At 45.2% G+C, this 280,971-nt stretch overlaps 40 protein-coding genes across 40 annotated transcripts; 21 read left to right on the forward strand and 19 right to left on the reverse strand.

Moving 5' to 3' along the window:
- Positions 1 to 3,147: 3,147 nt before the first annotated feature.
- MYCFIDRAFT_177297 (uncharacterized protein) lies at positions 3,148 to 11,785 on the forward strand (the record flags this gene model as incomplete). Its single annotated transcript, XM_007931121.1, has 9 exons — positions 3,148 to 3,173; positions 3,213 to 3,285; positions 3,316 to 3,958; positions 3,990 to 4,121; positions 4,148 to 4,193; positions 4,230 to 4,335; positions 4,361 to 5,261; positions 5,292 to 5,322; positions 11,776 to 11,785. The coding sequence occupies 9 exons, from the start codon at positions 3,148 to 3,150 to the stop codon at positions 11,783 to 11,785; spliced, it is 1,968 nt and encodes a 655-aa protein (XP_007929312.1).
- A 36,160-nt stretch (positions 11,786 to 47,945) lies between these two features.
- Positions 47,946 to 60,207, forward strand: MYCFIDRAFT_177299 (uncharacterized protein; the record flags this gene model as incomplete). Its single annotated transcript, XM_007931122.1, has 11 exons — positions 47,946 to 47,964; positions 56,352 to 59,079; positions 59,111 to 59,136; positions 59,171 to 59,225; positions 59,260 to 59,277; positions 59,303 to 59,327; positions 59,362 to 59,461; positions 59,494 to 59,609; positions 59,660 to 59,737; positions 59,802 to 60,007; positions 60,069 to 60,207. 11 exons carry the CDS (start codon positions 47,946 to 47,948, stop codon positions 60,205 to 60,207), a joined length of 3,510 nt encoding a protein of 1,169 aa, XP_007929313.1.
- On the reverse strand, positions 60,164 to 61,745 carry MYCFIDRAFT_212040 (uncharacterized protein). The gene is made up of 6 exons (XM_007931123.1): positions 61,421 to 61,745; positions 61,227 to 61,352; positions 61,055 to 61,166; positions 60,983 to 60,992; positions 60,834 to 60,918; positions 60,164 to 60,761 (listed from the first exon to the last, which is right to left on the reverse strand). Exons 1-6 carry the CDS (start codon positions 61,680 to 61,682, stop codon positions 60,436 to 60,438), a joined length of 921 nt encoding a protein of 306 aa, XP_007929314.1. The 5' UTR covers positions 61,683 to 61,745; the 3' UTR covers positions 60,164 to 60,435.
- A 2,414-nt stretch (positions 61,746 to 64,159) lies between these two features.
- On the reverse strand, positions 64,160 to 64,735 carry MYCFIDRAFT_183536 (uncharacterized protein; the record flags this gene model as incomplete). The annotated part of the gene is made up of 1 exon (XM_007931124.1): positions 64,160 to 64,735. A coding segment is annotated over one exon (576 nt), but the record flags the coding sequence as incomplete, so codon positions are not given.
- Positions 64,736 to 65,414: 679 nt separating this feature from the next.
- MYCFIDRAFT_141984 (uncharacterized protein) lies at positions 65,415 to 68,978 on the reverse strand (the record flags this gene model as incomplete). The annotated part of the gene is made up of 1 exon (XM_007931125.1): positions 65,415 to 68,978. One exon carries the CDS (start codon positions 68,976 to 68,978, stop codon positions 65,415 to 65,417), a length of 3,564 nt encoding a protein of 1,187 aa, XP_007929316.1.
- Positions 68,979 to 69,225: 247 nt separating this feature from the next.
- Positions 69,226 to 70,993, forward strand: MYCFIDRAFT_183537 (uncharacterized protein). The gene has a single exon (XM_007931126.1). It carries the CDS (start codon positions 69,510 to 69,512, stop codon positions 70,830 to 70,832), a length of 1,323 nt encoding a protein of 440 aa, XP_007929317.1. The 5' UTR covers positions 69,226 to 69,509; the 3' UTR covers positions 70,833 to 70,993.
- Positions 70,994 to 71,377: 384 nt separating this feature from the next.
- Positions 71,378 to 72,576, forward strand: MYCFIDRAFT_78096 (uncharacterized protein; the record flags this gene model as incomplete). Its single annotated transcript, XM_007930745.1, has 2 exons — positions 71,378 to 72,270; positions 72,489 to 72,576. The coding sequence occupies 2 exons, from the start codon at positions 71,378 to 71,380 to the stop codon at positions 72,574 to 72,576; spliced, it is 981 nt and encodes a 326-aa protein (XP_007928936.1).
- Positions 72,577 to 72,857: 281 nt separating this feature from the next.
- MYCFIDRAFT_208562 (uncharacterized protein) lies at positions 72,858 to 83,105 on the reverse strand (the record flags this gene model as incomplete). Its single annotated transcript, XM_007931127.1, has 10 exons — positions 72,858 to 73,059; positions 73,091 to 73,233; positions 73,263 to 73,303; positions 73,331 to 75,114; positions 75,142 to 75,221; positions 75,248 to 75,278; positions 75,313 to 75,446; positions 75,482 to 75,686; positions 75,720 to 75,868; positions 83,091 to 83,105. 10 exons carry the CDS (start codon positions 83,103 to 83,105, stop codon positions 73,047 to 73,049), a joined length of 2,595 nt encoding a protein of 864 aa, XP_007929318.1. The 3' UTR covers positions 72,858 to 73,046.
- Positions 83,106 to 84,773: 1,668 nt separating this feature from the next.
- On the forward strand, positions 84,774 to 85,702 carry MYCFIDRAFT_198606 (uncharacterized protein; the record flags this gene model as incomplete). The annotated part of the gene is made up of 6 exons (XM_007931128.1): positions 84,774 to 84,808; positions 85,092 to 85,127; positions 85,183 to 85,227; positions 85,307 to 85,394; positions 85,519 to 85,530; positions 85,610 to 85,702. 6 exons carry the CDS (start codon positions 84,774 to 84,776, stop codon positions 85,700 to 85,702), a joined length of 309 nt encoding a protein of 102 aa, XP_007929319.1.
- A 6,314-nt stretch (positions 85,703 to 92,016) lies between these two features.
- On the reverse strand, positions 92,017 to 101,847 carry MYCFIDRAFT_177305 (uncharacterized protein; the record flags this gene model as incomplete). The annotated part of the gene is made up of 4 exons (XM_007931129.1): positions 92,017 to 92,045; positions 101,532 to 101,584; positions 101,612 to 101,784; positions 101,827 to 101,847. 4 exons carry the CDS (start codon positions 101,845 to 101,847, stop codon positions 92,017 to 92,019), a joined length of 276 nt encoding a protein of 91 aa, XP_007929320.1.
- A 1,338-nt stretch (positions 101,848 to 103,185) lies between these two features.
- Positions 103,186 to 105,135, reverse strand: MYCFIDRAFT_116804 (uncharacterized protein; the record flags this gene model as incomplete). The annotated part of the gene is made up of 2 exons (XM_007931130.2): positions 103,186 to 103,860; positions 104,203 to 105,135. 2 exons carry the CDS (start codon positions 105,133 to 105,135, stop codon positions 103,186 to 103,188), a joined length of 1,608 nt encoding a protein of 535 aa, XP_007929321.1.
- Positions 105,136 to 106,544: 1,409 nt separating this feature from the next.
- Positions 106,545 to 107,462, forward strand: MYCFIDRAFT_177307 (uncharacterized protein; the record flags this gene model as incomplete). The annotated part of the gene is made up of 8 exons (XM_007931131.1): positions 106,545 to 106,570; positions 106,616 to 106,670; positions 106,708 to 106,860; positions 106,906 to 107,082; positions 107,113 to 107,241; positions 107,264 to 107,269; positions 107,327 to 107,386; positions 107,418 to 107,462. The coding sequence occupies 8 exons, from the start codon at positions 106,545 to 106,547 to the stop codon at positions 107,460 to 107,462; spliced, it is 651 nt and encodes a 216-aa protein (XP_007929322.1).
- A 69-nt stretch (positions 107,463 to 107,531) lies between these two features.
- Positions 107,532 to 107,998, reverse strand: MYCFIDRAFT_177308 (uncharacterized protein; the record flags this gene model as incomplete). Its single annotated transcript, XM_007931132.1, has 4 exons — positions 107,532 to 107,540; positions 107,578 to 107,809; positions 107,836 to 107,953; positions 107,989 to 107,998. 4 exons carry the CDS (start codon positions 107,996 to 107,998, stop codon positions 107,532 to 107,534), a joined length of 369 nt encoding a protein of 122 aa, XP_007929323.1.
- MYCFIDRAFT_156116 (Serine/threonine-protein kinase) lies at positions 107,545 to 111,106 on the forward strand (the record flags this gene model as incomplete). The annotated part of the gene is made up of 3 exons (XM_007931133.1): positions 107,545 to 109,137; positions 109,201 to 110,885; positions 110,937 to 111,106. The coding sequence occupies exons 1-3, from the start codon at positions 108,056 to 108,058 to the stop codon at positions 111,104 to 111,106; spliced, it is 2,937 nt and encodes a 978-aa protein (XP_007929324.1). The 5' UTR covers positions 107,545 to 108,055.
- An 860-nt stretch (positions 111,107 to 111,966) lies between these two features.
- On the forward strand, positions 111,967 to 113,557 carry MYCFIDRAFT_212044 (uncharacterized protein). Its single transcript, XM_007931134.1, has one exon. The coding sequence runs from the start codon at positions 112,043 to 112,045 to the stop codon at positions 113,324 to 113,326; it is 1,284 nt and encodes a 427-aa protein (XP_007929325.1). The 5' UTR covers positions 111,967 to 112,042; the 3' UTR covers positions 113,327 to 113,557.
- Positions 113,558 to 114,138: 581 nt separating this feature from the next.
- MYCFIDRAFT_212045 (uncharacterized protein) lies at positions 114,139 to 116,288 on the reverse strand. Its single transcript, XM_007931135.1, has 2 exons — positions 115,932 to 116,288; positions 114,139 to 115,882 (listed from the first exon to the last, which is right to left on the reverse strand). Exons 1-2 carry the CDS (start codon positions 116,242 to 116,244, stop codon positions 114,330 to 114,332), a joined length of 1,866 nt encoding a protein of 621 aa, XP_007929326.1. The 5' UTR covers positions 116,245 to 116,288; the 3' UTR covers positions 114,139 to 114,329.
- Positions 116,289 to 118,826: 2,538 nt separating this feature from the next.
- Positions 118,827 to 120,281, forward strand: MYCFIDRAFT_78104 (uncharacterized protein; the record flags this gene model as incomplete). The annotated part of the gene is made up of 1 exon (XM_007930746.1): positions 118,827 to 120,281. One exon carries the CDS (start codon positions 118,827 to 118,829, stop codon positions 120,279 to 120,281), a length of 1,455 nt encoding a protein of 484 aa, XP_007928937.1.
- Positions 120,282 to 143,456: 23,175 nt separating this feature from the next.
- MYCFIDRAFT_49936 (glycoside hydrolase family 3 protein) lies at positions 143,457 to 146,381 on the reverse strand. Its single transcript, XM_007930648.1, has 5 exons — positions 146,081 to 146,381; positions 145,536 to 146,022; positions 145,331 to 145,485; positions 144,812 to 145,278; positions 143,457 to 144,742 (listed from the first exon to the last, which is right to left on the reverse strand). Exons 1-5 carry the CDS (start codon positions 146,286 to 146,288, stop codon positions 143,618 to 143,620), a joined length of 2,442 nt encoding a protein of 813 aa, XP_007928839.1. The 5' UTR covers positions 146,289 to 146,381; the 3' UTR covers positions 143,457 to 143,617.
- Positions 146,382 to 147,137: 756 nt separating this feature from the next.
- On the reverse strand, positions 147,138 to 149,708 carry MYCFIDRAFT_30871 (uncharacterized protein; the record flags this gene model as incomplete). Its single annotated transcript, XM_007930567.1, has 1 exon — positions 147,138 to 149,708. The coding sequence occupies one exon, from the start codon at positions 149,706 to 149,708 to the stop codon at positions 147,138 to 147,140; it is 2,571 nt and encodes an 856-aa protein (XP_007928758.1).
- A 466-nt stretch (positions 149,709 to 150,174) lies between these two features.
- MYCFIDRAFT_78107 (uncharacterized protein) lies at positions 150,175 to 151,661 on the reverse strand (the record flags this gene model as incomplete). The annotated part of the gene is made up of 4 exons (XM_007930747.1): positions 150,175 to 150,508; positions 150,638 to 151,056; positions 151,219 to 151,583; positions 151,640 to 151,661. The coding sequence occupies 4 exons, from the start codon at positions 151,659 to 151,661 to the stop codon at positions 150,175 to 150,177; spliced, it is 1,140 nt and encodes a 379-aa protein (XP_007928938.1).
- A 4,276-nt stretch (positions 151,662 to 155,937) lies between these two features.
- Positions 155,938 to 158,145, reverse strand: MYCFIDRAFT_204562 (uncharacterized protein). The gene is made up of 2 exons (XM_007931136.1): positions 157,963 to 158,145; positions 155,938 to 157,890 (listed from the first exon to the last, which is right to left on the reverse strand). The coding sequence occupies exon 2, from the start codon at positions 157,810 to 157,812 to the stop codon at positions 155,992 to 155,994; it is 1,821 nt and encodes a 606-aa protein (XP_007929327.1). The 5' UTR covers positions 157,813 to 157,890; positions 157,963 to 158,145; the 3' UTR covers positions 155,938 to 155,991.
- Positions 158,146 to 160,235: 2,090 nt separating this feature from the next.
- On the forward strand, positions 160,236 to 160,595 carry MYCFIDRAFT_198616 (uncharacterized protein; the record flags this gene model as incomplete). The annotated part of the gene is made up of 1 exon (XM_007931137.1): positions 160,236 to 160,595. The coding sequence occupies one exon, from the start codon at positions 160,236 to 160,238 to the stop codon at positions 160,593 to 160,595; it is 360 nt and encodes a 119-aa protein (XP_007929328.1).
- Positions 160,596 to 164,354: 3,759 nt separating this feature from the next.
- On the forward strand, positions 164,355 to 168,796 carry MYCFIDRAFT_189931 (uncharacterized protein; the record flags this gene model as incomplete). Its single annotated transcript, XM_007931138.1, has 5 exons — positions 164,355 to 164,446; positions 164,573 to 165,421; positions 165,596 to 168,330; positions 168,382 to 168,598; positions 168,736 to 168,796. 5 exons carry the CDS (start codon positions 164,355 to 164,357, stop codon positions 168,794 to 168,796), a joined length of 3,954 nt encoding a protein of 1,317 aa, XP_007929329.1.
- A 924-nt stretch (positions 168,797 to 169,720) lies between these two features.
- Positions 169,721 to 172,189, reverse strand: MYCFIDRAFT_86868 (uncharacterized protein). Its single transcript, XM_007931139.1, has 3 exons — positions 172,135 to 172,189; positions 171,881 to 172,058; positions 169,721 to 171,710 (listed from the first exon to the last, which is right to left on the reverse strand). Exon 3 carries the CDS (start codon positions 171,304 to 171,306, stop codon positions 169,903 to 169,905), a length of 1,404 nt encoding a protein of 467 aa, XP_007929330.1. The 5' UTR covers positions 171,307 to 171,710; positions 171,881 to 172,058; positions 172,135 to 172,189; the 3' UTR covers positions 169,721 to 169,902.
- Positions 172,190 to 172,937: 748 nt separating this feature from the next.
- On the reverse strand, positions 172,938 to 174,817 carry MYCFIDRAFT_216204 (glycoside hydrolase family 17 protein). The gene has a single exon (XM_007931140.1). The coding sequence runs from the start codon at positions 174,773 to 174,775 to the stop codon at positions 173,069 to 173,071; it is 1,707 nt and encodes a 568-aa protein (XP_007929331.1). The 5' UTR covers positions 174,776 to 174,817; the 3' UTR covers positions 172,938 to 173,068.
- Positions 174,818 to 175,577: 760 nt separating this feature from the next.
- MYCFIDRAFT_31649 (uncharacterized protein) lies at positions 175,578 to 176,069 on the forward strand (the record flags this gene model as incomplete). Its single annotated transcript, XM_007930598.1, has 1 exon — positions 175,578 to 176,069. One exon carries the CDS (start codon positions 175,578 to 175,580, stop codon positions 176,067 to 176,069), a length of 492 nt encoding a protein of 163 aa, XP_007928789.1.
- A 2,267-nt stretch (positions 176,070 to 178,336) lies between these two features.
- Positions 178,337 to 178,774, reverse strand: MYCFIDRAFT_31121 (uncharacterized protein; the record flags this gene model as incomplete). The annotated part of the gene is made up of 1 exon (XM_007930576.1): positions 178,337 to 178,774. One exon carries the CDS (start codon positions 178,772 to 178,774, stop codon positions 178,337 to 178,339), a length of 438 nt encoding a protein of 145 aa, XP_007928767.1.
- Positions 178,775 to 179,522: 748 nt separating this feature from the next.
- Positions 179,523 to 182,877, forward strand: MYCFIDRAFT_177318 (uncharacterized protein; the record flags this gene model as incomplete). Its single annotated transcript, XM_007931141.1, has 20 exons — positions 179,523 to 179,552; positions 179,585 to 179,682; positions 179,708 to 179,722; positions 179,784 to 179,866; positions 179,896 to 180,338; positions 180,373 to 180,615; positions 180,649 to 180,747; positions 180,802 to 180,900; positions 180,928 to 181,067; positions 181,090 to 181,265; positions 181,304 to 181,411; positions 181,441 to 181,505; positions 181,534 to 181,887; positions 181,937 to 182,284; positions 182,328 to 182,352; positions 182,391 to 182,396; positions 182,426 to 182,513; positions 182,555 to 182,651; positions 182,727 to 182,794; positions 182,823 to 182,877. The coding sequence occupies 20 exons, from the start codon at positions 179,523 to 179,525 to the stop codon at positions 182,875 to 182,877; spliced, it is 2,640 nt and encodes an 879-aa protein (XP_007929332.1).
- An 815-nt stretch (positions 182,878 to 183,692) lies between these two features.
- Positions 183,693 to 184,196, forward strand: MYCFIDRAFT_31334 (uncharacterized protein; the record flags this gene model as incomplete). Its single annotated transcript, XM_007930587.1, has 1 exon — positions 183,693 to 184,196. A coding segment is annotated over one exon (504 nt), but the record flags the coding sequence as incomplete, so codon positions are not given.
- A 137-nt stretch (positions 184,197 to 184,333) lies between these two features.
- MYCFIDRAFT_31866 (uncharacterized protein) lies at positions 184,334 to 185,059 on the reverse strand (the record flags this gene model as incomplete). Its single annotated transcript, XM_007930607.1, has 3 exons — positions 184,334 to 184,470; positions 184,531 to 184,717; positions 184,781 to 185,059. 3 exons carry the CDS (start codon positions 185,057 to 185,059, stop codon positions 184,334 to 184,336), a joined length of 603 nt encoding a protein of 200 aa, XP_007928798.1.
- Positions 185,060 to 185,261: 202 nt separating this feature from the next.
- Positions 185,262 to 186,524, forward strand: MYCFIDRAFT_49947 (uncharacterized protein). The gene has a single exon (XM_007930649.1). It carries the CDS (start codon positions 185,307 to 185,309, stop codon positions 186,411 to 186,413), a length of 1,107 nt encoding a protein of 368 aa, XP_007928840.1. The 5' UTR covers positions 185,262 to 185,306; the 3' UTR covers positions 186,414 to 186,524.
- A 1,924-nt stretch (positions 186,525 to 188,448) lies between these two features.
- On the reverse strand, positions 188,449 to 189,146 carry MYCFIDRAFT_63476 (uncharacterized protein; the record flags this gene model as incomplete). The annotated part of the gene is made up of 2 exons (XM_007930687.1): positions 188,449 to 188,901; positions 188,958 to 189,146. The coding sequence occupies 2 exons, from the start codon at positions 189,144 to 189,146 to the stop codon at positions 188,449 to 188,451; spliced, it is 642 nt and encodes a 213-aa protein (XP_007928878.1).
- A 148-nt stretch (positions 189,147 to 189,294) lies between these two features.
- On the forward strand, positions 189,295 to 190,466 carry MYCFIDRAFT_86873 (uncharacterized protein). Its single transcript, XM_007931142.1, has 2 exons — positions 189,295 to 190,074; positions 190,134 to 190,466. The coding sequence occupies exons 1-2, from the start codon at positions 189,327 to 189,329 to the stop codon at positions 190,271 to 190,273; spliced, it is 888 nt and encodes a 295-aa protein (XP_007929333.1). The 5' UTR covers positions 189,295 to 189,326; the 3' UTR covers positions 190,274 to 190,466.
- Positions 190,467 to 191,387: 921 nt separating this feature from the next.
- On the reverse strand, positions 191,388 to 192,547 carry MYCFIDRAFT_78121 (uncharacterized protein; the record flags this gene model as incomplete). The annotated part of the gene is made up of 2 exons (XM_007930748.1): positions 191,388 to 192,277; positions 192,328 to 192,547. 2 exons carry the CDS (start codon positions 192,545 to 192,547, stop codon positions 191,388 to 191,390), a joined length of 1,110 nt encoding a protein of 369 aa, XP_007928939.1.
- A 259-nt stretch (positions 192,548 to 192,806) lies between these two features.
- On the forward strand, positions 192,807 to 194,022 carry MYCFIDRAFT_49951 (uncharacterized protein). The gene is made up of 3 exons (XM_007930650.1): positions 192,807 to 192,945; positions 193,102 to 193,406; positions 193,545 to 194,022. The coding sequence occupies exons 1-3, from the start codon at positions 192,928 to 192,930 to the stop codon at positions 193,705 to 193,707; spliced, it is 486 nt and encodes a 161-aa protein (XP_007928841.1). The 5' UTR covers positions 192,807 to 192,927; the 3' UTR covers positions 193,708 to 194,022.
- Positions 194,023 to 195,098: 1,076 nt separating this feature from the next.
- MYCFIDRAFT_204567 (uncharacterized protein) lies at positions 195,099 to 199,247 on the forward strand (the record flags this gene model as incomplete). Its single annotated transcript, XM_007931143.1, has 4 exons — positions 195,099 to 195,186; positions 195,283 to 195,678; positions 195,776 to 198,790; positions 198,849 to 199,247. The coding sequence occupies 4 exons, from the start codon at positions 195,099 to 195,101 to the stop codon at positions 198,950 to 198,952; spliced, it is 3,603 nt and encodes a 1,200-aa protein (XP_007929334.1). The 3' UTR covers positions 198,953 to 199,247.
- Positions 198,910 to 200,434, forward strand: MYCFIDRAFT_177325 (uncharacterized protein; the record flags this gene model as incomplete). The annotated part of the gene is made up of 8 exons (XM_007931144.1): positions 198,910 to 199,217; positions 199,243 to 199,306; positions 199,349 to 199,424; positions 199,451 to 199,620; positions 199,649 to 199,722; positions 199,770 to 200,156; positions 200,198 to 200,217; positions 200,247 to 200,434. The coding sequence occupies 8 exons, from the start codon at positions 198,910 to 198,912 to the stop codon at positions 200,432 to 200,434; spliced, it is 1,287 nt and encodes a 428-aa protein (XP_007929335.1).
- A 38,894-nt stretch (positions 200,435 to 239,328) lies between these two features.
- On the forward strand, positions 239,329 to 241,117 carry MYCFIDRAFT_156146 (uncharacterized protein). The gene is made up of 3 exons (XM_007931145.1): positions 239,329 to 239,616; positions 239,669 to 240,305; positions 240,387 to 241,117. Exons 1-3 carry the CDS (start codon positions 239,531 to 239,533, stop codon positions 241,071 to 241,073), a joined length of 1,410 nt encoding a protein of 469 aa, XP_007929336.1. The 5' UTR covers positions 239,329 to 239,530; the 3' UTR covers positions 241,074 to 241,117.
- A 65-nt stretch (positions 241,118 to 241,182) lies between these two features.
- On the forward strand, positions 241,183 to 241,980 carry MYCFIDRAFT_78127 (uncharacterized protein; the record flags this gene model as incomplete). The annotated part of the gene is made up of 1 exon (XM_007930749.1): positions 241,183 to 241,980. One exon carries the CDS (start codon positions 241,183 to 241,185, stop codon positions 241,978 to 241,980), a length of 798 nt encoding a protein of 265 aa, XP_007928940.1.
- A 36-nt stretch (positions 241,981 to 242,016) lies between these two features.
- MYCFIDRAFT_177329 (uncharacterized protein) lies at positions 242,017 to 245,472 on the reverse strand (the record flags this gene model as incomplete). The annotated part of the gene is made up of 20 exons (XM_007931146.1): positions 242,017 to 242,033; positions 242,060 to 242,103; positions 242,147 to 242,238; positions 242,272 to 242,292; positions 242,322 to 242,632; positions 242,708 to 242,889; positions 242,918 to 242,967; positions 242,994 to 243,026; positions 243,048 to 243,319; positions 243,366 to 243,467; positions 243,542 to 243,610; positions 243,643 to 243,796; positions 243,826 to 243,848; positions 243,877 to 244,419; positions 244,458 to 244,750; positions 244,782 to 244,857; positions 244,884 to 244,986; positions 245,027 to 245,225; positions 245,257 to 245,300; positions 245,350 to 245,472. The coding sequence occupies 20 exons, from the start codon at positions 245,470 to 245,472 to the stop codon at positions 242,017 to 242,019; spliced, it is 2,751 nt and encodes a 916-aa protein (XP_007929337.1).
- Positions 245,473 to 280,971: the final 35,499 nt, after the last annotated feature.

The raw sequence follows: 280,971 nt of genomic DNA on the forward strand, positions 1-280,971 counted from the left end.
AAGCCGGTATACTATCCTTTATCGACGAAGTAGTATAGAAGGACTTCGAGTAGTATATCGGAGAGGCGGAAAAGGAGGGCTTATAGTTACTATATCGGAGGGTTACTAGAAAGACGACAAAGAGCCTTCGCTATACTAAGGAGATCGTCGAAAGGGCCGGAATCTATTAGGAGCGTATATCTAATAGTATTAATCGAGTCTAGAAGGGTATAGAACGGAAAGGAAGGCGAATAGCGCTAGGTTCTCGTCGCTACTTTAAGTTTAGTAGAAAACCGTGCGTCTACTTAGAAGAGTGCTTTCTCGGACTAAAATTATAGTGCCCGATATAGTAGATGTATTTTAAGGATCGGATCGATAGGGTGCTATACCGTCTAATCGATAGCGAGGGTATTAAGGCCGATAATAAGGTTATTGTTGTTAATTAGGTATAGAATTAGTCGAAGAATAGTATTCGGGCTTGCTATCGCGCCTATAAAGATTGCGTTATATTAGCCTAAAGGGTCTAGCTAAGCCTAATAGATAAGCTTCGCTTAATACGGACGGCAAGGTCCGCACGGCTTAGCCGTACGCTAGCAAAGTCAAAGTTTGATATTTATTGTTTAATTCAAGATAATAACACCTTCGATATACGAGACAACCTCCGCAAGAAGTACAAACCGACTTAAAAAGTGCTAGAAAATTATATAAATACCTAAGCATCGATACGGGAAAACAACCTACTAGATCGGATACTATTTTATAAAAATTCGAGCGATCTAAGCGACCTTCTAACCTCCGAAGCTAATAAACTACTGTCTCTAACACTAGACGAGGATACCTTATTCCTCTAATCTTCGAATACTATACGACTATCTACCTCGCAGCCCTCGAATATAGCGAATATAGCGAATATAGTATAGCCGATACCTACGTTTACCGATTTAAAGAGGCGTAGAAGAGGCAGAAATTAGCTAGATCTAGAGTTATAGGCGCATACGAGAGCACTAAAAGATAGGGAGCCTTTAAAGGTAGATAGAGGCAGGCATAAGGCCTTCTACTATATCTACTATAACGATAACGACCCTAATCGGTATACTTCTAATTCTAGCAACGCGCCTTAGTACCTAGCAAAGAAGCACTTTATCTTTATCGGCAGCGAGAAGCGGAAACTTGATAGCACCTATTAGACTAAAATTGACCTCTCGGCGCTATAGAAGAAGCAAGGCAGTATTGACTCGGACAAGACTATTAATATCCTTAAAGGAGCCGCCGACAAGGACAAGTTTAGGTACGCTCTCGCTCGCTTTGCAACAGCTAGCAGTATCGCTTATAACGCACTAGTTACAAAGGAATTCAAAGAGCTTATTCTATCGGTTAACCCGTACGTAGAAGACGTCCTTCTTAAGAGCTATACTTTACTATATCCTCGGATTCTATATAACTTCGAGGCCTAGCGAGAACGAGTTAAACTCGCACTATTAGAAGCGCTTAGCTGTCTTCACTTCTATACTAATACCTAGAAGTTATAGTACGGCTATAAGTTCTTCTAGGCCATTAATTGCTAGTATATCAATCTACGCGGTAAGCTAGTCCAAATACTGCTAGATTTGGCACATTTGCTACCTAGTTCTTATACTAGTAACTTCCTTGCAAAGGCCGTTCTTCTATGCTTCTCGACCTTCTAAATATCTAGCAAACTCGGCTAGATAACGACTAACAGTAGTTCCAATAATAATACGCTCAGTCTAGCTATTAAGCGCTTTATAGACTTATAAAGGTACTCGCACTAGAAGGACCGTCGGTTGCGCTGTGTTAGCTATATCCTTAACCGTATAATAATAGCCTTTATATTTGCGAAGGACGCGGAGGCCGCAGAAAGCGAAGAGTTTAGTTAAACGATGCTAGCTAACGATAGTAATAGCGTGTCTATATCTAGGTAGCTCGATATAGACGTAGACTCGTTTGTTAAGCAAGGTCTACTATAGCGGCTATTCGCACTCGCTAAACTTCTCCGTAAGAACGATAACTATAACATCTTCTAAGAAGTCTGCAAAGCCTAGCCTTAACTACTATATACGACTCTAAAGATCCCTAGCGAGATACGATAGAATAGTTAGCTTCTAATAATAGAAGAGGCTATTCAAATAAGGCCTATTCTAAACACCTTCTTCGATAGAATGCTATACCTCCGCGAGTTTAGCTTGTCCGAGGATAACTAGAAGGTCCTTGCGTATACTCGGAGGTTCCTTAATCTATTTAAAGAGGTTACACTTCGGCTCGAAGGCAATACTATTACATTCGATATATATTAAGAGTCTATAGAGTATCTAAGAAGCTACTTTAGTCGCTCCGCTATTAAGAATAAGCACCGGACAGTCCTTATTCGATCTATTAACGTTGCAAGCGTACTATTTAAGAAGTACTATAGCCTTAACTAGAAGAGCTCTCTCTACGTTACTATAGTATTGTTATATCTAACTCGACGACTTGCTTAGCTCTAAGGCCGCTCTATAGTAGACGTAGATACCTTACTATCGCGTACGAGAGCGCTTTAGAGCGATTACAAGGTACGCTTTAGAAGCTATTAACTATAGTCTATACTACAACGCTCCTTCGAAGGGCTCTCGGACCTTAAGCGCTAGCAAATTGAGTCTCAAACTGACCTTATTGCTGCTAACGAGGATCCCTTCGAAGCCTTTATCTACGCTAGTCTAATAGTACTACTACTAGTTAGCATCGAGAAGCTAGTATTAATAAGTCCTATTAGCTAGTAGATCTAATAGCGGAAGACGTACGATCTAGCGTTATAGCAATTAGCTATCGATATATTATCCGCCTTCGCTATATCCGCTAAGTCCGAGAGGACCTTTAGTAAGAGCCGCCGTACTGCTAGATAGGACTGCGTACAAATAAGTAGTAACTATATTTGTATAAATGAGTGCTCGAAGAATTGGATAAGAACAGGTGTTGCTAAGGTGCTATTAGAATTGGCCGCCTTAGAAGAGGCGGAAGAAGGACTACTACTATTGCTAGTCTTATACTCGGTCTCTAGTACTAGGAACGACGACAGCTTGTAAATCTACCTCCTTCTTAACCTTAAGCATCACTATAGGTACTGATTATATGATTACGTGATTATGATTACTGATTACTCACTTATTATTGACTATGATTATGATTATAGGCGCTGACTAGTGAGTACTCAGTAATCAACAACGATGAGTGCAGCACAGCGAGTGCGAGATGATCGGCTTCATTGTGGGCCACACCGATGATGTTGAGGACGCCGACAACGTGGATGAGCGAGTTCGTGACTGGCAGTACCATTTCGACTAGCACATGTTCTCTGAACTCCATGAGCTGGACCCATCTAAACTTGGGCATGATTTCTTAGGATGGACCTCGATGTACGATGGCAAGCCGATCGACCGCGCGGAAATGTGCGAATGGCTTGATGATACCATTGCGACGATCGTCGACGACCGGCCCCTGGGTCATGTCCTGGAGATTGGTACTGGAACTGGCATGGTGCTGTTCAATCTTCCAGACCAGCTCGAGAGTTATGTCGGCATCGAGCCTTCACAATCCGCAGCCACATTCGTCACACGCATGGCCAATGCCATACCACATCTCGCTGGCAGAACCACTGTACATGTGGGCAGCGCTTCGGATGTTGGTAAGCTCGACGGACTGAGGCCTGATGTGGTGGTCATCAACTCTGTGGCCCAGTATTTCCCGTCTCGTGATTATCTGGAAAACGTCGTGCACACGCTGACGCAGCTTCCGGGCGTCTCTCGACTTGTCTTTGGAGATTTACGATCTGGAGCAACTGGGAACAGCTGCGGGCTTCCGGACGGAGGTCAGTTGGGCTCGACAGCACTCACAACAGGGCGCCTTCGACGTGGTCTTCCATCGACATCGATCCTCTTACGGGGACAAATCTCGAGTACTCTTCCACTTTCCTACAGAGCCCCCGGCGGTCTCGAGCTCGTCGTACACGAACCAACTAGACCATCTCAAACATGGCAAGATCAAGGACTCGGTGCGTGAGCACTTACAATCCAAGCTGCCATCCTATATGGTGCCCACTGCCTTCGTTGTGATGGATGCACTTCCTCTCAATGCAAATGGAAAAGTCGATCGTGGAAAGCTCACAAAGCGGGCAGAGACGCTACTGCCCGGACATACTGCGACTACAAATACCATCTTCCGGCGTGCTGAGAGCGACATTGAGATCGCGTTGTGCGAAGCATTCGCCGCTGTTTTGGGAATGCACCCTCATTCTACTCCGGCGCCTGCCAGGGGCAGAATCCATCATCGCTGATCGATCCCCTTCCCATCCAATACTGCGATTTTGTCACTTGGCACGCCACACAACAAGCTGGACGGCACAAGGAACGGGAATACTGGACTCGTCTCATTGCAGACAGTCGTCCGGCGGAATTGCCGACAGACTACAACCGACCGCGAGTTCCAACTGGCGACGCGGATACGTACGAATTTGCAAGGCGTGGAAGCAGAGACAATCAAGCCTGTGAACCCGACGACACGCTTTGATCTTGAACTCCATATCAATCATGCTGGGCAGAGGCTTGAGGGGACTGTGCTTTACGCCCGAGCATTGTATCACGCTCGCACAATCAGCTCACTGTGCTCCATCTTCCAGGAGCTCCTCCGCCGCGGGTTGAGGGAACCGCACGTCCACGTGCACGCCCTTGAGCTATCCGATGGTGTTGCATATAACCACAAGCAAGAGTTCTTCAACATCGAGTATACCGACTTTCCCTGTGATGCCAGTGTTGTTGAGCTGTTCCGCGAACAAGCGATCAGACAGCCAGATGCAATGGCAGTCCGGCACGACTCGGGCTGGCTCAGCTATGCGCAGCTTGACCGTTTGTCCGAAAAGCTCTCCAGATGGCTGCTTTCTCGTCATCCCACCCCAAGCGGGCTCGTTGCTGTTCATATGCCTCGATCTTGCGAAGCGATCGTCGCATTCATGGGCATCATGAAGGCGGGATTGGCGTATCTGCCTCTGGACGTCAACGCTCCGGTCGGTCGAACTCGGAAGATTCTCTCGCTGGCGCCAGTGTGTAAACTGGTGCTCATCTCGAACGAGCTCTTGCCAGAATCAGCGTTATGCCGCGCAGAACCACCTGCCAATGTCCACTTCGCCGATATTGCAGACGCTCTGGCCACACACGAGCGCATCGATGTGACTACGGCACCAGTAGAGATCAGAGCGACTGATCTGGCGTATTGCATCTTTACGTCTGGCAGCCATAGTTGTTGAATACTGAGTACTCACTAGTCAGCGCCTATAATCACAATCATAGTCAATAATAAGTGAATAATCAGTATTCATAGTTACGTAATCATATAATCAGTACCTAGTGATGCTTAGGGTTAAGAAGGAGATAGATTTACAAGCCGTCGTCGTTGTTACTAGTACCTAAGACTAAATATAAGGCTAGTAATAGCCCTTCTTCTACCTCTTCTAGTGCAGCTAGTTCTAATAGCACCTTAGCAACCCCTGTTCTTGTCTAGTTCTTCGAGCACTTATTTATACGAATATAGTCGCTACTTATGCGTACACGGTCCTATCTAGTAGTGCAGCGGCTTATACTAAAGGTCCTCTCTAACTTAGCGGACATAGCGAAGGCTAACAATGTATTAATAGCTAGTTGCTATAGTGCTGGATCGTAGGTCTTCCGCTATTAAACCTACTAGTTAATAGGGCTTATAAGAACAGGCTTCTCGCTAACTAGTAGTAGTGCTATTAGACTAGCATAAATGAAGGCTTCGAAGGGGTTATTATTAGTAGCAACTAGGTTAGTTTAAGACTCAATTTGCTAGCGCTCGAGGTCCAATAGTCCTTTAAATAAGCGCTATAGCGTAGCTAGTAGTTAACGGCTATTTCCGAAGCGTATCTTATAGTCCTTCTAAAGCGCTATAGACTATAACAAGGTAGTGTCTATGTCTACTACGGAGCGGCCTCTAAGCTAGGCAAGTCGTCGGCTTAGATATAGTAATACTATAGTAACGTAGAGAGGGCTCTTTTAGTTAAGGATGTAGTACTTGTCGAATAGCGTCCTTACTACATTAATAGACCTAATAAGGACCGTCCGGTAAGCGTTCTCGCTAGCTAAGCGTATAAAGTAGCTTCTTAGGTATTCTATAGACTCTTAATTATAGTTATTGATTGTTGATTTATTACAATTACGAGCCGGTTATTACAATTACAACTAATTGTAAGTAATTAACTATATAATCAAATTATAATTAGTAACCTAGTAGTCGTTATAGCTAAGAAGGAGGTGTATTTATATACTGTTAGCGTAGTTAACGATTAAGACACTATATCTAGCCGCTACGTCGTTGTCTTCCGCCTCTTCTAATAATGCTAGCTCTTCTAATAATATGTCTACAACTAGGCCTATTCTTAGCTAATTCTTTAAACACTCACTTATCCGGATATAGTCGCTACTGAGTTGTAACCGCTCCTATAATATAGTGCGGCGGCTCTTACTAAAGGTCCGTTCTAACTCGGCTAATATACTAAAGGCTAATAATATATTAATAGCTAGTTGTGCGAGCGCTCGGTTTGAAGGCTGTTACTGCAGCTACCACTTAATAGCAGTTATATGAATTGGCCTGTTCTTGTTGTCTTTGCCTACAATAGGCAATATAGTAGGTGCCGCTTAAATAAAGGTCTCGAAGGGGTCTTTATTACTAGCAACGAGGTCGGTTTGAGACTTAATTTGCTATCGCTCGAGGGCTGTAAGGCCTTCTAAATTGCCTTTAGAAGTAGACGGTTAAGGGCTTCTATAACGGCTATTGTAGTCCTTTTAAAGCAACCTTCCAAGTACTAGTAAGGTCTTAATATCTACCTCCGAGCGCTTCTTTAGCTAGGCAAGTCGACGAGTTAGATATAGAAGGACTACTATTATATAGACGGAAGTCTGCTAGTTAAGAATGTAGTACTTATTAAATAGCTGTCTTACAAGGCGGATTGAGCGGATAAGAGGCTTACGCCGTACGTTGTCTTTAGCTAATTAAGTAAGGTAGCTTCTTATATATTCTATAGCTTCTTAATATAAATCTAGTGTTATAGTGTAGCCTTATAGCTTGAGAGTAACCTCCTTAAAGGGCACAAGGAAGTTACGAGTATGCTATAGAACTGAGTACTTATCGCTAGTAAGCTAAGCCTCTCGTAGGTACGGCATTCTATCGAAGAAGCTGTTTAGAATTAGCCTTGTTTAAAGGGCTTCTTCTATTATTAGAAGCTATCCATTCTAGCGTATCTTACCTAGAATCTTAGTTGTTGTATAAGGCAGTTAAGGCTACGATTTACATACCTCCTTAAAGACGTTAAAGTTGTCGTTCATTTGTAATAGCTTAGCGAGTGCGAATAGCCGTTATAATAGACCTTGTTTAGTAAAGGAGTCTACGTCTATGTCTAACTACTTAGAAATAGATATAGTATCGCTATCTTCTATTACTGTTTAATTAAACTCCTCGCTCTTAGTAGACTCCTTATCCTTAGCAAATATAAAGGCTTATATTATCCGATTGATAATGTAGCTAATATAGCGGAGTTAGCGGTCCTTCTAGTAGGTAAAGCTAGCTTGTCGTATATAGTAAAGGACGGGAACCAACACTACTACCACTACTTGTAGCAATAGTATAGGCTACCGAGGGTAACATAACCTATAGCAATATAGGCAGCTATATTTAGCAAGATAGGATAACGAGACTGTCGCTTAGGCTAATAACTAGAGCCCTGCAATATAGGCATTGTAGAAGTGTAATATAAACAATATGCTATACGAGGTTAATAATCTGTCTACTCTGTAGAAGGAGGCCTCTTATATAGGCTTAAAACTAGCCTATAGGTGTAGGGCCGGTTACTAGCTAATATCCCTCCCTTTCTTCGTATCTAACTAGACACGCTTTACATTGCGCGCTTAAAACAAACATGTATACATCCTTAGCGGTCTTAGCTAAGGCCATTTTCACAACTCCGCAATAATACCCCCGGGATAGCATTAATCCTAGATACTATAATTATGCAAAAACGACTTCCTAAGCAACACTATATAGACCTACTATTGCTTTAACGCGCCGTAATCCTTACTAGCAATAACCTTATCTGCTAGTCGGCTCTCGAAATCTCCTCCGTATACGTTAAAGCTATTAGTACCGAAGTACTATCCCTCGTAGAAAGCTTAATTAACGAGGAGGTTAGTAGCCTTTTCCGTCGTAGCTTTCTCCTAATTATATAGATACTCCTTAAGTCCTTCGTTATTAAGCTAGAGGATCTATTCAACTTCGTTCTAAACAACGTAACTTAACTAAGGAATCCTACTAACTAGGGCGTCGGAGATATAGCCGAGGCCTTCGACTAAGATAGCCGTAGGGAAAGCGAATAGTACGAAGGAGTTAGAGGCTAGGAGGGCGGTTAGATTGCGGTGCGCTTTAGCAACCTAAGAGACTATTAAGTTCTCGTAGCCCTTAACCTTAGTGCCGTTAATAACGCGAGAGTAGCCTAGGTTAATTAATATACGGTTGCTCTTAGTCTTTAGATTACTATACGGAAGGTATAGCATCTAAACAGAGACCTCGTATTCCTTTAGAGGGTTAAGGATCTACTCCGCTTTGCGCCTCTTACTATTAGGCTAATTATCGAATATATAGTCGAGGTCGTCGCCGGTAAGGTACTTATTAGTAAGCTTGCCGATCTTGCTTAGTAGGACTAGGCTACGAGCCTTAAGCTTCTTAACCTAGTTCGCAAAGACCTCGGGCTAATATATACCTTCGACAATAGTAGAGTAGCTAGTCTTATCCTTAGATATAAGGCAGACCTTAATACGTAGGTAACTAGTACCCTCGCCTACTACGAGCTTAACTATATCTTGTCCGAGACGAGCAGACTCCTTAGATAGACAGTTTTTATAAGTACCGCTAACCTTAAAGAACTTAGCAGGCTTAGGAATAGAGATAAGCTCGTATACGTAATTAGGTCGAAGGGCGATAGCTAAGAGCTATAGGGCAGGGTGCTAGCGGACGATTTAGTTGCTTACACTATAAGTTTAAAGGGTATTACGGCCTTCCTACTTAGACTTAGGCATCGTACGCATATACTAAAGGTACATTTTAAACTCCTCCTATATTAGGTCGATAAGGAAAGGAAGATATACTCTACGAAGCTCTTATAACTAACTAAAGACTTAAGGGAAGATAGTATTACTAGTCTAGCGAAAGCGGTCGAAGGAAGTGCCTTAGCTAAGGATGCCGGTAATGAACTTGCTCTAGCGATCCGTCGGCGTAAGGGCGCGAGTAATAGTACTAGTAGGGTTAAACGCGTAGAGTTCTAGAGATGTCGGGGCGGCAACAGGGCGTCTAGGAAACCAGTTAGTATAGGCCTAATTAGCCTTAAGGGCAGCGAAGGCATCTTAATTAGCGACATTACGTCTAATCTTTAATAGGCGGCTAATAAGGACACTCGTCTTAGTACTAGTATAGAGACTACAGACCTTAGTAGCCTTCTTAATATAGTTAGTATATATAGTAAACCGCTCTTTACCTAGCTTGCTAAGGTCGTCGAGCTGTTAATAGATAGATAGGGCGGTAGGAGCTTTGCCTATATCGGCTTTAGGAACTATATCGATATTAGTAATAAGGTACGTAATAGAGTCGCCCTTATAAGAACTATAGATGTTCTTAGTTAATAGGATCGGCGAGAGGCCTCTATCTCTACGCTCGCTAAAGGAGCCTTCGGAGGAGACATCTTCTAGTAGTGCATCTAGTATATTAATATCCGAATTACTATAGTTAGTACTATAGTCGGTACTAGAAGGAGTGCTATACTTCCTACTAGCCTTGCGGAGGGCCTAGCGAGTATATAATGCCTTCTTACGCGCTGCTTCGGCCTTAGCGCGCTCGTCTTAAACTTCTTAAGGGACCTTATAGTTACGAGTCGAGCGACGATCTTTAGCCTGCATTTCTATAGCGAGCGCAAGACTAGTAGCCGTATCGGCCTTAGTTTCTAGGCGAAGAGCCTTACGTTTAAGGACATTAACGATAGGAGCCTCTTAACCTTTAATAATAAAGCCTATACTATTAATGCGATAGCCCTTCTCTTTTAGTAGATCCTTAGTTGTCTATACATTAAGATCGACCTAGACAATCGCATCGTAGTACTTCTTCTAGTAGGCTATCGTAAAGTCGTTAAGCGTAAAGGACAAGTTAAGTAACTACTTGCCTACCTTCTTACTAGCTATAGATATACGATAGATTATAGTACGGGAAAGATGCTCGGCGCCTTAACGACGGACCTTATACTTATTAACGAACGAAGAGACCTACTTAGTACGCTCTTATCTACCGTAGGCGAAGTTAATAAGGCTCTTAGGAAGACTGCTTAGTCCTCTCTAATGTTCGAAGGCCTAGTCGAGGGTCTTAAAGCGCAAACGAATCTAGGTACTAGCCGTCTCGAGGCTATAGACGATAGGAAAGGCTTATTCGATATCTATATCGTTAAGAACCTCGCGCTTAAAGATACGCTTACCGATAGACTAACGCAAGTTGTTTATACCGTACGTAACTAAGATAGCAGCCTTCTTAATATTCCTATTAATAACGCGTAGTAGGGTGCGAGCGTTCTAGATCTTCTCTTAAGAGTCTTTAAGGGCGGTAACGATCTAGAAGTAGTGCTCGAGGCTAGTTGCAGCAGCTAAGGCGCTATCGGATAGGGCTTCGATCGGGACTAGTACGCCTAGGTTTAGGGCTAGTAGGTTGCTACTGCTACTAGCACCTAGCGGATTTAGGGCGCCGGAAGATATCTTAGTTAACCGGAGCGGAAAGGAGTTAGTAACGAGCTTGCAAAAAAACGTTCGTAGCTTGTTAATAATAATTAAAGGGTTTAGATAGAAGAGGGGAGGGGGTAGGCGGTAGTAAGTTAGTTAGTATTCGAGTAGAAGAAAGAGCTTAGAAGGCTCGCCTTAAATAGGGTACGAAGGTAACGTAGTCCGTGTATTCCGGTAAAGCAAACGGATAACGATTATATATAGACCCTAAAAAGTAAAGCTATATACGAGACTCCTTTATTAGTAGGGTAGGCTAAAGTTTAACAATCGATCTAGCTAATTGCTAGTAACGACTACGCGCCTTTGTTAACCTCTAGCTTTCGTAGATTCTCGCGCACTCGAAATGTAACTAGTTAGTTCGAGTACCTAGTAGTAATCTATAGTAGTAAGGCTAGCGGGACTAATAATACCCCCGGGGTAGTATTAGCTTATCTCTAGAGATGCTCGGCAACTAGGAGCAAATCGCCTAGGCCTAGCGCAGCTTGTATTAGCCTATAGCACTGTCGTTATAGATATAGTATTACCTTTTATAGCAGTAGGCATATAAACGTAGCCCGTGCGTTCTTCTTTCTTCTAGACACTAAGCTTAGCGGCCTAAGGTCCCTATTCTTAGAGGGTTGCTACGTCTATTTAAGAGCTAGGAAGAAAGAAGGATCCTCCCTTTCTTAGTATCCTACGTAACTAATACTAATTAGGGTAGGAACAATCTTCTCTAGCGGAGTATCTTGTTATCGTTGCTACCTAAGGGCGGTTGCTAGAGACTAGGAAACTAGAGGGAAGTAGTCCTAGAAGGGCGGGAGGTTAGGTTCGGCTAGCTTCCGAATGCTACCCCCGGGGTATTATTCGGAAGTTACGCCTCGTACAGTTCTTTCTAAGGAAATACAAAAAGAGTAAAGCTATAGCAATATTAATTGAAGGCAAAAGACAAAAGAGCAAAATAATAGACAAAGTAAAAGCAAAGGAGGGCAATAACTAAGAGTATTAATATCCGTAGGAACTAGGAATAGGTAGTAAGGACTAAAGCTAAAGGGCAGCGCTACATTAACAGCGCGGAGAATAGTTAATAGAGGCAAGGAAAGCAACGTAGTAGAGGCAGGTAGAGGCAAGGAAGAGCAAGCAATTATTTAGTCTCGGGGTCGGGGTCGTTTAATACCTATAATTCTAGGCGGTCTTCGTCGCTAGACTAGTCGAGTTCCTCCTCGGAGTTAGAGTTAGATAGCTAGAAGTCTAGTTTACTATTAGAATCGGAATTAACATCGGAAACGCTCTATATATAGTTAATCCGTATATAACCCTCCCTTTGTTCTTAAGTTATTCCTAATAGCTTACTAAGACGAATCTAGGGATAGGCATAGTTCTTAGGTAGAACAGGATCTATAATAGCGGTAGGATCCTCCTCCCGATAGGCATCTAAGGACGGTAGAGGGTCTATAGAAGCACTAACTTCCTCCTCGGTCGGCGGAGAGCGGGCAGGTTCGCGTAACTTAACGATCTTCTTTAGATTAGCCCGAGGGTAAGAGTGCTTTAAGGCGGCACTATCTAGCTCCTAAAGAAGGTATACGGAACCCGAGTAAAGGACCTCCTTTACTCTATAAGGACCCTTCTACTTAAAGGCTAGCTTATAGAAGTAACTATACTCTAGTTCGGACCGGTATAGAAGGACTATATCGCCAACCTTTAGAGGTTCCCAATTAATAGTATTATAGTTATTAAAATACTGCTTAGCTTCCTCCCGAAGGCGACGTTATCGAGTAAGACCCTCCTAAGAAGTCGTAGTTATATCCTTAAGAGCCTTAGCCCGTAGGGCAAGAAGATCTGCCCTAGTATAAACAGACCCCTAATCGTAAACGCCGTACGTACGATAGGACAATTTAATAGGAAGAACGGCGTCCCTCCTAATTATAAGTTCCGCTAGTATAAGTCTAGTCGTGTCGACAATAGTAGTTCGGTCCGCCTAGAGAAGGGCTAGGACGCGGGTAGAAATAGGAACTAATCTATCGCTACTATTGGTTATCTTAGATAGGGCATTAATTAACGACCGATAGCCGCGCTTAATAATAGCATTCGACTAGGGATAGTACGGGGAGATGCGAACGTTCTTCGCCTCGTACGAAACAAGTAGCGCTTAAACCTCCTTAGCTATATTATTCGTAGCGTTATCTAAGATAACCTCGTAAGGTATTCCCTAGCGGTAAAACAGATCCTTAAATAGGAAGGTAGCTATATTACGGGCATTAATAGCACCGCAACCTTTATAGAAATAATAGGCCTCCGGCTATCGAGAAAGACTCTCTCGAATAATATATAGGCTATTATTGCGGCTAAGATAGACCCTATCGCTATACTACCGCTCCCTAACTAACTAGGTAGTAGGGATACGTAGCTCCCCTAGACGTCGGTAGCTGTTCCTAAAGTTGCACTTAGGATAGCTCTTATAGTAGTAGGAGACGTTAGCCTATACGCCGTCCTACTAGTAGCGTCGACGAAGGATATCGAAGGTACCCTCTACCGCCTAGTAGCCGAGCTTATCGTAAACAGAACGAAGGATTTCTTATCGGGCTGCTAGATCGTTAATAATACGCTAGAGCGGTATATTAACTATAGCCTATCGCTAAAGGATGCGATCCTTAATAAGGAACCTCCGAGAATAGCGAATAATACGACGGTATTAACTCTTTAATAGACTAGGAGCTCTCTTCGTATAGGTAAGGAAGTAGGCGATATTATAGGAGTCGTCGGAGTAGACCCTATTAAGGATATTATCCCTACCTAGTTCGCCCGCCTTAGTATCGTCCTAGTTCTCGCCGTTAGTAGTAGGGTCTTCGTTAGGCTAGTTACTAGGTTAGTTGTTAGTAGTAGACCTAGTAATTACCGGCATAGCGTTAATATAGAAGGTAGTAAAGAAGGTACGGTTAATAACCGCGTCGATATCCTCTTCTTCTATTATCTCGGCGATGTCCTCTTCTATAGTAGGCCTCCTAGAAAGGCTATCTAGTCTAGTATACTTCTTGCTAGGAACATAGAAGACGTCGAAATTAAACAAATAGATCTAGGCAACCTACCGAGCTATCGTAGAGTTAGGCAGGTCGGAGGCTGTATAGTTAAGTTAATAGACTAGCGTCTAAGCGTCGACTTCTAGGCGAAAGAACACTCTAAAGAGCTAAGGTCGGAACTTCTTAAGAGCCTTATAGATACTAAGGCACTCTCGCTTACTAGTATCGTATCGGGCCTCGATTAGTTTCTATAGACCGGACTCGTACCGGACAGGGTAACGTAAGGAGGGCTCCTTACGATTATACTATATTAGTATCTCGCTATAGCCTTCCCCGCTCGAGTCGATAGTAACAATTAGTAGACCTGCGCCTTCCGAGTAGTTAATAGAGGTAAGCGTAGGCGCGCTAACAAGCGCCTTAGTAACCTTGTCCTTAGCGGCTTAGTAAACGGAGGTCTATTTAAACTCTATATCCTTCTTAAGCAAGGCGTATAGAGGCTTGTATACTAACGTAAAGTTTTCGACCTAGATACGGAAGTAGGAGACTACTCTAAGCTAGATCTAGATATCCTTCTAATAGGTAGGGTCTAGCTAGGATACAATCTTTAGGACCCGTACATTATTAGGATAACGGCCGTTCTTATTAGTAACAAACCCGACAATGTTTATACGCTTGTATAGGAGCTAAAGCTTCTCCCTATATACCGTTAGGTTAGCTCGCTCTAGGTCGTAGAGGATACTATCGAGGTTCTAAATGTGTTCGAGAAAGAACCTATAGATGCTAGGCTCTACTTCTTTATTGTCGTACCTAGTTTTAGGGCCCTTAATGCCGATGTCGTCGAGGAAAGGCATCGCTATATAGGAGATATAGGCCGCGAGGACTTGGTTTATAATGCGAACGAACTAGGCTACGGAGTTAGTTGCCCCTTAGGGAAGGGTAGTTTGTCGGTATAGTCTAAGAGGCGTTTCGAAACTAGTAAGGTCCCGGCTATTAGGATAGAGAGGTATCTAGTCGTAGCCTAAGAATATATTAACTAGCGAGGCTACTATATAGTTAGCAAAGGCTTCTAAGAACCTATTAGTCTCCGAAGGAAGATTAGTATCTCTAATTGTAACTGCGTTAAACTTCTAGGTAGCGTTAATTAGCCGATACTTCTTTAGTTCCCTAGGAGCTATCTTCTTCTAAACTAGGAAGTATAGATTGCGATACGAGGTATAGGAAGGCTCTAAGGTGCTAGCCTTTATATACTGCCGTATTATATCCTTAACTATACCTCTTAGGCTTAGGTTTAGCTTAAACCCTAGGTAAGCCTAAGGCTTATACTCGATCGTTCGGATCCTCTATAGAGGGGCAACCTCCGGGTTAATCCTACCTAGATACGTAAAGTTATATACTAATACGGCTTCGCGGTTATATAGAAGCTCGTATAGCAAATCTAGTTTAAGATCCGAAAGTTCGATACTAGGTTTAATGTTCGCTAGTCTCTCCGGCGTTAGCCTCGATCCCCTAGGAATAGCGGAGAACTTTTTAGTAATATACCTCTAGTCGTATAGACTATCCCTAGGTATTAACATCGCTTCGCGGTTAAGGCACTTTTGTCGCTAGTTAGGATTCCCGCTAGGATTGGACCTATCGGTTATATATACGCTACCCTTTACGGGCTTAATCTTGTTAGCTACCTTCTTATATAGGGTATATATACTAACCGCTCGTAATACCCGAGCCCTCTCTCTTTAACGTTAGGCCCGGAGATTAGCGTAATAGAACAGCGCGTAAACTTTATTAGAAGTCTCCTTAAGTCGGTAGGTATATAGCTAGTAATCCTGATTTATAATTCCGGCGAAAACGTTAGATTCCTAATAATACCCCTAGGGTATTATTCGATCGGCGCTCTAATTAGTTAGTTCGGATTCGGGCTCGGGTAGATCCGCTTCCGGCGGCGATGCCTACGACAGTATTATTACCGAGATTCGTATACTAGGTAGTCGTTATACTATTATACTCGCTATCGCTTCGAGCATTCGTCTCCTTAGTATAGAGCCTAGGAACTAGCCTTGTCGTATAGAGCGGCGCACCTCTAGATATAACCTATTTAAGCTATATTAACTTATAGCGCAGATTGCCGGTCTTATAACCGCGCTATAGCGTTTCCCGAAGAGCGTTTAGAAGCAGCAAGGATATCCTCGTAGGATTTGCAGCTAGTGTTTCCGATATAACTAGTAAATACGACTCGGTTGCCCTTCTAGTTAGCGATAGTTCCTTCCTAGGAGCTATCGTCGTAGTTGCGCTAGATACCCCGGGTTATGCGAGACTATAGACGACCTAGAATAATTAGCGTATTCGGGTTAGCGGCAATCTAGAAGGTGAAGGAAAAGCATATACCGAAAGCGTCTACTATAATATTATAGTAGGTACTTACTAGCGCAACCTCCCTATTTACTCTCTATATACTAAGGGAAATATCTCTATTTATTAGCAGTCGGAGCTGTTTAGCCTAGCGCTCACTTATAATAAGTAACTCTAAACTATTATTAAGCATTGCTAGCAACTGCTAACTATAGCTTCCGATAGTAACTTAAATATAGATAGCGGGAACGACGGCAAAGGAACGGGTAACTGCGGAAAGGTCTATATTATTAGGGATAGAGTAAAGTTCCTTAGGTCGAGGAGGTCCTACTCGACCGATTTATTAGCTAGTAAATCGGATAGCCTTAATAGAAACTAAAACCGAAGCAGGGTCGGCATTATTATCCCCTCGGCCTATCTCCTTAATCCCCTCTTCGTTAGTATTATCGATAGTCTCCTAGCTCTCGTAGGTTACTAATTCGCCTTCTACTAACTCCTAGGCCCCTAAAAATTTAGGAAGGAACTATAGGGAAAAGACGTCGATATAGTCCTCTCGCCCCTATTTACGTCGGAGGGCTATAAGGTCTTTTATAAAGGTTGCATCGTTAGGAATCCGGCTCTAGAATAGGTTAGTAGGCAAACCGTATACTAGAAGCTCCCTTATAGATACGTTGGACTTAAGGTCTAGGAACTATAAAGCCTAGAAGAGAGCATTTGCCTTTATATTATAAGAGTTAGTAGGCCCGGTACTATACTTCTTTATATACCTATTAAAGCGAAAGCTCTTTAGGTCGGCTAACTTTCGCTTATAGGCCGGCGGGTTAGCTAGGCCTAGGGTACTACTAAGGTCGGTAGTAGTATCCTCTATATCGATATCTAGAGTTTCTAGTACCTCCGGAGTAGCTATACTAGCTCGGGTTATACGGTCTTTAGCTGTCTAGAGTGTTTTAGTCTTAGCGACTAATTCTCGCTATTTCTTAGCCTTGTTAGCTGCCTGCTTCTTAAGTATCCTAGTAGGGGCTGCCGCACTAGGGCGGGTAGGGTTCTACGGGCTCTTACCCTTGCCCTAGGACTAGGTTTAGGACGACTAAGTTTAGGACCTTGTAGTAGCGTAGATATCTATACTGTTCTTAGTAACCGCGTAAACATTAGTAACTACGTCCGGGTCCTAAGACACAAAGTTGACTTTAATAGGCTTAGTAGTACTATTACTACTCCGCTCCTTAACCTGTTTTGCCCTAACCTTCTAAGTTTCTCGTTTAGTAATAGCGGCGAGGGTACTATTCCTAGTATCCTTAAACTCGATCTTGCTACTATACTTCTTCTCTAGAAGACTCCTAAGTTAAGGCAGCTTCGGGGCTCTACGATCCTACTCGAAGTCAATCTTATCGCCGGTATCGGTATAGTAGAACCGACTATTTACTTATATAACGAGCTTCCTCTTAAGAAGCTCCTTCTAGATAGGGCAGTCTAATTAAATATGTTTGAAACCGCCGTATATCTAGCACTTGCTATCCAAGTTAGAATAGATCTTTCGTATAGCGTAGACGTTAACTAAAGGGGCCTTAGGGTAGTTAGGATCGGAAATCTAGTAGACCGGTAGTACATCCTTTAGTGTGCTAGCATTAATAACCTCCCTAACTCGCTATAGTGCTTTCGTATTAAGGTTAAGCTAGGCTAGGGACTTAGCTAAGTCCGCAACGTCCTAAGAGTACTTAGTAATAGTAGGAGTTACGGTCTTAGGACCGCTCTACGACTTAGGAAGGAACTTAGGTCCTCTACGTCCCGAGGCGTCGCTCTTTACCTAAGCTAGGTTATTCCTGTCCTCGCCGTAAATAAACTTCTTCGTATCGGCGGAGCTGTTAATATCGTCCTTAATAGCCTCTAGAACCTCTTTATACTTCCTAAAGGTCTCGGGATTAGCTTCGCTAAGTTTATAGCGACGGAAGATACGCTTAGCCGTAGACTATAGCAACCCTTTAAGGAGTAGCCTCGTTCTCTAAGAATTCTCGAGGTCCTACTAGTTAATGCCGTCCGCTAACTTAATAAACTCGCGGACGTACTCCTTTAGGTCGTTATCTTCGGTACGCCTCTCTATATAGAGGTTCTTAAGCTACGTACGACTGCCTTTAATACGACGGCTATCGCGATCCCGATACTCCCTTATAAAGGCCTACTTAAAGACCTTCTAGTCGGTATTAGACCTATCGTCCTTTTCTAGGTAGTTAACTAGGGTTCTAAGGGTTCGATAAAGCTTAGTAATAGTAGTCCTCGTAAGGGACCGGACCTTATACTAGTCCGACTCCTCTTCGAGTCCGTACTCGGTTAAGTTGTCCTTAAAGCGTTCTACGTACGCCGTAGCGTTCCACCCTTCGAATAAAGGGTTCCTACTGCTTCCCGGCTCTAGCGGGCGACGCCTGTTCTAACGGAGAAGGTTAGTTTGCCCTTAAATTATCTTTATAACGATATTATAGAGAGCCTCGGGCGTAGAAGGCTCGATAGCCCCTAGTTCGATAGCGCTTATAATAACTAGTCGTCGCCTAATTTCTTCGTTAATAGGGTCCGGTAGGTTATTAGATTCCGAAGATTCCGCTAATTCGTAATACTCGCTTTCGCTAGAGCTTATTCGATTATTATAAAGCAGTTGAAATAAAATGCTATAGGAAAGTGTTTTTAGTATATATTATAGGTTTGGTTTGTTTCGATATTGCTATACGAGAAAATAGTGTACTAGGCTATTTTCTTCTAATATTACCCCCGGGGTAGTATTAGAGTTTAGCCTCCTAGGGGTCGCCTAGACACCCCTAGGAGCTTCAATTTAGTAAATTTAGACAAAAGCCGCTTAGAGGAAGGAACTGCAATCTCTATTTATACCTAGATCCTAGAAACTAGCTACTTTACTAACTATCGTTATCTCCTTTAGCTAGGCGGGGGGGGCAGGGACCTTCTTTTTCTAGTAGAAGGCTAAGCACTATCCGAACGAGGTAGCGAATCCCGAAACAATCTACCCGGTTAATAGGGGAACTGTCTAGGCATCCGACCTATAATCTAGAAATTGCTATTATATAGATAGTCTTAGCAAACTAAGCAAGGCCGATAGGTAATTAGTCTATCTCCTCCTTAGGCGGGGCTTATCTCGAGCAAGCGGTACTAAATAGGTCTTCGACCCGGAGCCGAGTCCTTAGAAGCTAGCTATAGTTATAGACTAGGCCCTAAGCTGTAACAGTCCTAAGGGTTTGTAGCTTTTCGGGGTTAAAGCGATACCCTCGTTAAGAGGTTTCTCTACTTGTCGTAACGGCCCCTTAAGATACTTCGGTATCGTCCGTATCGTAGGCTCTTATCGTACCCTCGCTTCGGTTATAGCTATTCGTACCTAGAGACTACCTTTAATATACCCGAACCTGTTAGATATAAAGAGATAGCCCTACCTTCGGCTCTAATAAAGAACGGAAACTAATACTACTACTACTACTTGTAGCAATAGTATAGGCTACCGAGGGTAATATAACCTATAGTAATATAGGCAGCTATGTTTAGTAAGATAGGATAACGAGACTGTCGCTTAGGCTAATAACTAGAGCCCTACAATATAGGCATTATAGAAGTATAATATAAACAATGTGCTATACGAGGTTGATAATCTATCTACTCTATAGAAGGAGGCCTCTTATATAGGCTTAAAACTGGCCTATAGGTGTAGGGCCGGTTACTAGCTAATAATAGCCCTCGATAGATTTATAGAGCGTGCTATTAGCAGAGGCATTGTTAGCAGTTAACTAGCCAATCTTGCTAGTTATATTAAAGACCTAGAAGTAAGGTATAATAAACTTAGCGAGGAAGTTACTAGTATATAAGCCGACTACTAGTTGTAGCAAATCTAGTAGTACTTGAACTAGCCTGCCCTTCTTATCTACGTACTAGCAATTAATAGCTTAGAAGTACTTCTTGCTATACTAAGCCTTCTACGTATTAGTGCTAAGGTAGAGACAGCTTATAGCAGTAAGAAGGCGCTATTTAACTCGTTCTCGCTAGCTCTCGAAGTTATAAAGAATATAGGCATAGAGCGAGGTATATAAGCGTAGAAGGGCGTAGTTAGCCTATAGATTAGCCGTAAGAATAAGGTCTCTAAACTCCTTAGAAACAAGGGCGTTATAAGAGATACTAAGTGCTATAGCAAAGCGTGCGAGGGTATAGCGGAAGGCCTTCTTATCGATCGAGTTCTTAAGGATATTGATAGTCTTCTAAGCCTCTATATCCTCGTTCTTCCGCTATATAGCTAAGAAGTTAAGCTAAGACTGTTTCTTGCTATAGTCTTCCTTCTCTTTTATACGACTAACGATAATCTAATGCTTATAGAACAGGTGTTTAGCGGCATTGCTAGACTGTAACTAGAAGCGCTCTATATCGTTGTCCGAGCAGTGCCGGCAATAGAACACCTTATAGCGGCTGTTCGCTAACCTCTTAGGCTCTATATCCTTTAGAGGCCGCGAATGAGACTATGACTCCGGATTACGCCTATTGCTAGCTCTTTTCCTCTTTTTAGATAGTATCGGAGTTAGTATTAGCTATATAGGTGTCGCTAAAGATAATAATAACTATATAGGAAGGAATAATAGATTAGGGGTTAGTCGAGGTAGTAGTTAACTTAGTAGTATAGGATTTGGCACATCTCCGGCTTCGATATCTTCGAGGTCGCTTAGATCGCTAGAATCTTAGGTAAATAGTATCCGTTGCCTATCCTACGTTTCCCGTTATGTTCCTTAGCTCTTACGGAAATTTTCTAGTAGTCGTTATAAAGGTTTAGGGTTCTTGCGTGTCTCTACTATAGTAAGAAAGTAGTATAGATTAGAAAAGGAATAGAGGGCGGAAAAATTTGAGTTTAGTAGGGCTTACTAAGGTTTAAGGCACGAGCCGAAGCCGCTCGGTTAATAGATACCGGACCTTCTTATTAGGCTTTAAGGACCCCTAAATAATGTAATTAATAGGAACAGGTAGGCGCAAGCAAGTAGAATTAGACCCCGTAGTGGTTCGGTTTCCGAACCACCAAACGTATATAGTTTGGTTTCTTAGCGGCGAACTAGCTCCCTAGTTCCGGTTTGGTTTTTTCGAACCATATAGATTCCTAGTTTGAACTAGAGACTGTATTGGTTTTACTACAAGGACACTCTTATTCGACTGCCGGCCACGATTGCCGGCTATAATAGTAACTCTGTTACATTTACTACGCTCTTTTGCCGTTGCTAGGGCGTGGTTGCCGTTGCTAGGGCGTGGTTTTGCTATAAGGACACTCTTATTCGACTGCCGGCTACGATTGCCGGCTATAATAGTTACTAGGTTGTATTTACTACGCTTTATTACCGTTGCTAGGGCGTGGTTGCCGTTGCTAGGGCGTAGTTGCCGTTGCTAGGGCGTAGTTGCTATTGCCGGGGCGTAGTTGCCGTAGTTGCGAAAGCTCACCTATATAACGTTACGTAGGCGGCAACAATTAGGGCTTCGCGACATTCTTACACTTTCAACTTCTTCCTCTACACCTATACCGATAACAACTACTATACGCTACGCCCCCGCCCCTTTCCCTTATAATAGCAAGAGAGAAGCGCGCCGCGCGCTAAATAGAAGATAGAACTAAAGACCGCGAGTTTGTTTTGCCTAAGCGTCTAACTAAAAAGCGCAAGACTAAAGAGGAGTACTCTACGAAGAAGAATTCCGTACGAGACCGCGAGAGAAAGGACAAGATAGATAAGGATAAAAGAGCTAAGGATAAGAGAAGAAAGGCGCGGAATAAGGCATTCTATCGATAGCTAGCGCCTATAGAAAAAAGTGAAGGTTAGAATAAGAAGACAACCTAAGAGAAGGCTAAGAGGAGGAAAGAATTGCGGCCAGTTTTCGAGCGTAAAGTTCTAGCAGCGTAAGTCAATCTAGCTAGCGGCCGTAGCTAGTAGCTGTAGCCGGCAGCCGTAGCCGGCAGCTATAGCCGGCATATTTTTCTTTGATACGTTAACTAATAGCATTTAGACCTATAGTCGCTACCTCTATCGATACGACCGATAGTAACGGAGATATTCAGATAGCCGAGAACAACAATACTAGAGTTTAGGATGCCGCGACAGAGCTTAATACTACGAATGAAGGAACTGAAAAAAGCGAGGAGATACTATACGTCGATCTAGTAATAGGTGTAGTCTTAGGGCCTAACGCTATAGACGATAAGCGCTAGGAGTGGATCGAGTATAGTTAAAGAGACGAGATACTAGTAAAGGGCTAAGGTATAAGTCCTATCAATCTAGAAAATTATAGTTAAAGCTACTACGAAAAGCTAGTAAGGATTGGAATCGAGACTAGTCGTCTTTATATCCTCGATATAGAGTAGAAGTTTCTTTATTAGTATTAGAGCGAAGCCTTTGCGTCTATAAAGGCAAAGTAGCTTGCGATTAATGCGATCGGGGCTAGGTATCTAGGGACGGTAGAAGTGTTACTATAGGAGGAAGGGGTATAGGTAATTATTCTATACTCGGCATATATAGCCGGCGTTCGTAGCCGGCAGATACTAACAGTTAAACAGAAAGCGTTTCTCGAAGGCAGAGTGCTACTACTATATAAAATCTTTACTAAGGCAGAGAGGGCTTGTATCCGGAATCTAAGCTGCTAGTAGGATAGGTTGGCGTTGGAATTCTCTAAATCTCTATATAAGCCTCCGAAGGATTACCTATTTCAGCGATACGGCTTTATCTCGACTACTCCGTAGGCACCCGAAGAAGCTCGAGCGCTCTTTAAGGTCTTTACTAAGAAGCGGAAGGAGTTCGAGGATTAGGATTGGTTAATAGAGCTATTAGTTAGTCTTGGGTTTCGTAGTTAGACTCGGCCTAAGCATTTGCTTATCGAGTGTCTTATACCGAAAGAGGATAGATTAAGACTAAAAACGAGCTTAGATTCGTTAGGTATAGTAGCTCGGTTCCGTTAGTAGGAGAGAGCCGCCGTATAGAAGGCAAAATTTAGGTAGTTAGGGTAGCTAGGAAAGAAATTCTAGTAGTTAGGCTAGCTAGGGTAGCTAGGAAAAAAAATCTAGTAGTTAGGTAGCTAGGAAACAAAAAAAAAAGGTAGCTAGCTATTTACTACCTAGCTGTTCCTAACGATACGATGCTATAAAAGAAAGGGTGTTTCTCTATAGCTACTAGTACACATCTACTACTCCTAAGTCCTTACCTTACCGTACGAAACCTCAAAACATACCGACCGACATTGTCTATACACTAGGCGCTATACTAGGAAGGGTAATAACGAGACGACAGTCGAAACAGTCTAGTATACGAGCGAGATTGCGACAACGTCGAGAGGAGGTCGTATACTTACCTTCGAGCCTATCGAGTCCTAGACGACGATTAGGGCTAGATTCATCCTCTCCGAATCCTAGTAGTAGGAATTCATTATAGGGTACTACTACCTAGTCCTTACCTTTACGGAGTCTAAGTAGAAGGTTGTTCGGAGATATAAGAACATCGAGTATTAACCCGGAAATCTTCGAAAAGGCTAGCTAGGCGTATCTTTGGAAACCCGAGTATATAGAGCAGTTTAATCAATAGGTCTATAAGATATAGTTCCCTTTATACTTACGTTCGAAGGAGTATAAACTCCGGAAGTACTCGATACGATAGGGGAGTAAGGAGCGAACGGATACATTCTAGAAGTTCTTTATAGAGAGGGCATTACACCGTTATACGACTTCTCGACTTAAAGGTTAACTAGTAATTATCTACAACTTCTACGGTTCAATCTTAAAACACCCGAAACTAGGGGATAGGAACTTATCGCCTACGAACTATCTCTATTCTAAACGGTGTCGGGAATCTTAAGGAGAGAGGAGAGTTAATATAGATACAGCGTTCTAGAAAGAGGTATGTCTTCTAAAATGCCGGCTACAGCTGCCGGCTATAGCTGCCGGCTATAGATTCCGGCTACCTAAATCAACCGTAGAGATCTAGCTAATTATTATAGGCTACGCTTAAGGAAGCTCTAGGATTGAAGGCTACCGATTTCTCCCCCGAAGACTTCAAGCAACTAGCAAACGAAATGCTAGCTACAAACGGTCTTCCGGAAGACTTCTACGAAAGGGAGTCTATATAGAAGATATACCTATATCTTACAAACTACCCTCCCCTATTTCTCGGCGCGACAACCTAGCGTATTATATTCGAAAAGAACAAAGAGGCTGCGTTAGACGACATTCGGGAGATCCTCCGTAATACTCGCCGAGTAGCTATTGCTATCGATAGCTAGTCAAGCCGGACTATAAGAGCCTCCTTCCTCTCGATTATGCTATACTTTATCAATTCGGATTAGAAACTCTAGGAACTTATAATCGGATTCCCTGAAATTCTAGGTTCCTATACTAGTAAAGATATAGCGAAGCTTGTCTATACGGCAATAGATAGGGTTAGCGTAACAACGAAACTAATCTCGATTACTACGGATAACGCTAGTAATAATCGAACATTGTATAAGGCGTTGTATGTATAATTTACTCGTATATGTCTTTAAAATCACTAATTGTATCGATAGGGTCGAGTACGTAGAGGAGATTACAAGGTCTATAATCTAGCTTAATCTTCCGAATGTTAAGCTCGCTACGATTCCGGATACGTACGACAATACGCACGATAATAACGATAAAGAGGAGCCTATTAATAGCCCTAGCCCTATTGAATCGGAGCCGACGTCGTTGCTAGTTACATCCCTATAGAAGTTTCCCTACCTCGCTTATATAGTTCAAATCGCGATCCGAGCCCTCTTTAAGACGCTTAAAATTGCACTATTAAACGACGACTAATAGAAGATCCTAGATAAGGATAAAGCAAAGTCGAAAGTCGAGAAACTTATTGCAGCAATAAGACGGGATAAGGCAGAGAGCCTCGCTCTCGTTTTGTATAAGGTATAACTTTTGTCCGTAGCCGGCACCTGTAGCCGGCAACCTAGTATAGTTCTAACTCTTTTTCTCTAGCTTCGTCGTCTAGCAATATATACGAACTCGAGCTTATAGAGATATAACCGATTCGAGGCTATTTAAAAGAACCTAATCGAGCGCCCTAAAACCGATACCTAGAATATCGCATAGAATAAGCGATAGCAAAAGCGGCCTCCTTAGCGCCTACTCCGTTTTACCTAAGACGTTAAGACCCGGTTCGATTCGACTTTCTATATAGTTACGAGGGGATATACTTTACGTACCGCTCTCGAGATCTATTAGAGTTCCGAGGGTATTAAGTAGCTCGGCCTTACCGCCGCCGAATAGCGCTAAGTAGAGTATCTCGTCGATATTAGTAAGCATTACGCGAAGGTTACTGCTACGATTAGAAGAACCCGAGGACCGACGATCTACCTTGTCTTTACGTACTACAACTAGCTCTTTAACGAGCTCGAGGAAACCGCAGCTAAGCTAGCTAAGAAGAGCGTTCCCTAGAAAGTAGCTATAACGAAAGCTATAGACACCTCCTATACTAAGTTGTATAAATATTATAGTGCTACCTTTAACTCGTTCGGGGATATCTATAGCGTTACGTACTTGCTTAACCCGGTAGAAAAGGATATATACTAGTAGAGGCCGGAATAGAAGGCGGACGAGGTATAGCCGAAGCATTACTAGACTATTCTAGAAAAGATGTTCTACGAGCGTCGGAAAGAAACTGGTCTAAATGTAGCTCCTATAAAGAAAAAGAAGGTTTAGAAGGCTCCGATATTATACCTGTTTCGTAGGTAGGAAGCAGAGGCAGAAGAGGAAGCAACTACTAAAGTGAATAAGGAAGAGTTCGATCTCTATCGGCGCGCGAGTAAGTACAAACCCGTAGGCTCGGAAAGAGGGCTAATAATCTCTAGATCTTACCGGTCTTCTAGACGAATTCGGAGACGATATTCTCGCTATATAGCAGCGGTTAGAGCCTAAGTTTCTAACGATAGCGTCGGTCGCTCGGGACGTCCTCGCTATCCCGAGCGTAGGTATAGGCTATAAGAGGTCTTTTAGTATCGCTCGTTACTAGGGCCGCTTTAATCGAATATACTCGCCTACTACCTTCGAATCTATTATAGTATTCCGATACTATCTCCTCTACTAGAATCGCTAAGGTAGGTTACTAAAGATTATACTAAAGGAGTTAATCGAGGAATTAGAAAACCTTAAGATCGAAGAAACCTAGGAGCGCGAAGAGAATGCGAAATTTAGTCTAAGCGAAACCCTAATTAGCGATAACGAAGAGGAGGAGGGCGGAGGTAGAAGGCGATACCGGGTCGAGAAGCGGAAACGTGCATAGGCTTAGAGCAGCTTTAAGGAGACGAAGCGTTTACGTATAAGGTAATATAGCCGGCGTATATAGCCGGCATATGTCCGAAATGTGTTTCGAATTCCTAGGACCCAAACAGACTAGTTGCTATAGCAACCGACCCCGCTTACCTACGGACTATTTCTAATTCTCTGTTCGCTCTTCCTCTCCTTCTTCCCTTTCCCTATATTCTTAAAGACAAACATGCCTTAAGGATTCGGCTCTTCGGGCCTTCCTAAGCCGGCTACCTCCCCTTCCTTAAGCTACTATCCTTTATTCGAATCTAACGATAACCTAATAAGGCGGTTTGATAGAAGACTATTTATTCTAGAAGGCAAGAAGCATTAATGTCTCCCTACGATTATATACTTATTAATTTTCTAGGTCCTACCGATATACCCTCGTCGCCTAAACGCGTAGATAAATATCTTTAGAGGCTAAAGGGCAAGGGTAAAGCAAGCTAAGTATAGGGAGACCGTAGCGAGAACGAGATATCGGAAGAGCAAGGCTCTCCGTAGTATATACGAAGGAAGGGGGTTCCTCGGAAAACAGTACCGAAAAATAAGAAGGCTGTAGGTAGACAGGAGAAGGCTAAAAAGAGTAGGCGGACGAAGACTATCGCGAAGAAAAGTTATCTTTCTATTAAAAGAAAGGGAACAAGGCAGGACTCGACGATAAAGAAGCGGCGCTTCAAACTAGGTACTATTACCCTTCGCTAGATCCGGCTTTTCTAAAACAAAAGAGGGACCGAGCTTTTAATCCCTAAGACTCCCTTCTAGCGACTCGTCCGAGAAATTACATTAGATTTTCGGTCTAGTATACGATTTACGGCTAAGGCGATTAGTGCTCTTTAGGAAGCTACGGAGGCATTTCTCGTAACCGAGCTTGAGCTTTTAAACCTCCTTACTATCTATGCGAAGCGGGTTACTCTTCAAAATAAAGATATACAGCTTCTAGCTAAAATTCGGCGTCGGTTTATAGCGGATTAGTTGGAAATTGTATTTAGTCGTTAGATTAACCTAGGAGGAGGCCCATTTTCGCATCCTTTTACCGGCTATAGGTACCGGCTACATTTCTGATTTTATCTCCGCGCCGTCCCTAAATCTAAGGTACGAAGTAGAAACCTAGCGCTCTATATTTACCCGGCTCTTACAGAGACGAGCTATATTCAGATTAGTTTCTTCGCATATCGCGACCTAGCGGGTAGTAAGCGAAAGGGCGATAGAACGTTTATAATACGTCTCTATTTAGACCTAAAATATAAAGGTCCTAAGGAGCCCTAGCATCCTAACTATAAGGAGATTCTTTAGCATTAGCACTTTGATCCTCTATACTACGAGGTAGATAGTAAGCCTACGAGAGAGAAACTTTAACGAGAAATTCTCTATAATGCGTAGCGCTATTGCATAGCTATAGATGCGTACTAAGTCCGGCAACTCGAAGAAGAATTGAGACAGCGTATTAGCGACCGAGGAGGAGATCGATAGTATACTAGTAGAGTCGAGGTCTTATAAGCGAAGCATAAGATAATATAGGCTCTTAGTCGTATAGAGTAACGTACTATATAAATAACTAGGCGTGCTACTCTTATTTACTTACGACCTATATCCTAGGATACTCTTGTCGTACTTTTTATACTCTTTTCTAATACCTTACCTATAATCGCTCCGCGATAACCGAGTGAATATAAGCTATAGGATTTCCGCTCGGTACCTTAGCCTTCGAGATACGGCGGAGTTGATTCTCTATAATACGTAGCGCTATTGCATAGCTACAGATACGCACTAAGTCCGGCAACTCGAAGAAGATTTGAGACAGCGACCGAGCAGGAGAATAATAGTATATTAGTAGAGTCGAGGTCTTATAAGCGAAGCACGAGATAATATAGGCTCTTAGTCGTATAGAGTAACGTACTATATAAATAACTAGGCGTGCTACTCTTATTTACTTACGACCTATATCCTAGGATACTCTTCTCGTACTTTTTATACTCTTTTCTAATACCTTACCTATAAGCGCTCCGCGACAACCGAGTGAATATAAGCTGTAGGGTTTCCGCTCGGTACCTTAGCCTCCGAGATAGGGCGGAGTTGAATTTAGAGCGATAGCCGGCACTCGTAGCCGGCACTCGTAGCCGGTATATAGAGACGGTAGTAGGCCTTTTCCTGCTAAATGACTAGCTTGTTTAGTATAGCCTACCTGATATTTCTTATATTTACTAGCAATAGGCCTAGGTTACTTATAAGATTACTATAGCTAGTAAAGGCATTACTAAAGAATATCTATACTATAGTAGGATACTATTATCACGCCGGCTATTTATTAAAAGGAGGCTTTCGCCTATTACTATACCGGCTATATATACCGGCTATATTTCAAAGTCTGCCGTACCTGCCTTTTTTAGCCGTGCCTGCCTTTTTTAGCCGTGCCTGCCTTCTTTCCTTGCTCTAACGTTACTATAATGTAGGCTTGCGCGAAGCTTACTCTGTTGCCTAGCGATACCGCGACACTACCGCTATATTCAACCTTCGTATCGATACCTATACCTCTACGCTCTATATCTACTACCTCCGCAATACCCTCGCTCCGCGCGCGCCTTCGTACACCTTCGTAACGCACTTTTTTCCTCAATTCGACGACTTTTACAATAGCGAGTCTACTTAACTAAGTTACGACGCCTCGCAAGAAGGGACCTACTGCTTCTACGGGTCGTAACAAGATCGAAAATAGTAGAACGAGTATAGTATATCAACGTAAGATAGCTGCTACTACTACCGCTAGCTCCGGTGCTAAAAAGGGCGTCGCGAGTAAGGCTCCGCGTAAGATAACGGCGGGTAAGGCTCCGCGTAAGATAACGGCGGGCAAGGCTCTACGTAAGACGACAACTAGCGCTTCTACTACTAGTAGCAATCGTACGAAGCGTCGATAGCGCCTAGGAAGTAAGTCCTATTTATAGCCGGCAGCGTAGCCGGCAGCGTAGCCGGCAGCGTAGCCGGCATTCTTACTATCTTTTTACTAATCCTTCTTTAGCCGTAGCCCTGCCGTAGCCCTCCGTAAGATTCGGCAGTATTAGAAGAGTTCTTAGCTCCTAATCCGTAAAACTCCTTTCTAACGACTTGTTCGCGAAATTGCCTAGGATTATAGAACGGACCTTCGCTTCTAAGCCTCCGCGATAGGCGCCCTTTAAGAGGCTATAGAAGCCTACCTAGTTCGTATCTTCGAATATATGTTTCTCTTCTACCTCTTTTCGGACTATGCTAATACTATTTTAGCGGTCAACCTTATAGCTATCTACGCGAAGCGTATAACGATTATAGACAAGGATTTCAAAGCACTCGATCAGATTCTAAAAGGCTAGAATGTCTACATTCGAGACGGTGCTAGGTAGGATGGATGTTCTAGTAGAAAGGATGTTCGTAGTGTTATCTGCAAGCTTTTCTATATACGAAATGAGCCGCTATTATACGGCGCTGCATACCGCGCTCTGAATACTCTCTAAGTATATATACATAGTATAGTATCCTTTATTGGCCGTACGGAATGGAAGTCTCCTAAAATCCCGTTAGTACTAAGGAGTAAAAAGGCCGGCTACGCTGCCGGCTACGCTACCGGCTACGCTACTAGCTACGCTGCTAGGTTTTTTAAAGAACTAAAAGAAGATAGACATTCCGGTTGATTTGTATTAGTTTAGATTTTTATAAAAAGAAAACAGGGAAAAATAAGGAAGGTTGAAGAGCCTAATAGTTATAGTTATAGGCACTATCCCTGTTTTCTAGAGCATATTATACACCTGCCTTCGCAACTCTACCTAATACTCCCTCTAAATATCCTTATACTCTACCCACTGAAAATTTAACTAGGTACCTAGACCTGCAGCTGCCTCTATATCTTTCACTATCTTCTATAGGTTAAAGGCCTCTTCTATAGCAGCCTCTACCTCCTTATACAATACGAAGTCACTACCTGCCCTACCCTTTATATCTCCTAAATAACTAAGAGTTCTAAGGAACGAACTAGCATTCGGCCTTAGTATAGCGAGTGACTAGTAGAACGTTCTGCAGAGCTGCCTTATAGCTCTTTTATATACTGTACCGATACCGAGGGAGGAGCTATCCTAGTACTTAATATTGTCGAATAGTTCGGTAGGAAAGTGTATAAACTTCTTAAGGAGGAGGACTTCTAGGGAAATCGATAAGTTCTACCTAGATCTGGATAAAGACATTCTACTAAGCAGTTAGGGAATTGAACCGTAAACGAAAGGATGAAATTCATACCTAAGGAGTGCAGTTTCCGAACTGAACTATAATGCCTTGTATATATGTATATATGCTTTTGATTGGTTAGTGCCCTTAGCTAATTGTCTATAGATTTGAGGTTATATAAGTACCTTTATACAACTACGTAGCCTGAGTAGGATTCGAAAATTCTATAAGTACTAAGGACTAAAAATGCCGGCTACGCTGCCGGCCACACTGCTGAGTCTTACAAAGGGCTTGCTTGAAGCTACGTATACATTCGTACACTTCTTAAAAACCGATAAATTATATGGTTCGAACCAGCTACTTATATAGTTGCTTGGCAAACCAACCCAAACCAAACTAGAGTTTCGGCTTAGCAAACCAAACCAAACCAACCCGAACCACTGCGGGGTCTAAGTAGAATACTAACAACTCCTACTATTCTACTATTCTAATCCTTTATAATACTACTATTACTACTACTAATACACTCCTTTCCGACAGCTTTAATAGCTAGGGCATTACGAGCACGCTATATAGCGAGCTCGACCTTAAATTTACACTCCTCGCCCGTATATAGTATATAATAGTCGTAGGCGCATAGGTTACTAAATCTAAAGTGCTTCGCCCTCTCTTCTACTCTCTATATACGCTTACGATATACCTCGCAGCGATAGTCCCTTAGATATACGGCTATATAGTTGCTATCCTTGCGGATATAATCCTCGAAAGCCTCGACCTTCTTCGTATAAATATCGAGCTCGGCATTCTTCGTAATTAATCGGTGTTCGACGCCCTCGTATTCCTTTAGTATTCGACGAGACTCCTATAACAACCCTTCTATAATAGCTTACTAAGCCGCTATATCCTTCTGCTATTAATTAAGCTAGTCCTAACCCTTTAGCGTCTTCTTCGGATTCTTACGGAGCCTCTTAGCGATAGGTTAGTCCGAGTCGCTGCTAGAAGAGGCAGCGGTAGTAGAAGAGGTAGATTAGCGTTTAATAATACCCTTCTTATCAATCGTTTAAGTCTATAGCGGCGGTAGCGGCAGTAGCGACAATAAGGTATCTACAACCTCCGATTTAGACTCGCTATCCGATAGCTATACGATTAGCTATAGTAGTCGATAGTATTCGCTATTTACCTACCTCGATTACTTCTACCCGCTTCTAACCTATTGTTAGTATAGGATTGTATAAGGAAAGAGGTAGAAATACGATAATTTGTAGGATCTATATACGCCGTAGTATTGCTATTCTATCCCTAAGAAACACCGACTAATTGACTAATTATAATTACAATTACATGCTTAGCAATTATATTCACAATTAATGTGATTGTAAGTAATTATGTAATTAATCTAATTAACAATTAACAACTATGCTCTTAATATATATCGAATGTAATAGTGTAGCCTTGTAGCCGAAGAGTAACCTCTTTAAAGGGACTAAGAAACCTCCGTATATAAGCTAGCATCTTCTAATCGTCCTCGGATAGGCTAAACTCGCGCAGGTGCGGCATTCTATCGAAGAAGGTATTCAAAATCGGCCTTATTTGAATAGCCTCTTCTATTATTAGAAGCTAACTATTCTAGCGTGTTTCACCGGGGATCTTTAGTACTATATATAGCAGTTATAGCTAGGCTTTATAGACCTCTTAAAAGATGTTATTGTAGTCGTTCTTCTATAGAAGCTTAGCGAGTATAAATAGCCGTTATAATAGTCCTTGTTTAACGAAGCACTCTACGTCTATATCGAGCTACCTCGATATAGAGATATTGTCGCTATCGTTGCTAAGCACTGTTTAATCAAATTCCTTACTTTTAGCGGCCTCTGCGTCCTTAGTAAATATAAAGGCTATAGTTACACGATTGAGAATGTAACTAATATAGCGGAGGCGGCGGTTCTTCTACGAGTAGCCTTGCGAGTCTATAAAGCGCTTAATAGCAAGATAAAGGGTATTATTGTTAGAGCCGCTATTAGTCGTTATCTAGCTAAGCCTGCTATTAGTAATCTCGAAGGTTAAGAAGTAAGGTAAGACGCTCTCGGCAAGGAAGTTACTAGTATAAGAACTAGGCGGAAGTTGTAGCAAATCTAGTAGTATTTAGACTAGTTAACCGCGTAGATTAATATACTAGCAATTAATCGCCTAGAAGAACTTGTAGCCGTACTATAACTTCTATATATTAGTACAGAAGTAAAGACAGCTAAGTGCTTCTAATAGTGCTATCTTAACTCGTTCTCGCTAGCTCTCGAAGTTGTATAGAATACGAGGATATAGTAAGGTATAGCTCTTTAGAAGTACGCTTTCTGCGTAAGGATTAACCGCTAATATTAGGTCTCTAAATTCCTTCGTAACTAGTACGTTATAAGGAATGCTGCTAGCCGTAGTATAGCGAGCGAGAGCGTACCTAAACTTATCCTTATTAGCGGCTCCTTGTAGGATATTAATAGTCTTATCCGAGTTAATAACGCCTTGCCTCTTCTATAGCGCCGAGAGGTCAATCTGTATCTGTTTCTTCTATTAATAATTGCCTTCGAGCTTCCGTTTCTTAATACCGACAAAGATAAAGTGCTTCTTAGCTAGGTGCTAAGGCGCGTTACTAGAATTAGAGGCGTACCGGTATTAGCTAGTAACCGGCCCTACACCTATAGGCTAGTTTTAAGCCTATATAAGAGGCCTCCTTCTATAGAGTAGATAGATTATCAACCTCGTATAGTACATTGTTTATGTTACACTTCTATAATGCCTATATTATAGGGCTCTAGTTATTAGCCTAAGCGATAGTCTCGTTATCCTATCTTGCTAAACATAGCTGCCTATATTGCTATAGGTTATGTTACCCTCGGTAGCCTATACTATTGCTATAAGTAGTAGTAGTAGTATTAGTTTCCGTCCTTTATTAGAGCCGAAGGTAGGGCTATCTCTTTATATCTAACAAGTTCGGGTGTGTTAAAGGTAGTCTCTAGGTACGAATAGCTATAACCGAAGCGAGGGCACGATAAGAGCCTACGATACGGACGATACCGAAGTATCTTAAGGGGCCGTTACGACAAGCAGAGAAACCTCTTAACGAGGGCATCGCTTTAACCCCGAAAAGCTGCAAACCCTTAGGACTGTTACAGCTTAGGGCCTAGTCTATAACTATAGCTAGCTTCTAAGGACTTAGCTCCGGGTCGAAGACCTATTTAGTACCGCTTACTCGAGATAAGCTACCGCCCGCCTAAGGAGGAGATAGACTAATTACCTATCGGCCTTGCTTAGTTTGCTAAGACTATCTATACGATAGCAATTTCTAGATTACAGGTCGGATACCTAGATAGTTCTCCTATCGACCGGGTAGATTGCTTCGGGATTCGCTACCTCGTTCGGATAGTGCTTAGCCTTCTACTAGAAAAAGAAGGTCCCCGCCCCCTACCTAGCTAAAGGAGATAATAATAGTTAGTAAAGCGGCTGGTTTCTAGGATCTAGGTATAAATAGAGATTGCAGTTCCTTCCTCCGAGCGGCTTTTGTCTAAATTTACTAAATTAAAGCTCCTAGGGGTATCTAGGCGACCCCTAGGAGGCTAAACTCTAATACTACCCTAGGGGTAATATTAGAAGAAAACAGCCTAGTACACTATTTTCTCGTACAGCAACATCGAAACAAACCAAACCTACAATATATACTAAAAACACTTTCCTATAGTATTATATTTCAAATTATTTCGTTTTAACTACTTTATAACAATCGAATAAGCTCTAGCGAAAGCGAGCATTACGAATTAGCGGAATCTTCGGAATCTAATAACCTACTAGACCCTATTAACGAAGAAATTAGGCGACGACTAGTTGTTATAAGCGCTATCGACCTAGGGGCTATCGAGCCTTCTACGCCCGAGGCTCTCTATAATATCGTTATAAAGATAATTCAAGGGCAAACTAACCTTCTCCGTTAGAATAGGCGTCGCCTACTAGAGCTAGGAAGTAGTAGGAACCCTTTGTTCGAAGGGTAGAACGCTATAGCGTACGTAGAACGCTTTAAGGATAACTTAGCCGAGTATAGACTCGAAGAGGAGTCGGACTAGTACAAGGTCCGGTCCCTTACGAGGACTACTATTACTAAGCTTTACCGAACCCTTAGAACCCTAGTTAGCTACCTAGAAAAGGACGATAAGTCTAATACCGACTAGGAGGTCTTTAAGTAGGCCTTTATAAAGGAGTATCGGGACCGCGATAGCCGTCGTATTAAAGGCAGTCGTACGTAGCTTAAGAACCTCTATATAGAAAGGCGCACCGAAGATAACGACCTAAAGGAGTACGTCCGCGAGTTTGTTAAGTTAGCGGACGGTATCGACTAGTAGGACCTCGAGAATTCTTAGAGAACGAGGCTGCTCCTTAAAGGGTTACCGTAGTCTATAGCTAAGCGTATCTTCCGTCGCTACAAGCTTAGCGAAGCTAATCCCGAGACCTTTAGGAAGTACAAAGAGGTCCTAGAGACTATTAAGGACGACATTAATAGCTCCGCCGATGTAAAGAAGTTCATTTACGGCGAGGACCGGAATAACCTAGCCTAGGTAAGGAACGATACCTCGGGAACTAGAGGGCCTAAGTTTCTTCCTAAATCGTAAAGTAGTCCTAGTACCGTAACTCCTACTGTTACTAAGCATTCTTAGGACGTTGCGGACTTAGCTGAATCCCTAGCCTAGCTTAACCTTAATACGAAAGCACTATAGCGAGTTAGGGAGGTCCTTAATACTAGTATACTAAAGGATGTACTACTAGTCTACTAGGTCTCCGATCCCAACTACCCTAAGGCCCCTTTAGTTAACGTCTATACTATACGGAAGATCTATTCTAACTTAGATAGCAAGTGCTAAATGTGCGGCGGTTTTAAATATGTTTAATTAGACTACCCTATCTAGAAGGAGCTTCTTAAGAGGAAGCTCGTTATACAAGTAAATAGTCGGTTCTACTATACCGATACCGGCGATAAGATTAACTTCGAGTAGGATCGTAGAGCCCCGAAGCTACCTTAACTTAGGAGTCTTCTAGAGAAGAAGTATAGTAGCAAGATCGAGTTTAAGGAGACTAGGAACAGTACCCTCGCCGCTATTACTAAACGAGAAACTTAGAAGATTAGGGCAAAACAGGTTAAGGAGCGGAGTAGTAACGGTACTACTAAGCCTATTAAAGTTAACTTTATGTCTTAGGACCCGGACGTAGTTACTAATGTTTACGCGGTTACTAAGAACAGTGTAGATGTCTACGCTACTACAAGGTCCTAAACTCAGTCGTCCTAAACCTAGTCCTAGGGCAAGGGCAAGAGCCCGTAGAACCCTACCCGCCCTAGTGCGGCAGCCCCTACTAGGATACTTAAGAAGCAGGCAGCTAATAAGGCTAAGAAATAGCGAGAATCAGTCGCTAAGACTAAGACACTCTAGACAGCCGAAGACCGTGCAACCCGAGCTAGTATAGCCTCTCCGGAGGTCCTAGAGACTCCGGATATCGATATAGAGGATAATACTACCGACCTTAGTAGTACCCTAGGCCTAGCTAACCCGCCGGCCTATAAACGAAAGTTAGCCGACCTAAAGAGCTTTCGCTTTAATAGGTATATAAAGAAGTATAGTACCGGGCCTACTAACTCCTACGATATAAAGGCAAATACTCTCTTCTAGGCTTTATAGTTCCTAGACCTTAAGTCTAACGTGTCTATAGGAGAGCTTCTAGTATACGGCTTGCCTACTAACCTGTTCTAGAGCCGGATTCCTAACGATGCTACCTTTATAAAAGACCTTGCAGCCCTCCGACGTAAATAGGGGCGAGAGGACTATATCGACGTCTCTTCCCTATAGTTCCTTCCTAAATTTTTAGGGGCCTAGGAGTTAGCAGAAGGCGAATTAGTAACCTACGAGAGCTAGGAGACTATCGATAATACTAACGAAGAGGGGATTAAGGAGATAGGCCGAGGGGATAATAATAATGCCGACCCTGCTTCGGTTTTACTTTCTATTAAGGCTATCCGATTTACTAGCTAATAAATCGGTCGAGTAGGACCTCCTCGACCTAAGGAACTTTACTCTATCCCTAATAATATAGACCTTTCCGCAGTTACCCGTTCCTTTGCCGTCGTTCCCGCTATCTATATTTAAGTTACTATCGGAAGCTATAGTTAGTAGTTGCTAGCAATGCTTAATAATGGTTTAGAGTTACTTATTATAAGTAAGCGCTAGGCTAAACAGCTCCGACTGCTAATAAACAGAGATATTTCCCTTAGTATATAGGGAGTAAATAGGGAGGTTGCGCTAGTAGGTGCCTACTACAATATTATAGTAGACGCTTTCGGTATATGCTTTTCCTTTACCTTCTAGATTGCCGCTAACCCGAATACGCTAATTATTCTAGGTCGACTATAGTCTCGCATAACCCGGGGTATCTAGCGCAACTGCGACGATAGCTCCTAGGAAGGAACTATCGCTAACTAGAAGGGCAACCGAGTCGTATTTACTAGTTATATCGGAAACACTAGCTACAAGTCCTACGAGGATATCCTTACTGCTTCTAAGCGCTCTTCGGGAAACGCTATAGCGCGGTTATAAGACCGGCAATCTACGCTATAAGTTAATATAGCTTAAATAGGTTATATCTAGAGGTGCGCCGCTCCGTACGATAAGGCTAGTTTCTAGGCTCTATACTAAGGAGGCGAATACTCGAAGCGATAGCGAGTATAATAGTGTAACGACTACCTAGTATACGAATCTCGGTAATAATACTGTCGTAGGCATCGCCGCCGGAAGCGGATCTACCCGAGCCCGAATCCGAACTAACTAATTAGAACGCCGAGCTAATGCTACCCTAGGGGTATTATTAGGAATCTAACGTTTTCGCCGGAATTATAAATTAGGATTACTAGCTGTATACCTACCGACTTAAGGAGACTTCTAATAAAGTTTACGCGCTGTTCTATTGCGCTAATCTCCGGGCCTAACGTTAAAGAGAGAGGGCTCGGGTATTACGAGCGGTTAGCGTATATACCCTATATAAGAGGGTAGCTAACAAGATTAAGCCCGTAAAGGGCAGCGTATATATAACCGATAGGTCTAATCCTAGCGGAAATCCTAACTAGCGACAAAAGTGCCTTAACCGCGAAGCGATGTTAACACCTAGGGATAGTCTATACGACTAGAGGTACATTACTAAAAAGTTCTCCGCTATTCCTAGGGGATCGAGGCTAACGCCGGAGAGACTAGCGAATATTAAACCTAGCATCGAGCTTTCGGATCTCGAACTAGATTTGCTATACGAGCTTCTATACAACCGCGAAGCCGTATTAGTATATAACTTTACGTATCTAGGCAGGATCAACCCGGAGGTTGCCCCTCTATAGAGGATCCGAACGATCGAGTATAAGCCTTAGGCTTACCTAGGGTTTAAGTTAAACCTAAGCTTAAGAGGTATAGTTAAGGATATAATACGGCAGCGTGTAAAGGCTAGTACCTTAGAGCCTTCCTATGCCTCGTATCGCAATCTATACTTCCTAGTTTAGAAGAAGACAGCTCCTAGGGAGCTAAAGAAGTATCGGCTAATTAACGCTATATAAAAGTTCAATATAGTTACGATTAGAGATGCTAATCTTCCTCCGGAGACTAATAGGTTCTTAGAAGCCTTTGCTAACTATATAGTAGCCTCGCTAGTTAATGTGTTCTTAGGCTACGACTAGATACCTCTCTACCCTAACAGCCGGGACCTTACTAGTTTCGAGACACCTCTTAGGCTATATAGACAAACTACCCTTCCCTAAGGGGTAACTAACTCCGTAGCCTAGTTCGTTCGCATTATAAACCAAGTCCTCGCGGCCTATATCTCCTATATAGCGATGCCTTTCCTTAACGATATCGGTATTAAGGGCCCTAAAACTAGGTACGACAATAAAGAAGTAGAGCCTAGTATCCGTAGGTTCTTTCTCGAATATATTTAGAACCTCGATAGTGTCCTCTACGACCTAGAGCGAGCTAACCTAACGGTGTATAGGGAGAAGCTTTAGCTCCTATGTAAACGAATAAACATTGTCGGGTTTGTAACTAATAAGAACGGCCGCTATCCTAACAATGTACGGGTCCTAAAGATTGTATCCTAGCCCGACCCTACCTGCTAGAAAGATGTCCGGATCTAGCTTAGAGTAGTCTCCTACTTCCGTATCTAGGTCGAAAACTTTACGTTAGTATATAAGCCTCTATACGCCTTGCTTAAGAAGGATGTAGAGTTTAAATAGACCTCCGTTTACTAAGCCGCTAAGGACAAGGTTACTAAGGTACTTGTTAGCGCGCCTACGCTTACCTCTATTAACTACTCGGAAGGCGCAGGTCTACTAATTGTTGCTATCGACTCGAGCGGGGAAGGCTATAGCGAGATACTAATATAGTATAATCGTAAGGAGCCCTCCTTACGTTACCCTATCCGGTACGAGTCCGGTCTATAGAAACCTATCGAGGCCCGATACGATACTAGCAAGCGAGAGTGCCTTAGTGTCTATAAGGCTCTTAAGAAGTTCCGACCTTAGCTCTTTAGAGTATTCTTTCGCCTAGAAGTCGACGCTTAGACGCTAGTCTATTAGCTTAACCGTACAGCCTCCGACCTGCCTAACTCTACGATAGCTCGGTAGGTTACCTAGATCTATTTGTTTGATTTCGACGTCTTCTATATTCCTAGTAAGAAGCATACTAGACCGGATAGCCTTTCTAGAAGGCCTACTATAGAGGAAGATATCGCCGAGATAATAGAAGAAGAGGATATCGACGCGGTTATTAACCGTACCTTCTTTACTACCTTCTATATTAACGCTATGCCGGTAATTACTAGGCCTACTGCCGACGACTAACCTAGTAACTAGCCTAACGAAGACCCTGCTACTAACGGCGAGGACTAGGACGATACTAAGGCGGGCGAACTAGGTAGGGATAATATCCTTAATAGGGTCTACTCCGACGACTCCTATAATATCGCCTACTTCCTTACTTATACGAAGAGAGCTCCCGGTCTATCGAAGAGTTAATACCGTCGTATTATTCGCTATTCTCGGAGGTTCCTTGTTAAGGACTGCATCCTTTAGCGACAAGCTATAGTTAATACACTACTCTAGCGTATTATTAACGATCTAGCAGCCCGATAAGAAATCCTTCGCTCCGTTTACGATAAGCTCGGCTACCGGGCGGCGGAGGGCACCTTCGATATCCTTCGTCGACGCTACTAGTAGGACGGCGTATAGGCTAATGTCTCCCGCTACTATAAGAGCTATCCTAAATATAACTTTAGGAATAGCTACCGGCGTCTAGGAGAGCTTCGTATCCCTACTACCTAGTTAGTTAGGGAGCGGTAGTATAGCGATAGGGTCTATCTTAGCCGCAATAATAGCCTATATATTATTCGAGAGGGTCTTTCTCGATAGCCGGAGGCCTATTATTTCTATAAAGGTTGCGGTGCTATTAATGCCCGTAATATAGCTACCTTCCTATTTAAGGATCTGTTTTGCCGCTAGGGAACACCTTACGAGGTTATCTTAGACAACGCTACGAATAATATAGCTAAGGAGGTTTAAGCGCTACTTGTTTCGTACGGGGCTAAGAACGTTCGCATCTCCCCGTACTATCCCTAGTCGAATACTATTGTTAAGCGCGGCTATCGGTCGTTAATTAATGCCCTATCTAAGATAACTAATAGTAGCGATAGATTAGTTCCTATTTCTACCCGCGTCCTAGCCCTTCTCTAGGCGGACCGAACTACTATTATCGACACGACTAGACTTACACTAGCGGAACTTATAATTAGGAGGGACGCCGTTCTTTCTATTAAATTGTCCTACCGTACGCACGGCGTTTACGATTAGGGGTCTGTTCGTACTAGGGCAGACCTTCTTACCCTACGGGCTAAGGCTCTTAAGGATATAACTACGACTTCTTAAGAGGGTCTTGCTCGACAACGTCGGCTTCGGGAAGAGGCGAAGCAGTATTTTAATAACTATAATGCTGTTGATTAGGAACCTCTAAAGGTTGGCGATATAGTCCTTCTATACCGGTCCGAACTAGAGTATAGTTACTCCTATAAGCTAGCCTTTAAGTAGAAGGGTCCTTATAGAGTAAAGGAGGTCCTTTACTCGGGTTCCGTATACCTTCTTTAGGAGCTAGATAGTGCTACCTTAAAGCACTCTTACCCTCGGGCTAATCTAAAGAAGATCGTTAAGTTACGCGAACCTGCCCGCCCTCCGCCGACCGAGGAGGAAGTTAGTGCCTCTATAGACCCTCTACCGTCCTTAGATGCCTATCGGGAGGAGGATCCTACCGCTATTATAGATCCTGTTCTGCCTAAGAACTATACCTATCCCTAGGTTCGTCTTAGTAAGCTATTAGGAATAACTTAAGAACAGAGGGAGGGTTATATACGGATTAACTATATATAGAGCGTTTCCGATATTGATTCCGATTCTAATAGTAAACTGGACTTCTAGCTATCTAACTCTAACTCCGAGGAACCTAACTAGTCTAGCGATAAAGACCGCCTAGAATTATAGCTAGATCCCGAGACTAAATAATTGCTTGCTCTTCCTTACCTCTACCTACCTCTACTACGTTGCTTCCTTACTCTTATCGATCGTTCTCCGCGCTATTAATATAGTACCGCCCTATACCTTTAGTCCTTACCTATTATCTATTCCTACTAATGTTTATACTCTCGTTTATTGCTTTTAGTTTATCCTATTGTTGTCTTTTGCTTTTGCCTTTACCTTCGATTAATGTTGCTATAACTTTATTCCTTCGCTCTTGTTTCCTTAGATAGAACTATACGAGGCGTGTTTTCCTAATAATACCCCGGGGGTAGTATTAGAAAGATAGCCGAACCTAACCCCTCTACCCTTCTAAGACTACTTCCCTCTAGATTCCTAGACTCTAGCAACCTTCCTTAAGTAACAACGACAATAAGATACTCTACTAGAGGATGTTCCTACCCTAATTAGCACTAGCTATATAGGACACTAAGAAAGGGAGGATCCCTCTCCCTTCCTAGCTCTTAGATAGATATAGTAACCTAGGCCTATAGCCTCTAAGAATAGGGACCTTAGGCCGCTAAGCTTAGTATCTAGAAGAAAGAAGAACGTACGGGCTACGTTTATATGCCTACTACTATAAAAGGTGATGCTGCATCTACAACGATAGTACTATAAGCTAATATAAGCTACGCTAGGCCTAGGCGATTTGCTCCTAGTTGCTAAGCATCTCTAGAGAAAAGCTAATACTACCCCGGGGGTATTATTAGTCCCGCTAGCCTTACTACTATAGATTACTACTAGGTACTCGAACTAACTAGTTACATTTCGAGTGCGCGGGAATCTACGAAAGCTAGAGGTTAATAAAGGCGCGTAGTCGCTACTAGCAATTAGCTAGATCGATTATTAAACTTTAGCCGCTCTACTAATAAAGGAGTCTCGTATGTAGCTTTACTTTTTAGGGTCTATATATAATCGTTATCCGTTTGCTTTACCGGAATATACGGACTACGCTACCTTCGCACCCTATTTAAGGCGAGCCTTCTAAGCTCTTTCTTCTACTCGAGCACTAACTAACTTACTACCGCCTACCCCCCCCCCCCTCTTCTATCTAAACCCTTTAATTATTATTAACAAGCTACGAACGTTTTTGTAAGCTCGTTACTAACTCCTTTCCGCTCCGGTCGACTAAGATGTCTTCCGGCGCCCTAAATCCGCTAGGCGCTAGCAGTAGTAGCAACCTACTAGCCCTAAACCTAGGCGTACTAGTCCCGATCGAAGCCCCCTCCGATAGCGCCTTAGCTGCTATAACTAGCCTCGAGCACTGCTTCTAGATCGTTACCGCCCTTAAAGACCCTTAAGAGAAGATCTAGAACGCTCGCACCCTACTACGCGTTATTAATAGGAACATTAAGAAGGCTACTATCTTAGTTGCGTACGGTATAAATAACTTACGTTAGTCTATCGGTAAGCGTGTCTTTAAGCGCGAGGTCCTTAACGATATAGATATCGAACAAGCCTTTCCTATCGTCTATAGCCTCGAGACAGCCGGTACCTAGATTCGCTTACGCTTTAAGACCCTCGACTAGGCTTTCGAACATTAGGGAGGACTAAGTAGTCTTCCTAAGAGCCTTATTAACTTCGCCTACGGTAGATAAGAGCGTGCTAAGCAGGTCTCTTCGTTCGTTAACAAGTATAAGGTCCGTCGTTAAGGCGCCGAGTACCTTTTCCGTACTATAATCTATCGTATATCTACCGCTAGTAAGAAGGTAGGCAAGCAGTTACTTAACTTGTCCTTTACGCTTAACGACTTTACGATATCCTACTAGAAGCGGCACTACGATGCAATTGTCTAGATCGATCTTAATATATAGATAACTAAGGATCTACTAAAAGAGAAGGGCTATCGCATTAATAGTACAGGTTTTATTGTTAAAGGTTAAGAGGCTCCTATCGTTAATGTCCTTAAACGTAAGGCTCTTCGCCTAGAAATAGAGGCCGATACGGCTGCTAGTCTCGCGCTCGCTACGGAGATATAGGCTTAAAACCGTCGCCCGACCCGTAACCGTAAGGTCCCTTAGGAAGTTAAGGACGAGCGCGCTAAGGCCGAAGCAGCGCGCAAGAAGGTATTATATACTCGCTAGGCCCTCCGCAAGGCTACTAAGAAGTACAGCGCCCCTTCTAGGGCTAACTATAGTACTAACTATAGTAACTCGGATATTAATATACTAGATATACTACTAGAAGATGTCTCCTTTAAAGGCTCCTTTAGCGAGCGTAGAGATAGAGGGCTCTCGCCGATCCTATTAACTAAGAACATCTATAGTTCTTACAAGGGCGACTCTATTACGTACCTTATTACTAAGATCGATATAGTTCCTAAAGCCGATATAGGCAAAGCTCCTACCGCCCTATCTATCTATTAACAGCTCGACGACCTTAGCAAGCTAGGAGAAGAGCCGTTCTCTATATATACTAACTATATTAAGAAGGCCGCTAAGGTCTATAGTCTCTATACTAGTACTAAGGCGATTGTCCTCGTCGGCCGCCTATTAAAGATTAGTCGCGAGGTTCCTAATTAAGACGCCTTCGCTACCCTTAAGGCTAATTAGGCCTATGCTAACTAGTTTCCTAGACGCCCTATTGCCGCCCCGACATCTCTAGGACTCTACGCGTTCAACCCTACTAGTACTATTACTCGCGCCCTTACGCTAACGGATCGCTAGAGCAAGTTCGTTACCGGCATCCTTAGCTAAGGCACTTCCTTCGACCGCTTTCGCTAGACTAGTAATACTATCTTCCCTTAAGTCTTTAGCTAGTTATAAGAGCCTCGTAGAGTATATCTTCCTTTCCTTATCGACCTAATATAGGAGGAGTTTAAAATATACCTTTAGTATATACGTACGATGCCTAAGTCTAAGCAGGAAGGCCGCAATGCCCTTTAAACTTATAGTATAAGCAACCAAATCGTCCGCTAGCACCCTGCCCTATAGCTCTTAGCTATCGCCCTTCGACCTAATTACGTATACGAGCTTATCTCTATCCCTAAGCCTACTAAGTTCTTTAAGGTTAGCGGTACTTATAAAAACTGTCCTTCTAAGGAGTCTGCTCGTCTTAGACAAGATATAGTTAAGCTCGTAGCTAGCGAGGGTACTAGTTACCTACGTATTAAGGTCTGTCTTATATCTAAGGATAAGACTAGCTGCTCTACTATTGTCGAAGGCATATATTAGCCCGAGGTCTTTGTAAACTAGGTTAAGAAGCTTAAGGCTCGTAGCCTAGTCCCGCTAAGCAAGATCGGCAAGCTTACTAACAAGCACCTTACCGACGACGACCTCGACTATATGTTCGATAGTTAGCCTAATAGTAAGGGGCGTAAGGCGGAGTAGATCCTTAACCCTTTAAAGGAGTACAAAGTCTCTATTTAGATACTATACCTGCTATATAGTAATCTAAAGACTAAAAGCAACTATATATTAATTAACCTAGGCTACTCTCGCGTTAACGACGGCACTAAGATTGAGGGTTACGACAACTTAACCGTCGCCGAGGTTGCTAAGGCGCACCGTAATCTAACCGCCCTTCTAGGTTCGAATACCTTCGTACTGTTCCCCTTCCCTACTACTATCTTAGTCGAAGGCCTTAGTTGCATCTCCGACGCCCTAGTTAGTAGGATTCCTTAGTTAAGTTACGTTATTTAGAACGAAGTTAAATAGATCCTCTAGCTTAATAACGAGGGACTTAAGGAATATCTACACGATTAGGAGAATGCTACGAAGGAAAAGGCTACTAACCTCCTCGTTAATCAAGCTTTCTACGAGGGATAGTACTTCGGTACTAACAGCTTTAACGTATACGGCGGAGATTTTAAGAACCGACTAGCAGATAAGGTTATTGCTAGTAAGGATTACGGCGCGTTAAAGCAACAGTAGGTCTGTATAGTGTTGCTTAGGAAGTTATTTTTATATAATTATAGTATCTAGGATTAATGCTACCCCGGGGGTATTATTGCGGAGTTCTAAAAATAGCCTTAGCTAAGAACGCTAAGGATGCATATATGTTTGTTTTAAGCGCGCAATGTAAAGCGTGTCTAGTTAGATACGAAGAAAGGGAGGGATATTAGCTAGTAACCGGCCCTACACCTATAGGCTAGTTTTAAGCCTATATAAGAGGCCTCCTTCTATATTGTAGATAGAGCATTAACCTCGTACAGCACATTGTTTATGTTACACTTCTATAATGCCTATATTGTAGGGCTCTAGTTATTAGCCTAAGCGACAGTCTCGCTATCCTATCTTGCTAAATATAGCTGCCTATATTGCTATAGGTTATATTACCCTCGGTAGCCTATACTATTGCTACAAGTAGTAGTAGTAGTGTTAGTTTCCGTCCTTTACTATTCTAGAGCCGGATTCCTAACGATACTACCTTTATAAAAGACCTTGTAGCCCTCTAATATAAATAGGGGCGAGAGGACTATATCGACGTCTCTTCCCTATAGTTCCTTTCTAAATTTTTAGGGGCCTAGGAGTTAGTAGAAGGCGAATTAGTAACCTACGAGAGCTAGGAGACTATCGATAATACTAACGAAGAGGGGATTAAGGAGATAGGCCGAGGGGATAATAATGCCGACCCTGCTTCGGTTTTAGTTTCTATTAAGGCTATCCGATTTACTAGCTAACAAATCGGTCGAGTAGGACCTCCTCGACCTAAGGAACTTTACTCTATCCCTAATAATATAGACCTTTCCGCAGTTACCCGTTCCTTTGCCGTCGTTCCCGCTATCTATATTTAAGTTACTATCGGAAGCTATAGTTAGTAGTTGCTAGCAATACTTAATAATAGTTTAGAGTTACTTATTATAAGTAAGCGCTAGGCTAAACAGCTCCGACTGCTAATAAATAGAGATATTTCCCTTAGTATATAGGGAGTAAATAGGGAGGTTACGCTAGTAGGTGCCTACTATAATATTATAGTAGACGCTTTCGGTATATGCTTTTCCTTTACCTTCTAGATTGCCGCTAACCCGGATACGCTAATTATTCTAGGTCGTCTATAGTCTCGTATAACCTAGAGTGTCTAGCGCAACTGCGACGATAGCTCCTAAGAAGGAACTATCGCTAACTAGAAGGGCAACCGAGTCGTATTTACTAGTTATATCGGAAACACTAGCTATAAATCCTACGAGGATATCCTTACTGCTTCTAAACGCTCTTCGGGAAACGTTATAGCGCGGTTATAAGACCGGCAATCTGCGCTATAAGTTAATATAGCTTAAATAGGTTATATCTAGAAGTACGCCGCTCCGTACGACAAGGCTAGTTCCTAGGCTCTATACTAAGGAGACGAATGCTCGAAGCGATAGCGAGTATAATAGTATAACGACTACCTAGTATACGAATCTCGGTAATAATGCTATCGTAGGCATCGCCGCCGGAAGCGGATCTACCCGAGCCCGAATCCGAACTAACTAATTAGAGCGCCGAGCTAATGCTACCCCGGGGATGTTATTAGGAATCTAACGTTTTCGCCGGAATTATAAATTAGGATTACTAGCTATATACCTACCGACTTAAAGAGACTTCTAATAAAGTTTACGCGCTGTTCTATTACGCTAATCTCCGGGCCTAACGTTAAAGAGAGAGGGCTCGGGTATTACGAGCGGTTAGTATATATACCCTATATAAGAGGGTAGCTAACAAGATTAAGCCCGTAAAGGGCAGCGTATATATAACCGATAGGTCTACTCCTAGCGGAAATCCTAACTAGCGACAAAAGTGCCTTAACCGCGAAGCGATATTAATACCTAGGGATAGTCTATACGACTAGAGGTATATTACTAAAAAGTTCTCCGCTATTCCTAGGGGATCGAGGCTAACGCCGGAGAGACTAGCGAATATTAAACCTAGCATCGAACTTTCGGATCTTAAACTAGATTTGCTATACGAGCTTCTATATAACCGCGAAGCCGTATTAGTATATAACTTTACGTATCTAGGTAGGATTAACCCGGAGGTTGCCCCTCTATAGAGGATCCGAACAATCAAGTATAAGCCTTAGGCTTACCTAGGGTTTAAGCTAAACCTAAGCCTAAGAGGTATAGTTAAGGATATAATACGGCAGTATATAAAGGCTAGTACCTTAGAGCCTTCCTATGCCTCGTATCGCAACCTAATCCTATACTTCCTAGTTTAGAAGAAGACAGCTCCTAGGGAACTAAAGAAGTACCGTCTAATTAACGCTATATAAAAGTTTAACGCAGTTACGATTAGAGATGCTAACCTCCCTCCGGAGACTAATAGGTTCTCGGAGGCTTTTACTAACTATATTATAGCCTTACTAGTTAATGTTTTCTCGGGCTACGACTAGATCCCTCTCTATCCTAATAGCCGGGACCTTACTAGTTTCGAAACGCCTCTTAGACTATACCGACAAACTACCCTTCCCTAAGGGGCAACTAACTCCGTAGCCTAGTTCGTTCGTATTATAAACTAAGTCCTCGCGGCCTATATCTCCTATATAGCGATGCCTTTCCTCGACGACATCGGCATTAAGGGCCCTAAAACTAGGTACGACAATAAAGAAGTAGAGCCTAGTATCCGTAGGTTCTTTCTCGAATATATTTAGAACCTCGATAGTATCCTCTACGACCTAGAGCGAGCTAACCTAACGGTATATAGGGAGAAGCTTTAGCTCCTATGCAAACGAATAAATATTGTCGGGTTTATAACTAATAAGAACGGCCGCTATCCTAACAATACACGGGTCCTAAAGATTGTATCCTAGCCCGACCCTACCTATTAGAAAGATGTCCGGATCTAGCTTAGAGTAGTCTCCTACTTCCGTATCTAGATCGAAAACTTTACGTTAGTATACAAGCCTCTATACGCCTTGCTTAAGAAGGATATAGAGTTTAAATAGACCTCCGTTTACTAAGCCGCTAAGGATAAGGTTACTAAGGTACTTATTAGCGCGCCTACGCTTACCTCTATTAACTACTCGGAAGGCGTAGGTCTGCTAATTGTTGCTATCGACTCGAGCGGGGAAGGCTACGGCGAGATACTAATATAGTATAATCGTAAGGAGCCCTCCTTACGTTACCCTATCTAGTACGAGTCCGGTCTATAGAAACTAATCGAGGCCCGATACGATACTAGCAAGCGAGAGTGCCTTAGTATCTACAAGGCTCTTAAGAAGTTCCGACCTTAGCTCTTTAGAGTGTTCTTTCGCCTAGAAGTCGACGCTTAGACGCTAGTCTATTAACTTAACCGTATAGCCTCCGACCTGCCTAACTCTACGATAGCTCGGTAGGTTGCCTAGATCTATTTGTTTAATTTCGACGTCTTCTATGTTCCTAGCAAGAAGCACACTAGACCGGATAGCCTTTCTAGAAGGCCTGCTATAGAAGAAGACATCGCCGAGATAATAGAAGAAGAGGATGTCGACGCGGTTATTAACCGCACCTTCTTTACTACCTTCTATATTAACGCTATACTAGTAATTACTAGGCCTACTGCCGACGACTAACCTAGTAACTAGCCTAACGAAGACCCTACTACTAACGGCGAGGACTAGGACGATACTAAGGCGGGCGAACTAGGTAGGGATAATATCCTTAATAGGGTCTACTCTAACGACTCCTATAATATCGCCTACTTCCTTACCTATACGAAGAGAGCTCCTAGTCTATTAAAGAGTTAATACCGTCGTATTATTCGCTATTCTCGGAGGTTCCTTATTAAGGATCGCATCCTTTAGCGATAGGCTATAGTTAATACACCGCTCTAGCGTATTATTAACGATCTAGTAGCCCGATAAGAAATCCTTCGTTCCGTTTACGATAAGCTCGGCTACCGGGCGGCGGAGGGCACCTTCGATGTCCTTCGTCGACGCTACTAGTAGGATAGCGTATAGGCTAACGTCTCCCGCTACTATAAGAGCTGTCCTAAGTACAACTTTAGGAACAGCTACCGACGTCTAGGAGAGCTGCGTATCCCTACTACCTAGTTAGTCGGGGAGCGGTAGTATAGCGATAGGGTCTATCTTAGCCGCAATAATAGCCTATATATTATTCGAGAGGGTCTTTCTCGATAGCCGGAGGCCTATTATTTCTACAAGGGTTGCGGTGCTATTAATGCCCGTAATATAGCTACCTTCCTATTTAAGGATCTATTTTACCGCTAGGGAACACCTTACGAGGTTATCTTAGACAACGCTACGAACAATATAGCTAAGAAGGTTTAAGCGCTACTTGTTTCGTATAGGGCGAAGAACGTTCGTATCTCCCTATACTATCCCTAGTCGAATGCTATTATTAAGCGCGGCTATCGGTCGTTAATTAACGCCCTATCTAAGATAACTAATAGTAGCGATAGATTAGTTCCTATTTCTACCCGCGTCCTAGCCCTTCTCTAGGCAGACCGAACTACTATTATCGACACGACCGGACTTACGCTAGCGGAACTTATAATTAGGAGGGACGCCGTTCTTCCTATTGAATTGTCCTATCGCACGCACGGCGTTTACGATTAGGGGTCTGTTCGTACTAGGGCAGATCTTCTTACCCTATAGGCTAAGGCTCTTAAGGATATAACTACGACTTCTTAAGAGGGTCTTACTCGACAACGTCGGCTTCGGGAAGAGGCTAAGCAGTATTTTAATAACTATAATACTATTAATTAGGAACCTCTAAAGGTTAGCGATATAGTCCTTCTATACCGGTCCGAGCTAGAGTATAGTTACTCCTATAAGCTAGCCTTTAAGTAGAAGGGTCCTTATAGAGTAAAGGAGGTCCTTTACTCGGGTTCCGTATACCTTCTTTAGGAGCTAGATAGTGCTACCTTAAAGTACACTCACCCTCGGGCTAATCTAAAGAAGATCGTTAAGTTACGCGAACCTGCCCGCTCTCCGCCGACCGAGGAGGAAGTTAGTGCCTCTATAGACCCTCTACCGTCCTTAGATACCTATCGGAAGGAGGATCCTACCGCTATTATAGATCCTGTTCTACCTAAGAACTATACCTATCCCTAGATTCGTCTTAGTAAGCTATTAGGAATAACTTAAGAACAAAGGGAGGGTTATATACGGATTAACTATATATAGAGCGTTTCCGATATTAATTCCGATTCTAATAGTGAACTAGACTTCTAGCTATCTAACTCTAACTCCGAGGAACCTAACTAGTCTAGCGATAAAGACCGCCTAGAATTATAGCTAGACGACCCCGAGACTAAATAATCGCATGTCCTTTCCTGCCTCTGCTACGTTGCTTTCCTTGCCTCTATTAACTATTCTCCGCGCTATTAATATAGAGCGCTACCTTTTAGCTTTAGTCCTTACTGCCTATTCCTAGTTCCTACGGATGTTAATGCTCTTAGTTGTTGCCCTCCTTTGCTTTTACCTTGTCTATTGTTTTGCTCTTTTGTCTTTTGCCTTCGATTAATATTACTATAGCTTTACTCTTTTTGTGTTTCCTTAGAAAGAACTGTACGAGGTATAACTTCCGAATAATACCCCGGGGGTAGCATTCGGAAGCTAGCCGAACCTAACCTCCCGCCCTTCTAGGACTACTTCCCTCTAGTTTCCTAGTCTCTAGCAACCGCCCTTAGGTAGCAACGATAATAAGATACTCCGCTAGAGAAGATTGTTCCTACTCTAATTAGTATTAGTTACGTAGGACACTAAGAAAGGGAGGATCCCTCTCCCTTCCTAGCTCTTAGATAGACGTAGCAACCCTCTAAGAATAGGGACCTTAGGCCGCTAAGCTTAGTATCTAGAAGAAAGAAGAACGCACGGGCTACGTTTATATACCTACTACTGTAAAAGGTAATGCTATATCTATAACGATAGTGCTATAGGCTAATATAAGCTGCGCTAGGCCTAGGCGATTTGCTCCTAGTTGCCGAGCATCTCTAGAGAAAAGCTAATGCTATCCCGAGGGTGTTATTAGTCCCGCTAGCCTTACTACTATAAATTACTACTAGGTACTCGAACTAACTAGTTACATTTCGAGTGCGCGAGAATCTACGAAAGCTAGAGGTTAATAAAGGCGCGTAGTCGTTACTAGCAATTAGCTAGATCGATTGTTAAACTTTAGCCTGCCCTACTAATAAAGGAGTCTCGTATATAGCTTTACTTTTTAGGGTCTATATGTAATCGTTATCCGTTTGCTTTACCGGAACATACGGACTACGCTACCTTCGTACCCTATTTAAGGCGAGCCTTCTAAGCTCTTTCTTCTACTCGAACACTAACTAACTTACTACTGCCTACCCCCCCCCCCCCCCCCCTCTTCTATCTAAACCCTTTAATTATTATTAATAAGCTACGAACGTTTTTACAAGCTCGTTACTAACTCCTTTCCGCTCCGGTTAACTAAGATGTCTTCCGGCGCCCTAAATCCGCTAGGTGCTAGTAGTAGTAGCAACCTACTAGCCTTAAACCTAGGCGTACTAGTCCCGATCGAAGCCCTATCCGATAGCGCCTTAGCTACTACAACTAGCCTCGAGCACTGCTTCTAGATCGTTACCGCCCTTAAAGACCCTTAAGAGAAGATCTAGAACGCTCGTACCCTGCTACGCGTTATTAATAGGAATATTAAGAAGGCTGCTATCTTAGTTGCGTACAGTATAAACAACTTGCGTTAGTCTATTAGTAAGCGTATCTTTAAGCGCGAGGTTTTTAACGATATAGATATCGAACAAGCCTTTCCTATCGTCTATAGCCTCGAGACGGCCGGTACCTAGATTCGTTTGCGCTTTAAGACCCTCGACTAGGCCTTCGAATATTAGGGAGGACTAAGCAGTCTTTCTAAGAGCCTTGTTAACTTCGCCTACGGTAGACAAGAGCGTACTAAGCAGGTCTCTTCGTTCGTTAATATAAGTACAAGGTCCGTCGTTAAGGCGCCGAGCATCTTTCCCGTACTATAATCTATCGTATGTCTATAGCTAGTAAGAAGGTAGGCAAGTAGTTACTTAACTTGTCCTTTGCGCTTAACGACTTTACGATAGCCTACTAGAAGAAGTACTACGATACGATTATCTAGGTCGATCTCAACGTATAGATAACTAAGGATCTACTAAAAGAGAAGGGCTATCGCATTAATAGTATAGGCTTTATTGTTAAAGGTTAAGAGGCTCCTATCGTTAATGTTCTTAAACGTAAGGCTCTTCGCCTAGAAACCGAGGCCGATACGGCTACTAGTCTTGCGCTCGCTATAGAAATGTAGGCTAAAGATCGTCGCTCGACCCGCAACCGTAAGGTCCCTTAAGAAGTTTAAGACGAGCGCGCTAAGGCCGAAGCAGCGCGCAAGAAGGCATTATATACTCGCTAGGCCCTCCGCAAGGCTACTAAGAAGTATAGCACTCCTTCTAGTACCGACTATAGTACTAACTATAGTACTAACTATAGTAACTCGGATATTAATATACTAGATATACTACTAGAAGATGTCTCCTCCGAAGGCTCCTTTAGCGAGCGTAGAGATAGAGGCCTCTCGCCGATCCTATTAACTAAGAACATCTATAGTTCTTATAAGGGCGACTCTATCGTATATCTTATTACCGAGATCGATATAGTTCCTAAAGCCGATATAGGTAAAGCTCCTACCGCCCTATCTATCTATTAACAGCTCGACGACCTTAGTAAGCTAGGTAAAGAGCGGTTTACTATATATGCTAACTATATTAAGAAGGCTGCTAAGGTCTATAGTCTCTATGCTAGTACTAAGACGAGTGTCCTTATTAGCCGCCTATTAAAGATTAGACGTAATGTCGCTAATTAAGATGCCTTCGCTACCCTTAAGGCTAATTAGGCCTATACTAACTGGTTTCCTAGACGCCCTATTGCCGCCCCGACATCTCTAGGACTCTACGTATTTAACCCTACTAGTACTATTACTCGCGCCCTTACGCCGACGGATCGCTAGAGCAAGTTCGTTACTAGTATCCTTAGCTAAGGCACTTCCTTCGACCGCTTTCGCTAGACTAGCAATACTATCTTCCCTTAAGTCTTTAGCTAGTTATAAGAGCCTCGTAGAGTATATCTTCCTTTCCTTATCGACCTAATATAGGAGGAGTTTAAAATATACCTTTAGTATATACGTACGATGCCTAAGTCTAAGTAGGAAGGCCGTAATGCCCTTTAAACTTATAGTATAAGCAACTAAATCGTCCGCTAGTACCCTGCCCTATAGCTCTTAGCTATCGCCCTTCGACCTAATTATATATACGAGCTTATCTCCGTCCCTAAGCCTACTAAGTTCTTTAAGGTTAGCGGTACTTATAAAAACTGTCCTTCTAAGGAGTCTGCTTATCTCGGACAAGATGTAGTTAAGCTCGCAGCTAGCGAGGGTGCTAGTTACCTACGTATTAAGGTCTGCCTTATATCTAAGGATAAGACTAGCTACTCTACTATTATCGAAGGTATATATTAGCCCGAGGTCTTTACGAACTAGGTTAAGAAGCTTAAGGCTCGTAGCCTAGTCCTACTAAGCAAGATCGGCAAGCTTACTAATAAGCACCTTACTAGCGACGACCTTAACTATATGTTCGATAGTTAGCCTAATAGTAAGGGGCGCAAAGCGGAGTAGATCCTTAACCCTCTAAAGGAATACGAGGTCTCTATTTAGATACTATACCTTCCGTATAGTAATCTAAAGACTAAGAGCAACCGTATATTAATTAACCTAGGCTACTCTCGCGTTATTAACGGCACTAAGGTTAAGGGCTACGAGAACTTAACAGTCTCTTAGGTTGCTAAAGCGCACCGCAACCTAACCGCCCTCCCGGCCTCTAACTCCTTCGTACTATTCGCTTTCCCTACGGCGATCTTAGTCGAAGGCCTCGGCTGCATCTCCGACGCCCTAGTTAGTAGGATTCCTTAGTTAAGTTACGTTATTTAGAACGAAGTTAAATAGATCCTCTAGCTTAATAACGAGGGACTTAAGGAGTATCTATATAATTAGGAGAAAGCTGCGACGGAAAAGGCTACTAACCTCCTCGTTAATTAAGCTTTCTACGAGGGATAGTACTTCGGTGCTAACAGCTTTAACATATACGGAGGAGATTTCGAGAGCCGACTAGCAGATAAGGTTATTACTAGTAAGGATTACGGCGCGTTAAAGCAACGGTAGGTCTATATAGTATTGCTTAGGAAGTCGTTTTTGTATAATTATAGTATCTAGGATTAATGCTACCCCGGGGGTATTATTGCGGAGTTGTAAAAATAGCCTTAGCTAAGACCGCTAAGGATACATATATATTTGTTTTAAGCGCGCAATATAAAGCGTATCTAGTTAGATACGAAGAAAGGGAGGGATATTAGCTAGTAACCGGCCCTATGCCTATAGGCTAGTTTTGAGCCTATATAAGAGGCCTCCTTCTATAGAGTAGACAGATTATCAACCTCGTATAGTACATTGTTTATATTACACTTCTATAATGCCTATGTTATAGGGCTCTAGTTATTAGCCTAAGCGACAGTCTCGTTATCCTATCTTGCTAAACATAGCTACCTATATTGCTATAGGTTATGTTACCCTCGGTAGCCTATACTATTGCTATAAGTAGTAGTAGTAGTGTTAGTTTCCGTCCTTTACCGGTTAGGGTCGTTATCGTTGCAGTATCTATAGTAGAATGCCTTATGCCTGCCTCTATCTACTTTTAAAGGCTTACTATCCTTTAGTACTCTCGTATGCTTCTATAACGCCGGATCTAGGCGGTTCCTACCTTTCCTTCTCTTTCTTAACTCGGCGAGTATCGGTATCGGTATTAGTGTCGCTATCGCTATCGATTGTACTATATTCGAGGACTACGAGGTAGACTAAAGGAATAAGCTATCGTCTAGTATTAGAGACGGCGGCTTATTAGCTTCGGAGGTTAGAATGTCGCTTAGATCGCTCAAATCTTTACAGAATAGTATCCGATCTAGTAGGTCGCTTTCCCGTCTCGATACCTAGGTATTTATATAATTTTCTAGCACTTTCTAAGTTGGTTTATATATCTTACGGAGGTTATCTCGCATCTCGAAGGTATAGCTGTCTTAAATTAAACAATAAAAGTCGAGATTTGAGTTTGCTAGCGTGCGGCTAAGCCGGACGGACCTTGCCGTCCGTACTAAGCGACGCTTTCCGATTAGGCTTAGCTAGACCCTAAGGGCTAATATAACGCAATCTTTATAGGCGCGATAGCAAGCTCGAATACTATTCTTCGACTAATTCTATACCTAATTAACAATAACAACCTTATTGTTACCCTTAGTACCCTCGCTATCGATTATACGGTATAGCACCTTATCGATACGAGCCTTAAAATACACCTATCGTAGCGGACACTACGATTTTAGCCTAAGAAAGCACTCTTCAGAGCAGATACACCTCCTTCTGAATTTAAAGTAACGACGAGAGCCTAGTACTATCTGCCTACCCTTCCGTTCTATACCTTTATATACCTTCTAAAGGCTATTAGTAATATGCTCTTAGTAGTTACTAGCCCTCTTAACGATCTCCTAAGTATACCGAAGGCTCTTTATCGTCTTCCTCGTAACCCTCTAATATAGCAACTATAAGCCTTCCTTTTCCGCCTCTCCGATATACTACTCGAAGTTATTCTATACTACTTCGTCGATAAAGGATAGTATACCGGCTTATTAGAAGTAGAGCTAAGTAGGAGTAATATAATAGTCGGTTTAGCTAAGAGTTAGATAGGTAGCTAGTATATCCTTTAGCAATAACTATAGGTAATAGCTCTGCGTTACTAAGAAGGCTATAGTTAATAGGTTAGAGGTCTATAATAGCGATAGCGACAACAATAGCTCTTCCTCTTAAGAAGGTACTAGTAACTCGGCAATCTGTCTAAATTAGCGACTTCCTATACCTATATTCGATTTACTTACCTCTCGATAAAAGTCGCCTATTATAGATATATTGTTGTCTATAGAAACAGGTGGAAACAGTGCAAATTTGATACCTTCTATAGGTGTAATACACACCCTAGTATAGCCTAGAAACAGCCGACTAATTACTAATTATAGTTACTAATTACTAACTCTATAATCATAATCATAGTTACAGCGATTACAGTAACTATTGATTATAGAGTAATCAGTAATCAACAACTATGCTGGCAGCACCGGCATACCCAAGGGGGTATTGATCGAACATAGGGGAATCGTCCGGCTCGTCAAGAATAATACTTCCGTAAATCGTCTACCGCCCCATCCACGCGTGGCGCACATGTCCAACCTTGCATTCGATGCAGCCACATGGGAGATCTATGGACCTCTTCTCAACGGCGGGTCAGTCGTCTGTGTGGACCATATGGCTGTGCTTGATGCCGAAAGGATCCGCGAGGTGTTCCATCAGCAACCCATAGTAGAGGCCACGTTCATCACACCGGCCCTGCTGAGAAGCTGGCTTGCACATACACCGAGCATTTTTGCAGGACTACAATTTCTGCTTGTTGGCGGCGAGCCAGTTGACACAAAGGATCTGGTAATGGCCAAGAAGCTCGCTCAAAGCCATGCCGTTGTTGGCAATGTATACGGACCGACAGAGAACACCACCTTCTCTACCATACACTTCATTAGCGACGATGAAGAGTTTCCGAATGGCGTTCCAATAGGGAGGGGCATCAGCAATACCGGAGCTTTCGTTATCGACGGACGGCAGCGGTTGCTGACAGCTGGTGCCATAGGCGAGCTCTTCCTCACCGGCGACGGTCTCGCGCGCGGATACATGGACTCTGCATTGAACCAAGATCACTTCGTAGAGCTCTCCTTCCTAGGTGCGCAGCCTGTACGTGGCTACAGAACAGGCGACGAAGTGAGACTACGGCCCAAGGACGGTCGTGTGGAATTCATAAGGCGACTGGACCAGCAACTGAAAATCAGGGGACAGCGTGTCGAGATTGCAGAGATCGAGCACATCATGATTCAGCAACAAGAAGTGCGAAATGCTGCGGTGGTTATCTCGACGGCGTCAAATGACGGCAGGCCTGAGATCATCTGCTTCATCACCACCACGATGCACGAAGAAAACACAGATGAGCTTGGCAAGAGGCGTCTTGTGCAGGAGCTTCGGGATCGCCTTCGATCTCAGCTGCCGTCATACATGATTCCCTCAAAGATTGCCGTGCTCGAGCGAATGCCTGTGAATTCTAACGGTAAGACTGACCGCAAAGCGCTGCTCGAGCAGGCACAACATCTTTCAGTGGTCTCAGAAGGGAGTACCTCGATACATACTGCTGCTCCGCGCAATGACACCGAGAGAAAGCTGTGCGAAATTTATGCACGAGTACTTTCAGAAGAGAGGGACGCAACAACAATCGGGATCGACCAGAATTTCTTCGACTTGGGGGGTCATTCATTACTAGCCACCAGCCTTGCTGCGCATATTCGTCGAGACATGGACATTGCCATCTCAGTGAAAGAGATCTTCCAATACCCTACAGTGGCAGACCTTGCTGAATGGATTCACAGTACAAGATCCAAAACCCCCCTGCTCACGAACGGCTCTTCTTCAGGCAATCATCATGCCGCCGCCCTTCAATTGCTCGATGTCGATGATCCTGAGCGCTTCATATCCGAAGAAGTTCTTCCTCGCTTGAAGGATTATCAGAGAGAGGCCATCGTCGACGTCTACCCAGCAACCCAGCTGCAAAAGACATATCTGTATGATCCACGGACAGGCCTCCCTCGGCCATGGGTGAACTTCTACTGGGATCTAAATGCTGCAGAGTCTGATATCAATCGCGTCGTACACACTTGTCGAGCTCTCACGACACACTTCGACATCTTCCGAACGACGTTTGTCTGCGTTGGCGGTGTCTATCGCCAGGTCGTGCTGAAACGACTCGATGTGCCGATTGAGGTCCACGACACGGAGACCGTCAACGGCAGTTGTGTGACCATTTCGCCTCAGCACGCAAGACTTGAACTATCACAAGAAGGACAAGCGTACCTGAGATTCGCCATCTGCCGCGTGCCTGGATCATCTCACACAAGAGTCCATCTACGGATATCACATGCTCTGTACGACGGCTTGAGCTTTACGCACATTTTGCATGCATTCCACGCCCTCTACAACGATTCCATGAATCACGTCATACCACAGTCTGGTCGATACATCAGATATATGCTAGAAAGTCGAACGAAGGGCCTTGGATACTGGCGATCACTCCTGGACGGCTCAACCCTGACCGCGTGGTCGTCCAAACCACCCCGAGACGAGCAAATGCCAGCCACAAGACAACTCGGCTGCTATATCGCAACAAAAACCATCCCCGTCCCTACAATCCAGCGAAAAGACGGCATCACCGCCGCAACAATCTTCACCGCCGCCTGCGCCCGGACAATTTTCACGCAGCTCAATTCCACCACCGCCAGAGACATCGTTTTCGGCAGAGTCGTATCCGGCCGCCAACATCTCCCACTCAAAGACCAAGACATCGTCGGACCTTGCACCAACACGGTCCCGGTGCGAGTGATTCTTGATCAAGACGGAGACGGAGAACCCTCATCACTGTTGTTACGAAAAATCCAGCAGCAATATCTCAACGGAATTCCCTTTGAGACGATTGGGTTCGAGGAGATTAGAGATCATTGCACGTCGTGGCCGGCTTTGTGTGGCAGTTTTTGGTGTGCGACTGCGTATAATGATTTCTCGCTTGGAGAGGCGGTGGTCGACGCTGTACAAGGCGGAGCTCGGGAACTCTCGGTGTATGAGGTGGAGATGGGAGGGGTGGTGCAGGAGGGGGAATTGATTGTGTCTGTGTCGGGACAGCAGGAGTTTTTTGATCGGAAAAGTGTGGACGGAATGTTGGAGTTGGTTTGTAGGTTTACGCGGGATTTGTCGTCGGGTCTGTAGAATGCGGACTGGAGTCGTAATCTGCGGTGTTGTTTTTTTTCTTCTTTGCTTGCTGTAAAGTAGAACTAGATGATCCGACCTTCTTTCTGCGCGGGCCAACTGACCTGAGTAGACAGTGCAACTCGAGTCTCCAGGATTCAGTCTCATAGATTCATTCCTATTTTCTCGTGCACTGAACTTCTGCTTTCTTAGTATGGAATCCACGAATCAGGGACTGGTATGAAATACAAAGTCCGTCGAAATTGCAACAGGAGCGCAGACAATGTCCTTTGCATGAAAGCCAACGTAGAAACAAATGGTACTTTTCCCACGACCGCAGAGCCGTCAGACACCAAGATCAGAGGGCAGCCCGTTTGGACAGAACAGAGAACGAAACGTCTGAGCTGGTCCAGGCGAGATCAAACTACCATTCTTGGAAGACTTCCATCCGCTACCCGCCCAGAACGGCGATCACTACCTAGCGATCTCCTCGCCGTGTGAGACAGTGCTCTTCAGAGATGTACGCTTGCCTTGCTAAAGCTATAGCCCAATCATATCTAAAGAAAACAGAATGACGGTTTGATTCAATGTTTAGTGAACAGTCACGAAACCCTAACTAGAAACAAAATCTTCCAAGAAAAGAATCTCGTCAACGATGAATACGATAGTCTTATAAAGTCGCAAATAGTACCTCTCAAATCCACAATGCAAGACCAAGGGGCAATCGAAACGCTACTCACCTCACCCTCAGCGAGCGAGGACTTTATCTTCAATTGCAACAAGAGAACTCTCCCTAAGCTTTCTATACAAGCCTCGCTCTGCTACGCACGTGTTGCTCGATTTTTTCGACACGTCCGGACTGTCCAATAAGCGAGAGTGTAAGGAAGCTTCTGAATACCATGCACAAGTTACCACGCTGTTAAACAATGCTCGGAAAGATTGCGAGCGAGGCTTCTACGATTTGAATCAGTTGTTCCAGGCCGTTCGAAGGATCATTGAAGCTCCTGGACAAGGAATGGTACGAGGAAGTCAAGGCGGAAGAACTCGACGCGATTAAGAGAAAGGACCATGGTTGGCGGATCAAGAGGAATTGCGACCCATTCGGGCCACTGGTATAGTTGCGCTAACAATCTCCCGGTACGTCTTCCTTCTCGTACACCTGTAATCCTAAGTAATCTTGCTAAGCCTGTGAATAACGGCTCGCCATGGGAGAGGGCGTTCAATGGACGTGCTGGGGATAAGCGCAGTCTCTCTCTTCCAAAATCGCAATTCAATCCCTCCATCCACCCCTATCCAAAACCCACACACACAACCCTCCCCTCAATCCCTTCCTTCCCATCTACCCCTCACTCCCCAACCCTCCACACCCCCTCCCCATCAACCTTCAAAACCTTCCCCATATGCCCATACCCAATACGATCATCCCCCACAATCCCATTCCTCTCCTCATTAATCACAGGTCCAAAAATCGGATGCACGAAAATCTCCGGTCTGGCAAAAGGATCGACTCGCTTGGCCCGGATGCCTTCAATCATGAGATCGAAATCCACGCATTCGTGTTCCACGTGCCGGTTGCCGCTGGGGAGGGGCGTGTTGTCGAGCCAGACGGTGGTGATGGGGACGATGTCGGCTTGGCACATGATTGCTTGGACGACCATTTGGAGGCAGTGGACTGGGGGGAAACAAAAACTATGTGTGAGTGAAGGGGGAGGATAGTGGTGGTGGGGGGGATCGGGGGACTTACGGTTGTGTTCGAGTTGGAGTTCGGTTTCTGATTGGGTCATGTTGGGGAAGTAGCGGTCGGGGAAGTAGGATTCGTGGAGACGTTTCTGTGTGAAGAGAGGAAGAGAGGTTAGATTTAGTTTTGGAACTCTTGATGGGAGTTGTTCATACCACGCAATGCCTAGGCGACAAGGTCAGCGGAATCTGCAGACAAACGTTATGGATGCTATTTGCAATTCTCACAGAAGATGGATCACAGAATACGTCGCCAGGAAATTCCCGTTCTCAAGCTGGATCCCTTCGTCCAATCTTCCCATCTTCTCCATATAGCTGTACGGTACTTCGGTATAAAAGTCTGAAGGGCAAGGAAATCAGCAATTTCCCATTTCGACGAGCAGACTTCCTTCACACTGACTGCTCATAATATGTCTCCATCTCGCATCACGCTCATCGGACGGCTGTCCCACGAGCGGGTATTCATTCGACCAGTGTCTTTGAGGAAAGATCTCTGGTTTATATTTGATCCAAGGTCTTAGAGGTGCTATTCGACGAATCAGTGAGCAAGCACACTACATCGATTAATATGTCTCCACATCGAGGTCAACGCACTTTCAACGACACCCGCTCCATGTATCCTCTCTCTTCTCCACCAGTTAGAGGTCACATATGCTACCAGCAGCGTGTAGAGTGAAAGCAGGCAGACGACTGCTAGCCAGACAGCCACGAGATTGCGGCACTTGCGAGACCGTTGCGGCTTTTTATACTGAACCTCATCGAGGTCACTGTCTAAGTCACTCAATGATGCGTCTCTGTAGGCTGGAATTGACGCGTAAAGGTGATCGTCGTCCTTCGGCCGCTCAGACGAAGCCATTTGGTAGACAGCCCATAGGGACCGTTGTTGGAAGGAGAGAATGATACAGAAATTTGCAAATCGGTGATGGAAGACGTACCTGAGGGCGGGATCTCCTTCGGCTCCCAAAATGCCGACTTCCAATGAATGATGTATATGGCCGATTTGCTGCCGGTGGTGTCATGCTCGATATCGCAGGGGTCGGGGAGAAGGGCATTTCTGACAATTCACATGAATCGAACTGCCCTCTCCTTTCATCCGTCCCAGTTCTACAATCATGCTGGTCTAGAGAAGCGATCGATCAGTGTCAGCCCACATCTGATGAGCTCTGCCTCGTGCCACCACCTCTCTGTAGGTTTTACTCGGGCCTGCTACGACCTTGTATATTATGCAGTGTCCTCTTCGTGGACCTGGCTCGAAAGAAGCTGTTATCGAGAGCTGGACTCAACGCAGCAAGCAGGGGACGTGAGATGTCCAGAACCATGACAAGATAACGATCCATACTACACCCGTTATCTCCGAACAAGGACGACTCCTCGCGATATGGAAGTTCTTGCATTCGCTCGAGTCGATCGCGATACGAACGAACAGCATCTTGCCGATGTCCAGGCACGAGCGCGAAGCATCGTAAATGCAGCAAAGATCCCAAGCAAGCTTTTCTGAAAGCTGACTACACATGCTTGCTGCCAACCCTATCATTAATCCTGGCTTGCGTGACGTTTGAGCTGCTCGGGCCGAGAGAGAAGGTGGACAAGGGACGGAGGGTTCTGCGTGATGAGCTGATTGGATTCTACTGTATTCTATGACCTACCTACTGTTGAGAATGAGAGCGCGGAGCAAGTCATCCAGGTCTGATCTGAAAGCTCATCGGGACCACGATCTAGATTGATGAGAGCAAAAGCTATCGAGGCAGGCCGCCGTCTTGTGTGAGAAGATGTTCGTGGCATGTTGCAAAGGTCGCATGTCGTTTACAATGCAGGGGTCTATGCACGGCCCGTCACCGGCATTAGCATGTCGCCCGGGTTCTCAATCCCCTCTTCCTTTTTATTCACCTACTCGGAGCCAGAACCGCTGCATCCTCCCGCCTGCCCCATAGCTTCTGTATGGAGTTTGTATAGCGCAGTTATGCCGCGACTGGGCCCTTACTTGTGAAACACTGTCTACATGAACGCAGCCTGGAATCCCTGGTAGTCGTTCACTCACTCACTCACTCACTCACTCACTCATCAACGGTCTCATGTGCAAGCGAATGTGGACTGCATAGACAAGACTCAAAGAAGCCTTATCAGTAGACAGTATGTCCTTGAAATAGGCCAGTAGATAGTCTTTGACGCCTGTCTTGTACCCCCGTGTTTTTACTGTGGTACCACCATCAGCTATCTTGCACATGGGACTGCGCTGTTATTAGCTGATCTTTGCCAAGACGGTACACAATGGGTATATCACCCCTGCAGACTTTGACAAGGAACACATAATGTCAGAATGCCAATGGTTGGTTGTCGTTTCATGCTTCACAACATGCGCGTGGTTGGAACTTGGAAGCTGAACGCGCAGCGTCGGGAAAGTCGATCCATTTCTTGCTCATGGGTTACTTATGGCGTGCTTTCAACACGATGCCTTGCCGCGATCCAACATTTCTCAAGCAGCTCTGGGATTTATGTCCAACTAAAGTTATGTTCGGTGGCATCAGAAATATCGGCAGATGGGCTACACCTCCGCTGTACAGCTCTCAGTGTGTTCTCTTTCGCCGCTCTGTGCTAGATGTATGCTTGTCCGCCCCTGTCTGCGAGGTATGGAGCTTAGCTATAGACCAGCAGATAGAGCTATTTGGCTATAGCGCAGGCAAGGTCTCGCGTTCCAGGAGTACCATCATAGAACTGCTGAAAGCATCGATACATCAGGCGGGCGCTGTAATTGGTGCTACTAATTGACGATGACTTCGGTCAGAGATTGCCCGAGTAGAACTACCCTACTGAGGCTCACAGCACCAGATAACTGTAGTCGTGTGCTCCTGGTCTCTTCCTGGCGTGATGTTCAAATAAGCTTTGAGCGAGCCTTGAGCACTCCTTCAAGCTCAAGCGTTGATGCAGAAGATGCATCGAAATGGGGATCCGCACTCCTGAACTGCAGGTACGTAGAATGGCTGGGAGAACTTCGCGATGTGGAAGTGCTGCATACGAAGGGCGGTACTTCACGAATCGTCTGGGCATTGACGATCATCGAGTCAGGGTTGCCTGTTGACGGTCCTTGCTGGCATCGAGACCACTTTCTGTCGGTGAGGAGCTCATGTAGGGAGAGTAGAGTAGCATAAGAAGCTGGAGCATCCTGTGTAGGTTGGAAGAAGTGATTGATCGACAAGAACGTCCCTTTCGATATCGATCTCTTCAAGATGCGAATCACATCTGTTCTCCTCTCGGCCTTCGTGCTTGGTCAGACTTATGCAGCTCCATCACAGCTAGCAGAGCGTGAGCGTTGTCCGCGCCCTCTGATGAGCCTTGCTAACCATTGTTCCAGGAGCCAATGTGGGCGTGCAGCGCCGTGAAGCCATCCCAGAGAAAGTTGACGTTCACGACGATAGCGAGGTGTGGCTCGGCAAACGCGAGAAAGTTGACGTTCACGATGACAGTGAGGTATGGCTCGGCAAACGCGAGAAGGTCGACGTTCACGACGATAGCGAGATATGGCTCGGCAAGCGGGAGAAGGTCGACGTTCACGACGATAGCGAGGTATGGCTCGGCAAGCGGGAGAAAGTTGACGTCCACGACGATAGCGAGGTATGGCTCGGCAAGCGGGAGAAGGTCGACGTTCACGACGATAGCGAGGTGTGGCTCGGCAAGCGGGAGAAAGTTGACGTCCACGACGATAGCGAGGTATGGCTCGGCAAACGCGAGAAGGTTGACGTCCACGACGACAGTGAGGTGTGGCTCGGCAAGCGGTAGAAAGCCGACGATCACGACGATGGGATTGTCTGGATTGGCTGAGTTGCAGAGAATATCGACGTCGGGATGAAGGGGTTTATGATCGTGGTCTGGGCTGTGTATGGCAGATTTATCTCCTTGGATGCAGTCGCTCGTTCTTTGCGTCGTAGAAGGAATCAAAACTGATCGGAAGTCGTGTGCCACTGGGTTTGGTGCCCGTTCAACCTCAAATGGCGTCCAGATTCCAGTTCTGCTCTTCAAGGTGTCATGGCCATTCCAACTCAGCTAGGTCGACGCATTTCCAGGCACAAGATCTCTGAAGGAATAGTCGCAGCCCGCAGCCCCAGCCCCAGAAGCATCAGAAAGTCAGGAAAACTTCGGGATGGAGAACGCATAACAAGTCGTTCTGCGCATCTTCGCAGTCCTTAAATTGATCCTCAGTCACCGAATGTACAGTACAGGCCTTGAAGCGCGTGGCAGTCGCGAAGATCTTCGAGGCATTGCCATTGTTTTCGAACTCGTGAGACGTGGACGTGCAAACGCGTGAGATTTCGTTGGAGATCGAGGCTGAACTTGTATTGGGCACAGCTTTGGAGGCACGAAAAGAGCAAAGGAGGAAGAAAGACGGAAGTGAAGAAATGAGACGTATAAGGGGGGGTGGGAGTGGGAATACGGCTTGTAAGGTAGCTGGAGCGCGGTCCGAGACTTACGCTATATAGGGTCAATCGGGGCGGCACATTTGACGACGGTCGCCTTGATGCAGCAAAAAAGTGGGATTGGACGGCAGAGAGCGTTGTTCCAGAAATGATGTTCTTGATCTTGATCATGCTAAGCCTCAATCGTGGGCCCTAATGGACTCAGTCCGTTCGACTTCATCTGCCCAAACCTGCTTCTCAATTGATGCATCCTCCTGCGAGGTGGACACCGGCAGAGCTTGCTGGGCATTCGTCAATTCTTCGTCGTCAGTGGCGACGTCGGAAGCATGCGCTTCATTCTCGCTGGCGTGAGCACTCTTTTCCTTCTCCTCTTCAGCCAGCTCTGCAGCTTCCCAGTCATCGGCAATTTCTTCAGGCTTCGGCTTGCTGTTTGCCTTGACTGGTGCTTTCTTGGCGAACGTGACTTTACCACCAGACAGAGCGGTAAAAGCATTACCGCCGCCACTGAATCCGGCACTCTGAAGCGAAGTCTTGGGAGCAGCTTTCTTCGCGGCAACTCGTGACCACCCATCACCACTGGCACCATCGGACTCGTACCTTGTGATGTTCAGAGAGCTGTCCGTGGTGCAAAGTTGCACATTACCATATCCCCGAGAAGCGATAGCTGTGGCGAGAGGCATACGAAGATTCTGCAGCATCTGCTCTAACTCGGGTGCAGGTAAAGTTCTGCTGACCGCCTTGAGGACAACTTCTTCGCTGGGCAGGAATTCGATGTCAAATGTGAATGGTGTTCCTGGGTGTATGACATTGTTGACCTCGGCACGTACTTCGTCGATGGTGAGACCAAACCGTGGCTTGGTCACGCGAAAGCTGTTGAAAGGCTCGAACAAATTCAAATTCGGCTTGGGCCTGGGCTTAGACGAAGCACCTTCGGTATCGGATGCGTTGGCACTCACATTTGTGGATCGCATCGTCTGCTGCCGGAGTCGAAGCGCGTCGGCCAGTGTCTTGTTGGGCGCGGAGACAAACCGCGGTGTTTTCCAGACGATGACATGACGATGCGGTTCTGGGTCGATGCTGTCGGAGTCCAGACCAAAGTCTTCTGCCAGAGAGTGGATGAAGGACCGCTGTAGTGGCTGCATTGGTTTGAATCGCAGGCGCTTCTCATCTTCGCTCGCTGCAAAGACACGAAATTCGCGTTCCTGGGTCTGTGCCCACTTCACCTGCTTGGCGAAAATGTTCAGTGTCTCACTGGAGTATGGAATGTGATCCAGGCCGTCAACGTGCGCTGACTGGTCAATGTTGAGTGCCACTGCCAACTTGCGGTTACGTTCCAGCCTTGCACACTCATCGTTGCATGGGAGAGACTTGTTGAGGTTGCCCTCCGTGTGTTTGGAGGCGCCACACTTCATCTCTTGCTTTTGAGCTTGGCAGTCGCAGGTAATGAATATCTTGTTCTGGCAAGGCTTCTCCTCTTTGCATGGATATGGCGCGTGGCACGGAGCTTCGTCTGGATGACCGCAGATCTTCTTGAGCTTTCCGCAAGGCTGCAGGCACTGCTGTCCACCAGCGCCTTCGCAGTCCCCTGTTCGGTGGCATGGCTTGCGACAAGCGTGAACGCCGCACTTGAGCTTCTTCCCGCAGACGACACCGCAGCTGACATCACGCAGCCAACACTGCTGGTTCTTGAGAGATTTCTTGCCACACATGCAGCGTTTCTCAACCAGAAAGGGACACTTCGGACAAGGGCCGTCATCTTGGTGACAGTTATGAGGAACTTGAGGATGCCCGCACGCTTTGGGTCTTTCGCAAGAATAGCGACAGGGTGGGGGCTGTGTGCCACAGGGCAGAGGAGGCTCAAGAACCGTCCTTCCACAATTGCAGGCAATCTCTTCGAATATCGCTTCTCTGCATGAACCACAAGGCCCTTTATGACAAAGTTCTTCGCAGACATGATTCCCGCACTTCAAGAGACGACCGCAAGAACGCGTGCAAATGTGTTCGGCCTCGAAAGCGTCGTCTGCTAATCGCCGCGGTGCAGAGCTGAGTGGCCGTTGCTTGCGCTTGCTGGCTTGGCGTTCGTGGGCTTTACGTTCGCCAGCACAACAGTGCTCCTCGCACATATGTCTTCCACAATTCAGCGTAATCCGGCAGACACGCATACACTGTGGCGGCTCATCGATCCCCTGGTGGCACATACTTCGAGATGTAGTCCTGCCACATCGGCAGTTGATGTCGACGGTCTTCAGGCAGGAAGGACAGTCGCCCGTGTGGCACACCTCCGGGCACTGGTGACCGCAGGCCAAGACTTTGTCGCAAGCTTTGGTGCAAGCTGGTATTGGGTCATTGCAAGACGTCCGCTTCTCGTCTGTCAGCTCGGCCAATGGTGTCTTTCCGCAAGAGCAGTGAGTGACGACATCCGGCGAGCTTGGACAGTGACCACAGTCAGCATCCTGAGGATGGCAGCCCTTAGCACAGCGGTGTATACCGCAGTCGAACTCTCTTTGGCAAGTGTTACCGCAGTCGAAAACACCGATCCAGGATTCTGAAACCATCTCGTGGGAGTCGGTTTTATGATTGCGGACGCTCTGTGCTGGGTCGCCTCGGTCGCTGCAAAGCACGTCCTTTTCCATCTGACCGCAGTAGCAGCGAGCGGGTAAGCGCACTTCACAAGGTCCACAGCTGCCTTCGTGGCATGGTCGGCTGCATCGATGCTCTCCACATGCCATGGCAGCTCCGCAGATCTCACCGCAAGTCCAGCCAGAGTCATAATTGGTCTCCGAGCATCGCTTTGTGGTTTCGTGCTTTCCACAGAAACAAGACTGTGAAGGAGCCATGTGACTGCACGGCGGGCAAGGGCCAGCGTGGCAGGTTAACTGGCACGGATGAGGACATTTTCGAACACGATCTTTACCGCACGACTGGCCGCATGAATGTGGAGGGAGTCCGGCGAGTGGTCGAGGTTCGAGCTCCTTTTCGCACCAGCACGTGTAAGAGGAAGGCAGGGTGTCCTTGGGTAGATTGCAACCGGGACATCGCCAAAGTCTAGGCGGAAGCTCTCCATTCTGATCACGCTGCTGCTCGGCGGCAGAGCCCAAATTAGTCGACCATTTCTTGATGCAAGACAGATGAAAGACTGTCCAGCAAGTGTGACATGACCAAACTTTCGACTTTCTCTGGACATCGCTTGTGCAGATGGGACATTCGTAGTGGCCGTTGTCGATGTCTTCGTGCGTGCGTGTGGCAATGTCTGGGGCCTGTGATTTCGGGGCTTGTGGCTTTGGCTGGCGCGGCGGTTTCGAAGACTTTGTTCCAGGTCTAGCGTGTGCTACACTTTGAACATGCTGTTGGCCGGGCACGAAAACAGGCGCACTTCCTTGGAGTTCTCCGGCAGTCAAGGTGGCGTCGGAATCATGAGTCTCTGATGTTGTAAGTTGACCCCCAAACGTCCGACCATTTGCAGTGCGGGCTTCTGGCGCTACTCGGCCACCTCTCCCTCTTCCACGCCCCCTACTGCGCCCTCCTCGAGTACCTCTTTGGGAGGCTTCTTCGGCGCTGTTGGGCTGAGCGGTTGATGTTTGAGAATCCGGCGCAACACTTGCAGGCCGCAGACTCAAGACAGAACTCTCGGCGCCACCTCGCTGTCCACCTCTGCCGCGTCTAGGTCGCTTCCTTCCTCTAGACGAATGTGTGTTGGTGTTGGACGATGATGACGGCACTGGGGCGGAAGTCGGGGGCTCCATGGTGGCAGCGATATTAGTGTGATGGACGACGTTCGAGCCGTCGATGTTGTTTGCCGTGTGCAGATGGTGTAGTCTGTCGATCAATGCTACACCTGCACCCGATATGATGAGAAGGTGGAAGGAAATGTCAGGCTCTGCAAATGTCGGCCTGACTGAACACTGAACAGCCTACGAGCAACGCAAACGCCGTGCAATGCGAAAATGACAGTGAGTCGATGTATGAAAGGGTGGAGGTGGAGGTGGAGGTGGAGGTGGGTGCACATATCGATACAGCATGAGCGTTCGCTGCAGTGGCGAAGTCCAGTCACTCTATTGATAGTGAGCGAAGATGAGCCATCGATGATGACAAAGCGGGCACATCCTCAGGCAGAAACTTTCCGCCAAGAGTTCGTGTGTGTGGGGCACTTCCGCGATTTCTCTCTGAGCAGCAGCAGCAGCGACGCGGGCAGCCCGTCGACGTCGAGATCCGCCTCTGCTGTTCGACCGCCGCATTCCGTCCACCATCGCCTACGACCCAAAGAACCTGCCACGATGCCCGGCTTTCCCAGACTGTCGCTCGTCGAGGGTTCCTTCGAAGAGCTCGCGCTAGAACTCGCCCAATACCTCGACAACGCCAAAGAAGGCTCGAATGTCGCCGCCGAAATCACACCTCTCCTTGCCGACGCCGAGAAGAGCGAGCGTCCAGCAGACTCCGATCGCGAGAATGCGCTGAAAAAGCTCGTGACAGGCAGCGCCGTCCTCAACAGCGCTCCAGAGCGGGAGTTGCAGGCTGCATACAACCTTCTCATCCACCTCATCTCCCAAACCGAAGAGCCCGAGATCTTTCTGCCACCACTCTGCAAATACCTCAGCCAGCCCATTATATCCTCCCCGCACAATGGCGCGGGGATTGCCCTTGGTATTCTGGCCACATTGTTCAACTCCATCCAACCAGATGACGAGACTCGCTACCACGTGCTCCTTGCCATTATCAGCGTCATCAAGAGCTCAGGCAACTACGACACTTTGCGACCACAATTGAAGAATGTCGACAACTGGGTGGAGGAATGGGAACTGGAACCAGCCGAGGCTCGAAAGCTGTTCCTAGCCATTTCCGACGCGGCAGCCGCAGCAAAGGAGTCGGAGGATAGCTACCATTACCTGCTCAAGGCTCTCCGCACAAGCCAAGATGCTGAGTCGGCCGCAGCGGCCAAGGACCTCTCCGTTCGCGCCCTCAAAGCTGCCCTTCACAACGACAAGCACTTCGACTTCCAGGACTTGACCGCGCTCGACAGTATCCAAGCTCTGAAGAAGTCCGACGAGACTTGGTTCGAACTGCTCGAGATTTTTTCTGCTCAAAACTTTGACGACTTCCAGGACTTCAAGGAGGCAAACCCTTCCTTCCTCTCCGAACAAAGTCTGGATGAGGCAATCCTCGACAAGAAGTTGCGCCTGCTCACCTTAGCCTCCCTCGCAGCCGCAGCGCACAAGGAGCGAACGCTGCCATACAAGCAAATCGCACACGGCCTCCAGATCCCGCTCGAGGAGGTGGAGATGTGGGTGATCGATAGCATTCGCAGTGGGCTGGTCGAGGGCAAGCTTTCGCAGCAGAAGCAAGAATTCCTCATCCACCGTAGCACGCATCGCGTGTTTACCGAGAAGCACTGGAGGGAGGTTGCAGCCAGATTAGACGTTTGGAGAAACAGCTTGCAGAATGTGCTTGCTGTGATCCGACAGCAGAAGGAGGAATTTCTGCGCGAGAAAGAGGCTGAGCTGCAGAACCAGGGGGCGAATGGAGAATCGAAGGCCTACAGGCCCAACCGCGGACCGCGAAATCAGGCTGAGCGGAGAGAGCAGGCGATAGAGGTGGATTAGAGCGATGGTTTCTCATGGTGGGAGTCGGTAGCATGGCGTTCCGGGCGTTGGGCGGAGACTGAGTGCTTCCCAGCACTGGTGGCATGAAGATAGATAGCACGGTCGGCGTCTTGATAGCTGGCCCGGCCCGTGGACGATGCAAATGAAGTGTTTCCAAGCTCAGTCGCCTTTGGCGCGATCACGTACAACGAACGATGCGTGTTGGGAATACTTCGTATTCGTTCCGTATCGTGAATCCGTCTTCGCCATGATTGGCTGAGACGGGGCCAGGATGGACGATGCTACTGAAAGTCAATTCTGACAAGGCTACGCGTGACGCGTGACGCGTGACGCGATGGTATGTGCTCTCGGAGTCTCGGCGGCCGAGGTCGACATCAACAACTCGCCAGGTGAGTCAGACTTCTTGGAAGCATCGCACCAAAGAAATTCGCGCGCTGTCACGGCCGCTGGGGAGGACAGGTAGATGTTACCAGCTGCGCGATGGACTTTGCCGTGCGGCTCCCGTGGCTCACCCCCAGACTGCTTGCGCACCATTGGACTGCGCCATGTCGACCCTACGCCTACGGGTTTTGGTATTGGCCCACCACCACCACCACCACCACCACCACGGCACCTGGCGGATAGTGCGTGTCGATACGCTGCAACTCAGCAATGCTGCCAGCGCCATTCAATCCAGTCCGCCAGCCGGCACTCGCTGCATCACAACACCACCGCACTCCGGCAGCACGCTGGCTTCACCGCGAACGCCGGCCGAGATGGGCTTCATATCATTGTTTACGAAGGGTCCGAAGAAAGGGACGGAGCTCAATGCCACATGTCCGCGATGCGAAACGGCCGTCGAGCTGGCGCCTCCATTCCCTGAGCAATCTTTGCCTGGCTCGAGGGCTCCGACAGCACCTCGGATCGTGAGTCCGTCATACCCATCGAAGCGTGCCTCCCAGCTCGCGAGTGGGCTTGCGGACGACAGCTCGGATCGTGACGACAAGTCAGAACAACAAGACTCCTTCAGAAGGCCCAAAGGCGTCAGACTCACCAAAGTCCTTTCTATGAACCCTAAACTGTCTCTGGAAGAACGTCGTGACCGTCACCATACCATCCCAAAACCAGTCTCTGGTCTGGCTCCTCTCGGAACTCCTGACGGAAGGACAGGAGAGCCACCTCCTGGCCCCAGACTCAGAGATCTTTCAAACTTCCCATACCTTCGGAAACAGGCACAAGCGACGACAGCGCGACGAGAGCGAACATGGGCCGACATTGAGAAGCAAGCTTCCGAACTCGGCAAGAAAGCCGAAAACCATGCGTTTTCCCTGGATGGAGGCCAAGATCAGATTGAAGGGATCCAAAGCCTGTGTGACGACTTCAATGATGTCTACGACTACTTTGGGTCTTTGATCGCAGAGCTGGACGATATGATCGATCAGCATGGAGTGTCGACCCGGTGCGATTCTGCTTGTCACGCGGCTACGGCGGCGCTCGTTGAGAACATGGCGCAACACGAACATGATGTTTTCGAGACACTCCGCAATACCGGTGACGCTAAATCATCAGACGACGAGGAAACTTCCGGTCTCGGTGTGGAAGCCGTCACACATCATCATCATCAATCAAGTCCGTCATTCCGCTTCGACACTCATGATGACTGGAGCAAGGAAACAGGCAATCCAGCAATGGCAAATCCTTTCAAAAGCCCCATCCCAGCCCGGAATTCCCCGACCTCAACGAACCATCTCCATTGGAATCTTGAAGATTATATCCATTCTTTCCCTTCCCCGCCTCCCTCGCCACCGCCAAGACATAAGGACCACGTACGACCCACCCGACCACGGAAGGACTCCAAACATGATTTACACCCAATCGAAGCCAACAGTAGCAAAATCCGTGTCAGATATCCGGAGAGATGTGCCTTTTGAGTACAAAATTTTTCCCCTTTTTGTTTTTTTTTCGGACGAGGAACAGATCGGGCGCGGCGCAGGGATAGTAGAAGAGAACAGAGCAGAACAGGACCTGATTGCTTGCTTGCTTTTGCTCGAAGATAGAACAGAGTTTTGTATACAGAGCTAGCTAGTCCTCTCATCTCCTCTGTTATCTTGTAGAAACAACTACGAATCTTGACTTGAGAAGGTAGATTCTTTGGCTGGAATTCGGGGAGATGATATGGAGCCGGGAGGAAGTTGAGCCCCCCATTTAGACTTTTTTTTTCCTTTTTGTGATTTCTTATGTTAAGGAGCTGAGGGAGAAGACCCGTGGTTATATATCACAGGCTACCAAGGCTCCTACCTCTCTTGTGGGGAGAGAGGTCATCGTTCTCGTTCGGCATTTTTGGCTGGGATGCGGAGACTTCGGAGGAAAAGATGTACAATCGACTGTATTTGCTCTTGTATATTAAAGTGGCCAGATCAGGCTTGAGATGAGTAGAGACAGCATTAGTACTCCTGTGCCTGTGTCGGAAAATCTGGTTGCAGTACGGGATGCTGAACTAGAGGAGCTATTGCCTCCACTTGTTGAATGTGAGCCATTTGAGCCAGCTCTCGCATCAAGCGCATCGATCAGTCGATTGAAGATGGGAGATCCCAGTCCGGTGACGGGATCCCAACCGACCGACACATTGTAGCCTGGAGTCTGGCTCAGAGTGCAATTCGAGTTTGGTGCACATTGACCGGAGTTGTTGCCTCCCTGAGTAATGTCGTGAAGTGTGCCATTTGGGAGACTGTACAGCCACGGATTGATGAAGCCAAGTGTTGGTCGTCCACGAGACATCTCATAATCATTGAGTAATGTGATGATCGCACCCCAAAGATGAGCAGCAGCAGAAGTACCTCCTACGGCCAAAAGCAAGTTTTTCGTCACAACGGGAAAAGATGTCGAGAAAGCACTGAGATCGGGAATGCCGCGACCTGAAGCGTTGAATCCGGACACGTCACGGTATGAGGACGGAACATGATCGGCGATGTATAGGGGCACCACTGCGCTCTGATAATCGGGTCGTTCGAAGTAGTTCGAGAACCCACCGCCAGATGCTATCAGAGATGCTTTGTTGACCACGCCCTGGACTGTTTGCTGAGTAGCTGCCATCTCGTCGGCAAGATTGGTCGTTCCCCCAACGCTTGTCACATACGGACACGAAGCGGGAAACTTGGGTTCGAAAATGTCCAAATGCACCCGGTCCGGCTGGTTACCCTGTGCTCCGTTGTTGCCAGAGCTGAAAATCAGCGTCACTCCGCGAGTGCCAATAGCTTGCAACATCCTGCAAACACTTCTGGCGTACCCTTCATCGACTTGGTTTTCGGACCAGCTCTCGGAGATCGAGACCACCGACGGTACGGTTTCGTTGTGAATCATCTCCTGCAGGAACTGAACGAATGGATCGTATGTGTCAAAATTCGTATACCTTTGGCCCGCGGCATCGACGCTGGAAGCGTTGCTTGGGCCAAAGACGCCTCCCAGGTTGTAGAGTGTCCCAGTCGCAGGCCAAGCAAGACCCAGGACCGTCTCAGTCGCTAAAGCAGTCTCAAAGGCTTCTTCCACGCCGGGGATCCCATTGGCAGCATCACCGTTTCCGACGATTTGATAACTTGCCCTTGCCTCTGCAGCTGGCTCGTTGTAAGTTTCGAGAAAGGTCTGCAAGTCAGTCGCATTGAAGACCGCTGCCTCGGTGGCATAGACGGCGAATGTCGTTCGATTTGGCTCGGCAGTGTGCGTGATGTTGTAGACTTGGCGAATGCATGCAGGTGAGCTGACGTCGTCGGCACCACAGCTCTGCGACTGTCTCCTCCAATGCTCGGCCCCTCGTTTACGAGGTCTCTCCTCTGGATCGTGCCTTGAAGGCGCCGGAAATAGATTCGTGGGTGCAACAAATTCGATGCTTTCCTGCAATGCTTGCGGTATGCTAAAGTTCTCCGCTCGGAGAATGTCCCTCCAGCCATCAGTGTAGACATAGTACGTGGTATTAAGAAGCTCCTCGGCTTGCCCTATCTTCATCGCTGCATCGAGAACGTTTCCACGCTGATTCACGCCGGCCAGGTGGATGCCAGCGTCGTGAAGCCATTGTGACACCCCAGCAGAGGCCGACGGGGGCGCTGTGAGTAACAGTTGTAACTGGGGAACGGTCAAGTGCTGTCGAAATCTCTCGTGACCAGGGTCGGCGATTTGTGCGGCCGCCTTCTCCAAGCCCAGATAATCACTGGCGGCGAGGCCAATGTGCAAAACGACTGATGCGTTCGATGGAGCACGCTGCTGGATGTGCCATCCCGCTGGGCTCGCGGCAGCTGGTGCCAGAAGCGTGCTCAACAGCAGTCGCAACTCATGCCACCGCATGATCGTGGGTTCGCAGATGCAAAGACGAATGCAGAACACAGGAAATACGATGCAATGTCGGTTGTATGTAGTGGGCTTTATCCGGGGTTGCGTCAGCCCACTTCACCCCTCGCCCCAGCTCGGGGATTCAAGCTATACGTAAAATCGCTTTTTCTTAGTAGGCCACACGTAAAATTCGATGACAATAATGTTGTAGAGCACATATAATGGGAAATTGAATATGAGTGCGATAAGGGTTAAGAAGCAGTAGATTTCCGGCATATTGGCGACCAAATTGCGACCGCAGGTGGTTAGAATAGGCTAACAATCGGCCTCCGCGTATACATCGCGTCAACTATATGGTCAATCACTTCACAGGTCGGCCTATATGTCCATTGTGTAACTGCCACCTCTTCTTGCTGAGTGAATAGCTGACCGCTACTGTATCCACTGTCTACCTCTTCTAGCTTGATAGGGTTGTTCTTGCTGCCAGCAACCGCGCCTTTGTAACGACTGGATTTCTTCGGAGGCGCGTTCCACCACCCTCTCTGCCCTCTCCGTCTCGGTCAACCGCTCGGCCCGCACCCTCTTCACCTTTTTGCCCCTTTTACGCCCCATACCGAGTTTTGTATACGATCCGTACAGTGGAACATAAGAAACAGGAGGAACACGAGGAATACACGCTTTGGAATGAGGTGGACGCGCCTGCCAAGGATTACATAAGAAATGGCGACAGCGAGGTCCTACGACCACCACACGCTCGGATAAACTAGCCAATATCATATTTGGACTCGCGGTTTAATATTGCACCTACCTGGATATCTATATAGGACTGGAATATACTACTTATCGAGTTTTACGTGTAGCCTACTAAGAAAAAGCGATTTTACGTATAGCTAGAAACCCCGCGACGGAGCTCTAGAGTAGCAAAGCTCCGGAAATGGAATCTTTAGCGCCTTAATCAAATTTCATAAAATTTTAGTTACTCTTAGCAACTTTCGTAAACTCTTAGCAACTTTTAGCTAATTATAGGCATAGATGTCGCTATTACCCGATACTACTCTTTCGACGTAGGAAGCCGTAAGAGCTACTAGAAGTTAATAAAGTTAGTAGTATTAATAAATGCTAAAAGCGTATTCTGTTGCTTTAGCATTTCTTTGCGTTCTATGTCTAATATATACGCCCCTTATAGTAGTTTATATAAGGGGCGTATATGTTAGCCTACCGGATATCCCCGTTACTTAGCCGACTCGGATACAAACCTTCTACTATGTTCCTACGTAGGTTGATAATATATACTAAAGAATGTACGCGAGCGAGCTAAGTCTTAGGTATAATAACTATATCCCGCCGAAAGCATATTATTGTCGCTATCCGCCGTACGCCTTAATCGACATCGACGCTATCGACGACGAACACTAGGACCGAGCTATATCGAAATACAAGAAGAGCTATATTAAAACATAAGAAGGGCATCGCAGTATAATTATTTAGAGTAGGAGCGCTAGCTTCGCCGACTCGCAATCTAAAGCTAGTCTGTTTATCGATCGTCGAAGGCCTTTAGCGCGTTAGCGAGAAGGCTAAGCGCCGTCTTAGTCTTAAGATGTCCCGAAATGTCCTTATATAGCTAGTTAATATAGCTAGCAGCACTAAGACGCCTACTATATCGAGCGCTTCGGGCGGTTGTATTCGAGTAGTATAAGGTTTTACGGGTCTATCCGATACTAAGACGACTAAGTCCCTCTACGACTTCTTCGCTAGAAAGTATAGCATCTGCTTACAGTTTTATAGCCTGCCTATCGTTTAGGTAAAGGACAACTATTGCTTGTCCTTTAATATGTCTAAAAGGTTAGCTCCTAGTATGCTAACTATTATCAACTTTTATTAACTTTTAGCAAGACCTAGCGACAGGACATCTGCTACACGAAGCTACTATCCGAACTTTTATTAACTTTTATTAACTTCCGGTAACACCTAGCGACCGTAGAGATTGTTCGAACTTTTATTAACTTTCGGCAAGACCCGGCGATCGTAGATCTTATACAACTTTTATCAACTTTTAGTAGGACCTAGCGCTAGTAGATCTTACGCCTCCGATATTCGAACCTTTATTAATCTTCTATAAGACGTAGCGACTGTAGATGTTATACAACTTTTATTAACTTTTGTCGACTTTTAGTAAGACCCGGCGACCGTAGATCTAGCTTAACTTTTATCGACATTTAGTAAGCCTAGCGACAGTAGATCTTGTACCTTACAAACCCTATATTCGAACTTTTATCAACTTTTAGTAAGACCTAGCAACCGTAGATCTTGTACGTTAAGAAGCCCTAATCCGAAGTTTTATTAACTTTTAGCAAACTTCTACAAGTTTTAATAACCGGCGATAGTAGGTGTTATGCGTCGAGAAGCCCCTATCCGGCAATTCTTATTAACTTTCGGTATTTATAACGCCGCTAGTTTAGAAGCATACTTCGTCTAACCGCAACCTTCTTAGCCGTAAGATATACTATATTCTCGATAGCATATACCGCTAATCCGACAATATTAGCGGAAGCAGTAAACGCAGCTAAATACTCTATAGGCATAAATATCTAGCAATTCGACGACTTTATCCGCTAAATAGGACTAACGATCGCTAACGACTATCGCCTACGATATAGCAGCTCGCATCGCTCTAATTAAGGCAAAACATAAGGACACTAGAGACTAAGCCGGTCTAATTGTTAAGAAGCTTATAGATTATATTAGCGTCGCCGCGACAACAGTTATACTAGTATCTCGGAGCCTGCAGGTTTAAGAAGCGCGGATATTACTTCCTATATTTAAAGAGCTAAAAAGGATATTAGGTACAAAGACAAGACCTTAGCACAATAACAAGACTTTAGCAAAAGAAGATAACGAGAGTAGGACTCGAACCTTAAGACCTTAGCAAAAGAATATAGCCCCTCCGAGATTCGAACCCGGGTTACTCTAGTATAAAAGAGATATTCTCGATCGAGTATTATGCAAGTATATAGATTGTAACCGCTCTCGCGCCTATTAGCTCGGCTATTTCTGCCTCCGACTATCGGCAGTCTATATAATTAGAGGTATTATAGCTGCTAGATAGGCGGTCCTTAAGCAGCTACGCTCCGTTGCTATACCGCAGAGCGTACTTAACTACTATACTAAAGGGCCTAATTAGATAACAGCAAGGCTGTATAGTTCCTATATTAATATACTTAATCCGCGGCAATATCGACAAGTTAAACAAGTCCTATAGCCCTAAGGAGATTAAGGGATTAGGCTAAGGAACTTAGCCTAGGCAGCTTTAGCAATCACCTTAATCGCCTTATAGAACAGGCCGATATTAATTAGCAGTTATCTACGAGAAGTTAAACAATAAGCTCAAGTCTAAAACAACTAGCAAATCTTAGCGTAACAGACAGACGAGAAGTATAACGATAAGAAGATTAATAATAACCTTAAGCCCGAGACAAGTAGCAAACCTTAGCGAAATAAGAAGGTTAACAATAACCTTAAGCCTAAGACAACTACTAAGTCTTAGCGTAATAGAGGTTACTCTTAGCGCGAAGTTAAACAACGAGGACTAAGACAACTAGCAAATCTTAGCGTAACAGACAGACGTTACTCTTAGAAGATATTAGAAAGTAGTAGATACGGATATTGTATTTCTTAGCGAAGTAGTCGTAGAGGGATATAGGCCTTATACTGCTTAGCGTCCTAGTAGATAAAGCGCTCGATGCAATACTTATCCTCGTTCTACTAGCTATAGTGCTTAGCAATAATGCGGACCTTGCGGAACTTCTTAAGACTAAGACTGTATTCGCCCTTCTCGCCTATCTTCTAGAGACCGGTCTAAGCCTAAGCAAAAACAAAAGCTTTTAAAACTACGAAGACTACTACCTAAAGCAGATAGAACTAGCAGAAGTCGATGCGTACGACGAGACGCGTAGGTACTAGAGGAGGTAGAGTAGGCACGAATAGTAGTAGTAGTAGCGGTAGTAGTACTATAGGACCGGCCGGAGGTGCGATAGGAGGCGGCAAGGCAAGCGGCGCTAGACTAAACACATCCGGCGCGAATAGTCTAAGACCTTATAGATTTAGCAATAGTGCTATTTAAGGTAGCTACTGCGATGCTGCCGTACCCTATCTAGATCTATATTAGTAGCAGGAACAACGATTCAACTAGGCTAGAGAACAACTTACCTAGCCCCGAAGCGAGTAGCCCGCCGTAGGAGCTGTACTGCTGCTACTAGCATATCGGCCTCGTTAAGCTTTATAACGGCTATATTTCCTAGTTAGCGCGTGCTTAAGATAGAGACGAGCCTACTAGGGCAACTTACAGAGTGCTAGTGCTATCTTTGTTACTTTCTATACCGTTGGCGTAGTTCTTGTATTTAAGGTAATACTATTACAGAAGAGAGCGAGAAAGCGTACGTAGTATCGATAAACTAAATAGAAGAGAAGCGTCTTAGGAAGCAGGCAATATATAAGCGTAAGAGTAAGGTAAGTTTAGTAGGTTCAGTTATTTAGGTAAGCTCGTATTGTTCTAAATGTCAATAGGAAACTTATAACCTAGCGTTCCTTCCTAGCAACGTCGTAGTACGCTCTAAGGCGTCAACGAATACGGGAATACTATACTCTACCGAGACAAAGAGAATCGAGTCTATCGAGAAGGCATTTAAATCTTCAAACTAGGAGCTATTGAATTTATCAAACTAGGAGCTATTTAAGCTATTCAAACAACCAATGTTAAAGCTAGAAACCATTTAAATCAAACAGTAGGACTAATGCTAGAAATAATAGAATCTATATCAATACTCGATGCTTAGCCCTTCTTGTAATCCTTCTTACCTCCCGCAGATCCCGGCGACATTAGAGGAGGTGTCTGCCCTAGATAATGTCCCTAAGCTGCCTTGAAATTCTCTCGCGCTATACCTATAGCCTCTCGCTCGATCGCTGCCTAAGCTAGCCCTTAAGATCTAGCACTCGTCGGCTAGACCTACTGCTAGTTAACTTAACGCTGCATTTCCTAGTCTATACGCTATACCCGCTCGGTAAATAAAGGCTATTACTGCAAATTAAGCGGCGCTGGCTTCTTCGAAGCCTTCTTACTATCGTTCTAGGAGCTTATCGTAGCGACTAGGTTCAGTACTACGTAATTAAGCTCGGAAAGACGTTTAATCTAGATGCTCGATGCTTAATGCTTAATACTTAATACTTGATGTTCGACGCTTAGTGTTTAGTGCTTAGTATAGAGCCTAGGTTATTAGTATGTACTTTCGTTGTCTCGTAGGGTGTCCTACTTAAGAGAGGATCGAGCCGTAATAAGTACTACTCTTCGACTGAAAGTTTGCTACCGTTGCCTACGAGAACGTAGCTGTCTAGTAGCAAGCATAACCGACAAGCATAACTAAATAACTGCTATAGCAAGCAGTATATGCCGTATAATAGACGGCATAGCTATAGCTAATATACGGAAGATTACTACTCGGAACAAGGCAATTTCTAACGTAAGAGACATACTAATACTGATCTAAGTCGCAACACTAGAGCCTATAGCTCAATTTAGGTCCTATACTAGTCGTTAGAAGTAGGGGATCATCCTTCGCGGCTTTACAACCCCCCATTCTAACGTATTAGGTTCTTACTCTAAGGCAGATATATAAAGGCCTAGCTATCGGCTACAACGCGGAACGCTTAGAGATGCTAGCTTATCCAACCCTCTACCTTAATACTATTGCCTATTAGTTACGTCTGTTTCGTACCTACTATCTATCTAGGTCGAGTAGGTCGTTAGCTAGATCTCCTTACTATCGGCTTGCTTTAAGTTAACGAGTAGTCGATAGTGCTAGCTGCATTAGAGGGCCGTTTACTCGCGCGTACTATATTAGGAACGCAGGCTCGTATTGCGGCTACGGACTTACTCGATTAGCGCTATTTAGACTATTGTTATCGTGCTAATATCCGAACCCCGCTAGGTTTCGAGTTAGACTATTCGGAAACAGGGTGTCCGTATCGTACATTATTAATACCCGCTAGCCATTTAAGCTAAAACCGCGATAACGCCTAAACATCGTAAAGGCAACTCGCGTTGTCTAATTCGGAAGGCCTTAGATGCCTACCTCTCTAAGGTCGAAGCGATAGGCAGTATATCTATTTCTATTCGGCCCTATTCGTACCTATACGACTAACTATGCTATAGTCGCAGGGCCGCTATTGTTTAGTAGTTCGTACTACTTCGTAGCAAAATAGACCGCACCTAAGGAAGCTCTACCTACGCCGTTCCGGACTAGGCCGATACTAATACCCTTCGAATATCAGTTTCCGTACGGAGACATCGACGACTGTAGGCACTTACTATCCCCGAACTGCTACGAAGTAGACTATAATCCGCTTCGAAATAATTAAGTTAGGACTGTAGGTCCCGGTTCTGCTGTATATTATTAGACATTTCGTCGGCGTTGCTCGAGTATTGTATGCGGTTTAGTAATTAATAATTGTTGTTAGAGAAGGGAAGAAGGATTGCTATCGACTAATTAAGGTTAGTTATTAAAGGAGTAAGGAAGGATTGCCGTTAACTAAAGTTAATATAAGTAGTAACTAGCTACTTACCGGAGCTCCTGCCTTGTCGCCTAGAAAGCGTACGCAGTTAATAGACGAAGTTACGCGGCATATAACGGTTTAAGTTATGCTAGTAGTAACATTTCCGCTATTATATACTGTCTCTAGAAGCAGGCGCTAGTTGCTACCTACTATCCGTATAGAAAAGCAGGTATCTAACGCTAGTACTAAGCCCTCGGTTGAACTTATCGACAATAATAACAACCTCCGGAATACAGCTATCTTCTCGACAACTTAAACACATATCTAAGCCGATCCGAACACTCTATTATAGCTTCTACCTACTTCGACGTCGACGGAGGTATAGTGCGATATTAAGACTAGCAGGTATAGATCTAAGAAAGCTAAGAATCGATAGATACTAACTATACGCTTTAGGTCTCGTATATTAAAGTTAGTAAGGTCGTTTATACCGATAGATCGATAGCTCTACTCGCGATCGGTCGCAAGGAATAGCGTACGGATAAAACGAATAAGCAGCATACCGCTAAACTATAGACCTTTATCGTTATCGAATTCGATCGATACGATATTAAGTAGAGCGAGCTATAGTAGGACCTTCGCGGCCTCTAAGACTCGAACGTGTTCATTATATACGAATAGAAGGACCTAAGCGGTATTATAAACCTGCCTCGTAGCCTAATCGAAAGCAAGAAGATTAGAATAGCTATATAGCGTAAGGAGGGTGTAGGATCGCTAATGTATCCTAAATTCTATAGGATTCGCTAGTTTAAGAGATATAACGATCTTATATCTATATAACGGATCCGCAAATTAGAGGAAGACTATACTGTTATCGGCTTTAGTAGCAGCGCGAAGCTAGTAATATATAGCTAGTGCCGCAATGCCTACGATAGTAAGCTGCAGCCGACGTTAGTCCGCGAGCGTAGATTCGAGCCTATAATAGCGTAGCCGTAGTTCTAGCGAATATTCGGCTAGTAGAAGGAGAATGCGAGCGAGGATCGACGTTAATTAAGTATATAGCCTTATTAATGTTATAAGGTGATTTCCTTCGAACAGTAGCGTATAAGGAGACTAATATAATACTAAGTCTACTGCTCTATATTTGCCGTTCTATACGAGATCGCAATGCTATAGCTGCTATAGTAGTAATAATATGCCGCTAATATGCTTTCTAACATTATCTATAAGCTCGTAGCTTAATCTTTATCGGATGCCGCTATTGCGCTACCTAATCTCTGCTAAGAGGTCTACGATTGAATGCGGTTAACTACCGAGCAACGTAGAAGTCTAGCTACCGAGCAAAGTAGGAGTTTAGCTATTAAGCACCGTAGAAGTCTAGCTATCGAGCAGAGCAGAAGTTAGGCATTAAACGTAGAAGTCGAGCATCACTGCTTCTAGGGTTAATAAAAGTTGCTAAAAGTTCTCGATATCGTCGAGTAAACTCTATAATACACTGCCGCCGGGCTTGCTAAAAGTTGCTAAGTCTTAATAAAAGTTGCTAAATATTCTCGAGTCGCTATTTAGAACTAACAAGTTTAAAGCTCTAGTATATTGCCGGGTAGGGAAGATAGTCTACGAAGACAGTTATTGTCGAACGAGGCCTTGCCGTAAAGGTAGGCCATCAATTGCTAGAAGCCTAGGGGCCTAGCGGATCATAATTCGATGTTTATCTAGTTGCTAGAAGCTTACTATATTAGTCTGCCGGATTATAGTACGGTGTAGGTTGCTAGGAGGCGACCTTTGCGGTCGGTAGATTGAAATATAGTCTATCTAATTATAATACGGTGCTTATTAAGACCCTTCTCGCCTAGCTTACGGCCCTTCTCTTTATTAAGGCTAACGGTAAGACGCAGCTCGCGCGCTCGGTCTTAGTATATATATATATATCCGCTTAGGCGTATTATACTAATCCTATTACAATAGCTTGTCTATGCTAGACGTAATCTTTCCGCTAGCCCTTAGCAACTTTCGGCAACTTTTAGCAACTTTTATATACTCTAGGCACTTAGTAGAGTCGTTCTGTTTAGCGCGCGTATATCGAGCGGCGTATATACTAAGTAGGTAAGAGGGTAAGCCCGGCTTCGCGGCGATACAGCATACACTATATTCTTATAGCCTTTTGTCTCTTAGCAGCTTTAGGGGCATATATATAGGAGCCTAGGGAGGTATAGTAACTAGCGGGTACGGCCGGAGAATAGCTTAGCGTAGAGTACTTTCGTATATTGCCGTGTCCTGCCTATAAAGGATTAGCGTATGCTTTATTTCGAGCGGCGGAAGATTGAAGTACGTTCTAGGCTTCTATAATACTATTCCGGGTATTTTAGGCAACTGCTAGGCACTTCGTATAGTAAATGCTAGGAAAAGTAGGGCCTTGCTATTGTTAATTAGCTGTCTATATAAAGTTTCTATATCTCTTAGGAACTTTTACTAACTTTCGGCTAATAAGAACGCGCGGATTGAAGCAGCCGGAGTAGACTAAGCATCAACCCTCCTAGTCCGCTCCTATAATAATAGGGCGAGCGAACGAGCTATTACTTTACTTGCCCTACATTTCCCTAGTAGTAAGCTTTAGATACTATTATTAGTTAGTTTTACGTTGCTCTTTAGTAGGACAATAGAACTCACTCCGCTCTTAGTCTTATAGGTATATATCTTAGATGTCTCTCTCTCGTTTCCTTCCTTTCTTCTTCTTCTACTAGATATCGTATACACCCTCTTACTATCGCCTATAACGTTACCTTAAATATAAGAACTACGTTAACAGTATAGAAAGTAACAAAATGCCGGGTCCTTTCTTTGCTCTAGCCGCTCGCGGCTACCCTCTCTTCGGCGTAGATATATATATTGCTTACTAGCTTCGAAGGTGTTAAGAGGCCGAGATAGTGCTAATAGGTATATAGGAGGATCGAGCTATAGTATACGCTACTCGGCGCGTTCGTCGCGCTATCCGCCGCCGCCGCCTCGTCGCTACTCGTCTACGTATATAGCAGCAGCAGCATTAACAGAAGTATACTAATCTTAGTCTTTAGCGTATTAGTAAGAGCGTATACTAATATGTCTAAGCGGCCCTTTCTTTGCGACCTTTTAGGGTATAGTAACGTACGTATCTTTGTCTATCGATCTCCGAGAATAATACTAATATATATAATAGCTATTAGCCTCCGCTAGCGCTAGTACTAGCTCTAGTACCTACTCCTACTCTAGCACCTACTCCTACTCCTACTCTAGCTCTAGCTCTAGTTCTAGTTCTAGCTCTAGCTCTAGCTCTAGTACCCGCTTCTACTCCTACTCTACTAGTTGCGCCGTAAGACGGCAAGTAAGTGTCTTAAAGCTCTAGTCGTCGGTAGTGTTAGTATACTAACTATATTATAGCGACGACGATATCAACTTCGGCCCTATTAGCGACGAGTAAGTTATTGCTTCGCACTGCTTACTATTATAGCAGATACTAACTATGCTATAGTAACGACTACAATCCTGCTACCGCTAGTAGCGACGATAACGAAGAGTAAGTAACTAATTCCTATTATACTATCGTAGAAGTGTAATTGCTAACTATGCTATAGCGAGAATAAACCCTTTACTAGCCCTACTACCGCTACGTTTGCGCCGCCTCCTACTACCGCCGTTCCTTTCTTCGCTCCGCCGGCCGCCGCACTAATAATAGGCGGGCAGGTTAGCAATATACCGCCTATCCCGGCTGGAGGTGCTATCGTGCCTCGCCCTTAGCCTGCTAGACCGCCGATTCTAGGCACGACGCCTAAGCCTACTTAGGCAATAGGACATTAGTAGTCTCTAGGCACTATCGACTGTAAGTTATATTAATCGAGCAAGCGATAGAACTAAGAGTTAACATATTTGTAGCCGCCTATACTAATCGCTTCCCGTAGCTATACTACGTTGTCCGTATTATAGAGACGACGTTAGGCCGTCGCTTTGCTCGCCCGTACGATACCTGCCGTCGCGACGGCTTCGAATGCTAGGGTTATTTAGAGGGCATTAAGGCCTTTATTAAGAAGCCTAGCCGTAGTTGTGCTCGCTATCGTCTCCGCAAGGTATAGCATTCTAGTCTTGTCTTCTTATACTAATATTAAGATATAAAGCTAACATTGTTTTAGATCCCTTACTCTTACCGCGACGAGGAGCCTAGGCTCGAGCTTAAGAGCCTAGCTCTAAAGCTAGATAGTTTCGGCGATGGCTTCGGTAGCGGCTATAGTAGTAGCAAGGATAGTAGGATAGGTAGTAGTACTTACGGTAGCCTCGCTGCCTGCTAATTCTTTTGCTTGTTCGCGTAGTAAGACCTAAAATATAGCAGTAAGTCGCACGATGCTTACTAAAGGTGTTCGGTGTTTAGCGTTTAGGCATAGCAGCTAGTCTGCTTCTTTGTTTGTTTCTTTGCTTTGCTGTTGCTGTTTGCTAGCCTTCGGGCATAATAGGCTATGTTCTTTACTTTGTTTTTATACTCTTAGCGGGTCTTCTATTTAGCGTTTAGGTATAGCAGTTCTGCTACTATAAATAAAGTCTCTTCTCGCTCTGCTAATCCTACTACTGTATTAATATTCTAGTGTCCTTGTTCCTCAACTTGCTAGCGTACTAATAGGCACTCTATAGGTCTATAGTAGAAGTCCTTCTCGGATTGCTATAGTATACCGGTAGCGTCTTTATTTATAGATTAATAGAGGGAAACGAATAATAGAGGCACTATTAAATAGAGTCGATTAAGCTACTTTCCGCTAACACAAGCTAGCAAAAGTGCTTAACACGATAGCGACGGCTCCTAGTAATAGGGGGGGGGGGTCTTAACGGCTTCGTTGTAACTATTCTTAAGGGTTGGCACTAATAATGTAGCCTAGCTCGGCGTTATTATCGACGTTTGACTTAGCGACCTCTATTATATTTAAGAGTGCGCCGGGCTAAGTATAGCTCTTCCTATCGCCGTCGATGCTGCTATAGGACAGACTAGCTTATTAATAGGCGACACTAGACGGTTGCTGCGTTAATTGATCGGTTAATCTACTAAAGCTTTAACGAGCTATTAGGCAAAAGCACTATTAGATTTTAACTAGAAAGCGATAGCATATACGAGATTTCTAGTAGAAGGTAGCAATAGTATTTAGATTCGATTAAAACCCGACAGCGAGCACTAGATTTCCGCTACAAACAGGCGGTAATAGTTAAATTTTAGTTTCTAATCTAGCGGTAGTGTTAAGTTTCGACTATAAACTATCGGTAATGTCTGCGATTCTGCTTTCGAAATGGCTGTAATAATGCGATTCGGCATCCGAGCTAGCGGTATGTATAAGATTCTACTTCTAGGCTAGCGGTATATATAAGATTCTGCTTCTAGGCTAGCGGTATATGTAAGATTCTACTTCCAGGCTAGCGGTATATATAAGATTCTGCTTCTAGGCTGGCGGTATATGTAAGATTCTGCTTCTAGGCTAGCGGTAATGTCTGAGATTCGGCATTAGACCTAGCCGTAATCCTAATGTTCTGACTCCGGACTAGCGGCAATGTCTAAGATTCTGCTTCTAGGCTAGCGGTATTGCTAGTATTCTGCTGCAGTTTAGCTTTCGTCTCTACTAAAAAGTTGCAAATATTAACATTAGAACAATCGCTAGATGTAGTCTTCTTAAGAGACACATACGCCCCTCGCATCCTCGTTAATGTTCTTACAGAGGCAAGGATCGCCTTAAATAGCGCTAAAGGTAGGTATAGCAACCTCGCTAAATTCTTCCTTCTCGGCAACTAGTATAGCTAGTATCTCTCGAATTTAGTGTCTATAGAATTAGGCTCTTCGATGTATCTCGTTCGGCCGATACTAACTATATCGAGCATACCTACTTCCGCCGACAACCGAAGGAACAATACGCTGCTACTTGCTATAGCGAGATGTTATATAACGACCGGCAGTTTAAATAAACAATATCTACATTCTCGATAGCTGTTTTAACATAAATATGCTATAACGACCGTATTCCGTGCTACTACTTTTCTTCTATCGTACCGACAATTTCTAGAAATGTAGTTAGCTATTAGTCGTGCTACCGGCGGAGGCATCGCCGCGACCTATAATAACGATTTGCTATACTAAAGATCAAACCGGACTGCCTAATGTCGATAAATCGTTAATCTCGGAATTATTAGCTAGGTATAGCCTAGTCGCCGTAGCTAGTATGCTTTCCTATCTCGAGTATATCCGCTTCTTCGTAGCCCTTCTCGTAGTCCTTCTCGTAGTCCTTATACTCGAAGATATACGCTATAAAGCGCTTAACGATATTATATTCTTCGTCGTCTTCTAGTAAAGATATATACTATAAAGCGCTTAATAGGCTTAGAATCGACGAAGTTAGTAAGTTATTGAGATGCAGCCTATCTTTTAGCGGTATTACTATATAGTGTCTATATAAGGACACTTTGCGACTACGGCGTCTAGATACACGATCTCGCCCTATACTAATTTCTAGCATCTTTTAGCATCTTTTAGCATCTTCTACTTAGTATCTCTCGGCGTCCCTTAGTCCGAGTAGTACTATCTATTCGCGGCTTTTTAATACTTCCGTATCGAGCTCGATTCGCGCGTTCGTATAAAAGTAACCTATAGTACCTCGTTGTTCGTCTTAAATATCGTAGTAGTATTGCAATATCGCGTCTCCTCGCGTTTAGCGTATAACGTCGGCAGGCCGGAAGATAGTCGACCTCGGATGTTCTAACGATTAGCTAAAAGTTGCTAAAAGTTGCTAAAAGTTCTAATCGGACATAAACTTCCGTTAGTATATACGTACAAGGCTGTAGAGGTTATTAGTATTAGCCGTAATATTCCTACCTATAATCGTAGTAGATCTAGTACTCGAGTATATACTCGGCAATCTCGAGAACATTTAGCAATCTTTAGCAACTCGGCGATAGTAGATCTTGTATTCGAACAGCTCCTCGAGTATATACTCGGCAAGGGTAAGAATATTTAGAAACTTTTATTAACTTTTAGCAACCCCGGCGGCAGTAGATCTTACATTCGAACAGCTCCTCGAGTATATACTCGGTAAGGGTGAGAACATTTAGAAACTTTTATTAACTTTTAGTAACCCCGGCGGCAGTAGATCTTATATTTAAACAGCTCCTTAAGCATATGCTCGGCAAGTCTAAGAATTTTTAGTAACTTTTATTAACTTTTAGCAACCCTAGCGGCAGTAGATCTTACAAGGTTTGATATAGTCTCTAGTTTATAATCTCGCCTATTAATCGCTTCCTCTAAGATAGTACGCTCGGCTCCTAAGAATACCTCGTCGTTGCTATCGGTAAGTACGTTAAGAGGCTCGCTCTGCTGTAGCTACTCCTACTAGCCGTAGTAATCTCGCTATCGGTATACTGAGAAAGCTATACTTTAAGTAGAAGGAGCTTGCTCTTGCCTTCGGAAGTATAGTATAGTGTAGTGCGATAATGCATAGCCGTTGTCGGTACCTAGATATTCGTTATACGATATAGCGTAAAACCTTACCTACGCCGTTATATATAGCAATTCGCTTTCTAACTACTACTTCTTCTTCTTCTTTATATTAATACTAACTGTATACCGGTATCCGCATTGCGTAACTAGCGATAGTATATACTAACAACACTACTACCTATATACCGGTATCCGCCTCGCGCGTAACTAGCGATAGTGTCTATTCCTCCTTTATCGTATATAGGTAGCTCTACAGCGATTAACACCGGATTCCTTGCTAGTTCTACGACTTGCTATCGCTAGAGCCGCTTAGTAAGATAGTTAGAGATAAGTAGTCGGATCTAAGCGAGCTATTATAGCGGTATACATATACTACTAGCGAGGAGCGAGGATTAGGGAGTAATACCGATATAGTAGCGCACATACTGCTAGCGAGGATCTCCTAACTGCGGCGATAACTAGTAGACTCCGATAGGCGCCGACTGCGCACTCGACGTAGCAAACACTACTAATAAGGCCTAACGAGGGTTGTTTAGTTTAAGCGCAGTGCAAACTACAGAGGTCTCTAATAGGCTTAGCTAAGGTAAAAACTCTTTAGTAAGTTATACCGATAAAGCATCGGCTAAGGTAAAAACTCTTTAATAAGGTATACCGACGCCCTCTCTCCTAATAAGTAGATAGGTTCGTAGCATTACTATTAGGTAATTCCTTAGTAGATAGTCTTCTTGTCTATTGCTATAAGGGCTTCCTACGTTAGGCTCTTCTCTAGATACTAAACGCATATCTAGTTGAGCTTGCGTAATTGTATAGGTTGTTCTCGAATCCCGATTTAGTTCGAATTCAGACTCCTAACAGCTATAATCGTCTTAATCTTCTACTCGGTAATAGGAGCGTACGATATCGGATATAGCGCTCTAGGAAGCGAGTGCGCGGTAGCTAATTTCGGCTGCGACCGTATAAGGGTTTAGCTATACTGTAGTTCCGCGGTACGAATAGGCGTCCTTAGGCAAGACGTCTCTATAGGGGCATTAAGACCGAGCGCATTAAGACTGCTTCATACCTACAGTACGCACCCTCCCCGAACCGAGCGTATTAAGACTGCTTTACACCTATAGTACGCACCCTCCCCGAACCGAGCGCATTAAGACTGCTTTATACCTATAGTGCGTACCCTCGACAAAAATATACCTTATATCTTTTAATATCTTCAGGCGCGGTTCAACCTTTGTTCTCTATATAGCATCGGTTAGTACCTAGCATCTAACTCTTTAAGTTCGCTAGTATATACGTACGTGTTTTATACGCTTGTAATAAGTACCCGTTCTATATACCTTGTCCTAGTCCTTCGGGTCCTTTAGTTATGCGTACTATAGTTAGTAATAGAATGCGTTAAGGACTTTTTATAATAACGGCTTGCTTCGGCTCGCTTAAGTATAAGTCTATAGGCAATGTGTGCTTCTAGTGTATACTTCGTAGTGTATGCTTCTATAGCCGCTTAGTAGCCGCTAAGCATCGGTTAGTACCTAGCATCTAACTCTTTAAGTTCGCTAGTATATACGTACGTGTTTTATACGCTTGTAATAAGTACCCGTTCTATATACCTTGTCCTAGTCCTTCGGGTCCTTTAGTTATGCGTACTATAGTTGGTAATAGAATGCGTTAAGGACTTTTTATAATAACGGCTTGCTTCGGCTCGCTTAAGTATAAGTCTATAGGCAATGTGTGCTTCTAGTGTATACTTCGTAGTGTATGCTTCTATAGCCGCTTAGTAGCCGCTAGGAAATCAGATCCCCGGACGCCACTATTCGTTTTCTCTGCCTTCTATAGCAACCAAGTCCTTCTAGTAGATCGTAACTTAGGGAGAGTCTAAGCAATAGGAGGGTATTAACGTAAGAGGCCGCTAGGTTCTCGAATGTATATTATTACTCTACGTATCTATCCTTGCCGTACATATTGTAGTGCTAATAGCTGCGGTGCAATAAGTATAGTTCTAGTTTTAGTGTTATTATTAGACTTCGAGGAGATGCTTAGGCTCGGAGGCGGTTCTTCGGTATGCCTAAGGACGCTATCGTTATCGTATTAGACACTTTTGTTAGCGCCTTTTGCTAGAAATGCGCCTAATCGACGTATCTCGCTAGATTAGATGTTGTGCTATTATAAAAGTCGAATACCGCGAGAGTCGTAAAGCTAGTATTATAATACGCGGAGGGAAGGATTCGCGATATTTAATCCCGCCAATTAAGGGCTCTATTATAGTAAATCCGGGGTCTTAGCGGGATCGGCATCCTTGTCCTTTCCTCTTTCGTATTACTAACATTCAAAACGACTAAGTCTAATCTACTGTTTCTACGCCTCTAGGTATTATCCGCGCGCCTTAATTCTACCGAATTTACGATAAGGATAGCTCTTGAAATGATTAGGGAATCATTTAGAGAGTATAAGCGACGACATTCTAACCTATGTTACCTAGCGACACTATTAGAGAACATTATAAGCAGGAGAATGGAGAGTCTATATAACAAGAGATAGAAGATAAAAGCATATTATAGGGAGGTAGAGATAGCAGTATCATTTCAAATCAAGAATCTATATACTTATAGTTGCCGACTCTACGGTATCGATAGCGGCCGCACTTCTTATTGCTAGCACTACTATTATATGCCGTCTTACCCTCCTTAGTATATATACGACAAGTATAGCCTAGACGGGCACAGCGCTTGCAAGTAGGCATACGTAGCTCTCTACTATCTGTCTCTTCGATGCGGCCGATATACGTTAATCTAATCTGCGTCTCGTTTAAGCTCTATACCTACAGCTTTATAGATTTAGAATAGTAGGCATTTTCAGCCTCTAGGCAGCGTAGCGCAATGCGTAGGCCACTTAGACCCTTCTTCTTCTTCTTCGGAGCCTAAGTTAGTAGTACTAGAGCTAGAGTAGGTACTAGCGGTAGTAGTACCCTAGTTATAGTTGCTAAAGACGAAGCTAGAGGCGGAGGCGGAGGCGGAGGCAGAGAGACAAGAGGCAGACCTTAGCGAGAGCGATCTTACTAGCGACGTACCTACGTACTTAGACTAGAGCGGCGAGATAGTGCTACTAGAGCTAGTAGCGCTACACTAACGACGCTGAGATACATTAGCTGCTGCTTAAATAAAGCGAAGCTCGAAGGCTCGAAAACATATAAGTCTAGTGCGTTAATATCCTAAACCGAGAAGTCCTGCTGCTACTACTACTACTACTACTATTGTAGTAGAAGCGCCTACGCCTTAGAAGATAGGAAGTCGATCGCAAAGTCCGTAATATTATTAAATTCTTAGTTAGATATAGTAGCGGCAGCGACGGCGAGGTATTAAAGGCAAGGATAATGTCTATATCGCTAAAGAAGAAAGGAAGAGAAGAAGCAGAATACGCGAAAGTATTATTTCTGCTACTATTATTATGCCCGACAATGCGAAGTCTATCGGATCTTACCTCGTACTATTATTATTAACAACCCGGCTTTACTTTAGCTATTATCTAATAGCTTAGCATTCTCAGTAACGGGCATAAGCGCTAGCTAGCAACGCAACTACGCCTAAAAGTTCGCAACTACGCCTAAAACTCCGCGACTAGTACCTCCCTCTTATAGCAAGCACGGCCCGCCTAGATCTTATTAGAGGCATAAAGTAGCAGAGCTATCCGAGCAATAGCTATATACCTAGCTTAAAGCCGGACCGGTTAAATTCGTACACATACTACGTAAGATTCTTAGTAGCAGTTAGCAAAAGCACGCTCGATCGAAATGTTCTACGAGGCCTGTCTCTAGCGACTATATACTAGCTATATATATATCGAACTATATGTCTTGCTTCCTAAGGCAAGACTATAGGGTTAGTTGCTGTTCCTACTAAAGAGCCGCTATTATATTGTACGATCTCGCATCTACTCCTCTTATAGTAAGGCGTTTTAGGGAATAGCGTAAAGTCGGCTACTAGGTACTGTTCGTCTAGTCGCTATATAGAAGCTCCTATTCGAGATGAGATACTAGCATTGCTATATAGTATATAGAACCCCGTACTAGAAGGGATTGCCGCATCTGTCGTACGGAAGATAGCCGCTCGCGGAGTAGAAGGTAGCTTTTATACTAGCATTAGTATAGAGCATCTAGTATCGCGTACGACTTGTAAATTTCGACGTTTAAGCTCTTTAACGGTAAGACAGAGGTCGGCATCTTACTAGTAACTATTATTCTCGTAGGCTTCCGCCTCTAGTTGCGCGTCCTTAGCATATAAGGCTAGTCCGAGATCTGATTTCCGATAAAATTAATAGTAGCGCTATCCTATACTATAATAGATTGCTCTTAAACCTATATTTAATCGACCTCTTTAAGGGCAGCACCTTATTCTATTAATAGAGCAACGTTCTAAAAGTTGCTAAAAGTTGCTAAAAGTTACTAAAAGTTACAGTTAGAGAACGTTAAACAGAGTATAGATTAGCGCGATACCTCATTCCGTCGATAGAGCAACGTTCTAGAAGTTACTAAAAGTTGCTAAAAGTTGCTAAAAGTTGAATAGATTAGGGCGATAACTTACTCGCTATAGATTAGTAAAAGCGCCTCGGTAGTTCGGCGAAGAAACTATTTAGCAGGCGTTAAACAGGTACGTGTTCGATACGTTACTATAGGCTAATTATAAAGGGAAAGCTGTTTAGGCTAAGTTTCGAATATTAGGCTAGAAGAAGGTTTGTAATATACGACAAGTTTAAGCGCCTATATCTCTTATTTATCGATACCGGTCTCGACCCCGTTATTAGCACCCTTTATCGCAGTATACTTTCCTGTCTCTTTCTGCCTACGTCGCCGGGTAGTCCTGTCCGTAGGAGGAATCTTTGCTTTTGCTCTACGCCGTAGCGCCTTCTTTACGCTAGGCTGTTTCCTAGAGTCCTTAAGCAAGTCGACCTTCTGCTTCTTAGAGGCCGTTTGCTCTAGGTTCTCTTACGAAGGCCTTTTGTACTGTTGCTAATTCAACTAGTTGTCTAGAGCGGCCTAGACATTAAGCTTTAGTAGCGTAGAATATAGAGCTAGAGGAGGATTTATCTAGCCTTTCGGGGTACTCGGCAGGTTAGAGGGAGGCTTTCTTATTAGCGGCGAAGGCAATGTCTCGGGTACGTCGATCCTATTACTGCCTTCTATACGCGAATCTATATTGTTCCTAGTAGCTCTATCTAGGCGTAATGTCTGCTAAGCAGCCTCTGTATCGCCTTAAGACCTCGGTATAGGGCTATTATCAATTAAGATAGCGTCCTTTAGGTCCGCCTTTACGGCAATTCTAAATGTCTATAAGCTAGTCTCCTTTGGCCGTTCTTTGTAAGGCATTGCCTATACTCTTAATTTATACTGCTCGAGAGGTTCTGTCTTGATCGGCGTAGTAAAGTCCGGTTAGTCCTTAATAGTATTAATAGCGTTAGCGGCGGCATCGTCCTAGGCCTAGCTAGAGTTATTAAGGTCTAGCGTTTCTTACCGCCTCGATATTTCTTACTATATAGCACGTTTAAGACGGCACTCCTTCTTCTTTGCCTTAGCGGCCTCGTACAATCGCCTAGACCTCGCGTCTAAGCTAAGTATATAGATATAGAGCATCTAGTAGCTATCTAACTTCTTAAAGGTAACGATCTATAACTCTAGGGGAAGTATACTATCGACTACGAGCTCGCGCGGTTTATTATTAGATTTGCCGATAGAACTAATAAAGAAGTGCCGATAGTAATCGTTAACCTCGGTTTCTGGATTGCATTCGTGCTTGTTAAGAATATAATGCATAAGATCGCCGCTAGAAAATGTATATACGTTATCGAGAAGTAGCCCGACTTGCTTATTATATAGCTGCTAAGGTTAGCTATCTACGTAATCGAGTACGCCCTCCTCGTCTACTACTATAGAGCTATAAGTTACTTTAAAGATAGCACGGTATACCTTAGGCGCTGCTAGCTGACTTGCTTCCCTACTTGCGGCCGACGCCTGCCTAGCCTAATACGCTCGGAAAGTAGGAGTTCGCGAGAGCCCCTAGTTCGGAGTGTATACTTGCAGTGCTAGTAGTCTTATAGTAGAACCCCGCCCGAGGGTACTCTCTCTAGTAGGTATACCTACCTAGTCGTAATTCCGTATAGTATAGGCATTCTTCTTATTTAAATGCCTTTTCTGCCGTTAGGGTTCTGCCTTGTTAACGATAGAATAGGTAAAGCGCGGGACGGGCTATAGTCGAGACGGTACGCGAGACGAAGATAAAGCTACTAATATAGAGACGACTAACGCTGCCCGACTCTGCTACTACTACGATCGAGGGGCTAGAGATAACGATCGGACGATATAGGTATTATTACTAGACATAGAAGATTGCCGGTTTAGTGTTAGAATACCTGCTATAGATAGACTAGTTTGCCGTAATAGCGATCGCCGTAATAGCGTTTGCCGTAATATTAACTGCCGTAATGTCGACTGCCGCATTATAGCTCTAAAAGTCTCGTATAGAGTCTTCGGGTTCTAGAAACCGCAAAAGTGGCATCTAGGCTTAAGGCGGTTAGCCTACTCTTCTTCGTGTATAAAGCCCGCTACGCTATAGACTTCATTCTCGAGCTAGTACTCTTGTTTATCGAAACGCGTTAGCTCCGATAATTGTTACGGCCTTCGTTAAGACATCGTAGTTAACTACTCTATCGCCTTAACCGATATATAATAAGCAGTAGAGTAAGAGGGAAACGGAGATCTGTTAGGTTCATCTAACTATCTACGTATAGGGAGAGAAAGGGGGTTTATCGCGGCTCGCTTACGCGATTAGGAGGTCCTTGCTACTAGCGGTGCTGCGTCTTCGCTAACTTAGGTAATAGGGTGTATATAGGGAGCCTCGAGTACGGTAAGAAGGTTAGTAGGAAAGAGCGTTAACGAAGGATCGAGAGGAAATTGTGTTCGACATACTAGCGGTACTACTAGTAATAAACGATAGCAGCTACTAAGTCAAGCTCGAGAACTTTGCCGGAATAAGCGCTAGCTGCTAATTCTTAGGTTAGGTTAATTAGGCTCGTCTACGAATCAAAAGCGTAGCTAGAATGCGGCCTATCTTAACTGTCGCTATTATCTCCCTAATTCTTATCGTCGGCACTTCTATAACCTAGGTTACTACTAGAGTTATTGTAGTACAGACCGTCTAAGAGGTCCGCTAAGGGCTAGTCTTCGGGTTGAACGCGCCTAGTATACCTTGTCTTATTAGCCGCAGTAAAGACTATATCGTTATCGCGGTTTAGACGCTAGTGCCTAGCGTGCCTTAGTAGCTCCGACTTAGGTAGATCTTAGCCGCTCTAGAACAAGGAATGTAGTGCTTTACGCAAACGCATGTAAGCCTGTACGTAAAGCTGCTAGTGTTCGAAATCCACCTCGCCGCCCTATAATAGTATTATAAAACCTTGCTCCGCGAGCATCGTTGTATATATATACAATATAGCTTCGGGTAGGTACTTATCTAGGTTAAAGCCTTCGAGATCCGCTTTTATATTAACTAGAAGCTTAGGTAGTACTTGAACGCCGAACTGCTCTACGCCGAACCTATATAGATGCCTATCGAGGAGGACCGGAATACTAGAGAGCACGTTCTCGCCTTAAGCTCTAATCTTGTAATAGTTCTATAAATAACAGAATTCGTCTATTACGCTCCTTATAATCGGCATATATACGAAGAGCATAGCGATCCGGTCGTGCTTGTTATTAGATAGAAATGCCCCTTATAGATAGAGCGTAAGGAAGAGTTTGCGGAGACTAAAGAGAGCCTTAGCCGACTAGCCCTAGATAGTCTTAATCCTCTGATTTATACGGCTTGTACTATAGCGCACTATTTCGCTAAAAGTTAGTTCTATTAGCGCGATATCCTCCGCGGCCTCTTTATTATACTCGCTATTAAGAGTGCGGCGGATCGTAATATAGGCGTTAGCAGCTATAGTAGTCTCTAGTCTACGGTCGGATTGTAGGATTAGCGGAGCATATCCGAGCGTTTTAATAATCGAAATATATTAGGCTATAACTAAGACTATAGTGCGAGCAGTAATGCTAACGTACATCTATTTAATTATTCGTAAGAACGTATTAACTACGCCGTAGATTTAGAAACCCTAGAGTTCGAAGGAGCAGTATATATCTATAGACTAGGAATAGTTCGGTCCTAGAGACGGCTAGCTAGCCCTAGATTTAAGGCATTAGCTACGTAGACTAGTGGATTTGTACTATATATACTATTGGCGTCTTATACTCCGACGCCGCCTCTCGATACCTGCTAGGTTAATGTCTCTAAGCACTCTATAGATGCGATTACGGCCGACAATATTGTAACTCTAGCGCAGGTACTAGTAGAGATTTCGTCGTCCGTAGTTGTTAATTCTCTTACGTTGTAGCTCGGCCTATAGAATATCGTAGATGCCGAGCAGGTATTCCTATTCTGTACTCTTAGGGATTTGTTTATAAAGCTAAAGAGACCTCCTAATGTCGCGAAGCCGTCGGAGCCTAATATTAATACCGTCGTCTTAAAGATATCCTTAAGCTTCAGTATCGGATATCTACGTATAGTAGAAATAGAACTTAATACGTTCCTCGAGGATTGCGATATCGTATATATAGTAATTCGATGCTCGGTTCGGAGAGGTTACGCCCTATGTTTTTAGACGTAATCTGAATTAAGAAAGCCTAATACGTGTTTCGAAATTGTCGTAAAGTGTATTAATAATATCCTAATACGTCGCGCTACGGTCTATCCGAGTTTCTATCTAGGCTCTAGCGAAGTCAATATTAATAGGGTAGCGACTAACTATTATAAACGAGTATTCGCGTAAGCTTCGAAGAGAGTGTCGAAGAGAGCTTAGTAATAACTAAATGCAACTTGTCTACACTAATGCTGCCTGCTCTATACCGCGCTTAGGATCTAGATTAGCGAGTTAGCGGACTACTAAGAAAGTAATTCTATTTAGTATAGCGTATAGCGCCTAGTAATCTCAAAGTATACTCTAACGTGCGTAATCTTGTTATATAGTTAGGGCGAAGGCGCGAAAGGCTTGTGTCCCTAGCCGAAGGCTGTCTGCTATAGGATTAATCTACTAGCGATAGGCGGCGGTACTGCGCCGTTAGCGGGTTATAGCTAGATTAGCAAGGGGTAATAGAATCCAGGTATTAAGAAGCGTAATAGTTACTATGCTCGTATTGCCTCGCAAGCGTTCTTTATTATATTTCTAAAGCCCGGCTAGGCTTTACTATACTAATGCTTATTACTAAGTCACTTACTTAGCATGCTACCCGATCTTGATTCTCTATATTATAACTACCGCGATAAACCCGAAATTGAGTATTGCGGTACTCCTCCTATATCCCCGGATAGTACTTAGTATTGCGTAATCGACCTTTGTAGTCTATTCCGCTCGAAATCGTACGTCTTATCGGACAGCTCGTATCTATAGTATTAACAAGCTGCTAGGCACATCGAAGGCTTATAGCTACTAGAGAGTAGACAGAATAAGCATATTAATGTCCTACTACGCTAACTTAGCTAGGGGTTAAACGTCGTATACCGACCTTGCCGTACCCTATCTTACGATCCCTCTAAGTCTAACTCGTACGGTATATTAGCGTTCTTCTCTCGATAGCGGCTAACACACCGGTAGTAACGTCGAGTATCTCGGTTTCCGCTCGGTTAAGATTATACGCGATATAGTTGCGGATAGTAAATATATTACAGTCGTCCTATACCGGCGCGGCTTTCGAATCTATCGTTTTGCGACAATACTAGGATTAGTATCTCGCGGCTCCGACCCTCTAAGCACCGTTATAGCGATACGTAGGAGGAGGATATTAAGTGTTACTAATACAGATCTAAGCGTCGCCGAGAGGGTGAAACTCCGTAGACATCCTAGCAAAAGCATTCGAGGACTACGCTTAAGAAAACAGTAGGGCTGATTTCCTCTACGCTCCGAGCAACGAGACTAAAAACTCCGACGTACGCTAGCAGTATATTATATCTTCTTATCGTAATCTATAGCTAAAACCAGTTTCTCCTTTAGCAGTATAAGCAATAGGCCCTCGGGCTATTACTAATGCGATAGCGCTAAATATATCCGTAATCGCTTATCGATACGGCTTAAAGACTAGCCGAGCGGGCGTAGAACTGCCGTTATTGCGAGGTATCGATTCGAGTTGTAGTAATAGACTTACTTAGTATTAGACTTTATAAGAAGTGTTGCGCTAAGGCGAGATAGGGGTTCGAGAACTTTTATTAACTTTTAGCTAATTAGAGCGCTTCGCTTCTGCTTTGAAAACACGGCAAGGACTTGCATATATAGAACAAGTCGTAAAGCTAATTAGATACTGCTATACTTAGTTACAGGCACGACGTTCCGCTAAAGACTATACATTCGGCGCTTCCCTTCGACGCGACTATAACTACGAACAAGCCTTAACAAAGCCCGCTATTAGATTTAAGAAGCATAGATTTTAGCTAGGTATAAAGTAGATACTATATCTAGTAGCAGTACTTACCGCGGTGAACGGTTCTAAAAGTTGTTAAAAGTTAAAGAGAAGGCACTATTTTAAGAGGCAAGGTAGTGCCCTATCGCTACGATACGATATATCTAGAAGGCTAATCGTATCTAGATTTAAGGCGGTACTCGAATCTATAGGAACAGATACTAGGATCGCGGGCAGCAATAGCAGCATATATTAAGCGTAAGGGTCCCGATATAGCACGTCTCGCTACTACCGATATAGAGCTAGATTAGCTTTATTTAATTAAACCCTCTCCGATAGCTTCTAGTAGCTAGAGCTTAGCTTTTGTCTTAGTGCTAGGCATTGCAGCCTTTTAGACTAACGACATTAGCGTGCCTATTACTCCTTATTAATACTACGATCGCTGCTTTTAATACTGTCTTAGACTTCGAGCGAGTATCAACTTCGACAACTTTTAGCAACTTTTAGTAACTTTTAGTATCCCGTATATCTCGTATTCTACTTGTCGGGGCCGTACTATTTTACTTCACGCTTTCTGTAGCTTTAGCTATAACGTACTTCCGTTCTTCTATCTCGCTTTAAACGCGGAAGGTCCGCATTCTAACTCTATATTAAGCTTTAGCAACTTTTATCCTCCTTGTCCTCGAGTATAGGAAGATTCTGCTGTCTCTAGGTTCTTATACTATCTTTTAGCATCTTTCGGCATCTTTCGGCATCTTTTAGAATCTCTATATCCCTAATGATTAGAGGGCTCTATAAACTCGCATTGCGCTTAAGGTTAATAGATCCGCCTTCTACCTATCTCTTTGTCTTCTTAAGCCGACTTTTAGCAACTTTTAGCAACTTTTAGAACCTCTATATCCCTAATAATTAGAGTATTCTATAAACTCGCATTTCGTTTAAGGTTAATAGGTTCGCCTTTAGCCTACCTCTCTGTCTTCTTATACTAACCTTTAGCAACTTTTAGCAACTCTTAATATCTCTATACGCTCGAGGATCGGAAGGTCCTACGATCTATAGGCTATAATATCAACTTTCGGCAACTTTTAGCAACTTTTAGTAACTCTCCGTAGGTCTAACTAATATCTAGCGTTCTATAATATCGCTAATGCCGATATATCTTCTGTTGCTGTCGCTACTGTTGTTATTCCTATTATTTCTATCTGCTCGGCCGCGAAGACGAGAACAGATAAGAAATCTATATAGCTTAACTTCACTTTGTAATTTAAAGTTAAACACTAATATTTACGACACTCGATATCTTCCGCTATAACTATCAATTTGCGTTCTAATTACGGTTAAAATTTCCCTATCGACGTAATAAAGCCTAGCGCTTATATATAGAATAATCCTACTAAGTCGACCTCGCCGTCGCTATTACTACGAGCATACCTATAAAGTCTTAGCATTACGTCCTACCCTCTACCTATCGAAAATTGCCGCTACTACTACTAAGACGTCTTAAACCTACTACTAGTAGGATCTCCTCGTCGCTACGATCCTTAACGTATCTATTTTGCCGCCTAAATATCTACCGCTAATACTACTATAACCTAGACCGAGATTTCCGTCCTAACCGTTACTTTCGCTATCTACTACCCCCGTTAGCGTATATATATATATATACTACCCCTCTATTAGCATCCCTATCGCTACTTCCGTCCCTATACTCTCTAAATCCTACTACTTTCCTCTTTCTCGGCGCTGCCCGAGTAGTTATATTTATTCTTAAATTTAGTGTACTTAGAACCGCCTAGCGGTTCTAAGTATAGGTTAGTATCTAATCCCCCCCTTTAGCTTAGTAGAAATAATAATTACTAATACTACTTGTCTTATTACACAATAAGGATATATATAACACCGCGGTTGCTAAACTGATTCATCAAATTCCCAATCAAATCCATCAAATTCAAACTAAATTCAGCTAACCAATCAATTCACAGTAATTCAAGATTCATTTTTTTGAATTTCCGGAGCTTTGCCAGTCTGGAGCCCGCTGCCCCGCGATCAGCGGGCGTGAAGTGTGTGACGGAACCCTGGATATTACGGGCTGTAAGTTGCGTAGGCAGTCCAAGTGCCGGGCAAGGCAGATCATAGCCTGAGAGGGTCTCGTACTCGTTCAGGTACCTATTTTTAGAAGATTAGGTAATGCTGACTCTAGGTCTCGTCTCGTCCATCTGCCGTGTTTTCAACTACTATTGAGTCCGATAGGTTGTCAAAGAATTTGGATTATCTCCAGTAAGCTCGATGCTTCGCAATCGGACTGAAGAATGCCGTCTATCGAACGGTAGCAGTCTCGGACTTGATTGAGGGCGATACAGCCTCCGAAGAAAGCAGTGAGATATAGAATATTGAGGGACTGATCACGATGCATCATGTACGAGGCGACATCTTGGGAATACCAGCGACGCATCTAGCCGACAGTCGACTCTCAGTCTTGCCTGAGTCGACGGGGAGGTATTGTGGTCTACTAGAAGCTGTACTTCATCGGCATCATCAAAGACAACCAGCGGAACGATTGAGCACGCTTCTGAGATCCATCCGATTCGAATCTCCCTGAAGGAATTGATCCGGCGGCCGTCGAGAATCGCGTTTCTTCTGAAGGTCTGAAGAAACCCGCTAGAAGATCTTCGAACAGCAATGGAGGCAGCTCAGTCCCGGAAGGAGCTCTGCGGCCCATAGCAAGATATGTCGTGTAAGCATCTGCAGACTTCATGGCCTGTACAAAGTCGTCCCGATCGACTGCAACATCATGCCATCTTACTTCTAAGCTCCTGGCCGCCAAAAATTCCTGCTTTACCCAGATCCGTTGAAGCCACGAAGCTTTGTGAAGAGATTGCAGACGTGCTCAGGCTTCGTGCAAACGACGGTCGCGAAGTCCTGCGAAGAAGTCCTGTCGAGCGATGAGCATTTCCAGATCATCTGCCAATGGTGTGGGCAGATCGTCGAGCATGTCATCTCCTAGCCATATGATTACTGCAGTACGAGAGAGCACGGTACTGCACTCGCCTCTGTAATTTGGGAACGAAGATGCCATTTCCATGCTCGATCTCGGCCACATGAAGCTGGGCAATAGGCGATTGGGACGCAGTCCCTGGATACAGGGCCAGAACACGTGGTTGAGTGCTTCCGATGCGAGAGTACTGCGATGGAGCAGCTGTATACTTATACGTATGCGTGTCAAGTGCGATGGTTCTTTGCCGATATTTCTCCGGAACGGTCTTGGCATTGATGACATGACTGGTACCTAGGCTGGCTAGCAGAGATTGAACGTACTCGTCGTACTGTGGAGCTAGAAAACGTCGCAGAGTTCTGTCAAAATCGCCTCCGATGAGGGTTCCCTTGACGGGGCGTGATTATTGATAGATGGACGAGAATCAATCAGCTCAAGTACAATCCACACGGCTCTGCCAACATATAAATCTTGTATGTGCGATGTACATTTCCCTCCCGTGAACCCTTCTCCCCGAACGCCACGCTGAATCGACACGGCAAACGGCAAACATCAATAATGATCATCGCATGTAGCGAGCGCTCAACCCAGAAAATGCGTCTGGACTATGCCTTCCGTTTCCCGCAAAGCCTTGAAAATCCACGCTTTCCTTGCTCACATGGCTCGGTTGTCCGAAAGGGTTCGTGTTGCCCGACATCATCGATACAGGCATGGTCGCGCTCCGTTGGGGCATCTGCTCTAGCTGTGGCGGCTGCTGCTGCTGTAGTGTGCCGTCCTCCGGCAGTGTTTGGAGAGGTCTTTGCGGCGCCATTTGTGGATAATTATACAAAGATAATATTGAAGATTTGTCGTGCTTAATGCCTGAGCCTTGTTGGCCGTAGCTTTGCCCAAAGTTAACGTATCCTGGTTGTTGCTGATGGGGCAAGAGCTGCGGGTGCTGCTGCACTTGCTGATCCCATGGATTCGGTGCGCCACTCTGGGATTGCTGAGGCTGGAATTGCTGGGTCGCTTGCTGCTGCCAGGGATTCGGTGCTGCAGTCTGTTGAGGTTGCTGCACCGCTTGAGCCCACGGATTCTGTTGCACAGTCTGCTGCTGTTGCTGAGGCTGCTGCCAAGGGTTCTGAGCATCGCCCTGCTGAGGTTGCTGAGGGCCCCATGGGTTCGAGGGCTGGCCGGAAAGGAATTGCTCCTGAGCAGGTTGCTGAGCTTGCTGCGGCTGCGAGAAGAAGTCGGTCTGCTGTCCGTAGATTGGTTGAGGAGAGGCAACAGGCTGCTGCTGGATGACGTTCTGCTGCTGCCAAGGGTCGCCAGCGTACGAGGCTGCCTGCTGTTGCTGAGGGAGTTGTTGTGCCCAAGGATTGCTTGGCGTCAGGCTTTGCTGCGTGCTTTGCTGCGCCCAGGGATTTGATGGCTGTGCAGCGTGTGGAGAGACCGCTGGCTGCCACGCTTGTCCAGCGGGTGGATATGTAGTGCCCTGCTGATGCTGCTGTTGGAAGAATGGGTTGTTTGCTTGCAGAACATTGCCGTTCTGGTAATATGCCTGCTGATTCGATTGTCCACCTTGTTGGGGTTGTGAGACTTGCAAATTTTGGAAGCTATTCTCAAGCGTCGTCTGCGCCTGAGTCTGCTGTGGCTGCGCTGGAGACTGCAAGAATGGGTTCCAGGACGCAGAAGCAGTAGACTGCGGTGGAACAGATGCCGCGCGAGCAGGGATTGGCGGAGGTGCAGAATCTCGGATCTCCCACGGATTGCTGTCCTTTTTCTTCTCTATCGATATTCCGTTGGTACCAAAGCTTCCCATGGACACGGGGGTCAGTGCTCTCGGAGCCGGTGTGGCGGATCGCGAAATGGGCCTGGTTCCTTCTCCTAATCTCACCAGAGTCTCGACTGCCTTCTCAACATTCCCACCTGTGCCCTTGAGCACTTCAGTGTTTTTAGAATTGTCGTTGAACCCCATGTCTCGCAAGTAGGCCAATTTTTGGTTGAAATTATTATCTACTGTGGTGATCTTCATGCCAAATAAGCGGCTGGGTTTGTTGATGCCCTTGGGACTCGGCAGCTCGTGAGATCGCTCGCTACCGCTGTAGGCGGGAGACAGCGGAGGTGTGATCCTTTCCTGACGTTTCGATAGGGCAGCGCTGGATGATCGCAGAGTGAAGCCAAATCGTTTCGTCGGCTTCGGAGGTAGATCTGGTCCTTCCTCGCTCCATGAGCCAGTTCCAGTGCCCGTGCTGCCTGTATTCTGTATGGTTTGCCTCGGGGCACCTCGGCCTGAGCTCAATGTCCGCTGTTCGTATTTCTGGCGTATGTATCGCTCAATGGCAGAGTCGACCTCGTCAACATCGATCGGAATCTCGGGCTTGACATTCTGCGGGTTGTAGATCTTGTTGCTCGCCACATTTCCCACCGTCTTCATGTTGTCGACCTGCTCCGCGCTCCAGCTGTCCATTGACAGCGATTTCACCTTGGAGACATGTGTGCCTAGCTTCCGGTGCAGCGCGGCACAGCGCATGCACAAGAAAATGCCCAAGTTCCAGCTGGCCCAGGCGGGATTCTTCGCAGCGCAGTCGGCGCATCGATCGTTGCCGGGCACGGAGCGGATCAGGTCGTGCAGCGTGCGCTCGTTGCGGGCTTGCTGCCGCTTGCTGATTGCGCCGGCCATTTTGTCGAATCCTCAGATCCTCAGACTCTCAAGCTCTCCCGCTGCCGCTGCCGCTGCCTCGTGCTCCCCGACTGTCGCGTGTCCTCGGCAGCGTTTCGACACTCGTTCGGTGCGACGGCGAGGGCGAGCGGCGAGCGCGTGGTTGTGACGTGGCCGTGTCCTGTCCTGCCCCCCCCTTTCGCCGCTCGCGACAACCACCGCACTCCGCAGACCGCAGATACTCAAAGCACGCACTCAGAGAGAGGAAAGGACAGCAGACATGCGAGAAAGGCCCGGATTAACAAATGCTTGACATACGGCAAAAGAGGCGTCCCAAGGAACACCGCGACAGAGCGACAGAGCGACAGACGTGGGTTCAACAAGTTGTTCGTGTGGCGCGAGTAAGAGATTAGGATGCCGATCAAGCGGCGTTGGTATTAAATTATTAATAACATGGCAAACCACTTAGAGACAAGTTTGTTATTCACAACTATTAGTAATGTTCATCGACGAGACAGGCCCTGGTTAGCAACAGTTATTAAGAATTAATGCGTCTGTTATTCATTTCTTGAACTTTCTCCTCAAACTTCTCATAAGACTCTACGACACGTTTCGACTGTGTCAAGCATATGCGGGCATTCACACGACCACTCAATCGGAGTAATTGCAATATTCTCAGCACTTCACGAGACAGCGACACAACCGATTGTCTCCTCGCCGCCAATGTTGTGCCGCCGAAGAAATCGAAGCCTGAATATCGCCTTCGCCTTCTCAGACAGCTCTTCCCGCAGCGTTGTATCAGCCACATGTGCAAGACGCCTTGGTGTTTCGGGTCTTCGACTCTTCTCGCATGATAATAAGACACTCTTGCCATCGCGACGCAGTATCACTGGCCGGTGAGTACGGGGTGCAAGCGACAGCCGAAGCAAGAGTTACACAGCGTGGGCGGAGAGCGGCGTTGATTGTTGTCGCGTACAGCAGCAAGGCAGCAAAACCTGCTTCGGCTTGGATGCTGACCATTCGTTTGGAGCATACTCGAGAATGGGAGATGCACTCAACAACCAGTGATGTGGCAGGCATCAACAGCGGCCTCACTGTTGGAGGCCTCAATGCCATAGCTTCCTGTTGTGTGACTCACAATGTGTGCTTTGTCTGGGGCCCGCCATACAGATCTTTATGCGTGCCTGCGCCTTTGGAGGCATACAAGCAACCGTGCCGTCTTTCTGCAAGCTTGCAACAACAGGGTCGGCCAGCTTATGATTGCGAGATGAAGCGTTGAAATGTCGCTACCGGTCATCTTGGGCCAGTGAGAAGGGGGGTTTATTCGGTAGCATGTGATGATGCAGCGCAGTCACAAGGACACCATATTAACGGACGACAGGCGCGTTCAGGAATGGAGAAGGGCAGTAGAAGATAAGAAGAGATAACGTTCGCGCAAATCAGCTCGCACAGTCGGTTGTTGTGCAGATTTGCTCGCCGCGGCCAGATGCAGATGCAGTCAGAGTACATACCACTGCAGCACAGTACAGCTTATCTACAAGAGCGGAGTCGCAGCGGGCAGTCGGGACCAGCTTCGAAACATTGGAAGCTCAGGCAGTGGGAGCGTTAGTAGGTCGAAGGCTCTGCTAGGCTCGAGGTCAGAGGGAGAACGGCGAGGGTCTGGTGGGGATGATGTCTCGGCCGGAACAGCGCCAGATCCACGGCGCGGCAATGCCACGCATATGTACAGTATGTATGTTCTCGGACATGGGAGTTCTGCTGGTACGTACAGCGTGGACGGATGCAGAGCCGCAGCGATACTGTATACATACCGAGAGAGTGCAGCAATCGACATGGGGATGACGCGAGCGGTACGGTATTCTACTGAAGCTTCCGCGCGTGATCTTCTTGGTTTCGAGGCAATTGTCATCGCGCCATGGCATGGCCCAGCACGCAAACATACCGCGCCATCGCGACAGAGCGGACGAGCGCATTGCCGTTGCCGCTGCCATTGCCTCAGTTGTATGTGACGGGAGGTCTAGGATGAAATAGCAGGTGTCGAATGCATGTGATTTCACCGTAGTGTAAGGCGTCAAGAAGTAGAGGCAGCGGAGAAGGCTTATCGCGATGGATAGCAGAAGCAGTCTAACCCGAACAGGTGAGGTGAGCTCTAGAACTACTGTCTGTATCATGCTCCATCACCTCCCAGGCCTCCGTGACACCTGCGCCTACACCTGCGCCTACACCTACGCCTACGCCTACGCCTACGCCTACGCCTACGCCTACGCCTACGCCCTCTCTCACAGCTTGCGCAACTACTTCGCTTCTTTCCACCATACTCTTTTCATACTGCCGCGCCGTCTTGCGAATAATCACCCCGACCACCACAAAGAGCGCTGCTTTGACGTCGTTGCTGCCCTGACCGACGCACAGACGCGAGCGAGCCGCGGTCACACGTTCGAGTCCACGCCAACTCCAACTGACGACTGACGCCTGACGACCGCCTACGCCTCCGCCAACCATCACGAGGCGTCTGTCACACTTGCACACATAATCTCCTTCAACGCTCAACCACCACTGTCAATCATTCACCAAAGCCTCATGTCGTCCTCTGCATAGCCACCAGCCTGCCAACCCATCCCATCGTCCACCGCACCGCACCGCACCGCCGCCAAGCCAGCACCACTCCCCACCAACGGACCATCGCTCGCTCACTTCGCACCCCATGCATCCGAACGTCAAGACTGACGCTCATCTCGCTATTTAGGCCATCGCGAACCACAAGAGGCCGCCTTGTAACATCGCGGCAGTCATGGCCGCGCCCAGGCCTCCGCCCTCCTCCTCGACGCGGCCTCAACAGCCCGAGATGGAGCCTGACGAGGTGATAGGAGAATTCCGTCGAGGCAAAGAGATTGGCAAGGGCAGCTTTGCCACCGTCTACCTGGCTCAACATCGCAAGAAGAAGTCCTATGCCGCCGTCAAGGCTGTCCAGATGGCCAAGCTGTCTAAGAGACTCAAGGAGAATCTGGCAACCGAGATCGAGATTTTGAAAGGCCTCAAGCATCCGCATATCGTTCAGCTATTCGTCTGTACAGACACGCCTTCATACATCTATCTGGTCATGGAATACTGCCAGCTCTCCGACCTCGCGCAGTTCATGAAGAAGCGGCATCAGCTCCCCAACTTCCCAGAAACTGCAGAGATCTTTCGCAAATACCCCAACCCCGAGTTTGGAGGCCTCAATGAAGTTCTTGCACGTCATTTTTTGAAACAGATTGCCAGCGCTCTCCAGTATCTTCGCTCGCACAACTTAATCCATCGCGACATCAAACCCCAGAATCTACTACTTAATCCTGCACCTACATTCATGGTCAAGCAGAAGCCGGAAGACGTGCCGTTAGCCGCCAGCGAGGGCTCTCTTACTCCAGCTTCTGGCGTTACTTCTCTTCCCATGCTCAAGATTGCCGACTTCGGCTTCGCCCGACATCTTCCATCCACCTCTATGGCAGAGACTCTTTGCGGTTCACCGCTTTACATGGCACCGGAAATCCTCAGATATGAAAAGTATGATGCACGAGCTGACCTCTGGTCGACTGGTACTGTTCTCCACGAGATGGTTGTTGGGAAGCCGCCCTTCAGGGCACAAAATCACGTTGATTTGCTACGCAAGATCGAAAAAGCCAACGATCTCATTGTCTTTGACAACAAAAACATGACTATCAGCCGTGGCATGAAGGACCTCATTCGCAAGCTCCTGAAGAAGAGTCCTGTGGAACGTATGACGTATGAGGCTCTGTTCAATGATCCTGTGGTTGTCGATGAGATTCCTGGTCTGGCGCCCGAGGATAAGCCGCAGGAGAGGAGCGCTCACGAGACTCAAGCAGCTGTGGACGAGTTCTCGGAGCTAAGCAGGAAAATGGCCAAGGCTATGGAGACTTCTGTGACCCCAACGCCGAGATCTGCACCGGAGCCACAGCTTCAAGCCCGACGCTCTCAAGATGAAGTCGCCGGCCGTACTTCGCGAAAGTCGTCAGAGCAGGAGTTCCAACAACGTAAGGCAGATGATATGGCCAGACGGAAGTCGTCATCCGGCAGCCAAAATCAGCCCGAGAGTGCTCCTTTGAAACGCCAGCCCAGTCAGCGAGAGCGAGAACGAGAGCCGCGTAGACCAAGCATTGTCGCACATGTCACTGCTCCGGGACGTCAAGAACCCCACCAGCAGCAAGTACCCATGACGAGCGCTCCGCCGATACAGAGACGAGCTAGCAGATCTTCGCCACTGGCTGGCCCGCCCTTGGTCCGCGAACCGACTATGGAGGCAGAGAGCTCGAAGAACGAGCGTGCCGCTCGTGAAGCTCGTGAGCGAACTGCGCAAGAAGTGGCATTCGAGAAGGAATATGTGGTCATCGAGAAGCGCGCAGTCGAGGTCAATGCATTTGCAGATGAACTGGATGCGAACGCTCACTTGATCGGTCATGGCTCGTCTTCAAACCAAGGTGCCGTGGTACGCCGAGCAACGACCCAGGGTCAGCCAGCTTCGACCTCAGGTGCTACACCGTCAAGCCCATCACGAGCCATGCAAGTGGCGACTGGACGAACCCCGCACGCTCGGGGCGGGTCCTTTGAACGACGATATGGCCCTTCGCCGCAGTCTGCCACGAACATGCTGACCAAAGCATTGAACGCCGCCAATGTTCGGCTATTCGGAGCGCTAGGAACTTCGCCACCCTTCGGCAAAGGACAATCTCCGCCTCGTGGCTACACTGCATTCCCAGCATACCCATCTCCACCTGCTGCTCTTGCTATTGGCGATGGCAGCGATACATCGAAGGGACCGGTCGACGAGGATACCAAGCTCGTCCGCATCATGGAAGATGCAGCGCATCGCAGCGATGTCATCTTTGGCTTTGCGGAAGTCAAATACAGGCAGTTGCTGCCGGCCACACCTTCGTCCCAGGATGCACTTGGCATCCAGCAGATTGGTGCACAGGATAGCGATTCAAAGGGCGACGATGAAGACAAAGACATGACTACGGTGGCGATCATTGGCGTGGCAGAGGAAGCTTTGGTGCTCTACGTGAAGGCTTTGGCAATCTTAACCAAGACTATCGATCTTGCTGGGTTCTGGTGGAGCAACGAGCAGAAATCACGAGCAGAAGGCACTTCTTCTTCATCCTCGCCGCAGACCCAGGTGGCCAATCGCATTCTTGCAGTTGTGAAGTGGTGCCGCAATCGCTTCAATGAATGCCTGGAGAAGTCGGAAGTCGTCGGACGTCGATTGCAGGTTGCGCAGAGACAACTTCCGGAAGACCACCCCAGCCATCCAAAGCACCATGGTACCGAGTCTGGCACTGAGATCGCCACATCAGCCGAACACATCCATATCACTAGCGGTGTTACGGCTGAACGACTGATGTTCGACCGTGCAGTGGAGATGAGCCGTGCTGCAGCTGTCAGCGAGCTCGTGGGAGAAGAGCTGAACGACTGCGAATTGGGTTATAAGACAGCCGTCATGCTGTTGGAAGCAGTGTTGGAGAGTGACGACGAGCCACTCGTTCGCAAGCCAAGCCAGAAGAGAGACAAGGCTGCGGACGAGCGTGTGAATGGCATGGAGACCGAAGACAGGCAGACAGTCATCAAGCGTGAGTGCCTTGAGCCTAGCTGAAGCGTTATTTCGACTAACACGTGAACAGTCATTGATGGCGCGCGAGCTCGTCTGCATGCGCTCAGAAAGAAGATGCATGCCGCGCAGCAAGTGTCGGCCAAGCGTTCGAACACGAGCGGTACAGGCACGCCAAAACCAACGAGCATTTCATCCCCGGTGACAGCGACACCGACCATTTCGAGCACACCGCCGCGATGACAACAAGCGCAAAACGCACACGCATGGAACAATTTCGATATGTTTCAAGTGACGATACGACGGCGCACAAGACATTGCGCCTTACAGACTGCGAACGACTAGATCTTTTCACATACTCATGATCAAGGACGGGCACTTGAGCCAAGAATGGGCATTGGCGTTATCCTAAACGGGTTCTTTTCGGGTTTACTGGGAATAGGACGGCAGGGCAATTGAGGTTTGCTTTGGGGACAGCCCGAGGGATTTTTTTGTTTCTTACATTTCTCACACATCGAGCCTTCGACGCTGTTGAATAGCGGGAGGCAATGTTGATGGCTGGCTACCACACACAGAGCGACGTGAGACAAGATTTGAATGGAGGCGCATATGGCGGGCAGCATCGGAGGTTTTGGACTGTCGAATGTTATATTAAGCGGGAAAGGAAGGGCGTCGAATTGTTGATTCTAGCATACTCTATGATACCACGTCACGCACGCCTGGCACGGCGGCGAAAGAAACTCCCGGACTGGACGGGAGAGAATGAATTGATATGATGGGGGGAGGAGAGGAGGGGGGAGGGAAGGGGAGGGACGTCTTGGCTGTGGATTAGAAGGATCTTTCCAATAGCAGTGTCTCAATGAAAATAGAGTCGAATAATTGGTATGTCTTTGACTGGATCTGATATGGAAAGCTGTGTGGTGAAGTCGAGGTACAGGCCCTTGTCGTCGATCAGGTGCATGCGGACGTCATACGGCAAGCTGGAGCTGCAGCACGCGCCCAGCGACCGGGGTGTCGGCGTTGAACTCTCAGAAATCTTTCAACCGCAGGTCACGACTCACCAGACTCTTCATAGCAACGCGCTCTTCCTATCTCTTCCCTCAACCGCTCTCTCGCTTCTTCCACACCACAGTCACCACCAAACTCGCGACCAGAACCACCCCAGCCTTCGCTACCACCATGACTTCCCTCGCCGTCCACTCCACCAAACACAAAGTCTGCATCGTCGGCAGCGGCAACTGGGGCACTACCATTGCCAAGGTCGTCGCCGAGAACACAAAAGAGAACTCCGACGTCTTTGAAGAAGAGGTCCAGATGTGGGTGTTCGAAGAACAAGTCCACATCCCAAAAGACAGCAAACACTACGACGCGGCGTCCGAACTCTGTCAAAAACCTCAGAAACTCACACATTTGATCAATGCCCTACACGAGAACGTCAAGTATCTGCCCAGCATTCCGCTACCGCAGAACATCGTCGCCAACGCGGATTTGGTGAAAGCGGTGGAAGGAGCGACGATCCTGGTGTTCAATCTTCCGCATCAGTTCATTGGAAAGATTTGTGAACAGATCAAGGGAAAGGTCGTGCCGTTTGCGAGGGGTATCAGCTGTATCAAGGGACTGGAGGTGACGGAAGAAGGTTGTGATTTGTTTTCGGATAGTATTGGACAGAAGCTGGGCATTTATTGTGGTGCGCTTTCTGGAGCGAACATCGCGACGGAAGTGGCGCTGGAGAAGTTTAGTGAGACGACGGTGGCGTATGATCCTCCGCATATGGATTCCCAGCGACCGACGCCCGAGGGTACGCCAAGTACTTCGAGGAGAGGGAGTCAGGAGGGATTGGAGGTGACGATTAACGGGGCAAGGGTGGAGGGATTGGAGAAGGGCAAGGGTAAGGTGAAGTTGGTGAGTCTGCCGGCTGAGTATCCTCCGCTCAACCATGCAAATATGCGGAAGCTGTTTCATCGACCATACTTCCATGTCCGCATGGTACACGACGTGGCCGGAGTGTCGTTGGGCGGAGCTCTCAAGAACGTCGTCGCTCTCGCTGCAGGCTGGGTCGATGGACTAGGCTGGGGAGACAATGCCAAAGCCGCCGTCATGCGAGTCGGAATCCTGGAAGAAGTCAAATTCGGCAAGACATTCTTCTCCAACTCCTGCCGCACCGAGACTTTCACGGAAGAGTCCTGCGGTGTGGCCGACATGATCACTTCTTGCTCTGGAGGTCGAAATTTCCGATGTGCGAAGATGAGTGTGCAGGAGGGCAAGCCGATCAATGAAATCGAGGAGAGGGAACTCAATGGACAGAAGTTGCAGGGTACGAGTACTGCGCTTGAGGTCAATGCGTTCTTGAAGAAGCAGAAAATGGAGAAGGAGTTCCCGCTGTTCACGGCGGTCTATCATGTTTTGCAGGGCAATAATCGTCCCGAGGATATTCCAAAGTTGATCGAGCCTGCGGATGAGTAGGAGGAGTCGGAGATGAACTTGCACGAGAAGAGCGCATGACAAGGACAAGGCAATGAAATATGAAAATTTTATGCATGATAGCGAGGCGTTGTGGGACAAGGGTTTGGTAGGATCACCTATAGAATCCTGCGAGGGAGCTACACGTAGACAGTTGCCTTATGAAAGGCAACACTGAAATGATCGATGCATCTGATAGACCTACGACCAATACGAAAGTTGATCAACTACGCTACACTCTTCGTTCCCCGTTCTGCAATCCAAGCTCTCTACCACCATCCCCCACCATCCCATCATGCACCGCGAAGTTTTGCAAAGAGCAAAAGCTTCGCTCCGTATCTGCGATATATCATCCGGTTGGTTGTTGGTGAATAATCAAGTCTTTCTCACTACCCTACCTCCACTCAGTCGCTTCCGCTTGTAATCTCGTGTATAGTGTGACTTGCTTGCTACGTTTTCGGTTCTCGGATCTTCTTGATAGATTTATTACATCGTAGCTTTTTCTAAATTGGACTCTTCCTTTTAACTTGGAACTCTTCTTGGTGGCTTTGGTATTATACTACTAGGTAGGTTGGTTGGTTGGTTAGTTAGGTATACCTGCTCGTCGTATATAATGATCGTGGGATGGATGGAAGGAAGTTGTGTATAGTGGGTAGGTAATAGAGCTAGTACTAGAAGATTTGAATTTTATACTTTACATTTTAGTGTGCTTTTGTAGGCTAGCTAATTGATACATCGTAGAAATCGGGGTGTATAATAAGACGAGGCAATAGATGTATTCCTAACGATGGCGTGGATAGTAATAGGGAAAGCATCGAGTTGAACTTCTCGTTCGCCAACATAATAAGTTATTATTATTAGCAGGTATGCAAAGTCTGACCCACTTTACTAGGTCCGTATATCTTATCTGTCCTACATGTATATACTCTTTCTCATATCCTGTGCATAGATATGTCGCAACTCATCAATCATTACCCTTCCCTTCCCTTCCCCATCCCTCCTCCCCTCACTTATTCCGAACCCCAACCACACTCTGCGGATTCCTAAAAACATTCGTCGGATCCCAAACCCCCTTGACCCTCTCCAAATACCCCAAATTCCCACCCCAATACGCTTTCTGCGGATTTTGTAACCCATCATCCACATACCCGGGATACGTACTCTCATCGATCGCCTTGGTACTGTTCATGACAAGCGCATTCAAATTCGTCAAGAAATCTCTGCTTGCTTTGCTCACGGGTCCCGAGAGATTTACTGCGTAGGACTGTAGCCACACCAAAGCGTCACGATGCCAGTATGCGGAGGAGTCTGTGGAAAACTCATTGATTGCGCCGCCGGCGAGATCGAAGAGCACGAACCAGAGCGGTGTGCCCTTGTCCGTTGAGTTGAGGTAGGAGTAGACGGAAGCGATGGTGGCGGGAGACATGAGAGTGCTGTTGGTGTATTTGAGAGATTTTCCGTAGAAGTGGCCGGGGGTGTGGGAGCTGAAGAGGGCTGAGAATAGGGTGGAGAATTTGGTGCCGGAGGGGAGAGCGGTTATGAGGGGTGAGGAGGCGGCTTCGGTTACGAGGGAGAGGATGGAGGTGAGGTTGAGATTGGACAGGACCGCTCCGGCGATTTGGAGGTCGGTTGTGTTGGTGAGGATGTCGATGAGGCCGGAGGTTGCGAGGTGGGAGAGGATGGTTGGGAGTTGGGTGGCGTTTAGAGTGGAGCCGAGGGCTTTGAGCGTCGTGCTGTTGGAGGCTTGAATGCCTTGCAGGATTGCTTGGGTGTTGCCGGATTTGAGCGCTGGGGCGAGTTTTTGGATTCCGGATATGAGTTCGAGGACGATGGAGGAGGGGAGTGATGGAAGCAGGGAGAGGAAGCCGGTTGATTTGAAGTCTGACACTAGAGCGATCGTGGCCGTGAGGTTGAGCTTGTCCAAGACACCGAGAAGGGCTGAGGTTGGGATAGCCTGAGAGGTCAATGCGCTCAGTCCGACTTTTGAGAATTCTGCTTGCGTGCCCATGAAGTTGCCGTTGATCAGAGAGAAGCCTTCGTAGACGTAGACAGTTGAGCCGAAGGAGTGGGATAGGTTCTTTTGTGAGATGATTGCTTGCCAGGCAGAGAGAAAACGTGCCGAGGTGCTGAAATTGCCTGGGATCAAGTAGGAGTAATCGATTTGCTGAACGACATCGTGCGTCTGGATCCAGAAGCGCGTGACAATCCCGAACGACCAGGCTGCGCCTCGGATGGCGAAGAAGAGATCCGGATGTTGTCGTTGGTTGGCAATAACAACAGCACCATTTGCTATCACAACTTCTACTTGCACGATCTGATCAGAAGCAAGTCCGTGTAGTCGTGATCCTGGTCCCAGACCACCAATCGTGAGATGACCACCAGTGCCTACAGATGGAATTGAACTGAAGATTCCCAGGGGTACGGGTACGGTAACCCCCATTCGGACAGCACCCAGGAGGTTACCGGATCCAAAGCTTGCGAACTTTGTCTGGTCATCGTACGCGAAGTCATTCAGGTGTTCGAGACGGATTGACAAAGAGCCATTTGCTCCACCCAGACCTGGATCGAGGTTAGTGTCTCGTCAGACTGAAAGTGATGTGTTGCTAACCAAAGTTGAGATAGCTGTGACCTCCACTCAGCGACTGCACAGCTACGCCTGCCTTGTGAGCGCATTGCACCAGCGCTGAGACCTCGTCAACGCAGGTAGGAAAAGCTATGGCTGAGGGAAAGTAGATGTGATCCAAGTTGTACACATTAAGATCGGTCTGGTAGTTGGCAGTAGTCGGAAACGCATAGAGGCTCGAATTGCCATTCACGGCAGCTGCGATACAGGAAGTGTATGCATTGACATCAGGATGTCCAGGCAATGCAGCAGCGAAGCTGACTGCGAGGCCAACCAGAAAAGAAGAGGTTGCCAGCATGATGTATCGAGTCACTCGAGTAGTCCAAAGCAAGTGAACTTACAGCAACAGCGAGTGGTGAAGTCTAGAACTACCGGCCGACTTTTATGAACATTTGGAGTCCCTGGAGTTGAGGTCCGTGTCTCGTCACCTGCCTGCTGTATTGCATGATGCCGACCAAAGCCTAAATGGGCCGGGCCAGCAGCGAGTGCCAGGCCTCGAGCTGCTTCTGAGGTGACGGTATGCAACGGTAATTACCGCTAGTAAGTGGCCAAAGTAATCCAGCCCCCCGGCTGTAGAGCAGCCTCGACCTGCCAAGCAATAGCCGGTCCATGAGACTGCATACTGTCCGAATGGGATACGTGCTCGCTTACAGGTGAAGGTCTTCTTCTGATTCGTCTCAGGTACACTCGAGTGTCCCTGCAAGTGAATCTTCACAGTGGCAACCCCGATTCTCGATGAGTTTCTGTGCTAGAAGTAGCGACAACTCGATAACAAATTCGGCTTCAAAATGATCCTGCCGTTGTCCAAAAGGCCTGGAAGTAGTGCTAAGATCGTGAGCCATTGGAAAAACGGCTTGTTCGGCATTCCTAAGCGAGGCTCATGTGGACAATAATTCGTGTCATAGCTGTTCTGGGGTGCACACGGCCGATGACAGATTGGTCCATTCCGGCATTTGCGAGCCCCAGGAACACGTTCCTGATTTAGCACCAGCCCTGCTCCCCACGAGGTCTTGGAAGTGTCGATCCTAGTCAGAAACCGGGTTGACTGGAAATTGCTTTTGCTTTGGCCACTGACGCCTGCGCCGTGAACGTGTGTGAAAGACAATTCTAGACTGGTTTCAGCGGCGTGATCACGATGAGTCTTGGTCCTTGGTCCGTCCTGGTGGATGTCACCAAGAGTGGCAATTCTAATGATGCTGGCGCGAGTTATGGCCCGTCTGCTGCGAACTTCCGCATCCTAGTCTCGGAACTCTATTGAAGAGATATCCGTGATCGTGGCATCGTGCACACGCCACACGGCAGAAGGTTGTGTCCAGCTATACATGACAGTGCAGAGCGGTTTGACCGTTTGACCGCATTTGTCGACTTCTGTAGCGGCCGCGCCGAAATGTGAACGCTACCGGCTGCATAGCTGAGTTCTGCTTGGGATGGGGAATGTCCAGCGTGTCCAGAGCGGACAATGATGGACTAGGTATGGAAGCCAAGCTTCCCGATTGACGTCGGTCAGCGAACGATTCACGAAGCATGAAGGTAGCACTTATGCTCAACTAAGCACAAGCCTTCGTGGAATCGTGGCTTTCGTCATCGCAATCGAGTGCGATCGCAGAGGTTATCAACCCATTTCACTGACCCGATACTCTGTCGAGAGTAGCATAGCCCTAAGGCCTTGCGAATGTGCGACTTTCAATGCATGATCCTCGTCGATTTCGTGGTCCAGACCTGCATACAAGAGCACATGTCTTCCTTGAGATAATGCCTAAGCGGGTCAATCAGATCTTCGAACCAGTGTGTACTGCGAGCACAAAGATATCCTCCGCCCTCCAAGTCGCCTTCGTAGCATTGCACAGATCTGCCACATGGCAAACAGACATGCGATTGTTGTCCATGCCGAGTTTCCTTGAGTCTTGTTTCGCCTCTTGCTGGAATAAATCCGGCGTGCCTGGTCCGAATTGACCTTGGCCTTGGACATGTGAGAGTGACGTGTTGTTCGGTCAGCCGGAGGTGAATGGAGACGCAAGCTTCATTGATGCCATCTCCACCACCATCAGCAGTCACAACTTCGGTATCTCGGCCGACACAACTGCTCTGCTCAATATCATTCCTCCATGACTTGATGGCATGCGAGGCAGCGATGTGTGAGGATCGACATACACGTGTCTTTGGGTCGTCTAGGACATGAGTTGCGACGCTGCAGTCTGCACATCTAATCGGAAGACAATTGGCTATATGTGGACTTCACATCACCATAGGCCGAGCAGGAATCAGTGATGCCCTCAAGACTAATCTATGTACAATCTAGCACAAGCATGCTTACAAAATATTCCTTCTCAGCTCGGCGAATTCTTTTTTGCCGAGCCATCCGCCGCCGTTGAATAACTCCTCCGAATGTCTCCCTGGATCTCACCTTCCGAACGTATTCACGCACATCCAAGGATGACCGAGACAGTTCGGAGAAAACATAAACGGCCACGCCCACAAAGTAGTTGTGCCGTCTGTCACAAGAGAAAAGTTCGATGCGACAAGAAGCTACCTTGTGGTCCGTGCCAGAAGCATGGGTGTGCAAACGAATGTCGATTCGACGGACTTCCCGCTCAGAACGGAGAGGAGCCCAGTCTTGCTATTCATGAGAGCGATGAAATCGATGGTCGGCGTGGTGGGCCGCAAGACAATACTATCACGCCCCCTTCAAATGAGACTACCTCGCACAGTCTATTGACGCCGGAGATCCTCACGCCGCCCTCACGAAGGCAGACTTCGGCCAGAGACATTGTACAAGATGTGCCTTCTAGCACTCGTTTCGACACCCACAACTGGCCTACCAATGGACCGTGGCGTGGTCGGACGCATACATCCGGTGTCTTGCAGCACTTGGATCCCATCATGAGCTACCTTGGCAGTGACTGGACGAGTGGCAGCCAGCTACATGACGATGGAACCATTCTCAGCCGAACGCGCGAATTGAACAAGTCGGCTGACACCTTTAAGTCAGTCGGCGATACCCTTTCAAGCAACGTCTACGATGAGATGGCCCGCGTCACGACCTCCTGCGATCTCATGGTACGATACTTTGACACCTGGGATGCGGTATTTCCGCTGGTAGATCAAATCGAGTTTGGAAGAGATTATAACGTCATGCTCGCGAATCCGCGAAGCGTGCCAGTATGCTTCGTACTCAAGGTCTTGGTCATGCAGGCGCTCGCAAATGCGACTTACCCTGCGAATGAAGCACCCATATCGAAGGAAACGGTCCGGAGATGGCTAGACTTAGCATCAGCGATACCTGTGTCTGCGATGGCCTTCGGTGAAATTCACGTCCACTCGGTCCAGATGTTCACCCTCATCAACTTGGCTGATCAAGTGTTGTCTCTCGACTCCACAAGCGGCTACATCAAATCGGGAGTAGTCGTGCGCTCTGCCATGATTCGCGGTCTGCACTTGAGTGATGGCGTAAGGCTGTCCTCACCGGAAAGTGGTATAGACGAGCAGAAACTTTGGCACAGCATCGTTGAGGTTGATCAGCATGCCTGCTTGGCCGCTGGGATGCCACCTTCTGTGCCGAATTCATTAGCTGATCAGACATCCATCGACGCATCTTCCAGCCAGTACTTCGGTCAGGAACTAGACCAGACGAGTCTCCAAACACTTCTGGCCAGCACTTTACCAATACGACAGAGAATTCTAACAGTTCTCAACGGCGAGAGAAAGCTGCACTTTGAACAAGTCGTGGAACTAAGCGGCGTATTGACGCGAGCCTTCGCTCCCGTTTCGACACGAGAAGACGTCCCTCAAGCTCAGAAGACGTTCCAATACAAATACATATCGTTCGTATATGCCAGATTCTTAGCTGCGCTACATCGGCCTTTCGCCACAATGAGCGATCCCGCCTTCTACCTCTCGCGAAGCCTCGCTGTACGACTTTCCAAGCGCTGCCTTCGGGAGCTGTCAAGAGCATATAAACGGCGAGGAAACGTCGACCACTTCGATGCCCTGCTACCCGGTAACGGTATCATGTTCCGTTCTGAAGCATTGCAAGCGCTCTTAGTCTGCTGTCATGAGATGATACGAGAAGACAATGCAATGCAAATGGCTCTTTCACCGCCAGACGAGGGTCGTACTTCTGTCATGGAAGCTATCAAGGACTTTTTTGGGATAGCCGAAGCAAGGGTGCAGCTGCACGAGCTTCCAGAGCGATTCTTCCTGGCACCCGCAATGGTATATGCGCATACTCTCGCAACAGCACGTAGCAGACCGGATTCTGAGGACTACCGAAGAGCTATGGCCGAAGCTGGACGTGAGGCGTTGCGGATTGTGGATTATCGTGCTTGCACGACCTAATAAAAGCTATTAGTGGCATAAAAGAGAACTCATATAGAACGATATAGCGTCGACGAAGGTTCCGGCGCACTTGCACAAGTCGCGATGGTAGCTATGACTTCCCTCTTCATGCTCCGCGACTCCCAAATGTCCCCCCGTGATCATAGTAGGACCTCCCTCTCGACGAAAAGCCAACATGGCTCCTGCGGCCGTACGACTCCAAACAGACCACGATGTTTACATGTACATGTAGCTTTCCACAAACCCAGCTCCATCCATCACAACCCAAAATCTCCAAGCAGCCTACATAGCAAATCCACCATGATGTCCTCCACCACCTCCTCAGAATTCCACATCCCAGCAACCCTCTCTCCACCCAAAACCAGAAAAAACTCCACCGAGCAAGCAAACAAACCCCCCAAACTAAAATCAACCCTCCTACTAACATTCCCCATTCAATTGTCCCTACTAGTTTAAACAACTACTCTAACAAATAATAAAAAACAAAACAAAAAAGTCTATACCCTAGAACCCCACTCACAGGCAGACCCGAAAGAAGTTTACAGACTCGAAACGGACTGCTATAAAGTCTTATATATCTTACTAATTCTACTTCTCTCGGAAATTCTCCGCTAAATCAAAGCCTACTAAAGCGCCTAGTATAGTCTATAATCAATTTAATTAATCTAGGACCCCCTAGATTAAATTAGATTACTAGGTGTTAGGGCTAAAGAGGCTATACGTGATTAGTATGTAACTAGGCTAAGTAAAGCTAGGGTCTCAGTGCCTTAGGTAGGGCTTAGCGCTTAGCAATAGGCTAACTTGCCTGCCTTCCTCCCTCTCCTCCTAGCTCCTTATCGAATACTACTCGTACCTACTACTACCCTATCTACCTGCTAATATACCCTTCTTATATAGTATTCGATCTACCCTTAAAGGGCAGTAGCTAGATAGTCCTTGTTTTAAGCTTTTAGCGGTATAGCTACAAAAACTATCGATTTAACTATATTACGCCCGAAGAACGGGACCTACTCGTACTATTCTACTAAGAACAACCGTACTAATTATTAAGCAAGGCCTTCTATACGGCCTATTATACTAAGTTAAGTATACTAGACCGATATCTACTAATTCCGCTACATCCGTATCTTAGGGGCTAACAATATATTATTAGTACTACCCCTTATTATAATAGCCGGCTCGTTACGAAACAACAACCGTGCTGCCGCTAGTAGCGCTAGCAATAACAACGCTAGTAGTATAGTGCCTAAAGTGCCTACTAAAGCACCTACTAAAGTGCCTCCTACCGAAGAGCCTACTACTAAGTCTGCTAAAGAAGAACCTACAATTCTAGGTAATAATCTAGAATTGCTTATTAACGACATTCTTAACAACATTGTTAATCGACGATATAGCTAGCTAGCCTTTAGCCCCTAACTAGTAGGGAGACTTTAAGAAGCCACTTAAAATAGGCTTACTACCCTACGTTAAGAACAATAGCTAAAGGATAATCTCCTTAAGATTCGCCGCCTATAGGAAGCCCTAACAACTACTGCTAGACTAGAACTAGTAGCAGGACCTTCTATATAAAAGAAGGATGCTAAGCTTAAGGACTGCACTGTGTTTAATAGCTCTAGTCGAAAGTAGTACAACGACTACATTCGTAACTGTAAGCTTAACTAGCGAAACGTACTAAGGGCTCTTCTAGACGACTATTTACTAGTTGTCTACGCTATGCAGTATATAAATAGCGACCTAAAACGCACCTAGGATAACTATTTTAACTCCCTCGATAATTAGACCGCTATCTAGTAGCAGACCTATAAAACCATTATATTAGACACCCTTAGAAACCCTATACTAAGATAACAATACGCTTAGGACTAATACCTCCGAGCTAAACAAAAGACTAATTAATCGGCTCGCTTATTTAAGGCCTATTTAAAGACCCTCGAGGACGATTTGCTAGCTAAGACCGACTCTATCTAGATTTCCGAAATACGTCCTAAATTGCGATAGGAATTGGTCCTTAAATTAGACCGCCGTCGTGTGTTCGAATAGACTAATCTAATACGCATTCAATTTATAGTCGAAGTAGAAACAGCTAAACGAGCTATCTAGCTTTAATAACGACTAGAATCGAGGATCCGGCTAGCTAGTACTAATCGCGGCAATCGTAGTAGCCGCGGAGGAAACTAAGGTTCCTACTATAACAACAATGCTAACAATAGGAACAGTAACGACCGTAGAAGAGGTCGTAGCCGACGGCTATATAGAGGAGGCCGCGACAGGGGTCGTAGAAGGGGCTCGTATCCCTATAATGCTAACCGCTCGGCTAATAATAGTAATAACAGCTACGGCAACCTACTAACCGGATTGAAGTGCTTTAACTGTAATAGCACTAGCTATCTCCTAGGCTAATGTAACAAACCTAAGGACTAGGCCCGAATTAACCGTACTTCCGCTAAGCATAGGAAGCACCTTTTAGCCGCTAATGCTACCCCTATCGGCTCTTTTAACTAGTCGAAAAAAGAATAAGCGCCGCACTAACTGTTAGCCTTATACGGCGTAAAACTATCGATATTGTGCTAGCTATTATACGTACCTGTCTTATATAGGATACGCATAGAACTACCTATTAAACTAAGGTTATACTAGATCTAGGAAATTCGGTTAGCGCCCTTATTAATTACCGCCTAGCTAAGCAATTAGACCTCCGACAATTGCCTAGAACCGATATGCCAACCCTTGCTTAGTTTAATAACGCTCGGCACTTAACCTATAGAGCCTACTATATTCCTATAGTTCTAAAGGACGACCTCGGCAATAAGCGTTTATTAGACTTTACTACCTATATAGTAGATATAGACAACCTCCTATCCGATATTGTTATTAGCAACCCTGTTCTTAAGTACTATGCTATAGTTATAGACTTAGGCAGTTAATAGTAGCGATTTAGGATCGCTAGGAGAGAGGATATTAAACATATTAACATTAGCGAGTGCCCTAACAATATTAAGGTTCTGTTTATTAGTACCCTAATACTAGCCTCCGCCTTAGCTAATCCGACTACCGACCTGCTCGGTAGTAATAACGATAAACCTATGCCCCCTAATAGCATAGACCCTAAACAGCTTACTCGCATACCTTAGCCTATTCGAGAAACCTATATTAATATATTCAAACACTACCTAGTATCGACATTGCCTATATTTAAAGAGACTAATTATAAGATTAATATTATAGAGGGCAAGGAGGTCCCCTTTAGGCCCCTCTATAACCTTAGTAAACGAGAACTTGCTGTATTGCGTAAGTACCTAGATAAGAACCTAGCTAATAGTCGGATTTAGTATAGCAACAGCCCTGCTAGTATACCTATCCTATTCGTACCGAAGAAGGATAGTAGCCTACGCCTATATGTCGACTATCGTAGGCTTAACGCTATTACTATTAAAGACCGCTGTCTACTTCCGCTTATTAATAAGACCCTCGACCGCCTTTCTAGGGCCTACTTCTATACTATACTAGACATTAAGGATGCGTACTATCGTATCCTTATTCGCAAGGGCGACGAATAGAAGACGGCCTTCCGCACTCGCTATAGCTATTTCGAGTACTTAGTTATACTATTCGGCTTAGCTAATGCCCCTGCAACATTCTAGTCCTATATTAATCGGGCCCTTTCGGGCCTATTAGACTATCTCTGTATAGTTTACCTAGATAATATCCTAGTTTATATACATTTACCTAATATTGCAGAACACTAGGCCGTAGTACGTAAGGTCCTCGACCGCCTATAAGCCTATAGACTGTATTACAAACCTTCTAAATATACCTTTGCTACTAAAGAGGTGTTATTCCTTAGCTTCCTTATTTTAACCGAGGGTATTAAGGCTAATCCTAATCGGATTAAAACAATTACTAAATAGCCTATTCCTACGTCTATTAAGGAGCTTTAATCGTTCCTCGGCTTCGCTAATTTCTACCGCCGTTTTATTAAGGGCTATTCGAGGTATATAATACTATTAACTAAGCTTACTAAGACTAAGGCAAACCCTTCTAGAGAGTTTAGGTAGACTAATAAAACACAAGCCGCTTTTAACGGTCTAAAGAAGCGATTTACTAAAGTCCCCTTATTGTACTATTTCGTACTAAGCAAGCAGATCCGAATTGAGACTAACGCTTTACAGTTCGCTATATCGGCTATTATGTCACAGCAATCAGATAATAACTATTACTAGCACCCGATTGCCTTCTTTTTACGAAAGATAATCGATATAGAACGTCGATATAAGACCTACGAGTAAGAGCTCTTAGCAATCGTAGAAGCCTTTAAGTATTAGCGCTACTATCTCGATAGTACTTAGTACACAATTCAGGTCTATACGGACTATAACAACCTCCGTAGAATTACGAAGGTTACTAGGGTTATAGGTCGATAGGCTAGATAGGCCGTCTACCTCGCTAGGTTCGATTTTAATATATTATATCGGCTAGGCGTAAGCAACCCTACTAATAGCCTATCGAGGCGACCTAATTACGACAGCGAGACTTAGTACATTAATTCATTGTTTCTAACCCTATAGTATAAGATTGCTATAGCCCGTATTGTTAATAAGTAAGCGTAGGATAAGCGGACTTCCGGACCCCGCGGCGGTAACAAATACTATAGCGGAGTTATCGTTCTTCTAGTGCGCGTTAGAAAGGACGTAGATCGCTCGAGCTATAATAACTCGATTGAAGATATTGCTATCTATAGCGATAGCACTATAGAAGAGGTTGCAGTAGTTCCGGCTACTAGTACTATTAGATATATATAATACGTACCTCGTTCGATAGCGAGGGTGCTATTAAATAACCTTATAAATAGGGATAGTTAATCGTTTATAGATAAGCTATTACGTGCTTAGCAGAGGGACGCCTTTACTATCGAGCGCATTAATAGGCTTGTAAGTAGGCGAACGACTCGATCTAGTAAGAGTAATTAGTCGATCGACGACAAAGGTTACTTAAAGTTTAAGGGCAGATACTATATCCCCGCTAAACAATCGATTAGACAAGAGCTTTTAAAGCGACACTATAATAGTAAGCTTGCTAGTTACTATAGTACAGAGAGGTCGCACGAGCTGCTATCGCGCATATACTACTAGCTAAATAGTAAGCGGTATATAAAAGAATATATATAGACCTATGCAGTATGCTAGCGTATTAAAGCACTAAAGCACCTGCTATTTAGCGAGTTGTCTTTACTTCCTGTTCCTAGGAAGCTATTTATAGAGCTTATAATAGACTTTATTAGACCCCGCAGTGGTTCGGTTTCCGAACCACCAAACGTATATAGTTTGGTTTCTTAGCGGCGAACTAGCTCCCTGGTTCCGGTTTGGTTTTTTCGAACCATATAGATTCCTAGTTTGAACTAGAGACTATATTGGTTTTACTACAAGGACACTCTTATTCGACTGCCGGCCACGATTGCCGGCTATAATAGTAACTCTATTACATTTACTACGCTCTTTTGCCGTTGCTAGGGCGTGGTTGCCGTTGCTAGGGCGTAGTTTTGCTATAAGGACACTCTTATTCGACTGCCGGCCACGATTGCCGGCTATAATAGTTACTAGGTTGTATTTACTACGCTTTATTACCGTTGCTAGGGCGTGGTTGCCGTTACTAGGGCGTAGTTGCCGTTACTAGGGCGTAGTTGCTGTTACCGGGGCGTAGTTGCCGTAGTTGCGAAAGCTTACCTATATAACGTTACGTAGGCGGTAACAATTAGGGCTTCGCGACATTCTTATACTTTTAACTTCTTCCTCTATACCTATACCGACAACAACTACTATACGCTACGCCCCCGCCCCTTTCCCTTACAATAGTAAGAGAGAAGCGCGCCGCGCGCTAAACAGAAGATGGAACTAAAGACCGCGAGTTTATTTTACCTAAGCGTCTAACCAAAAAGCGTAAGACTAAAGAGGAGTACTCTACGAAGAAGAATTCCGTACGAGACCGCGAGAGAAAGGACAAGATAGATAAGGATAAAAGAGCTAAGGATAAGAGAAGAAAGGCGCGGAATAAGGTATTCTATCGATAGCTAGCGCCTATAGAAAAAAGTGAAGGTTGGAATGAGAAGACAACCTAAGAGAAGGCTAAGAGGAGGAAAGAATTGCGGCCAGTTTTCGAGCGTGAAGTTTTAGTAGCGTAAGTCAATCTAGCTAGCGGCCGTAGCTAGTAGCTATAGCCGGCAGCCGTAGCCGGCAGCTATAGCCGGCATATTTTTCTTTAACACGTTAACTAATAGCATTCAGACCTGTAGTCGCTACCTCTATCGATACGACCGATAGTAACGGAGATGTTTAGATAGCCGAGAACAACAATGCTAGAGTTTAGGATGCCGCGATAGAGCTTAATACTGCGAATAAAGGAACTGAAAAAAGCGAGGAGATACTATACGTCGATCTAGTAACAGGTATAGTCTTAGGGCCTAACGCTATAGACGATAAGCGCTAGGAGTAGATCGAGCACAGTTAAAGAGACGAGATACTAGTAAAGGGCTAAAGCATAAGTCCTATCAATCTAGAAAATTATAGTTAAAGCTACTACGAAAAGCTAGCAAGGATTGGAATCGAGACTAGTCGTCTTTATATCCTCGATATAGAGTAGAAGTTTCTTTATTAGTATTGGAGCGAAGCCTTTGCGTCTATAAAGGCAAAGTAGCTTACGATTAATGCGATCGGGGCTAGGTATCTAGGGACGGCAGAAGTATTACTATAGGAGGAAGGGGTACAGGTAATTATTCTATGCTCGGCATATGTAGCCGGCGTTCGTAGCCGGCAGATACTAACAGTTAAATAGAAAGCGTTTCTCGAAGGTAGAGTGCTACTGCTACATAAAATCTTTACTAAGGCAGAGAGGGCTTATATCCGGAATCTAAGCTGCTAGTAGGATAGGTTAGCGTTGGAATTCTCTAAATCTCTATATAAGCCTCCGAAGGATTACCTATTTCAGCGATACGGCTTTATCTCGACTACTCCGTAGGTACCCGAAGAAGCTCGAGCGCTCTTTAAGGTCTTTACTAAGAAGCGGAAGGAGTTCGAGGATTAGGATTGGTTAATAGAGCTGTTAGTTAGTCTTAGGTTTCGTAGTTAGACTCGGCCTAAGCATTTGCTTATCGAGTGTCTTATACCGAAAGAGGATAGATTGAGACTAAAAACGAGCTTGGATTCGTTAGGTATAGTAGCTCGGTTCCGTTAGTGGGAGAGAGCCGCCGTATAGAAGGCAAAATTTAGGTAGTTAGGGTAGCTAGGAAAGAAATTCTAGTAGTTAGGCTAGCTAGGGTAGCTAGGAAAAAAAATCTAGTAGTTAGGTAGCTAGGAAACAAAAAAAAAAGGTGGCTAGCTATTTACTGCCTAGCTGTTCCTAACGATACGATACTATAAAAGAAAGGGTGTTTCTCTATAGCTACTAGTATACATCTACTACTCCTAAGTCCTTACCTTACCGTACGAAACCTCAAAACATGCCGACCGACATTGTTTATATACTAGGCGCTATACTAGGAAGGGTAACAACGAGACGACAGTCGAAATAGTCTAGTATACGAGCGAGATTACGACAACGTCGAGAGGAGGTCGTATACTTACCTTCGAGCCTATCGAGTCCTAGACGACGATTAGGGCTAGATTCATCCTCTCCGAATCCTAGTAGTAGGAATTTATTATAGGGTACTACTACCTAGTCCTTACCTTTACGGAGTCTAAGTAGAAGGTTGTTCGGAGATATAAGAACATCGAGTATTAACCCGGAAATCTTCGAAAAGGCTGGCTAGGCGTATCTTTAGAAACCCGAGTATATAGAGCAGTTCAATCAATGGGTCTATAAGATATAGTTCCCTTTATACTTACGTTCGAAGGAGTATAAACTCCGGAAGTACTCGATGCGATAGGGGAGTAAGGAGCGAACGGATACATTCTAGAAGTTCTTTATAGAGGGGGCATTGCACCGTTATACGACTTCTCGACTTAAAGGTTAACTAGTAATTGTCTATAACTTCTGCGGTTCAATCTTAAAATACCCGAAACTAGGGGATAGGAACTCATCGCCTACGAACTATCTCTATTCTAAACGGTGTCGGGAATCTTAAGGAGAGAGGAGAGTTAATATAGATATAGCGTTCTAGAAAGAGGTATATCTTCTAAAATGCCGGCTATAGCTGCCGGCTATAGCTGCCGGCTACAGATTCCGGCTACCTAAATTAACCGTAGAGATCTAGCTAATTATTATAGGCTACGCTTAAGGAAGCTCTAGGATTAAAGGCTACCGATTTCTCCTCCGAAGACTTCAAGCAACTAGTAAACGAAATGCTAGCTATAAACGGTCTTCCGGAAGACTTCTACGAAAGGGAGTCTATATAGAAGACATACCTATATCTTACAAACTACCCTCCCCTATTTCTCGGCGCGACAACCTAGCGTATTATGTTCGAAAAGAATAAAGAGGCTACGTTAGACGACATTCGGGAGATCCTCCGTAATACTCGCCGAGTAGCTATTGCTGTCGATAGCTAGTTAAGCCGGACTATAAGAGCCTCCTTCCTCTCGATTATGCTATACTTTATTAATTCGGATTAGAAACTCTAGGAACTTATAATCGGATTCCCTGAAATTCTAGGTTCCTATACTAGTAAGGACATAGCGAAGCTTGTCTATACGGCAATAGACAGGGTTAGCGTAATAACGAAACTAATCTCGATTACTACGGATAACGCTAGTAATAATCGAACATTGCATAAGGCGTTGTATATACAATTCACTCGCATATGTCTTTGAAATTACTAATTATATCGATAGGGTCGAGTACGTAGAGGAGATTATAAGGTCTACAATCTAGCTTAATCTTCCGAATGTTAAGCTCGCTACGATTCCGGATACGTACGACAATACGCACGATGATAACGATGAAGAGGAGCCTATTAATAGCCCTAGCCCTATTAAATCGGAGCCGACGTCGTTACTAGTTGCATCCCTATAGAAGTTTCCCTACCTCGCTTATATAGTTCAAATCGCGATCCGAGCCCTCTTTAAGACGCTTAAAATTGCACTATTAAACGACGACTAATAGAAGATCCTAGATAAGGATAAAGCAAAGTCGAAAGTCGAGAAACTCATTATAGCAATAAGACGGGATAAGGTAGAGAGCCTCGCTCTCGTTTTATATAAGGTATAACTTTTGTCCGTAGCCGGCACCTATAGCCGGCAACCTAGTATAGTTCTAACTCTTTTTCTCTAGCTTCGTCGTCTAGTAATATATACGAACTCGAGCTTATAGAGATATAACCGATTCGAGGCTATTTAAAAGAACCTAATCGAGCGCCCTAAAACCGATGCCTAGAATATCGCATAGAATAAGCGATAGCAAAAGCGGCCTCCTTAGCGCCTACTCCGTTTTACCTAAGACGTTAAGACCCGGTTCGATTCGACTTTCTATATAGTTACGAGGGGATGTACTTTACGTACCGCTCTCGAGATCTATTAGAGTTCCGAGGGTATTGAGTAGCTCGGCCTTACCGCCGCCGAATAGCGCTAAGCAGAGTATCTCGTCGATATTAGTAAGTATTACGCGAAGGTTACTACTACGATTAGAAGAACCCGAGGACCGACGATCTACCTTGTCTTTGCGTACTATAACTAGCTCTTTAACGAGCTCGAGGAAACCGTAGCTAAGCTAGCTAAGAAGAGCGTTCCCTAGAAAGTAGCTATAACGAAAGCTATAGACACCTCCTATACTAAGTTGCATAAATATTACAGTGCTACCTTTAACTCGTTCGGGGATATCTATAGCGTTACGTACTTGCTCAACCCGGTAGAAAAGGATATATACTAGCAGAGGCCGGAATAGAAGGCGGACGAGGTATAGCCGAAGCATTACTAGACTATTCTAGAAAAGATGTTCTACGAGCGTCGGAAAGAAACTAGTCTAAATGCAGCTCCTACAAAGAAAAAGAAGGTTTAGAAGGCTCCGACATTATACCTGTTTCGTAGGTAGGAAGTAGAGGCAGAAGAGGAAGCAACTACTAAAGTGAATAAGGAAGAGTTCGATCTCTATCGGCGCGCGAGTAAGTACAAACCCGTAGGCTCGGAAAGAGGGCTAATAATCTCCAGATCTTACCGGTCTTCTAGACGAATTCGGAGACGATATTCTCGCTATATAGTAGCGGTTAGAGCCTAAGTTTCTAACGATAGCGTCGGTCGCTCGGGACGTCCTCGCTATCCCGAGCGTAGGCATAGGCTGTAAGAGGTCTTTTAGTATCGCTCGTTACTAGGGCCGCTTTAATCGAACATACTCGCCTACTACCTTCGAATCTATTATAGTATTCCGATACTATCTCCTCTACTAGAATCGCTAAGGCAGGTTACTAAAGATTATACTAAAGGAGTTGATCGAGGAATTAGAAAACCTTAAGATCGAAGAAACCTAGGAGCGCGAAGAGAATGCGAAATTTAGTCTAAGCGAAACCCTAATTAGCGATAACGAAGAGGAGGAGGGCGGAGGCAGAAGGCGATACCGGGTCGAGAAGCGGAAACGTATATAGGCTTAGAGCAGCTTTAAGGAGACGAAGCGTTTACGTACAAGGTAATATAGCCGGCGTATATAGCCGGTATATGTCCGAAATGTGTTTCGAATTCCTAGGACCTAAACAGACTAGTTGCTATAGCAACCGACCCCGCTTACCTGCAGACTATTTCTAATTCTCTGTTCGCTCTTCCTCTCCTTCTTCCCTTTCCCTACATTCTTAAAGACAAATATGCCTTAAGGATTCGGCTCTTCGGGCCTTCCTAAGCCGGCTACCTCCCCTTCCTTAAGCTACTATCCTTTATTCGAATCTAACGATAACCTAATAAGGCGGTTTGATAGAAGACTATTTGTTCTAGAAGGTAAGAAGCATTAATGTCTCCCTACGATTATATGCTTATTAATTTTCTAGGTCCTACCGATATGCCCTCGTCGCCTAAACGCGTAGATGAATATCTTTAGAGGCTAAAGGGCAAGGGTAAAGCAAGCTAAGCATAGGGAGACCGTAGCGAGAACGAGATATCGGAAGAGCAAGGCTCTCCGTAGTATATACGAAGGAAGGGGGTTCCTCGGAAAATAGTACCGAAAAACAAGAAGGCTATAGGTAGATAGGAGAAGGCTAAAAAGAGTAGGCGGACGAAGACTATCGCGAAGAAAAGTTATCTTTCTATTAAAAGAAAGGGAATAAGGCAGGACTCGACGACAAAGAAGCGGCGCTTTAAACTAGGTACTATTGCCCTTCGCTAGATCCGGCTTTTCTAAAACAAAAGAGGGACCGAGCTTTTAATCCCTAAGACTCCCTTCTAGCGACTCGTCCGAGAAATTACATTAGATTTTCGGTCTAGTATGCGATTTACGGCTAAGGCGATTAGTGCTCTTTAGGAAGCTACGGAGGCATTTCTCGTAACCGAGCTTAAGCTTTTAAACCTCCTTGCTATCTATACGAAGCGGGTTACTCTTCAAAATAAAGATATACAGCTTCTAGCTAAAATTCGGCGTCGGTTTACAGCGGATTAGTTGGAAATTGTATTTAGTCGTTAGATTAACCTAGGAGGAGGCCCATTTTCGCATCCTTTTGCCGGCTATAGGTGCCGGCTACATTTCTAATTTTATCTCCGCGCCGTCCCTAAATCTAAGGTACGAAGTAGAAACCTAGCGCTCTATATTTACCCGGCTCTTACAGAGACGAGCTATATTTAGATTAGTTTCTTCGCATATCGCGACCTAGCGGGTAGTAAGCGAAAGGGCGATAGAACGTTTATAATACGTCTCTATTTAGACCTAAAATACAAAGGTCCTAAGGAGCCCTAGCATCCTAACTATAAGGAGATTCTTTAGCATTAGCACTTTAATCCTCTATACTACGAGGTAGATAGCAAGCCTACGAGAGAGAAACTTTAACGAGAAATTCTCTATAATACGTAGCGCTATTGTATAGCTATAGATGCGTACTAAGTCCGGCAACTCGAAGAAGAATTGAGATAGCGTATTAGCGACCGAGGAGGAGATCGATAGTATACTAGTAGAGTCGAGGTCTTACAAGCGAAGCACAAGATAATATAGGCTCTTAGTCGTATAGAGTAACGTACTATATAAATAACTAGGCGTGCTACTCTTATTCACTTACGACCTATATCCTAGGATGCTCTTATCGTACTTTTTATACTCTTTTCTAATACCTTACCTATAATCGCTCCGCGACAACCGAGTGAATATAAGCTATAGGATTTCCGCTCGGTACCTTAGCCTTCGAGATACGGCGGAGTTGATTCTCTATAATACGTAGCGCTATTGCATAGCTATAGATGCGCACTAAGTCCGGCAACTCGAAGAAGATTTAAGATAGCGACCGAGCAGGAGAATAATAGTATATTAGTAGAGTCGAGGTCTTATAAGCGAAGCACGAGATAATATAGGCTCTTAGTCGTATAGAGTAACGTACTATATAAATAACTAGGCGTGCTACTCTTATTCACTTACGACCTATATCCTAGGATACTCTTCTCGTACTTTTTATACTCTTTTCTAATACCTCACCTATAAGCGCTCCGCGACAACCGAGTGAATATAAGCTATAGGGTTTCCGCTCGGTACCTTAGCCTCCGAGATAGGGCGGAGTTGAATTTAGAGCGATAGCCGGCACTCGTAGCCGGCACTCGTAGCCGGCATATAGAGACGGTAGTAGGCCTTTTCCTGCTAAATGACTAGCTTGTTTAGTATAGCCTACCTGATATTTCTTATATTTACTAGCAATAGGCCTAGGTTACTTATAAGATTACTATAGCTAGTAAAGGCATTACTAAAGAATATCTATACTATAGTAGGATACTATTATCACGCCGGCTATTCATTAAAAGGAGGCTTTCGCCTATTACTATACCGGCTATATATGCCGGCTATATTTCAAAGTCTGCCGTACCTGCCTTTTTTAGCCGTGCCTGCCTTTTTTAGCCGTGCCTGCCTTCTTTCCTTACTCTAACGTTACTATAATATAGGCTTACGCGAAGCTTACTCTGTTACCTAGCGATACCGCGATACTACCGCTATATTCAACCTTCGTATCGATATTTATACCTCTACGCTCTATATCTACTACCTCCGTAATACCCTCGCTCCGCGCGCGCCTTCGTACACCTTCGTAACGCACTTTTTTCCTCAATTCGACGACTTTTACAATAGCGAGTCTACTTAACTAAGTTACGACGCCTCGCAAGAAGGGACCTACTACTTCTGCGGGTCGCAATAAGATCGGAAATAGTAGAACGAGTATAGTACATTAACGCAAGATAGCTGCTGCTGCTACCGCTAGCTCCGGTGCTAGAAAGGGCGTCGCGAGTAAGGCTCCGCGTAAAATAACGGCGGGCAAGGCTCCGCGCAAGACAACGGCGGGCAAGGCTCTACGTAAGACGACAACTAGCGCTTCTGCTACTAGTAGCAATCGTGCGAAGCGTCGATAGCGCCTAGGAAGTAAGTCCTATTTATAGCCGGCAGCGTAGCCGGTAGCGTAGCCGGCAGCGTAGCCGGCATTCTTACTGTCTTTTTACTAATCCTTCTTTAGCCGTAGCCCTCCGTAAGATTCGGTAGTATTAGAAGAGTTCTTAGCTCCTAATCCGTAAAACTCCTTTCTAACGACTTGTTCGCGAAATTGCCTAGGATTATAGAACGGACCTTCGCTTCTAAGCCTCCGCGATAGGCGCCCTTCAAGAGGCTATAGAAGCCTACCTAGTTCGTATCTTCGAATGTATGTTTCTCTTCTACCTCTTTTCGGACTATGCTAATACTATTTTAGCGGTCAACCTTATAGCTATCTACGCGAAGCGTATAACGATTATAGACAAGGATTTCAAAGCACTCGATCAGATTCTAAAAGGCTAGAATGTCTACATTCGAGACGGTACTAGGTAGGATAGATATTCTAGTAGAAAGGATGTTCGTAGTGTTATCTACAAGCTTTTCTGTATACGAAATGAGCCGCTATTATACGGCGCTGTATACCGCGCTCTAAATACTCTCTAAGCATATGTATATAGTATAGTATACTTTATTAGCCGTACGGAATAGAAGTCTCCCAAAATCCCGTTAGTACTAAGGAGTAAAAAGGCCGGCTACGCTGCCGGCCACGCTACCGGCTACGCTACTAGCTACGCTGCTAGGTTTTTTAAAGAACTAAAAGAAGATAGATATTCCGGTTGATTTGTATTAGTTTAGATTTTTATAAAAAGAAAACAGGGAAAAATAAGGAAGGTTGAAGAGCCTAATAGTTATAGTTATAGGCACTATCCCTGTTTTCTAGAGCATATTATATACCTGCCTTCGCAACTCTACCTAATACTCCCTCTGAATATCCTTATACTCTACCTACTGAAAATTCAACTAGGTACCTAGACCTATAGCTGCCTCTATATCTTTTACTATCTTCTACAGGTTGAAGGCCTCTTCTATAGCAGCCTCTACCTCCTTATACAATACGAAGTCACTACCTGCCCTACCCTTTATATCTCCTAAATGACTAAGAGTTCTAAGGAACGAACTAGCATTCGGCCTTAGTATAGCGAGTAACTAGTGGAACGTTCTACAGAGCTGCCTTATAGCTCTTTTATATACTATGCCGATACCGAGGGAGGAGCTATCCTAGTACTTAATGTTGTCGAATGGTTCGGTAGGAAAGTGTATAAACTTCTTAAGGAGGAGGACTTCTAGGGAAATCGATGAGTTCTGCCTAGATCTAGATAAAGACATTCTGCTAAGTAGTTAGGGAATTAAACCGTAAACGAAAGGATAAAATTCATACCTAAGGAGTGCAGTTTCCGAACTAAACTATAATGCCTTATATATGTGTGTGTGTGCTTTTGATTAGTTAGTGCCCTTGGCTAATTGTCTATAGATTTGAGGTTATATAAGTACCTTTATACAACCACGTAGCCTGAGTAGGATTCGAAAATTCTATAAGTACTAAGGACTAAAAATGCCGGCTACGCTGCCGGCTACACTGCTGAGTCTTACAAAGGGCTTGCTTGAAGCTACGTATACATTCGTACACTTCTTAAAAACCGATAAATTATATAGTTCGAACCAGCTACTTATATAGTTGCTTGGCAAACCAACCCAAACCAAACTAGAGTTTCGGCTTAGCAAACTAAACCAAACCAACCCGAACCACTGCGGGGTCTAGACTTTATTATAGGCCTTCCTCCTACTAAGCGTAGGGGCAGTAAGGATATGTATAATACTATCCTTGTTATAGTAGATCGATTTACTAAAGGCGCTCGATATATCCCGGCGCGGAAAGATTAGACTGCTATTAATATAGCAGAAGCGCTATAGACTAATATCTTCTATACCTATTAGGGAACCCCTAAGGGGATAGTGTCTAATCGTAGATCGATACTAACATCTTACTATTAGAGCGAGATTTGCTTATAGCTAAGACTGAAGTATCGGCTATTAATAGCCTTCTATCTACAGACTAACGGTCAAATAGAGAGGCAGAATGCTACCCTATAGTAGTACCTACGCAGCTATATTAATAAGAACCCCGAGGATTAGGTCAACCTCCTATAGCCTATAGAATTCGTATACAATAACAGTGTACATTTATTAACTAAGATCTTACCCTACATAGCTATAATAGGCTAGAACGCTGCTATGCTATAAGACCCCCTGCCGCTCGAGGCCGAGCGTAAGGAAAGGGAAGCGCGTTAAGTACTAGATAGTAGAAACACTAGCGGCAATAGAACGTATCTAGAAGATACGAGAGATCTATACTAAGATAGCTAAGAAGCTAACAAGGGCTTAAGAGTACTAAAAGACCTATTACGATAAGCGCTATATACTAATAACCTTTAAACAAGGCGATATAGTTATACTAAGCACTAAGAACCTCCGTATCCGCAAACACCTATTACCTAATAGTAAAACAAGGCCTAAGCTCGCACTAAGATACATTAGTCTATTCTGTATCCGAGAGGCTAAGGGCATATAGGCCTATTAGTTATAGCTTCCCCCTTATTATACTATCTATAATACCTTCTATATATCCCTCCTTAAGCCGTATTACCTACGCGAAGGGGATGAAGCCCCTACTAAACACGAAGACATACTAGCGGATAGTAAAGAGCTGTAGTCTATAGAACGTATCCTATAGTACCGGACTAGGAAAGGTAAGAAGGAGTACCTATTAAGATAGCAAGGCTATTCGCTAGAATAGGACTTATAGGAAGCTAAAGGTTCCTTCGAGGATATAACCGAGTTGTTAGATAAGTATTAGACTAGTGTAAAGAACAAGAAGAAGGCTAAGGGCCTATAATGTCGCCTAGGAATAATGCTACCCCCGGGGTGCTATTAAGCTAACTAATTAGAGGCAAGCAATTGTCGGCAAAGGACAACAAGACTATACTACGATAACGAACGCGCAACGAGTACTAACGAGCGTACTATAACTGTTAACTAATCGACTACTCTTTCGAGGACTCTACCTCTTTACTAATACGCCCTATAGGTCCCTCTCTTATTCTTTATTCTATCGAGGCCTCGAGACCTAAGCGTTCGATAAGGGCGATATACGCGCGCGTACGAATAACGGTAATAAAGGTAATAGTGTCGCGCTACGAGCTAGTAGTGCGCCGGCGGCCGGCGTAGCTATATTAGTAATAGTGTTGTAGAGTGTATTATTAGTCGAAGAAGGAAATCGAAAGCAAGGTAAAGTTAGCGCTAAGACGACTAGCGCCGCTACTATTAATATTACTTACTATAGTTACTACGCCTACGGACACAACCTTACCTATACTACGAGCCTAAGGCACCTTTAATTAAAACTTTGATCAAAGCTTTAAGCCGCCTAAAAGATTAAGCGACTAATAGACTAACTAAAAGCAAAAACTGTAGAGCTAGGCTAGCCGGGGTCGATCTTGCGGACAATAGGTTACTCCTCGATCTATCTAGCCCTTTAGGCGAGGCGAACCTCTACTACTATACTTATAATAGCCTTTACCTATAGAAACTAGAAGAACTAAGTTTTTTAAAAAGATATAATTAGTTAACAATTAAAGGCTGCTAAACCTAACTAATTAGGGCTAGTAAAACTACGATAGTAAATAATAGCCCTCGTAACAATAAGAACAATCCCTCGGAACGGACAACCCTCGGAAGCAGACATTGCTAGGTCTTTTAAGAGTAGACGCAAAGAACTCGGTATAACATTACTTAGAATAGGGGCAGGGCTATAATACCTCGTACGTCTACCTATTATAGTAGGGAAGACGCGCTCGTATTATAATTAGTCGAAGGTCCTTAATTCTCGTAGTTATATATTACTTTATTATATATAGATAGATAGATATTTCATTTGCCTGTTGTAGTGCCTTTCGGCCTATGTAGGTCTGTTTCTATATATTGTTTTAGGTAGGAAACCAACTTAGTTGGTAAAAACCTCCCTCCTGTCCTATTTATAAGTATTAATCTTCCTCGTTTCCTTGTTTTCCTTCCTCTAGGATACACTAGTGTTATAGTTGTTACCCTCTAACTACCTTGCCTGCTACCCTGCCCTTCTTTCCCCCTCCTCTTCCCTCCTTCTTATCTACTCTTTAGTTTCCCTTGCTAGTACGAATTGTTATACAAATCCCTATTTAATAATCCACTTTACTACCCTCTTTAGGTCTTCTTTGCTCTAGATTAGCTTGTCGTATTCCCTTTCTATTGCTTTTAGTCTCTAATTACTTCTGCCTTCTAACTATCGAGGGCAGACTAGCAGTATATACTTAGGGTTCTAAGATTGGTAGCTATATTAGTAAGCCCTGCTTTCAATTCCTAGGACGTTTCTTCTAAACAGGTAATATCTAAATCCAATATGTTTAGATCTGATTTAGATAGCTAGGCTTGCCTCGGCCCTATTTAGGTCCTTATAGAGCTAGTAGTTATATTAACTAAATTTGATTAGTGCCTTTAGGGTTCCTAGTCTAACTTGTGTTTTGTTCTATTCCTGCTCCTATAGGTATCTAGTTATTGATTCTGCTAGGCTTTGTTTCTCTCTCTTTAGTTTGTCTTCCTTTAGCCTTATATTTAGTCCCTAAAGCTCTTTCTCTAGCATTTCTCTTATTAAGACTCTATAGTGCTCTAGGTCTTTAACTTTCTAGGGAGTTATTTATAGTCTGTCTCGCCTCCTAGTCCTAATATACTAGGCTTTTATCTTGTCTAGTGCCTTTTAGATAGTCTGTTAGGCTAGGTATTCTATTGTCTTTGCTACATATTAGTATCTTAGTCCCTTGAAGTATTGTTTGACTAGTAGGATCCCTAATTCTATTTCTACTACCCTTATAGGTGTAGTTTTATATGCTCCTAGGATTTTCTTTAGGCCTTAGGTTTAGGACCTGCTAACTAGTTGCTCGATCCTCTTTAGTGTTTTCTCCTAGGCTATCTATATCTATACTCTATATAGCATTGCTAGCTTAACAATTGCTTTGTATATAACTTTAGCTTTCTCGAATGTAGCCCCCTATATAGAGGCTATAAGCCTATTAATAGATTGCATATTAGTATCTGCCCTCTGCTTTGCCTTCTTTACTTATAGTCCCTAATTTAGTTTTAAGTCTAGCTAGATCCCTAGTACCCTAAGCTCTACTAATAGTTAGGTTTTAAAGCCTTAGATAGTAATTGATTGCTTTATATTATAGGTTGATTTAGCCTTACTAAAGTAGATAAGCTAGTATTTTTCTAGGGCGAATTTTGCTCTATATCTCTTTACCTATTTTTCGCACTCCTAGTGCTTCTCTTCTAGGATCTTGTAGTTGGTTTCTATTATCCTAGACTAGGCTAGGATGTTTGTGTTATCTATAAACCCTAATGCTAATATGTTTCTTAATTCTAGGAGTAGGAGTAGGTCTACTATAAAGATAAGGAAGAGGATTAGGGAGAGTATTGATCCTTAGGGGATTCCCTTTTTAGTTAGTATTAGGTCTAATTTGAATTTGCCTAAGATGAGCTATATTAACCTTTCCTATAGGAAGGACTAGATGAATTAGACTATCTAGTTTAGTATAGCCTTCTGTTTAAGTATATATAGGAGCCTTTTATAGGAGATATTGTTAAAGGCTCCTAAGATATTAAGGGAGAGGAGGGTTGCTACCTAGTTTTAACTATAGTGCTAGATATACTTAATCTGTTCTATAATTAGTTCTATAGCTATTAGTATTAACCTCTTCTTTCTTCCTCCTATCTAGCCTTTAGGAAGGATATTCCTTTCCTCGGTAAAGGTTATTAGCCTTTTAGCGACAATTTTTTCTAGTACCTTGCCTATTATATTAAGTAGGGCTATTAGTCTATAGGCCTTAAGCTGCGTATAGTCTTCCTTCTAGGGCTTCCTTAGCACTACTATTAGGGACTTCCTAAATAGTCTTAGGTAGTGTCCTAGTGCTAGGCTTTATAAAAAGATATTGGTTAGTGCTAGGGCTAGCCCCTTCTTATATACTTTTAGAAGTTTGTTGTAGATCTTGTCTTCTCCTAGTGCCTTATTGCCTAGGATTTTCTTTAGGATCCTTTTAATAGTTTCGGGTTTGACCTAGGTGTCTCTTAGTATGCCTAGTAGTAGAGTCTCTTATTCTTTCTCCTTTATATCTAATAGGTCTGCTTGTACTTTTCTATAGAAGAAGTGTTAGCCTAAGGCTCTTACTTTCCCTTCTATTATAGTCTACATTTGTCCTTGTTAGTCTATAATGTCCGGGAATTGTAGTAGCATGTCTTTATCCTATTTAGGTCTCCTTGCCTATTTAGCTATCCTCTATATCTCCTCTAGTTTCTTTGTAATTATTCCTATTATAGATCTCTATTCTTGTATCTTATCCTTCTTAATCTAGATCTTCTTTTCCTAGTAGGCCTTATTATAGTTGTCCTATACTTCCTAGGTATAGGTTTGTATCTACTGCCTCCTAGCCTTCCTTGCTACTTTAACCTTCCTTATATACTTACTAGTCTAGTATAGTTGCTAGTATAGTGAATGTTTCTTTGCTAGGGTATGCTTTCTAGCTACCTGTTTTAGGATTCCTATTAGTTCTTCTACTGCCTTATTAATATCCTCCGGCCTTAGGAGGTGCTTTATTAAGAGTTCCTCTAGTTTTAGGTCCCTTTCTAGTTCCTCCCTAATCTTGTCCTATTAGGTACCTTTTTAGTTAAGCTTCTCCTCTAGTTCCCTTTCCTAATTAGCTTAGACATTTAGCTTAATCTATACCGGGAAGTGGTCTAATAATTCTTCTAGCTCCTAGTTAACCCTGTATCTTGTAATCCTATTCCTAATCTAATGTAATGCAAAGCATAGGTCTAGTATGCTACTGCTTCCTCTTGCCTCCTAAGTAATTAGTCCCTTTAGGGTAACAATTTCTATTCCTTCCCTCTCTAATATATTAATTAGTCTTCCTACTAGGAAGTGGTAAGCTAGGGTAAAGTCTGAGCCCTAGAGGGGGTAGTAGAGGTTGAAATCCCTAAGTAGGATTTAGTAGGTGTTCCCCTAGATAACTCTAGGTAGTCTTTCTAGGGTTTTTAGTTAGGTACTACTTCTTAAGTCTAGTAGTAGGTTATATATACAGTAGACTTAGAGTATACCTTAGGATGTCTCTACTTAAACTAATGTTAGGTCCCTATCCTCCTATAGTATAGCCTACTAGGTTTCTGTATCTATCTCCTTACTAATATAGATGCATATCCTTAGGGCTCCCTAGTTGTAGATAATTAGATAGTATCTTGGGTCTTTAACTATTACTAGTCTCTTTATGTATAGGTTAAGCTAGGGCTCTTAGATTGCAATAATATAATGTTCTTTTAGGTTTAGTGCTTAAAGGAAGCTCCTCTATACCTTGTCTTTGCTCTTGTTGATATTGTACTATATAATGTTCAGTAATGTTACAATGTTTATTAGGTTTTATCTATATTATTTCCCTATAAGTTTTCCTTTAGTCTTCCCTTACTTTAAACTAACATTTAACTAAGCTTTATCTGCCCTACTTCCTTTCCTGCAATATTAAGGTATCTTAGTCTCCCTAGTTGCTAGTAACTCTCTTATGCTAGTAAGGCCCTAAATGTAAACCTATTATCTTGTCTAGACCTCTTTTATAGCACTTAGCTAGGTTGCTTCTGCACCTAGCTGCCCTAGCTTATTGTGTATCTTTTTAGTATATTAATTCTAGCTTCCTTTGCCTTCCTAGCTGCCTGTATTCTTACTAGGCATTCCTTCGCCTAAGAGGGGTGTCTTTTAGTATAGTATGTATATCTTGCCTCTCCCTTTTATACTTTATATTCTTTAACCTAGTAATCCCCTATATAATAGGAGTAGGTGTTAGTTGTCTTTATGCACTTAGCTGCTAAATGTCTATAGTATTAACATTTGAAGCACTGTATTATCCTATAGTTGCTTCTATATATCTCTGTTTCTAATCTTTTAAAGTCCTAGAATAACCCCTAGTCTAGCACTATATTAGCTTGCTCTATACTCCCTACCTAGATAATTAGGGAAGACTACTTCTTAGTCTCTTCAATTTTCCTTTTAATCTATACTACTTTTGTAATCTTTAGGCCTAGGTATATAGCTTAGTTTTGTCTCTATAGGCTCTTAATATCCTATTCTTCCCTAAAGCTTCTTGTTATACTATTGGCTACAATTATAAATTGCTATTAGGAAACCTTTACTGTTTTCCCTATCTTAGTTGTCTATCCTTTTTGTGTTTCTAGCTTCTTTTTGTCCTACTCTTATACTATAAACAGCTTAATTACCCCTTTACCTTCGTTCCTAGCCCTAATTACTTCTTTAACTGCAATTCTTTCTATAATCTCTTTCCCTATAAGTCCTTAGATTTCCTTTTACTTCTATAGGTCCGTAATATAGACTCTAACTACTGTCCTCGGGGGTTTTAGCGCCTCCTAACTAGCTACTGCTACCTAGGTATAGTAGTTTGAGCTTATCTCCTATTGTTTCTTCGTAATCTTTGCTGCGACTATATTAGCTACCTTTATAATTACGTAGCTTGCCTAGCTGTAGATTGCTTTTAGTCCTCTAAGGAGTTCTAAGATTATTATCCTATATACCCTCTTAGGGGTTCTTCTATCTTCCGCCTTTAGTACCTCCTCTACCCTAGTATATAGTGCTTTCTATTCGTCCTCCCTTCCTTCTTAACTATCTTCCCTTCGTCTCTAATTGTTCGCTGCTATTTTCCTTTCTTTTTATTGTTTAATCGTAGGCGTTATTTTATTATATATAAGGATAGCGCAGTTAGAGTTAGACATTGTATTATATTAGAGGTAAGGTTTGATATAGTTATATAATCGGTAATTGCGTGTTTAATTTAACGCGGACTAAGAAGCTTACTAGACCTACTAAGTTAGTAGCGATAGAGGTTAAGAATGTAATATAGACCGGCTACGAGGGCGCGGCCTTTAGAAGGGAAGCGTATATTAGGACTAAAGAGGTTACACGCGATTAGTATGTAACTAGGCTCGAGTGAAGCTAGGGTCTTGATGCCTTAGGCAGGGCTTGGCGCTTAGCGTTAGGCTAACTAGCCTGCCTTCCTCCCTCTCCTCTTAGATCTCTATCGAATACTACCTATACCTACTACTACCCTATCTACCTGCTAATATACCCTTCTTACAAGTTACTATAGCTATTTATTAATAACTCTTTTATATATATTCTACTTTTAAAGAAATTATAAGTATATGCTTTTATAGCTACTAGCTACTAGTAGTAGCTAGTAACTTATATAATTACAATTAATCTAGGATTATATTTTACAATCTAGATTACTAGAAGGGTTAGATTAAATTAGATTAGATTGCTTTTAGAGAGGGTTAGATTAGATTAGATTAAATTACTAAATTAGTAGAGATTGGCTAGATTAGATTAGATTAAATTGCTAAGCTAATCCGGATTACAATCCCGGATTAATTATAGACTATACTAGTTTCTTCTAGACTTTTAAGGAAGAAGGACCGGACCGGAGATTTTCGCGAAACCGGTACGGTTAGGTTTTTACGAGGAGTGTAGGGGGGGGGGGGGGGGGTTGATTTAGATCGGAAGTTGATTTGATTTGATTAATAAGCATTGAGGAGTCTTGTTAGAAGGAAAAGGGATAAATGAATAAGGAAAAGGAGTACGGAGCAAAAAGAAAACAAGTATTTCTATAGCCCTAAAAAAACACCTGAAAAGGCTGAAATCTACATACATTCGATAAAGGGAGTATAAAGCGAGGTATTCACTCAAACTTCCTCTTCGGCTGACTCTTCCCCGCTTCCTACATATATCATATCATATCATGCATTCACTTCAAATTAAAACTCCCCACGAGCGGCGTATCAAGCACACTCCTCCCAACAAAAACATTAAACTGCCCATTGGGAACAACCCAAGTCTGATTGTTAATATCCCAATATGAAATATCCTTCCGTCTCAAATCAAACACCACATCCCATCGCTGACCGGGCGTGAGTTGCTGTTTCTTGAAACCCCTCAGAGTCCTGGTATTCGGCATACCCGACAAAGCGCCGTCAGGGACGGGGATTTCCAAGTATAGTTGCGCGACTTCCGAAGCGGTGTGGGAACCATTGTTAACGATGGTGGCGGTGATGTTTCCGACGGATTCAAAGAGAGGTTCGTAGCCGCCAGACGTCATGTTTTTGTTGACGGTGTTGTCGGTGGTGCCGTTGGCGTAGACGGGTGAAGTGCTGGCGGTGTTGATGGTGGAGTTGACGTCCATGTGAACGCCGAGGGAAGAGTAATCGAAAGAGCTGTAGGTGAGGCCGTAACCGAATTCGTAGCGGGGAGCGACGTTGCGAGCGAGGAAGTATCGGTAATCAATGTTGACGCCTTCTTCGAAATCGCATTGTGGGTCTCGGGAGGTGTCGATGCAGGGGCCTTGAAGCGAGCGGTAGTCGCCAGGTTTTTTGGCGACGGTGTAGGGGAGTCGGCCTGAGGGGCTGACTTCTCCGTAGAGGAGGCTAACGATTGAGCGGCCGGCGTCTTGGCCTGGGAGGTGCGCGAAGATGACGGCTGTGACGTTGGTGTTGTCGATCCAGGCGTCTACTACTCGTGGACCGGCGTTGTGGATCACGACGATGGTGTTGTTGCAGGATCTTGCGACGCTCTTCACTAGGTCATCTCCATCGGGGTCGGCCAGGTTTGGTCGATCCCAGTTCTCAGAAGCGTAGTCGTTAATGAACACCAGACATGCGTCGGAGTCTGTGACTACACCAGGTGCTGTCGATTCGCTATCGAAGAAGATGGCGGTATCGTCGTAGTAAGCCTTATTCTGTAGTGCGTCGTATGGTGTACTGATGTAGGCCGGAGTGTTAGAACTACTACCTCCGCCGACAAAAAGTGTGCCCATAGCTTTGGAAGGTGCATTGTCGACGATCTCATTCATCGCAATCTGCCGTTCCTGTGACTGCTGGAGTTTTACAGTCTCCCGGTTCTTGGTCCAATCTTCGGTACCAGGCATGAAAGAACTCTGTGCAACGGCTGACCAGCCGAAGACCGACAGCAGTCGAGGTTTCTTGAGTGGCAAGGCACCCTTGATATTCTTGACAAGAACGTGCCCTTCAATGGCTTGTTGCAAGATAGACGGCTTAGCAGCGACGTCTCGCGCGTCGATATAATCATGTGGTGCCAATATGTCGGCTGGCATTCCAACGCCCATCGGTGGGAAATTTGGGTTATCCTGGCCGAGTTGATACCATGTTGCCACAATTCTCGTCGCCATGTCGACCAGACGACTTTGGTTGAATCCTTGTGTTGCCGCAGCCAATTTTCCATTGCCCCAGTAGTCGCTAGAGGGCATGGCCATGTCCAGACCAGCGTTTGCAGTGGCCAGGTCGCTGTGCTGTGCGGCCCAGTCAGAAACAACAAAGCCTTGGAAGTTGAGCTCGCCTTTCAGCAGGCCATTGATGGTTTTGCTGTTCTCGCATCCATAGGTGTTGTTTATTCCTGATTTGCTGTCAACACTTGCAGACAAAAGCTTGACGAATGACTGGCTTACTCTGGTAGCTGCACATGACACTGCCCACTCCTGCGAGTACTGCCTCTTGGAAAGGCCACAAGTAACATTCATGCATCGTTCGGTCGTCAACATTCGCGCTCGTAGCGAGCACTGTTCCATCATCGTTCGAGAAGGGATTGCGATTCGTTTCCTGCCTGCATGACTTGTGAGCATGTATCCACTCCCATCTTACAGTTCGTCTCACTCATAGGCAATAAAGTGTTTGACAGATGCGATCACATTTTGCTGTAGACCCATGATTGTTGCCGCACCGAGGACTCCGTCCATGAAGGGATCAGCGGCAAAGCCTTCCCAGTTTCGGCCACCAGAAGCGACTCTGCCAAGAGGACCCACGACAGGCCCGAGTGCGACGTTGATGCCCTTTTTCTTGAATTCGGCTCCCATGAACACCCCTCGTTCATATGCCATCGATGCATTCCACGATGCGCCAACGGAGATGCCGGATGCATAAGCGTTGACGCCATCGGTTTCTCGCACGCCATTGCCGGCATCATGTAGACACAGACCGGGAAATCCAGCTTTGAGGGCTGTGCCCGTGATACCAACACAGCCTGTATGCGTGGTCGGATAGCCCACTGTGATATTGTTCATTTCCTCGGGGCTCATCTTCGCAACCATGGCTTTCGCTTTCTTATAAGACTCGGTCCAGTTACCGGCGCCATAGCCTTGCGCTGTACGATATCAGTGTCTCTCCACGACGACGGTCACTCCTCTGGCATTGGAACATACGCGAAGGAAAGACGCCTGGAGACGTCCATTTTGCATAACCGCCATGAGTGTGCAAGGCGAGCAGGCCGAGGAGCGGCAACAACACGATGCCCAGTCCAATTCCCATCGTAATCAATCTGTGTTGCAGACACCAGTTGCAAGCGGTCGCCCGAACGTTGCCTTTTAGCAATGGAAGTCGCTCTTTGGCTTTGGCAGCCTTCTCGTCCATTGAGGAGCGGACTGTCGATGAATTAGGTTGGCATAAGTTCCACGTCGTCGAAAGCCAGCAGCATGTGATGATGTCGGCCGCCGAGCATTTCTTGGACACAACGCTAGTCGAACAACGGGAATGGAAGAGGAGTGATGGTGGTGGTGCGAAGGGGGGCGGGGCGGAAGCGACAGCGCGGCTAATTTCCTTGCGATTGCTGTGCTCGTACCTGTAACTACTTTTGCCTTCTGCTGCATCCAGGGCAAACACAGGCGTCGTCGGGGCAGCCCGCTGCTTCCCCACGGCCCACCCGCAAGCCCGCCCGGGGATCCCCGCTGAAACGCGCCAAGACCGAACGTTGGTTCTAAAGCGAGTCGAGTCGACAACATCGTCCTTCGAGTCGCCCGAAACGCGCAGAACAGGCCGGTGAGAGTCATGCGCTACGCCGCCGCCATCATCAGTGCTCGCAACGGATCGATATCGATGTCGCTGTGAGCACTGCACACATCATCGTCTTCTCCTGCTGTCGAAGCTCTGGCAGGCCATACGCCCTGGTCCTGGTTGTTGGCTGGGCCAGATGCAGGAACAACAAGAGGAGTCGGTCCCTGGTGGTGCCTGCAGCACAGACGGACACCTGTTGGACGGTTGGACCTCTCCTCGAATGCATGCTTGTAGCACCGCACAGGTCGTTGGGACACTCTATCGCAACGCCCAACAGAACTTATTATTGTTACCATGGCCATCCGGCATGACCCGTGAACCCAGTTGCTTCGAATCGACTACGACTGGAAAGGCCATGATCACACTGCATTAGTCACGAGCTATCCATGAGAGCGATCAATGCCGATCATCGCGTCTACAGATCCTTCTTTAAACCACCTTGGCCTTGGAGAAGATAGGTACCTCCTCAAAATTGTGATTCCAATGCAGTCCTCCGTGCTCGTCAATCTCAGCCGCGTCATCAGTGGTCGTGATGCCTTCTCTCTCGTTCGCTGCAATCTCCTGTCGGGATATGCCGTGACAGTCGCGCGGTATCCATAACTTCGGCGTCTTCGAGGTAAAGGCAGGTGCAACATAAGCTTTCTTGATGTCATCTTCGCTGAATTGCACCGAGTCGTCACTTGACCCTTGATCCGGTCGGAGCCAGCTACCAGCCTTCGCGCGCGAATCCGAGATAATGGAATCAAAGAAATCAGATAGCCACCTTGGCATGGGATTGGGCAGCTTCTTCAAGCCAAGTCGTCTGCCATGAGCAGAGGCGTGAAGATCTGCATCGTCGGTGGTGTCGCCGCCGTCTTCCTCAGCTAGCAAGCGCTCCTGCTCTGGCTCAGACCATTGGTCCACACCGAGGTACAACTCCAACGGGCGAAGCATCCTATCCAGCAACAGATTGCCGACTGCGGTAAGAACCAACAGTACAATCATGAGTGTCGTCTGGGCAGCAGCCTTGCGAGCACCAAACAAGCCAATCAATGCCAGTTCGGCAAGGTAGAGACCAGTCGGCATCTGCTGCAAGGCGCGCTTGTAGGCCTCTCCCTTGGTATCAGTCTTGGTTTGTCTGACGTATAGCAAGCTGTACCGATATGACAGGTAATAGAAGTACAGCCCGATAGCCGCAAAGCCCAGCGTCAGCGGCTGAATGCATGAATATGCGACAGCGATGATGAGGAAGTTGGTGAACTTTGGATACCACGCTGCCCACGGCGTGCCACGCATTTGAGCATAGGTTTGGAATTTGTCGCGTGGAGTCTTGTCCCAAAAGTACTCATAGAACAGATACTCCAGCGTCTCCGAATAGTCCAGCAGGTTTGACGCCGCGCTTGTTGTTCCTTGAAGGATGAAGTATGTAAGGTAGAAGTTCGAGGCTTTCGGCAAGCTTTCAGCCAGAAGATCTGGAGCCGACTTGGGATCTTTCGCGATCTTCGTTGCAACAGCGGCTGCTCCGGACGAGAAGGTGGTGACCAAGAAAACCTGAAAGACTTGGAATACCATGTACCACGCTTGAGTCTTCAGCTCGGCTTGAGGCACGGTCGGTTCGCCAGATAGCTTGGCGATATGGCGAAAGAGCTTGGGCACATACGAGACAAACCAGCTCGTCAGGAATGGTGGTACGAAGCCTACCAGCAGTCCAAGAATCCAATCAGGAAGGTCTTGCAGCCACTCCAGCCACTTCACTCGGTCTGACAATTCCTTGACATTGCTAAGCGTACCGATAAGGCCGACGGGGATCGAGAAGAAGATCGTGAATGCTATCACGAACGCTAGAGCCAGGGACGCCTTCGAGGCACGGACAGCCATTGGCATCTGAATGTTCTTCCACAATACTTCTTTCGGCTGTACAGCAAGGAAACGATCTTCCAGTGGCACATGAGGATGGAACTTGATCTGCTGAAAAGCTCTGTGCGCGGCCTCTTGGCTAGCGAAAGCCACGAATACAGCTGACTCGGCTGGTATGTTTCTGCCTGGCGCTGACCGATGAGCTTCGAGACGTTCAACAGCATCCACGACATGTTTGCGTGCCTCATCTATGCGATCAACTTTGCTTCCGACGAGCATGGGTCTTTTCGCAGTCGGCCTGGCTGCTTTGGCAAGTGGCGAAAGCGCTTCTTCCTCGGCAGCGCCATGTGCGCCGTTGCTGGCTGGTCGAGCTTTGCTCTGCAGCTTGGTATATTTGGTAATGTAGTCCAGCTCGGCTGCTTCCAGGCTGTAAGCAGCGCCATTCCTCTTCTCAACCAAATCTTCAAGATCGCCCAAATCCTTCACAGGCCAACTGTGCTCTGCCTGATGGCCGAAATGTTTCTTGAGGCTTTCAGGACGCGCAGCCTCTGCTGGCACATTCATGAACAGCACTGTTCTCGCGGACAGCCTTGAAGCATAGGTCTCGTTCAGGTAATATGCTTGCCGAATGCCTATCAATTGCAGACGCTCAGCGGCAATGGCGGCCAAAATGGCGAGGAAAAACAGCCATGCCACGACAGTATGTCCCCATAGATGGTCATTCTTGGCAATGTTGCTGAAACTGATGCTGTCCAGTTGACTGGCATTGCCTCCACCCGTGGCATTGACGGGGAAGAGGATGGGCCAGGTCAAAAGAGCGCCAGCAAGGCAGATGTAGATGATGAACTTGAGGAATCTCAGATAAAGGTAGGCGTCGAGTGAATTGTGCTGCAGCACGAAGCGATCTGACAGATTTCGAAAGTCCCGAAGCCATGATGTGCCACGGGCAGTGGAGGAGGGTGTCCTGTCTTTCTCCGGTATGGTTCCAAGAAAAGTCCGTGGCGCGTAGACTTTACGGAAGCAGTTCCGCACAAGCAGGAAGGCGACGACGTTGATGGCGGCGATGATGAATGTCGGGATGAAGACGCCGAGGATTGCAGCGAGCGATGTTGACTCTTCTCGCCGATTCTTGCCATAGCCACCGTCCTTGAGGATGGAGAACATGGTTGCCAGTGGATAAACGTCGGAGTTTCCACGTGATCCTGGTATTGGGGAGCCACTCGCTGACTACTGAGCTGAGCGTAGAGAAGCAGACGGCGGGTGCTTCACATTACTATGAGCATTTGATGCAAAAGGATGGCAGTCGCAGGTGAATCGAGCGTGGAAGTCACGGTTCAGAAACCAGTTGTTGCCTGGAGGTTGCTCCTTCCGCCCATACGTCATTTTCGCGTGTAACACGACCGATCGGACATCACACTGAGCCACTAAGGCCTGCACTCGGGTGGGTACGAAGGAGTGAGATGTGCTCAAGATCAACGACGGGAAGAGCGAACGGAACACCTTACGATTCAAATGCAACCATCTCCAAGAGACCCCTCATCGTGCAAAAGCTGCCAAGTTCAACACCAGATGTGCTATTCCGACCATGAGTCAATATCATACCCATCATTAACCCGCCGCTGTGTACGCGTCACAAAACAACAACAATCTCTCCCCTCTCGTTCCTCCTCAACCGCAAACTCTTCCACAGCGCCTTGTCTTCCTCGTCTTTCTCCCTCTCACCCCTGACGTCGCGTTCCCGGTGATATCTCTTCAAGACCTTGTTGATCGAAAGACCATGCTGGCTTTCGGGACCCTTGGTGACAAGACTCAAAAACAGCTCGGCTCGAGACTGACTATATGCCACAATTTGGTTGCGTGCAGTCGCTTGGACGGACATGGGCCGCTCGTACTCAATTGCTGCTTGACGACTCTTTCTGCTAGCTCGAGCGCGGTCTTCGGATGAGAAGGAATCTTCGCGGTGGCTGCGGCGATGGTGTCTTCGTGCGCGTTCGCGTTCGCGTTCGGGACTGCGACTACGTGCGCGACGCTCCCGGTCCCGGTCGCGCTCGCGCTCGCGCTCGCCATCTCTTGAGGTCGTGCTTGTGGAATACGATACGTACGAGGATTTTCTACGATCCTTCTTCGATTCCCTCTCTTTCGGCTCAGAAACAGAAAGCAGATCCTTGTCTCTTTTGCTGCGTTTCGAAGGGCTAATCGGTGTGGGTCCAGCATCGATGCGATCTTCGTAGAATTCGCTGTCTGTCACGAGTCGTCCAAGACCACCAGTCAACCCAGAATGTAGAACTCTCGCGCCAGTCGAGGGAGCATCGAGCATTGGCTGATCTCGTGACACGGGTCGCTTTACGCTTGACAAGTCGAGATCCTCCACATTGCGTTTCCGCTTTTTGTCGCTCTTCTCTGTCCCTCGCTTCTCCTTCTTGTCCTTCTTCTGCTCTTTCGGTGCAGGCGTTACGAACGACTTTTGCGGGTGGCTCAGATTGTGGGACGAGTCATAGCGTTCGAAACTCGGCTGTAGAGGCGCATTGCCATATGAGTATCCGCGAGACAGATACGAGGATCCTTCACCATTTGACAAGTGCGAGTCGGCCACAGCATAAGGAGTAGCCTGTTCCAACATCTTCCTCTCATCCGGCGCACCAAGCTGCGCTGCCTTCGGAGTCGCATCTTGCACCAGAAAGTCAAACACATTGACATTCTCCAGCTCTGCAGCAGGTTGTGGTGGCGTGGGTGCTCTCGGAGGAACATCGATGACCGCCACAGCATTCATATCGTCCCCCTCCACAGCATCCTCAACATATGCTTTCGGCACCATTGCCCGCGACATAGACTTCCTCTTCTCAGCTTTGTTACTCTTCCTATTCTCCTTCTCAGGTCGATGGTACTGGCCGTAGTACTTCTCCGACTCAGTCATGCAAGAAGTATGCGCTTGGAAAGAACCGTTAGGGAAGGTGGTCATGCAATCGATGCACGATACCGGGGCCCAACACTGGTTGTAGTGTTGGCTGAGCTTCTTCTTTGTGAGCACGTCGCCGCAGCCTATACCACTGTATTAGCAGGAGAGAAAAAGGGTGTGGAAGGGACGGACAACATACCTTCGCATTGAAAGCTGACCATGGTGGGCGACAGCGTGTGAAGGAGCGCTTATATGAGGAGGGGTATAGTATGGATATGCCAGTCAGGAGGCGAGCTCACGCGGTGGTGGTCGTGGTCGTGGTCGTTGTTCGTTCGCGTTTCATGTGATCCTCGGTGCTAGACAGAAAGCTATTTTGAAATTTACGCGACAGGGTCTCGGAACGCTTCTTATTTGAGCCAAAATTCGTTGTTGGGGCGACGACAGTCGATGGTGATCTTTGTGCGACGACACTTCAACTCATCTTCACACTGTTCATCATCATTATTGATATAACATCGATTTACTCTACGATATCTGCAAGATGTAGTCGCCACGGCCAGGCTTCAACTTCACTCGCTGCATCCTGCGACAGGCAACCGCCGCCGCCGCCGCCGCCGCCGACCACTACTTCTCCCACGCACACTCGAGAATCAGGGGCGCGACCATGCGACATTAAAGCGCGTGCAGCACAATTTCGTCGTGTCGCGGCAGATCACTCCACGCGTGACTTGGCTTCTTCACACATGTTCCTGCATGACGACAAGCCGACCGCCGACGAGACTTGTCGTGAACGAACGAATATCGATGACGTTTCACGACCCATCGCGGTTGGTTGGTGGTCACTGTCTCGAATGGGAACTCTGGTCACGCAAAGAGAGCACTCTGCATTCTAGCTCTGACCTGACTACTTGTGGTGTCGAACTTGGCGACCAGCGCCATCATCCTCGAGAAAAACAAATCAACAACCCTGACCCTCCTGCTCCCACTTCTTCGCCTCGTCCAGCATCATCTTACCCGGGCCATAGAAGTATTCCAGAGCCTTCAGTGCCTCTTCACGGAATTCTGCCTCGATGGCTCCGTCGTTCTCGCCCCGGTTGGCCTCCGGAACCTGATACCGATCATCAAAGTCTTTCATGATGGCCTGCACAGTCTGCTTCAGCCTCGCCTCGACGTTCTCCAACCACTCCGGAATGATGACATTCTCGCACGAATGACTGACGGCAGAGCCCACGGCGCAGAAAACGTTTTCCGGGCCCGTATCAGTCACAAGCGCTCGAATGCGTCTCATGCGTTCTGCGTGAGGACCCGAGACTGCCTTGCCATTTCGACCTTTCACTTTCGCAGCTCTGCCACCGCTCTGCTTGCTGCGCTTGGGGAAGTCCTTGGCCTGCAATTTCGCGCACTCGTCGTATGTCTGTAGCATCTCTCCTCCCACGGCAGAGTTGTCGTCGTCATCATTGATGGTATCGGTGCGCACTTGGTGAACAGCTCTTATGAGACGCTCGAAAGCCGACTTGAGAGCCCAGAGCAAGTCGTCTTTGCCATCTTCCACAGCCTTGAGGAAGCCCGCACTGTTGGAAGCTGAATGGAAAGCTTTGTCATTCAGAGTTTCGCGCAGTGGAGCAAAGATCATGTCGATGATGTTGACCTGCATATTCCTCTGCAAAGTCTTGATGTCGTCTACGAAGCCATCGAATCCCTTTTGAAGCTCTTCGGAGAAGACGCTCTGGATCTCTTGGTTCCACGATGTCGCGGGTTGATTTCGCCCAGGCTTCCAGTGGCCGTGTCGACGACAATATGCCCGAAATGTTCCTCCTGGGAAAGTCTCCCACTTCTTGACGATAGGCTTGGCAGCAATGGGCCAGGTGCTGTTTTGATGCACGTCGAAGCGTCGTCCAATGTTCTCGGGAAAGGAACCCTTCAACTGGCCCTTCAGCAGATCGTGGATCGCCTTGCACTGATTTTCAAGAGTAGACTTGATTGAATTGCGAATCTCGTGGTGGCGTTCGAAGGAAGTCTTGCTGGTGATACTGATGATGTTCTCGAAGAGTCTAGGCAGCTTGCGCTGCACGATGTTGGAGAGAGTATCGATTCTCGCTACCGCCGGTTCACGGTAGAGCAGCTCGATGAGTTCAGGAAGACCTGTACCGTCTACGTCGAATTTTGGTGGAACTCCTCCCATGGGTGTGCCGTGCTGAAGTTTCTCGTAATCTGTTGAGCACGTAAAATGTGTCTTCAGATCAGGAGCATTCTTCGATCTGGTGATTTCTCGCAGCTTTCCGCGCATATCCTCATGAGTGTTTGCATTTCGACCAAGGACTTGGTGCTGGTAGAGCATGTTCGTGTCCTTCTGAATGACAACGGGTATTGTTTCGAGCTCCTGGTCGATGGCGCGCAGATGATCCTTCTGCTCGGTGTTGATGCCGTCCAGTGCATAGATGCGAGCTTTCTCTTCTACAAGGGTGTCTCGGCGCTGTTGAAGGTGGCGAATGTTCTCCTCAGTCTTGCGAACAGCGTCTCGTGAGGCCGCCGGGAGGTTCGCGTTGTTGGTAGCTCCACCCTGCACATCGATCTTTGTCAATACAAGCTGGGTGTTTCTTATCTTTCCTGCGCTATTGGCAAGTCGCAGATGGTCTCTAATATCGCTGCTCTGTGCACAGCGCGAATTTGGCGCGACGACCAGCACAGTCCCAGCCCTGTGGACATAGTTCTTCGTTGCATCGACAACTGTCTGGTTGGTGTCATCAAGCCCAGGTGTGTCGGTGACGATGACACCCTGATTAAGAAAGTCATTGTCGAGATGGACTTGTAATGTGCGAATCAGTGGCCATGGATGTCGTCCAGTGAGAGACTTTGGCGGCCTGGACAATCCTTCGTAGATTTCCTTCAGCTGCGCGACCGAGGAAGCGCCTTCCATTTCAATCTCGTTCTCGACACCTCGATCAGCCATATGAGCAGACGTAAGACCCATGAGCTTATCCACTGTTTCCGAGAGACTGCTATTCGCCCATTGATGCTTCATCCAATCACTGAACGCATCTTTTGTAGCAAAGTCATCGTCCTCATGGTCGCAGAGTATGGTGTGGAGGACATTGATGGCGTCGAGGAAGCAGTCGTTGAGCTCGTTTAGATCGTCTTCCTCCACGGAGTCCGGATCGGTCTCCTGTTGCTTTTCCAAGTCGAACAAGTCAAATACAGCGCGACAAAGCTTCATGGTGCGCTTCTTGATCGTGTCCAAAGGATAGTACAAGGCCTCGACGACGAAAAGCGTTTCTTGACCTTTCTTGAGGCCAACGAACTCGTGCACGATATTTGTTCCTCGCTCGGATGCGCTGGTCACAGCAATGTCAGGTATGCCTAGCAAAGCGCTGACCAGCTGAGACTTCCCAGCGCCCATGACTCCAATGAAGACGACTGGCTTCGTTTTGGGATACCTCTGCTTAGGTGTGCACGACTCAGATATCTTTTCGTAGACAATGTCCAGGGCGTCGTTGCTGTAACCCTCCTGCTTCCGCAATTGGTATAGTCGAAGAAAGCCGATGCATGCTTTTGGCACTTCCATCTCAACAACCTCGATCAAGGGATGATAAGCTGCGAGTCGAGGGCGCCGCTTGTCGAACACCAGCTCGGTTACCAAAGGGGTCATCGTCGCTTCTGGCACGACATGAGCAGCGCTTTCATCGCTGTGACCTCCAACGTTGTGATCGCGGCTGCATTCTGGAGTCGGATGCGGACCGCGAACATCAAACGGAGGTTCTTTCCGGTCCATGCTGGGCTGAGGAAGGCTGGCTGCATCAAATTGTCCAACATCGTTTGAGGCGTTGTCGTCGTTGGTGTTGTCGTCGTTGGTAAGCTTCAGTCGCTTTGCGCCGTTGTCACCAGATGATGTGTCATTGGGAGGCTCAAATGGTGGACTGGGAGAGCGTTTCAAAGGAGGGGGATCATCTTCCGAAGACATTGTTGCAATGCTGATATGCGAGGGCGATTGGTGGGAGATGTTGATGTGCGGTGGTTGATGTGTGGTGGTTGATGTGTGGTGGTTGATGTGCGGTGGTTGATGTGCTGTTGTATGAGAAAGAAAGAGCTTGAGAGTGCTTCTGGTAAACATATCCCTGCGCTGATGCTGCATGTGTCGAAGAGCCACTGAGACCTCAAGTGAAGTCTGTAAAGCGAAAAGTGAAGTCTGTAAAGCGTCAAGTGGCCAATGAGAGCGACCTGTCAAGTGCATCTTCTGGTGTTAACCAGAAAGCGAAGCCTCACTTGCTCGACCAAGTCTCTCACCGGTGTCACCGCAAGCCGAAAGTGGCGGCGGCACCGACTTGGTCTGGATAGCGGTTGACGCATTGCGAGCGCAAGGCAAGGCAAAAAATCTGTGTGGCAGTCCGAGCGTACAAGCATTGATGAGGAGATGTTGATCTATAAGTAGCTGGGCCTATTGTCTTGAGCTGGAATCAGGGTGGCCTGCTCAAGGCTGAAATTAAGCTGGAACGACGAAATGCGCGCAAGAAAGATGAAATTTAGATCGCCGCCAATTATGTTGAAGATGCTATCCTAGAGCTCGAGATATCTCTTGAAGCGGTCGCTACCCTCTAAGTTTGCCTCACGAACCACCTCGTAGCACGCCATCAACAGGCGAGGGAATTTGTGAGTCCAGTACGCCAGGTACCCAGCAGCTAGCGGACCAACGAGCTTCTTCACGTGTTCCGGCATGTCCTCGTAATGATTCTTCTTGTTCCTGAGCGCTCTCAAGAGGTCGAGCACGCGGTTGCCGCTGTACTTCCTCTGCTTACCAAGGGTGTCGACAAACACCTTGTCCAACTTGGACAAGAAGTCTGCATTTGGGCCAACAATCTCGAAGATGCGACTTTCGAGCAATTGAAGGTGAGGCGAGTCTCCGATGTAGTTGTCTTCCCACGTACCGCGCTGCTCGCGCTCAAAGTGATCCGAGCAATCGCACAGGAATGACAAGCGGTCCTCTGCTTCCCAGAAGTAAGGATGATTGAGCACCTCGTGGGCAGTGGGGCGGTTCGCAGGTTCATTCGCCAACATTGAACCAATCAGCTGCAGGGGCTCATAAGCGTCAGACCAGCGCTCCAGAGGCTCCATGTTCTTCTTGTCTTTCTTGACATTAAGCTCGCGCACTGCTGGGAACATGGATTCGTCCTCGAAGGGATGCGCGCCGTCAGTCAAGACCCAGAAGAACAGACATCCTAATGAGAAAATATCCGCAGCACGCTTGAGACCGCTGACGCCACCGCCGGTGCCGCTGCCACCGTCACTGCCGTTCGTCGAAGCGCCCTTGCTGTGATTGCTTTCCACGTCACAAGGCTGGGTAATCAGCTCTGGCGCCTTCCATCCAAAGGTTCCGGCATTACCGGTGAGGTCGTTGATCGTGCTCATGCCTTCGGGTAGATTCTTTCCCAGGCCAAAATCTGAAATGACTACGCGGGTGGTTCCCACAGGTTGCGTCTTTCTCGGGTAAGCCACGAGGATATTCTGCGGCTTGATATCTCGATGGATGATACGCAGGTTGTGGAGATGATTCAAGCCTTGTGCGAGTTGCTTGAGTGTGCGGGCCATGTCCTGCTGGATTGCAAGCTTCAATGCTGAAAGCTGAAGCCGTCTTTCGTCGCTCGGAATCAGTGCCTTCTCCGACTTTGGTTTGTCCACTTCCCAAACCTCAAAAAGGCTAGCTTGGCAGAGCTCGACAGCAAGGTACAAGAAGTGGTTGTCCTTTTGTTGGCAGAAGTACCGAATCACATTGTCGTGATCGTCGCTTTGCTGCAGGAATGACACCTCTTGAGATGCCAATTCGCAGTACTGACTCAGCATCCGCTTCACGGCGACACGGCGGTTCTCGAACATGCCTTCGTACACAGTTGTACCGCCGCTGCCATTGCCAATGACCTTGTCGAGATGGACAATGAGGCTGTTGATCTGGATGGAATCAGATGCTAACGTGCTCTCTGACGCTGCAACACTAATGGATTGTGCTTGAGATGTGTCACTGCCATTCTTCCGAGCTCTTGCCTCTGCTTGGGCGGCTTCCTTCTCCTTCTGCTTTCGTCCGCCTCGCCGACCACGCGTGGCTTTCTTCTTCTTTGGCTCGCCCTTTTGATCTTCTCCTTCTGGGGACTCGTCTCCGGCTTGCACAACACCGTCCGCGGCGAAGTGGACCTTGGGCGTTGCAGTGCCATTCGTCGCGGGAGACTCGTGTGGGAAGATAATCTCCTCCGCTGGCTCGCCTTCACGAACGAGCGGGGTGGTGGGTCCAGGAACAGCCTCAGTTCGAGCATGTGGGGGAATATCAACCTGAATTTGGAGCGGTACAGAAATAGGTACGGCTATCTCTTTCGTGGCAGATTCAGGCATCAAGTTGCGAAGTGAATCAAGGTTCCTCACAGCGTAGGGTCCCGCGCCAACGCATAGCAGAGTAATGAAAGCAAGGATCTGGAGGGGGACCGAAGTTAGCCTGCGATGTACCGGATCACCATCAAGGCGTAAATTAGTAGAGATACTTACCAAGTATTGAACACTTAGGTACCCGTTCTGTCGCTGCGCAGATGGTAAAGTCGGATATTGATTTGGCCACTGGTCAGCCGGTCCTCGAGAGATTGCTCCGTCTCCAGATGATGGCGGCGCGTCAATGGTGTAAGATCCGCCTCCGTCGATTGCGCGTGGTCCCAGCACTCTAGTAGGCGAATTGTAAACGCCAGCAACGTCTAAATTCGCAAACTTGGCGCGATCGAGGAATTCGACAGGCCGTGCCTTGTCTGTGACGGTGGGATAGTGTCGCTCTGACAGTGCGTACCAATTACTCTTCTCAGTTCGGTTGACGTAGACGGCATCGACACCCGCAGCGCCTGGAGGGATGCGGCCAAGAGGCTGCTGCAATGCAACCAGGTCAGCTGGTCCCGAGCGTACATTAACTGGTCGAATGAGATCGTAGACTCTGGCGATAGGTGCGTTCAGTTTCCCCCAGAACTCAGCCTTAGGATTTTCAGGATCATCGCGCAGACTGTAGAAGTGGCCGTCCCATGTAGAGTACAAGTTCCTCCGGTCGAGTGTGCTCGAGTAGCTGTTGCGGAGATCTTGATCTCTATTGTTTGTGGACCATTCGAAGAACCTAATGGTGCTGATGGGCTCGCCGGTCATCCGGTTTTGAATGCCAATAGTGTACTCAGTTTGGCCGAGCGTGATGTAGCCGAGCGTTTCCAACTCGTTGTCGTCTGCGAGACCACCAAGGGGGTCTACACGGCGGCAGCTTGAATCCTCGCCAGGGATGGAGCCTGTGGAGGTGAAGGTCTTCTCGACCTGGCCATTCTGTGCGTTGATGGTGTAGAGACGATTCCGTTTCTCTGCAGTGTAGACCACATTGGAGTCTTCTGCGGCGTAGGGAGACATCTCAGCCAGTGTTTTGACTGTAATGGCACCAGCTGGGCTCTCAAGCCTAGTGAGGCCATGCTCTGGAGCAAGAATGTAAATTGCTCCGTCCTGACTTGGCTCAACAATGAACATGGGTGTTTCTTGTGCACTGCCATCAGGGTTGAGGGTCTTGTTGTGTGGGTGGTTGATGTTTTCCACCATGTCGTGGGTATTTTCGACCGTCCACCGGTGAGCGCCAGTCCGGCGGTCTCGTGCGTGGAGCTTCCCGTCAACCGTCGCCAGGAGAATCATCTCCTCGACTTGCCAATCCTGCAAAGACCGCGCCGGAAGTTGTCGCGAGGTAAGGTCACCGCCATTGCTGGAGGCAGACCATTGGGCAGGAGGTGCTCGAACAGCCGGGTCAGACTCGGCCGGAGACACAGTCGCAAGGGCGCGCTCATTGACATAGGGTGTCCTTCGCGCTTTTGGTGTTCTGTCATTGTTGTTGTGATTTACGTTGTCTTGGTGGCCTTCGTGCTCGATGACGTTGGCGTTGGCGTTGGTGTTGGTGTCGCGGTGACCCCGCTGGCCAGTGAGATGGTGCTGCAGCGACGGGTCTGTTGGCTGAGCGCGCCATTGTGGCTCGACGTGAGCAGCATCGGCACGCTCATCACCCTGCTGGGCGATGGAGTGCGGGTCGGGGGGAGGGTAGTGTTGCTGGGCGGGCTTCTGCAGGGCCGCGGTGCCAGCGAGGAGCAGGAGGCTGACGACTATCTCTTTTGTTGACAGTCCTCGACCGGGCGGAGGCATGATGCCATGGACAGAACCATCGGCAGACCGAAGGCGGCGGCGGCGGTGGGCGGAGCGGAGGGTGCAGATATGCGTCAGTAGGTAATATGTTAAGAAAGTGGTGTGGGATCTAATGGGCAGTAGTAGTGTGAGAGGGACGTTCGTCGTCGTCACTGGGCAGCGCCAGGAGGTTCGTGAATTCGGCGATGTACCAGGGTTCAAACTTCAGCGGTTGGCGGTCTAGAGTCCAGAGCGGCTAGCGCCGAATCAACCCGGGGGCGCGGACGTGCAAGGAAGCGAAACCGCACAAAAAAAGCTGGCTGTGCAACAATCCATGAACGATGATTGATGAACGATGCTTCTTTGCCTACCCTACCCGACCATCAACCCACAAATCTGACTGTTGTTATGACATTTCGGCACATGCTGATGCTCATGTCCTTCAGCGGCAACATCTTATCTTATCCAGCCAGCCATCAGCCATGTCGTACCTGTGAGCATCTGATACACTTTGGTACTCATGGTTCGCTATCCATGGCACCTCCTTTGTCGGCCATCGCCATCGCCATCGCTATCGCTTCACGCGCATCGTCGCGGCACACACATCCGCCCTCCTTCGTCCTTGGAAGCAATCCCTCGCAATGTCGCCATTTCGCGACTGTGCGAGCCGAGAGCTCTTCGCCATCCCTTCACCCTCCAAGGCAAGGAGGCTGAAACGTTGGGCCCACGATGCTTTGAGTGTGCCATGGGGTAACACCAACTGCCCGCCATCTGCCTTGGTCCTCCACACCTACCTTTCTGGCCCCAATGCCAACTTTCATGGCATCTGCTGCTATGCTGTGCTCCGCTTGGAAATTCAATGGCAGCGCGGCTTCGAGCAGGGAATAGCATTCCTCGGAGCGAACGGATGTCAGGTCGCATACACCCTCTGTGGCTCTTTCAAGAACCGAATTGTAGCGTCCGCCGCCCGAGTGGTAGATTATAACCTAATACAGGCATAATCTGCCTCTCGGTCCTCTCGGACCTCTCCTATCGGAAAAAGCAGCAGTCGCAGGGCTCGGAGATCCATCAACAGGGTATAATGATACCACCGAAACCTTTGCAAAGGGTGTATACCTAAAGTAGGCATTCGGCTACCTTGCTAAGCACTCGCCAGACGGTGCGATGCCCGATGTACCCGCAATGACGATCCAATTATAGCTAGGAAATGAACATCTGCTTACGACTGGCAGAGTTCAACTAGGATGAAATGGCGTCTAATACCTTACAGCTCTACTTTTTCGAGCAATGAGAAGCAAGAGACTTTTCCGTTCACTGTCCAGCGTTGGCTACTGTTTCCGTGGTACCAAGTCGGGGGTGCATAAAGCCACAAACAGAATCCGGGGCTTCTGGCCTCTAAGTCGAGAAACTTTTGTGGAGCAGTGAGTGCCCAACTTCGCTTTCCGGGCTCGGTGGCCATACATTATTCTCACAATATATCCGCTCAACCGCTCTGTCCTTCATCCCGATGTCGAGCTTAAAAGGCACTGCCAAGAGCTGACTATGTTCGCCAGTCACGGCTGCGTAGACCACAGCACAGTTCAGCCTCCGATACGAACAAGGTGATAGGTGCCTGCTATCGATAAAGGCTGATTATTTCGCTCTCAATGCAAGGACAGGTAGTATTATTGTGACTATCTTGTCAACCACTTCTTGAATGCTGTCAACCTGGTTGCTGTATCGAGCTGTCTGCTATGCTCTGCTCTTTATTGCACTGACCAGAAAGATTTATGGTAGCTCGAATGATGAGCGAAGAAATAGCTCTGATACGCATCTATTAGCTACGATCTCACGTCCAACATGCCACCCTTCAGGAGGACATGAGCTCGAGCGAGTTCGACTCCTCAAATGACTTGATTGTGAAGCACTCCACGGTTTCGATCGCTACGAAATCATCTTCGGCGCCGAAATAACCAGACTCGAGGACCTGTACAAACACCCGACGTCCCCAAGAAGCACAAAAACGTCAAAGATCACCGCCTGAAACCTCCTTTCATGCACAGCTCACAGCCTCTCAGCTCCTGTCCTCAACAATCACCTAATCTCATAACTTCCAAGAGGCCCGCAACAAGATCTCTTCCAACGCCGAATTCTGCAAACAAATCGTGGCCTGCGCACTCCGATACTACAACATCTCTCGACACGAAATCGAAACATTGATCTACTACACTATTCAATGATGGAAACCCCAAACCCTTACTCAGTGTTGATTCAGTATTAATAGTCGACTGGAGCTCGGGGCATTCTCGACGCATTCATTTGCGTTGATACCGCCTAGCAATCAATTCGTTGACTAGCAAATTATTGACAGTGCTTGTTCCAGATCCCCAAAGCATACTGTATAAGCGAGCTGAGACCTGCCTTCTTGAAAAAATCATCTGCCTTATACGAGCTGCCGTTGCGATTACAAATGAGTAGTGATGTTTGATGCCAGATAGGAAGAAGCTCGGCACCATTTAAACCGTGGTCAACATGGTTGAATAGCGTTTTGTGGAGGTGGAGGAGTGAAGAAACGGATTCAACGCCGAAAACGGCTTGTAATTGCCGTCCTTGATTGGCCTCCGAGCCATCTCTACACATTATTATGCAGGTATGCTGTCGTTGAGAATGACTTTGGAACAAGATCGGCACTTGTTTGAATAACTGTGACTGAACTGTACGTTCCTGCATAAGCTGCAAGACATGTATTACTGGTACTTACTCGAGCGGGCACGAGCGCAGGGAATCACTGCACTGTGCCACGCAACTTGTCAGTCGTTGTCCAACTTGTCCCAATTCATGTCGTTAGCCGAGGTGATCATTCACGATTCGCGATGGCTTTCATTTTTGGTTATTGTAGCTGAGCTTGCCCTGATCCGGAATCCCGGATGCTTGCCGTTGCTAAGTAAGGAAGGAGCTTCAATGTGCTTTCACTGCTTTGAAGAGTTTCACATCATTACACTCAATACTCATACCGTGCGATACCGTAGGATGTCGGCTAGCCGAGTATCTTCGATAGTGGAGAGCATCTGCAAGCGCCCGAGCATGTAGAGATCCTTGGATCGCAGAGCGCCAGGCGCATGCAAGTTTGACAGTCAAGGTGTGTACTCCTGAATGCTGCAGCATTGGCGAATCCAGTTTCGAAAGCATTGCACAAGCTTGGAAAAGTCGATGGAACCCATTGATACCTCCCTTGCCAGATACAGTGCGGGGGCACCGTATCAAAGTCCAGGACTGGCAGTCGTCATATCTCTTGATCCTTGAGTCCCGAGTTAAGCGCTGGCGGATGACGCTCTATCGTTAGATTACGAGTTCTGGATTCGGACTATCGACCGCTGCAAAGTAGCGGGTATAGCATCACCCGGAGCCTTATTGCGCAGTCCTTGCAGCAGATGTCCACGTGGACCTTGAACACAGCCTGTGAATTGCACGAAACAAGACGTGTCACGTGTGAGCGAGAACAGAGTCCAGACAGAAACAAGGTGTATCTGAACAATCTCGGTCGTCGGCCGCTGTACAGACAGAGTTTTGATCTTGTGTTTGAGTTTCGCCGCCGTGACCAGCTCCCAGGGCTTGCGGTTTGTCACCGTAGTAGTGGCAGTGGCAGAGAGAATTATTGTTGAAGCAGAGCAGCACTCATCAGTGGAACACGCTCTCTCCTGCAAGGGACTGCTGTCACTGCCGTTTCCTACTGTAAGTGAAGCAGCTTCCTGCATGTTGCCGAGATGGCCCTGAATCGCTCGGTCGATCATTCCAGGGCTGCGAATCCTGAAGAGGAACATCCTCCATGTGTACGGTCTCATCAGGTCCAGAACCTGAAGCGAAAGCAGATAATGTGACGGTCCAGAAGCGTGAGAAGAGAAGTCGTTGCACATGGCGTCGTTCATCACATCGACTACCCCGAAATAATGTGGTTGATCACGCATGTTCGTCGCTGACGAGTTGGCCACACCTCCTGTGCGCCTGGTTGTCTCGCAGCGTCCGCGGTGTGGCCAATTGCCGCGTGCGAAGTCAGGTTCAATGTGGTGATGCCAGGGCCAGAGATTGGACAGCGATGCATCGTGCGGCGGATCCGCCAGTAGCTTAGAGCCTCACTAGGTAGACTACGACGATCATGCTGCAGTGCAATAATCGAGCGCGCCGAACGCTGGCCGGTTGGCAGGAAGCGACGCTGCTGATACAGCCGTACTGTACAAAACGAGTCTGGCAGATGGCTCAGGTGTGGGCAGGCCAGCCTTGCGGTGCACACACAGCCCAAGCCGCTGGCAAGCAGACCGCGAGGATGATATGTGTAGAATTAATTCTATTATGCGCTGGACGACACACTGCAGGCCGAAAGTTACCGTTTGGCGCTTATTAGGCTTAGGCTTAGGTGCACCGCAAGCCACTCCCGCTCTGCTCTGCAAGCTATCCATGCCCCACGGGCCATGCTGTTGCCGCCAGGTGCCTGACTGACTCTCCACCTCTGCTGCTCGCATTGGCCCCAGCAAGGCTCAAGCAGCGTGAGAGCAGATTTGTGCGGCCGACTTCCTACTCCAAGCACTACCGTATTCTACCAAGACCAGCACTGCATCACCAGACCGCACCGTCACGACGCCTGCAGCGATGACATCCGGCCAAAGCCGCCGCCTTCACTGCTCTTACCGCTGACATACGCAGTACTGCGCGTGATTGGGCGGACGGCATACCAGGTTCCCTGCGACAGTGCCTGCGAGTGTTGTCACTCGCGGACGCTAAGAGATATGAACGAAACATCCCTGGCGCTGAAAGCAACGGCGGCGAGCACTACTACTGGACCATCAGGCTCGCTGCAAGATTCTCACCGCACAGCCAGGTCTGCTGCTCCTGCCTTTGACGCCCACACTCCCGCTCGAGCTGCTGTCCTGTCGACGAATCACACATCCGCCAACCACAGTCGCCCGCCGCAGCGACACGAGGCCGACCTGCCCACATCCATCAGCAGTAGACACGCGCAGGTCCAGGCTCAGGCGCAGGCTCAGGCGCAGGCTCAGGCTCAGGCTCAGGCTCAGGCCCAAACTCATCAGACTCCACGCGCTCCCAACCCGGCGAAAAAGGTCACGGCGAACGAAAAGGATGAGCTGCACTTGGCCATAAGCGCTCAGGTTGTAGCAGAGGCGGCTGTCAAGGCTTCTGCGGCAGCGAGCACCTCTCCTCCGAGCTCGCCAACGATAATGCAAAGCTCCAAGCCGGCCACTCGACCAGATCGCGGACCTATAATGGCGCATCGCACCGCCTCCATCGATTCCACTGTATCGTCCATATCCTCAGCATCGACATCGCAAAGACCCAATCAAGTAAACGCGCTTCGCGTCGCGCAAGACAACCAAGGACCACAAGATGCACCTGCGCTCATCGCTGCGGCAGGCTCCGCAGAAGAGGCCCTGAAGAAAGTGTTGGCAGAGAAGCAGCAGGCGGCTAACCATAATGCGCAGCTATGGCGCTTAGTCGAGAAGCAGAGAGCCATGATCTTGGGGCTGAACAAAGATTTGGAGAAATCTTTAAAGGAAAAAGAGAGATACAGGCGGAAGCTAAAAGAGTCGCTCCAGAGCTCGACTTCTGCGCCGACGCTGATAACATCAACGGATCAGATACTGAGAGGCGACTCGAGGGAAACGAGCCTGTCGCCGTCACAACTGGTGCCGGGCTCAGAGGCGGCCGCCCGAGACATTAGTGTAGATACCCGAAAGACCAGCGACACGTCAGGCTCCTTGCCGAGCGGTTTTGGACGCTCAGATACCCCTCAGGACGCGACGAATGCGCCCTCATCAGGCTTGCCTGCAACGCCGCAGTCCGCCAGCAGCATCACGCAAGGCCAGCGCGACTTACCTATCATTGGCGAATGTGTGCCATTCAGATCAGAGGAGAGCAAAGCTGCGACAGCGACGATACAACGAGCGCCTGGAGGAACACCGCCACTGTCGCCACTGTCGCCAACGCCAAAGCTTGTAGAAGTGGCGTACAGTCCGAAGGCGAGCCAGCGTGCAGGGCACCAGAAGAATGCATCCACTTCCTCCTTCCAGACGAGCCCGCCTCCTTCCGCGCATAGCTTCTCGAGCCCCAAGACGAGGAAGGCACCTCCCGCGCCGCTAAAGCTGGACCCACCCAGACCCGAGCCGAGCATGATCAATAACATTGTCGATGCATCCGACTCGGAATATGAGGATGATCCGGAAAGCGCGCGGTCGGAGTACATGGAGCGTGGACGTAGAAAGACGCGCGAGGAAGACGACCGCGAGCGAGAGGTCTTGGCGCAACGAGAGGCAGAGCAGCGGAGTCGCTCCAAGAAGGAAAAGAAAAGCAAGAGTCGGCCGGCGGAGCAGAAGACGGACACGTACGAGGCCGCCGCTGTATCACAGTTCGCAGTGGCGGAGCTGCCTGCGCCGGACGCCGCCCATCCTCAACCCTCCATCTTTTCTCCTACCGCCAACCCGGCTGAAATCGCACGCAATCGCGCCGTTTCAGATGCTGCAAACGCGAACGCCATGCCGCGCACCCTCACAGCGCCGTCTGCCTTACTCAGTCCTGGCTTGCCCATGAGTCCGCGGCCAGGTGACCGACCACTCAATTCGCCCATGCCACGTGCGGCGGCGACTGCATCTGCAGCAAACTCAATGCCCATGTCTCCGAGATCTGGCATGGGCCGCATGGCAGGTCTACCCCTGTCACCGCGACAGCCAAGACAAGCTATCCCACTACCTCCACAGACACCCATGGCCATGATGTCGCCTCACCTGGACCGAGCCAAGGCATACAACGTTCAGCAACAAGCCACGTCACAAGCTCAGCCAACATCTTATACAGTCGAGCGACTGAAGCCGACAAACGATGCGAGTAGTTCCGATCACGAGCGACCATCGATGTCGAGCGACCATTCATCTGCCTACACTCCTAGTGAGGTCTACAAAGGCCTCGCCACGGAACAGTACCCAGATCTACTATTGCCTCCCAATGCGCTGCCGTCGATTATGATCAGGACGGCTTCCTCGCGCATGATCCGCTCGCGTGCTAGCATGATACTGCCGCTCAAGCAAGGCGACGAGAACCCTGTGCTTACGATTGGAGTATATGCCCGATCGGACAATAAGGAGCTGTGGCGTGTGGAGAAGACTTATGCAGCACTTGCCGGTCTGGACCACGAAATAAAGTCACTGTGTCGGGTGCACGATCGTCTCCCCGAGAAGGCTCTCTTCACAGGCCACGCACCTGCCAAGATTGATGCTCGCAGGACGGCACTCAACCATTACTTTGAGAAAATGCTTGACTCGGTGATAGAAGAAAAGGCGGCTCGAATTGTATGCAGATTCTTGTCGACTGATGCTTTTGGCGCGGAAAGTGGCGACCATTTCAATGCTAGAAATGAGGACTCGACCAGGCCAGATACGCCAGTTACGCCAGCCTCAAAGTTCCGACCGAACATGGCAGGCTACTTGACCAAGCGCGGGAAGAATTTTGGTGGTTGGAAGGCACGATATTTCGTTTTGGATGGGCCAAATCTGAAATACTTTGAAGGTCCTGGTGGAGCTCATCTCGGATCGATCAAGCTCCAAAATGCGCAGATTGGAAAGCAATCTGTTAACCATAATCAGAGCTCGCATGAGGACGAGGACAACCAATTCCGCCATGCATTCCTGGTTCTTGAGCCAAAGAAGAAAGACTCCACCAGCCTCGTCCGACATGTGCTTTGTGCGGAGAGCGATGATGAGCGCGACTTGTGGGTGGATGCCTTGCTCCATTATGTTGACTTCAAAGACGAAGAAGAATCTCAGCAACCTGGCAGGCAGGCACAAATTTTCAAGACCGAGATCAGCCTACCACGTAGTCCGCGGTTGCAAAAGTCAATGAACGATCTCCGGCCAGGGAGCAGCAAAGACGTCACAATGGACTCACTCCGAGCAGTGGGATATGGCGACACCGTCGCCGGTGATGCTCCTGTCATGGGACCTCCAGCGACGCCAAGAGTTACTCAAACCCCATCGCCTCCATACGACAAGCTCACAAGCGGTGCTGACCCTACGAATGCCTCTCACCCTCTCATTTCTGGCCCGACCAACTTACAGGTCATTCAGAACACGGGCGACTGGGGCATGAAGGTGCCGCCGACTCCCGGGCGGGACAAGAAGCGCAGCATGTTTCAGATACCTTTCACCAGAGGCCGTTCTTCATCTGATCTGGATTCAAAAGACTCTGCAAAGACGTCTACGGATCGAGGATATGCTAGAGCTGTGTTCGGAGTGCCGCTTGCGGAGGCTGTGGAGTTCTCGCGTCCAGACGGCGTTGATACTGATTTGCCGTCAGTCGTCTATCGATGCATTCAGTACCTCACGGCCAAGAATGCAATTGCCGAGGAGGGCATTTTTCGACTTTCGGGCTCTAACACCGTGATCAGAGCGCTCAAGGATCGATTCAATAACGAGGGAGACGTCGATCTGCTCAGCGAGGAAAATTACTACGACGTTCACGCGGTGGCAAGTCTTTTAAAGCTGTACCTGCGAGAGCTGCCCGCCAGCATTCTTACCCGGGATTTACATCTGGACTTCCTGCACTGCTTAGAGATGCATGGCGACGAGAAGATTCCTGCGCTGAACTCTCTGGTCAACAAGCTGCCAACAGCGAATCGCGCGCTTTTGAAAGCCATGTCTTCCTTCATGCTTTTGATTGTGAACAATGTTAATGTCAACCGGATGAATGTTCGCAACCGTGAGTCTCTACCAAGCTTCAATACTCTGATCTCATACTGACTTTACACAGTTGGCGTTGTCTTTTCGCCCACGCTGAACCTGCCAGGGCCACTCATCTCGCTTTTCGTTGAAGAGCAAGCACGCATATTTGATGCCACACCGCCTGCTGCCGATTCGCCATCCTCGGTGTATGAGACTCAGCCGCCTGAGATGTCATCAGGAGACCTGCGCTCTCCACGAAAGCAAATGTTCCAAGACCTCCCGACGCCTGCATACAACCAGACTCAGTTCCAGAACATTGGTGGCTTCCGAGCTGACGACACTGGTTTCACTCCCATGCAGCCTTCCTATGCCAACTACCAAATGGCGCCTCAAGGCGATGGCGGCTTTGGAAGCCTTAATGACGCACTTCGATCGCCTACAGTCTACAATACCACAGGAATGGGCGCGCCGACTCCGCGCGATATCAAGCAACGACGACGTGAGAGCGCTATGCTCCACGTCATGGGCCCTTCAAGGAAAATCAGCTCCTCCAGACTTCGCGGAGAGCAAGGCACTAGCTTCTAATAATTACTCGCAACAGATGACCAGGAAGCTCTGGGACTGTCAGCTGCAAAATTTCACTATATTACTGGTGTCTGGCGAAACACCAACCTAACTTAATAATCGACTGTTATGCCGGCACTGTGTGCCTTGGCTCGAACGAACTCAAAATACGAACAGGAACGCCGCCCAATACAGCACCCCGGTTTCCGTCTCGGCGCCACTACTGTGAGATGATGGATATATTTCATGAGGCTTTATTGTTTTCTGTCTTCAACTTGTTTTCTTGTTTTGGGGTTTTGTTCACATTCGTGCGATACAGCATCATACCCCGTTCGTTCGAAGGAATTTACTGGCATTTGGGCGTTAGAGAAGCGTTTTGAGCGAATGACCGAGGGAACCAAACCAGCTTCCGGCTTCTGAGTTTATTTGGGGGGGCGGAACGGAGGGTTGGCCGCACAGCAGTTGTCGGTTGGCATGTGGCATAGGAAGTGTATGATTATACGCTTCTTCGTTATCTATCTCGTATATGAGGACATGAGAATGTCAAAAGAAAGACTTATATTGTACAGGTCAAGAAGTTGTCTTCCCGATCTCGCGCGCTTTCAGTGTCAAGGTGGCTTATTGTGTTCGTGTTCTGGATTTCCAATGGTGATGAGCTTGATGAGATGATATTGTGCGGAAGTTACGTATTGCTATTTTCAGCAAGTGCGCAAAAGGTGCAGATATCTCTTGCCTCGCATTATTATATAGTTGCGATCGCCGAGTCGGCCGCTGCCAATTGTGACTCGGGACTAGATAATGCAGTGCGTGAAATGGCGCCGCCTATGATGGCGAATAAAGAGAGAGAGACATACGAAGAGAAATCTATGCCGCCAAAAGTTTTGATACCATATACTCTACGCAAAGAAACATTAAGCCACAATGCTTTTCAGTTGTCCTCTCCTCCTCATCGCGTCTCTCGGTCAAAGAATTCGAAAAAAAAGCCATCCCAATCTATTATCATCGGCATCGCAGCCTGTACAGTAGTCAATGTGAATTTCCACCTCTACATGTCCATAAGCATGGCGGCATCTGGCTCGCTGCAGACGTAGATCGTCTCATGCTTGTCCGTGAATCCGTTGAAACGAGTGGCAGAGCACTTGGTGTAAGCACCCATTTCTTCAAAGTAGAGCCAATCACCGACATCGACCAGGTGGGAGGAGAGCCACTTCTGGGTGATCACATCGATGCCATCGCAAGTTGGGCCCCAGACGGAGTAAGTGATTGGCTGGGTGCGGTTGTTGGACTCCTCTTCAGCTGAGGCGTAGCCAGAGTCAAGCAGAGACTCCTGCATGGTGGAGTAGTTGAAGCCATCGCGGCGATGCTGCGTGCGGAGGACCTGCGGGACCGGTTGCTGGTGGTCGAAGATGATGCTTGAGAAGTTTCCGTAGACACCATCGTTCATGTAAAGCATGTAGCTGTTCCCACCACCAAGATGCTTGTCCTCGACAGTGCGACGAGCGATAACGTTGCAAGCCAAGGTGAATGCGGTGCTGGTGTAGTAGCGTCCTGGTTCGGCGATGATGCGCACACTTGGTGGAAAGAGCTCGTCAAGTGCATGGGCGAGGACTGGAGCCATTTCGTTGAAAGTCTCGGAGACGAATCCTCCACCACAATCAAGGGTGTGCATCTCGAAGCCCAGAGCTGCAGCCTGGTCGAAGACGATGCGAGCGTCGCGGACTGCTTGACGGAACGCCTCTGGATCGGAAGCTCCCGAACCAACATGGAAGGCAACGCCAACCACATTCAAGCCCAAGTTCTTGGCCAATGTGAGCAAATCCATTGTGACATCCATTGCTGCGCCGAACTTCTGACTCAGGCGGCACAGACTAGCTGAGTCATCCGTAGAGATGCGGAGGAAGAGCTCCGCAGTTGGGTAGATGTCCTTGATCTTGTACAGCTCATCCGTATTGTCGAATGTCATCTGCTTGACTCCCGTCTTCGCGGTGTAGCGCAAATAGCTCTTGGTCTTGCATGGTTGGGCGTAGATGATGCGGGCCGGGTTGAGACCCATGCTCACAAGCTGCTCGATCTCAGCCTTGCTGGCACAATCGAACCCAGCTCCCAATCTAGCGAGCATCTCCAGTACACGCGGGTCTGGGTTGCACTTGACTGCATAGTGCGGTGTCACACGTGGCAGGTGCTTCTGCCAGCGCTTGTGCTGCCTATAGACCTCTCCCAGGTCAGCCACGAAGAAGGCATCCTCTGCGCCTGGCTCGCAATTGTCGGTGTCAATATTAGAGATGTGGCTCTGCAGGGCAGCGCCAATCAATTGCCTGGCTTCTTTAACGCCATCGTAAATCTCTGCTCCGCCTTCGTAGTCGGAGAGATTATCGATGAACTCTGTCGTCTTTTTCAGAGAAAAGCTCTCGTAATCGTTGGTGAAGATGTCGATTGCGGAAGGTGCCATACCCTTGTTGCAGGTATGGGTACGATTAATGTCTGGATGACTCGAAAGGACTGTTAAGGTGGCTTGAAGGGTGCAAAAGCCAAGCGCAGTTGACCTGGGTAGCGAACGCCCGACTCCTCCCCGGGGAAGGGAAGAGCTTCAAGGTGGCTCTTATGCGGCAGCTGAGAGGGCGAGGAGTCTGATTGTGGTAGTTGTTGGAACAACTCGAAAAGCAGATCGGATGGCTCTTTATGGACCAGCAGGCGGTGGAGGTGGGATGCTGTTGAGGATGTCGCGGTGTGCTCGTGTGGATGCAATTTGGCTGACTACTCGAGTGCCTGCGCGCAGGGCCGTGGTGATCGAGGGTGCCTTTGACTTGACCAAAGGCGAGTCTAGATGTGGATTGGGGCCAGGTTCGCGGTATGCTGTGGCAATGTGAATCAGTAGGTGGTTCGGTGCGTAGAACAAGTCTGAGATATGACTGTGGCAGTGTTGTGACGGTGGGAGCGAAGCGTACGGTCGCAGGGTGAGAGTGCGGTGAAGAGCGAAGGTGGCGCGCCCGGGGGCTGGCTGACGGAGGTGAAGGTGGTCTTACCGGAACCGGCGTGTTTGATCAGTTGATGTGTGTTTGCAAGAGGCTGTTATACCTTCAAGATGAGGCGTTTTTAGGCACAAAATGTGGTGTGGCAGTGAGAGAGAAATGGAGTTGCGCGAATTTTGTACTGAAGGAAGTCCGTGCCCGTGCCAGGCCCCACACAAAGTGAATGGGCGCACTGCCGATCAACGTCAGCATATCAGAATCAGGGCAACCTCCACCGCTGTGCCTGTCCGTGACGCATTTGTCCTCACCTCCCCCTGTTCCTATTCCTGACATCTCCAGGGCTCCCAACGCGTCACAGAAACGTGGGCATGGCTGTCAATAATAATCAGCGTCGTGCCTTTCACCACTCTGCTGACAATTGGCTTGCTTCAAAAGCCTCTCCAATGCAACTGCCATCGGAGTCTCCGCTTGTGGGAATCAAACTCCACGACAACATCTCATCAGCTGATGTTGTGTCAATGTGCAAAGCCATCATCACTCTCACCGCAAGACAACGTACGGAACACCGGTCTTGGCTGCGTCAAATCGTCTGCGCGCGAACTCATAAGCTTGAAGAGCATGATAGGACTGGATCGTGTGATCTGATGATAGCATTGCATGGCTTCAGATGTGAGGGCTGGCGTTCGTGACTAAAAGAGGCGGCAGTGCTACGACTACTTTGGGAAGAGGGAGAAACCTTTGCGTCGTCGAAAGTGGACATGAACAGCGTGCTGCTTGGTGCATTACTGCGATCTGTAATTCAAAACGCGCATCAGAAAGGGAGTGGTGCCTTGGGTCAAGTCTGATCCCGAAGCGCTGATCGCGTGCTCGTACTGTAAGGCAATAAGTTAGACGCCGTCCACGCTTTGGTGTCCAGCAGCACAGAGCTTCGTGACAGTCTCGCAGAAAAAAGCGCAAACTGCTAAACAACTCGGTCGCTGCGAGCGCAAGTCACCACTCATAGCTCCCGAGGTATTTGTGAGAGCTTTATATGACTCGTGACAATGTCCATCGTGCTTCATCAAGGTAATAATACAGTTGAGAGATTGACATGTCCAGTGCCGTGATCCGTCTACAGGGTGAAAGTCTCCAATTTGACATTACACTACCCCAGATCTCCAACCTAGTCTATACAAATGTAGTCGTGTGCTCGTAAATATATGCCTCATACTTTTGTTCATACCTCGTACGATGATCAGCCGCTTAGCAGACGGTGATGTAAGCACCGATCGGGGATGGGTTATAGTCCTGGAAGTACTCAAGCTCCAATCCATCCGCGCTCGAGAACTCGTACGCGACTCGCTCGCCTGCCTCGCACTTGCCAGTGAAGATCGTGTAGCCATTTCCGGGCGCAATGGAGGAGATCGCGCTGCTAGCTCCGCTGCCAGCTGGCTTGTTGGCGTACGTAGTCTGCTCGTTGGCCGGAGAGACAAGCTTTGAGCAGTGAAGACCTCCCTTGCCGTTGAAAGTGAAGGCAGAGCTGGTCAGATCCTTCTGCTCTGGGAAAAGGAAGACAACGGAACATGTCTTTCCAGCATGGTCCGGATGAATATCAAAGTTAAAGATGCTGCTCGTGGTGGATGAGATCGTTCCGTTGTACTGTGTACCATAGGCCTTTGAAGGGTTGGCAGAGTCGACCGGGACAAGAAGATGTGGATACTCGAATACCCCATTCAAGTTGGTGGGGCAGTCGCTGCTTTCGGGTGCAGAGGATGGTGCCGATGAAGCAGAGGAGCTAGCAATAGTCACCAAAGTCGATGGCTTGGCAGACTGGACTGCAGACTGGACTGCGCCCTGGGAGCCAGCTGGTGCAGAGATGACACTGGTAGCTGCAGAAGCTGCAGAGCCCACGGTAGTCGCTGGTGGGTTTGGTACAGTCTGAATGCTGGCGACAGATGTTGCGGCAATCGCGGCGGACTTTACGGCAGTAGCGAGGGTGGTATGGCTGGCAGCCTGGGGAGAACTGCTTTCGGCGGAGCTAGAGCAAGACAGATCGTAGAGGGGTGCTCCACGATCAGCATTGATAACACGGAATGAGGTGGCCGACTGGTCAGTCTGGCCATCATTCAATTGGTACCACCAGATGTTGTAGTCGCCATTGAGCAGGCGACAGCCGACGTTTTTGAAGTACGTTCCAGCATTGGCAATAGAGGCTGTAGCTTGGCCTGATTGAGGTCCAGTCACTGGCCATCCGGTCTCAGTGACCCAAACAGGCTTGCCTTGTGCAACGGCTACAGTAGCGTCGTACGACTGGAAGAAGAGTGACTCGGCATTCTCGATTCCGTTGGCATTGACAGTCTGGTAGTATGGGTATCCATCCATCCCAAGCCAGTCAACGGCGTTGATCAGGGCAGCATTCGAGCTGTTGGTGTATGCAGTCCATGTATCGACATGTCCGACAGATTTTCCAGATGCTGCTGTGCCTGCAATGGCGTCACGAACCTGGCCAATGTATCCCACAAGCTGATCAGGCGATGAGCCTGGACCACTGTCATTCTCGATTCCCGTTGGCGAGACTCGGTAAAGATCCTCAGACCCAACCGAGATGCCGACAATCAGATCTGTGAAGCTTGTGCCATACTGGTTGATGGCGTTTCTCAAAGCTGTAATCTCCTGGTTGAAAGCGTCGGGACCAGCACTAGCCCACAGGCCGAGGAGGAGGCTTGTGTTTGTCGCGATAGCGGCTGGGATGGCAGAGATCACCGTGTTGGTTGTGTAGCCCTGAATCATGGTGAAGAGACGTGCGGAGGAGAAGCCATGCGAGCCAGGCAGGTTCTTCGCAGCGTTGAAGTCTGCCTCGAAGTCTTGTTGAGTGCGGGCTGACTGGTCTGCATACAAAGCCCCATAGTTGAAGCCGTGGACTGCGGCGCTGGCGCTGCTAGCCAGTGTGAGTAACGAAAGTGATCGCATGATGTTGCTGATTTCTTGACCCAAAAAGACAGTAAGAAGATGGGAAATATAGCAAGTCCAACCTCCCTTCACAGCAAAGACTAACGCCTATATGAAGGCGAGCAAACTCGGATGACGACGCCTCCAGGCAATACGAGCCTCTGCATCATAGTACACTTTTTCGCCTCACGAGGCACCATGGCGAACACGTTTCCGCGGATGCGATGCTGCCGGCTCGTGTGTTATGTTAAAGTGGTCAGAGCGATCCAATGATGTCGTGCATGAGCCTCCATCTCGTCCAGAATTGGCAATGGTGTAGAAGAATAGTGCATGCTGAATATGCAGGCCGAAAAGCAGAACCAAACTGCATCGGGCAGAAGTGTGGTCCAGAATAGCACGATCAGCAGGTCAAGACGGCTCGCGGCGTGGCATGATGCCAGGCACCGCACATTACTGTCATTATGATAATCCGGTGATGAAGGCCATCGACGTTCTAGCCAAGGTCTTGGATCTAGAGCCTTCGTCGATGCTCGCAGGCCCCGTGGAAGATGACCATCTGCTTCCCTTTGGATGATGCTCGTGCAATGGTGCTTTGGAGTGTTGTTTCTCGATGCTGTGTCGCTGCATTTGGAGGTGTCAAGCGCAAGCGTGAAGAATGACGGCTGGCCAAGCCGCCGCCGTCGAGTCGGCTGGTGCAGTGGTGGCGTTGCGGCCTTGGCATTTCGCCGCGGATTTCCAGACTTTGCTTTCCGACCAGACCGGCTAGACAACACAAGAAGGCCCGCGCAGTTTTCTTGACGGCGCTTGGCCGCACTCACGGCAGATGGCTTCAGAGTTGGACTACTACGAGCTCCTTGGCCTGACAGGACAACGGCAGGCACAACATATTCCAGTGGACGAACTCAGGCATGCTTACAAACGAACGCTGCTCGCCCAGCATCCGGACAAGAAAGGAGCCGCCTTGCTACCGCAGGGGAAAGATGCCAACACCTCTATCGATGAGATCGCCGAGGCCTATAGAGTTCTTGGGGATGCCAAGCTGAGATCGGAGTACGATCGCCGGCGCAGCATTCGTAAAGGGCCTGGCAATGAAGCTGAGGACACTCGACATGCCGGGATGGAGACCGTGGACTTGAGCGACCTTGAGGTTGACGAGAAGTCGGAGCAGTGGATCCGATCGTGTCGTTGTGGCAGCGAGCCAGCCTTTGTGGTCACGGAAACGGAGCTTGAAAAGAACATCGAATACGGCGAGCTCATCACAGGCTGCAAAGGATGCAGTCTTTGGCTGAAAGTCTTGTTCAGCGTCGAAGCCTGAGACGCAAGACTTATGATTGCCCGAGAAGAAGATGCTTGCATGCTCCTTCTGATACCACCATGCTCCACGTTCTCGAAATCGCGAGCATTCTTTCTGCTCGAGAAACATGCCATATCATCTTTCCTGGATTACGCCGCTTCTGATTTCGGTGGCTATTGAGGTAGATGCAGTCTGGGAGCCGAATGGCAAAGACGCGTCTCGCCCAGGTCCTTTGGCTTCGCCTCTCTCAGAGCTCACGCGTGCATTCTGGCCCGATGTCTGAGTGTTCTGCCTTTCTTCGACTCTTGGATGTTGCATGGATCTGCTCCTAGCAGCACGCGTCAAGCTGGACCCTATCGTCGCACAGGACTCGCTCCTTGTGAGAGATCATTGCAAGGGTTCTAGACATCGTGGGGCCCTCTTGGACGAGTGAACAAGTGTCCTATTGAAAGGCTTAGATGGCCATTCATCTTCAGGTTGCAGCAGCTGAGGTCGATCTGGCGGATGGCAATTTCTCATCATGGATCTCGATGGTATTTGGGCCGTTGTTAGCGAACCGTGCAAGCTGATCTCGCTCACTCCGACAATCGATCGAGGCAAAACATTGTTGCTGCGGGTTCAGAGTCATCAAGACCAGATGCAGCATTTGTGGTGCTCATCACAACCGATCATCTCCGGACAGCCGTTGAGGTAATGCAGCCAAACATTGTCCATTCAGCATGAAAATTCGACATTAGCACAGCAGTCGGCTAGCTGCAGGCATCTCGACGGACTGTGTTTGTTTCTTCTGATGCAGTCCGAGAGTCATTCTCTACCACTGATTGTTTTGAGGTGTCTTGCGCGTAAGTCTAGCGTTGCATCTCGGGATCATTTTGCACAGCCGACAAGCACTGCAGATTAGCTAAAGGACCTGTTTCCGTCGGATACCACCAATAACCCTGTTAATGTTTGATACCCGAAGAAGGTGTGACAGCTCGTGCTCTAAGCTCTTGATCACCATGCTGCATCTGCACCTGCTCCACCCAAGGCTCCGCAGTCGTCGCCCATCCCGACTGGAGAACAACCCGATTTTCGAGCATCGACGAGTTCCAGGAAAGGAAATGTCGAACGAGTCTTGCTGCAAGGCACGTGATGTACAAGTGTGTTTGCCTAATCGGTATTCTACCGTGAGAGCCTTTATGCAGCTGAGTCCACCTGCATATCGGACAGATACCAACGTTGCGGACGCGGCGCCTCAGGCCGTGATTTCCTAAGGCTTAGTGACCTGGAGCTACCAGAGAAATTCTGAAAATCCCGTCAGGGCTCGATTCACATACGTACGTCCGAACCTGAAACACAACAACCTCCCAAGCCTTTACTTCGGAACATCAAAAGATCTACAATGACCCTCGCGCTCCTCGAACGAGCAACGTTAAACTCTGTTTCGCATGGACCGTTCGATACAGTACAGTAATAATTCCCGCCGATGCTCCCTGGCACCTGCCTGTACGGCTATGCAACTTAAGCTCCCCTATGTGCCTCCGAGACATCATCCAAAAGACCGTAGCGTGAAGAAGAAAAAACAAATGATCCTGCCGTTGAAACCGAGAACACGCAGATTTCCAACGCAGGCCAATGGAATTCATGAAACAGCCATGTACCGATGTCTTTGACAACTCATACTCGCCTTACTTGGCTTTTACACTCTTGGGCAATCCTGAGCCGTTGTTGAACGTTGACGGGTCGAGCCTCGAGGATGGCGTCTTCTGAACATCCGACGCCTCATCACGAGAACCAATAATGAAAGAAAGTTAATTCGATCCCGCAACGATGGTATAGCAGTGGCAGACAGTTCCGTGCCGTCCGCTGTTCAACCAGCGTGTCGGCTCCCTTGGACAGCACAGATTCACCGCTGGGCAGTTTTCTTAATCATGACGGAGCTCTCCCCCGTTGGTTTGATCACGGATATTTGTTGAAAGACGATTTGGAATATTGAAAAAAATCTTCGCTTTTGGTATTGATACTCTCGCTACGAGACATTATTGTATTACGAGTGGATGCAGCCAGCGCCAGCACTGCTGCGACGCGCGGAAGAGCGAATATGCCGCCTTGAGGAGCTATGTTTTTTTAATTATACTGGTGATGGTTGGCCGTTGTTGCTCTGATCGCAAATGGCGCTGCACAGGTAGAGGTATGCAAAGCGCCTGGTCATGTCGTTTGGGATTTCCCCCGTGCTCCCGGTTGTCAATGTATATGCCTCCAATTCATACCGCGACTATGAGAGCGGAGTGTCGCCAAGTCTCCGCATGTTATTGCGATTGTCCTTGGAGTCCAAGAAGGAATAGTCTGCGGTCTGCTCTTGGATGTCCCGTGGAAGAAGAAAAGGCTGCTGGAGGGAAGTAGAGAGGGCCTCCGGTTATGTCGGCTGCGTTTGCGTCGATCCAGAGTAAAATGCGTTCGAGTAGTCCGTTGAGACCAAGCGCTTGAAGTCCGCCTCGTAAGGAGACCATGCGTTGCAATCCTGTCATATGAGTGTGGAAGGTATCGCGTTGACCGAAAAGGAGTTCGTACGTCGCCATCTTGCCAACAGCAGCGATCATACGATCACTGGTCGCTCTTCCACTTGAGCGATGGTCTTGTAGTGCGCGATTGACCTCCTGGATAGCCATTCCTCGCAGTTGGAGCATGTCTATTCTGTGAGCATTGTCGCCGTGTAGTTTGGCATAGTGAGCAGCCGCAGTGAGCATTAAGGCATGCAGGCTAGCGGCATCCGTGAAGACGAGGCCTAGAAAGTGTGTTCTGAGCAGCTGTCTTGACGTTGAATCCGTTTCTGGTAGATCGACTGCCATGAAGTTGAGATAATGGTCCTGTCTTGCATTAGCTTGTGCGCTCCATGACGGACGAGCGTGTGAGACGTACCATGATCGGTCGCAATGATGCATGCCAGTCCTCTGGATAGATCTCAGTAGGGTTTATGCGAGTGACACCCGTTGAACTTCCAGCTGGTGACGCAGGCGATGAAGCTTCTGGACTGCTCGTCTCTGTCTCAGAATGTCCAGGGGAGCCTGATGAAGGCGTTCGATCGAATGGGACCGACAATGTTGGTGAAGGGAGTTGATCGCTTGAGCCTAGTTGTGCTCGTCGTGCTTGCTCTGCAGCTCTTTGGCGCTGCTTTTTGTGTTGCTCTGTGGTGACATGACTGCGTACGTTGCGCCGAGTCTGCGCATCTCGTGCATCTTGAGGGTGTGAAAAGTTGAGAAATCGAAAGTCGATTGAGTCGCCTGCAGAAGTCGACGACTTGTTGCCTGAGGAGGCGTTAGAGTCATCCTTCATTTTCCCATCGTAGGAAGTAAGAGAGGAAGGAGCATGCTCGGACCGGCTAGGTGCGGGTGAGGCATACCCGCTCCAGGCGAACTGACCTCTTCCTGGGAGCTCGGCAGATCCCATGGTTGCTTCGTGCACCTAGAGTGAACAGGTGAGTGTGTTAAGACAGCGATGGCTGACCAACACCTTGGATGTCAATTGGTATAAGAATGATATATCCATTTGATCTTCAGGGGTCTATTTTCGTTGTGCTTTCACAGCATCGTAATGGAAGCTGGGCGAGGGCACATGGCTCCAATACATCTGTGCCAGTGATACTATTGGGATTATGGTGGCGACGGTTGGTGCCAATGCAGGCCTTGTAAGGCATCGTGGTCTAACAAAATCGCCGCTCTAGGATCTTCGCATTGGGGAGTTCGGCAACGAGTGCAGTGGCTCTTCAATGGCGCTCGAGGTCAACGGTCGAGTGAGACGATTATGGAAGAATCTCACAGAGCATGGCCATTGGCCTCGGGGTGCAGCACAGTAGCGCGCGGCCTGTGAGCCGTCCAGAACGACGGTTTCGGAGCGTTCCACTCCAGCTGGCGTTGCGATATGTACGCCTCAGCCGCGAGCATGCTGCTGCGAAAGGAGAAAGAACCGCCACTCCTCTGTGGCAATAAAGCTGAGTCCAAGAAGAGCTCCGCGCTCGCTTGTGGAGTGAATGCTCAGCTTTGGCCGCCGGGAGACATTCATTGGCCAGTCAGCAATTCCACTGGTGCCCTGCGGAGCTGCAACCGCGCTCATATCCGCCTGTTGGAGGTGCATTGGTGTGCGAAGGGTGGCAGAGAGACGCGTAGAAGGTCGACCACACCCACCGTACCCGGGTATCAGGGTATGCTGCAAGATGCACGATCTTCGATGACGGTCGCACGCATGCTCGCTCGCGTCCCAAAGACCGGGGGCGGACGTCGCCTCGGCATCCACTTTTGCTCCTCCACCGCGGCGGTGGTGTCCCTCGTGTCGGCACGTGTGTCGCAAGAGCCATGCGCAGTACATGTACACGGCACAACGTCAGCTCGGGCGCCAGGGGAAGTCAGAATATTGCGGACGTCACGTCTTGAGTGCGAGAGCCGGGTGGTCTCCGGATGCGGCCGCAGACATCGCCAACAGACGTGCAGTATGCATCCAGCGACACAGAAATGGATGCGATGCTCGAATCCAGCGAGTCTTGGCAACCCATTCAGGCGGCATGATCCAGCGCTTCGTCATGATCGTTGCTGCCGTGCAACAGAGACGAGGGCGTTGTTTGGCGAAGGATGGCAAGGCTTGTCTATCCAAATACTGTCGAAACCGACGTCCCCCTCCACATACGCAAGTAACTGAAGCGATCCGCATGTCTCTGCCTGATTACCCGGTGCTTTAATAAGAACTCGCAGAGCATGCACCATTGTGACACAGCAGCAAAAAGCATACCGCGAACTCGCGTAACCAAGATGTCGGCTACCATCTCAGTGGAGACCACCGCAACGTCACACTACCAGCGCCGCCGCCATTCCAGGAACAAGAAGTCAGATCAACAAGATGCCTTCCTTAGTCTGTCAGACGATGCAGTGGCCGATGCGGTCGGCGCTGTCAGGTGTTCCACCCCGACGCCCTCTACTACAAGCGACAATGGCGACATGCGGTCGAGAACCCTCTTTTCAGAAGTCCGTCGCCCCGTCTGGCTAATTCGAGGTGTCGGTTGACAATTTTCTAGCTTGTGCTCACACCGCTACGTGTCATTTCCTTTGTCCCTTCGCTCTGCATCGTCGAATTTCAGCAATGGCGTTGGCGTCAACATGCCTCGGCTGATCAACGATCGAAGCGATGGTGCTTCTCGAATCCTGAGCCGTACCAAGAAGCTTCACGCTCGACGTGCTACCAAAATCACTCGTGGAGCCGACGCGGTATGACAAAACTCCAGTTGTCAGAATCGCTGGAGATTAGTGGGAAAGTGGCAGTGGCGCTTGCTGCATGGTCTATGCTTGGCCTTCTCGCTTGCGTGTACACGATTCGACAGATGTATTCCTGGATGTTCTGTTAATAGAGATGCTCAACGATGAATGAGATGCCGCCATTTTGGGAAGTCTGGAAGGCCTGCTTTGGGAAGATCTCGACCTTCTAGGTTGTCTTGTCTTGGCATCAAGCAGCAAAACATGAGACTATGAAATCTGATTGGGCAGGCGTCAAGCGGCTAAGGGCGAACCTTAAAAGATTGCCCCTTCCGTCCAATGAATCCTCGTCCCTCGGCTTACAGTCGCTACGTCCTTCAAAAGATGGAATTCCAGGAGGTACACAAGGCTCCGCGAACGACATCCCTCTGGGCCTCTGCTACTGTAAGCGGCCGTTCCTCCTCCCTAACCACCGTTCCAGGCCGCGAGGGGGCTCCTCGGCCGCTGCGAACTCTGACGTTCTTTGGAGAGAGTCTCTACATGGGACTTGGCGTGTGAAACCGCCATGCAGAATTTCTGTGACCGCCATTTCTAAAAACCCCCAATGGCTATGGGCGGGACATGTTGCATAAGATTTCGACATATGATCTGCATCTATAGCAGGGCACCTAGAGACCGTCATTGGCTGCCAAAGTTCTTGTATGCTGGATCGAGACGACCCTCGATCCGCCACGATGGGCCTTTCTGATCCCTTGCACAGCCTTGTCTATCCCGCCTGCCCCGATGAAGAGTTCCAAGCTACGAGGCCTGGAGACTAGACATGTTTCGATATGGCCCACTACACATACGCTCAAGGCCATGCAAACAAGCTCGGAACTGTCGAAGACTCCAGCTCATTCGACAACACGAGGCCTAACATTGCACGTGACTACCACGATGACTCGAATGCCGGTCTGCAGCTTGAATGGCATTGCTCGTGGTACGTTGACCGTCGTTCGAAATCAGACGAGCGCCAGTCCCGTGAGACTAGGTCAAGACATACGGCGTGATGTCAACAGGTCAGTCAGACATGGATACCAAGTCCTGGAGTGACTGCTTCGGGACGCTACTGCATTCACAAATCAAGTTGATGGTGCCGATGCTTCTTACTGCTCTCGCCAGAAATGAAGCGCAGTGCTACATTCGGCGTCGATCAAGGCCCTTTTATACGTGTGCGACACTTTGTTCCACCTAGTGGCAGATTGCGCAAGTGTTGTTTTGAAATACTCGCCAAATTCGAACCGCCAAAAGAGCTGCAAGGCTGGCCTTCGCGATGAAGCATATTGAAGCGATGGTCTTTACAACAGCTGACATTGCTGACTGGCCGAGCGCCACATCTCGCGGTTGCGTGAGCATCAGCTGTGCTTATAACAACCACGAAGAATGCCTATACCCTCGAGCCGAGAGACATCTCGGCAATTAGGATCCAGAAGAATCAGTGGCTGGTGTTGTGGAAATATGTCATGACTTCAATGTCTCTCCACCCAAGCAGTATTTAGTATGCAGGTGCGCCGCGCAGGTCGCACAGGAAGCCACAAAATTACGAAGGTCGAAATTTGCCTTTTGAAGTCTGATGTCGAAGAGGAATAGGGAGATTCAGGCGACGGACTCAACCATGAGCTCTACTGACACTCCATGCTGATTCACCTTCTCCGCATCGACAGGACTCGACAAACCACCCAGTATCGGTCGATCACATCGTAAGAAACGCGGGACTTCATCCTGTGCGTTGAAAATAGAAGCTTTGCATTGCGTTAGGTCCATAGAAGGTTGTGCTGGTCGCAGTGCATAGCAAACGTGACTCCGAAACTTATTTTCGTACTAGCGAATTGCGCCTCGAACTCTTGTTCATAGACAAGACAGATCCGTCTTCCAACCTCTCCTGCTCGACTGGCCACTTCCTGGCAGATTCTCTTGTATCGGTGGAATCTAGACTAGTCACAACTGTCCTGAGAGAGAGAGAGAGAGCTGAAGAGCGAAAGTTTTGCTCTGCCACCAGTTCTTAATGGCATCGAGGCAGTGAGAGTATCGTCGTGATGCCCCGGTGGTGTTTATCATGGAGTTCAGGTAAGGTGAATGGCAAGGATAGGACGGGACGATGTTCTTGCTCTCTGAAGACTGGCTTTCGCTAGCGTGGCGCTCGAGCCACTTATCTTGGCGGATAAGGCAGGGCAGGAACCTCGACTTCTTCCATGAGAGTAGCATCGACATGGTCGATGTCTCTCACCAAAGAAGCATTCGAGACAGGCGTCAGAAAGCTATGTGACACCTGGCAAACACTCCAAGATGCGATTGAATGGGAAGAGGTGAGGTTGCTTCAGCAGGTATGTCAGAGCATCAGGAACATTTGCTATCACGGTGATTCTGATTCCGATAGTACGGTGTCAAATTTCTCCGTATCAAGAGGCGTATGCGAGTCTCCGAATCTATTCAAATTCCAGAGCCCCCTGAGCCGAGTGATGGGGAATATCTCGAGGACGATCCAGAAGCCCTTCAAACTGGACGATCTCCTGCTCACAACGAAGTCCTCATTACTTATGACATAGTGCACTCGCCATCGTACCAGGTGCCCGTGCTCTACCTCACAGCCAAGTATGGATGTAATTCGAGCTCACTCAGCATATCGGAAATACACCGGCTTTTGGTCCCGGACGCCTTCAAACAGCAAGTCGAGGCTGTGGGTATAATGGGAGCCCTCAGCATGACAGATCATCCCGTAACGAGTGTGCCCGTGTACTTTGTGCACCCTTGTCGGACGCAAGAGGCAATGCAAGCGGTGTTGAGCGGCAGAGAAGCAGTTCCAGTGGAGTACCTTGCGCTCTGGCTTGGCTTGGCTGGCGGAAGTATCGGGCTGAGTGTGCCTGTACCTTTGATTCAGGCATTGAAGCTTTGAGGACGTCAGAATCGTATTCTTGAAGCCCAAATTGTCGCATGCCTACTTTAGCCACGACTGAACCTGTAAAGACGCGAGCACCGCCGCGCTGTCTTTCCAGTCCAGTCTCAATTTGATGGTGGCCTTCATTGTGCACTTCAATCGCTATCGCTCATTTCCATCTCTCCTCCACTGTCCTCATCCATCGGCGCATCTCCGCCTTCGTCATCTGATTCTTCACGCTGTCGCTTTTGACCAGCTGTACTTGCAGGTGAAGGTGCATTCTCTGCGCCAGCTTTCGCCGCCTCAACAGCAGCTGGCTTCGCGGGCTGTCCATTTGGCTTCGGTGGCAGACCTGGTGGCGGAGGCAGGCCTGATGGAGGCGCATTTGTGCTTCCTGGAGGCGCTGGGAATGAAGATGGTGGTGCAATCGAGTTTGTCGTTGAGGCATTCGGTGCTGCGGCTTTAGAGGCCTGCTCTTCATGGAAGGTGCCCGTCAGCTTTGCAAGCGTGTTCGATCGGCTCTTTGCGTATGAGATTTTCTGTTCATTACATCAATGGACTATTCCACCTTCCCTCTGCAGCAAATTCCATGGGATGCTCACCATTTCTCTCCCAAAGAACTCATAGCCTTGACAGTGACGCATCGCTTGTGTTGCGCTGTTGACGTCGCGGAACAAGACGTGTGCTTGTCCACGCATCTTCGGAGTCTTCAGCGCAGTAATATCCAGGACTGGTCCATATGTGCTCAGAAGCATATAGAGGTTGCGCTTCAGATCTGCCTTTTGCAATTTCTCTGGCAGGTTCTGGATGTACAGACTCTGATTCGGCGTGACCTTCTGGGCGACCGCATTAGATCCTGGAACGGTGCCTGCGGAAGCCATATTGTTGGAGGCCTGAAGGTGACGGGAAGGGGATGTGTTGCTGCTGGTCGCGTGGTTTGGAACTTTTCTATCTCAAGCATTCAATCGTACCTGTACCTGCCGCCTCGCACTCGGTTTCGGCTGCTGCTTCCGAAAGGTCCCACTTTCTGTTCAGAGGTCCGTCGTCACTCCAAGCAGGCATCCCAATTCCTCACTCCAACTTCAACAGTGACCATACGACAGTAGAGAGAACTCCCCTCCTGTCGCAATGGCCGCACCGCAAGTACATCACCTTTTCCACGCACCAATCTCCGACCACTCCTTCTCCGCCGACCGACGCACGCTGGCCGTGACCCGCGATAATAATGTGGAACTGTATGGAGCAAGCGGAAACAAGTTCTCCCTCCAAGATGAGCTTCGTGGACACGACAAGCTCGTCACAGGTGTAGATATTGCGCCCAACAGCGGTCGCATTGTCACATGCTCCCAGGACAGAAATGCATATGTCTGGGAGCCCAGCAAGACTGGGGAGTGGAAGCCAACATTGGTTCTGCTGCGAATCAATCGAGCCGCAACGTGCGTTCGCTGGAGCCCGAACGAGAGCAAGTTCGCTGTGGGGAGTGGTGCCAGAATCATTGCTGTCTGCTATTTTGAAGAGGAGAATGATTGGTGGGTTAGCAAGCACTTGAAGAAGCCTCTTCGATCAACAGTCACTTCGGTGGCATGGCATCCGAATAGCGTATTGCTTGCTTCAGGAAGCACCGATGGGCATGCCCGTGTGCTTTCATCTTTCATCAAGGGCACCGATGAGAGGCCAGAGCCATCTGCGTGGGGCGAGCGACTGCCATTCAACACTGTCTGCGGCGAATTTCTCAACTCCACAGCAGGATGGGTTCATTCTGTTGCGTTCAGCCCGAGTGGAAACTCCCTAGCATTTGCAGCACACGACAGCAGCATCACGGTCGTCTATCCTTCCGCCCCGGAACAACCACCTCAAGCAGTCATCAGCATCTCTACTCAGCTGCTACCATTCGCTGACCTTCTCTGGATCTCGGAGTCTGAGATTGTATGCGCTGGTTATGATTGTGAAGTCTACAAATTCTCTGGATCTGCTTCTGGTTGGGAGCTTGCCGGATCTCTAGAGAAAGGCAGCGCAGGAGCTGGTGCAGGAGCGGTCAGGGAGGAAAGCGCGCTGAACATGTTCCGCAGCATGGATTTGAAAGGCCGTAGTGGTGGTGTTGATGACACAAAGCTGAGGACCGTCCATCAGAACACGATCAACAGGGTTAGGGCTTACCAAGGCGGAGGGAGTGGACGAGTGTCGCAGATTAGTACTGCTGGTGTCGACGGACGCGTTGTGGTATGGAGTCTCTAGTCAATCAGTCATCACTGATGGCCCGCATAAACCCTGTGGGCTGGATAGACCTCATACCGGGTTTGAATGGATAGTGCAACGCTCAAATACAATCTTCAACTTCTTTATTCCAATGTGCTGCATTCTCCTCCTTGGCCGCGGAAGGCATCACGATCGTGTGTCTTATGACTGAGGTCTTGACCTGGTCAACGGAGGATGGCCCTGTACGGAGCTGAGCTGAGTCCGCAATCTCTTCCCCGTCTTCTCATCCGCTGAAACATCGACATACATCACTTTAACTTCAGCGCCCTGCGGCTTACACACACTCGATTATGTCTGTGAGAGGTTCAAGTATCGAACCAGAAGCCGTCGATGTCGAGACGCGATGCGCCGTCCTCTTGGCGTCTGGAAATCATTGTAACGGGAGCATAGCTTGCAAGCGACACAGCATGGCTGCGAAACGAGCAGTCCCTGGCAGAAGCGCGCCTTATGATCAGCTGCTATCAGTCCATCAAGAGGCCGGACGAGCAAGAGAAGCTTCACCATGAATGTAGTGGATTATTGTCGTAGTTCCGACGCCATGCTGCGACAATCATGCATCTTCAAGGCGTTCATACAGCTTGACTATCTTCTACACCTCTGGAGATCGATGCCCGAATATGACGACCGCTCCTCGGTGTAATGTAGTTCTAGTGAACACGACCGAGGCTCAGTTCTAGTCACCACTAACGAGTCTTTCACTTTCGTTACAGCAATCATATTTCCATCTGGAGTTGTCTACACATCTGCGAACACACCTCCGCTGATGGCTTCTTCCGTCGCGTTCTAAAGCTTACCTTACTGTGGGCCTTTGCTTTGGAAGGACTTCTTAGAAGAATTCAGACGATATCGGGACCGGTGGAGGTATCGCTAAATCAAAGCGGTGGACAGCTGTATATGTGATGCGGAACGAACCAAGGCTACTGCGTGAAATTCCATCTACGTGAGGATGGAGACAAACACAGAAGGATGGGAAGTTGCCGACTCCTTTCAGACGCTACATGGGCACCTTCCTCACTATCTTCCTGCCTTCCGCGATGGAGTTTGAATGAAGACAGTGCAGCTGGTCACTCAGGGTCCTGCTTCATGATTCTGTCCTCAGTACCATACCTTTCTGGACCAATTACTACCTCTCGTAGACTCATACTGAGGACATTTGCTTACTACAAATATGTCTTACTACAAAACCCAAGGAAAGACAAAGCCTGTCAGAACTTTTCGTAAAGTCTACGACAAATTGTATCCTCCTCGCTCAAGTAAAAAAATTCCTCGCTCCAAGAGAAATGGCAGGATCACAGAGACCAGGGCCCCAAGACGAGGTACGCTTTAAGAACGGATGGACCACGTTGCTACGAGAGTACGTGCCTCCGCGGGAATCGATAGAGTCTGATCCGATTTCAGATACCTCGTCTCCAGAGGAATCGAACGAAGAGACGTTGATATTCGAGCGGGATTCTGCCACAATCTCTCAGTCGCCAGCAGACCAACAACCAGACCCGCCATCTACATCTTCTGCCGATGAGCCAGCGACTCTACCCCCCTTCGCTGAGCTCGAACACTCCACCCAAGCTTCTGCGCCGCCCCGGCTGGTCCATCTTCGCCATCTTCTCCATCTTCACAAATCCACACCAAGAGAGCGAGTGCTACCAGCCCTGGCTGATCCAAGTCAATCGCCGTCTGGACCAATTCCACCACCCTCAGGGCCGGCGCCAGCAATTCCGCCATTGACAATGGCACACTCCAGTGGGGAGCTGCCGACACTGCCAGGGCTCCATCCTCCAATGACCTTCAAGAATCAAGACTTGAACGACGCTGCGACATTGGCGATGCAGCTCAAGAATGAGGGTCGGACAATGCCAACGACACCGATAACTAGTGTGTGTCGATTCGGAAGTATGTATCCTTCGTGCAACTGTGCCAGAGGACGGAGACCGAGCCACTTTTGAGCGTTGAAGCGTATTCGGAACAAATTGGAATTCGAAAGCTTTCGTAGACCTTGGAAATGAGAGTATGACTTTCACTTCACCTTCTTCCGGGCAGCCGCAGCTTTACTATTCCTAGATTTCTGCTTCTGTCTTGTGACTGCTCGTTCGGCTTTACTCTCATATCGGAATTTCTTTTTCTTGACCTTTTTCTTGTCATCGCCATCCTTTTGCCAGGGTCGTTTCTTCTTCATTGGATGCTCGGGTTTCTTGATCGTCAAGGATGCCTCTGCTTTGGCTTCACCGACTTCATCATCATTGTCTTCGCTCTCCTCGCCCATAGGTTCTACAGTGACTGTTGTATACTTGTCCTCGTCGACGTATTCTTCGTCCGAAGGGAGGACTTCTTCTGCGGCGCCTTCTGTATTTTCAAAGCCTTCAAAGTCGTCTTCACTCTCGTCGCCATTTATTAGGGCATTCTGCTTCTTGAGTTCCTCGTTGACGGCTTGGACGTGTTCTTCGACTTCTTGCTTTTTTTGTTCTCGGAGCTGATCTCCAGTCAGCGCTTGTGCAAGTCATGGTATACTGCTCCTAATCTCCATACAGCCTTTCTCTCCTTGATCTTCTCTTCCTTCTCCCGTTTTATCGCAACTTCTTTCGCGTGGTCCTTCCGGGCTTGCTTGCGCTTGGAGAATCCAGTCAGATATTCCTGTCGCGCTTCCGGATTAAATGTGAGTTCTTCAATCGGACCGTATCGATCACCCCGTTTGCGCTTCTTGCCGATCGGCGCCATATTGCTATACAGCGAAAATGGAGTTGATCTCGAAATTTTGGTCCTTGCGCGCAGCCTGAAGCTTCGCGGTCAATCGGCGCTTGCGCTTGCCGAAAACGTCACCTCACAACTCGAGCTTCATCCCAGAGGCAACGAGCAACGAGATCTTGATACAGCACCAGCACCACGCCATCACACAAAATGCGGTTACAAAGATTAATCGCCCTGCTCGCATCAGCAACCTCGACATACGCCCTGAGAGACTCGTCGCCCTTTTTTCTCCTCTCCACGGAGACGTCGCAAAGCATACCCAGCGACCAGCTCGCAACCGCCTCCCACCTCGAAGACGGCCTCATCTCCGCCCTCTCGAAATGCGATTCGAATCTCTATTTCTTCGTCACATATCCCGGTCTTCACAGTCGAGATCTCTCCAGCAGTGATGCGATGCCCGAACTACAGAAACGGGTCAAGAACTGCGACTACAAATCGGTAGTCCAGATCCCAGAAGTGATCGGCGCCACAGATATCGCACGAGTAGCGCACTCCGTGAGCCAAAATTGTCGGATCGAAGAGTTTAGTCTCAAAGATGGCATGCCAGAGAATAAGAAAAAGGCCATCTTCGGACCTATGACTCTTCCTTCCCTCACATCTGATGCGGCCGAGAAGAGGATGGAAGATATTCAGAGTCAGGACTGGTTACTCAATTCAAAGATCAAGGATTTGGTTGCGAATCATACGAAGCATACAATTCTGCTGGTTGGTGTGCCGAGTGAGGAGCACAAGACTGCTACTCTGGAGTGGGAGCAGGAGGATGAGCCGCCTTTCGAGAGGAATATGCATACAGATTTGAAGAGGGACTTGGAGACGGGGTTCAAGAGGCAAACGAAGAAGAGCGATAATCCGCAAGATGAGTTGCCGCTGTTTGAGAAGTATCAGTTTTTGAGTCCTGGTAAGTTGGGATTGGAGAGTGCGGTGGTACTGGATGAATTGCTGACATTGTGATGATAGGTATTTTCATGGGTCTGACTGTCTTCTTGCTCCTGTTTGTTATCCTCTACGTGGGTATCACGGCCATAGCGGGACTTGAGGTTTCGTACATGTCCTTCAGCAAGGAGATGGGACCAAATGCGCAGAAGAAGCAGCAATAGGGAGAGTCGGGGGCAGCGTAAGAGCGCGTGTATGAGCAAGATCAAGATATGTACAATGAAAGACTCAGAACTTTTCCAGTGATACGGCGTTTCAAGGGGAAATTTGGAAAATAAGATCGAGCCAGGATGAATCCCGTTCATGATTTGGAATCGTAATTGCTCTTTACGAAGGACGAACTTCTTTCAGTGACGGCTTAAGGTCCCTTTTCTGGACGCCTCAACAGACATCTGGTGTCTCACGTTCAAAAGACACGTGCTGATTCGATTCATTTAATACTACCAACGATGCTACTGCGTATGGCACCATGACACGCACCTCGATAGAATACATGGACTTCTGCTGCGTAGCGCCAATAGCTGCAGGTCACGAGTATTGCCTGTGAGGTTGCGCCTAGGTGTACGACCTGCACTTCCTGATCTCGCCGTGATCCGCGGTAATTATCTCTATCAATTCTGAACATATGAGACTGCTGCTCATGAATGGTATTGACACAAGCCGAGCAAAGTAGGAATTCCCCATGGCATGAAAGCAGGCAAGAATTGAACTGCTTCATATGCGTTGGATGCTTAATGAAGTTGATCGGTCAATGCTTCCAGGAACATGGTTGACGCGTATATCGACATCACACAATGGGCACTGCTGACAAAAGATGCTACAATAGCAAAATGGGAACCGCCCATTGCTCGATAGCATAAGAGGAGAAGGCAAACTCGAGCATGCAAAGACATGCATCCTGACCAGCTGATCGATCAGTGCTTCCAGGACGCGCAACATCATTGGGCGACTTACATCTGAGCAATCATGCCATGAATGGTCGACGAGAGTGACGGGATATCTGTCAACAGATGGAGCCTCTTTTCATGATGGACCGTGCGCGGCTTCATTTGACAGTGAAGCAAATGCATCACGAGAGCAGACATTACACTCTCATAACGATTGGCTCCTAAGCTGTTCACTCTCTCATTCTGTTATACAAACGAACGTCTACGAAAAGTGCGGCTGCTTCTCCTGGCTTGCAAATTCTACAATGCATCTTGTAGTAGTGGTATCATGCTAAGAAAGTCCGAACGCCAACCCAATATCAAAGTCCTTCAAAGTGGCCGATCAGAGATTTTAGACAGAATCAAGCTGAAAGACCTCCTCTTCTTCCTCAGAAGCCACTTCGGGAACAGCGAACGGGTCGTCATCATCCTCATCATCTTCAGCAGTCTCAAGCTTCAAGCCGAGCAATTCATCCAGAGATGTGATGGCCTTCTCTGGCTCCTTGGATGCAGTGTTTTGTCGTTTCGCATGGATATCTGAGAGTGGTCGACGGGCAGAAGCTGAGACGGCACGGCCTTTCGAGTATCCCAAAGTGGTATTTGATGCGGCTTTGGCAGCTGCGAAGCGTGGGTTTGACAGTGACGGAGTTGGCTTCTTCGCAGTTGTCGTCGAAGAAGAGATAGGCTGACGAGCCTTGGCTGCGGTTGTGGGTGCTGCGAATCGTGGTACGGTCGTCTTGCTGCCTAATGCTGATGCAGCATTCTGTGCTCGAATCGTGGGTGGAGCAGCTGTACGCGATACAGGCTTCGCGGCAGATTTCGCCTTCTTCCCTTTCTCTTGTACCTCTTCAAGCTTTCTGCACTTCTCTCCAAAATCACTGAGCTCGCTGTCGTCTTCGTCTTTGCGAGGGCCATACTCGCCCCACCAACCGCGCGTGAGATTAGTGCCTTTGAGGACGTCCAGATTCAATTCGTTTGGCCAGAAGTCTTCATAGTCGTCTTTCATCGGTACCTCACGCGGCGCCATGTATTCGGTTTCGCGCTCTTCTGGATCTTTCGCGAGCACATCTTCTGCAGACTCGATGGTCTCGTGGACCTTGATCTTGGAGCGGCGGAGACGTGGTGATGTGGGCTTATTGCTGGCTTGACCATGGCCATCCTTGTTCGGTACATCGAGTAAGGGCGTCTTGGGCGCTTTCGCGTTCGTCGTCTTGTTTCCGAGGGGTGCGCGTGCCTTTGGATCTAGAATCATTAGCTACATGTCGGTGTCTGCATAGCGATTGGGAACTCACTGGCTGGAGTCACGAAAGCGCTACGGTCGAGCTTGCCGCCCTTCGCTCCAGTCTTCCCGCCTAATTGTGTCGCATTCTCATCGTTCCTGTTGCTCTTGAATGGCGTCTTTGCTGGTGTCTTGGGAGCCAGTCCTTTGACGCCTGCGTTTAATGGCTTCGATGCCGCCGCCGTCTGCTGGTCGTGGATCGCATTCTCATCCCGTAATCGTGCCGCGAACATGATGTCGTCTATTATTCTTCCTTCTATGCTTCGGATTCAAGCCGTCATATCAGTCGTGTGATGCGTGGATTTTGTACGTGGTAAGGAGCACCTTGAAGTGCTCGAGCGTTGCGGCCGGTAAACAGACTACCGGATTGAGCAGCAAGCTTTGAACCCTTGAAACGGCGCCTCAAGCGGAGGAAGCAGCACAAGCCTCGCGGGCAGGGGTCCCAAATCCAACTCCCACTTTGCTGGTGCACAAAGCAGTGAGATCGCAGCCTCCACCGCCAACCACACGCCAGATCAGTCTGCCTCAGCTTTCTCCGACAGCTCCAGCTACTCGACCACCATCACTCCCGCCTCTCAGTTCTTGTATTTGGAATCCCCATACTGCCGCAACCATGGACCAGATCAAGAAGGTACGTAGACCGCCGCCTGAATGACCCCTCAATGACCACAGAAACACCCATGCCATATGATCAATCCTACTCGCACAGCCTGCCGCACTTGCGTTGATCTACCTTCTTGACGCTCTACGATAATGCCTCTCATACTATCAACTGACATGATTGCAGCGTATGGCCGCATTGCGCATTGAGGCCGACGAGTCCGCCGCCAAAGCCGAAGAGCTGTCCGCAAAGGTCAAGACCCTTGAGCAAGAAAACCTGCAGAAGGAGCAAGAAATCACCTCTTTACAACATAAGAACTCTATGCTCGAGCAGGAAGTTGAGAAGCTCGAGAAACTCCACGGTGACGCCAAGGCAGCAGCAGACGATAGCGCACAGCATGGAACACAGAACGAGGCTTTGACGAGGAAGCTGCAATTGCTCGAAGAAGAGGCCGAGGAGAACGACAAGCAGCTGCGCGAGACAAATGAGAAGTACGTATCATCACTCACACAGCCTCCGCCGAATACCGTCACCCCTGGGTGGATCGATGAGTGGAGGTGCGACTGCACTTTCACATTTCTGGAGCCTTCCATATAAGTGTGCTGATGGTATGCTGATTCTGACGACAGACTTCGCCAAACTGATGTCAAGGCCGGCCACTACGAGCGTAAAGTCCAAGCCCTCGAAGCCGCGCGCGACCAATGGGAGACCAAGTACGAGGAGATGGCCAAGAAATATGCCGACACCAAGAAGGAGCTTGATGACTTTGTCGCCGAGATTGGTAACATCTAAGCACATACACAACACCAATCACAGACACCTTTCGACGGCAGACAAGTGATGGCTAATGCGACAAAGCCGATGTGGTATTTGTAGGGCCAGAGTACACCAACTTCTCAAGACCGGTGCTGGTGAAGCAGGCGAGCAGATATCCTCCGTGCTGAGGGGAGTGCGGGGACTATTGAGGAGACATCTTGTCCTTTTACCTTCCTTTTTGCCTCTCGATAGATGATGGCTCGGAGATGGGAATGTTCAGAGCTCGAGTTGAGAGCTGTTCGAGCTGAATGCAGAATGCCCACTGAATCACAATCCATTACCCTTAACTACACTTTGAATCTTGCTCCGCCCTTTTCTCGTCACAGACTCGTCTTATTCTGCGTTGTCTGGTGGGAGGAGCAGAAGACGAACCTGACCAGCTCATATGCATAATAGGATTTGTCATCAACGACCGTGATGATGTTCATGTACCAAGCTTAGAAGAGGCAGCGTGAAGTCGAGCTCTTGAATCGGCACATACACTACAAGCTGAGAGGACGAAGGATGAAGTCTCCGCATTCTGTTCACAGCACTTCGCCGGATAGACTGTGGTATCTAACAGCAAGTCTCATGGCTTTTGACAGCACGAAATTAGCGAGTGAGCCGACCTCATCGTCGGCAAGCCTTGTCACGTGACTTTGGCACTGACTGCGATACGTGCTTGCAGCATTTTCATGTTGCTGGACGAAGCTCAGAAACCTTTCCTGTTTCCAGCGATATCATTTTTGAGGTGTGTGCTGTCGATGCGGTGATGGGTATTCGCTCGAAATCGTCGATGATGGCTTGGCTGGAGATGGACGAGCAGCGCGGAAAGCTAGGTTCAGTTCAGTCGCGAGGCAGTGCCGCAGATATTCTTATTGTGGCCGACAGCGGCAGAGTCAGCAACAATATCATCGGTTTGCCCACTACACAGACAAGCATGATGTTGGCATAGATGTTGTCGGTTGCGCAGGTGTTGGGTGTGGAATGAGAGAGGAGCTGATCGTCGCATCGTGGGAAGCAAGGCAAGCAAGCTAGCGCCGAATCGCTCCCTGAACCTCCTCTCACGCCTCACGGCAGCAACATCACTTTCACCATCGCCCGCACCGCCCAACGCCCATACACTGCCTAGCTTCTGCTGACCCAGGCCAAAGCTCCGTCTCCGCCAGCAACACGCCATATTCACTTACTTTGTTGCTCACAGGCCGGCAAAAGGCACACTGCAACTCTCTAGCCCCCCCACGCGTCGCGCCCGCCGAGGAAAAGTTGGCAACGGCGACATCAGCATCACCGGCCGTCGGACTCGACCCGCATGCTATCTCCCTGACTCCCACTCGCACACCACGGCATGCGGCACATGAGGCGGGCTTGAGCTGCTCCGCGACGTTATGTCGCAGTACGGCGGCATCGAGGGCATCAACAGCATATCCTCGCCCGGCTCGCTCAAGCGCAAGCGACCTACACCTAATATCGCGCGTACGCGGCCGTCGCCTGGCGCAGCGGTCAACAGCACTTCCTCGAGGCATATGGCTACCACCAATGGCGCTTCCGCTTCGCTGTACACTTCACCAGACTCAGACTCGCTCGGCAGCACGGCCTCTTCGGTCTTCACCTCAAACTCACATGCCTTTGCGCAGAACCGCAAAGCATCCACCAATGGTCTGACACCTCTCACAAACCACACAGAGTCCTCGCCACCCAAGGGCAATAGTCCGCAGCACTCGAAGCATACCGCAGATATGGCCTCCACGTCGCACGTGCCTGCCTCTGATCTCGCGTCCTCTTCGCAAGAGCGCACACCACGTCCACAAATGCTACCGCCACCAGGTCAAGTGAAAGGGTACAGAGCGGTTTGGGATCCGGAATTGGACAACAAGCTCAGCAGAGAAGAGCGCAAGCGAGCCATATTCAGGAAAAGAGACTTCGGCGCAGAGGTACGATATACTTTTCATATTTTGCTGAGCTTGCGTAACATGATACACATAACTTGAAGACGAGAAAAAAGTTAGAAAACCGCTCTGTACCCTTTCGCTGACAATTGGACAATGGCAGGCATACCAACCAGATGCGCCACCGGATCCGAGACTGGCGATACCGGGGTATATATCCGGCCAATGCAGGCCGAAGACTGCACCCAGCAAGGCGATTATGCGAATCTCGCCCTACACAATACCTCCTTACAAGGTCGATCGGAATTCGATTGGGCCCGGAGAGGCGGAACAGGTCGTTGTGCTTGGCTTCGATCCTTTCCTGCCAGAATCGACATTGAAGCTGAATTTCAGCACTTTCGGAAACATCGCTTCAGTGCAGAACAAGACTGATCCAGAGACCGGGAGCTTCCTAGGCATTGCCTTGGTGAAGTATCGAGATGCTGTTAGGGACGGCTTCGAGGTATCAGCTGCTTCGGCAGCAAAGAAAGCTGAAGAGTTCAGTGGACAGCGGATCGGCATGCATGCTATCAAAGTCGAGCTTGATCGCGAAGGCCGAAAATGCAAGCGATATGTGGAAGCTGCCTTGAAGAAGATGCGAGAAGAGCGTGACAGACATCTGAACGCAGCACCACCCTCTGCTCCAGCAGAAGACAAGAAGTCTGGGAAAGCGTCGACACCAGCTGCTCCTTTGAACGCGCCACGAGGCCCCTCCGCGAAATCCTCTAAACCACCTCCATCGGGACCGAAGGGCTCTAGAGCTGAAGATAGTGGCCCACCTGCCAAGTCTGGTCCAGCTTCATTGATCGAGGACAAGTCAGTTCTCAGCAAGATCAAGCGCAAGCCTTATATTCATATCCCGCATAAGTCTGTACCTGTGCTCGGAACGACCATACCTCACTTGAAGAAGAGACTGAAAGCGTACGATTGGCGAGAGGTCCGACTTGACAAGTCCGGCTATTACGTGGTATTTGACGACTCTAAGCGTGGCGAGGATGAGACACAGCGTTGCTATGACGAATGCAACAATGCGGCTCTCTTCACATACAAGATGGCAATGGAATGCCAGAAGTACGGCAATCCTGATTATGAGCGAAGTCCAAGTCCCGAGCGAGTGGTACAAGAAAGCAAGAAGCGGGAAGAAATTGAGCGACTACAACGGGAAGAGGCTGAAGATTTGGAGATCGAGAAGAAGAGCAGGGCTGAGAATCTCGATCCGGTCCAAGGCGCTCTGGAACAGCTTCGCATGGAACTCCGAGACAAGATCCTCAACGACATCAAGCAACGAATAGCCATTCCTATCTTTCACGAAAGCCTCGAGCCAGCCAAGCATGTCGCGAAACGAAGAAAACTTGGCTTGCCCGATGCCGTGGACCAAGAGAACAAAGCTTCTGCTTTGTTGTACAGCAAAGCGGGAGACGCACCTCCGGATTTCCCGAAATCACGTCGCGGAAAGCCCCTACGACCGCACGATCCAAATCAGCGAGGCAGAAAAGGCGACAAGAACAAGGAGCCAAGCAATGCCTTCATCGACGAGAGAAGACGAAAGCCTGCGCAAAGGCCTGTTCACGCCAGAGGCCTGCACTTCCGACTACAGCAAATGTACGCCGAAGAGGAAGAAGAATCGGACGACGAACGGCATACATCTGTCACACGCGATACCGAAGATCAAGAAAGTAGGCCGCTTAGTCGCGCAAGCAGGAACTCGACGCCATTCGATTCGGAGTCGGTCACGGATACGCCCAAATCGAAGCGTCGCAAGGTTGCTGAATGGGAGGACGAAGAGAAGGAAACGTTCGATGCCTTCCACAAGGAGATGCTTGGTCACCTCTTGCATAAGGAGCCTGAGGACCTTGCAACTCGTGAGCTAGAGCTTGTGGTCAACACTCTTCCTCGTACATCCAAACATGGCACACGCGCTCGTACCGAGCTCTATATCCGGCAGCGATCGAGAGACGATGACGATCTTTTCCAAGTTCATTCTGAGAAGGCGACCGGCGAGGCGGCACTCGAAAAATCGGTATTGGCGACTACTGAAGCTGCGGCCGATGATGCCAGAGCCACGAAAGAGAAGTCGAAGAAGAAGCGCAAGACCAAGAAACAGCTCCTCGAAGAGCAAGAAGCCCTCAAGGCTGAGGCGAAGAAGGCCAAGGCTGCAAGCAAGCCGGTCGCTGAGGAGACCGTCACCAAGATTGAAGAGAAAGAGCGTGAGCTTGAACAAGCGCCTGTCGATGAGGACGTTGAGCTGGATCTCACGTACGACAAGCCTCGGAGAACGGTCGAAGAAGATCATGGCATGATACTTGACATCGATGGCTGGCAGCACTTCATCAAGGACGACGAGGACTTTGCTTTCGCGAAGAAAGCAGTTGTTGACCTCACTGCTTATGAATTGGGAGACCCCAGAGCGTGGGCTTGGAAGCAGAAAGAGATCAAGGAGCTCAATAGTAGTGGTGAGGCAGGTGTTCCACATCCAGAGCCTCTGATCTCTGGTTACTATGTGCCGAACCCAACAGGATGCGCTCGGACCGAGGGCGTAAAGAAGATTCTGAACGAGGAGAAGGGCAAGTATCTGCCTCACCGCATCAAGGTCCAGAAGGCTCGAGAGCAGAGACAAGCTCAAGCAACTGCAAATCCGGCAGCTGCAGCTGAAGCTGTGAAGATCGCCGCAGCTGAGAAGGTCGCCAGCACTGCAACATCACGAAGCAACCGTGTCAACAACCGTCGTCTCGTCAATGACATCAATCTTCAGAAGCAAGCATTCGCGACTTCAAACAGCGATGCTGATGTCGCCATCCGTTTCAATCAGCTCAAGAAACGCAAGAAACTGGTCAAGTTTGATCGTTCCGCCATTCACGGCTGGGGTCTCTACGCCGAAGAGAATATCGCTGTCAACGACCTGATCATCGAGTACGTCGGAGAGAAGGTCAGACAAAAGGTGGCCGACATGCGTGAGATCAAATACGACAAGCAAGGTGTTGGCTCCTCATATCTCTTCCGCATGATTGACGATGAGATTGTCGATGCAACTAAAAAGGGTGGCATTGCTCGTTTTATTAACCACTCTTGCGATCCCAACTGCACAGCAAAGATCATTAAGGTCGAAGGCACGCCGAGAATCGTCATCTATGCCCTGAAAGATATTGGCAAGAGTAAGTCCCTCCAAGCACAACATAACTACCAAGCCCCTTTACTGACGAATGCCAATAGACGACGAATTGACCTATGACTACAAATTCGAACGTGAATACGGCTCGACCGACCGAATACCATGTCTTTGTGGTTCTGCGAACTGCAAGGGCTTCTTGAACTAAAGATACCCAGCGCCACTGAAGGAGATGTCTACAACGTAATCTTGGCAAAGTTCGAACGCTATTGTTACACTATGGCTTTCCTTGTCTTTCGGGCGGCGTTCAAAATTTGGTGCATCTGCGAGGCGCTGGTGATTCTTATCTACAGGAGTTTTGTGCCAGCAAATGGAGCACAGGCGTGTGCGAAGCGCAGAGTATACGCCTGGGGTATGACATGTAAGAAGAAGGATCGGACGAAAGACGGCCGACCAGCCAGAAGACCAAAAGAGTCCAGACTGAACTTGAAGAGTGAGAACTGACATGCCCTCTCTTCTCATGATCGTGATTTTGTGTCGCGACATCTGCGTTGGTAATGATGTGCGAGCTCCTCTCAAACTTTGATTGCCTTGATCGCTATAGCCCAGTACCCGCTTCTCACCACATTCCCAATGCTCGCATGCAATGGGCTCTGCATACGTTGAGCTCATTGCCGAATGTAGCACACGCGAAAGGAAACAGAAGCCAATGCGAACCGGGAACCTGGTCGAACAATGTCAGAATTCCAAGTACTTAACGCGCCATCGACGTTCACCATGATGGAAGAAAAGCATGACGCTCTCGTCGTAGGTCTTGGCTTCGGTGGTCTGTACTCTTTGTGCCTGCTCAAGCAGCTCGGTCTCGACGTCAAGGCGGTGATCTGGTGCAGATGTTGGAGGTCAGTCCACACAACGCTTCTTGGAGAAGCTGAAGAAATCGAAACTGACAAGCCTCACAGGCACATGGTACTGGAACAAGTGAACATTCTCCACCAAGACCAAGACTGATCACTAACCTCCTCCAGATATCCAGGCGCCCGCAGCGACGTAACAAGCGACACCTACCGCTGCTTCTGGAACAAGGACTCTCTCAAAACCTCTCCATGGGAACGCAACTATCTTCTGCAGCCCGAACTCCAACCCTATTTACGCCAAATCGCAACCAAACACGACCTCTACCGCCACATCGCTTTCAATTCAGACCTCCAATCAGCCCATTGGGACGAGACCAACAAAGTCTGGCGAGCCACCACTTCCGACTCCAAGACTTATGTTGTTCGTTACCTAGTCACATCCCTAGGAATCACTCACAAACCCTACATCGCCGTACTCCCTGATCTCGACACGTTCTCAGGACGAATCACGCACAGAAATGGAACGACGAAATTTCTTGGGAAGGAAAGAAAATCGCAGTCATAGGTTCCGGAGCCAGTGGTGTTCAAATCACATCTAGTCTCGCCGAAAAGGCAGGCAGTCTGACTCAATTCATCCGTCACGCACAGTAAATACATCCTGCCCGCAAAATACCGAAAAATCTCCCCGGCCGAACGAGAAGTCCTCAAACGCAGACTACGAACAACTTTGGCACCAAGTTTTCACATCAGCAGTAGGATTCGGATTCCCTGAACCCAACCGTAAGACGTTTGCCGTAAGTCCCGAAGACCGCGAACAAATCTTCCAAGACCTTTAGGAGTCTGGATCAGGCTTTAGGCATAGTATATTATACTATACTAAATATAGAACATTTTTGTCTTATATTACTAAGCCGTAAACCTTCTAGATAAAAAGATATAAAGATAAGAAAAATTACTTTTCTAGAAATTCTACTTCTAGTTTTTTTTCTAGTAGATTTACGGCTTAGTAATATAGTAGAAAAGTACTCTATTTTTAGTATATTATATTGAAAAATATTGAATTTCTAGATTTCCTAAGAAACTAAAGCTAGGAAAAAGAAATACGTAATATAGTATTTTAGCTTTTTCTAAGTTATACTTAACTATTTTTTGAAATCTAAAAAACAGAACTTAAAGCTCTATCTATTAATAAGACTATAATAGATTTTTAAGTTTTAATACCTAGTATTTATCTCAGAATCTAGAAAAGAATCTCGAGTATCTCGAGTATACTTTTTTATAAAGTTCTACTTATTAAGCGTCGGCTTTTAAAAAAAACCTTAACGTAATCTCGGCTATATTTAGCGAAGCCTTAACGAAAAAAATTATTAATTATAAAAAAAACCTATAAACCGCTAAATTTAATATATATAAGTACGTAATACCCCGAAATGCCTTATAAAAGTAAGTAGTATAGTTTAGCCGGGCTCTAAGTCCTACGTCCGACTTTTACGTTCCTAGGAATCTCGGGTATTCCTTAGCCCTATACTCCTTCGAATTTTAGGACGGCCTATTCTAGAGGATCGCTTATAATCGATAGAATCGTAGAGTCGCGATCCTATTAGATAAGATCTTTAACCTACGATCCTAAGGATCCTAAGAATTCTAACGATCCTAAGCAATTCTAAGCGATCCTATTAATAAGATCGTCGTAATTAGGAAAAAAGTTTTTATAATAGCGATAGATACTATCGAGAAGATATAAAAGAGATAAAAGGAATAGCCTAATCTCCTTATTTAAGTAAGTACTATTAAGGCTAATAAATTCCGCTCTTAGCTTATATAATAGAATAAGGAAATAGTACTTAATACTTAGTAGAGGTAACTATAAGATACTTAGACTACTATCGCTAAGGTACGCGCCTATCGATTAAATTATAGTAAAGCCTTCTATATTATATTTAATAATAATAGTAAGGTTAAGTTTATAGATATATCCTTATAGTTAGTCGCTATCGATAAGCTACTTTTACGCGTCTTTAGCTTTTACTTCTTAATTATAATAATAATATTATATATAAAAATAACGTTTAGAAAGTTAGCGATCTATATATAGATATTATTAAAGAATATAGGCAATATAATAAAGTTAACGACGACGGTACTATTACTATAACGTAGATACCTATATAGATAATATCGCTTCTCTTACGTATATACTATATACGACTTATATAAAGAAAGCGACCTTCCTATATAGCGCGACTTTATCTTAAAGTAACGGCTTAATAGCTTAGTCTCTTAAGAGCCGGATATACGATAAGGTTAGCTTAAATAGATAGAAGCGGTACTAGCTAAGAATCTATTTCTAGGCCTCTAGCCTTATCTACTATATCCTTGCTACTAACTAGAGACTACTTAGAAGAAGAGATATTTCTACTACCTCCGTTTAGGCCTTTGTATATTAAGAATTGAGTTGTATAGTGGATTGGCCGAGATTTAGGGTCTAGATCAAATTAGGCTTAGCTTCCGTCTTTCCGGTTAGCTAATTACATACTACTCTACCTAATTCTTTGCCTAAAGGCCTAAAGCTAAACCGCTGATTTTTATCGTAGACTCCGCTATTAAACTACTATCTCGTAGCGACACCAACTATCGGTATATCTAATACGCTAAGATTATAGCGCTGCTAATTGCGAATTAGAATATCTAAAAATCTCGTATATACGACGTATATACGTTAAGTTATACTAAATCCCGCGAGGCGACTTTATCTATAGCTGTCCGCTACTAGCGTACCTAATATACACCGAAACGGCAACTCCTAAATCTCGCGTACCTAACACTTAGAGGTCCTTAATTAGGGCCTTCCGACTAACTCATTTGCTATAAGCAACTGCGTGCGACTTCTTACTATTAAGTTCTTGTCGAGGCGGGAGATAGAGGCCGTAACGACCTCCTTTAATCTTAACCGAACTAACTCGAGGCCCTTCGTAGAGTGCTTCTTAATCACTTTAATGAGACACTCGAGTGCCTGCGGTATAGTAGTGCTAAGTTCTCGTTACTCCGGCGACGCTATTTACTAGCGGCTTAGAAGGCACTAGATTTATTACCCCTAATATACTCGAAACCTCCGCGAGCTCGTAGACCTAGTATTTCCGACTAACATTGCTATAAATACCGTGCTCGTACGATACCGCATTGTTAAGATATAGCTAAATAGCAGACGCGACTTTAGCTAGCTACTCGAGTCGATATTTCGAATACTAATTAATACCCGCGATACTAACTAATATAAGCGGCTCCGACTTAACTAATTAAGCTAACACTTCCGAGCTTAATCGTCGTAGCGGAGATAATTAGCATAGCTCTTCTTATCTAATAGAAGCGCTACTAATATCTAAACTAGACCGTCGTAGCGAAGAAGATATCGGCCTGCTGCCTCGACTAGATAATAAAGACGAGGAAATGCCTACTCCGGAAGACCTACCGCTACTAGGAGAGACTTCCGATATACTAGGCCCTTTATCCGATCTGCTAGGTCCTGTATTCGCTAGTATATTCGCCGGTCTAGTACTCGATAAAGATCGCCGCCGCTAGCGCTAGTACTATAGCGACTACTATAACTCTAAGAATATACTAGGCGATAAGGACCGCTTAGCTGCTCGCCGCTAGCCTACTCGCCTTCAGCCTACTCGCCTTTAGCCTACTCGCCTTTAGCCTACTCGCCTTTAGCCTGCTCGCCTTTAGCCTGCTCGCCTTTAGCCTACTAAAGAGCGCGCTACTCCTCGCTGCCTACGAACCGCTAATCGCAACATTACATATAATTAGCTAGTTAATAATAGTCTAACTAAGGATAAGGATACTAATATAGATAAAGAGCCGTAGAGCGAGGGCGAACTACTAGAGCGTAAGCGCCGTACTAGCAATGCCTCCGATAATAACGATTAGCCTATTTAGTATCCTAGTAAGCGCGGCCTCGATAAGATAAACGACGAGGAAGAGGGCGAACTCGAGCCTACTAGCAATCGTAGTCCGCGCCGTATACTAAAGTAGAAGTACGCTCTCGCTATAAAGTACCTTACTTAGCTTAAATTACCGATAGAGAAGATATTGTTTATATAGTTTAGCAATAAGGGCACTAAGACCTATCGTAAGCGGGTATAGGCTATATAAGATATACTGCCTAATAAGCATCTTATTAGTACTATCTAGCTACGAGCTAAGGTTAAGAACTTGATTAGTAAGAAGTTCTTTAATACGTGCAAGCTAGAAGAGAGCCTTGCTACACTACGCCGCCTCTCTAAGATATATAATGTAATCTATAGTATTGCACCGAATTAGTACCGCCTACTCGAGGACTTTATACTGCCGAATACCCGTAAGGACACTATATAGCGAGCAATGTTATTCGAGGATAAGCGTAACATAATGCAGAAGCGTATCTGCATAATTACGTGTATAGTGGCATATTCGATAGCGATAAAGCGAGCCCCCTAGATGCTAAAGTCGCTTAGTCTACTCTTAGTATATATTAGCAATCTACTAGCTCCGCTTATCGACACCCTATATAGTATAGGTCTGCTTCCTTTATATAGGACCATTTAGGCGTTAATTAAGAAGAATGCTAACACCTAGCGGCTAAGGATCCTCGAGCAGGCAAAGCTGTACATTTAGTAGCTCTACTACGACAACTTTAACCGCTAGGTAAAGCGCAAGGATTAAGACATTACAGACAACAATAAACAGGTTAACATTACCAGTTCGTATATCGCCCTATGTAGTAATCTTCTAGAGGGCGGCTTAATATAGGACATGCTAGACCGGTCTAAGCCAGTACTAACTAAGAACATTATCTATAATATCGATAATAATAATACTATCGAGGCAGTCGAGATATACTAGCTCTACGAAGCCTATATATATATATATATATATATTCGGTAATGCGATTAAGGCGGTGTTTAAAGCAGCTAAGGATAGAGGCTATCTAGTCTAGCAGCTAGAGTATCCGGAAATCGACTGCAGCTTTAAAGGCAAGACCTAGTTGCTAGCTATGCCTCTATTATAGAACGACGAGATCTCTAATAAGGGTACTGCCTTAGTATACGACGACATCTACTAAAGCAACCTTAGCCTAAAGCCTAATAATCCGATATTCGACAATCGATTAATTATTAACGTTAGTAATCAGCTTACGATCGAGCGTATACTGTCTATAATCTTTAGCGGTATCGAGAATAAGGCGGTATACGATAAGAAGCAGCATATCCTTCTAGTGCCTGCTTGGTTCTATATCTTTATAAACCTATGCTTTACGCCTTTCCGTACCTACTAGAACAAGAATAAGGCTAGTAAACGCTTAGACTTCTCTCTATTATCTAATATTAACTTCTAGGGTATAAAGGAGGTTAATCCTAAATTACTAAAGTTCTTCCGTATATAGAGACTACTTAAGCGTTGTTTTAATACTCGAGTTATCGCTATACTGCTCTAGATTATAGTTAACCGTAGCTATATTACTGAGGACATTGTTAGAATAGGCTAAGGTAATTAAACTCGCCCCGAGGTTGTTAAGCAGGCTATTATCGAGAAGATTACTACTACTAAGTATATAGACATCTTAAAGGAAATGTATAAGCTACTCTTATCGCTAGAGGCATAGGATAGTATACCTAATCGACTAGCTGCTGCTGCTGCCGACGGCGCGGCACTAAATAGACTAGATGCGGCCTTTACTTCGATATATAGACTACTAAAAGAGATCTCTTTGTTTATACGTGTTCGCTATGCCGTCTGTATATAGGATATCGGTTATCTCCGTCGGTGCGTAGATTATACTATTCTAATGTTCCTCGGTGCTAGATAGAGCAATTATAGCCGCCTAATAACCTACTTCTATTTCCTATTAAATAAAGGTAGTATAGCGGAGCTATAGAAGGCAGTTCTCGCTACTAGAATAGTCAATCAATCTAGAAAGAAGGGCTATACTATCGGTAGTAATAAGATAATTAAGCTAATTAACTACGCACTCTCGGAGGATTACAAGCGCCTTGCTAACTCGACTTATAGACTTGCTGCCGCCTTTAAGCGAGTATTAATAAATAGGGAGCTATCCCGTCTTATCCGGGATATGTTTAAGGAGAATTCTAGTATCTATCGAACTAGCTATTATACCGAAAAGGACATTAGCGTAGGCGTATTTAATCGAGCCGATAAGATCCGTATCGATAGCTTTACGAAGTAGCAGTATAGAAGCTTTACGCTGTTAGACGATATCTAGAACATTAGCGCAGATTAGATGCTAGCGGTCGTTAAGAACTTCAATGCTGCTAATTAGAACTTTATACGAGGCCGTACTACTGTACTGCAATCCGATACCTTAGACGGTCCTAATGCTACGGAGCGCTTCGAGGGTGTTAATTATAGTCTAATCGAGGAGATAGTACTTAATCTAGATCGAGACAATGTATAGGTTTAGCTAGTAGATAGCACTGCTTAGCTCTTCGAGAGCGTTAAGAGCTAGGACCTAACTAGAGCTAGAGCTAGAGCTAGAGTTAAGGGAATAGATATAGGCCTTTTAGTACGTATAGGTAGCCTCGGCGATAACGGCGGTAGTAACTTCTAAAGCAATAGAGCATAGCATTCGATAGATATTAATACGCGTAGCTTAATTAAGGATGTACTTTATAGTTCCTAACTAGTAGTATACGTAAATCTCCGTCTATCCGTCTATCCGTCTATCTATCTATCTATCTATCTATCTATCTATCTATCCTATACATTCTGCTTGCCTAAGGTTTCCGTCGTTATCGTATTAATCACTTTTGCTAGCACTAATTGCTAGAAACGCGCTTAATCGACGTATCTCGTACTAACTAACTAACTAGCTAACTAGCTAACTAGCTAACTAACTAACTAGCTAACTAGCTAACTAGCTAACTAGCTAACTAGCTAACTAGCTAACTAGCTAACTAGCTAACTAGCTAACTAGCTAACTAGCTAACTAGCTAACTAGCTACTCTAGGAAGGTCGTAGAAAGATAACTCTAGTAAGTTGTTTGCTAAAGTTAACTAGATAGGCGTCCTTCTAGCTAGCTATGCTCGAGCTAGGGCCTGTTTAGTAGGATTCGGCCCTGCTTAGGACGACGGAGCGGCCTTAGGCACAATTATATGCTAGCGTCTAGTAAATAATGTCGCTCTTACCGTAAAGGAGCGGGTTAGTTAGTAAGGTAATATATAGCCGTTATTGCTACCTATTGTCGACTACGTAGCTTAACCTTACCTACGTAGATAGACCTTCGCTTTCTAACTTCTACTTCTTCTTCTTCTTTATATTAACTATACTATATACCGGTATCCGCACTACGCGTATAACTAGCGAGTATCCGCACTATATACGTAACTAGCGAGTTCCCCTTTACGTAACTAGCGATAGTAAATACCTCTACCCCTAGCAACATACTAACTGTCTATATACTATAGCGGCAGTGTTAGTTATACCTCTTTATCGCGAGTAGAAGTAGCTCTCTACTGCGATTAATACTATTCCTTGCTAGTTCTGCGACTTGCTACCGATAGAGCCGCTTAGAAATAGTCGAGGTCTATTAGCAGGTAATTTGTTTAGTCCTTTAGTCTCCGATAGGCTTTGCGAAAGCAACTCTCCTAGCGAGTAGGTTTAGGAATCAATCGCAGTCTTAGTATAGCTATTCTATAGTAGCATTGCTGTTAGGTAATTCCGTAGTAGTTAGCTTGTCTATTGCTATAATAGGCTTTCTACGTTAGGCTCTTCTCGGGATACTATACGTATATCTAGTTAAGTTTAGTATAACGTAGCCTTTATAACTTCGGCGATTAGGAGCGTACGATATCGGATATAGCCTCTAGGTAGCGAGCTGTTAATGCTATAGTTCCGCGGTACGAATAGGCGTCCTTAAGCAAGACGTCTTTATAAGGGCACTGCTATACGACTATAGTAAGCGCATCGACTCTACTAGACAACTATAGTACGTACCCCCCCTTCCCTCCGAGCGTATTAAGACTATTATACACCTACAGTGCGTAAGCGTATTAAGACTGCTTTACACTAGCAGTACGCAAGAAAGAGTTGTTCTAGGGGCATATCTTTTAACAGTCTTTTTAACATTTAGGCGCGGTTCGACTATTATTCTCTAGGTAGCTTTAGTCGGTACCTAGTTTCTAACTCTTTAAGTTCGCTAGTATTATACGCTTAATAATGCCTATTCTATATACACTTCGGTATTATAGTTAGTAATAGAATACGTTAATAGCTAGCGAGAGAGCAAGCTTATAGGCAATATATACTTCTAGTATGCTTCTTATAGTATGCTCCTAGTAGGCCCTTAAACCGCTAGTTATATTAGATCCCTATAAACGCTATTATTCATTTTCTCTGCCTTATATAGCAACTAAGGCTTCTAGTTTTAGGGAGAGGTAGGCAAAGGAGGGCAAGGACGTAAGAGGTCGCTTCGGCGATTCTCGAAGAGATACTATTTATAGCGCTCGTTATATATTATCGCCCTACGCTTCTATTCTACCGTACATATTATAGTGCCTACTAACTAGTATATAGTACGATAAGTATAGTATTAGCTTCTAGGCTTTGTCGGTCTTCTCGAAATAGGACTTCTCGAAATAAGGCCTTCGGTATACCTAAGGCTGCGGTCGTCGTTATTATATTAGACACTTTTGTTAGCGCTATTTGCTAGAAATGCGCTTAATCGACTCGGTCTAGCGTTGTAGCGGCGGTGTTATTATTTAGAAAGCATTGTAAATTCGAGGAAGGAGATTTAGATAGAGGAAGCCTCGATAGCCCGCTAAGGCTCGGATTTACTATAGTATAATATCCGATTAGCGGGATTAGGCTAGCTTTAAGATCGCGATTTCCTCTTACGCATCTATTAACTTTAGCTATATACCGATATCGACAAAGAATATAACAAAGAGCGTAACGGTACTAAAAACGCGAGAAATATATACTATACTATATACCGTCTTAAAGGTCTGCTATCTAGTCTACTGTCTACCGCGAAGTCCTACTAAACAACCGCTAAATTAACGCTAAAATACGCGATTTCCGACCTACCGACAGTCTACGTGTCTCTGTACTATATCTACTATCTACTCGGTAGATACTACGATAGGATATTGTCGTCGATATTACTACTACGGCTGCTTACTACACTTAAGCTTCTCGCACGAGCGCCCTCGCTATATAGACCCTTAGTAGCTATAGGAATACGAATGTTACGACTACTACGACGACTAATATAAGCCTATATTAACTGCTTAGTCGCCTCCTCTACTGTAATGTCGTCTTCTTCTTTAGTAGGTAGAGCGGTAGGGCTAGCGGTAGTAGAGGCAGATCGACTAGGGCCTAGCTAAGCACTACGGCGCGTACGCTTTCGAGTAGATAGTGCATCGGAAGGCCTAGCAGGATCGGAGACCGTAGAGCTATCGGACGGAGGGTTAGAAGGAGCCGCTATAGCAGGTGTCTACTAAGTCTACTACTAAGTTTGCTAAGCTAGGCCGTGCTATATACCGGACTAGCGTACGGTATTCGCGAAGGTAGATCGTCTTAAGGAGTTATTTAGGTTGCGCTAGTCTACCTCTATCTGCTATAGAGTCCTATAGGTTACTAGACGTAGATCTACTAAGCTGCCTTTAGCTCCCTATTCTTCTACCGCCTATCTAGTAGTAGTAGTATCTTTAATAGCCTTCGTAGCAGCCTCCTACTTCGCTTTCTGTTCCGCCTTATAGGCCTCCTAATTAGTATATACATCTTCGGCTATACTAATAATAGTAGTAAGCAGCTCGTCGAGATTAGTATCCTTATACTACTACTTATTTAATTCTAGTACGACTTGTAATAGCCTATCTCTATCGATATTCAAATCCTCCTAGGTCTCGTACGACCGAGCAAGAAGGAAGACCTCTAATATAGACTATATTAGCCTATCCTTTATATACATACCGGCTAGTATACGGAATAAGCGGTTCTTGCGTAGGTATAGGGCATCTACTTTCTTTAAGTACTACTCCTTAATGCGCTTAAGTGTATAGCTTAGCCTCGTGCCCTTACCTAGTAGGTTAACTAGCTTAATATGCTTAACTAGTAGTTTAGGTAGATCGGCTATTAGTTCTATATTATAGAAGTTATAGTAGTCTCTCTAATCTACCTAGCTAAGTAGATATAGAAACTAGGTTAAGTGCTCGCTATAGTGCTTATTTATTACTACGCGAAAGCAGCGACTAGGAATCTTAAGGTAATTGTTTAGTATACCTAAGAAGACCTTTAGGATATTCTTACGGCTCTCTAGCTTAGACGTATTCTATATATTACTTTCCTTAGATTTTCCTCGCCTATAGCTGCTAGCGGCACTATCTCTAGCATCGGTATTAGCGTTACTATATATATTATCCTAATCGCTCGCACCGCCGACATCCTCGCTAGGAAGCTCTTATCGCAACCTACTCGGTCCGGTAGTATATACGCTATAGCCTCTACTACGAGCACCTCTATCGCGAGCACCTCTACCGCGACCGCTACGACTACGACTACGACCGCTAGACTGCGACTACGCCTATACCTATACCTATACCTACGCTAGTAGAAGGATAGAAAGTGTGCTAGCGCCTTCTAGCATACGCTTAATATAGTCTCCGCTATAGTATAGGACGAAGAAGAACGCCCGAGGCTAGTAGAAGTATAGCTTATTAAAGAAGCCCTACGAATTTAGAAGCGCTAGTCGTCGAGCAATGCGTCTAAGTCGCTACTAAAGGTCTCCTAGGTTACGAGTAATATTAAACTTCTACTAGTATATATCCGCGATATTAGGCATATCTAATCTAATGCTTACTACGGTAGTAGCTGCTATATATCGAATATTAGAGTCTAGCTTGTAATACTTATTATATCGATCGTCCTAGTCTAGCTTTAGTACCCTCGTAGTATAGAAGGAGATAGTACGGGTAATATTAGTACCTAGACCTACGCCTAGGCTATACTAATACTTCTTAGTTAGATCCGGATTATCCTTAGTTAGATATAATAACTAGCTACGGGCGATATCGACGAAATTAGCGATATATTTATAGCCGTTAATAAATACTAGAGACTTGCGTATATTCTATAGCGTAGTAGATCCCTTCTTAATATCCTTGTTCTCGCTATTAGGAGTTAGTAGATAGGAGACCGCATTATTAATTACTATATATAGCATATCGTAGTTAGTAAGATACTCTCTCGGGATAAACTTAATAATATACGTAATCTCTAGTCGATCGATGCTACTATAGATAATCTTAGTCTCGTATAGATTAGGGCCTTTATCGCGTATGCCGGCATACTTTATCGTATACTTAGTATACTCTTTATCTATAGTAGCCGATGTTAATAGCGTGCTAGTATCGATACGTAGGCGATTACGTATTTAACCGACCTACGAGTATTTGTTACGGAAACTAGAAGGCTCGCCCTAGTTATAGATTAGGTGCGCCTTATTAATAACAAGCAGACTAATACGCTCGCGGACCTCTAGTTCGTTTAGCAACGAAAGGAATTACGGAGATGCTACCTATTCTAGACTAAGTAGGAGGTGCTAAACCTTGCCTTTTAGAATGTTCTTAAATATACCCGGGTCGATCTTCTTAGTGTTAGCAGAGATATATACTAAATAAACGAGGCTACTAGTATTACTAGCTATACGCTCGATAGCTGCTGCTTGTTCGGCACCTAAGCGGTTTAATAGAACAACTTAAATAGTAATTATACTAGTTAGTATTATAAAGCCCTAGAATAGCAAACTCTTTCCCTCGCCTATACGAGTAATAAACAGGATATTATTCTAGCTATAGATGAGTGCGTATATTACTATCTTCTACGGTAGAGTTAGTATATATTCTATACTAGGGTGCTTAAAATCGAGGAGTTTAGTTAAGCCTTTCTCGATAATTTCCGCCTAGTACTAGACAGTCTCTTTAAACTAGCCTACTTGCTATACTAGTTCTTATATACGCGCGAGTAAGGTATCTAGATCCGTAATCTTCTCGATACGTCGCTAGAAGTGCCCCGGCTAGTCTAATTTTAATTAAGGCAGCTTTATCGGCTTAATACCGAAGTCTAGACGTATGCGCGTAATAGCGGAACGACCTAGTAATAGTACTTAATATAGCTCTTAGCGCTCGAGTCGCTGCTTCTTCTAGCGCGTAGCCTTCTTATTCTCGCGCTGCTTATAGCGCTGCTTTTTAGACGCTATACTAGACGCTAGGTGCTAGATACTAGACGCTAGGTACTAATACTAGATACTAGATGCTAGATGCTAGGTACTAGCTAGTATTCGAGTCGGCGATATCGTTAGTTTAGCGCTAATCGAGTACTAAAGGAATAGAAAAGTTAGCGAGTAGTAGCGGTAGCGAGGTCGAATTTAAACCCTATTTTAAGGATATACGGACCTTCGGCAGAGCCTATATAACACTTAAACTTTGCAACTACGTACTACGTTTATCGAGATTAGGCTACGGGTTGAAGTTCTAAGTACTAGAGGCTAAAGAGCTAGTTTGCCCTCTAGACTAAGTAGGCTATATAGGTTGAAAGCCTCGAGACTTCTTACGAAAGCGATATATAAAACGCATAGCGCTTAAAAAGCCTCGATAGCAGCGAACAATTAGAGACGAAGGGAAGATAGTTAAGAAGGAAGGGAGGACGAATAGAAAGCACTATATACTAGGGCAGAGGAGGTGCTAAAGGCAGAAGATGGAAGAACCCCTAAGAGGGCATATAGGATAATAATTTCAGAACTCCTTAGAGGACTGAAAGCAATCTATAACTAGGCAAGCTACGTAATTACAAAGGTAGCTAATATAGTCGTAGCAAAGATTACGAAGAAACAATAGGAGATAAGCCTAAACTACCGCACCTAGGCAGTAGTAGCTAGTTAGGAGGCGCTAAAACCCCCGAGGACAGTAGTTCGAGTCTATATTACGGACCTATAGGAGCAAAAGGAAATCTAAGGACTTATAGGGAAAGAGATTATAGAAAGAATTGCAGTTAAAGAGGTAATTAGGGCTAGGAACGAAGGTAAAGGGGTAATTAAGCTGTTTATAGTATAAGAGCAGGACAAAAAGAAGCTAGAAATACAAAAAGAATGGACAACTAAGATAGGGAAAACAGCAAAGGTCTCCTAATAGCAATTTATAATTATAGCCTATAGTATAACAAGAAGCTTTAAGGAAGAACAGGATATTAAGAGCCTATAGAGACAAAACCAAGCTATATACCTAGGCCTAAAGATTATAAAAGTGGTATAGATTAAAAGAAAAATCGAAGAGACTAAGAAGCAGTCTTCCCTAATTATCTAGGTAGGGAGTGCAGAGCAGGCTAATATAATGCTAGACTAGGGGTTGTTCTAGGACTTTAAAAGATTGGAAACAGAGATATACAAAAGCAACTATAGGATAATGCAGTGCTTCAAATATTAACACTATAGACACTTAGCAGCTAAATGCATAAAGACAACTAATACCTACTCCTATTATATAGGGGAGCACTAGGTTAAAGAATATAAAGTATATAAGGGAGAAGCAAGATATATATGCTATACTAAAAGATACCCCTCTTAGGCGAAGGAATGCCTAGTAAGAATATAGGCAGCTAGGAAAGCAAAGGAAGCTAGAATTAATACACTAAAAAGATACACAACAAGCTAGGGCAGCTAGGTACAGAAGCAACCTAGCTAAGTGCTATAAAGAGGTCTAGGCAAGATAATAGGTTCATATTTAGGGCCTTACTAGTATAAAAGAGTTACTAGCAACTAGGGAGACTAAGATACCTTAATATTGTAGGAAAGGAAGTAGGGCAGATAAAGCTTAGTTAAATGTTGGTCTAAAGTAAGGGAAGACTAAAGGAAAACTTATAGGGAAATAATATAGATAAAACCTAATAAATATTGCAATATTACTAAACATTATATAGTACAATATTAATAAGAGTAAAGACAAAGTATAGAGGAGCTTCCTTTAAGCACTGAACCTAAAAGAACATTATATTATTGCAATCTAAGAGCCCTAGCTCAACCTATATATAAAGAGACTAGTAATAGTCAAAGACCTAAGATACTACCCAATTATCTACAACTAGGGAGCCCTAAGGACATGCATCTATATTAGCAAGGAGATAGATACAGAAACCTAGTAGGCTATACTATAGGAGGATAGGGACCTAACATTAGTTTAAGTAGAGACATCCTAAGGTACACTCTAAGTCTACTATATATACAACCTACTACTAGACTCAAGAAGCAGTACCTAACTAAAAACCCTAGAAAGACTACCTAGAGTTATCTAGGGGAACACCTACTAAATCCTACTTAGGGATTTCAACCTCTACTACCCCCTCTAGGGCTTAGACTTTACCCTAGCTTACTACTTCCTAGTAGGAAGACTAATTGATATATTAGAGAGGGAAGGAATAGAAATTGTTACCCTAAAGGGACTAATTACTTAGGAGGCAAGAGGAAGCAGTAGCACACTAGACCTATACTTTATATTACATTAGATTAGGAATAGGATTATAAGATACAGGGTCAACTAGGAACTAGAAGAATTATTAGACTACTTCCCGGTACAGATTGAGCTAAATATCTAAGCTAATTAGGAAAGGGAACTAGAGGAGAAGCTTAACTAGAAAGGTGCCTAATAGGGTAGGATTAGGGAGGAACTAGAAAGGGACCTAAAACTAGAGGAACTCTCAACAAAGTACCTACTAAGGCTAAAGGATATTAATAAGGTAGTAGAAGAACTAATAGGAATCCTGAAACAGGTAGCTAGAAAGCATACCCTAGCAAAGAAACATTCACTATACTAGCAACTATACTAGACTAGTAAGTATATAAGGAAGGTTAAAGTAGCAAGGAAGGCTAGGAGACAGTAGATATAAACCTATACCTAGGAAGCATAGGACAACTATAATAAAGCCTACTAGGAAAAGAAGATCTAGATTAAGAAAGACAAGATATAAGAATAGAGATCTATAATAGGAATAATTATAAAGAAACTAGAGGAGATGTAGAGGATAGCTAAATAGGTAAGGAGACCTAAATAGGACAAGGACATACTACTACAATTCCCGGACATTATAGACCAACAAGGACAAATACAGACTATAATAGAAGGGAAAGTAAGAGCCCTAGGCTACTACTTCTTCTATAGAGAAGTACAAGTAGACCTATTAGATATAAAGGAGAAAGAACAAGAGACTCTACTGCTAGGTATACTAAGAGATACCTAGGTCAAACCCGAAACCATTAAAAGGATCCTAAAGAAAATTCTAGGCAATAAGGTACTAGGAGAAGATAAGATCTATAATAAACTCCTAAAAGCATATAGGAAGGGGCTAGCCCTAGTACTAGCTAATATCTTTTTATAAAGCCTAGCACTAGGACACTACCTAAGACTATTTAGGAAGTCCCTAATAGTAGTGCTAAGGAAGCCCTAGAAGGAAGACTATACACAGCTTAAGGCCTATAGACTAATAGCCCTACTTAATACAATAGGCAAGGTACTAGAAAAAATTGTCGCTAAAAGGCTAACAACCTTTACCGAGGAAAGGAACATCCTTCCTAAAGGCTAGATAGGAGGAAGAAAGAAGAGGTTAATACTAATAGCTATAGAACTAATTATAGAACAGATCAAGTATATCTAGTACTATAGTTAAAACTAGGTAGCAACCCTCCTCTCCCTTAACATCTTAGGAGCCTTTAACAATGTCTCCTATAAAAGGCTCCTATATATACTTAAATAGAAAGCTATACTAAACTAGATAGTCCAATTTATCTAGTCCTTCCTATAGGAAAGATTAATATAGCTTATTCTAGGTAAATTCAAATTAGACCTAATGCTAACTAAAAAGGGAATCCCTTAAGGATTAATACTCTCCCTAATCCTCTTCCTTATCTTTATAGTAGACCTACTCCTACTCCTAGAATTAAAAAACACATTAGTATTAGGGTTTGTAGATAACACAAACATCCTAGCCTAGTCTAAGACAATAGAAACCAACTGTAAGATCCTAGAAGAGAAGTACTAAGAGTATAAAAAATAGGTAAGGAGGTATAGAGCAAAATTCGCCCTAGAAAAGTACTAGCTTATCTACTTTAGCAAGGCTAAATCAACCTATAATATAAAGCAATCAATCACTATCTAAGGCTTTAAAACCCAACTATTAGCAGAGCTTAGGGTACTAGGGATCTAGCTGGATCTAAAACTGAATTAGGGACTATAAGTAAAGAAGGTAAAGTAGAGGGCAGATACTAATATACAATCCATTAATAGGCTTATAGCCTCTATATAGGGGGCTATATTCGAGAAAGCTAAAGTTATATACAAAGCAATTGTCAAGCTAGCAATACTATATAGAGTACAGATATAGACAGCCTAGGAGAAAACACTAAAGAGGATTGAGTAACTAGTTAGCAGGTCCTAAACCTAAAGCCTAAAGAAAATCCTAGGAGTATACAAAACTATACTAATAAGGGTAGTAGAAATAGAATCAGGGATCCTACTAGTTAAACAATACTTTAAGGGACTAAGACACTAATATACAGCAAAGACAATAGAATACCTAGCCTAATAGACTATTTAAAAGGCACTAGACAAGATAAAAGCCTAGTGCATTAGGACTAGGAGGCGAGACAGACTACAAATGACTCCCTAGAAAGTTAAAGACCTAGAGCAATATAGAGTCTTAATAAGAGAAATGCTAGAGAAAGAGCTTTAGGGACCAAATACAAGGCTAAAGGAAGACAAGCTAAAGGGAGAGAAACAAAGCCTAGCAGAATCAATTGCTAGATACCTATAAGAGCAGGAATAGAACAAAACACAAGTTAGACTAGGAACCCTAAAGGCACTAATCAAATTTGGTTAATATAACTACTAGCTCTATAAGGACCTAAACAGGGCCGAGGCAAGCCTAGCTATCTAAATCAGATCTAAACATATTAGACTCAGATCTTACCTGTTTAGAAGAAACGTCCTAGGAATTGAAAGCAGAGCTTACCAATATAGCTACTAATCTTAGAACCCTAAGTATATGCTGCTAGTCTACCCTTAATAGTTAGAAGGCAGAAGTAATTAGAGACTAAAAGCAATAGAAAGGGAATACGACAAGCTAATCTAGAGCAAAGAAGACCTAAAGAGGATAGTAAAGTAGATTATTAAACAGGGATTTATATAACAATTCGCACTAGCAAGGGAAACTAAGGAGTAGATAAGAAGGAGAGAAGAAGAGGGGGAAAGAAGGGCAGGGCAGTAGGCAAGGTAGTTAGAGGGTAACAACTATAACACTAGTACACCCTAGAGGAAGGAAAACAAGGAAACGAGGAAGATTAACACTTATAAATAGGACAGGAGGGAGGTTTTTACTAACTAAGTTGGTTTCCTACCTAAAACAATACATAGAAACAGACCTGCATAGGCCGAAAGGCACTATAACAGGCAAATGAAATATCTATCTATCTATATAGGTTGAAATATAGAATAGATAGATACGCGGAGGTTGTAGAGGGCACTAGAAAGGTAGACCTCTAATGCTTTGTTATTACGGTAAGGTATTGTTTATTTAAAAGTAAATTATATAGGGGTAGGCAAACGAGTTAGGCGAGACTAGCAATTTACGTTTCCTAATTATAATTCTCAAATTTGTAAAGCAATAGTATTATTAGAATACGCAGTTATCTCATTAGTATAATTATCTAGGAACCGTCTCTATTATATGCTATACTACGAGTGCTAGTTGTTGCGGTATTCGAGCTATAATGCCTACGCTAGTAGGTAGTTAGTCGAAGCTATACCCGCCCTAAACAGTTTAGCCTTAGGCGCTTCGCAAGAATGAGATCTCGAATAGCGCTAATCCTAATTAAGAATAGTCTCAAAGCGGAAGTTACATACATATAACGAATTCTATACGAAGCGCCTAAATAGAGGTAGTATTTCTATAGAGTCCTAAAGAAGTCGCCTACTAGTAGATATAAAAATAAAGTAATAGCGACTAGTAGTATAGCCTATCTAGTAAAGATATTACGCGAGGGACGATTAGTAGGTTAGTAATAGTATAGTATTAGTAAAGTATCTACGGTGCTAGAAGTATATACTAGGCCGGCGTGTCTAGCGCCTACTATAATAAAAGATTAAAAATATATAGAATAGTAGTTATTATAGCTAGCTATTTGCTCTAGTATAGGATCTAGTATAAGAAGTAGTCTTTATCTACTCGAGATATAGGCCTACTTATAAAGTCGTAGATTATATAATTAACGCTAAGTATACGCTAAGACGGCGGCGCGATTTTACGTTTAGCTTAAATTCCCAAGCTAGGCGAGAGGCAGAGTATATAGTAGAGCCCTAGATAGGTTACTAGTAGTAGTATTCCTAAGGCAGATATTCTTATACCTAGTAGTAGCTAGCTAGGTAGTATTATAAAAAGCGACGCCGCTTCTAACCCTAAGTTAGAAGTAGCTTATATAACTTTATCGTAAAATACTTTCTTTATTTCTTTACTACTTCCGAGTCGGGTATGAGAAGGGTATATTAGCAGGTAGATAGGGTGGTAGTAGGTACAGGTAGTATTCGATAAGGAGCTAGGAGGAGAGGGAGGAAGGCAGGCAAGTTGGCCTATTGCTAAGCGCCAAGCCCTGCCTAAGGCATTAAGACCCTAGCTTCACTCGAGCCCGGTTATATACTAATTACGTGTAACCTCTTTAGTCCTAATATACGCTTCCCTTCTAAAGGCCGCGCCCTCGTAGCCGGTCTTTGTTCTAGTCTTAACCTCTATTGCTACTAACTTAGCAGGTCTAATAGGCTACTTAGTCCGCGCTAAATTGAACGCATAACTACCGATTATGTAACTATATTAAACCTTACCTTCTAATACAATGTCTAACTCTAACTACGCTATCCTTGTATACAATAAAGTGATATATAACTATAAGAATTAAGGACTATCGACTAATTATAATACGAGCGCACCTTCCCTGCTACAATAGGTAGGTATACGGGGTATTATAGTACTGCCCCCGTTCTACGTAATGTCGTACCGAGTTCTTTACGTCTACTCTAAAAGACCTAGCTATATCCGCTTCCGAGGGTTGTCCGCTTCCGAGGGTTTGTTCTTATTATTACGAGGGCTATTATTGTTCGTAGTTTCGCTAGCCCTAATTAGTTAGGTTTAGTAGCCTTCAATTGTCAATCTTATCTTATCTTTTTAGAAAAAACATAGCTCGTCTAGTTTCTATAGGTAAAGGCTATTATAAGTATAGTAGTAGAGGTTCGCCTCGCTTAAAGGGTTAGATAGATCGAGGAGTAACCTATTGTCCGCAAGATCGACCCCGGCTAGCTTAGCTCTATAGTTTTGCCCTTAGTTAGTCTATTAGTCGCTTAATCTTTTAGGCGGCTTAAAGTTTTGACTTAGCCTTAAAGTTTTAATTAAAGTTTTAATTAAGGTGCCTTAGGCTCGTAGTGCAGGTAAGGTTGTGTCTATAGGCGCGGTAATAATAGCAAGTAATGTCGACAATAGCGGCGCTAGTCGTCTTAGCGCTAACTTTACCTTGCTTTCGATTTCCTTCTTCGACTAATAACAACTCGGCAATACCGTTACTAATATAGCGGTGTCTTTCCTTTCTTAAACAGCAACACACTCCGCAACACTGTTACTAATATAGCCGCGCTAGCTATCTTCTAACACACCGTTATTCGTACGCGCGCGCGCGCATTCTCGTCGATTGCCTAGGCCTCGAGGCCTCGGTAGAATAAAGGAATAAGAGGTAGAGTCTTTAAAAGAGCAGTAACTAATTAACGCATCGTAGCGCGCTTATTAACACTCGGTACGCGTTTACTATAGTAGTGTAGTCTTATTGTCTCTTGTTGCTAATAATTGCTTGCCTCTAATTAGTTAGCTAATAGCACCCCGGGGGTAGCATTAATCCTAGGCCTTAATAGTAATATTATAAGCTTTTAGCCTTCTTCTTGCTCTTTACGCTAGTCTAATACTTATCTAACAACTCGGTTATATCCTTAAAGGAACCTTTAGCTTCCTATAAGTCCTATTTAGGTAAATAGCCTTACTATCTTAATAGGTACTCCTTCTTGCCTTTCCTAGTCCGGTGCTATAGGATACGTTCTATAGACTATAGCTCTTCCCTATCCGCTAGTGTGTCTTCGTATTTAGTAGGTGCTTCATCCCCCTCGCGTAGGTAATATAGCTTAAGGAGGGATATATAGAAGGTGTTATAGATAGTATAATAGGGAGGAAGCTATAACTAATAGGCCTATACGGAGGAGCCCTTAACTTCTCGAATGCGGAATAGGCTAATGTATCTTAGTACGAGCTTAGGCCTTGTTTTGCCGTTAGGTAATAGGTGCTTGCGGATGCGGAGGTTCTTAGTGCTTAGTATAACTATATCGCCTTGTTTAAAGGTTATCGGCGTATAGTGCTTGTCGTAGTAGGTCTTTTAGTACTCTTAAGCCTTTGTTAACTTCTCGGCTATCTTAGCATAGATTTCTCGTATCTTCTAAACCCTCTTAATAGCCGCTAGTGTTTCGGGTACTTAACGCGCTTCCCTTTCCTTACGCTCGGCCTCGAGCGAGGTGAATAGGTCTTATAGTAAGGCAGCGTTCTAGCCTATTATAGCAAAATAAGGGGAGACCTTAGTAGATGAGTAGACACTGTTATTGTATACGAATTCAGCTAGTTATAGGAGGTTGACCTAGTCCTCGGGGTTCTTATTAATGTAACTACGTAGGTACTGCTATAGGGTAGCATTCTGCCTCTCTGTTTAACCGTTAGTCTATAGATAGAAGGCTGTTAATAGCCGATGCTTTAGTCTTAGCTGTAAGCAAATCTCGCTCTAATAGTAAGATGTTAGTATCGATCTACGATCGGATACGATCTCCTTAGGGGTTCCCTAATAGGTGTAGAAGATGTTAGTCTATAGCGCCTCTACTATATTAATAGCAGTCCAATCCTTGCGAGCAGGAATGTAGCGAGCACCCTTAGTAAATCGGTCTATAACGACTAATATAGCGTTAAAGACGTCTTTGCTTCCTCTTCGCTTAGTAGGGGGAAGACCTGTAATAAAGTCTATTATAAGCTCTATAAAAGGCTTCTTTAGAACAGGGAGTAAAGACAACTCGCTAAATAGTAAGTGCTTTAGTGCTTTAACTCGCTAGTATACTGCATAGGTCTGTATATACTCCTTTATATACCGCTTACTATTTAGCTAGTAGTATATACGCGATAGTAACTCGTACGACCTCTCTATACTATAGTAACTAGCGAGCTCACTATTATAGTGCCTCTTTAAAAGCTCTTGTCTAATCGATTGTTTAGCGGGGATATAGTATCTGCCCTTAAACTTTAAGTAACCTTTATCGTCGATCGACTAACTATTACTCTTACTAGATCGAGTCGCCCGTCTACTTATAAGCCTATTAATACGCTCGATAGCAAAGGCGTCCCTCTGCTAAGCACGCAATAGCTTATCTATAAACGATTAACTATCCCTATTTGCAAGGTTATTTAATAGTACCCTCGCTATTAAACGAGGTACGCATTGTATACATCTAATAGCACTAGTAGCCGGAACTACTGCAACCTCTTCTATAGTGCTATCGCTATAGATAGCAATATCTTTAATCGAGTTATTATAGCTCGAGCGATCTACGTCCTTCTTAACGTGCACTAGAAGAACGACAACTCTGCTATAGTATTTGTTACCGCCGCGGGGTCCGGAAGTCCGCTTATCCTACGCTTGCTTATTAACAATACGGGCTATAGCAATCTTATACTACAGGGTTGGAAACAATGAATTAATGTACTAAGTCTCGCTGTCGTAATTAGGTCGCCTCGATAGGCTATTAGTAGGGTTACTTACGCCTAGCCGATATAATATATTAAAATCAAACCCGGCGAGGTAGACGGCCTATCTAGCCTGTCGACCTATAACCCTAGTAACCTTAGTAATGCTACGGAGGTTGTTATAGTCTATGTAGACCTAAATAGTGTACTATACACTATCGAGATAGTGCCTCTAATACTTAAAGGCCTCGATAATAGCTAGGAGCTCTTGCTCGTAGGTCTCGTAGCGACGCTCTATATCGATTATCTTTCGTAAAAAGAAGGCAATTAGGTACTAGTAATAGTCCTCATCTGATTGCTGTAATATAATAGCCGATATAGCGAACTGTAAAGCGTTAGTCTTAATACGGATCTGCTTGCTTAGTACAAAATAGTATAGCAAGGGGACTTTAGTAAATCGCTTCTTTAGACCGTCAAAAGCGGCTTGTGTCTTATTAGTCTATTTGAATTCTCTAGACGGGTTGGCCTTAGTTTTAGTAAGCTCAGTTAGTAGTATTATATGCCTCGAATAGCCCTTAATAAATCGGCGATAGAAGTTAGCAAAACCGAGGAACGACTATAGTTCCTTAATTAACGTAGGAACAGGCTATTTAGTAATAGTCTTAATCCGATTAGGATTAGCCTTAATACCCTCGGTTAATACGAGGAAGCTAAGGAATAACACCTCCTTAGTAGTAAAGGTGCATTTAGAAGGTTTGTAATATAGTCTATAGGCTCGTAGGCGGTCGAGGACCTTACGTACTATAGCCTAGTATTCTACAATATTAGGTAAATGTATGTAAACTAGGATGTTATCTAGGTAAACTATATAGAGATAGTCTAATAGGCCCGAAAGGGCCCGATTAATGTAGGACTAGAATGTTATAGGGGCATTAGCTAAGCCGAATAGCATAACTAAGTACTCGAAATAGCTATAGCGAGTGCGGAAGGCCGTTTTCTATTCGTCGCCCTTGCGAATGCGGATACAATAGTACGCATCCTTAATGTCTAGTATAGTATAGAAGTAAGCACTAGAAAGGCGATCGAGGGTCTTATTAATAAGCGGAAGTAGACAGCGGTCTTTAATAGTAACAGTATTAAGCCCGCGGTAATTAACATATAGACGCAGGCTACTATCCTTCTTTAGTACGAATAGGATAGGTGTACTAGTAGGGCTGTTACTATATCGTATCCGGCTATTAGCTAGGTTTTCCTCTAGATACTTACGTAATATAGTAAGCTCTCGTTTACTAAGGTTGTAGAGGGGGCTAAAAGGAACCTCCTTGCCCTCTATAATGTTAATCTTATAATCCGTCTCTTTAAATATAGGCAATGTCGACGCTAGGTAGTGTTCAAACACATTAATATAGGTCTCTCGGATAGGCTCTAGTATACGAGCAAGCTAATTAGGGTCTATACTATCCGGGGGCATAGGTTTATCGTTATTACTACCGAGTAGGTCGGCAGTCGGATTAGCTAAGGCAGGTGTTAGGTTGCTAATAAACAGGACCCTAATATCGTTAGGGCACTCGCTAATATTAATATATTTAATGTCCTCTTTCCTAGCGATTCCAAATCGCTACTTCTAGAGGCCTAGGTTTATAGCTATAGCGTAGTACTTAAGAATAGGGTTACTAATAACAATATCGGATAGGAGGCTATCTATGTCTACTACGTAGGTAGTAAAGTCTAGCAGGCGCTCATTTCCGAGGTCGTCCTTTAGAGCTATAGGAATATAGTAGGCCCTATAGGTTAAGTGCCGAGTGTTATTAAACTAAGCAAGGGTTAGTAGGTTAGTCTTCGGCAGTTGTCGAAGGTCTAATTGCTTAGCTAGGCGATAGCTAATAAGGGCACTAACTGAATTTCCTAGATCTAGTATAACCTTAGTTTAATAGGTAGTGCCCTTCGTGTCCTATACAAGGCAGGAGCGTGTTATAGCTAGCATAATGTCGATGGTCTTACGCCGCACGAGGCTAACAGTTAGTGCGGCGCTTACTCTTTTTTCGAAGGTTAGCCTATAGGGGTAGCGTTAGCCGCTAAGAGGTGCTTTCGGTATTTAGCGGAAGTACGATCAATTCGGGCCTAGTCCTTAGGTTTGTCGCATTAGCCTAGTAGATAGCTAGTGCTATTACAATTAAAGCACTTCAATCCGGTTAGTAGACTGCCGTAGCTATTGTTGCTATTGTTAGCCGAGCGGTTAGCATTATAGGGATACAAGCCCCTTCTACGGCCCCTATCGCGGCCTCCTCTATATAGCCGCCGGCTACGGCCTCTTCTACGATCGTTACTGTTCCTATTGTTAGCATTGTTATCCTAGTAGGAACCTTAGTTTCCTCCGCGGCTACCCCGGTTGCTACGGTTAGTACTAGCTAGTCGGATTCTTAATTCTAGTCGCTGTTAGAGCTAAATAGCCCGTTCGGCTGTTTCCACTTCGACTATAAATTGAATGCGTATTAGATTAGCTTGTTCGAATACGCGGCGACGGTCCAATTCGAGGATAAGCTCCTATCTAAGTTTTAGGCGTATCTCGGAGATCTATATAGAATTAGTCTTAGGCGGAAGGTCGTCTTTAAGGGTTTTTAAATAGGCCTCGAATAAGCGGGCCGATTAGTTAGTCTTTTGCTTAGCTCGAAGGTACTAGTCCTAAGTATGTTGTTGCCTTAGTATAGGGTTTCTAAGGGTGTCTAGTATAATGGTTTTGTAGGTTTGCTACTAAACAGCAGTCTAGTTATTAAGGGAGTCGAAATAGTTATCCTATATACGCTTTAGGTCGCTATTAATATACTATATAGCGTGTACGACTAAGGAATAGTCGTCTAGTAGCGCTCTTAGTGCGTTGCGCTAGTTAAGTTTATAGTTACGAATATAGTCGTTATACTGCTTCCGACTAGAGCTATTAAATACGGTATAGTCCTTAAGTTTAGCATCCTTCTTTTAGATAGGTAGTAAAGAAGGTCCTACTGTTAGCTTAGCAGTAGTTGTTAGAGATTCCTAGAGGCGGCGAATCTCGAGAAGATTATCCTTTAGCTGTTGTTCTTAACGTAAGGCAGTAAGCCTGTTTTAGGTAGCTTCTTAAAGTCTCGCTACTAGTTAGGGACTAAAGGCTAGCTAGCTATATCGACGGTTGAGAATATTATTAAGAATGTCGTCGATAGGCAATTCTAGGTCGTTACCTAGAATTGCAGGTTCTTCTTTAGTAGGTCCTATAGTAGGCTCTTCGGTAGGAGGCACTTTAGTAGGTGCTTTAGTAGGCACTTTAGTAGTAGGCACTATGCTACTAGCGTTGTTATTGCTAGCGCTACTAGCGGCAGCACGGTTGTTGTTGTTTCGTAATAAGCCGGCTATTGTAATAGGGGATAACACTAATAATGTATTATTAGCCCCTAAAATGCGGATGTAGCGGAATTAGTAGATATTAGTCTAGTACGATTGACTTAGTATAATAGGCCGTATAGAAGGCCTTGCTTGATAATTGGTACGGTTGTTTCGATAGAATAGTACGTATAGGTCCCGTTCTTCGGGCGCAATATAGTTAGATTAGTCTTGTTCGTAGCTATACCGCTAAAAGCTTGAAATAAGGACTATCTAGCTACTGCCCTTAAAGGGTAGATCGAATACTATATAAGAAGGGTATATTAGTAGGTAGATAGGGTAGTAGTAGGTACAGGTAGTATTCGATAAGGAGCTAGGAGGAGAGGGAGGAAGGCAGGCAAGTTAGCCTATTGCTAAGCGCCAAGCCCTACCTAAGGCATTAAGACCCTAGCTTCACTCGAGCCCGGTTATATGCCAATTACGTATAACCTCTTTAGTCCTAACATCGGGAAAGTAAAGAAGTCCTTTTAACTTAGGTATCCCTATCCCGCTACTAGCGTAGTATACTCCTACTCGCGGTATAATAGAAGTACTAGCAACCTTTCCTTAATAGGCTTAGTTCTATCTTAGCTTTTACGCTATAACTACTACGCTATATCGCCGTCGGCGATGCCTTAGAAGCGCAAATCCGGGCTTATAACTGTTATAAAAAGCGACGCCGCTTCTAACCCCAAGTTAGAAGTAGCTTATGTAACTTTATCGTATAATACGTATTATCTCGAGCAAATAGATCGTAGGTGCTATATGTATGTATTTTAACAGCCTTGTAGATTTTATAGAGCCGTTATTGTATATCGTAGAATAGGATAATAGCAAGAAGATCGCTTACGTGCTATAGTGGCATATTACGCACAGCGTAGTAGATTACTTACGTAATACTGCCTTGCTAGCGGTTCAATATAGCTTCGTTAATTGCCTATATTCTGCTTATTCTATAGTCTAAAATACAGTATAGAAATCCTTCTCCTACTAAGAAGTTACGTACTGTTATATAACTGAGCTTACGTATTACACACCCCCTTAGCTTATGCAAAAAGAAAAGGGCTTGCCTTCCGTTTTAGGCAAGGTAGTTAATGCTTCTTTATATATAAACAAAAGAAAAATTAATCCTTTCGACTTCTTATATAGTACTTTATTAAAACAACAAAAAAATGGTTTAAATCTATACTATATATAAGAGAGTCTTATTTTATACCCCGATTACCCTAGAAGGATATCGTTACATAATCCGGACTGCATATGCACCTTTATATATAGTCCCTATTACTAGGAACTGTTGTCTTTCTACGTAGTCTAAGCACAGACCGACACTATTAAGCCTTATCTAAGTACTCGTATCGTATAGTAAAGTTAGTTCAATTGAATTGAACTAAGCCCTTTACATTATTACTATCGTTTATCAGATCAATCGCATAGGTAGCGTCTATTTGATTAGACGAAGGATTAAGTAAGGATATACATTAGTTAAACAGATTTAATAAATTAGGATAGGTAACTTAACTAAGGACGCTACCCTTAGCTAAGACTACTGCACTATTATTACTAGCACTAATAAAATCGCCGCAGACTTGTTATTAGTTAGTAGAAGTAACGTTCGAAGTAATAATATAGGCGATAGTAACGTACCCCGCAAAGTAAGGTTTCCTATACTATTTGTTTAGTCTATATTAGAAGGTAAGGTTGCATCCTTTGTTCTAATTAGTCGTCGTTATCGTGTTAGACACTTTTGTTAGCGCCAATCGATAGAGGTGTATTCAATCAACTTAGTTACAGTTAGTAGAAGGTCGCCCTATTAGTAGAGGGGCGCCTACTAAGTATTATATAGAGTTGTCTTCGTATTGCTAAAGAGGAAGAGGTTGTTTGCGGAAGAGTTGCCTCCTTATATATCCCCTAGTGCTAGTGTTAGTTTAGTTAGTCTTAGCTGTTTAATAAACCTCTTCTAGTTCTGCGGGCTATAAAGCTTAGTTATTCTATTAGCTAGTATGTCCTATATAGCAAGGTATTTACATTAAATCCTTCCGGCCTTATATTCTTACCTCAGCTAGCACTAGTAAATATCTATATAACGGAGCTTCGTATCTAGTTTGCTAGCATTAGCTTTAATAATGCGGATAGTCTATATATTGTTATAGTACAGTATAGGAATGCTGTCTAAGGTAAGGCTAATGTTGTTAAAGAAACGCTTCTACTAGATCAATTCTAAACCTGCATACAAGGCAGCTAGCAGTTTAGCTTTAGTCGTAGATTTAGTAACAGTTGACTGTCGTGCTGCTTTCTAATCGACTAGTCTATTAAACAGGCTAAAAAGCTATCCTTCTAAGGACTATCTAGTTCCTTTGTAGTTACTATAGGAGGCGTTAGAAGCTCCGTAGAATTCATGAAGCTATTAGCTTAAATAAGCGGTAATTGCTAGTCTATTAGCGTTATATTCTAGGCATAGATGCTTTATCTGTAGCAGGTATTTAATATACTAATTGGCTGCTGCTATATCCTTAGGTCGTAGGTTCTAAAGAGCCTTAGATAGCAAGGACACTGCCTTAGCAATGTTAGGCCTAGTTTGAATAGCCGCAAAGTTGAGTAAGCCTATACGACTTTGGTATGCTAGTACTGCTAATAAGTCTATATAACGAGTCTTAGTAGCTTTCTCGTACGGCTCGTATCTAGTTAGCAGCGGTGCTTTAGCCCTTCGTCTAGAGTTAGTACTAATAGTATAACGCTAACCTATCTTTTTAGTATATGTCTTTTGTAACAACTATAGCTTTCTGTTCTGCCTATTACGTATAACTTCGATGCCGAGAAACTAAGAGAGCTTGCCTAGGTTATTAAGCTTATATTCCTTTATTAGCTTCTGCTTAAGGTCTATTGCTTTCTGCTTATATTAACGATAATATAGCAGCACTATGTCGTCTATATAGAAGAAGATAAATACCTGCTTGTCCGGGTCGGTATATAGGCAGTCTATATTATCTGCTAGTTACATACCGAGCTTGTTTTCAAGGGTAGTAGTAAAGTAATTGTACTATAACCTTAGTAACTCCTAAAGACTATAGAGAGCTTAGATTAGCCTTAACACCTTGCCCCTCTGTTCAAATCCATTAGGTAGCCTAAGATATAGTGTATATAGCAATATAGCATTAAGGAAGGCATTGACTGCGTCTATTTGCTCCGCTTCTAGGTCAAACTAAGCTACAATAGCTATAAGGGCCCTAAAGACTCGTATAGCTAGTATTAAGGCATAGGTATTAAAGTGTGTATTCTTCTAAAGGTCCCCTCTTGTATATACCCTTGCTTTGAACTTAATTAGTCGGCTATTAGCATCTCCTTTGTATTTGAATACCTAGGTAAGAGGCAGAAGCTTAGGCTTGTCTAGTATGTTTAGATCTACCTATTTAAAAGTACGTGTCTTTAGTACTTTATTAAATTCAACTCTTGTAGCATATATCTATTGCTCTTTAAACCGACTCTTTAACACTTGGCGCTAGTTACGTAGCTCTACTAGTAGGTCTAAGACCTTCGGTGTAAGGTTTAAATTATATTCGTCGCGTAGAAGTAGTAGTAGACTGTCGGCTTAATTACTGTTACTATCGGCAGTATTGCTATATATTGACCTAGCTTCGTGTTCTGCTACTAGATATAGGCTGCTAAATAGAAGGAGGTTTCTTGCTTAGTCTCGGTCGCTAATATAGTAACGGTCTCGATAGGTAGCCGCTGTTCTTTGTCGCTTATATAGGTTGTTAACTTAATAATACGGGCCTCCTGTATTTAGTAAGTAACGATAAGACACATTAGCTGCTTTAATTAGTATTAGCAATTTAGCTAGCTCTACGCGTAGTAGATTGAAGTCTATATCGTCTATATAACCTAGTGCGTCTATATTGTCTGCAGGAACATTATTACTAGCATCGTTCTTAGATGGTTACTAAATAGTTAGTTCTGCTAATCTATCTAGCACGTTATTACGCGGTTGTAGTGTTTCGCGTAGATTAATTAGAAAGTCTTACTTCGGTTAAGGTACCTATATAAGCTGCTACTTAGCTACTAGTACTAATAGTGGTTCTTAAGGTAGGTCTTGTCTAGTAGGCTTATCTGCTGGCCCTATAGAGTTAACTATTGTAAGTCGACTAGGACCTATTAGTGTATCCACCCCCTTAGCTCTAAACCTAACAAGATCTAGAGGCGTGTTATATGCTTCTCGAAGCTCGTTAAATTAATGCTCCGAGGTAGGTGCTTGTACTTCTTCGAGATTACTATATTCTTCTACAAGCTCTTAGTTAGTTATAACAATACCTAGGTTATTATTATAGCTATTATAGAACTTAGTCTCGTTAAATACAACGTCTCTTATACGTAGCACTATTATTCGTAAGGGCACCTATATTCGATAGATAGAGTGTCCCTTATAACTACACAGGTATCCAATATAGGTGCGTAAGGCCACTTTCATAGTGCTTAGTAGTATAGCCTTTCTCTTGCTATTAGTTGTCTCGGTGCCGTAGATCACTAGATATGCCCTTGCTCTAAACTAATAGATATAGGCTACATTTGGCTTATATCCACTACTAATCTCGTATAGTGTACGTATTAGTAGGTCGGCATTGCGTAACCTTAGTAATCTGTTACCTAGGAAGGTTGCTATATAAACTGCCTCTAGCTATAGGCTGTGTAGAAACCTAGCGTGTATTATTAAGGCTCGAGCTACCTTAATAATAGTGCGGCCTGCTCGCTTAGCTAGGTCCTATTCTAATGTATATAGCGCTGTTAGCCTCTAAGTAGTGTAGTTATTACGTAGATAGGATCGAAACCGAAAGCCTAATATACCTCCTTTATTATTAGATAATAAACAGATAATGTCTCTGCTAATGCTACGTACGAAGGTAGCTAGCTAGTTCTAGCACTAAAGGAGTGTTAATTCCTAGCGATTACTAATTATCTATATAAAGTGAAGTCTAGTATTTAGGTCGTATACGTAGAAGATATACTAGTCCCCGTTATAGGCTAGATCTAGCTATATCAGGTCGGCTGCAATATGTCTATATAGAGTTAGTATTAACATATTATAATGCCTTAGTCTCCTAGAAATAAGCCTCTTTCCCTTTACTTGTATATATATAGGGCACTATAGGGTTCTTAGTACCTTATTGTTATATATATGCTCCCTCTTTATTCTATTAACCCTATTAACTAGCTCTTCTGCTCTTTTAGTACCTAGGTGCCCGAATGTTAGGACTAAAGAGGTTATACGTAATTGGTATGTAACCGGGCTCGAGTGAAGCTAGGGTCTTAATGCCTTAGGTAGGGCTTAGCGCTTAGCAATAGGCTAACTTGCCTGCCTTCCTCCCTCTCCTCCTAGCTCCTTATCGAATACTACTCGTACCGACTACTACCCTATCTACCTACTAATATACCCTTCTTATATAGTATTCGATCTACCCTTTAAGGGCAGCAGCTAGATAGTCCTTATTTCAAGCTTTTAGCGGTATAGCTACGAATAAGACTAATCTAACTATATTGCGCCCGAAGAACGGGACCTATATATACTATTCTATCGAAACAACCGTACCAATCATTAAGCAAGGCCTTCTATACGGCCTATTATACTAAGTCAAGTATACTAGACCGATATCTACTAATTCCGCTATATCCGCATCTTAGGGGCTAATAATATATTATTAGTGTTACCCCCTATTACAATAGCCGGCTTATTACGAAACAACAACCGTACCGCCGCTAGCAGCGCTAGCAATAACAACGCTAGTAGCACAGTTCCCGCTAAAGCACCTACTAGAGTGCCTCCTACCGAAGAGCCTGCTATAGGACCTACTAAAGAAGAACCTGTAATTCTAGGTAACGACCTAGAATTGCCTGTCGACGACATTCTTAACAATATTGTTAACCGTCGATATAGCTAGCTAGCCTTTAGTCCCTAACTAGTAGCGAGACTTTAAGAAGCTACCTAAAACAGGCTTACTGCCTTACGTTAAGAACAATAGCTAAAGGATAATCTTCTCGAGATTCGCCGCCTCTAGGAATCTCTAACAACTACTACTAAGCTAGCGGCAGGACCTTCTTTACTACCTATCTAAAAGAAGGATGCTAAACTCAAGGACTGTACTATATTTAATAGCTCTAGTCGGAAGCAGTAAAACGACTATATTCGTAACTGTAAACTTAACTAGCGTAACGCACTAAGAGCGCTACTAGACGACTATTCCTTAGTCGTATACGCTATGCAGTATATCAATAGCGACCTAAAGCGTATATAGGATAACTATTTCGACTCCCTTAACGATTAGACCGCTGTTTAGTAGCAGACCTATAAAACTATTATACTAGACACCCTTAGAAACCCTATACTAAGGCAATAATATACTTAGGACCTGTATCTTCGAGCTAAACAGAAGACTAATCAATCGGCTCGCTTATTCGAGGCCTATTTAAAAACCCTTAAAGACGACCTTCCGCCTAAGACTAATTCTATATAGATCTCCGAGATACGCCTAAAACTTAGATAGGAGCTTATCCTCGAATTAGACCGTCGCCGCGTGTTCGAACAAGCTAATCTAATACGTATTTAATTCATAGTCGAAGTAGAAACAGCCGAACGGGCTATTTAGCTCTAATAGCGACTAGAATTAAGAATCCGACTAGCTAGTACTAACCGTAGCAACCGGGGTAGCCGCGGAGGAAACTAAGGTTCCTACTAGGACAACAATGCTAACAATAGGAATAGTAACGATCGTAGAAGAGGCCGTAGCCGGCGGCTATATAGAGGAGGCCGCGATAGGAGCCGTAGAAGGGGCTCGTATCCCTATAATGCTAACCGCTTAACTAACAACAATAGCTACGGCAGTCTACTAACCGGATTGAAGTGCTTTAACTATAATAGTACTAGCTATCTACTAGGCTAATGCGACAAACCTGAGGACTAGGCCCGAATTAACCGTACTTCCGCTAAATACCGAAAGCACCTCTTAGCGGCTAACGCTACCCCTATAGGCCAACCTTCGAAAAAAGAGTAAGCGCCGCACTAACTGTTAGCCTCGTACGGCGTAAGACTATCGACATTGTACTAGCTATAACACGCTCCTGCCTTATATAGGATACGAAGGGCACTACCTATTAAACTAAGGTTATACTAGATCTAGGAAATTCAGTTAGTGCCCTTATTAGCCATCGCCTAGCTAAGCAATTAGACCTTCGACAACTGCCGAAGACTAACCTACTAACCCTTGCTTAGTTTAATAACGCTCGGCACTTGACCTATAGGGCCTACTATATTTATATAGCCCTAAAGGACGACCTCGGAAATGAACGCCTACTAGACTTTACTGCCTACGTAGTAGATATAGACAACCTGCATAGGGGAGCCACTATTGTTATTAGCAACCCTATTCTTAAGTACTACGCTGTAGCTATAGACCTAGGCCTCTAGAAGTAGCGATTTAGAATCGCTAGGAAAGAGGATATTAAACATATTAATGTTAGCGAGTGCCCTAACGATATTAGGGTCCTATTTATTAGCAACCTAACACCTACCTTAGCTAATCCGACTACCGACCTGCTCGGTAGTAATAACGATAAGCTAGTGCCCCCTAATAGCATAGATCCTAAACAATTTAAGCGTATACTAGAACCTATTCGGGAGACCTATATTAATGTGTTTAAACACTACCTAGCATCGACATTGCCTATATTTAAAGAGACGGATTATAAGATCGATATTATAGAGGGCAAAGAGGTTCCTTTTAGCCCCCTCTACAATCTTAGTAAGCGAGAGCTTGCTATCTTACGTAAGTACCTAGAGGAAAACCTAGCTAATAGCCGTATTCGGTACAGTAACAGCCCTGCTAGTGCACTAATCCTGTTTGTTCTAAAGAAGGATAGTAGCCTACGGTTATACGTTAATTACCGTAGACTCAATACTATTACTATTAAAGACCGCTATCTACTTCCGCTTATTAATAAGACCCTCGATCGCCTTTCTAGTACCTACTACTATACTACATTAGATATTAAGGACGCCTATTACCGCATCTGTATTCGTAAGGGCGATAAATAGAAGACAGCCTTTCGCACTCGCTATAGCTATTTCGAGTACTTAGTTATGCTATTCGGGCTAGCTAATGCCCCTGCTACATTCTAATCCTACATCAATCGGGCCCTTTTAGGCCTATTAGACTATCTCTATATAGTTTACCTAGATAACATCCTAGTTTACATACATTTACCTAATATTGCAGAACACTAGGCCGTAGTGCGTAAGGTCCTCGACCGCCTACGAGCCTATAGACTATATTACAAACCTTCTAAATGCACCTTTGCTACTAAAGAGGTGTTATTCCTTAGCTTCCTTATTTTAACCGAGGGTGTTAAGGCTAATCCTAATCGGATTAAAACAATTACTAAATAGCCTGTTCCTACGTCTATTAAGGAGCTTTAATCGTTCCTCGGCTTCGCTAATTTCTACCGCCGTTTTATTAAAGGCTATTCGAGGCATATAATGCTATTAACTAAGCTCACTAAGACTAAGGCAAACCCTTCTAGAGAGTTTAGGTAGACTAACAAAACACAAGCCGCTTTTAACGGTCTAAAGTAACGCTTTACTAAAGTGCCCCTATTGCACTATTTTGTACTAAGCAAGCAGATCCGAATTGAGACTAACGCTTTATAGTTCGCTATATCGGCTATTATGTTACAGCAATTAGATAATAACTATTACTAGCACCCGATTGCCTTCTTTTTACGAAAGATAATCGACGTAGAACGTCGATATAAGACCTACGAGCAAGAGCTCTTAGCAATCGTAGAAGCCTTTAAGCATTAGCGCTACTATCTTAATAGTGCTTAGTATATAATTCAGGTCTATATAGACTATAACAACCTGCGTAGCATTACTAAGGTTACAAGGGTTATAGGTCGATAGGCTAGATAGGCCGTCTACCTCGCTAGGTTTGATTTTAATGTATTATATCGGCTAGGCGTAAGTAACCCTGCTAATAGCCTATCGAGGCGACCTAATTACGATAGCGAGACTTAGTATATTAATTTATTGTTTCCAACCCTATAGTATAAGATTGCTATAGCCTATATTGTTAATAAGCAAGCGTAGGATAAGCGGACTTCCGGACCCCGCGGCGGCAACAAATACTATAGCGGAGTTGTCGTTCTTCTAGTATACGTTAAGAAGGACGTAGATCGCTCGAGCTATAATAACTCGATTAAGGACATTGCTATCTATAGTAATAGTCTATATAGCGACAGCACTATAGAAGAGGTTGCAGTAGTTCCGGCTACTAGTGCTATTAGATGTATATAATACGTACCTCGTTTAATAGCGAGGGTACTATTAAATAACCTTACAAATAGGGATAGTTAATCGTTTATAGATAAGCTGTTACGTGCTTAGTAGAGGGACGCCTTTGCTGTTAACTGTATTAATAGGCTTATAAGTAGGCGAACGACTCGATCTAGTAAGAGTAATTAGTCGATCGACGACAAAGGTTATTTAAAGTTTAAGGGCAGATACTATGTCCCCGCTAAACAATCGATTAGATAAGAGCTTTTAAAGAGGCACTATAATAGTAAGCTCGCTAGTTACTATAGCATAGAGAGGTCGCACGAGTTACTATCGCGTATATACTACTAGCTAAATAGTAAGCGGCATATAAAGGAGTATATACAGACCTATGTAGTATACTAGCGAGTTAAAGCACTAAAGCACTTACCATTTAGCGAGTTGTCTTTACTCCCTGTTCTAAAGAAGCCTTTTGCAGAGCTTATAATAGACTTTATTATAGGTCTTCCCCCTACTAAGCGAAGAGGAAGCAAAGACGTCTTTAACGCTATATTAGTCGTTATAGACCGATTTACTAAGGGTGCTCGCTACATTCCTACTCGTAAGGATTGGACTGCTATTAATATAGCAGAGGCGCTATAGACTAACATCTTCTATACCTATTAGGGAACCCCTAAGGGGATCGTGTCCGATCGTAGATCGACACTAACATCTTACTATTAGAGCGAGATTTGCTTGTAGCTAAGACTAAAGCATCGGCTATTAATAGCCTTCTATCTATAGACTAACGGTCAAATAGAGAGGCAGAATGCTACCCTATAGCAGTACCTGCGCAGTTACATCAACGAGAACCCTAACGACTAGGTTAACCTCCTATAACTAGCTAAATTCGTATACAATAACAGTGTCTACTTATCGACTAAGATATTACTATACATAGCTATAATAGGCTAGAACGCTACTATACTACAAGACCTACTATCGCTCGAGGCCGAGCGTAAGGAAAGGGAAGCGCGTTAAGTACCGGAAACACTAGCGGTAATAGAACGTGTCTAGAAGATGCGAGAAATCTATACTAAGATAGCTAAGAAGCTAATAAGGGCTTAAGAGTACTAAAAGGCCTACTACGATAAGCGCTATATACTAATAACCTTTAAACAAGGCGATATAGTTATACTAAGCACTAAGAACCTCCGTATCCGCAAACACCTATTACCTAATAGCAAAATAAGACCCAAGCTTGCACCGAGATACATTAGCCTATTCCGCATTCGAGAAGTTAAGGGCTCTTCCGCATAGGCCTACTAGTTATAGCTTCTACCCTATTACACTATCTATAACACCTTCTATATATCCCTCCTTAAACTATACTGCTAGCGCGAAGGCGATAAAGCGCCTACTAAGTTAGAAGAAGTCTTAGCTAATAGTAAAGAACTATAGTCTATAGAGCGCATACTAAAGCATCGGACTAGATAAAGCAAGAAGGAGTACCTCCTAAGATAGCAAGGCTATTTACCTAAATAGGACTCGTAGGAGGCTAAAGACTCTTTTAAGGATATAACTAAGTTGTTAGACGAGTATTAGACTAGTGTGAAGGACAAGAAGAAGGCTAAGAGGCTATAATGTTACTACTAGGGCCTAGGAACAATGCTACCCCTAGGGTGCTATTAAGCTAACTAATTAGAGGCAAGCAATTGTTAGCAAAGGATAATAAGACTATACTACGATAACGAACGCGTAACGAGTACTAACGAGCGCACTATAACTGTCAACTAATCGCCTACTCTTTTAAAGAATCTACCTCCTTACTAGCGTACCCTATAAGGTCCTCCTCTTAACGCCCCTCTTGTTTCTACGTCCTATTAGGATCCTAAGGCCTAGGCGGTCGATAGAGGCGCGCGCGCGCGTAGGCGAATAGTAATAGTAATAATAATAGTAACGACGGCGTTACGCTCGTACTAAAGGGCGACACGGCCGGCGCGGCTATATTAGTAACGGTATTATAGAGTGTGTTGTTAGTCGAAGAAGGAAATCGAAAGTAAGGTAAAGTTAGCGCTAAGACGACTAGCGCCGCTATTATCGACATTACTTACTATTGTCGCTACGCCTATAGACACAACCTTACCTATACTACGAGCCTAAGGCACCTTAATCAAAACTTTAATTAAAACTTTAAGGCTAAGTTAAAACTTTAAGCCGCCTAAAAGATTGAGCGACTAATAGACTAACTAAGGGCAAAACTATAGAGCTAAGCTAGCTAGGGTCGATCTTACGGACAATAGGTTACTCCTCGATCTTTCTAACCCTTTAAGCGAGGCGAACCTTAACTACTGTACTTATAATAGCCTTTACCTATAGAAACTAGACGAGCTGTGTTTTTTCTAAAAAGTAAATAATAGCCCTCGTAACAATAAGAACAACCCTCGGAAGCGGACAACCCTTAGAAGCGGATATTGCTAGGTCTTTTAAGAGTAGACGCAAAGAACTCGATATAATATTACTTAGAACGGAGGTAGTGCTATAATACCTCGTACGTCTACCTATTACAATAGGGAAGACGCGCTCGTATTGTAATTAGTCGAAGGCCTTTAATTCTTATAGATATATATTACTTTATAGTTTATTGTATATAGAGATAGCGCAGTTAGAGTTGTACATTATGCTATATTAGAGGTAAGGTTTGATATAGTTATATAATCGGTAGTTGTGCGTTTAATTTAGCGCGGACTAAGCGGCCTATTAGACCTGCTAAGTTAGTAGCAATAGAGGTTGAGACTAGAATAAAGACCGGCTACGAGGACGCGGCCTTTAGAAGGGAAGCGTATATTAGGACTAAAGAGGTTATACGTAATTGGTATATAACCGGGCTCGAGTAAAGCTAGGGTCTTAATGCCTTAGGTAGGGCTTAGCGCTTAGCAATAGGCTAACTTGCCTGCCTTCCTCCCTCTCCTCCTAGCTCCTTATCGAATACTACTCGTACCGACTACTACCCTATCTACCTGCTAATATACCCTTCTTATACCGAACACCTTATATATTTGCTTAAGTGTAAGCTTTCTTAGTAGCAGTAGGCGTACGGAGCGGCGAGCTATTATATATAACGATAGGGGGAGTTAGAATAGGTATTTAAGCGGCTTATTGTCTAAGTCGACTAGCTACTTAGTTAGTAGTAGTGCTTTATCTACTTTGCTAACAATGTCGAAGTAGGGCATTCCTTAGGTTAGTCTAATAAACTTAACTAGTAGCTTGTATTATAGGCTATAGAGGGTGTCATCGATTTCTTAGTGCTTAAATCTACGCTAGAAGAAGAAGGCACCTCCTATAATATTAGTATAGAAGTTAGGGATATAAAGGCATTCCCTTAGTTTAATCTATAGGGGCTTGCTACTAATAGCTATAACCGTAAAGGATGCTATTCCGATAGCTACTACCTTGTTGTAACTAGTACTAGTTGCTACAGTTAAGGAGGCTAGTAACAGAAGTAGTATAAAATTGAAGCGACTAGGATAGTTAATAATATTGCAGTTTAAGCTACTATTATATATTAGGCTATTAAACGGATTCCACTCTATTAACGCTGCTATACTAAGGTAGGTAGTAGGCCCGACTGCTCTAGCAAATAATAGTATATTAGCGTAGAAGAAGTAGGCAAGGGAGAGCTTATCCGGTATAGAATCCTCGCTATTGCTACTCTCTAATCTATAGTGTTCTTAAGCAATTTTAATAGCTAGTAGGTCCTTAAAGAACTTAGCCTGCCTTAGACAGAAGCTCTTATTCTTACGTAGGTAGCTTTTAAAGTACTTTAGCTTAGCCTTCTACTTGTTGTCCTTATCCTTCTCTTTAACCTAGTTACGAAGGCGATAGTTTACTACGTTACATTTGCCTCGGTTCTTATATGCCTTCTTCTTACTAACGCTAGTTACCTTAGCGCACGTCTTCGGTATACGGCTGCTACTACGGTTCTTGTTCTTGTTGTTATTGTCTTTAGCTACTTGTAGAGCGGCATTAGCTTAGGGAGAAGTAGTATTAGCTTTACCTGTTTCCTCGTAGATAATGCTAAATAATAACCCTTTCTTAATAGAGGCTCCTAGTATATTGCGGGCATATTCTCGTACTATATTAATTAGTTAGAGGAAGTGATTAGTATTAGGCGAGGCCTAATGCATTATATAGAGTCCCTTTCCGTAGGTTTTATCTATATTCGTAACTGCTATATAGAGATAGACTACTAGGTTATCTAGTTCTAAGTATTATATACGCCTTATCTTCTTATATAGGTTAAGCTATTCCTTATACTACTATTCTAGGTCCTTAACTTGTCGTAATCCTATTAGGCGAGCTAGTTCCTTACTAACTATTATTCTTTGCTATTATATATTTAGAGCAAGCTTATCCTTTAGACGCGTAAGAACAATACGTAGTATTAGTACTATTATATTGTTATTATTAGTAATTTCTAAATAATAGCGTACGTCTATAGTAGTAGCTAGGTATTCGATAGACTTGTTACGTACTAACCTAAATCGATTAAAGTCCGCTAACTAGATCCTATAGATATCTATAGCTATTTTAACTCCTTACTAGTAAAGAGGGTTAACTAGTATACGTTCCGCGTCTAGTATAGGGATTATAGGCTAAGCTAGCTCTACTAGTTTACTCGTATAAGGATTAGTATATATCTAGGTTTTATATCTAGAGAGATGTGTCTTAGTTTGCTTAAACTAGCGGTCCTAGTCGTTAGGCCCTTAAAGAGTAATATATTTAGTTCCTCCGAGGCGACTAGCCGAAGAGAGAGCTATTAACGATATATCGATCTTGTAAGTGCTTATAGAAGCTTAATTAAATAGTGTTTTAGTACTACTAAGACTGCTAATTGTTATCTTATACTATAGAAGTCTCTAACACTACGGATTTCCGGGCTTATAACTATCACGCATAGCGCAGTAGATTACTTACGTAATACTGCCTTGCTAGCGGTTCAATATAGCTTCGTTGATTGCCTATGTTCTGCTTATTCTGTAGTCTAAAATACAGTGTGGAAATCCTTCTCCTGCCAAGAAGTCACGTGCTGTCATGTGACTGAGCTTACGTGTCACATGGCAGCCCACTGAATTGCGGTGGTCGCGTCGTCTCCCATGTGTGATCGATGGTGCACACTCTCCAGCATCATGAGCGCCTCTCGACTCGTAACTGATCTGTTGTTCTGCTGATTGAATGGTGATGGATGTCGTTGAGGCCGAAGCGAAACATTGCCGACAAGCGGCCGGTGACGTGCTTCGATCCATTCTATTCATCATTCTGCCTCTGATTCTTCTATATAAGCGTGCTGGCGGCATTTCGAGCGAGCGGAGGATGTAGATCAACGGCAAGAGCAAGGAATATGGGCTCACTTCCGCCTCGCCAACGCTTTCGAGCGAACAACGTAGCCATCATAGGCGCTGGACCATCGGGCTTAGCAGCGGCAAAGTACGACAGTCCGCCTTCTCACATGGCGGCATGGGACTGATTGGAAAGGTAGGTACTTACTTGCAGAGCATGCCTTCTCACGCATCACCATCATTGAGCAGCGAACTACGGTTGGAGGACAGTGGAACTACATCCCATGCGATGCCGAATCCGCCCAAGATTTTCCGATACCACAAACCAGTCCACATGCGCGTTTAGAGCGGCCGATATGGAAGAGTAGCAATACATCTAAGGAGCCGAGTCAAGATGCGCAGGAGCAAGCACAATTTATGACTGCAATCTATGAGCGACTCGAAACAAATATCCCTCGTGATCTGATGGCCTTTTCAGATCTTGAATGGCCAGGAGACCGCCAGCTATTTCCAAAACACGAGGACGTGCTGGAGTATACCGAGCAATACGCGAAGGACGTGTTGCATCTGATACAATTCCGAACACAAGTCCTGGACGTACGGCCTCATGGCCAAGATCAGTGGCTAGTCAAAACCAAGGCGGTGCATCAGAATCTAGCCAGCACGCCTGTGGAAGAAGTATACGACGCTGTGATCGTGGCCAGTGGCCATTATGCTGTCCCGTATATACCGGACGTGCCTGGCATCCAGCACTGGAATAGAGCTTATCCGGGCCGTATCACACACTCAAAGTACTATCGAAACCCTGAGAACTATGCCGGCAAGAAGGTCATCGTCGTCGGGAACTCTGCTTCTGGTATCGATATTGGTGCTCAAATAGCCACTGTTTGCAAATTGCCATTATTGATATCTCAGAAGTCAGAATCATATCTCAACGTTGGTGGAGCTTCGCCGGAGAAGCAAGAGAAGCCAGAGATCATCGAATATCTACTGGAAAGCCGAGGAGTCAAGTTTGCAGATGGCACCACCGAGACCGACATCGATGCCATCGTATATTGTACTGGCTACTTCTATTCGTATCCATTTCTGGATTCTCTTGATCCTCCAGTGATAACTACAGGTCGAAGGGTGGAGAACTTATACCATCATCTGTTCTACAGACAACGACCTACCCTGTCATTCCTGGTCTTGACCCAAAAGGTCATCCCATTTGCATTTGCGGAAGTGCAGTCGGCATTGGTTGCAAGAGTGCTCTCTGGGCGCTTAACGCTCCCAAGTGAGGAAGAAATGAGGGCATGGGAAGAAGACAACGTCAGGGAGGCTGGCGAAGGAACGTCATTCCACGTGCTGCAGTTTCCAAAAGACGCAGACTACCTTAACACGCTTCACGACTGGGCTGTCAGCATTGACGAGAACGGCTCGATAGGCAAAAAGCCACCCTACTGGAGGGAGAAGCAGTATTGGATAAGAGAACGGTTCCCAAATATCAAGAAAGCCTTCAATGATCTAGGCGAAGCTCGCCACAAGGCACGAAGGTTAGAAGACGTAGGCTATGACTTCGAGGCGTGGCGGCGCGAGAAAGAGAAGGAGGAGCATATTCTATAGATCAGGCGGCGAGGATCTGGTGAATTGAAAGTTTCTCAACTCCGACCGCACATTTGATTTCTTCTCTTTCGGTCCACATTTACAACATAAGCATATACGACAACCCAAAATGGCTTGGGACGCCTCGCGTGCAATGGCCCAATTCTACAGCAACAACATTATCGCCGACAACATGACTGCTCGCAATGGTCATGGCACTCCATACCCAGTAGACTCCAAAGAACTCAGGATCCTTCAAGATCCGCTCTTTGGCCCTGGATCTAGAGGCTTTCGAACCAACCCGCCTCGAATCTCACTCCAACAAGCCTACGAACGGCTGTGCACGTATCAGCGACCCGATGCGAAAAGTAACAACAGATGGAAGGCTCTACGTGAGGCGATGAAATGCGAAAAACTCACATGGGACCTCATCATCAAGATGTTCGACGACATTGATGCCTGCTTCTTCAATGGCGATCTCCGAAGAAGAGTATATCTACGCTGGAGACCTTTTGATGGCGAAGAAGAGATTGCCATCGGGGTGACGATGTCTGCATGCGCCTGGGAAAATCGCAAAAGGGTGTCGATCTCGTTGCGGACAAATCACAAGTGGGAAGCTGTGCCCAAGACTTCTGTTCTTGGCACACTTGTGCATGAAATGGTGCACGCCTACTTCTTGATACACTGTGGAGAGCTCGGGTCATTGGAATTCGGATGCATGGACCCGAGTCACGGAACGGTCTTCACCGCGGCGGCGAACATGCTGGAGAGACTGACTTCGCTGGATCTGACTACTGATTCGATAATGAATTCTATGCTCAAGGAATCTCCAGCAACGGGGCCGAACGGCCGAGGGACGATGGATATGATGCCTCAACATGGGTATGGATATGGACCTCAGGTGGCGTGGCCGGGTATGTGGTTCTGAACATGAATTCATCATTAAAATCGACAGCTGTAGGTATCAAGCAAGCAAACAAACTGTATACAAGAACGAGTGACTTCACAAATCCAAGACCAACCAAAAGCATCGTCAACCTTTATCAACTCACTCAACCGTTCACATATAGGCCGGCGTAGCAGAAGGCGGCAACCCATCTCCCTCACTCTTGACAACCTTACCTCTCCTCCCTCGCCTCACAAAAACCTGACAGATGATAGTAACAACAAACATAAAAATCGCAACCTAGACAAGCAAACCATCAGTCAAAACATCCACTCTCTCTTCCCTCCCCCAGCCCTAGATAGTAGTAAGTATTCTCAACTCACCAAAGCCAAAGCAAACCCCGCCACCAACAACCTACACGCCAGAACACCTCCATCCCTCCAAATCTCCCTCAAAAACTCCAAAGTCTCATCATCCCAATCCCTCCAATGATTCCCACTACACCCAAACCTCGCACTGCGATTCATGCCCGCGATGGCGATCATCAGGATAAGAGAAACGGCATCGCCGAAAATTGAGAAGAGCCAGAGGAGGCTGATGCCGGCGGTGCAGCAGATCAGGAGGGTTTGGATGGCGGTGTAGAGGAGGACGACGGCGGCGAGACCGAGGGTGGCGGCGTTGTGGGTTGTGGCGTCTACGGTTGTGAACTAGGGAGGGAGGGAGGGTTAGTGAGGGAAGGAGGGAAGAGGGGTGAAGATTTTCTACAGACATACCCAAGCGAAACTCCCGACAATAAGTAAAGAACAAATCAGAGCTGTAAAATAAGCTGTGATCATAATCATACGGAGCAGACCGCCTTTGATCGCCATGGGTTTTTTCTTTCTTCTTTCTCTTTCGGATGATACGGAATTGTTACGGAATTGTTCTGTGAAGCGAGTAAAGGACATGTATCTCAATTCGATTCGATCCTACACCCTACCTTTTATCTTGCTCCCATGCCTGCTGCGTACCATCTACGACTTGTCCAAGCTGTTTCAGATGTGTAGAAAAGTGACGCGGTTCTTGGCCACGAAGCTACCTAGCCCCAGCTACGCCTGGCATGAGCATACTATATGGAATAGTCGGATGAAGTCAGTTCGGTGAGTGCCAGCATGGGTTTGGCTTGGGTCGGTATTCTTCTTGGGGATTGTGAGAGTCAAGACAGTGCGCAGAGGTGCGGGATTTGTCTTGGACGATGTGACAAGAATCTTGGTGTCCTCGCAAACCAGGCATTGAGCTTTCTGCGCCGCTGCAGCTTTCGTCAGCTTCACAGGTCGCCAAGGCTTGTCATATCTGCAAATAGGTCTCCAGCCACATTGATGTTGGCATGCCTGTCGCCTTACTGTATTCATGGCATGTGGCCGGCAGTCAGTAGCGCAAAACGAGACTGCGAATACTGTTGAGGACCAAAGTGACGCCTCGTGATCGAAGGAAGGAGCTAGGGTGGTGTTTTCCAGTCAAGCATCGCCTTGCGATCTGCTCCTTGATTTCTGGCGCCAACGCAGCGCGCAAACATTATTAAGTCGGCCGTTACGAGTACACTTGTACCCCTCTCTAAATGTACTTCCAGTGCCGATATTTAAGATCCTCCATATGTTTGTTGATGATGCTGCTAGCCAATAACTCCAAACGCCTTGCCAAACAACTGCTGCACAATAACAGGACTCCGAGTATGATGGGTATCTTCTGGGCAGGCGACGAGATAAGTACGATGGGAAAGTAGCGAGTAAGATGATTCGATGAAGCGGCGGAATCTGCAACGCGTGAGGGTCAGCTGCTGGCTCTGAAACACCACGAGCTGCGAACGTGCGGAGGCATACTAGGTTTCTCGTCGGATCACCGGTGCACCTGGCTGCTCTTGCCATCGTTGACTATCCCAAAGTTAGCATGTAAATCTACGCATGTCTGCGTCGGCATGGCGTGGCGTACCAAAGTATGATCCCTTCACGGCGGCAGAAATGCCCACTCCTAAGCCCACGGCGATGCCGATGACAAGAACGGCGATAGCAATCTTGACCAGGATACGGTTCCTCGCACCGAGCTTGCTCCATTGTGCGCGGACGGGCATGCAGCAGCCTCCTCGAGCCGCCCTTCTCTGCTTCTTGTCTTCCTTGTACTTTTGCTTCAGTGTTTGTGTCGAGGGCCACATCTGACATTCTTTCGTGTGCTCTACAGCCGTCTTCGCCGAGAAGGGGTGTTCGTCGTAGGAGTGAGGCGTGAGTGGGGTGTCGTTGCCACTCTCAAGGTCCTTCTCGTGGACTTGGTGCACCTTGGCATGTTTGGTGGCCGACAGCGGTAAGGATAGCTCGTTTGATGAAGGTGGGTGTTGGTAGAAGGGGGAGTGTGGAGGTACGTGTGGCCCAGTGTATTCGTCTTGGAAGCTGCTCCGCGAGACTGCAGGCGTAAGTGCAGGAGAATTGGTGACGAGGTGTGGGAGCTGTGCTGGGCGCTCCGGTGTTGGCACGATCGAAGCTCCAAACGTGGTATCGTTGGCAGTGGCCATTTTGGCTTCAAGGCTCCGTAGCTGGATCGGAGGACTTGGGTGGGCGGGAGATTGGTGGTATATAGCCTAGCGTCTCGCTGGGTGCGGCAGGGCGCAAGTATCGACTCGGCAGGTAGGCTTCGAAGTTCGTAGTACAGCAAGAATGCAGTTGGAGAAAGGCTAATGTCGATCGGATGGGTTGGTGAATGGGTGGGCGAGCGAGGCGAGCAGGGAGTTCTTGTTCCAGTTGTGCTGATTGCGTGGCTCAAGGATGTCGCAGTGAAGGTCTCACTGTGTGTGGTGCACTGCTCTATCCCGGAACCTGGAAAGGTTGTAATGCTGTCCAAGCACCTGCTGCGGGCGTCGCTCGGCTGCTACAACTAGAGTTACCGGTGTTGCTGTGACGGAGCGGAAGACAGGTCACAGCCGAATGGGAATGGCAAGGCAAGGTATACGATAATACAGAGTTGTGAGGGGAGGGGTAGAGGCAGAGACAGAAATGCGAGGTCTTGGGGGCTATTGTAGAACTGGAACTCAGAAGGACGATACGGGACATGTAGGTAGGACAGTAGCTCCGTAGTAGTACTCCGTCGTGTAGTAGCATACTTTGGCGACCGCAATCCTGTAATAATATGATACAGTGTGGCAGCACCCGGCATTACAGGCAGAACTATCGATATCGTGCGGCGTGGCCAATGGAGCACCGCGCGGCAGGCTCTTCTCTAGTACCGCGTGATTTCGATGGCGCCCATGCTCATCAAGCACACTCCTCGCGGACCTGAATATACTCCTCGCACGCCGCTAGCGTCTGCGCATATATGTTAAGCGGAAAACGGTGGCACTACAGAATCGGGATGATCGCCGGCTACCTATTACAAGCTCAATTATACATATGCAGGAACAGGAACGGCTCCTAAACTTAGCTCCCCGACGTCGACAGCGTATCCCGGTCCCTCCCATAGTGATGGAGCCCACCATCCAGTGTATCGTGTATACAGCGTGTAATACACCATGTACACAGCCCTCGAGGTCGGATGCCTAGTATACACTCATAGAGGAGTCATGCAATTCGCGGATAACAGCCGAGATACAGGCTCAGCGCCGTCGGCGGTCGGGTTTCTTAAGATATCGAGGTATTAATGTAGGCCCTCTCCTGTATACACCTAGTATACACCCGTATATTACATAGTGTATACAGCGTCTTAACGCATCGGAGTGAAAGAGCGCTAATGCGTTCTAGGGTGTCGTAACCCTTATTAAGCGGCACCGCTTGCTATACAAAGTATAGTGTAACTAGGTGTTAGAAGCCAATTAGTGCGATTTCGAGGAACCTTAGTTCTTTAGCTAGTATAGTAACGATTAGGGTTAAGAAGGAGGGTGTTTTTAAAGCCGTATAGAAGGCTAGTTTAGTAACGATTAGGGTTAAGAAGGAGGGTGTTTTTGAAGCCGTATAGAAGGCTAGTTTAAAGACTGCTATCTACTACTGTATTTAACCGCTATTAGCGTCAATTACTGTACGACAACGAGCCGGTATACTATTAACCCATTCCTGCACTAATTCTATAGATACGTTGTAGTATTCTTCGATAATTGCTAGCTAAAGGTTACGGCCTATTAGTCTGTTTCTACGGCGTTCAATTGCCTGCTTAATTACTCGCTATAGGTTCTCGATAGGGTTCAAATCTAGTAATAAAGGTAGCTAGTTGTTTATAACAATAATGCGGCGAGCTCGTAGTTAGTTAAGTGTGTGTCTAGCCGTATATATAGGCGCCGAGTCTTGTTAGAAGACTGCTATTCTTAATAGTAAGGCAGGCTCGTATCCGAGAGGGTGTTGTTAGCTAGTAATAAGGCCATTTATCCGACTTATCTCTTCTTAAACAATTAGCAAGACCTTCGCACTATATAACTCTTTATTAATATTGCCCTATTACTTGTCCTATAGTAGGAGTAGTCCTTTGCCGCTAATACTACTAATATAGGCCCAAATTATCTAGTAAGGAAGGCGTTAGAAGCGAGGCCTCGAATAACAGTCTTAGTTGCGCTTACTAACTAGTCGAGTAACAAAGAGCCTCTTATATAATCTATTGCGTATAGTATACTCGTCGCTCTATAGAACGTTCGCCTAGTCTTCTTTAGTAAAGTGTTAATAGTATTAAGCCTATTCGAGGCGGAGTCGTCGAATACGGTCGTTATAGAAGGGCCGAGGGCGTATAACGCAGCGGCGATAACTATGCCTCCTATAGATGCGAGAGATAGTTACAGGACTACAAGTTAAGCCGAGTAAGTCTCTAACTTCCTAAAAAGTTATACGGCGTGTTATGGAATTCTAAGTAATAAATTCGACGATTTAGCGCTCTTATCTATCCGTATAGAGCCTGCGGCCTCGTCGTTATATCGGTACGTAGGCGAGGACAATTTCTCGAGGAGGGTGCGAATAGTCGAATTCGTCGACTCGGTAGGCTCGGTAGCGCCTAGGAGTGAAAGGCTCGTAAACGATGCGATAGATAGTCGACAATGCCCTCCGAGACTACTCTAAGATGTAAATAATCGGCTATTTAGCTATTCGGTACAGTTGTTTAATAGTAGTACGCAGTTTGTATAGTAGGACAGCTCGGCGATAGACACGCTCTTCGGTAGTTTGTTAGGTCGCGATTTCGTACGTTAGCAATAGCCCTAGCGGTCTAAAAAGAAGGGATTAAAGTGTTAGCAGAGTTAACTAGCTAGAGGGACGATTTGTAAGTAGTATAGCAGGCAGTGTCGGGTACAATAAATTAGTATATTGTATCGATTAAGAGAGTTACTCTATATTTAGGACTAAAGCCTAAGAATCGGTAGTCGGCGTTTCGGTTAACTAACTCTAGTCTAATAGGAATCGCCGGGCACGCGGGGTAATCCGAACCGAGGCTGAGTTATTATCTAAAGATTAAGACTCTTGTTTAGTCAAATCGAGAACCTTAACCTATAGACGACGTATTTGGCTTAGAAGTTGCTGTTTAAGCTCGCGCTGCTCTCGAAGTTGTATCTCCGACTTATTATATTCCGGCGGACGGTCGTAAACAGGTAGTAGAATAGATAGCGTACGGTTACGGTATTAGATATAGAATTAATAGCGAAGAGGGTTATTAAACCGTAGAAGCTAAGCCTAAGAGCGACGAGATTACGACAACTGCGACGATAACTACTACGATAGAGCCGGCCTCAATAGTGGACTTCTAGACCGATAAGGCAATAGAGCTAGATCGAATACCGGGGTTGAACTAAGTAAACGGATAGAGGGCATAACTAATAGTGTTAGACTTCTACTACGGCTACTTACGACGTCGGAAAGCAGGCGCAACTACGCTCTATCTTCCTTACCTTGTTCGAGGGCTTCGATTAGAGCTAGACGGCGCTAGTCTAGTAGACGGTATACCTCTAGAAGGTTAATATATCGTTGATCGCGAAGAGGTAGCGCACTACGAGTGCAAATAGCGCTAGAATAACCTCTTCTGCGGCTATTCTGCGCGTGCTACTCGTTAGTGTAAGTATACGGCATTACGAAGGAAGAGAACGAGAGAGAAGCTAACTATTTAATAGGGGACTCTATATACGCAAACACTACTAAAACCGCCCATTTATCGCCGACCGCTCCTCCGCGCCTCCTCTGTAATTATACTCGAGTTCTCCCTACGAATACTATTAATCTAGCGTAGACCTACTCCTAATTATACAATAACCTTCTCGCACTTCTAAATCACTCCTTCTTCCTTTCTTCAATATAGCAAGAGGCTTATAAATAATATATTATTAAATCTACTAAAAGATAGTGTCTTATGCCCTAGATAGTGCCTATACGTAACTCTAGTCGGAAGGTTTAATAGCTAAGCGTTCCTATAGGTGCTATGCTTAGCCGCGGCGCTAACACCTCGATTTAGTATAGAACACTACAATTAGTAGTGCCGGAAGTGCTAATATTATATACCTTCTAGGGCTAGGGACGCTAACTTTCACTCCGATATACGAAGACGCTATACAAGGGCGATTGCTAATCTACGGTGGATTCACATCCCTACCCTCCTAAAGCAATCTAACAGCCTCTACATTCGGGGTAGGGAAGCTGTACCGGTACTTGCTACGAGGTTTCTTGTCTAAGTTGTCTCCAACACTTAGTCGGGCTTGTAATACGTGCGATCCTTAAGGCAGATATTCTATCAATCTGCTCTTATTGTTTATGCAAAACCCTTCGCCTAGCCTACAAGCTTCTAACGGCCATTTTCTATTTGCTTAGTTGCTATTAATTGCTTAATCCTAAACTACCGGGTAATATAGTAACTAGGAAGTGTTATAGACTACTATCGCGTTCTAAGACTAGCAGCTTGCAATGTATTTGTTTTAATTACTAATCGTATATATATCTCGACTACCGAGGCTAGTAAACTTCGATAGCTAAAGGCTCTTAGACTCTATAGCTATAGGCCTAGGTATCTTTATAATATATATAATATAGCTATTTATAAGGTTCTAGGAATACGATACTAGTTTTAGAGAATATTATAATTTTAGTTTCTATATATCTATGCCCTAGTTTATAAAGGAAAATTTACTAATCTTATATTTCTTAATTATAGTTATGCTTTTTTAAGTTATATAGTAGTTTGTTTTAGCTATAGTATATAGTTTAGTAGGGCTTAGTATAAGTACTAGTATCTAAGTAGTAGTTTGCTACCGTAACTAGTCTAGACGCGCGCTATTAATTCCCTTAGACTCTTAGTTAGTAGGCTTCTAAATATTTAGTTAAAAATTAAATATATCTATAGCAAATACTAAGTACTACTTAGCTAATTGCTATAGTAAGAGAGAATAGGACTTTAGCTATATACTAAAATAGCGATTTAGACTTTAGTAGTAAATTTACTAGTAGTAAAAGTTATTAACCTTAGCTTAAAATATATAAATAAAACTTAATTATTTAGGCTATATATAGAACATATACTAAAAGAATAGATATACTACCTTAGTAGAGGCTAAGATATATTATATATAACCCCCTAATTACTAGTAGTTATCCTCTAGCTAGTAAGTCTAGTAGTATAATTCTTATAGATTAATAGCTTTAAGCTATACTATCTAGGTATTTATAAGAAGGGTTATATTAGTAGGTAGATAGGGTAGTAGTAGGTATAGGTAGTATTCGATAGAGATCTAGAAGAAGAAGGAGGAAGGCAGGCTAGTTAGCCTAACGCTAAGCGCTAAGCCCTGCCTAAGGCACTAAGACCCTAGCTTTACTCGAGCTAGTTATATACTAATTACATATAGCCTCTAATATACGCTTCCCTTCTAAAGGCCGCGCTCTCGTAGCCTATCTACGTTCTAATCTTAACCTCTATTACCGCTAACTTAGCACATTAATAGGGCTATTTAGCCGCGCTAAATTAAACGCTTAACTACCTAATTATATAACTATATTAAACCTTACCTCCTAATACAATACAATATTCAACTCTAACTACGCTATCCTTATATATAATAAAGTAATATATATCTATAAGAATTAAGGGCTATCGACTAATTATAATACGAGGGCGTCTTCCCTACTATAATAGGTAGGCGTACGAGGTACCTTAGTACTACCTCCGTTCTAAGTAATATCGTTTCGAGTTCTTTGCGTCTACTCTAAAAGACCTAGAAATGTCCGCTTCTAAGGGTTTGTTCTTATTATTACAAGGGCTATTATTTACTATCGTAGTTTCGCTAGCCCTAATTACTTAGGTTTAGTAGCCTTTAATTATTAATTAATCTTATCTTTTCAAAAACGTAGTTCGTCTAGTTTCTATAGGTAAAGGCTATTATAAATACAATAGTTAAGTTTCGCTTCGCTTAAAGGGTCGGAAAGATCGAGGAGTAACCTATTATCCGAAAGATCGACCCTAGCTAGCTTAGCTCTATATTTTTGCCCTTAGTTAGTCTATTAATCGTTAAACCCTTTTAGTTTCTAAGCCCTTTAAACGGCTTAACCCTTTTTAACCTAGGGTCTTAGCCTTAGGCTATAGTATAGGTAAGGTTGTTCTTATAGGTATAGCGATAATAGCAGGTAATATTAATAATAGCGGCGCTAGCCGTCTTAGCGCTAACTTTACCTTGCTTCCGATTTCCTTCTTCGACTAGCAATATACTTAGTAATACTATTACTAATATAGCCGCGCGCCGTCTTCTAATATACCGCTACCTCGTACTATAGTGCTATTATTATTATTGCTAGTACTATTCGCCTATACGCGCGCTATCTCCGCCGACCGCCTAGGCCTTAGAGCCTCGATAGGATAAAGGAATAAGAGGGAGACCTAAATACTAAGAGAAGGGCCTTATTACGTTAGTAATGTTAGGGCCAAAGAGGCTACACGTAATTAGTATGTAACTAGGCTAACTGAAGCTAGGGTCTTAGTGCCTTAGGCAGGGCTTAGCGCTTAGTAATAGGCTAACTTGCCTACCTTCCTCCCTCTTCTTCTAGCTCCTTATCGAATACTACTTATACCTACTACTACCCTATCTACCTGCTAATATAACCCTTCTTATATAGTATTCGATCTATCCTTTAAGGGTAGTAGCTAGATAGTCCTTATTTTAAGCTTTTAGCGGTATAGCCCCGGAAACTATCGATTTAACTATATTGCGCCCGAAGAACGGGACCTATACGTACTATTCTACTAAACAACCGTACCAATTATTAAGCAAGGCCTTCTATACGGCCTATTACACTAAGTTAATCGCACTAAGCCGATATCTACTAATTCCGCTATATCCGCACTATAGGGGCCTATAATACATTATTAGTGCTACCCCTTATTATAATAGCCGGCTTATTACGAAGCAACAACAACCGTGCTGCCGCTAGCAGCGCTAGCAACGACAACGCTAGTAGCATAGTACCTACTAAAGTGCCTGCTAAAGTGCCTCCTACTAAAGAGCCTACTAGAGGGCCTGCTAAAGAAGAACCTATAATTCTAGGTAATAATCTAGAATTGCCTGTTAACGACATTCTTAACAACATTGTTAATCGACGATATAGCTAGCTAGCCTTCGGCCCCTAGCTAGTAGCGAGACTTTAAGAAGCTACCTAAAATAGGCTTACTACCTTGCGCTAAGAACAATAGCTAAAGGACAACCTCCTCGAAATTCGCCGCCTTTAGGAGGCCCTAACAACTAATACTAAGCCGATAGTAGGGCCTTCCTCACTATTAGTCCTAGTCTAAAAGAAGGATGCTAAACTTAAGGACTGCACTGTGTTTAATAGCTCTAGTCGAAAGCAATATAACGACTATATTCGTAACTATAAGCTTAACTAACGAAACGCACTAAGGGCTCTACTAAATAACTATTTACTAGTCGTCTATGCTATACAGTACATTAACGGCGACCTAAAACGCACCTAGGATAACTATTTTAACTCCCTTAATAACTAGACTGCTGTTTAGTAGCAGACCTATAAAACTATTATACTAGACACCCTTAGAAACCCTATACTAAGGCAATAACACGCTTAGGACTAGTACCTTCGAGCTAAACAAAAGACTAATTAATCGGCTCGCTTATTTAAGGCCTATTTAAAGACCCTCGAAGACGACCTCTCGACTAAAACTAATTCTATCTAGATCTCCGAAATACGCCCTAAATTGAGATAGGAATTAGTCCTTAAATTAGACCGCCGCCGTATATTTAAACAGGCCAATCTTATACGTATTCAATTTATAGTTAAAGTCAAAACTGCAGAGCGCGCAGTATAGCTACAGCAACGGTTAGAATCTAAGATACGACTATCTACTAACCGTAGTACCCGCGGAGGAAACCAAGGTTCCTACTAAAACAACAGTGCTAATAATAGGAACAGTAATAATAACCGTAGGAGAGGTCGTAGCTAACGGCTATACCGAGGAGGCCGTAATAGGGGCCGTAGAAGGGGCTCGTATCCCTATAATGCTAACCGCTCTACTAACAATAACAACAGCTACGGCAGTCTACTAACCGGATTGAAATGCTTTAACTGTAACAGCACTAGCTACCTACTAGGACAATGCGACAAACCTAAGGATTAGGCCCGAATCGACCGTACTACCGCCGAGCACTATAAGCACCTTTTAGCCGCTAACGCTACCCCTATAGGCCAACCTTCGAAAAAAGAATAAGCGCCGCACTAACTGTTAGCCTTGTACGGCGTAGGACTATCGACATTGTGCTAGCTATTATACGTACCTGTCTCGTAGGGGATATATATAGGAACAATTATAAAACTAAGGTTACGCTAGACCTAGGAAATTTAGTTAGTGCCCGTATTAGCTATCGCCTAGCTAAGCAATTAGACCTTCGACAATTGCCTAGAACTGACCTGCTAACCCTTGCTTAGTTTAATAACGCTCGGCACTTGACCTATAGGGCATACTATGTTCCTATAGTCCTAAAGGACGACCTCGGAAATAAACGCCTACTAGACTTTACTGCCTATACGGTAGATATAGATAGCCTTCCCTCCGATATCGTTATTAGCAACCCTATTCTTAAATCCTACGCTATAGTTATAGACTTAGGTATCTAGAAGTAGCGATTTAGAATCGCTAGGAAAGAGGATATTAAGTATATCGATATTAGCGAGTGCCCTAACGATATTAGGGTCCTATTTATTAGCAACCTAACTCTAGCTAATCCGACTGCCGACCTACTCGGTAGTAATAACGATAAACCTGTGCCTTCTAATAGCATAGACCCTAACTAGCTCGCTCGCATACCCTAGACTATTAGGGAGACCTATATCGAGGTATTTAAACACTACCTAGTATCGACATTGCCTATATTCAAAGAGACGGATTATAAGATTAACATTATAGAGGGCAAAGAGGTCCCTTTTAGGCCCCTCTATAACCTTAGTAAACGAGAGCTTGCTATATTACGTAAATACTTAGAAGAAAACCTAGCTAATAGCCGGATACGATATAGTAACAGCCCTGCTAGTGCACCTATCCTGTTTGTTCTAAAGAAGGATAGTAGCCTACGCCTCTATATCGACTATCGTAGGCTTAATGCTATTACTATTAAAGATCGCTGTCTACTTCCGCTTATTAATAAGACCCTCGACCGCCTTTCTAGCGCACACTTCTATACTATATTAGACATTAAGGATATATACTATCGTATCCGCATTCGTAAGGGCGACGAATAGAAAACAGCCTTCTATACCCGTTATAGCTATTTCGAGTATTTAGTTATGCTATTTAGACTAGCTAATGCCTCTATAACGTTCTAGTCCTATATCAATCGGGCCCTATTAGGCCTATTAGACTACCTCTACGTAGTCTATCTAGACGATATCCTAGTCTATATATACTTACCTAACATTGCGGAACATTAGGCCGCCGTACGTAAGGTACTCGACCGCCTATAGGCCTATAGCCTATATTGCAAGCCTTCTAAATGCATCTTTGCTACTAAGGAGGTGTCCTTCCTTAGCTTCCTCGTATTAACCGAGGGTATTAAGGCTAATCCTAATTAGATTAAAACGATTACTAAATAGCCTGTTCCTATGTCTATTAAAGAGCTTCAATTATTCCTCGGTTTTGCTAACTTCTACCGCCGGTTTATTAAGGGCTATTCGAGGCATATAATGCTATTGACTAAGCTTACTAAGACTAAGGCTAATCTATCTAGAGAGTTTAAATAGACTAATAGAGCACAAGCCGCTTTTAACGGTTTAAAGAAGCGCTTTACTAAAGTCCCCTTGTTATACTACTTCGTACTAAGCAAACTAATCCGCATTAAGACTAACGCTTTACAGTTTGCTATATTAGCTATTATATCCTAACAATCGGACAAGGACTATTATTAGTACCCGATTGCCTTCTTTTTACGGAAGATAATCGATATAGAACGTCGCTACGAGACCTACGAGCAAGAACTCTTAGCTATTATCGAGGCCTTTAAGTACTAGAGGCACTACCTCGATAGGGCTTAACATACAATATAGGTCTATATAGACTATAACAACCTCCGTAGCATTACTAAGGTTACTAGGGTTATAGGTCGACAGGCTAGATAGGCCGTCTACCTCGCCGGGTTTGATTTTAATATATTATACTAGCTAGGCGTAAGTAACCCTACTAATAGCCTATCGAGGCGACCTAATTACGATAGCGAGACCTAATACATTAATTCTTTGTTTCTAACCCTATAGTATAAGATTGCTATAGCCCGTATTGTTAATAAGCACGCGTAGGATAAGCGGCTTACTAGACTCCGCGACGGCTTAAAGCATATTAATGCTCTTGCTATATTAATAGTACGTATTAAGGCAAGGGCTAAGGACATAGATAGGAGAAGTTATAATAACTCCCTAGTCGATATCGCTATATACAGTAATAGCGATCAAAGCACTAATGTAGTTAATCCGGCTGCTAGTGCTATTAGATACATATAATACGTACCTCGTTTAATAGCGAGGGTACTATTAAATAACCTTATAAATAGGGATAGTTAATCGTTTATAGATAAGCTATTACGGGCTTAGCAGAGGGACGCCTTTGCTGCTAAACGTATCGACAAGCTTGTAAGTAGGCGAACGACTCGATCTAGTAAGAGTAACTAGTCGATCGATAACAAAGGTTATTTAAAGTTTAAGGGCAGATACTATGTCCCCGCTAAACATTCGATCCGACAAGAACTTCTTAAGCGACACTACGATAGTAAGCTTGCTAGTTACTATAGTATAGAGAGGTCGCACGAGCTACTATCGCGTATATACTACTAGCTAAATAGTAAGCGGGATATAAAGGACTACGTAAATACGTATGCTGTATACTAACGTATTAAGGCACCGAAGTATTAGCCTTTTAGCGAGTTGTCCTTATTACTAATCCCCTATAAGCTATTTATAGAGCTTATAATAGACTTTATTATAGGCCTTCCGCCTACTAAGCGTAGGGGCAGTAAGGACGTATATAACGCTATCCTTGTTATAGTAGATCGATTTACTAAAGGCGCTCGATATATCCCGGCGCGCAAGGACTAGACTGCTATTAATATAGTAGAGGCGCTATAGAGTAACATCTTCTATACCTATTAGGGAACCCCTAAGGGGATAGTCTCCGATAGGGGCTCGACATTTATATCGCACTATTAGAGCGAAATATGCCTATAGCTAAGACTGAAGTATCGGCTATTAATAGCCTTCTATCTAGAGACTAACGGTTAAATAGAGAGGCAGAATGCTACCCTGTAGCAGTACCTACGCAGTTATATTAATAAGAACCCCGAGGACTAGGTCAACCTCCTATAACTAGCTAAATTCGTATATAATAACAGTGTCTACTTATCTACTAAGGTCTCCCCTTATTTTGCTATAATAGGCTAGAACGCTGCCTTACTATAAGATCTATTTACCTCGCTCGAGGCCGAGTGTAAGGAAAGGGAAGCGTGTTAAGTACTAATACCTAAGACACTAGCGGCTATTAAGAGGGTTTAAAAGATGCGAGAGATTCACGCTAAGATAGCTAACAAACTAGTAAAGGCCTAGGCCTATTAGAAGGCCTATTACGACAAACACTATATACCGATAACCTTTAAGCAAGGCGATATAGTTATACTAAGTACTAAGAACCTCCGTATCCGCAAACACCTATTACCTAACGGTAAAACAAGGCCTAAGCTCGCACTAAGATATATTAGTCTATTCCGTATTCGAGAAGTTAAGGGCTCCTCCGCATAGGCCTATTAGTTGTAGCTTCCTCCTTATTACACTATCTATAACACCTTCTATATATCCCTCCTTAAGCTATATTACCTACGCGAGGGGGATGAAGCCCCTACTAAACACGAAGACATACTAGCGGATAGTAAAGAGCTGTAGTCTGTAGAACGTATCCTATAGTACCGGACTAGGAAAGGCAAGAAGGAGTACCTATTAAGATAGCAAGGCTATTTACCTAAATAGGACTCGTAGGAAGCTAAAGCCTCTTTTAAAGACATAACTAAGTTATTGGATAAGTATTGGACTAGTGTAAAGAACAAGAAGAAGGCTAAGGGCCTATAATATTACTATTAAGGCCTAGGATTAATAGCACCCCCGGGGTGTTATTAGCTAACTAATTAGAGGCCGGCAAACTAGGACAATAAGACTATACTACTATAGTAAACGCGTACCGAGTGTTAACAAGCGCGCCGTAACGCGTTAACTATTCGCTACTCTTTTAGGAAACTACCTCTCTACTAACGCGCCCTACGAGGCCCTTCTCCTAGTATTTAGGTCCCCCTCTTGTTCCTTTATTCTATCGAGGCCTCGAGGCCTAGGCAATCGGCGAGGCCGGCGCGGCTATATTAGTAACAGTATTGCGGAGTATATTGCTATTAAGAAAGGAAGGATACAGCTATATTAGTAACGGTGTTGCCGAGTTATTATTAGTTAAAAAAGGAAATTAGAAGAAGGTAAAGTTAGCGCTAAGACGACTAGCGCCGCTATTATTAACATTACCTGCTATTGTCGCTATACTTGCGAAGACAACCTTACCTATACTACGGCCTAAGGCCGGAAGTGCGCTATACTAATCGAGTTAAAAGAATAGCCATATTAAAGGTTTAATTAAAACTTTGAGGCCGAGTCAAAACTTTAAGCCGTCTAAAAGATTAAGCGACTAATAGACTAACTAAGGGCAAAAACTATAGAGCTAAGTTAGCTAGGGTCGATCTTACAGACAATAGGTTACTCCTTAATCTTTCCGACCCTTTAAGCGAGGCGAACCTTAACTATTGCACTTATAATAGCCTTCACCTATAGAAACTAGACAACTGTGTTTTTTGAAAAGATAAGATAAGATTAACAATTGAAGGCTACTAAACCTAACTAATTAGGGCTAGCGAAACTACGAACAATAATAGTTCTCGTAACAACAAGAACAATCTTTTAGAAACGGACAAACCCTCGGAGCGGACATTTCTAGGTCTTTTAGAGTAGACGCAAAGAACTCGGAACGATATTACTTAGAGCGGAGGCAGTGCTACAATACCTCGTACGTCTACCTATTATAGTAGGGAAGACGCGCTCGTATTATAATTAGTCGATAGTCCTTAATTCTCGTAGTTATATATTACTTTATTATATACAAGGATAGCGCAGTTAGAGTTAGACATTGTATTAGAAGGTGAGGTTTAATATAGTTACATAATTAGGTAGTTAAGTGTTTAATTTAGCGCGGGCTAAGTAGCTTATTAGACTTGCTAAGTTAGCGGCGATAGAGGTCGTAGAATATAGATAGGCTACGAGGGCGCGGCCTTTAGAAGGGAAGCGTGTATTAGGGCCAAAGAGGCTACACGTAATTAGTATATAACTAGGCCAAGTAAAGCTAGGGTCTTAGTGCCTTAGGCAGGGCTTAGCGCTTAGTAATAGGCTAACTTGCCTGCCTTCCTCCCTCTCCTCCTAGCTCCTTATCGAATACTACTTGTACCTACTACTACCCTATCTACCTACTAACATAACCCTTCTTATAAGTAAAGAGGTAGAATCCTTAAAAGAGCAGGCGATTAGTTAATATATTATAGTATACTTGTTAATACTCGGTACGCGTTTACTATAGTAGTATAGTCTTACCTTTGCTAATAATTGCTCGCCTCTAATTAGTTAGCTTAATAGCACCCTAGGGGTAGCATTAGTCCTAGGTATTTCTAGCAACATTATAGGCCCTTAGCCTTCTTCTTATTCTTTATACTAGTCTAATACTCGTCTAATAGCTTAGCTATATCCTTAAAGGAACCTTTAGCTTCCTATAAGTCCTATTTAGGTAAATAGCCTTACTATCTTAATAGGTATTCCTTCTTGCCTTGCCTAGTCCGGTGCTTTAAGATGCGTTCTATAAACTATAGCTCTTCGCCGTCTGCTAGTACCTCTTTATATTTAGTAGGGGCTTCTTTATTAGAGTCTCCGCGGTAGTAATATAGTTTAAGGAGGGAGATATAGAAGGTATTATAGATAGTATAGTATAGTAGGAGCTATAACTAATAGGCCTAGCTATTACCCTTCGGTTCTCGGATTCGGAAGGGGCTAATAAACCGTAGTACTAGTTTAGGGCGTGTTTTGCTATTAGGCGACGGGTGTTTACGGATACGGAGGTTCTTAGTACTTAGTATAACTATATCGCCTTGCTTAAAGGTTATTAGCGTATAGTGCTTGTTATAGTAGGCCTTCTAATAGACCTAGGCCTTTGCTAGTTTGTTAGCTATCTTAGCGTGAATTTCTCGCATCTTTTAAACCCTCTCGATAGCCGCTAGTATCTTAGGGGCTAGTACTTAACGCGCTTCCCTTTCCTTACGCTTAGCCTCGAGCGATAGGGGGTCTTATAGTATAGCAGCGTTCTAGCCTATTATAGCTATATATAGTAAGACCTTAGTTAATAAGTAGACACTGTTATTATATACGAATTTAGCTAGTTATAGGAGGTTAACCTAGTCGTTAGGGTTCTCGTTAATGTAGCTACGTAGGTATTGTTATAGGGTAGCATTTTGCCTCTCGGTTTAGCTATCTATTTATAGATAGAAGGCTATAGATAGCCGATGCTTAAGTCTTAGCTATAGGCATATTTCACTCTAATAATAGGATATAAATGTCGAGCCCTAGTCGGAAACTATCCCTTTAGGGGTTCCCTAATAGCTATAGAAGATATTATTCTATAACGATTTAGCTAGGTTAATAGCCGTCTAATCCTTCCGGGTAGGGATATAACGAGCCCCCTTAGTAAATCGATCTACTATAATAAGGATAGCATCGAAGATGTCCTTACTACCCCTACGCTTAGTAGGCGGAAGGCCTATAATAAAGTCTATTATTAGCTCTACAAATAGCTTCTTTAGAATAGGAAGTAAAGACAACTCGCCGAATAGTAAGTGCTTTAGTACTTTAACTCGTTAATATATAGCACACGTGTTTACGTAGTCCTTTATATCCCGCTTACTATATAGCTAGTAGTATATACGCGATAGTAGCTTGTGCGACCTCTCTATACTATAGTAACCGGCAAGCTTACTATTATAGTATCGCTTAAGAAGCTCTTGTCGGATCGAATACTCGGTAGGGATATATAATCTACCCTTATAGCGTAAATAGCTATTAGTATTAATCGACTAATTCTTGCTAGATCTAGTCTTACGGCTACTTCTAAGCTAATCTATATAAGTAGTAGCAAAAGCGCCCCTTTACTAAGTACGTAATAGCTTATCTATAAACGCTCGCCTATCTCCTTCTATAAGTTCGCTTAATAGTACCCTCGCTATCTTACGTAGTACGTACTATATACATCTAGTAGCACTAGTAGCTAGATTAACTATAGTAGTACTGTCGCTATTACTATATATAGCGATATCGACTAGGGAATTATTATAACTCTTCCTATTAGTATTATAAGCCCTTGCCTTAATACGCACTATTAATATAGCAAGGGTATTAATATACTTTAAGCTATCGCGGAGTCCGGTAAGCCGCTTATCCTACGCTTACTTATTAACAATATAGGCTATAGCAATCCTATACTATAGGGTTAGAAACAATAAATTAATATACTAAGTCTCGCTATTATAATTAGGTCGCCTTAATAGGCTATTAGGAGGGTTACTTACGCCTAGCCGATATAATATATTAAAATCGAACCCGGCGAGGTAGACGGCCTATCTAGCCTATCGATCTACAACCCTTATAACCTTAGTAATCCTACGTAGGTTGTTATAGTCTATATAGACCTAAATAGGGTACTAAGCACTATCGAGGTAGTAGCGCTAATGCTTAAAGGCTTCTACGATTACTAAGAGCTCTTGCTCGTAGGTCTCGTATCGACGTTCTATATCGATTATCTTCCGTAAAAAGAAGGCAATTAGGTGCTAGTAATGTTATTAGCCTATTGTAACATAATAGCTAATATAGCGAACTGTAAAGCGTTAGTCTTAATACGGATCTGCCTACTTAGTACGAAATAGTATAACAAAGGGACTTTAGTAAAGCGTTGCTTTAAACTGTTAAAAGCGGCTTATACTTTGTTAGTCTATTTAAACTCTCTATATAGGTTAGCCTTAGTTTTAGTAAGCTTAGTTAGAGGCATTATATGCCGTAAATAGCCTTTAATAAAGCGGCGATAGAAGTTAGCGAAGCTAAGGAACAACTATAGCTCCTTAATTAACGTAGGAATAGGCTATTTAGTAATAGTCTAGATACGGTTAGGGTTAGCCTTAATACCCTTAGTTAATACGAGGAAGCTAAGGAAGGCTACCTCTTTAGTAGCAAAGGTGCATTTAGAAGGCTTGTAATATAGTCTATAGGCCCGTAGGCGGTCGAGTACCTTACGTACTATAGCCTAGTGCTCTATAATATTAGGTAAATAGGTATAAACTAGGATATTATCTAGGTAAACTATATAGAGATAGTCTAGTAGGCCTAATAAGGCCCGATTAATGTAGGACTAGAATATTGCAGAGGCATTAGCTAGGCTAAATAGTATAACTAAATACTCGAAATAGCTATAGCGAGTATAGAAGGCTGTTTTCTATTTATCGCCCTTACGAATGCAAATACGATAGTACGTATCCTTAATGTCTAGTATAGTATAAAAGCGGGCGCTAGAAAGGCGATTAAGGGTCTCGTTAATAAGCGGAAGTAGATAGCGGTCCTTAACAGTAATAGTATTAAGCCTACGATAATCGATATATAGGCGTAGGCTACTATCCTTCTTTAGTACGAATAGGATAGGTATACTAGCAGGGCTGTTACTATACTAAATTCGACTATTAGCTAGGTTCTTATCTAGGTACTTACGCAATATAGTAAGCTCTCGTTTACTAAGGTTATAGAGGGGCCTAAAAGGAACCTCCTTACCCTATATAATATCAATCTTATAGTCCGTCTCTTTAAACATAGGCAATGTCGATACTAGGTAGTATTTAAATATATTAATATAGGTCTCTTAAATAGGCTACGGTATACGAGCAAGCTAATTAGGGTCTATACTATTAGGGGGTATAGGCTTATCGTTATTACCTAATAGGTCGACTGTTAGGTTAGCTACGGCAGGTATTAGGTTACTAATAAATAGGACCCTAATATCGTTAGGGCACTCGCTAACGTCGATATACTTAATGTCCTCCTTCCTAGCGATTCTAAATCGCTACTATTAGAGGCCTAAGTCTATAGCTATAGCGTAGTACTTAAGGACAGGGTTGCTAATAACAATATTAGATAGAAGGCTATCTATATCTACTATATAGGTAGTAAAGTCTAATATCCGCTTATTACCGAGGTCGCCTTTTAGACCTATAGGAATATAGTAGGCTCTTGTTAGGGCTAAAGAGGCTATACGTGATTGGTATGTAACTAGGCTAAGTAAAGCTAGGGTCTTAGTGCCTTAGGCAGGGCTTGGCGCTTAGCAATAGGCTAACTTGCCTACCTTCCTTCCTCTCCTCCTAGCTCCTTATCGAATACTACCTATACCTACTACTACTCTATCTACCTGCTAATATAACCCTTCTTATATAGTATTCGATCCACCCTTTAAGGGTAGCAGCTAGATAGTCCTTATTTCAAGCTTTTAGCGGTATAGCTACGAAAACTATCGATTTAACTATATTACGCCCGAAGAACGGGACCTATACGTACTATTCTATCGAAACAACCGTACCAATTATTAAGCAAGGCCTTCTATACGGCCTATTATACTAAGTTAAGCATACTAGACCGATACCTACTAATTCCGCTATATCCGTATCTTAGGGGCTAATAATATATTATTAGTGTCGCCCCTTATAATAGCCGGTTTATTACGAAGCAACAACCGCGGCGCCGCTAGTAGCGCTAGCAATAATAACGCCGGCAGTGCTCCTAGCAGTGCTAGCAATAATAACACTAGTAGCACAGTGCCTACTAAAGCACCTACTAAAGTGCCTCCTGCCGAAGAGCCTGCTACTAAGCCTTCCGAAGAACCTATAGTTCTAGGCGATAATCTAGAATTGCCTGTTAACGACATTCTTAACAATATTGTTAATCGACGATATAGCTAACTAGCCTTTAGCCCCTAGCTAGTAGCGAGACTCTAAGAAGCTACCTAGAATAGGCTCGCTGCTCTACGCTAAGAACAATAGCTAAAGGAGAACCTCCTCGAAATTCGCCGCCTATAGGAATCCCTAGCAACTAATACTAAGCTAATAGTAGGGCCTTCCTTACCCTCTGTTTTAGTCTAAAAGAAGGATGCTAAACTTAAGGATTGTACCGTATTTAATAGCTCTAGCCGGAAGCAATACAACGATTACATTCGTAACTGCGAGCTCAACTAACGCAATGTACTAAGAGCGTTACTAGACGACTACTCGTTAGTCGTCTATGCTATATAGTACATTAATAGCGACCTAAAACGCACCTAGGATAACTATTTTGACTCCCTTAATAATTAGACCGCTGTTTAGTAGTAAGACTATAAGACTATTATACTAAACACCCTTAGTAACCCTATATTGCGCTAGTAGTACGCCTAAGACTAATACCTACGTACTAAACAAAAGGCCGACTAAACCTCTCGATCCTTCGAGGCCTATCTAAAGACCCTTAAGGACGATTTGCTACCTAAAACCGACTCTATCTAGATATCTAAGATACGACCCAAACTGAGATAGGAACTAGTCCTTGAATTAGACCGCCGTCGTGTGTTCGAATAGACTAATCTAACGCGCATTTAATTTATAGTCGAAGTAGAAATAGCCGAACGGGCTGTTTAGCTCTAATAGCGACTAGAATCGAGGATCCGACTAGCTAGTACTAACCGCGGCAACCGTAGTGCCCGCGGAGGAAGCTAAGGTTCTACCTAAAACAACAGTACTAACAATAGGAACAGTAACGACCGTAGAAGAGGCCGTAGCCGACGGCTATATAGAGGAGGCCGTAATAGGGGCCGTAGAAGGGGCTCGTATCCCTATAATACTAATCGATTAACTAATAATAGCAGTAATAGTAGCTATAGCAATGTTCTAACCGGATTGAAGTGCTTTAATTGTAATAGCACTAGCTATCTACTAGGCTAATGCGACAAACCTAAGGACTAGGCCCGAATCGACCGTACTACCGCTAAGCACCGAAAACACCTTTTAGTAGCTAACGCTACCCCTATAGGCTAACCTTCTTATTAGTCGAAAAAAGAATGAGCGCCGCACTAACTATTAGCCTTATACGGCGTAAGACTATCGATATTATGCTAGCTATAATACGCTCCTACCTTATATAGGATACGAAGGGCACTAACTATTAAACTAAGGTTATGCTAGATCTAGGGAATTTAGTTAGTGCCCTTATTAGCTATCGCCTAGCTAAGTAATTAGACCTTCGACAACTACCTAGGACTAACCTGCCAACCCTTGCTTAGTTTAATAACGCTCGGCACTTAACCTATAGAGCCTACTATATTCCTATAGTTCTAAAGGACGACCTCGGCAATAAGCGTTTGTTAGACTTCACTGCCTATATAGTAGACATAGACAGCCTTCTATCTAATATTGTTATCGGCAACCCTATCCTTAAGCACTATGCTATAGTTATAGACCTAGGCAGTTAATAGTAGCGATTTAGAATCGCTAGGAGAGAGGACATTAAACACATTAATATTAGCGAGTGTCCTAACGATATTAGGGTCCTGTTTCTTAGCAACCTAATACTAGCCTCTGCCTTAGCCGACCTAATAGTCGACCTATTAGGCGACGATAATAAGCCTGTGCCCCCTAATAGCATAGACCCTAATTAGCTTGCTCGCATACCGCAGCCTATTCGAGAGACCTATATTAATGTATTCAAACACTACCTAGTATCGACATTGCCTATGCTTAAGGAAACGGATTATAAGATTAACATTATAGAGGGCAAAGAGGTCCCTTTTAGTCCCCTCTACAACCTTAGTAAACGAGAACTTACTGTATTGCGTAAGTACCTAGATAAGAACCTAGCTAATAGTCGAATTTAGTATAGCAACAGCCCTGCTAGTGCACCAATCCTATTTATTCTAAAGAAGGATAGTAGCCTACGCCTATGTGTTAATTACCGTAGGCTTAATGCTGTTACTATTAAAGACCGCTATCTACTCCCTCTTATTAATAAGACCCTCGATCGCCTTTCTAGGGCCCACTTCTATACTATACTAGACATTAAGGATGCGTACTATCGTATCTGCATTCGTAAGGGCGACGAATAGAAGATAGCCTTCCGCACTCGTTATAGCTATTTTAAGTATTTAGTTATACTATTTAGGCTAGCTAATGCCCCTACGACCTTCTAGTCCTATATTAATCGGGCCCTTTTAGGCCTATTAGACTACCTCTATATAGTTTACCTAGATAAAATCCTAGTTTACATACACTCCCCTAACATTACGGAGTACTAGGCTATAGTCTACAAGGTGCTCGATCGCCTATAAGCCTATAGCTTGTATTGCAAGCCTTCTAAATGCACCTTTGCTACTAAAGAGGTATTATTCCTCGGCTTCCTTATATTAACTAAGGGTGTTAAGGCTAATCCTAATCGGATTAAAACCATTACTAAATGGCCTGTTCCTACGTTAATTAAGGAGCTATAGTCGTTCCTCGGCTTCGCTAATTTCTATCGTCGCTTTATTAAGGGCTATTCACGGCATGTAATGCCCCTAACTGAGCTTACTAAAACCAAGGCTAACCTAACTAGAGAGTTCAAATAGACTAACAGAGTATAAGCCGCTTTTAACGGTTCAAAGAAGCGATTTACTAAAGTCCCCTTATTATACTACTTTGTACTAAGCAAACCAATTCGCATTAAGACTAACGCTTTACAGTTTGCTATATTAGCTATTATGTTATAACAATCGGATAAGGACCGTTACTAGTACCCGATTGCCTTCTTCTCGAGAAAGATAATTAACGCTAAGCGTCGCTACGAGACTTACGAGCAAGAGCTCCTAGCTATTATCGAGGCCTTTAAGCACTAGAGGCACTACCTCGATAGGGCTTAATATACAATATAGGTCTATACGGACTATAACAACCTCCGTAGCATTACTAAGGTTACTAGGGTTATAGGTCGATAGGCAAGATAGGCCGTCTACCTCGCCGGGTTTGATTTTAATATATTATACCGGCTAGGCGTAAGTAACCCTACCGATAGCCTATCGAGGCGACCTAATTACGATAGCGAAACCTAACATATCAATTCTTTGTTTCTAACCCTATAGTATAAGATTGCTATAGCCCGTATTATTAATAAGTACGCGTAGGATAAACGGCTTACCGGACTCCGCGACGGCTTGAAGTATATTAATGCTCTTGCTATATTAATAGTGCGTATTAAGGCAAGGGCTAAGGACACAGATAGGAGAAGTTATAATAACTCCCTAGTCGATATCGCTATATATAGTAATAGCGATTAAAGCACTAATGCAGTTAATCCGGCTACTAGTGCTATTAGATATATATAATACGTACCTCGTTTAATAGCGAGGGTGCTATTAAATGACCTTGCAAATAGGGATAGTTAATCGTTTATAGATAAGCTATTACATGCTTAGTAGAGGGACGCCTTTGCTACTAAACGTATCGACAAGCTTATAAGTAGGCGAAAGACTCGATCTAGTAAGAGTAACAACTAGTCGATCGACGATAAGGGTTACTTAAAGTTTAAGGGCAGATACTATATCCCCGCTAAACAATCGATTAGGCAAGAACTTTTAAAGAGGCACTATAATAGTAAGCTCGCTAGTTACTATAGTATAGAGAGGTCGCACGAGCTCCTATCGCGTATATACTACTAGCTAAATAGTAAGCGGCATATAAAGGAATATATGCAGACCTATATAGTTTGCTAGCGAGTTAAAGCACCTAAGCACTTACTATTCGGCAAGTTGTCTTTACTTCCTGTTCTAAAGAAACCATTTGCAGAGCTTATAATAGACTTTATTATAGGCCTTCCGCCTACTAAGCGTAGGGGCAGCAAGGACATCTTTAATACTATCCTTGTTGTAGTAGATCGATTTACTAAGGGGGCTCGTTATATCCCTGCTCGGAAGGATTAGACTACTATTAATATAGCTAAAGCCCTATAGAACAACATCTTCTATAGCTATTAGGGAACCCCTAAAGGGATAGTCTCCGATAGAGGCTCGACATTTATATCTTACTATTAGAGTGAGATATGCCTATAGCTAAGACTCAAGTATCGCCTATCTATAGCGTTCTATCTATAAACAGATAGCTAGACCGAGAGGCAGAATGCTACGCTGTAGTAGTACTTACGAAGCTATATTAATAAGGACCCCGACAGATAGGTCGACCTCCTATAACTAGCTAAATTCGTATATAACAACAGTGTCTACTTATTAACTAAGGTTTTACTATACATAGCTATAATAGGCTAGAACGCTGCCTTACTATAAGATCTATTCTCCTCGCTCGAGGCCGAGCGTAAGGAAAGGGAAGCGCGTTAAGCCCCTAAAACACTAGCGGCTATCGAGAGGGTTTAAAAGATGCGAGAGATTCACGCTAAGATAGCTAACAAACTAGCAAAGGCCTAGGCCTATTAGAAGGCCTACTATAATAAACACTATACGCTAATAACCTTCAAGCAAGGCGATATAGTTATGCTAAGCACTAAGAACCTCCGTATCCGCAAACACCTGTTACCTAATAGTAAAACAAGGCCCAAGCTTACACTAAGATATATTAGCCTATTCCGAATCCGAGAACCGAAGGGCAATAGCTAGGCCTATTAGTTATAGCTCCTACTATACTACACTATCTATAACACCTTCTATATCTCCCTCCTTAAACTATACTACTACCGCGGAGGCCCTAAAGAAGCCCCTACTAAACATAAAGAGATACTAGCCGACGGTAAAGAGCTGTAGTCTATAGAACGTATCCTAAAGCATCGGACTAGACAAGGCAAGAAGGAGTACCTCCTAAGATAGCAAGGCTATTTACCTAAATAGGACTCGTAGGAGGCTAAAGATTCCTTTAAGGATATAGCTAAGTTGTTAGATAAGTATTAGACTAGCGTAAAAAACAAGAAGAAGGCTAAGGGCCTATAATGTCGCCTAGGAATAATGCTACCCCCGGGGTACTATTAGCTAACTAATCGGAAGCCGATAGACTAGGACAATAAGACTATACTACTACGGTAGACGCGCACCGAGTGCTAACAAACGCGCTATAACGCGTTAACTACTCGCTGCTCTTTTAGGAAACTACCTCTTTATTAGTATACCCTATAAGACCCTTCTCTTAGCGCCCCCTTATTCTATCGAAAATCTCGAGGCCTAGGCGGTTAGCGGGGATAGCGCGCGCGGATAGTAATAATAATAATAACGACGGCGCGGCCGGCGCGGCTATATTAGTAACGGTGTTTGCAGAGTAAGTTGCTGTTTAAGAAAGGAAGGATATAGCTATGTTAGTAACGGTATTGCCGATTTGTTATTAGTTAAAGAAGGAAATTAGAAGAAGGTAAAGTCGGCGCTAAGACAACTAGCGCCGCTATTGCTAACCTTACCTACTATTGTTACTGCATCTACTAAGATAACCTTACCTGCACTACGAGCCTAAAGCACCGCACTAACTAAGTCAAAAGATTAAGCCTATTAAAGGTTTGATTAAAACTTTAACTAAGTTAAAAGATTAAGCGACTAATAGACTAACTAAGGGCAAAAACTATAGAGCTAAGCTAGCCGGGGTCGATCTTGCGGACAATAGGTTACTCCTCGATCTTTCCGACCCTTTAAGCGAGGCGAACCTTAACTATTACACTTATAATAGCCTTTACCTATAGAAACTAGAAGAACTAAGTTTTTTAAAAAGATATAATTAGTTAATACTTAAAGGCTACTAAACCTAACTAATTAGGGCTAGTGAAACTACGATAGTAAATAATAGTCCTCGTAATAATAAGAACAATAACCCTCGGAAGCGGACAAACCCTCGGAAGCGGACATTGCTAGGTCTTTTAAGAGTAGACGCAAAGAACTCGGTACGACATTACTTAGAACGGAGGCAGGGCTGTAATACCTCGTACGTCTACCTATTGCAGTAGGGAAGACGCGCTCGTATTGTAATTAGTCGAAGGCCCTCAATTCTTATAGATATATATTACTTTATAGGTTGTTATATATAGGAATAGCGCAGTTAGAGTTGGACATTGTATCGGAAGGTAAGGTTTAATATAGTTACATAATTAGGTAGTTAAGTGTTCAATTTAGCGCGGGCTAAGCAGCTTATTAGACTTGCTAAGTTAGCGGCAATAGAGGTCGTAGAACATAGACAGGCTACGAGGGCGCGGCCTTTAGAAGGGAAGCGTATATTAGGGCTAAAGAGGCTACATGTAATTGGCATGTGACTAGGCTAAGTGAAGCTAGGGTCTTAGTGCCTTAGGCAGGGCTTAGCGCTTAGTAATAGGCCAACTTGCCTGCCTTCCTCCCTCTCCTCCTAGCTCCTTATCGAATACTACCTGTACCTACTACTACCCTATCTACCTACGAACATAACCCTTCTTACAGCTCTATAGGTTAAGTACCGAGCGTTATTAAACTAAGTAAGGGTTAGTAGGTTAGCCCTATTTAATTGTCGAAGGTTTAATTGCTTAGCTAGGCGATAGCTAATAAGGGCGCTAACTGAATTTCCTAGATCTAGCGTAACCTTAGTTTTATAAGTAGTGCTATAGATGTCCTATACGAGATAGGTGCGTATAATAGCTAGCACAATATCGATAGTCTTACGCCGCATAAGGCTAATAGTTAGTACGGCGCTTATTCTTTTTTCGAAGGTTAGCCTATAGGGGTAGCGTTAGCTACTAAGAGGTGCTTTCGGTGCTTAGCGGTAGTACGGTCGATTTAGGCCTAATCCCTAGGTTTGTCGCATTAGCCTAGTAGATAGCTAGTACTATTATAATTAAAGCACTTTAGCCCGGTTAGGAGATTGCTATAGCTATTATAACTATTATTGTTAGTCGAGCGGTTAGTATTATAGAGATACGAGCCCCTTCTACGGCCTCTATTACGGCCTCCTCTATATAGCCGCCGGCTACGGCCTCTTCTACGGTCGTTATTACTATTCCTATTGTTAGTATTATTATTCTAGTAGGAACCTTAGTTTCCTCTACGGCTACGGTTAGTAGTTAGGCGTATCTTAGATTCTAACCGTTGCTAAAGCTATACTATACGCTCTATAGTTTCGACTTTAACTATAAATTGAATACGTATAAGGTTAGCTTGTTTAAATATACAGCGGCGGTCTAATTTAAGGATAAGCTCCTATCTAAGCTTTAGGCGTATTTCCGAGATCTATATAGAATTAGTCTTAGCTAGAAGGTCGTCTTCGAGGGTCTTTAAATAGGCCTTAAATAAGCGAGCCGATTAATCAGTCTTTTATTTAGCTCGAAGGTACTAGTCCTAAGCGTGTTATTGCCTTAGTATAGGGTTTCTAAGGGTGTCTAGTATAATAGTTTTGTAGGTTTGCTACTAAATAGCGGTCTAGTTATTAAGGGAGTTAAAATAGTTATCCTAGGTACGTTTTAGGTCCCTATTAATATACTATATAGCATAGACGACTAATAAATAGTCGTCTAGAACAGCCCTTAGTACGTTTTACTAATTAAGCTTATAGTTACGAATGTAGTCGTTATATTGCTTTCGACTAGAGCTATTAAACACAGTGCAGTCCTTAAGTTTAGCATCCTTCTTTTAGACTAGGACTAATAGTGAGGAAGGCCCTACTATCGGCTTAGTATTAGTTGTTAGGGCCTCCTATAGGCGGCGAATCTCGTGGAGATTATCCTTTAGCTATTGTTCTTAGCGTAGAGTAGTAACTTAAAGCCTATTCTAGTAAAGGACGGAAACTAATACTACTACTACTACTAGCAGTAATAGTATAGGCAACCGAGGGTAATATAACCTATAACAATATAGGCAGCTATATTTAGCATAATAGGATAACAAGACCGTTACTTAGGCTAATAACTAGAGCCCTATAGTATAGGCATTGTAGAAGTGTAATATAAACAATATGCTATACGAGGTTAGTACTCTATCTACTATATAGAAGGAGGCCTCTTATATAGGCTTAAAACTTAGCCTATATATATAGGGCCGGTTACTAGCTAATATCCCTCCCTTTCTTCGTATCTAACTAGATACGCTTTATATTGCGCGCTAAAAACAAATAAAATGTTATACAGTTGCCTTAGGTATCTTAGCTAAGGCTATCTTTAGAAACTCCGCAATAATACCCCCGGGGTAGTATTGTTCCTAGATTCTATTAATATGCAAAAACAACTTCCTAAGCAAACAATCTACACTTACTATTGCTTTAATACGCCGTAATCCTTACTAGTAATAACCTTATTAGCTAGGCGGTTCTCCTAAACTCTTCCGCAGGTGTGGAAGCTGTTAGTACCGAAGTACTCGGCCTCGTAGTAAGCTTAATTAACGAGGAGGTTAGTAGCCGTATCCTATATAGCCTTCTCCTACTCGCGTAGATATTCCTTAAGCTCCTCCTTACTAAACTAGAGGATTTGTTTAACTTCGTTCTAAACAACGTAACTCGACTAAGGAATTCTACCGACTAGGGCATCGGAAATACAACTAAGGTCTTCGACTAAGATAGCGGTAGGGAAGGCGAATAGTACGAAGGTATTCGAATCTAGAAGGGCGGTTAGATTACGGTATGCCTTAGTAACCTTAGCGACGGTTAAGTTATCGTAGCCCTTAATCTTAGTGCCGTTAATAACGCGAGAGTAGCCTAAGTCGATTATTATATAGTCGCTCTTAGCCTTTAGATTACTATATAGAAGGTATAGTATCTAAATAGAGACTTCGTATTCCTTTAGAGGGTTAAGGATCTACTAAGCTACCTCGCCTTCGTTAGGCTAACTATCGAATATATAGCCGAGGTCGTCGTTAGTAAGGTGCTTATTAGTAAGCTTACTAATCTTGTTTAGTAGAACTAGGCTACGGCTATTAAGCTTCTTAATCTAGTTCTCGAAGACCTCTAGTTCGTATATACCCTCGATAATAGTTAAATAGGCGGTCTTATCTTTAGATATAAGAGAAACCTTAATACGCAGATAGCTAGCACCCTTACTAGCTACGAGCTTAACTATATCTTATCCGAGACGAGATGTCTCCTTAGTAGGGCAGTTCTTATAACTGCCTTTACCTACCTTAAAGTACTTAGTAGGCTTAGGGACAGAGATAAGCTCGTATACGTAATTAGGTCGAAGGGCAACGGCTAAGAGCTATAAGGTAGGATGCTAACGGACGATTTAGTTGCTTACTCTATAGGTTTAAAGGGCATTACGGCCTTCCTACTTAGACTTAGGCAGCTTGCGTATATACTAAAAGTATATACAAAATTCCTCCTATATTAGGTCGACGATAAGAGAAAGGTACGCTCTACGAGGCAATTATATCTAACCGAAGACTCGAGGGAAGATAGTATTACTAGTCTAACGAAAGCGGTCGAAGGAGGTACCTTAGCCGAGAATACTAGCGACTAACTTGCTCTAACGATTAGTTAGCGTAAGATCGCGAGTAATAGTACTAGTAGGGTTGAATACGTAGAGTCCTAAGGAGGTCGGGGCGGTAGTAGGACGTCTAGGAAACTAGTTAGTATAACTAGTCTTAAGGGTAGTAAAGGTATCCTAATTAGCAACCTCGCGACTAATCTTTAATAGGCGGCCGACGAGGATACTCGCCTTAGTACTAGTATAGAGACTATAGACCTTAGCGGCCTTCTTAATATAGTTAGTATATATAGTAAACTGCTCTTTACCTAGCTTACTAAGGTCGTCGAGCTATTAATAGATAAATAGGGCAGTAGGAGCTTTACCTATAGCGGCCTTAGGAACTATATCGATTTCGGTAATAAGGTACGTAATAGAGTCGACCCCGTAAGAACTGTAGATGTTCTTAGTTAATAAGATCGGCGAGAGGCCTCTATCTCTACGCTCGCTAAAGGAGCCTTCGGAGGAGATATCTTCTAGTAGTATATCTAGCATATTAATATCCGAGTTACTACAGTTAGTGCTAGTACTAGAGGGAGTGCTGTGCTTCTTAGTAGCCTTGCGGAGGGCCTAGCGAGCGTATAGTACCTTCTTACGCGCTACTTCGGCCTTAGCGCGCTCGTCTTCAACTTCTTAAGGGACCTTACGGTTGCGGGTCGAGCGACGATTTTTAGCCTATATTTCTCTAGCGAGCGCAAGACTAGTGGCCGTATCGGCCTCTATTTCTAGGCGAAGAGCCTTACGTTTAAGAACATTAACGATAGGAGCCTCTTAACCTTTAATAATAAAACCTATACTATTAATACGATAGCCCTTCTCTTTTAGTAGATCCTTAGTTATCTATATATCAAGATCGACCTAGATAATTGCATCGTAGTACCGCTTCTAGTGGGCTATCGTAAAGTCGTTAAGTATAAAGGACAAGTTAAGTAACTACTTGCCTACCTTCTTACTAGCGGTAGATATACGATAGATTATAGTACGAGAAAGATACTCGGCGCCTTAGCGACGGACTTTGTACTTATTAACGAACGAAGAGACCTGCTTAGTACGCTCTTATCTACCGTAGGCGAAGTTAATAAGGCTCTTAGAAAGACTGCTTAGTCCTCCTTAATGTTCGAAGGCCTAATCGAGGGTCTTAAAGCGTAAACGAATCTAGGTACCGGCTATCTTAAGGCTATAGACGATAGGAAAGGCTTATTAAATATCTATATCGTTAAGAACGTCGCGCTTAAAGATACGCTTACCGATAGACTAACGCAAGTTGTTTATACCGTATGTAACTAAGATAGTAGCCTTCTTAATATTCCTATTAATAACGCATAGTAGGGTACGAGCGTTCTAGATCTTCTCTTAAGGGTCTTTAAGGGCGGTAACGATCTAGAAGTAGTACTCGAGACTAGTTACAGCAGCTAAGGCGCTATCGGATAAGGCTTCGATCGGGACTAGGGCGGCTAGGCTTAGGTTAATAGGGGCAGGTAGGTCGCCGCTACTACTAGTGCCTAGCGGATTCGGGGCGCTAGAAGACATCTAGTCGACCGAAGCGGAAGTAGGTTAGAACGAGTTTGCAAAACGTGTTCGTTACTTAATAATAATAATTAAAGGGTTTAGATAGAAGGGGGGGGGGGGGGTAGTTAGGCGGTAGCGAGTTAGTTAGTAATCGAGTAGAAGAAAGAGCTTAGGAAGCTCGCTTTAAATATAGTACGAAGGTAGCGTAGTCCGTATATTCCGGTAAAGCAAACGGATAACGGCTATATATAAAAGTAAAGCTATATACGAGACTTCTTTATTATTAGGGTAGGCTAAAGTTTAACAATCGATCTAGCTAATTGCTAGTAGCGCCTACGCGCCTTTATTAACCTTTAGCTATCGTAGATTCTTGCGCGCTCGAAATGTAACTAGTTAGTTCGAGTCCCTAGTAGAAATCTATAGTAGTAAGGCTAGCGGGACTAATAATACCCCTAGGGTAGTATTAGCTTTTCTCTAGAGATACTCGGTAACGAGGAGCAAGTCGCCTAGGCCTAGCGTAGCTAATTCGTCGGTATATTAGCCTATAGTACTACAGTTATAGATATAGCATTACCTTTTATATTAGTAAGTACGTAAAGGTAGTTTGTACGTTTACCTTCTTCCTTCTTCTAAATACTAAGCTTAATAGCCTAAGGTCCCTATTCTTAGAGGCTATAGGCCTAGGTTGCTATATCTATCTAAGCGGTAGGAAGGGAGAGAAATAGGGAACCTCCCTTTCTTAGTGTCCTACGTAACTAGTGCTAATTAGGGCAGGAATAGTCTCCTCTAGTAAAGTATCTTATTATAGTTAATACCTAAGGGTAGTTGCTAGAGTCTAGGAATCTAGAGGGAAGTAGTCCTAGAAGGGTAGAGGGGTTAGGTTCGGCTATCTTCCTAATACTACCCCCGGGGTAGTATTAGGAAAACACGCCTCGTATAGTTCTATCTAAGGAAACAAGAGCAAAGGAATAAAGTTATAGCAATATCTATCGAAGGTAAAGGCAAAAGCAAAAGGCAATAATAAGATAAGCTAAAAGCAACAAATAACAAATAAGAGTATAAATATTAGTAGGAATAGATAGTAGGTTAGGACTAAAGGTATAGGGCGGCACTATATTAACAGCGCGGAGAACGATTAATAAGAGTAAGGAAGTAACGTAGTAGAGTAGAGGCAAGGAAAAGCAAGCAATTATTTAGTCTCGGGGTCGTTTAATACCTATAATTCTAGGCGGTCTTCGTCGCTAGACTAGTCGAGTTCCTTCTTAGAGTTAGAGTTAGATAGCTAGAAGTCTAGTTTACTATCGGAATTAGTATCGGAAATGCTCTATGCGTAATTAATATGTATATAACCCTCCCTTTGTTTATAAGTTATTCCTAATAGCTTACTAAGACGTATCTAGGGATACGTATAGTTGTTAGGCAGAATAGGATCTATAATCGCGGTAGGATCCTCCTCTCGGTAGGTATCTAAGGTCGGTAGAGGGTCTATAGAGGCACTAACTTCCTCTTTAGTCGGGGGAGGGCGGGCAGGTTCTCTTAATTCGACGATCTTCTTTAGGTTAGCCCGAGGGTACGAGTGCTTCAAGGTAGTACTATTAAGTTCCTAAAGACGGTACGTAGAACCGTCGTAAAGGACCTCCTATACTCTATAAGGCTCTTTCTATTTAAAGACTAGCTTATAAGAGTAACTATATTCTAGCTCTAACCGGTATAGGAGAACTATATCGCTAACCTTTAGAGGCTCCTAATTAATAGTATTATAGTTATCGAAATACTACTTAGCCTCTTTACGAAGGCGACGTTATCGAGTAAGTCCCTCTTAAGAAGTAGTAGTTATCTCCTTAAGAGCCTTAGCGCGTAGGGTAAGGAGATCTACTTTAGTGCGAACAGACCCCTAGTCGTAAACGCTATACGTACGGTAGGACAACTTAACCGGAAGAATAGCGTCTCTTCTAATTATAAGCACCGCTAGTATAAGTCTAGTAGTATCGATAATAGTCGTTCGGTCCGCCTAGAGAAGGGCTAGGACGTAGGTAGAGATTGCGACTAACCTATTACTACTATTAGTTAGCTTAGATAAGGTATCGATTAAAGACCGATAGCCGCGCTTAACGATAGTATTAGATTAGGGATAGTACGGGGAGATACGAACGTTCTTCGCCTTATACGAAATAAGTAGCGCTTAAACTTCTTTAGCTATATTAGTCGTAGCGTTGTCTAAGATGATTTTATAGGGCGTACCCTATCGGTAGAATAGGTCCTAAAATAGGAAGGTAGCTATATTATAGGCGTTAATAGCACTATAGCCCTTGCGGAAATAATAGGCTTTAGGCTACCGAGAAAGACCTTCCTAAATAATATATAGGCTATTATTCCGGCTTAGATAAACCCTATTACCGTACTATCGTTTACTAACTAATTAGGTAGCGGGGATACGTAGCTCGCCTAGCCGACGGTAGCTATTCCTAAAATTGCACTTAGGACAGCTCTTATAGTAGCGAGAGATGTTAGCCTATACGCCGTTCTACTAGTATCGTTAACGAAGGACATCGAAGGTACCCTCTGCTACCTAGTAGCTAAGCTCGTCGTAAACTATACGAAGGATTTCTTATCTCGCTATAGGATTATTAATTAGACCCCGCAGTAGTTCGGGTTAGTTTAGTTTGGTTTGCTAAGCCAAAGATCTAGTTTAGTTTAGGTTGGTTTGCTAAGCAACTACAGGATTAGCTAGTTCGAACTATAGAATTTATCGGTTTCTAAGAAGTATAAGAATGTCTACGTAACTCGAAGTAAGCCCTTTATAAGATACGAGAGTGTAGCCGGCAGCGTAGCCGGCATTTTTTAGTTATAGGAAGGTACTTATATAACCCTAAATCTATAGACAATTAGCTAAGGGCACTAACTAATTAAAAGCATATACACATACAAGCTATTATAGTTTAGTTCAGAAACTGCACTTATTAGGTATAAATTTCATCCTTTCGCTCGCTGTTTAATTCCCTAACTACTCGGTAGAATATTATTATCTAGATCTAGGTAGAACGTATCGATTTCCCTAGAAGCCCTCCTTAAGAAGTTCTAGCACTTTCTAACTAAACTATTCTCGAACATTAAGTACTAGGATAGCTCCTCTCTCGGTATCGGCATAGTATATAAAAGAGCTATAAGGCAGCTCTATAGAACGTTCTACTAGTTACTCGCTATACTAAGGCCGAATGCTAGTTCGTTCCTTAGAACTCTTAGTTATTTAGGAGATATTAAGGATAGGGCAGGTAGTAACTTCGTATTATATAAGGAGGTAGAGGCTGCTATAGAGGAGTCCTTTAACCTATAGAAGATAGTAAAAGATATAGAGGTAGCTACAGGTCTAGGTACCTAGTTGAATTTCTAGTAGGTAGAGTATAAGGATATTTAGAGGGAGTATTAGGTAGAGTTGCGAAGGCAGGTATATAATATAGTCTAGAAAACAGGGATAATGCCTATAACTATAAGCATTAGGTTCTTTAACCTTCCTTATTTTTCCCTGTTTTCTTTTTATTAAAATCCAAACTAATACAAATCAACCGGAATATCTATCTTCTTTTAGTTCTTTAAAAACCCTAGTAGCCTAGCTAGTAGCGTAGCCGGCCTTTTGACTCCTTAGTACTAACGGGATTTTCGAAGACTTCTATTCCGTACAGCTAATAAAGCATACTATACTATGTATATATGCTTAGAGAGTATTTAGAGCGCGGTATATAGCGCCGTATAATAGCGGCTTATTTCGTATATAGAAAAGCTTGTAGACGACACTACGAATATCCTTCCTACTAGAATATCTATCCTACCTAGCACTATCTCGAATATAGACATTCTAGCCTTTTAGAATCTAATCGAGTGCTTTGAAATCCTTATCTATAATCGTTATACGCTTCGCGTAGATAGCTATAAGGTTAACCGCTAAAATAGTATTAGTATAGTCCGAAAAGAGGTAGAAGAGAAACATACATTCGAAGATACGAACTAGGTAGGCTTCTATAGCCTCTTAAAGGGCGCCTATCGCGGAGGCTTAGAAGCGAAGGTCCGTTCTATAATTCTAGGCAATTTCGCGAATAAGTCGTTAAAAAGGAGCTTTGCGGATTAGGAGATTAGAACTCTTCTAATACTTTCGAATCTTACGGAGGGCTACGGCTAAAGAAGGATTAGTAAAAAGACAGTAAGAATGCCGGCTACGCTACCGGCTACGCTACCGGCTACGCTACCGGCTACAAATAGGACTTACTTCCTAGGCGCTATCGACGCTTCGTACGATTATTGCTACTAGTAGTAGAAGCGCTAGTCGTCGTCTTACGTAGAGCCTTGCCCGCCGTTATCTTACGTAGAGCCTTACTCGCGACGCCCTTTCTAGCACCGGATCTAGCGGTAGTAGCAGCAGCCTTCTTACGTTAATATACTATACTTGTTCTACTATTTCCGGTCTTATTACGACCCGTAGAAGTAGTAGGTCCCTTCTTACGAGGCGTCGTAACTTAGTTAAGTAGACTCGGCATTATAAAAGTCGTCGAATTAAGGAAAAAAGTACGTTACGAAGGTATACGAAAGCGCGCGCGGAGCGAGGGTATTACGGAGATAGTAGATATAGAGCGTAGAGATATAGGTATCGATACAAAGGTTGAATATAGCGAGAGAGGTAGTATCGCGGTGTCGCTAGGTAATAGAGTAAGCGTTGCGCAAGCCTATATTATAGTAACGTTAGAGTAAGGAAAGAAGGCAGGTACGGCTAAAAAAGGCAGGTACGGTAAACTTTGAAATATAGCCGGCATATATAGCCGGTATAGTAATAGGCGAAAGCCTCCTTTTAATAAATAGCCGGCGTAATAATAGTATCCTACTATAGTATAGATATTCTTTAGTAATGCCCTTACTAGCTATAGTAATCTTATAAGTAACCTAGGCTTATTGCTAGGAAATATAAGAAATATTAGGTAGGCTATACTAAACAAGCTAGTTATTTAGTAGGAAAAGGCCTACTACCGTCTCTATATACTGGCTACGAGTACCGGCTATCGCTCTAAATTTAACTCCGCCCTATCTCGGAGGCTAAGGTACCGAGCGGAAACCCTATAGCTTATATTTACTCGGTTGTCGCGGAGCGCTTACAGGTAAGATATTAGAAAAGAGTATAAAAAGTACGAGAATAGTATCCTAGGATATAGGTCGTAAGTAAATAAGAGTAGCACGCCTAATTATTTATATAGTACGTTACTCTATACGACTAAGAGCCTATATTATCTCGTGCTTCGCTTATAAGACCTCGACTCTGCGAGTATATTCGATTAAAGCGGCTCTAGTAACGAGCGATACTAAAAGACCTCTTATAGCCTATACCTACGCTCGGGATAGCGAGGACGTCCCGAGCTACCGACGCTATCGTTAGAAACTTAGGCTCTAACCGCTACTATATAGCGAGAATATCGTCTCCGAATTCGTCTAGAAGACCGGTAAGATCTAGAGATTATTAGCCCTCTTTCCGAGCCTACGGGTTTATACTTACTCGCGCGCCGATAGAGATCGAACTCTTCTTTATTTACTTTAATAGTTGCTTCCTCTTCTACCTCTACTTCCTACCTACGAAATAGGTATAATATCGGAGCCTTCTAAACCTTCTTTTTCTTTATAGGAGCTGCATTTAGACTAGTTTCTTTCCGACGCTCGTAGAACATCTTTTCTAGAATAGTCTAGTAATGCTTCGGCTATACCTCGTCCGCCTTCTATTCCGGCCTCTACTAGTATATATTCTTTTCTACCGAGTTAAGTAAGTACGCAACGCTATAGATATCCCCGAACGACTTAAAGGTAGCACTATAATATTTATATAACTTAGTATAGGAGGTGTCTGTAGCTTTCGTTATAGCTACTTTCTAGGGAACGCTCTTCTTAGCTAGCTTAGCTACGGTTTCCTCGAGCTCGTTAAAGAGCTAGTTATAGTACGTAAAGATAAGGTAGATCGTCGGTCCTCGGGTTCTTCTAATCGTAGCAGTAACCTTCGCGTAATACTTACTAATATCGACGAGATACTCTACGTAGCGCTATTCGGCGGCGGTAAGGCCGAGCTACTTAATACCCTCGGAACTCTAATAGATCTCGAGAGCGGTACGTAAAGTATATCCCCTCGTAACTATATAGAAAGTCGAATCGAACCGGGTCTTAACGTCTTAAGTAAAACGGAGTAGGCGCTAAGGAGGCTGCTTTTACTATCGCTTATTCTGTACGATATTCTAGGCATCGGTTTTAGGGCGCTCGATTAGGTTCTTTTAAATAGCCTCGAATCGGTTATATCTCTATAAGCTCGAGTTCGTATATATTGCTAGACGACGAAGCTAGAGAAAAAGAGTTAGAACTATACTAGTATTAGCTAGTAACCGGCCCTATATACCTAGGCTAAGTTTTAAGCCTATATAAGAGGCCTCCTTCTATATTACAGACAGGACACTAACCTCGTATAGCATATTGTTTATATTACACTTCTATAATGCCTATATTGCAGGGCTCTAGTTATTAGCCTAAGCAACTGTCTTATTATCCTATTATACTAAACGTAGCTACCTATATTGCTATAGGTTATATTACCCTCGGTAGCCTATACTGTTACTACAGGTAGTAGTAGTAGTATTAGTTTCCGTCCTTTATTAGAGCCGAAGGTAGGGCTATCTCTTTATATCTAATAGGTTCGGGTATATCGAAGGTAGTCCTAGGGCACGAATAGCTATAACTAGAGCGAGGGTACGATAAGAGCCTACGATATAGACGATATAGAAGTATCTTAAGGGGCTATTACGACAAGCGAAGGAACCTCTTAACGAGGGCATCTCTTTAACCCCGAAAAGCTACAAACCCTTAGGACTATTATAGCTTAGGGCCTAGTCTATAGCTATAGCTAGCTTCTAAGGACTCGGCTCCGGGTCGAAGACCTATTTAGCACCGCTTGCTCGAGATAAGCCCCGCCTAAGGAGGAGATAGACTAATTACCTATCGGCCTTGCTTAGTTTGCTAAGACTATTAATTAATAGCAAATACGGCTTGTAGGTCGGATAGCCGGGGAGTCCCCTATTAATCGGGTAGGGCGTTCCTAGATTCGTAGCCTCGCTTAGACAGTGCTTAGCCTTCTACTAGAAAAAGAAGGCTACCGCCCCCCCTATCTAGCTAAAGGAGATACGAGCTAGTTTCTAGGATCTAGGTATAAATAGAGATTGTAGTCTCTCCCTCCGAGCGGCTTTCGTCTAATACTAAACTAAGCTCCTAGAGGTAGTTAGGCGACCCCTAGGAGGCTAAATCCTAATGCTACCCCTAGGGTAATACTAGGAGAAACAGCCTAATACACTATTCTCTCGCATAGCAATATTATAATAAACCAAGCAAACTAAATATACTAAAAACACATTTATATAGCATTTCATTTCAACTTTATATAGCATTCTATTTCAACTATTTC

This window comes from Pseudocercospora fijiensis, assembly GCF_000340215.1.
Source record: "Pseudocercospora fijiensis CIRAD86 unplaced genomic scaffold MYCFIscaffold_7, whole genome shotgun sequence".
Taxonomy (NCBI): domain Eukaryota; kingdom Fungi; phylum Ascomycota; class Dothideomycetes; order Mycosphaerellales; family Mycosphaerellaceae; genus Pseudocercospora; species Pseudocercospora fijiensis.

Excerpts from the sequence above, each read along its gene's own strand:
- MYCFIDRAFT_183537 (XM_007931126.1), top strand. The coding sequence starts at position 69,510 with ATGCCCGGCTTTCCCAGACTGTCGCTCGTCGAGGGTTCCTTCGAAGAG.
- MYCFIDRAFT_204562 (XM_007931136.1), bottom strand. The coding sequence starts at position 157,812 with ATGCCTGAATCTGCCACGAAAGAGATAGCCGTACCTATTTCTGTACCG.
- MYCFIDRAFT_216204 (XM_007931140.1), bottom strand. The coding sequence starts at position 174,775 with ATGCGATCACTTTCGTTACTCACACTGGCTAGCAGCGCCAGCGCCGCA.
- MYCFIDRAFT_49936 (XM_007930648.1), bottom strand. The coding sequence starts at position 146,288 with ATGGACGAGAAGGCTGCCAAAGCCAAAGAGCGACTTCCATTGCTAAAA. Across the intron at positions 145,486-145,535 it reads AAACACTTTATTGCCTATGA|GCAGGAAACGAATCGCAATC; the intron begins GTGAGACGAACT and ends CAAGTCATGCAG. Across the intron at positions 145,279-145,330 it reads TGTCATGTGCAGCTACCAGA|GAATAAACAACACCTATGGA; the intron begins GTAAGCCAGTCA and ends ACAGCAAATCAG.
- MYCFIDRAFT_49951 (XM_007930650.1), top strand. Across the intron at positions 193,407-193,544 it reads CTGCGCGAGACAAATGAGAA|ACTTCGCCAAACTGATGTCA; the intron begins GTACGTATCATC and ends TTCTGACGACAG.
- MYCFIDRAFT_156146 (XM_007931145.1), top strand. The coding sequence starts at position 239,531 with ATGGGCTCACTTCCGCCTCGCCAACGCTTTCGAGCGAACAACGTAGCC. Across the intron at positions 239,617-239,668 it reads TCGGGCTTAGCAGCGGCAAA|GTACTTACTTGCAGAGCATG; the intron begins GTACGACAGTCC and ends TTGGAAAGGTAG. Across the intron at positions 240,306-240,386 it reads CCGGCAAGAAGGTCATCGTC|TCAGAATCATATCTCAACGT; the intron begins GTCGGGAACTCT and ends ATATCTCAGAAG.
- MYCFIDRAFT_49947 (XM_007930649.1), top strand. The coding sequence starts at position 185,307 with ATGGCCGCACCGCAAGTACATCACCTTTTCCACGCACCAATCTCCGAC.
- MYCFIDRAFT_86868 (XM_007931139.1), bottom strand. The coding sequence starts at position 171,306 with ATGGCACCTTCCGCAATCGACATCTTCACCAACGATTACGAGAGCTTT.
- MYCFIDRAFT_212044 (XM_007931134.1), top strand. The coding sequence starts at position 112,043 with ATGACTTCCCTCGCCGTCCACTCCACCAAACACAAAGTCTGCATCGTC.
- MYCFIDRAFT_212045 (XM_007931135.1), bottom strand. The coding sequence starts at position 116,244 with ATGCTGGCAACCTCTTCTTTTCTGGTTGGCCTCGCAGTCAGCTTCGCT. Across the intron at positions 115,883-115,931 it reads TCACAGCTATCTCAACTTTG|GTCTGGGTGGAGCAAATGGC; the intron begins GTTAGCAACACA and ends ACCTCGATCCAG.
- MYCFIDRAFT_212040 (XM_007931123.1), bottom strand. The coding sequence starts at position 61,682 with ATGGCTTCGTCTGAGCGGCCGAAGGACGACGATCACCTTTACGCGTCA. Across the intron at positions 61,167-61,226 it reads ATGGAGACATATTATGAGCA|ACTTTTATACCGAAGTACCG; the intron begins GTCAGTGTGAAG and ends CTTGCCCTTCAG. Across the intron at positions 60,762-60,833 it reads ACTCCAACTCGAACACAACC|TCCACTGCCTCCAAATGGTC; the intron begins GTAAGTCCCCCG and ends GTTTCCCCCCAG.
- MYCFIDRAFT_86873 (XM_007931142.1), top strand. The coding sequence starts at position 189,327 with ATGCGGTTACAAAGATTAATCGCCCTGCTCGCATCAGCAACCTCGACA. Across the intron at positions 190,075-190,133 it reads GTATCAGTTTTTGAGTCCTG|GTATTTTCATGGGTCTGACT; the intron begins GTAAGTTGGGAT and ends TTGTGATGATAG.